Genomic DNA, 288358 nt, shown 5'->3' with positions numbered 1-288358 from the left:
ACATTTTTTAGAAATCACTCGACTTCCTCGATTCAAACGAACGCCAAACACAGAGAAATAGACCGATCTGGCTGAAACTTGGTGTGTGTTCTTCCACGAGATGCTACTAACTGAAAATAACCTCGATACACACACCAGTGCCATCTCTCTGATTTTGCGCGGACTTTTCAAACCACCCTCGTAGCTTCACATCGTTCTCTCTCAGCAATAATTACGATATTCAAGATATATCCTATAAAAGATTACATGTATTATTCAGAATACGTATAGATAAACGGCGAAGTGTTTACAAATGGAAGAATATATTTTGGAATGTGGGAACCGGGCATAAAACTTTCTCTGTCTATTACAACTTTATCGACGCGAGTCTTTTCTTCCCTTTTTCATCTTCTCGACCCTCTTTTCCTGTATCAAGCTGAAAGCTCAAAGTCCATGTTAATCCAATTAAACGTAATCTTAAATCGTTGTTAGTGATAAGGAATGGGAAGGAGATACAACGATAAAACGAAAGCAACAAATTCTACAGAGTGAGACTGTTCCCCATATGAAGGAGACAAAAGAGTGAGAGAGTGAAAGAGAGAGAGAGAGAGAGAGAGAGAGAGAGAGAGAGAGAGAATGAGAGAGAAATAGTGAGAAAATGTGAGAGAAAAAGAGAGAAAGAGAGAATGAAAGAACGATAGAGAGGAGAAGAAACAGAGAAAAAGTGCCTATACGCCAGTAAATTATTGTTTAGCGTGTTTAATGCGTTTCATGCAGAGTACGGGCAGTGTCAATTACAGGTTTGAAGGAACTGAAAGACAATGTTGAGACAAAAGCAATAACAATGGCTCCCTAATGTAATAAAAAAAAACGGCAAATCTCATCGACGGCTACGGTAATGTGATTCTCAATTACGGTTATCATTATCCCTTTGTTATCGACGGCGAAACCAATAATTACTGCTTGTCGAACGGCATGAACAAAAAATTTACCAAGCAACGGGGATGATCCCTCCGCGGTTGTTAATGTGCGGTTCAACGAAAGTGAAACCCGATAAAACGCTCTTTCATCCGCTACTTCCTCAACACACGATTTCGTAACATTTAGTAAGATCAACAGATCGTATACTTACAATAATAAAAAAAATTATGAAATTCTCATGTGTAATTTGCTCTTGCCCGTTTACGCAATTGGAGAATACACAATTTCACGTAACTCGAGATCATAGAAAACCATCAATCGAAAATATTACTACCTCCGCGTTCCTTGTCTGCGTTCGCTTTCTCATATCTTGCGATATCTGATCACAGAAGTATATATTATGCAAGAATAATTCGATATATTATTGGGAAAAAAATTACCACCGCGGGTAGAGGGGCGCTCGTGTCGCGTAACAAATATGGCTGTCGCAAAAGGCGATTTGACATTTAGGAATACTGTTTGAAAAATTCTTGAGAAAACGCAAATGTTGTCACTGCGTTTAGATACTTCGTGTAGCTATATCAGTGCTGCACCCTCTTCAAGAAATATGATCGAAGGCCAGAATGTAATAAATTCTGGCTTAATCATCATGTAAAAAGTCGGTGAAAATGTTTATTTATCTTCCTTGTATCTTCATTTGTTTGTTTATTCTAATACTTCTCAATGTATTATTCACTTTTATTTCATAGAAACACACTGATTGCCGTATCTGAACAATATTAAATCGCCCTTTGCGACGACTATATTTTTTAATTTGCGTTTCGTCCACTAGTGTCGCATGGTAAATTTACGTTCCCAATATTATACACACAAAAAGGAATCCGGATACAAACTGATCCAGATTCTCAGCGGGATCATCCTCGTTGATGATAGCGAACAAAAACGGCCGCGACACTTTCAGGATGTATGTGATATAAGGTGAACCTTTTACCTTAACCTATAACGCATATATAGATATTGATACTGTACGTATTGTGATAGAGCAAGTTGTCCGTATATAAACCCACTACGAAAAAAGGAAAAAAAAAGAGGAAAAAAAGCGAGAATTTGTCTCATTATGAGCGATCCTCCCTCTCCATCCCTCCCTATCCCGAGTACGACTGATATTTACAGGATATTGTTCCAATTGGATGCTCCCAAGGAAGCCGGGGTATTCAAAAGCAATAACTTCGTAGACGGTCGCGCGTCCTCGATGAGGCGCGCGTCCGATATAATATATAATTATTAAGTAAAGAAAAAGAGAGAGAGAGAGAGCGAGAAAATGTAAGAGAATGATAGAGAAACGAGAGAATGGGAAATAGATCAACGAATTTTTCATTCGCAATAGTTTAAGCCTACGCGATGACGTAATCGAACACGATTATTTATTACGTACACAATTGCTATGAATGATCGAATTAGCGGAACGTGCGAAACAGAAGGGAGACGAGACGATGTAATAACGAAGTAAAATATAATAGCTCGCGTAAGAGAAGCAGAATGAATCAAGCAACGCTTGTAAATGCTACAGAAAACTTAGCGAGGAAGCATGAGATTAGTATGAAAATTAAAGAAAAAAAAAAATAGAATTAAAAGTAGCGTGAGAAAGGTGTGGGGTCCTTTTGATTTCGCGAGGAATAACGAAAACGTAAGATGCGCAGACGCACAGTTTCGTCGGGAACACGTGCAAGGTGAAAGATTGAAGGAAAAAAAATCGCACACGAGGAAGCAAGAAAAAAAAAGAAAGAGAAAAGTTGTCAGCGTATTTTGGGGGGGATGAGTGCGCGCACACGTGTGCGGTGTGTGTATGTGCGTGTACATGTGTGTGTGCGCCGCACACAGGTATCTATATTTTGTAGTTTTTACTTAAGAGTGCAGTACACACACGCAAAACACATAATAAAGTTAACTATATTTATAAAGATAACGTTAACGCGCGGTTATATTATCGAAATTATATCGAATTAATTAATAGAACAGCGTTATCACGATTAATCGCGCGTGCGCACGAACGCACGTGTGAGCAAATGAGAGAGCGAGAGCGAGAGAGAGAGAGAGAGCGAGAGAGAGAGAGAGAGAGAGAGAGAGAGAGAGAGAGAGAGAGAGAGTGTGCGTATACTTTAGCAGCTATTGTATAGTGCGTTCGATAGGAAATCGTGGATTGAGAATTACGACCATTATATACGGTTATCATTATATACAATGATAATGACGAGCGAAAAATGATTATTATTATTACGATTATTATTATTATCACACTACTCCCACTCTATTATGATTACTTATATTACTTAGTGACGAGAAAACTACCAAATAAAATATACCTTGCATGATTACGTAGGGCTATACTGCCGCCGAAGCAATACAAAGAGCAATATAGAATTAATGCGAGCGTAATTAACGACGTAAAAAAGGTACTAAAGGTAAATTATATTATACCGATAATGCAGAAAAATAATAATAATTCGTAGATAAAACATACACATATTGTCTACACTGTGCATGCGACATATATACTCGGCGCACACGGAGAAAGGCACACACACGCATCAGAAAAAAAAACACACACACACACACACGCACATATGCGTATTTATACATCCAATACACATACATACATGCATACATATATAAAAACACACATATACACGCCTAACACAGACATAATGTATGGCCCTTAACTTATTCTGACCGTAGTGCTAATTGTACTTAGCATTTACGTAGATGACACTAATTGCCTAGAGATCGACCAGCCTGGCTGGCATTAATTATATTGCCGATCGAGACTATTTTCGACGGGAATAACACGTCGGCGCGTTTAGCACGTAGAAAGCGACGATAATAAACATTCCAGACGATTGTATTTCGCCTCCGAGGTAGTGATATAGAGTTATCGTAGATTGCTAATGTATTTCACTCGGTGCCTGTGACAGCTGGGATCGCTATTTGGGCGTATCGGGGATTTCGGTTCTTTTCATTAAAATCGAAAGAGTTGAAAGAAAGGAAAGAAACATACGGCAAACTTGTGCCGTCTCGCTCAAACACTCTCTTGTGCAAACACTCTCTTTAACTTTTAAATAAATCGTTTCCTCGATTCTTGAATACCGCAATTGCGGCATTGAATTTAATTCAATCGACATTGCACAATAGAAGCGCATTTTTGACTCTTTAGCGAAAAGAATAAACGAAAGTACGAAAATCAATTTAATCAGATATACTCTCTAAAAGTGTATCAGTGAAAATATCACTAATTTAAACAGTAAAATAAGATTTCACTGAGAATCAGTGAGTATTTTACTGATCTTTGGTGGAAACGCTTGTTTTTTTGTTATTTTATCTTATATCTCACTGATTATGGTCAGTTAAAATAAAGTTTACTGTAAAATCAGTAAATTTCACTGTAAAACCAGTAATCGCTAGTTCGTTCATTTACGCTACGATCGCTATCTCTCTCTTATTTAAATTTAGTTATAAGAATTATATAAAGTTTGCAAAGAGCGACATTTAAAATTAGAAGCATTACTTCGATTTAATTTCTGATACAATCTCAATAGAGAGGCTTCAGGTATTAAATCGATATTTATAAGTCGGACAAATAAATGTCTGGCAACTTAATAAAAATTATTCATTCGTCATCTATTTAAAATAACAAGTTCAATATGCATGTAATATAAATAAAATAAAATTTTTAATATAATAAATATTTAGTAAATATAAATAAAATTTTTAATTTTATATGAAATAGATAGAGAGATGAATTATAGTTTAATATTATTGACAATAACGAAAGGAATATTACTGATATTGAGAAATATTACTGATTGAAACAGTCAAAATTATTAACTGATTCTTTCTATAAAATATCACTGATTTACAGTGCTGTACTGATAACTGCTGTAATCAGTGACTATTTACTGTTTTTTAGTGATAGAATGCTGATTCACTTTTAGAGAGTATGTTATCGTGTTGCGATTACAGATTATTTAATAAAGAGACATAAAATATAGACAAGAATAAATAAAATTCTTATAATCATTATATCTTTGAATATACGATTGACATTAACCTCGATCTTTCGTAGCCATAATTTAATTACCGCGAATAGACAGTAAATCGATAATATCCGATAAAAATGAATCTCGAGCTGAGACTTCGATAATGGAAGATTCGAAATTGTTTAGTCCTTTTAAGAAGGTACACGATTTATTTACACGTCGAGTCTGCGCAAATCTTTAATTGCTCCTCTGATTCAACGAACCTTTTCTTATCATTCATCGAGAGTCAAACGCAAATATCAGAATATAAATTATTCTTCATGTCAAAGAGAATCAATATTTAAGCTCTATTGTGAAGCCGATCTTTGCCAAAACGATTATTTTCATTCAATATTCAACAACATGATCGATTCATATCCTATAATTAAGCGTTAAATGTATCCATCCCATTTTGTCTCGCACGAAGATCGCAGCCAATCACATTTAACGCTAAATACAGGATACGAGTCGTGGACCCTTATCTTTATGGATTTTAATTAGTTGTTAAATTAATTAAAATCTCGAGGATCTTCGATTGATCAAGCTGTTCATGGGTACCAGCTGGAACACGTAGTATTAGCACGGTGTGAAAAAAAACGATAGTGACGCTAGATGAATTAGCTTTAAGCTTCTTTCTCGCTAAGAGAGAACCTATTATTATATAACAAATATTTACATACATTTGTATTATTTGTAAACTAGCGCTAATACAAAACTCCAATTGTGCATCGACAAGACGCGACACAAGACCTAAAAGATCCATCCCGCCCTCGCCCCCCCCCTCACTCCGCTCCCCTCCTGCTCTCCTCATCAATCTTCCTCTGTCATTTCCCTCCCTTTTGCCCTACTCTCTATAAACTCTGTCCTTTATCGTCTGGCTCGTGCTCTAACGGGCGCTCCTTTTTTGTAAAACTAGTTTGATTTCTTCGTTCCGAGATCTCTGTAATCTTGCTCTATAACGTTTCGTCTATATATCTCTCTGTATATCGGGCCTTTTCTCCAATTGAAGAAGGAAAAAGAATAAATAAAAAAAAAGAGGAAGAGACGAGAACAAGACCTTACCTATCCCGACATGCTTCTCATAGTGTTGGATGGTAACGTTACAAGACAAAAGGAAAAAAAAAAACGTTAATTGAGCATTGTTATCTATGTAATACAACATAGGATGTTTTGTATTATATTTTCATAATAAATAGAAACGTAGAAAAAGACGTATTAACCACACTCGTGTCATTTCTCACTTGATACCCTTGTATCGCTCCAAATCCTTACTTTTTTGTAATTATTATATCTCTATCAAAAACTTCATTAAACACACAATAGTTTGCGTTCTTATTTTAATCATCAATTGGAGAAGTTAAGATATATTCTATGATGCATTGGGAGATTAATTTATATTTTATTTATTGAAAAATAATTAATTATACAGGGTGTCCCATAAGTCCCGGACCGGTCGAATATTTCATAAACTATGCACTTTAGAAAGAAATGTTTCAGACAAAAGTTGTATGGCTTGAAGGGGGCCATCAGATAGCAATAGTAGCAATGATTTGACATGGGAGAGTCATTTGAAAGTCACGTGAAGATCACCGTCAATTTCTTAAATGGAACCTCCTATTTTTTATTACATATTCGTGTAGCTTATCTCGAGAGCTTTCCAAAACACTATAATTAAATATTTTTTCATTGAGTACTTTTCGTGTTACGAGGCTTGAAATCATTTCTTAATTTTGCATAAACCATAAAATATCTAGTAAAATATTCATTTTTCGATTATCTTACTTTAATACTTTTATGTACAAAATAATGAGAGGAATCAATTGGTGTAAAGAAAACACATAGTTGTTTTAAAAAAAAAATGTAATTGTTAATTGCAAATTACATATTTTTTTCTTAAAAACAACTATGTTTTTTCTTTACACCAATTGATTCCTCTCATTATTTTGTACATAAAAGTATTAAAGTAAGATAATCGAAAAATGAATATTTTACTAGATATTTTATGGTTTATGCAAAATTAAGAAATGATTTCAAGCCTCGTAACACGAAAAGTACTCAATGAAAAAATATTTAATTATAGTGTTTTGGAAAGCTCTCGAGATAAGCTACACGAATATGTAATAAAAAATAGGAGGTTCCATTTAAGAAATTGACGGTGATCTTCACGTGACTTTCAAATGACTCTCCCATGTCAAATCATTGCCACTATCTGATGGTCCCCTTCAAGCCATACAACTTTTGTCTGAAACATTTCTTTCTAAAGTGCATAGTTTATGAAATATTCGACCGATCCGGCACTTTTGGGACACTCTGTATATTGAATAACAGTAAGTTGCAATTGTTTTCTATTTTAATAAGGTTTAAAAAAAATCTAAATTTGATTACATGAATCGAATATGATTTAATTTTTAATATAAGTTTAATTTTTAAGTTAAAAGAATTATTTTATATATTTATGTTATTTTACTTGTATATTTATTAAATTATAAAGTTTTTGAAATCTAATTAATTAAATTAGAAAATATATACATACATACATATAATATATGAGGGATATTTTATCAGGATATATTATCGTATTACGTGATTACTTTATCTGTAACTTTATCTATAGCTTTATTTTATTATATTTGATGTATGATATAAATTGTGAGAAAGTGAAAACTTGGAATACTTGGAATTCTTGTTTTTGATCGTATGAAAAACAACGGAGAACACGAGCGAGTTAAGGAAACCTGTTACGAGGAATTGCAATCGATTCCGTCATTTCGAGGCGATGGTGAAAAACAGGTGTTGGGAAAAACAGGCTATATTTTCAACGCGTGCCAAAAGATTGAACGATATTTCTCAGAAAAATCACGGCTTTCGACTGTAAAAAAAATATGGAACATAGACGATTTTAAAATATTCGAATTTTGGTATATTTTTCCAATGTGAGTTAAAAAATGAGAATAATTAAGATTTTTTAATTTAGTTGCAAAAAGAGAGGAAATGCTTTCAATTTCTCTGTTAATCCTAAAAGTTTTTTCACGAAAATGGTTTCAGTTTATAATATGTAAATTAAATTATTTTATCTTGTATGCAACCATTTTCTTAGAGAAGAGCGACATTAGTTAATTAATAATTATTTAACCAAAATATTCGCATGTAGAAATTATTCAACGATTTGAATAGCAATTTTACGCCTTTCTTTTAATATTTTAATATATTTTAAAAAGCAAATGTATGAGAAAATGAAGATGGATTATATCGCGTTTCACTTGTAAGATTTTCACCAAATATATTCATTATCTATTTGCATATTGTATTCCGTTCAAGCGAAAGCCGTTCAAAAGGGAGCTTTAAAGAAATGGAAACTAGAGCAACGTATTCTAGTTAGAACACATGTATCGAGTTTGATGTTCAGGCACGTATCACTCGATATTCAGGCACGTATTATTGGCTCAAGCTCGAGTGGCTCCGCGAAATCTATAGAAGCGGTCACGTATCAGCTCTTTTATTATGAAGCTTCCATACACCCTTCCACGATTACTAACACAAGAATAAGTACGCGAACGTGTTGAGCTCTATTCAGCTTTGCTTTCGATCTCGATCAAATTCCGCACATTTGCACACCGTTCTTTACAGCTCGTTGCATTGTTGCCGCATGTGACAATAAATGCAAATTTTTATACAATTCTGATTGTTTCAATCGTAATCTGTAAGTATTTATTGACTATTTCAACAGAGATTTGCAAAACTTTAGTATTTTTTTGTTTATTTGTGAAATCTTGTAATAACATGTAATGGCTTTTGAATAAAAATTTTATCGCTCGCAAAAATTTCTATTTTACTCTCTAAAAGTGAATTAGTGAAAATATCACTAATTTAAACAATAAAATAAGATTTCACTGAGAATCAGTGAGTATTTTACTGATTTTCAGTGAAAACGCTTATTTTTTTGTTATTTTACCTTATATCTCACTGATTATGGTCAGTTAAAATAAAATTCACTGTAAAATCAGTAAATTTCACTGTAAAACCAGTAATCGCTAGTTCGTTCATTTACCGCTATGATTGCTATTTCTCTCGTATTTAATTTTAGTTATAAGAGTTACATAAAGTTGCAAAGAACGACATTTAAAATTAGAAGTATTACTTCGATTTAATTTCTGATACAATCTCATAGAGAGGCTTCAGATATTAAATCGATCTTTATAAGTCGGACAAATAAATGTCTGGCGACTTAATGAAAATTATTCGTTCGTTATCTATTTAAAATAACAAGTTCAATATGCATGTAATATAAATAAAATAAAATTTTTAATATAATAAATATTTAGTAAATATAAATAAAATTTTTAATTTCATATGAAATAGATAGAGAGATGAATTATAGTTTAATATTACTGATAATAACGAAAAAAATATTACTGATACTGAGAAATATTACTGATTGAAACAGTCAAAATTATTAACTGATTCTTTCAATAAAATATCACTGATTTACAGTGCTGTACTTATAACTGCTGTAATCAGTGACTATTTACTGTTTTTCAGTGATAATACACTGATTCACTTTTAGAGAGTATTTTCCTTATTAAATATCTCAAATTTTAGCTTAATTTAAAATTTTAAGAGTATAAACACATATAAATAATATATATTATATCTGATTTACACGCATACATGTTTAAATTTTTTTTTAAATTTCCTTAAAAATTATAAAATAAAATTTAGAGAATAAATTTATATATAATATTATATACCGTATTTAAAATAATGTGCAGTTTTCTCCATTAGGTTGCATCTTGAATAACACTCTTGGGAATCTTTTAACCTTGTATATGTTACTCGTTCTAAACAACACATGAACGTTATACATTTACATCAGAGATACTACGAAATTTATCACAGCTGATAAAAACGGCAAACAAGTAGATGCAAATAAATATAGCGGCGCCGCTTGAGCTTATGTATGAACGCAATAAAATGCGGCTTCTAATACAGCACATTACAACGATACAAATGTATGCATTTGAAAAAACAGTTACTGATTGTTTAGATTTAGAATATTAAAAACCGTATATTTTTCACACTTTAAAATACTGCAAGATATCTAAGACAATTCAAAGTATATATATATATTTATTTTTTATTCATTATATTCATTTTTATTTATCCATTTTTTATTTTATTTTTTTATTCCTTCCTATTTATTTTTATTTTTTGAATACATGTAATTTCTTCTGTAACGAAATTCAGAAATTTATTAGAAGACAACAATTTGATTAAATATGGAATTAAGGATAAATTAATTAATCTAATAACAAATTAATCTAATCGTTAAGTTGCACATTTTTCTGTTTTTATGATATATCTGGCAATCGAAATAAAAAAAACGTCAAGTCAAGAGTAACGTTGAATGAGGCAAATGGCTCGAGAGAAACGTTCGTTCGTTAAATGAGAGGTCAAGCACAATCATTTATGTTGTGTGTATTTTATGTCAGTTCGAATTATCGGGTTTAATGAATATCATGCGCCCAATGAGCTCTGATCAGTCGTATCTGCGCAAACAAGGAATGAGAGAAACTTGACGCGAATACGTAACAGTACAGCAGTGCTATCCAACGTTCGATGGATTAAGGTAGAATAGATTTCGGATTCTAAGTTTATCGTATCGTCCTAAAGCGATACAACAAACTTATCGCGAAGAAGAATAACAAGAGAGAGATTACCAGTCTAAATCTTGCACCAGTATAAATAACACAGTGTATGTACATCTACGGACGATGAGACAGCGGCAAAATGGGAAATTCCAAGTCGACCAGCGAGGAAAATCTGGTAAGTAATATTTATGAGAGAAAGCGAAATTTTTAAAAATTTTTTAAAATTTGTAAAAAGAGGACTTTCCTCTTTTTTAAGAAATATCCCTCCCAAAAAATCATAGACGTCATATTTCTCACATAATGTAATTATGTAGATACATACGAGCAAATAATCAAGAAGTACAAATTAGAGGAACACAAGTATACTTCTTAGAGATAACGATATATACAAGGTGTCCCAAAAGTTCCCTACCGGTCGAATATTTCATAAACTATACACTTTAGAAAGAAATGTTTCAGACAAAAGTTATATGGCTTGAAGGGGGCCATCAGATAGCAATAGTAGCAATGATTTGGCATGGGAGAGTCATTTGAAAGTCACGTGAAGATAACCGTCAATTTCTTAAATGGAACTTCTTATTTTTTATTAAATATTCTAGCTCACGTCGAGAGCTTTCCAAAACACTATAATAAAGAATTTATTGAGTACTTTTCGAGTTATGAGGCTTGAAATCATTTCTTAATTTTACATAAACCATAAAATATCTAGTAAAATATTCATTTTTCGATTATCTTACCTTAATACTTTTATGTACAAAATAATGAAAGGAATCAATTGGTGTAAAGAAAACACATAATTGTTTAAAAAAAAAAAATGTAATTGTTAATTGCAAATTACATATTTTTTTTTTAAAAACAATTATGTTTTTTCTTTACATCAATTGATTCCTCTCATTATTTTGTACATAAAATTATTAAGGTAAGATGATCGAAAAATGAATATTTTACAAGATATTCATAGATACTCAATGAAAAAATATTTAATTATAGTGTTTTGGAAAGCTCTCGAGATAAGCTACACGAATATGTAATAAAAAATAGGAAGTTCTATTTAAGAAATTGACGGTGATCTTCACGTGACTTTCAAATGACTCTCCCATATCAAATCATTGCATCACTATCTGATGGCCCCCTTCAAGCCATACAACTTTTGTCTGAAACATTTCTTTCTAAAGTGCATAGTTTATGAAATATTCGACCGGTCCGGGACTTTTGGGGCATCCTGTATAATCTTCTATACTTCTAAATTGTATTTATTTATTACGAAAAATTTGATATCACTATGCAAACTGAGAATTATATACAACCCTAAATCTGAACGCGAGTCTAAGTACATAGATTTAAATTCCTTCCCCCCTCCCCGCCTCCTCCCACCCTTGTATTAGAGCGATCATGCATGCGAAACGTTTGCACAATCATCGTTTGCATTATTTCAACATTTACAACTATCAAATTGATTGTTTGCTCTTCCAGAGCATATTATATCAGAGAACGAAATTCAGTTCAAGTACACGCAAACTGTACAAGTTTACATTTGAACACACGCACGCACGTGTCACGGATGAAAAATTCATAGCGCATATCAAACCTGCGGAATTTTATCTCTGATTTTTATGCTCTCCTTATTTATAAAATGTTAAAAGAAATGAAACTCGCCTTAAATTCGTCGTGACTACCTGCGATATGATCGATAACGCTTCGTATTATCAAAATCATATTTTTCTTTTTCAGCTGAGCTCCAGCGTAACAAGCTACGGAGGAGGTACGTTTTGCTTGATATCTTTCGCCGTGACATAAATATTGAGGAAATTTGCTCGTTGATTAATTGCCGTAATATATCTCGCGAACGATGCGCTTGAAAAAAAAAATATTTCTTCGTTAAACGCTCATAAATGATTCTACTCTCCGTTTTTATACGTTATTCGCTATTCGTACATATTTTTTAAATTGATGCCCGGATACTGCTGAAAGTTCAGACATAAAAAATTTCATAGTTATTTAAAGGTTATTTAGAGATCATATCCACTTCATATCGTGACCAACAAAGTGCATACAGCGTCATTTAAAAAATGCAAGAATCTTGTATTTCCGACATGTGCAAAAAATAAAACTGTTTTCAAACACAATTTATCGTTTCAGGCAGTTGAAAAAAAATTTTTTAAATAATTATTATATACTTACTCTAAAAATAAAATCGTCAGAAATGTGCTCCGAAATAGTGCATTCAAAATGCATTAGGATATTTATGATGTCTAATGCACCTTGAGGCGATTTCGTAATGAAAAAAAAATTTACACGCCTCTCGTCGCATATCGATGCGTTTGCCCGCGTGATTTCTCAAGATCGGGAGAGAAATCGACCGATATTCATTGTTCCTCGCAGAAACACCTCTGTTTGATTAGGGCCAATAAACTAAACGGTAAAGTCACGCTGACGCAATCGGATGAATTCCCTCGAGATTCCGTGAGTAGAATTTCGGCGGGCGGCGAGACCGGCAGTGTTTGTCGTCTATTTAGGTGCGACCCGTTAAACGCGTAATCAAAATTGTCTTACAGAAACGAACACGTCGCGATTTACGCGAAAAAAAAAAGAATCAGTGAAACGAATTTCTCTTCGTCAACAACAAGAGATCCTATTATCGCACGTTTCTTTTATTTTCCTTTCCTTCTTCGATTTATCGTGCAATAGATCTCTCTTGGATGTGACATTTTCTCCTCAGAATTGGATCAGAAGGACGTTCGCTGTTATTGTTAAAATATATAAGTACGAAGGAATGAACTATCTTATGATTTTTTTTCACATATATAATAATAATAAATAAAATGAAGAGCTTTAAATTAATATTAAATAGATTAATTAATGTAAATTGTGTGTTATTAAAGTCTATTTAAGGATGTTTTGTTTGTACAATCGCAAGAAAAAGTAGCTGAAAATCAATATTGACGAATATATCCACTTTTGGTGTATTTTGAGTAAGAAATTGTATGGAATGTTACAATTTGATCTTGGCTACAGTGCAGAGATGTATTTTTTAATATTTATTGCTTTTTTTACTGAAATATTGATCCGAATTTTGTTAAGGATGTATTGGAGATATATTACAATCAATGAAGTCGCCGTGAATTTTTAATTTAACATTCTTAATAATATTCTAAATCACATCATAAATTATTTCAAATTTTTTTACTTGTTCCTTTAAAAGTTATTAATTTTTGAATTTTGCGATTTTAATATAGGATCTTATGTAAACGTTCAAGAGACAGATAATAAATTATTCACAAATAATAAAAGAACGATGATAAAAATTTCATTTTGTAATATTATATTCTTCATACATGTAAAAATGTTCCCATAAAGTTTTAAAACGATTTACTTCCTTGTTTTGAAATTACTATTAAAAAAATAACTGTGATTATCGGTTTGACGCAATATTGATGATAAAACGTGGCAACATTTTCTTGGAAATTAAGACCTATTTATATTAAAGAATACTTTGAAGTATGATTTCGTGATTTTTAAAAAATTTTTGATCAATTAGAATTCGTATTCTGCCCAACTTTAATTTTTTGGTACTTTGGATTAACTTTTGAGACAGACGATCCAATACATCCTTAACTTTTGGCAGAGAATTTCGCCTTGTGACAGATACATGACTAACTTCATTGAATTATATTTAATATCTTTTTAACGAGTTAGTACTTGTATAATATTATTTGACCAAATATTTCCTCTCTATCTAAACTTTTGCAAATTTTAAACAAATTCTGAATATTATTTCCACGTGTTTCTGTCATTTGAATCGACGTGGTTATACGTTTCCCATAAGAACACATGTTAATTCGATGCAAATTAAAATCCTTATAACTGTACAATTTTCATTAAATTCTCAATATTTTGAAAATAGATACAAACATCCTTACATTTTTGAAATCTATTAGTGTGTGGATACATGTATACACATTGAAAATTATCTATTGTTTTATTTCGAAGCTATGTAGGGAGCGATAATTTTTCACGCACGTGTGATTTATGATAACACAATGAATGAGGAAAATTGGCGGCGAACGATGTCTCGACATAAACTCAATCCATCCTTGTCACTCCATTTCGTATAAGTATACACGTAATTTGACAACAAATGGATTTAGAAATCCCGAATTTACAAGCACATTAAATTAATCCATTGACACCAACGTGATTAAATTGTGATAGAAGCCGAGGAAGATTCGTGTCTGTTGTTTCCGCGCGATTTGCTTTCTCGTAACACGCGGTATATGATGATATATTACTCCAGGGCAAATGATATATGTCACGTCGCGATTATGAATCTTTTGAAATTTGTTATATAGCACACGTGTGCACTGTCATCGGAAGCAGCGTATTGCATTATGCGTTCGTTTATCACCGCGTGCACTTGCGGTCTGCGAAACCGCGCGCGCGAATAATTATCGAATTGGCAGTGATTAACGCGAGCTATAGTTGATTCGAGTATAATAAAATCGAGTTCAGTCAACCGAATATCTCTAATTTTAACCTCATATCGCGAAGAATATGCTGGTTGCTTCTGTGCTTTATTTTTTTATTCAATAATTGCTACAGTGGATTATACATATTTATATGTTACAGTAAGTTTGCAATGATTACACAGACCGACAAAATTTGGTCAAACCTCAGACCCAGAAACCAGAATATACTTTTTCGAAGGTTTTCGACGCGCTGAGTTCGAATCCAAGGTCAGAATTTCTCTGATGATTCCGGTTTTCGAGATATTCTAATCTAAAAGTGCCAAAATCACAATTTTTCGAGATATTTGAGGTTATGTTATATCGCAAGGTAATTTTTTTTTCATAAAACCATTAATGGGATTCGAAAGAACTACTCTTATTCTTTAAAAAACATTTTGATTTGTCCGGATATCTTTTTTTATCTTTGAGAAATTGAATGTTCAAATCGGATTCGAATTCAGCGCGTTAAAAACCTTAGGAAAAGTATATTCTGGTTTCTGGATCTAAATTTTGTCGGTCTGTGTTATTAAATTGATATAAAACCAATCATTAAATGCGTTTAAAAAAAATATCAATACTTAATCAAACGCGATCTGCTTTATTTTATAAGAAATTCGTTATCTGTTTTTTAATTTGTCAGTCACATTTTATGATAATGCTCACACAGGAAAAAAGAACATTCTTGAAAATATATTTATTTTTTTATTTAATGGATATATTTATTTTTTATTTAATAGATATATTTATTTTTATTTAATAGAAATCTTGAAATGAGATTATATTGTTAATTGAAGAAAAATATAATTGTTTGAATAATTGCTTGCCTGAATGAAGCCATTTTATATAATTCAATCGAGAAAAATATATTCTTATAATTTAAGATTTAATTTTCTTGAATAGAAAACAAAAACAATGTTAGATAGAAAATAATTTTTGAATCATTTTTTAATCAAAGATTATAATTTTCTTAAAGTGGAATTAAATAATTATATATTCTTGAGGTGACAATTACAATATTAAAATAAGACTGTAATATTGAAATGTTGAATTGTAATGTTGAAATTTAATTTGATTTGACACTTTTTTTCTGTGCAATATATCTACATTTTAAAATGTTTCAAAAATAACAAACTTTGTTATTATATTTTTAGAAGGAATAATTGTTATAATATCGCGGTAGCGAACCTTAAGAAATAGAAGTGCTGTCGCACAGTAAAAGATAATTCAAAAATATGTAAAAATATGTGAAGTTGCCACTCTTTGTTCTTGTTCATTATTTATGCGGTTAACTCAAAGTTTCATAAATCTTTTGCTTTTATAATAAATTAACGATGTAATATACATATGTATATTGTGTCGTTATTTTTTCATGACGTTACGTTTCGATACGTCACGTTTATTAAGATAATTTTTCTTACCTTTACTGTATCAAACGTCTTAAATGGTGTTCGGGATATCTATTAACAGCTGTCTAATGTCTTATTTCATTATCTACTTATCTAAAAGATTACTTATCTCAATCAGTGCTTTCAGCTGAATCCAATAAGTAGTACAAAATCTTGAATGTAAACTATGTATTAGGTGGTAGGATAAGTGACAGATATGACTGTATTAGGTGATGCGTACATTTTGTGTTCATTAAAAAAATTATCTCTATTGAAAATATTGAATCAGGATATCGGCCAATTACATTGACAATAAAACTGAATAGTACCGACTAGTGGCGCGTTACAAACGCTCATTTAGTTAACAGATCTACTTAGCTCGTGAAAGTTCGCTTATCATACCACGAGACAGAATCGTGAATAATCGAGTTCCGAGATACCTCAAGATACATTTTCACGATGTCAACAGGTAGTTTGTGACCAAAATACTAATAATTATATTATTAAATATTGATATCGTTGCGTAATTTAATTTTAATCGTGATAATATTCATTGATGATTGTAATCAATTAGAAAGTCGCATTATTAAATTAATCGTGTGAACGCCAATGTGACGCCTTACATTCAGATCTTACAATTAGTTTACCTCGATTGCATTAAACTTTTGTAATATTTAATAGATTGACTTGAGTTTATGAACTTGAAATTATGTTAAAATTTATCGTTTCTTTTTTCGTTTCACGTAATAGAGTTTTTACATCAAATTTTAAAAGAAATAATGGAAGAAATAGTTATACATATATATTTCTTCTACTAAATCTATTATTTCTTTTAAAATTTCAAATAAAATTTCTGCTACGTAAAACGAAAAAAGCAATACATTTTAACATAATTTATATATACCTATATATATATATATATATATATATTTTTTTTTTTTATTTATTTATTACCACTCATTTAATAAAAAAAAAATAATTTTTAATGGTACATCGATCTTTGGTCAAGTTATCGCACATTGTAATTTAAATTTTCCGAAATAATGACTGTAAACATTTACCAATAAAACTTGTCAAACGCGAACCATACAATTCTATCGTATAACTCGATCGCATATTATCGATTACGTGATCAATTTCTTTCGACAATGCCGGCCATGCCAAACTAATCTTTTCATAATACTCGTTTCGGTTTACATCGAACAAACGAAATTTGCTTGCCTTAACCTAATAGAAAGGTTGCAAGCTTGATAGATTGCGCTCGTTGTTTACCGAAGAATTCTTGGCGATTATATCGCGCGATTAATACGTCATTTTAACAAAATACGCGTCATTAAATGTGACAAGCGTATGACATGCTTAACAAAACATGTGTACACACATAAATATAAACATAAATATCTCCTCACTTACTTAATCCATAATCTGTCGAATAAAATAAATCCTATTTCATTTTATTTTTGCATACGTTAGTTTTATTCAGGCGTTTCTAAATTTTTATATTATTGATAAATTATTTTCTGCAATATCTGTATCTTTTCACATCATTACACGATTTTACTTAAATTATATTTTATTAAAATTTATTAAAATATTTTATTAAAATTATTTTTTTAAATTATTAAAATAAAATAATCAAAATATTATGTTTAATTTAAATTCAATATCTACATTTTTCTCCAATGCTATAAATTATGTTGAGGGCTCTTCAAATCATATGAGTCATTCGATAATGAAGATAAAAATAATAAGGTTCCGTTTATCTAATCTACTAATTATCTACTAATTATATTCATTAACTTGAATGACCGAACACAAGAAAAAAATTCGAACTTTTCCATGTTACGAGGATAATTTCTATAAGTTTTTAATTTCATTCAACTATTATTCGTTCGTAGACTACTGGAGCGACGACATGTCGGCGACTGTTCCAGAATTGACAGTCAGACGACCGATCTATCAGCAGGACGAACTTAATCACTTGTGTAAATATGTGAAACCCAAAAGAACCCGTAAGTGTCAAAATCCCTTCAACATGAATGAAGATACTATTTATTTATTTATTTTATCACTTTAGCCTCACACTTTTTCGACAAATCATCTTTCCGTGCTCGAAACATTAACCGTTATTAATAAAATCGTTATTAGTTGAAATTGATATAAACCGATTGACAGAGAACGCATTAAGATTCTAAGAAAGGTCATCGTTTTTTTCAAAAATTAAGTAGAATTATATCTATGCTAGAAAAAATTTAAAGTTTCATGGTTTTAATAAACTTGAGATAATTGTTACAAATTACTCGATATTCTTTAATAATAATTCAATTGTATTTGAAACATATAAAGTAGAATTGCTTTAAAATTTTATAAGCGAATTATTCTTCTTGTTCTTCTTTCTCTCTCTCTCTCTCTACATTACTAAAAACATTACATGACATTATATATTTAATATTTGATGATATAATAATTTGATATATTTAAAAAATAATGAAAATATTAAGATTCTCTTTTTTCAGTTATTATTTAATTTAATCACAAAAACTTCTGGTTTTCTTTAGTTAGAAATGAAGTGTCAAGACGATGCAAAAATATCAAGCCAATTAAGCTTTTAAAAAGTTCAATACCTCTAATCGACTGGTTTTCTTCGTACGATTGGAAGAACAATATTTTGGGAGATATTATTGCCGGAATTACTGTTGCTGTAATGCATATTCCACAAGGTATGTTGCACTATATGATTCCGAAATGATAATGTATAATATATTGATATTGGTGAGAGGGCTCATTAACTGGAAGGTTTAGTCTGAAAAGGAAAATAAGTATCCAAACGCGATCTTTTAACGTTTATAAAACGGTTTCATCGATAATAATTTGTTTAAATTTTGCGAATTCATACATATCATTTTTCTATGGATGATTCGTTTCATATTAATTAATTAATTATCACGCGCATTTTCATTAATATTGACATAAATTCGCGAGTGAATTCAATGCGCGAATGTCTGATAAATCTTAAGAAATCTGAGAGGAGAAGGAAAAAGTTTAGGAAGCATCAAGCAACGGCGGAACAATTTTGAGGTAATTAATTTTTTTAATATGTTAATTTGATATCAATCCCGCACGCGCTTTTCGATTTTTTTAAATTTTGTCCTTCTTTATTATATTATATATTTATTTGAATGATTGATTTGGATGATTTAAACAAGAATTTGAAAAATAATTTTTAAATATCCTTTAAAATGTATTTACAAAAATAGTTGTTCGAAAATTATAATATAATTATTTCAAAATATCTGCTGATTTTCTTGTATACATCAAACATGAAATGCGATGCACAAAATAATAATTTTTTGAAATATTAGTGATTTTGAGTATACAACTTAAATTTTATATTAGTATGTTACAGATCAAGATAATTTACGTAATCCACTCCGCTATTGCATATCGATTGAAATGAGTGAAAAACTTTTACCTCATGATAAAGAAATGCCAAATACATATATCTTAACATACATTTTGCCTTCCTAATTTTTTTTCAGTTATTTATTGCATTATTAAAAGTTTGGATACTTATTTATTATTATATTTATGGCTTGTTGTACGGGATACTTATTTATATACGTAGTTTAATGCGTATTTAATGTTCTATTTCGTTCTCTTTTCTTTCTTCTTTTCAAGAAATGTCTTTGTATATTTTGTTCTATGAATATTCGATAATACTTATCATCATAACTACGAATTCTAGTATCTCTTGTTATACTTATCCGGTGATTCGTATATTATTTAAGGCTCTATTGTCGATATTGTTCTCATAGGTATGGCGTACGCTATTCTGGGCAATGTTCCGCCAATTGTTGGTATATACATGGCTTTCTTTCCGGTTCTGGTGTATTTTTTTCTCGGCACATCCAGACACAACTCCATGGGTAAGCGTATTTTGTAGATTATATTAAAAAAAAATTAAAGAACACGGAACATAAACGAACATTGTTCATATTAAAATAATTTAATCCAGAGGTCAACAAATTATTTAAATTAATGCAAACCTTCGAGTCAATGTTTATTCAGAAATTACGTTTAGCTGCTACTTAATTCAGAGAGCACCGTAATTAAGCAGGATTGCCGCTTCTATGTTAATTAAGGTACATTCGCGCTCATCTGCATGATGACTGGAAAAGTCGTTACCACATACAGTACCAGTGCAATTTCGGCAAATAGCACGTCAACCGAGAACGGCACCTTCATTTCCGACATAAGCCATCAATACTCGCCGGTGGAGATTGCAACTGCAGTCACATTTACGGTTGCAGTTATACAGGTATAACAACTTTATATATATTCCAAATCCAATTATTTAATTATATTATATTATATTATATATAATTAATTTAATGCTCTCTATGAAAATCACCATTTTTTTGTGCTTTCAACTTTTTCTTTGCTACATCTTTCTTCCGGAATCATTTTAAGTTAATCTATTTAATTATTTATTAAAAAATTAAAAATTAATTTAAATTTTAAATACCTTTTTATCCCTCTTCATCTCTTTAAAGAATCCAATTTAATAAATTATTTAGTATTTTACTTAGTATTTCGGTTGGCTCATTTTAATTACTTCGTTTCCACAATCTGGGGTATGTTTATACATTTCGCTCCCTTGACCTTTCTTGCGTATTGCTCAAAATATTTCATCTAGTTAGGAATGTACGTGCTGCGTTTGGGCATAATCTCGTCTCTCCTTGCGGACAGCCTCGTGAGTGGATTCACGACTGCAGCGGCATTGCACGTGTTTACATCGCAAATAAGGGATCTCTTCGGGCTGAGCGACCTGCCACGACGCAAGGGTGCGTTCAAGCTTATTCTCGTGAGTACAGTAACGGCTAAGTTTTGTTTGGCGATGCAAACATTAGTCGAGTCTTCTCTCTAACTGAAATGAGTACGGCACCACTAATACACTTCTGCTCTTACGTTTCTTCTTCTTGTTTTTCCTTTTTCTTTTTCGTCGTCAAACATATAACGTTTGCACTCGACAAACATTTAAGCAATCGTGGCGAACGCTTCCTGTAGATATATCTCATGTAATCAAGTTGTAATTTAAACGCTGAGAGTATATTACGTGATATGTATGCAAAGATTACGTGAGGTTGCCAAAAGGTCAGGGAGCGTGAATCGCGATATATAATATCTCATTAATAGAAACTAGTAATAAAAATTATTTTTGACAATACACAAAAACAAAATTCAATATACAGGGTGTCTCAAAAGTCCCGGACCGATCGAATATTTCATAAACTATGCACTTTAGAAAGAAATGTTTCAGACAAAAGTTGTATGGCTTGAAGGGGATCATCAGATAGTGGCAATGATTTGACATGGGAGAGTCATTTTAAAGTCACGTGAAGATTACCGTCAATTTCTTAAATGGAATTCCCTATTTTTTATTACATATTCGTGTAGCTTATCTCGAGAGCTTTCCAAAACACTTAATTAAATATTTCTTCATTGAGTACTTTTCTAGTTATGAGGCTTGAAATCATTTCTTAATTTTACATAAACCGTAAAATATCTTGTAAAATATTCATTTTTCGATCATCTTACCTTAATACTTTTATGTACAAAATAATGAGAGAAATCAATTGGTGTAAAGAAAAAACATAGTTGTTTTTAAGAAAAAAATATGTAATTTGCAATTAACAATTACATATTTTTTTTTTAACAACTATGTGTTTTCTTTACATCAATTGATTCCTCTCATTATTTTGTACATAAAAGTATTAAGGTAAAATAATCGAAAAATGAATATTTTACTAGATATTTTATGGTTTATGCAAAATTAAGAAATGATTTCAAGGCTCATAACTCGAAAAGTACTCAATAAAGAAATTCTTTATTATAGTGTTTTGGAAAGCTCTCGACGTGAGCTACTAGAATATTTAATTAAAAATAGGGAGTTCCATTTAAGAAATTGACGGTGATCTTCACATGACTTTCAAATGACTCTCCCATGTCAAATCATTGCTACTATTGCTATCTGATGACCCCCTTCAAGTCATATAACTTTTGTCTGAAACATTTCTTTCTAAAGTGCATAGTTTATGAAATATTCGACCGATCCGGGACTTTTAGGACACCCTGTAGATATAATTATAGCACTGATTTCAAAGAACTATGTTAATAGCAATTGCACTGAGAAAAATCGTTTGATTGTACCAAGACGTATATGATTGAAGGCATTTTGGTTAAATCAAACAAGAATTTCTAGTTATTATGATAAGACTCAATTTTTTATAACTAAAACGTTTAATAGATTTTACTATAAGGATTTGGTTAATATTTTCTGGTTGGATTTATAAAATTTCTTGTTACATTAATTTCTTTGCTTGCCACTAGGCGAGTTACATTAATTTCTTTGCTTGCCACTCTTAACTCATACTCAATATTTGCCATTAAATGTATATAAAGAACTAGTATTAACATTAAATCCAAAGTATATTTTTTTCTCTTACGAGCAGTAGTGCCAAAAAGAGGACGTTAGCTCTCTGATTGTGTGTGTTTGAGCTGCATCCTCTTCTTGCATCACTGTTTATCAGTTTAATTCCTAACAAACTGAATTTAAAATAATTTATTTAATAATCTGGATTGAATTTATCCAATAATCTTGTTGGAATTCAAAATATTAAACAAACTTTTGAAATTAGTTGGAAAAAATTTTAGACGACTTGGTGCTGATAAGTTTAGTATTATTAACCAGAAAATTTAGTAAATTTAACAGGAAGAAATTAATCAGATTTATCTGATAATTCCTACAAGAATTCTGGTTCGTCCATTTTCCAACAGACTTACTGGTTGAACCTATCAGAATTCTAATTAATGCAACCCTATCAGAATTCTAATTAATGCAACCAGATTTTTTCTCAGTGTGATAACACAATTGTTACGAGAAAATGCTCTATTATAAAACAGTTGAAATAGCACGGCAAAAAATATAGATTTTTTATTATGTCGATTGCTTCAATTTTCTTTTTAAAAAAATTCCAAAACGTCAGTATTTCTTTTCATTAAACGATGCATCAAATTCCTGACAATTTTTGTTATGTGTATATTTTTAGTTTTCATATTCTAAAAATATAAAACGCAAAAAAAGTAATAGATAACACGTTTTTACAACGTATTTTCGTTTATTCCAAATATATTTATTACACTTATTACTTTATAAATTACTATTTTGTGTGATTTTGGCTCTGATATTATTATAATTTCAGCGGAATAAATTTTTATTTCAACTTAATACAGCACGAATGATTTTTTTCAGACTTATGTAGATATTTTCAACAATTTCAACGATATCAATACAACAGCCGTAATATTATCTTGCATCACTATCTTAGCACTTATTTTCAATAATGAAGTTCTTAAGGTTAGTAAAATACGTAATTATGCTTTTTGAGTGAAACAAAGAATGTATTCTTGCCAGAAAAGCATGTACCATTTTTTTGCATTCTAAAAAGAAATAATTTGAATTTCAGCCAAGAGTCTCAAAGTTATGTTCCTTCCCAGTTCCTATAGAAATGCTTGCAGTAGTAGTTGGTACTGTGGTATCAATGCAAATGAATCTAGCGGATACTTACGGCGTAGTAACTGTCGGCGATATACCGGTGGGGTAAATACTTTTTGAATCTTTAAACATTTGATCGATTTATCTTTTACAGCTTTTAGTGAAAAATTTGTAGTCTATTGCGAGAATATCATTTTCGTATGATTATATTAAAAATAATTTCGAAAATTTTATACATCTTTGAAAAAAAAAATATATATTTTAATATTGAAAAAATAAAATTATTAAAATATATACATATACTTTACATCACAAGGAAGCTGTGAAAGTAAACTATTAAAATAAACTTCAAACTATCATAATGTCAAGATTTTTAGATTGCCAGTCCCATCAATACCACCGTTATCGCTTATACCTAACATCTTAGTGGACAGTTTCGTGATTACCATGGTCGCTTACACAATATCGATGTCTATGGCATTGATTTTCGCGCAAAAGATGGGTTATGAAGTTGATTCCAATCAAGAATTGATAGCGCAAGTAAGCATTGAAAATATAATATATTTATAGCATATTCAAACATGAATATCGAAATGTATTCAAAAAAATATATTTAAAAAAAATAATTTTTATCTTAATTATCATTTTCAATTAGACTATTTCCTTTCACTATATGTATAATATATTAGAAGCTGATGTTGCCTTTAATAAATTTAATAAGTATAAAAATATCAATATATTTCAAGAAAGTGGAACATTTAATTCTTTTTGCAGGGATTAGGTAATCTTGTAGGCTCCTTCTTTTCCTGCATGCCTATCACGGCTTCATTATCCAGAACGTTGATTCAGCAAACTGTTGGCGGACACACACAGCTGGCAAGCTTGATATCATGTGCAATCCTAGTCAGCGTATTACTATGGATCGGGCCATTCTTTCAACCTCTGCCACGAGTAATTATTCTCCTTCGATTTCGTATGATATTTTCATTTAAGGATGTTTTGTACCTATTTTAAAAATATTGAGAATTTAATTAAAATTGTACAAAATGTCCTTACATATGTTTAGAATCTTCAGTATAATTTTTAAATCAATTCACTAAAGCGTTCACGTTATAAGGATTTTAATTTGCACCGAATTAATATGTGTTCTTATGGGAAACGTATAACCACGTCGATTCAAATGACAAAACTACATAATATTCAACAAAATAATATTCAAAATTTATTTAAAATTTGCAAAAGTTTAGATACAGAGGAAATATTTGGGCAAATAATATTATACAAGTACTAACTGGTTAAAAAAATATTATATAATTCAATGAAATAAGCCATGTATCTGTCACAAGGCGAAATTCTCTGCCAAAAATTAATCATTAATCATTTCGATTAACAAAATTCATATTTCAGTAAAAACGCAATAAATATTAAAAAATACATCTCTGCACTGTAGATTAAATTGTAATATTCCACCCAATTTCTTACTCAAAATACACCAAAGTGGATATTCGTCAATATTAATTTTCAGCTACTTTTTGCTGGGGTTGTACGTATAAAACATTCTTACATCATGGATATATTTATTCGTTTTTTTTATTATCTATTTTTATCTATTTTTTTCTATGAAACTTCTAAACAGATTATTAATAACTATTAAGGATGTTTTGTACCTGTTGTCAAAATATTGAGAATTTAATGAAAATGTACAGAATGTACATTTAATTGTACAGAATGTCCTTACATATGTTTAGAATCTTCAGTACAATTTTTAAATCGATTCACTAAAGCGTTTACAAGTTATAAGGATTTTAATTTGAATTAACATGTGTTTTTATGGGAAACGTATAACTACGTCGATTCAAATGACAAAAACACATGGAAATAATATTCAGAATTTGTTTAAAATTTGCAAAAGTTTAGATACAGAGGAAATATTTGGGCAAATAATATTATACAAGTACTAATTGGTTAAAAAGATATTAAATATAATTCAATGAAGTTAGCCATGTGTCACAAGACGAAATTCTCTGCCAAAAGTTAATCATTTCGATTAACAAAATTTGGAATATTTCAGTAAAAACACAATAAATATTAAAAAATACATCTCTGCACTGTAGCCAAGATCAAATTGTAGCCAAGATCAAATATTCCACACAATTTTTTATTCAAAATACACCAAAAGCGGATATTCATCAATATTAATTTTCAGCTATTTTTTGCTGCGACATACAAAACATCCTTAATTTATACTTAAAAAATGTATTGACAAATATTTAAGAACAAATTCAATAGCGATTATGATATCCGTTGGGGATTCACAGTGTGTTCTAGCGAGCATAATCGTGGTGGCGTTGAAAGGGATGTTGATGAAGGTCACTGAATTCGGGAAATTCTGGAGACTGGACAAGACGGACGCCGGCATTTGGGCCGTCACTTTTGTCATCGTAGTTTTTTTCGACGTAGAATACGGTTTATTGGTCGGCGTGCTTCTCTGCGTCGTGCGATTACTCGTCCTCGCAGTGCGTCCTTACACGTGCAAGCTCGCTCTTGCGCCCGGCACCGAACTCTACCTGGATGCCAGGAGATACAAAGGAGTATGGAGAACTTATAGTTCAACTTTCCTCGGCATTGTTTCATTTCTCTAATCTCTATCTCTTTTATGATACTTTAATATTTTGATACTCTAATTTTTTGACACTCTAATTCTAATAATGTATGTAAATTTGTAAATTAAAAGAAATGATGAATTATAATTCAGAATTGAAGTTTGAATTTTCGGTTTAATGTTCGAGCAAAATCATAAAATCTGTGGATTATTCAAATAATTTGAATCTTCCTACCGCTGAGAACGATTTACTGAATTTAACGAATCGTTTGAATAGCAAATTAATGACAATAAATATTTTCAGACCGTAGAAATTCCCGGTATTAAAATCTTCCATTATTCCGGCAGCCTGAACTTTGCGTCCAGGCAATATTTTTATGAGGAAGTATACAAGATTGCGGAGTTAGTGCCTCGAAAAGAACTAAACAGACGTCTGAAAATCTCATGTAATGGAGAGACGACGGAGGAAATTAAAAAGGTAATTTAAGGAAATTAAAAAGGTAAATTTAAAGAAAATAAAAAGGTAAATTTAAGGTATATAATTTAAGAAAATTCAGTGAAAAAAATCTGCGTAGAAAAAAAATTAAATTATCCGGCGCATAATTTTATATTCATTCAAGATAAATAACTATCTTTATCATATTGATTTATATTATTTCAACTATCTTTCTAACTTTACGCTCGATTCTTAATTTATACAGTTACGCATTCTCATATTGGATTTCACCGCGTTGTCGCATGTCGATCTGGCAGGTGCGAATGCGATACGGAACATCATCGATGATTATTGCAGCATAGGAGTGTCTGTTCATATAACCGGTTGTTCCGGTAAGTATATCTATATAAATCAATCTTCGACGTAAATTTATATTCATGTAATTTCGATCAATAAGAGGTTAATTATATGCAAAATTTAATCAATGTTATTTATCATACATGACATTTCCTTCCCGATTAATATCTTAATGCATCCTAAACACGAAGAAGGCTCGTACCTGAATCATCGCATTTCTATTATTACAAATAAATAAACGATTTCTTTTTTTACTTTTCTATAGCATAAAAATCCATATTTATCGAAATTACACCGGCTTTGATATCCAGAGTCAATTTCTTAAAAAGAAAAATTTAATAAATCGCGATTTTGTGCAGGTCCAGTTTATGAAACAATGAAGAAAAGCAACATAACCGAATATAACGAGAATTTTTTCGCCATGTTTCCCACCGTTGCCGACGCAGTTCATTTTGCACTTTCTCACAACGAGGTGCCATCGATACCTACATGGAATACTAGGATTCACGATGAGAACTGCCTTAGTAGACTATGAGACTTACATAGCGTATATACAACGAAAAAGAAACGAATAGTTTTTCTTTATTATCGCGATTCTTATTTATAAACGTTAATACAAATTTAAGTACTGATATTTAGGTACAAGTTAAACTTGAACAAGAAAGGAGTAGAATATAATAACATAACTAAATAAATAAAAATTATTGACTAGCAATAGCAATATTGCGATTCATTATTATATTAGCAGAAGCTTAATGTGGAACTTTATATAAAAATTTACAAACAAAGAAGAAATGATAATGTTTGATGTCTCATCGAATATCATATGATAATTAAAGTCATCAAGAGATAGAATAACAAATTATAAAATTCACATAAGAATTCTTCATACGAAGAATTCATATAAAACGAAGTTAACATTAATAAATAATAAATAATATATAGAAATAAGTAGAAAAGTTTTGTAATAATATTTTTTGCCATGTTGTAATAGCAAAATTAATAATAAATAGAAATTATTAAATAATAATTATATTAGTAATTATATATTAATATAATTATATATTAGTTAAGTTATATTAGTATTAACTTTAATATCAGTATTATATTTAGTATTATATTAGTATTAACTAACATGTTATACACATATCTCTAGATGTACACTACAAAGAGCAAAAATTTATTTTTGAAATTTATCTACGAAAATATTTTTAATCTATCTTTGACCTGACTCATTCAATAAAGCCAATATCTTATGCAGGTCGTAGTATGGATTCATACGGTGATTTTTCCAATAATATATCTAGCAATGAATTCTTTTTCAATCTCAATTATTTCATAAAAAGTATTATTTTTGTCGTTATTATCAATTGCCGCCTGAATATATTATATAATTATATAGTATATATAGTTATATATTATATATATTATAATTATATATTATTCAGCAAAATGTAAAAAAATTAAGAGATTTCTTTAGAAAAATATCGTGTATGAGAAAATTAAATTAACTCAAAATTAGCAAATTAGCACCATAGCGCGATTGCAAGGAGGAAACAACATTTCCTTCTTCCCAATTACTATATTTCAAATTAAATATAATAATTAAATATATTAAATATAAAATTAAATTAAATATAATAAATTAAATTACATTAACAAAAACGAACATTTCGGTTCATGTTTTGATCCATCTTTAGCGACATTAACAATACGCAGAGTGTTACAGAATGTTATACGCGATGACGCATTAAATTATAAAAATATCTGTCCTCGACGCGCAGTTACGCTAAATTGTATCTCGCAGAGATTAGGCAAGCACACTATTTCAAATAATTCTTCCAATTACACCTGCGACATTTTAGATTTTCTTAGTTACAAAAGCAGAGTAGCTAAATCTGATAACTTTTTTAACGTTGAAATCTAATCTGGCAGCAGAATTTCTCTCAGCACATCAGGTTTTTAAGAATGTTTTGTACTTATTTTCAAAATAAATTAAATAAATAAAATATTGGGAAATAAAATATTGAGAATTTAACGAAAATTGTACAGAATGTCCTTATATATGTTTAGAATCTTCAGTACAATTTTTAAATCGATTCACTAAAGCGTTCATATTATAAGGATTTTAATTTGTACCGAATTAACATGTGTTCTTATAAGAAACGTATAACCACGTCGATTCAAATGACAAAAATACATGGAAATAATTTTCAGAATTTGTTTAAAATTTGCGAAAGTTTAGATACAGAGGAAATATCTGAGCAAATAATATAATACAAGTACTAACTGGTTAAAAAGATATTAAATATAATTCAATTAAGTTAGCCATGTATCTGTCACAAGGCGAAATTCTCTGCCAAAAGTTAATCATTTCGATTCACAAAATTCGGAATATTTCAGTAAAAACGCAATAAATATTTAAAAATACATCTCTGGACTATAGCTAAAATCAAATTGTAATATTCCACACAATTTCTTACTCAAAATACCCCAAAAATGGATATACTCGTCAATATTGATTTTCAGCTACTTTTTGCTGGGATTGTACAAAACATTCTTAAGTAATTTGTAGCTAAATAATCCAGAAATGGCTATTTCGCCAATTTCATGAATTTATTATGGGGAAAGTTAACTTTTTCAAATATTTCTGCCAATGGCATCATATAGTACTAGTTTTCATCTTTCAAATCCGTATGACATACTGGCGAAATTCTGCGGTCAGATTCGTTTTCAGCATCAAAAAATCAGATTCACCTAACTCTGCTTTTTGTAACTGACCCGCAAACCGAAAATATAAGACATTTGTTTACATATCTATGTTTGTTATTATCAAATCAACGGAGTTTGTTCTCGATTGAGTTTATGTTTACGATCTATCAACCGAGAACACATTTATATATTTCATCATTGAATTTCAAGTCACCATGAGAGATATACAACAGCATACTGTTATCAATTTGTGAAAAGCGTAATTATATTTAATGTGAAATATACGAGTAGTTAAAAAGAAGGAAGTGTTGTTTCTCCTTGCGCTCTAATTATCGCGTTATAACTCTAATTTGCCAATTTTGATTTAATTTTCAATTATCATTATTTAAGCCAATTTCAATTTTATTTAATCGTAAGAGAACAAAGACAAGAATAAATTAAATTTATATCGCGAGAGATGAAAGTAAAAGATTGGACTGCGAAAGAGATTTCAAATAGAACAAATTTCGAAAAAAATTAGTTTATATAGTCTCGTGCTATTACGCGAATATTTGCGACAAAATTTTTCAAAACAATCCATCAATTTTTATCAAATTTAAATAATTTGAAAAACTTTTAATTATTTCGAATGTAATTTTCACTCGTTTTTTACGAGCTTTCTGACGGCGTTATATATTCAAAAATTTTTTTAAATTCTATTAAAATATTTTAAATTAAAAAATGTTGAAGCTAAATTTTCACTTTACTTGTAAAAATAAATATATGCAAAGTACAACTTGAAAAATTACAATAATTTAGACTTTCTTAGGAAATATAATCAGAAATAGATATCAACGGATATTGAGAAAAAATCGTCTATATTATTATAAAATTATTAATTTTAATAGTTTTATACGTAGACAGTATCTATCTTCGCGAGATTTTCGTAACGAAATCACGTTAATATGTATTTGCTTATTCGAAAAGTAACTGAAATGGCAGTTTGTTTACTTAACGACATATTTGGTATACAATTGTGCAATTATAATAAGTAGCATAATAATTAAGAGCTCAAATTGTAACACAATATTCTTCTTTTTACATTAACATAATAATAACTTCTACTCATGTACAACTCCAAACAGAAAACAGTCTCCTTCTGTAAGACGGATCTTCGTCTAAAATGGCTATCTCATTCCATTTAAACTCATGTCCCATAATTCTATGGCAAGAGATAACAGACAAACGTACGTCTGTCGTTTTAATTATGTGTCAACTGATTATGATTATATGAACATGTGTTGACTTATTATATATTAAAAATTCTTTCATTTTTAATTGTAGCTACCATTAACCTAGCGCTGTGGTTTTTTTTGCTTTTTCCCTATTTTATTTTGATAAATTAAATTTTCCAATAAAAACACGATATATATAATTTGTTAAATAATTTCAAGAGACGTATAAAGAATCAAGAAAAATTTTAATCGCACGAAACAAAAGATTCAGTAGTTATATTTAAATTGATCATTAGTTAAAATGGCGCAATAATTAATAAAATTACTAATTTAATAAATTAATAATAAATTTTAATAAATTAATAATTTAATAAATTAATAATTAATAAAATTATTAGAAATAATTAATGAAACTTTTAGAGAAAAAATATCTTCCATTTATCTATAAAAAAATTAAGTCACAATCACAGGAAGATAATATTAAATATTTTAACCTGTACTGTTATTTCATTAATACGCAAAATGATTATAAATTGATAAAGAATACTCTGCTCTTCTTCCACTCTATTTCTACAAGATTTTGCTCATTTTGAAAATCCTGACAAACAAAAACGAGAATACACTAGATTTCTTCTGTATCGTAATTAGGTGTGTAACGCGACAATCGCTATTTTCGCGCATATTAAACACCTGTATCGCGTTTCCCACGCCGATTCATTACGCATGCAACACGTGCGCGAAAGAAGTCGCGTCCGAGATATACGACGTACTGCCATGGGATATCTAGCGGCGTTTAACAGCGTGACAACGAAGGAATCGCTATAGAGAGGTTCTTCTTTTAAGAACGCCAGAAATTATACCGAACGTAGAAATTTGGCATTCTTTTCTTTCTTTTAACGTTGCGCACGTGCACGTTAATCGTCAATTATTCGCATCGTCGAGATAGTCCGTATGTGTTTTCGAAAGTCATGTCTTGTCGTTTAAATCAAAAGATACAGTCTCGTGCCAAGTCACGTGCAGCGAGATGATCATATCTGCCAAGTGCAAAAAACTAACAAAAGTTACACGTGGCTCATTAAATACCACGATAATTAACACTGCTTAATGAACACAAAGATTATTGAGGAAACGATATGTATGTATTATAATTATACAGAAAAATATTCGATTATCCGCGATTATTTGCATACCGTCTCAATCAAACATTTGAATTGCTCTAATAATGCACGCATATAAATTTACATAAGTGTCCAATAGCATAAGATAAATTTCTCACACGTATATTTTTTATTACGAAATTTTAAAATCTTTTGATATAATAGTTTCATTAAATTAATATTAATTATGATTGATAAGGAAATAATAATTTACTAAACAAAAAATATAAATGGATCGACTCACCGTTATACTGCTTTAATATTATCACTGAATATTATTATTATTGAATATTATTATTGAACTGGCATAGTATTACTGTTATATTGATATCGTATTATCATTGTATTTTCACTGCCACTATAATATTGCTGCAATGCCATTTCAATCCCACTGTTGTATTTCTGCTATCACTTTGCTATTTGTTTCCCTAAACATTAAATTAAAACGTTTAGTAATATACAGGGTGTCCCAAAAGTCCCGGACCAGTCGAATATTTCATAAACTATGCACTTTAGAAAGAAATGTTTCAGACAAAAGTTGTATGGCTTGAAGTCATCAGATAGTGGCAATGATTTGACATGGGAGAGTCATTTGAAAATCACATGAAGATCACCGTCAATTTCTTAAATGGAACTCCCTATTTTTTATTACATATTCGTGTAGCTTATCTCGAGAGCTTTCCAAAACACTATAATTAAGTTAGTTTTCATTAAGTACTTTCCGAATTATGAGGCTTGAAATCATTTCTTACTTTCTAACTTTACATAAACCGTAAAATATGTTGTAAAATATTCATTTTTCAATTATCTTACTTTAATAATTTTATGTACAAAATAATGAGAGAAATCAATTGATGTAAAGAAAAAACATAGTTGTTTTTAAGAAAAAGATATGTAATTGTTAATTGCAAATTACATATTTTTTTCTTAAAAACAACTATGTATTTCTTTACACCAGTTGATTCTTCATTATTTTGTACATAAAATTATTAAGGTAAGATAATCGAAAAATGAATATTTTACAAGATATTTTATGGTTTATGTAAAATGAAGAAATGATTTCAAGCCTCATAACTCGAAAAGTACTCAATAAAGAAATATTTAATTAAGTGTTTTGGAAAGCTCTCGAGATAAGCTACACAAATATGTAATAAAAAATAGGGAGTTCTATTTAAGAAATTAACGGTGATCTTCACGTGACTTTCAAATGACTCTCCCATGTCAAATCATTGCCACTATCTGATGGCCCCCTTCAAGCCATACAACTTTTGTCTGAAACATTTCTTTCTAAAGTGCATAGTTTATGAAATATTCGACTTCCGGTCCGGGACTTTTGGGACACTCTGTATACTTGTACATATACATATAATATATCTGTTGTAAGCACTACTTTAAATTTAGGGCATGAAATTATTGATTATTGGTAGGTAACTTTGGCCAGCGGCATTACTCTTTCGGCGCGATTCTCTAAAATTTTCGAAATTTCTAAAAGTCGGAACAATATTAAAATTTCTGGGCACCATGTGCGGAAGTCCGCATCACTCTAACAAAAATCTCACAATAAAATACTCTCAATATAAATTAATTGCAACGGAATACGCTTGACGGAATACGCCCCTTTCGAGAATGATAGAGGGCGCCGTTCCTTAAATTAATCGGCAGAAAGGATTGAGAATACAAGGTGGTTGAAACGAAAGAGAAATTGTTAAAATATGATATATCCGACAATAATAAAGAAAGATGTCAAAACAATTTGGAAATTATTATGGATGGAAAAGATGTACACTTTCGATTTTTGGTCGCGAACGTGCCGATCGATGTTCGATCGCGACCAAACACAATGATATCGGTTGATGCGCGGTTGTAAAAAGCACGAGAAAAAGCACACGAATTCCGCTCGATACGAGGCTTGTCCGGGCCTCGTCAGCTAAGAATTCGCGAAAAGATTAATAAATTGTCAATTAATACTCGTTCCCGGTACGAAAATTAAAAGATATTCTGTTTAGGCGAAAGAACAATCAATCCGCAATGATAATCTCGATATGCTGTACACAAATGTAATACAACTAATGCGATCTATGATATATCATAGTTTTACATAAGTCGTACCAGGGCCGAATTTAAGGGGGAAGGGCAACAGGGGTTAAAGCCCAGAGGCCTCCACAAGCAAAGCTTTTTAATATGTTACACTACATAAAAATGATGGACTATAAAAAATTAAAATAATATCGGTATGCATTATAAAAGTAAATTATTATTTAGTATTAAGAAATAAAATGACTAGTATGTTCTTTATGTTTTATATTTATATATATTATTTATTTTAAATAAAATATATAATTGATTATAATGCAAAATTAATAAAAAAATAAAATTTTCCTTTAATTAATATTTCAATTTTGCACTTTTAATAACCTTTAATGTATTAAAAAAAAACTTCAAAAATTATATTTAATTTGTTCTAGCCCATCCATTTTAAGGTAACGTATCTACAATCTACAATCTACATCTACAAGCTTTACACAAATCCGTTATCTTAAAATTAAATAAAAGTTTTTCACTCACCGACACTGATGCGCAACAACGGAGTTGTCAATATTGAAGCTACAATGTCTGTAACATATAAATATAAAATTCATATAATTGGCAGCTCTTACAAGAATTAATCTTTCATTATATTTAATTATTATTGTACGCACCGAATTTTATATCCGATATGTGCATTAATAAACGAATAAATAAATATGCAATAATTTTTTAAATTCTGAAAAACATATTTTTTTAAATAGAAAGTTTTATCGGATTATTTACATACAACCTTTTTTCTTTGAATCTTTTTTGTTTCATCATTCAAATAAATAACTTAAATTAGTACATGTACGTGATATAATAATTAATATAAATAAATAATATAAATAGTACTCACCATCAGATTGTTCCGTCGATGCAGGATGCCTTTTCTAGTCCTGCGCCTCCTTTCAAATCATCAGGATTGTTAGGTTGATCTATAACAAATAGAAGATTTAAATTGTAATAACATCCAAATAATTAATATTACAAAAGTTATTACATGTATTGAATTTTACATTCGATACATATAATAATAACAGATTAATAAAATAATTCTATAAGTTTTAGAAAAAAACATTACTAATAATTCTCTAATATCTTATAAAAGCTTATATAAAGCTAATTTATAAGATTATAGATTTTATATAAAAATCTTTTTCTTCAAAATTTTCTCTTATTTATGTAAATTATATGTATAAATAAAAAATCAAATTACGTGATTGTTATAATTGTTTAATTTAAATTATAATAAGTATATTTAATATTTAATATACACTTACAAATAAATAAATTACTAGAAGGTTGCTTTGCCGGAGCCCGATGCCTCTCCTAGGCCTTCTCCTCATCTCAGTCTTGGACGCGCGATACTTTACGGCACTCCCGCACTCCCGAGCGATATTTTTATCGCTATTTTCGCACTTTTACGCGCGATACTAAGCGCTTCCCGCACTATTTTGGTAAAAAATTTTCTATTTAGTTGCGCGATGTATATACTTAATATGTATATACTTTGAACGATACTCCCGGTTTCGGTACGAACGAAAATCTCATTTCATTTATGAGAATCAGCTTCGAGTCAACAGGTTAGGAATGCAACGATACAACGAACATGGATTAAGTCCAAACTGGAAAGAAGACGAAACGATTGACGGAAGTAGAGGAAAATGAAATTTACCAACTCTTTTTCGCGCATAATTATCCTATCTCGTATCGATCCCGCTAAGCACGATTTCAGGTGCTCCGTCCGGACATATTATGCCTCCAGCGATTGCTATATGCTACACCAGGCTGGTAGACGGCAAAAAGAAGAGGATACCCACATTTTTTAAATGCTAGCAATCAGCAATTTAGAAAATGGAGAGGCAAACTCTTTTACCGAGCGAAAATCGTGTCTAGGGGAATCCACTCGACTCCTCGATAGGATTAACACACGCAGTGCGTGTGGTTGTAGACGAGCAAAGAGAAGGAACCCATTGACGACCATTCCAAACAATCGAGTTCTAATCAATTCGGACCGAATCACTTGACCGAGCACGAAGCACGAGTGTACGTTGCATAGCGCAACATGTGCAAACTCGAAATCATAGTTAATTGACATCGGAAGTAGAGACTCGTGATAATAATGAAATTGGGATTTTTATACGAAGAGTCCAACGCGGAAGTGCGAAAACGCGATGACGCGAGAAAGCTAAATGCGAAAATGCGGTAACGAGACGCTGCCGTTCGCGACACGTTAACAGCACCGACGACGGAAAATCGACAACGCAATGCGTGACATATATGAGCCATTGTGCGACTCGTGGCAATGCTATGCTGGGTACTTAGCTTCCCCTTCAGGCTCCTTGAGATTTATCCTAAATAAAAAAATTTAAAATAAATCTGAAGGCACCATCCAAGTAGCCATCCATGAGCCACCTCACCGCGTCAAGATGTACCCGTGGGGGGTTGCATTATATAAATTTATAATATAATATAATTTATACATATGAAAAAGAAAGAGAGAAATTTATATTATATATAATTTTATATAATTTGTGTGTGGGATTGATTATATTATTCAATAATGTAATCTGACTCATTATAGCGCTTCCGATTTTTACGTCACGTACAAAATAAGTATGTAAGCATTTAGTTAAAATAAAAATTTTTTTTCTTATTGTAATGTTTACTTATATGAATATTATTGAATAAAAGATTAGGTACACAACGGTCATTTTCTTTAATAAAGAATAATTGGAATCTAATTAACAAGAGATGTTAGAATAATAAATAACAATAAATAATAAATAACAATGAGAAAATTATATAATAATTATCTTATATATAATATTGTATTGTATATATTATATATAATAATTATTATCGCAATTGCTGCTCCTTAGATTTGCAACAGCGTTCATATTAATACATAATAGCTTAACTCTTTTTTTTATTATTTATTTCCGTTCCTATATGCAAAATATCGACCGAAAGATAAAAGCAATCAGAATAAGAAAGCTGTCTAATTGTATATATAAAATATACTATCTTAAACTGAATCAATGAAAATTTTTATTGATTAAAAATGTAACACAACGTATCTCTCATTTAAGTAAGCATTGTGTCTTTTTATAACATTTTTTGCGAATTATTTATTAGGGTTGCACAAAACTCAAGACAAGACAGTATTCGTAAAAATATTGTATTGGTATTAAAAATTTTGAAAAATTTAAATCTTGTCTTGGTCTTGAGTGAATATTGGTAGCAAAAATCTTGTCTTGTATTGTCTTGTCTCGATTTTATTAACAATTTTTTATCTAATATTAAAAAATTATTTAAATAATATTTAACATAATCTTTGTAATATAATTTGAATTAATTATTACTATTGTATTATATTTTAATTATAATTATTACTATGTAATAATTATAATTAAATGTCGATATAAATGCCGTCTATTTACATAAAAAGAACATTTACTGTTTCATGGAAAACAGAAATTAATAATTATTTACAGGCTCCAAGGGAATGTGCAGATAAATATTGATAAATATTGATAAAGGAATGATAAAAAAATCAGGTTCATATTTACCCTACATTGTCAAAAATGGCTCGAGACATTTTAAGTTCAACTGCCTCGTCCGTGTCAGTAGAAAGACTTTTCTCAATAGGAACTCTGATGAACTATATGTCAAAAAATAGGACCAGATTACAAAGTAAATTTTTAAAAACACTAATGTGCCTGGGTGAAATATACTAATTCCTGGGTGAAATATACTTTAATGTTTAAAATTTGCGAGTTTGATTTCTAATTTATAAAAATGTTATATTGTATTAATATTAAATGTTTTTAAATTTACTAATATAAATGTTTTTATTGAATAAAATTTTTTAAATTCGTATATAGTGATTTTTTTTTCATTTACAAATATAAATATTTTAGTTTTTTTGAGAACCAATAATCTTGACAAAACTAATAATATTGACAGTTTTAATCTTGGTATTGTCTTGATCTAGCTAATTAAAAATCTTGTCTTGATCTTGTCTTGAAATTCAAGACAAGACAAGACAATATCAAGACTAATCTTGGTGTCTCGTACAACCCTATTATTTATATAGAACAATAAATGTGTTTTTAAAATCTGCAAATAATTTTTTAGAAGATATAGTTAAAATAATTTAAATATATTTTTTTCTAAATGCAAATCGAAATTATCAATGAATTAATGTACGTTAATTACAACAATATTTTATAGCTGAAAAACAAAAGAATATATGTATATCTAAACATTTATACAGATGATATTGATTGCTTTAATTGTAACATATGAATAATATATAAAGTGAACCTTTAATAAATCGAGTTTAAAGAGAAATTATTTAAAACTACACCGTTACAAACGAGTGTGTAAGTAACTGAAATAAATAAAATAAATTTGTGCGAGTAACTAAATTGAGACATAAATCTTGTACGTGATAAGAAAGTGATGACAGGTGGACATGAAAATCGATATTATTTTGGTTTAATTTTTATCTGCGTATCGAGTTACAATAGATAAAGCCGAGTCGAGGCACGCTCGAGCTTGTCCTTTAAAAGCAATTAAAGAAAAGGATGCAATGAGGGTGCGACAAGGATGTGAGAAGAAACGTGAATAAGACGCGAGATACTTCGCGAGTGACAAAATCCGAGTTTTCTATTGGATTTAAGGATCGAGGATCTATGATTATTGGATCGAGGATCTATGACTATCGACTGAGTCCGCGTGGAATATTTAGCTCGGCAATCCTCGCGGATTATTTAGGTCAGGAAAAATTCGGGATGCTACCGATATATGCGGCGTCTACAATGAGATTTTATTATTGAATGATATAATCAATGCCACACACAAATTATATAAAATTATATATAATATAAATTTCTCTCTTTCTTTTTTATATATATAAATTATATTATATTATAAATTTATATAATGCAATCCCCCACGGGTACACCTTGACGCGGTGGGGTGGCTCAGTACTTGGATGGTGCCTTGAGGTTTATTTTAAATTTTTTTATTTAAAATAAATCTCAAGGAGCCTGAAGAGGAAACTAACAGGGTTGGGAAGTAACGCGTTACTTGTAACGTCGTTACCGTTACAGTTACTTTTTTTGGTAACTGTAACGGTAACGACGTTACAAATTTCGTTTGTAACGAAAAAAGTAACTTCGTTACATTTTTCGGTAACGAGTAACGAATTTAACAGTTACTTTTATCGCTACTTTTTGCAAATTTACTGTGTAATTTTTATTCAACGAAATGTGTGGAATGCAGAATGACATATACGCGTCATTGGGCACATGTGAAAGAAAAAGAAGTAAACAAAAGCTGCGTTCATCAATACTGGCAACGAATTTCGGAACATAGAATAACAGTCTAACGTGATTGACTCTTACTTTTAGAACCAAATCAACAAGTGTTGATAAGACAACGAGCAGAGTTGTTTTATTGAACGCATTGTATGTAAAAATCAAGTTAGATTTTGTTTTGCTTTTCGAAGTCGGTAACTTCAAAGTCTTAAAACATTAATAATTGTGAAGTGTATAGATGTTTGTCGGAATTATAATGACGGAATTATATTTCTTAATGTTATGAGAAAAATCTCATCTTTGAGATTTTGTAACAACTTTTGTTTCTTATAATAGTGTGCAAGCACGTGCTCGCATAAGCTGCTTAGTTTGCCGGCATTATAGTCATTTTCCACATGGCATACGTATTGATATTCAATCTCAAAAAGATATTTGTATCTTAATCTGAAGATTATAGTAAAAAATAAAAAATAATGGAAGAAACAAGTACATCTCAATCTTCAAAGGAAATGGAATGTGAAATTCCATGGCCGGCATATTCTAAAGTTTTTCAATTTCGATCAAATTTTAGCAACGAAAAAAATTTTGCCTTTGCCTATAAATTTTGTGCAGGAGGAAAAATTAAAATAAACCTTGTAATATTTAATAAACCTATATTTAAAAAGTAACGAAAATTGTAACGACGCGTTATTTTTAAGTAACGGTAACGAGTTACTTTTGAAAATTGGTAATGAGTAACGGTAACGAGTTACTTCTTAGAAAAAAGAACGGTAACGGTAACGAGTTACTTTTAAAAAGTAACTTTCCCAACCCTGGAAACTAAGTACCCAGCACAGCATTGCCACGAGTCGCACAATGGCTCATATGTGGCACGCATTGCATCGTCGACTTTTCGTCGTCAACGTGTCGCGGACGGCGGCGTCTCGTTACCGCGTTTTCGCGTTTAGCTTTCTCGCATCATCACGTTTTCGCGCTTCCGCGTTGGACTTTTCGTAGAAAAATCCCAATTTCATTATTGTCTCTACGAGTCTCTACTTTCGATGCTAAATAATTAGGATTTTGAGTTTGCACACGTTGCGCTATGCAACGTACACTCGTGCTTCGTGCTCCGTCAAGTGATTCGGTCCGAATTGATTAGAACTCGATCGATTGTTTGGAATGGTCGTCAATGGGTCCCTTCTCTTTGCTCGTCTACAGCTACACGCACTGCGTGTGTTAACCCTGTCGAGGAGTCAAGTGGATTCCCCTAGACACGATTTTCGCTCGGTAAAAGAGGTTGCCTCTCCATTTTCTAAATTGCTGATTGCTAGCATTTAAAAAATGTGGGTATCCTCTTCTTTTGCCGTCTACCAGCCTGGTGTAGCATATGTCCGGGCGGAGCACCTGAAATCGTGCTTAGCGAGTCCAGGTTCGATACGAGATAGGATAATTATGCGCGAAAAAGAGTTGGTGAACTTCATTTACCTCCACTTCCGTCAATCATTTCGTCTTCTTTCCAGTTTGGACTTAATCCATGCTCGTTGTATCGTTGCATTCCTGATCTGTTGACTCGAAGCTGATTCTCATAAATGAAATGGGATTTTCGTTCGTACCGAAACCGGGAGTGTCGTTCAAAGTATATACATATTAAGTATATACATCGCGCGAATAAATAGAAAATTTTTTACCAAAATAGTGCGGGAAGCGCTTAGTATCGCGCGTAAAAGAGCGAAAATAGCAATAAAAATATCGCTCGTGAGTGCGGGAGTGCCGTAAAGTATCGCGCGTCCAAGACTGAAATGAGGAGGAGGCCTAGGAGAGGCATCAGGCTCCGGCAAAACAACCTTCTAGTAAGTAATTTATTTATTTGTAATTGTATATTAAATATTAAATATACTTATTATAATTTAAATTAAACAATTAATCGTGTAATTTGATTTTTTATTTATATAATTTAAATAAGAGAGAATTTTGAGAAAAAAGATTTTTATATAAAATCTATAATCTTATAAATTAGCTATATATAAGCTTTTACAAAGTATTAGAGAATTATTAGTAATGTTTTTTTCTAAAACTTATAGAATTATTTTATTAATCTGCTATTATTATATGTATCGGATGTAAAATTCAATACATGTAATAACTTTTGAAATATTATTTATTTGAATGTTATTACAATTTAAACCTTCTATTTGTTATAGATCAACTTAACAATCCTGATGATCTGAGAGGAGACACAGGCCCAGGAAAGGCATCCTGCATCGGCGAAACAACCTAATGGTGAGTACTATTTATATTATATTTATATTAATATATTATTTATATTAATTATTATAATAATATGTTTATAATTATTATATTAATATATTTATTTATATTAATTACTATATCGTACACGTACTAATTTGAGTCATTTATTTGAATGATGAAACAAGACAGATTCACAGAAAAAAGGTTGTATGTAAATAATCCGATAAAACTTTCTATTTAAAAAAATAGGTTTTTCCGAATTTAAAAAATTATTACATATTTATTTATTCGTTTATTATTGCACATATCGGATATAAAATTCGGTGCGTACAATAATAATTAAAAATATAATTAAATGTAATAATTAAAATAATAATTAAATATAATGAAAGATTAATTATTTTAAGAGCTGCCAATTATATGAATTTTATATTTGTATGTTACAGACATTGTAGCTTCAATATTGACAACTCCGCTATTACGCATCTGTGTCGGTGAGTGAAAAACTTTTATTTAATTTTAAGGTAACGGATGTGTATAGAGCTTGTAGATGTAGATTGTAGATCCGTTACCTAAAATGGATGGGTTAGAACAAATTAAATCATATAATTTAAAAAAATTTTTTTTTCAATACATTAAAGGTTATTAAAAGTGCAAAATTGAAATATTAATTAAAGGAAAATTTTATTTTTTTATTAATTTTACATTATAATCAATTATTTATTTTATATAAAATAAATAATATATATAAATATAAAACATAAAGAACATACTAGTAATTTTATTTTTTAATACTGTATAATAATTTACTTTTATAATGCATACTGACATTATTTTAATTTTTTATAGTCCACCATTTTTATGTAACATATTAAAAAACTTTGCTTTAGTTGATCTAAGTAAGTAAATCTAAGTAAGTTATCAATCTATTGAACCATATGTAATATTTAAAAAGACCAATGAATAATACTATAGAGTGAAAATTTAGTAGAAAATGTATAAATAATGTGGAATTAATTTATTTTATCGTAAATCTTTATTTTACATTTTTTATTATAAATAATATTATATATTGTAAAAATTGCAATCATTTAATTTTGATTAATTTGACACTATATAGCATTATATTAATTAAAGCAAAGTTATATTAAGATGATAACAAACGGTCATAATATTACGACTGTAAATGAGCGTAAAATTATGCTCATATACCGGTGAAAATAAGTAACCGGCAACGGAAGGAGTTTATCTCCTTCATTGACCTATGATACAGGTCAAAGCTACTTTATCCTTGGCTAAAAATAGTCAAATGCCTGGATATTCGAAAAGTAAATTAATCTAAAAACGTGCAATGGCAAATAATAAACGCGTAAATTAAACGGATAAAATAAACGGATACGCATAAAATAAATAATAATATATAAAAATAAATTCAGAAACTCGCGAAAAATAAAGAAATACTGCGTTGATGTAATAAAATCCTTATAATTAGGATCCCTTAGTAGGATTGTTAGGACACGAAAATTGTTTAGGATTGTTAGGATTGCTAGATATAACATTTTATATAGCAGAATTATCTATTTATTATAACTTTATCGTATTATAATTTATTATACTTAATTTTAATATACTATACGGCTTTTCTTATAGAATATTAAAATTAAAAGTTATAATTAAGTTAAGATCCAAAAATTATATATCATTTTTACAAAGCTGTACAATCAAGATTAATATACAGGGTGGGGAAAAAGTATGGAAGCAAACAATTATTTCCGAAACTATTCATTTTTCGACAAAATGTCTTAGACATAATTTTTATGGTATGAAAAGATATATTATGTGGCATAGACGGCATGACCTTGAAATGACCCTTACAAGCTGCATACAAATAACATAAAAAATTTCAAATGGAACTCGTCAGTTTTTGTTACAGATTCTTGTAGCTGATGTCGAAACGTTTACAAAACACTGCATATGAGCCCCATTTCCTTAAAAACACTCCCAGTTACGAAACAATTGTGATACAAACAATTTGTATGCACATTGACATTGCTTACTGATTTCGCATCATGACGTTCAGTTGCGTCCACTAATAACATGTAATTGTACCTGTTGTCATATGATACACTGTCTATGAGTATTCATAGAATTTTTTTGATTTCTTGATCATCGCTACCTTATTTATTATTATCATTTATTTTATCCTTAAAAAAGTAGTGTCAATTGGCATATAAGTTTCGGATATTGTGTTTTGAAAATTTGCTATTTTTGTCGTTTTCTATCATAGGAAATGTTACTGATTTTCATTTCTGTAATTTCAAATGTTATTTTCATGATGGCCCGATTAACAGAACGAGAGTGAATATCGCTGTTGATGATGCGTGGTTGGGGTGAGAATGAAAGATTCAATTTCGTCGATACGAATTATCACAATTGTTTCGTAACTGGGAGTGTTTTTAAGGGAATGGGGCTCATATGCAGTGTTTTGTAAACATTTCGACATCAGCTACAAGAATCTGTAACAAAAACTGACGAGTTCCATTTGAAATTTTTTACGTTATTTGTATGCAGCTTGTAAGGGTCATTTCAAGGTCATGCCGTCTATGCAACATAATACATCTTTTCATACCATAAAAATTATGTCTAAGACATTTTGTCGAAAAATGAATAGTTTCGGAAATAATTGTTTGCTTCCATACTTTTTCCCCACCCTGTATAATGTTCGACCTTATTCTTGATTTTTAAAAATATTTACATTGCATATATATATAATGGGAATTATATGTAATGTGAATGTTTAATTTTTACGTTGTTTAAATAATTTATTGCGAAATAACAAGGTCAAGCAATATACGTAGACCTTGTAAGTGTTGTATTTTATATTATATTTTATATTTTATACTCTCTCTCTCTCTCTCTCTCTCTCCTCTCGTTTCTTTTTTCCTCTCTCAAATACGACATTCTTTATATTAATAATAATAGTAATAATAGTAATAATATTTCGCTCAGTATTATCTAGTTCGAATTTTTCTCTCTCTATATTATATATATTATATATATTATATATATGTATATATATATATATTATATAATATCATACAATGTCGAAAATAAATCAATTATCTATCATAAATATCACATTTATTGATAGCTAATGACAAAAATTATTTTATATTTATATATTGTATATATATAATTTTTTAATTTTGTATAAATGATTTTATACATACTTTTAAACATGCAATGTCGATCGTAGACTAGTATCTAGATGGTTTTTTATTTTTAGAAGCATTAAGAATAATTAAGGATAATAGAGAATCAACATAATTATCTTGCTTATTATGAAAAAAACTCAACTGATATTTATGATAGATAATTGATTTATTTTCGACATTTGTATGGAATACATAAATAACGCAAAGAGAATTTTCACGATACGAGTGAGAATCGCAAAAATTCAAATTAATAAATTTTGTTCCAATAATCAAAATAATATTAATTAAACAGAAAGAGAAAGAAGAATTCTAATTCTTTACCTCTTATTATCTTCTTATATCCAACGGGAGCACGCGATCTGTCTACAAATTTACGATCCAATCGAATTCACTAGCTAATGCATACTAGTGCATCGAATAGAATTCGCTAATAGAAATTAGCGCTCGAATAACTCGCGTCATAGACATATTTAATTCGCATAATACATACATATGTTTGGTACACATGCTCAGTATTATTTTGTAACAGTGATTAATCATGGTGGGACGTTAGTGCAGATGTAAGCACAATCATCGTGAGTGTCGAATCAAAATTGGTCGTAGTAATTAATTATACTGATTAATTATACGATGTTACCATCGTGAGAATCATTTTTATCATATTTAAATTACGATTCCAAGTTATCGTGACAAAATATCACCTGCAAATATCATCTGCGATTTATCATCAGAAATGTCGACTCTAATACCGGACGTTTAATAATCGACTCGCGTATGGAATTTTAGAAATTGACACTTTGCAAGTGAAATCCGAATGAATTCATCATCATCAAAGTAGGGATGGCAGCGGCGAATGGAATGACTGAGTAAATTTATTTCTTATACATACTTGTGTGTAATTCTATAAGAATCTACTTTTTCAAAATGGCGCAATTTACGCGCTTAAGTACAGCATTGTAAATTAGTGATATTTTATTGAAAGAATCAGTTAATTTTGACTGTTCCAATCAGTAATATTTCTCAATATCAGTAATATTAAACTATAATTCATCTCTCTATCTATTTCATATAAAATTAAAGATTTTATTTATATTTAATAAATATTTATTATATTAAAAATTTTATTTTATTTATATTACATGCATATTGAACTTGTTATTTTAAATAGATAACGAACGAATAATTTTTATTAAGTCGCCAGACATTTATTTATCAGACTTATAAAGATCGATTTAATATCTGAAGCCTCTCCATTGAAATTATATCAGAAATTAAATCGAAGTAATATTTCTAATCTTAAATGTCGCTCTTTACAAACTTTATATAATTCTTATAACTAAAATTAAATACGAGAGAGATAGCGATCGTAGCGATAAATAAATCTAGCGATTACTGGTTTTACAATAAAATTTACTGATTTTACAGTGAATTTTATTTTAACTGACCATAATCAGTGAGATATAAGATAAAATAACAAAGAAATAAGCGTTTCCACTGAAGATCAGTAAAATACTCACTGATTCTCAATGAAATCTTATTTTACTATTTAAATTAGTGATATTTTCACTGATTCACTTTTAGAGAGTATCCCAGGTAGAACATGAAACTCATAATGACATCATTATGACGTCTTAAAAGTCACCTAAAAGTCACCTAAAAGTCATTTTAGAAAAATAATGATATCATAATGATCTCATTTGATATATTTTTGGCAATGTTTTGGTGACTTATTTTTGATATTAAATAATTCTAGCAAACTCTGTTGGAGAATATATATACTTCGCACATGAAATCTTAAGAATCAATCATAATAATATCATTATATATATATATATATATATATATATATATATATATATATATTACGCAATTACTTGTTTATTTAATTATTCATGTATATTTTAATTATATTTAAGCAATATTTAATTATATTTAATTATATTTAAGCAACATAATCTTTTTAAAATTATATAATGCGATTATTGAACTTAAAAATTTATGATTCTTTTTGTCATTTTTAACTCATTTTTTAATCATTTTTGCTTAGGTAACTTTTAAGTGATAATTAAAATCATGATGACATCATGATGTCATTATGAGTTTCATATTCTACCTGGGATGTTAATTCGGTGCAAATTAAAATCCTTATAACTTGTGAACGCTTCAGTGAATCGATTTAAAAATTATACTGAAGATTCTAAACATATGTAAGGACATTCTGTACAATTTTGATTAAATTCCCAATATTTTAAATATAGGCTTGTTTATTTAATTATACATGTATATTTTAATTATATTTAAGCAACATAATCTTTTTAAAATTATATAATGCGATTATTGAACTTAAAAATTTATTATTCCTTTCGTCATCTTTAATTCATTTTTTAATCATTTTTCTTTAGGTAACTTTTAAATGATAAATAAAATCATGATGACGTCATAATGATATCATTATGAGTTTCATGTTCTGGGAATATCCTTAAGATTCATAACTCTTATATTATAGACTGATCTAACGCATAGTAGTGTACCAAAAATAATATATCGACACTCGAGAAATATCCGTCAAGAGTTGTTGAGTAATTTTGCAAAATAGCTGCACGCACGATATATCAATGTATTACATCTCTAAACACATTAGACCGTACGCGACACTAGCACAAACATAAAAGAGCGCGCATTACGCATTTAAACGAGTGTAGAGATCTATTTGAAGTTGGCTTTAAAATTTGCGCCGCATCTGACAGCTGGCACGTGCGCCGACTTTCGCGCCTGCGCACTTGACACGTGCACTTCTTGTACACGTCTGTCGTCCGTGAAAATCGTAAGGAAGGGTGAGTGTGTGTGTCAGTTCCTTGCCTACGTTCTTATATTTATTTACAATGAGCGCATGGATGCAGTACTTCAAATCCATTCCAACGCATATGGTAAATAATGCAATGTTTATATTAAATAATTAATCGATTGTGTCCTCCATGATTAGTTCAATATCATGTTAATTCATTACAAGGAATATAAGGTTAGGTTGTCGAGTCATATTAACCGTATGTTAATTTAATTATGAACTTTGATAGAGTCTGTAGTAATTATTTATTTATTTATTTACAATTTATTTATTTACAATTACATTGTAAATATTTATTTATTTATAATTACATTGTAAATTTATTTATTTACAATTACATTAACAATTACATTAACAAATAAATAAATTTTAGCGCTTTACGTTTATTTTTACATATGAATTTTTCTGCTGAATTATTCATACGAATATTCCTGAGGAAATTTCATATTACGTTTATGTATCATTACTTGTTTTAGGATTATGATGGTCAAGCCAGAGCAGAGAAATTGTCGCGGGTTATAATAACATTATTTGGTGTAAGATACAATTTTTCTCAAAATACAAGCAGCATAAATGTTGGTAATTTTGTGCAAAGACTTTATATCGCCCTGTTTACAGGTGGTTGGTTTAATCTGGGGTTACGTTATTCAACAATTCTCACAGACGATATACATTTTGGGTGCTGGTTTTGTTATGGCGGCATTAATTACTGTACCTCCATGGCCTATGTATCGTCGCAAACCATTAGACTGGCAAAAGTCGCAGTCTGAAGTTACTACCAAACTGAAGAAGAAGAAGTAAAATATTTTTGATATTTTAAACAAAGTATTTAATATAGCAATCCATTGTGCAATCTTGCTTACAATAATGTGCATTTGATTGCTGAAAAATGCGGATCTATACATACCATTGAGCATTTGTCTTTATGCAATCATGAGATGTGAATGTCTTTAGTATGTGAATGGGAGTAATATCTGAATAAGAATGAAAGACTTTCTTTTTGTAAAATTTAACATACACAAATATTATCTATCTTGTAATATTTGTTGGCTGTATAAATATGAAATCACACGAATAAAAATATACATTTTATTTGCATATCAAAGAATATCAAAAATAATCCTGTAATATATAAATAATAATAAGTCAAGAAAGTTTCATAAGATTTTAATATGCTCATGAACACAATTAAAAAGTAATAATAAAACTATCATTAAAACTATCATTGAAATAACTTTTTTCTTCTCTTTATTAAAAATTTTTATTAATATTAAACAATAGCATTTAATGATTTCTACCTTTTTATTAGAAAAATATATTTACTACTTAATATTATTTTTTTACACATATACTTTTGAAGTTAATTAAAGAAAAGAAAAAGAAAATATTCAAGTAATTATTCAAGTAAAATAAATATAATAAAAAAATAATTTTTTTTTACTTATATATTTCTTGTATGTAATATATGTTGTAATATATAATGTACAATATCCAAGTTTCTTTCTGTATTAAAATAGAATTTAAATATTTATGTATATTATAATTTTTCTCTATAAATAACTGTATATTATAATTAAAATATAGAAGAAATAATTTTTATAATTTAATTTAGAATAAAAGAAAGCGATATATGTGGTGTATTAAAAGGAAATAAAATTTTTATAGATATTTTTAAATTTTTCATAAGGTTGACATCCAGAAATATTATTGATTGTCTCGAATGATCTATTTTAAGCGCTTATTACTTCATTTATGTAGAAAATGCTTAGTAATTATTATCTATTGTATACATAATACGCAAGCACAGAAAACATACCGTAAAGCGTAGATACATAATCAAATAATCATCTGGCATTATATTGCTTCGCCTTCACGTTACGAGCAGTTACGTAAAAAGGGAATGAAAACGTGAAGCATAATCATATCTGTGCAACAGCGGGGATAGCGTTTCCCTTCCTTAACGGAACCGCCTCTTATATAATCGTAAACCAGAAAACGTGGTATAATATAACAGCAGCAACTGATCCGGCATCGCCTTTCCGGTTCGCAAATCGTCGCTTAATTAAGCATTTTTTACTCTCGATTACGTCGTCCCGATCGGAGACCCGTTGGACCTGCTCCAACGTTTGACTTTCATCGATCACGCCGTCTATTTTCTCCAATCGTGAACTGACCAGGTCATCATTTCCATCAGAATTGTTGCGCCAATTGACTTTCACGCGCTAATGCTTTCGATCATAGATGGTAATTATCAAGATACTTGATGTAAAAGACTACATTTAAGTCTGTGATTGCATAAGCTAACATTTAAATAACATTTAAATAAATAATTTAAAGATCTTTTTCTTTTCCTTTCTTTTATTAAAAATTTTTATCAACAATAGCATTAAACAATATTAAACAATAGCATTTAATGATTTCTACCTTTTTATTTAAAAAATATATTTACTATTTAATATTATTTTTTTACACATATACTTTTGGAGTTAATTATATATAAATATATATAATATTTATATATTTATTTTATTATAAATATATATAAAATATATATTTATAATAAAATAAAAAAGAAAAGAAACAGAAAATATTCATGTAATTAAAATAAATCATGTAAGACGTTGCCTCAACTATACTCAAAAAAAAAAAATAATCACTAATTAATTAAAATCACTTACAATGCTTGCCTTATTCTTATATAATATTATATCATAAAAAGTTCTTATTGAATCCTAATACTTTTTCTTCGAAGTTTATTAAATTTATTACCGAACCGTAAATATCAAGCGCAAATAACTCGCACTTTAATGAGCTTACATGACGATGAGGTAAAAGTCATTCGACGGGAAGCATCGATATATTTTACGTAATCGAAATATCGGATATTGGCGAATTCGATGGAAATGTGGTCTCTCCTGGATCACCTTTTATTTTAATTTCTTTTTTTCTCACTTTTTTTCGCCTGCCCCCATACAAGGTTGTAATGTGTGTGTAAGAGTTACGAAACGCTTTCTCCCTGTATGATGGATATTTTAAGTATGCAACTTGCACTACTTCCTGTGTAACGCCGGTAGTCCCACCGATTCGCGATCAGACGAAGAGAAGGAGGGGGAGAGATAATTGCAACTAAGCATGCAATGTACGACATGGTCTCGATCATTACCTTGGTCTTAACACTGAGACACTTGTTCATTTAAGAAACTTTATAATTGATCTGAAAACAGGAAAACCTTGCAAGATCAGCAACCTATACGCAACCGATATCCGTCTCGAATCGAAGTTCTCATAACAAGTCGCGTTTAATATTTACTTTCTTTGAAATTTGTAATTTATTTATTTATAATTTATAATATATTTATAATATATAATATATAATATATTTATTTATAATTTATAACTGAAATTATATAAATTAATTATAAATTATATAAATTATATTTTTTCCAGATCGATTTTAACCGACATTTCTTTTATTCTAATCTTATTATAATCCCTGAAAACTATTCGGGAAATATAAATGTATTAATTGATGTGTAAAATATTTTATATATAAATTTATAATATTTTATATATTTTTACGGGAAAATAAATTCCGCAATGTGCAATTACGCGCGTATAACGCACCATTTACGCGTTAGACAATTAGAGATATTTATCATTCGTGTTTATGTAAATTTTCGCTGGTCTAACATTGATTCACATTAACGATTGCGAGCAATCAATTAGGGGCTGAAATAATTTTACTCGAAAATACGAACGTGTGTGTTTAGGGTAGTCGCGAATTACGTCATGCGTGACTACGTTATATATGCGTCCGCCGTATCATCATATCACGCTTAAATAATGAATTTGCATTTCGCAGAGAACTCTGACCTTTTGCATGAGAATCAGTTGAAACTCAAATTTCTCTCCGAAATCGGAAGTTATTTTGTAGCGTTGTATGTATGCGCTACGGAATGAAATTACTATAATTTATCTATGCAAATTCAAAGACTTTCATGCACTCACATACATGTATAAATAAAAACATTTTTTTAAACTTAAATATATGTAACGCGTATTCGAAATGAAACTTTCGTTTAATTAAGCATTGATCGAATCCAAACGAATATTCTGCACAGATTAATTCGCTTCGCTTCGTATAATATCCATTTTTTTGTAATTTTTTTGATATGTCAGTATAATCCGGTATAATTTATAGTTCCAGATTTATATTTCCAGGTTTCTGTGCGCGCTCTCACTTATTTATTCACTCTTGCGGAAGCATTTCTTTCTCACATACTCGCGCTACGTGCATCTTTATTATATCATAATAAATAATTAAAACATGAAATTATAGTATATTATTTTTTATTATATATCATATTATACTTTATTATATATTTATTTTATTATATTTTTTATTATTTTTATAGTATAATATTTTTAAAATGAATAATATAATAATATATAAAATAAATATAATATAATATAATGCTAAAAATATATTAGAAATTATAAATATATTAAAAATATATTCATTTAAATTTCCACAAAACTGTGCACGTTTGAAATAAAAAAAATTAATCTTTCAATCTCAAAAAGAGATCATTCTATCTATTCGAGTGATTGGAAACAATTTTGATAGCGACGTTACATCACGATGAAAGTCACATAATTGTTTCATAAAGAAATTCACGAAAATATTTTGTCGATAAATTTTCTCCCGAATCATCGGAATATCCGGTTTGAACAAAATTGCTCCGAATTGCATCGCGAATTATGTTCGATCACGAGGACTCGTACGCACCGTACGATGGGTTACGCAGCTTCGAAACGAACGTAACACGAGCTTTGCGCGTTTCCTTGCTTTTACGTAACTTGCGATCCGTCTCGCACCAGCTCTGTGTCTCCCACCCCGGGTCCCACAATTTCACCGGGTGGTTTTGATCATCGCCGTGTCTGTTCTTTATAAGCGGACATCCCCGACGAACAAAACGCAGAATCGTATCAAACACAGTTCGACAAACAAGGCAGTTTGCAACGCACAGCACGCACCAGTCGGCGCGAATCTTTTTCCAAAGTAATCAAGATCGAGATTAAGAGACAGACCGAATCCAAGATGCGCTCCCACGCAATCACTGTGAGTGATTATTTATAATATACACAGTATTGTTTCGTCGTATTTAAATTTTCGGACGTTCTTCGTTAGTTTTTTGTGGCCGCCAGTGCTTTTGACGCGCCTTTCGTACGAAGCTGAGTGTGTATTCGCGTTAATTTTGTGCGCAAATTATGTGATTTCAAGATTGCTTTTCAGAGAATTTCTCTTGAGATTCCTCAAAAATATTTCAATCGTGATCTCGTACTTATTTAAATTAAATTACGCGCTAACTCAAATGATACTTGACAGTCAGATATTTGACAGAATGAACAGTCGCTCTCAAAAATCTTCTGTAAAATTACACAATACTTTTAAGGATGTTTTGTACCTATTTTCAAAATATTGAGAATTTAATGAAAATTGTACAGAATATCCTTACATATGTTTAGAATTTTCAGTACAATTTTTAAAGCGTTCACAAGTTATAAGAATTTTAATTTGCACTGAATTAACATGTGTTCTTATGGGAAACGTATAACCACGTCGATTCAAATGACAAAAACACATGGAAATAATATTCAGAATTTGTTTAAAATTTGCAAAAGTTTAGATACAGAGGAAATATCTGGACAAATGATATTATACAAGTACTAACTGGTTAAAAAGATATTAAATATAATTCAATGAAGTTAGCCATGTATCTGTCACAAGGCGAAATTCTCTGCCAAAAGTTAATCTCAGTAAGAATGTATTGGACGGACTGTCTGTCTCAAAAGTTAATCCAAAGTATCAAAAAATTAAAGTTGGGCAGAATACGAATTCTAATTGATCAAAAATTTTTTAAAAATCACGAAATCATACTTCAAAGTATTCTTTAATATAAATAGGTCTTAATTTCCAAGAAAATGTTGCCACGTTTTATCATCAATATTGCGTCAAACTGATAATCACAGTTATTTTTTAATAATAATTTCAAAACGAGCAAGTAAATCGTTTTAAAACTTTGTGGGAACATTTTTACATGTATGAAGAATATAATATTACACAAATGAAATTTTTATCATTGTTTTTTTATAGTTTGTGAATAATTTATTACCTGTCTCTTGAACGTTTATAAGATACTATTGTACGTTGATCCTAAGATCCTATGTTAAAATCGCAAAATTCAAAAATGAATAACTTTAAAGGAGCAAGTAAAAAAATTTGAAATAATTCATGACGATTTAGAATGTTATTAAGAATGTTAAATTAAAAATTCATGGCGATCTCATTGATTGTAATATATCTCTAATACATCCTTAATCCTTTCAATTAACAAAATTCGGAATATTTCAGTAACAATGCAATAAATATTAAAGAATACATCTGCACTGTAACCAAGATCAAATTGTAATATTTTACACAATTTCTTACTCAAAATTCACCAAACTGGATATTCGTCAATATTGATTTTCAGCTACTTTTTGCTGCGATTTTAGATATAGAACATCCTTAAATGCATCTTTTTCAAACAATATTTTTCTTTATATCAATAAGATCATACAAATACTTTATAATATTAAAAAATTCTCAAAAGAGAAAAAAAATGAAAAAATATCGAAACTATTGAATTCGAAATTCTTGAATCTAAAGAAATGATGTCTGTGTCGCTGTTTGAATTAGAAGCACCGTGCTTTTCATCGCCGCCGTGCACAATAGTATAAAAGAAACGACAAGAATGGTGAAACGGATAAAAAGAAAAGAAAAATGCCGTGCATTTAAATGACCTCTTGGCGCGATGCACTTTCGACATTACAAACAAACCGCAATTCCCTCTCGTATTACAGTTGCTCGTGTTCGGAATAATGGCCGTGGCTTTGGCAACACCGCTACCGGGGGGCCACCATCAGTAAGTGTAGTTCTTTTCAACGTTCTTTTTTTATCTAATTATTAAATATCAAACTTGACTTTTTGCTAATATTCTATCGCTTTCTAAGAAAATTGTAATATACACTGTAAAAAAAGTATGTAAAATTACACATATAATCAGTGTAATAATTATGCTATTTATAACGGAAATATATAAATTCATGTACTTTGACAAAAATTAGTTATTTTACTCTTTATTGTGTAAATATTTGTTTATATTTAATAAATATTTGTTTATATTTAATAAATATTTGTATAAATATTTGTTTATATTTAATAAGAAATTAAGGTTAAAAAAGTAATTTTTGGATTTTATGTAAATGTACAATTTTTTGCAACATTTATATAAAATTTAAAAATTACACTTTTAACCTTGTAATTTCTTATCAAATATAAACGAATATTTACACAATAAAGAGTAAAATTTTTGTAAAAGTACATGAATTTATATATTTTCGTTATAAAAAGCATAATTGTTACACTAATTATGTATGTAATTTTCAATTAAATTTAATATGTGAAATTGTATAAATACATATACAAAATGTATTATTACATAAACATTTCTAGAAATCTACTTCTAACATGTAAATTTATTAGTACAAGATGCTTACTTATCATTTAAGATAATAATTTTATCTATGAAATGTAAATTTACTAATGTATGTAAATATACACCTTTAATAGTTGGTCTTAATATTACCCACTATAATAGTTGTAAATTTACACAAAAATTTTTTACAGTGTATGTAATAAGTATAATTCGATAAGAATGTGTTGGTAGAGAGATATATCATGTTAATATATATAAATGTAATTTAATAAAAATGAATATACATGACATAACGTAAACAATAATTGCACTCTCTTCAGTGAACACGTCGTGATTCATGTGCCTTACAAAGTGCACACGATTCACCATCATCATGTGAAGAAGGTGCACGTACCGGTACATCACGTCGAAAAGGTATCCGTTCCTGTTCCAATTCCGATACATCACGTCGAGAAGGTACCTGTTCCAGTACCTGTGCATCACGTCGAGAAAGTTCCCGTACCTTACCCGGTTGTAGAAAAAGTTCCCGTACCTGTTCATGTGCCCGTACATGAAGAGAAGTTTCATGGGGGTTGGTATTAGACAACGCTTTATCGTAATTATCTTAGGTTTGTATTATTCATTTACAATTTGAAATAAATTGCGATAATTTATGTAGTAAAACAATAAGATAAAAAAGTATATACAGAGTATCCCAATAGTCCCGGACCGGTTAAATATTTCATAAACTATGTACTTTAGAAAGAAATGTTTCAAACAAAAGTTGTATGGCTTGAAGGGGGCCATCAGATAGTGGCAATAATTTGACATGGGAGAGTCATTTGAAAGTCACGTGAAAATCACCGTCAATTTCTTAAATGGAATCCCCTATTTTTTATTACATATTTGTGTAGCTTATCTCGAGAGCTTTCCAAAACACTATAATAATGTATTTCTTCTATTGAGTACTTTTCGAGTTATGAGGCCTTGAAATCATTTCTTAATTTTGCATAAACCATAAAATATCTAGTAAAATATTCATTTTTCGATTATCTTACCTTAATACTTTTATATACAAAATAATGAGAGAAATCAGTTGGTCTATAGAAAAAACATAGTTGTTTTTAAGAAAAAAATATGTAATTTGCAATTAACAATTACGTATTTTTTTTTTAAACAACTATGTGTTTTCTTTACACCAATTGATTCCTTTCATTATTTTGTACATAAAATTATTAAGGTAAGATAATCGAAAAATGAATATTTTACTAGATATTTTATGGTTTATGCAAATTCAGAAATGATTTTACGGCTCATAACTCGAAAAGTACTCAATGAAGAAATACTTTATTATAATGTTTTGGAAAGCTCTTGAGATAAGCTACACGAATATGTAATAAAAATAGGGGGTTCTATTTAAGAAATTGACGGTGATCTTCACCTGATTTTCAAATGACTCTCCCATGTCAAATCATAGCCACTATCTGATGACCCCCTTCAAGCCATACAACTTTTGTTTGAAACATTTCTTTCTAAAGTGCATAGTTTATGAAATATTCGACCAGTCCGATACTTTTGGGATACTCTGTATACAGGGTGTCACTTAATTGGCGCCCACTATTTATATAGCAATATTCCTCGTGGAAAACTGAGTAGAAAAGTCCTGAACCATTTTTTTCTATAATGCTTAATAAAGCAATAATTATTGAGTAAAGTTGCGCCAATAAGCACCGACCTTTAGCTTCCTTAACGAAATTTTCTTTAAAGAAACCCTTTTAACGGAAGAAATATGATTTTTAATGCAAAATAAAGTTTTTCGCATTATGGAAAAAAATGGTTTAAAAAAAAAATGATTTCAAAAAAATGGTTTCAAATTTTTTTCATTATAGAGAAAAATGGTTCGGAACTTTTCGACTCAGTTTTTCACGAGGAATATCGCTATATAAATAGGGCGTCAATTAAAGTCAATTAAAGTGACACCCTGTATATATATATATATATATATATATATATATATATATATATATATATATATAGCGATCATTAACATTTTTAATGAATTTCTACAATCTTATTATAAGAGTATTATAAGAGTAAAATATTAAAAAATTGATTCAACGATTCACATAAACCATTGATTTGCAGGTTATTATACAAGGTGGAATTCGAGTAAATAAAACAAATAGAAAATTCATTCTCCTCAAAACGGACTTAAGATAAGGAGTTTTTCTCATCGAATACAAATGAAAACGAAACCGAGCAGTACAAAATTACTCGAGCCCCCTGTATAGCATTTTAAGATTTAGCATAAGAACCAAATACTCTGTATACACGCGTGTATATTAACGAAGATACTTGTACATATTTTTATATTGTCATTATTTTTTAATAAATGTGTGATACAAAAAAGATATCCTGTACTTGATATATTTATATTCCTTGCTTTTATTAATTGCTTGAAAAAATTTCAAGTTTCAAATATCTCGTAAAATATCATTGATATTTAATCATTATCATTTTTTTAATTAAATCATGGATATATTTCGTCTAATAATTTCTTAAAATCATATCGCTTCTTCAGGAACATTACAGAAAGGGAGGGAAAAGTAATAATCATGCATACGCTTATCTTTAGAAACATGCATTCGCAGAAAGCACAAGAGAATTATTAGTTAAATATGAATTGATCCTAAATAAATATATATAACATATAATTTATTTTGCAAAATTAACAGTGTAAAACAATCAACAAACAGTTCACAGTAATCTTGATTAAATAATCCTATCGTGATCAGTTTTTTAATCATGAAACAAATTATTTATTTCGTTATTTTTACTAGATTTGCTAGATCTGCTGATGTCGCATAACATAACTGTAGTATATTTAATTAACTGTTGAAAGCAGAGTGCTTACAAGACCTCCGCGGGATGCAATTTAGCATTACCTACACGTCGAGAATAAATTCATTTAATGTAACGTGTCACTATCTGTAATATATATATTGTTAACATCGCGCTGAAGAAGGATCAAAAGATGATCCGAAACGTTCGTTTTTTGTTATTATAATTTTTTAATAAACTAATATTGAAAAAAGAAAGAAGTGCTATTGCTTCTCGCGCGTTGGCTCTTATGCCATTTTCTTTTTGATTTTTTATGAAATAATTTATGAAATATTTATCGATATTTATCAATTTTTATGAAATGATTTATCGATTATTCGTAATCATGATGGTCGTGATGATCATGGTGCTCCGATTTTTTTACCGGTATATAAATCTTCTTCACATGCTTATGATAATGCTTGTGGATATGATGTGGCACGTGGATGATGAAGTGAGTGCTAGAAACAATTTTTCTCTTTTTCTAAATGTTCTTATTATATTTATATATGTATATTAAAAAGTTTGAACTATATATTATCTCTAAAAAAAACTTGTAAAAGCAATAATTTAACGGAAAAAAGGAAAAAATACTGTTCGTGATCATCATGATCGGGATGCGGCGCCGTTGATACTAATGTCACTGCGAGAATCAGCGAAAGTAGAACCTAAAACAGAAAAAAATATTACGTAAATATGTTATAAGAGATTTTGCTTTGGAGAATTCGGAGAGAGATTGCCATCTTCCCATACATCTAACATTAATAGAAATATATTCACGGCTTAATTCTCAATCGGGAATTAGAAATAGATACCTTGTCTTTCACGGTAATGTGACCGGAGAAAGTATGATTCGATCGTATACTATCATTTATCAGGAAGCGGTAGTGATCGAAGTAAATGTAAAATTACAATCATATATTGGGTGAAACTGTATGATATTAATAAACTGATCCTCGCGCGCATGATTAAAACTATTCGAAATAGCTTCCTTTTCCATAGAAAAAATATCTCATTTATATTTTATTATTTTTAATTTCATTCATATCTTTAATTTTTTTTTGCTAATTTAAATTTTAAAATGTTGCAAAAAATTTAAATTAAAAAATTTTTGTCAATCTGTTATTAAAATATAATGATTTCCATTTCTTGGGTAAAAATTATGAATAAAAATTATATCCAATATTTAATACAATTGTTTCAAAAATCATAATTCTCTATTCATAATTGTCTCATATCGAAAATTATTCTACCTGTAAAATAAGGTTAGTCAAGAAAGTTAGTCTTTGAATTAAATCAGAATTAAATTAATAGTTTGATAAATCAGAATAATGCTATTCGCATCCATATCTTTCTAAAATATTTATACATATTTATATATATATATATATATATATATATATTTACCAGAATTTTCATAAAAAGAGTTATTATAAAATATACAAGAGTTTTTATAAAAACACGATATTCAACTATACGAATTCAACTATAGATATTTATATGTATGAAACAAGAAATACTTAATTTAAAGAGATACATTTTTTTTATTTATGGCGGCGAAAGTAAAGTCTAAGATTATTAAATTATATCATAAAAGATTTTAATTTTGAATTTTAATTTTGAATTTAAAGAGAGATTGTTATCTTCCCATGCATATAACATTAATAAAAAATACATTCATAATTTTCGGTCAGATTAAAAGTAGATCATAAACCTTGTCTTTCAACGATTATATTTAAAATGGAAGAAATAAATTTAAAAAATACATCACAAAAAAATTTGATTTTGGAGAATTCAAAGAGAGATTGCTATCTTCCCATGCATAAGATTAATAGAAATAAGATAAGATTAATAAATTCACGGTTTAATTTTCGGTCGGATTAAAAGTAAATCGTAAACTTTGTCTTTCAACAATTACATTTGAGGAGAAGGAAATAAATAAGAAAATCACTTTTGGAAATATCCATTTTCATGCGATCAAACCAAACGAATCTCACTTAACAAATTCACATCCATAAATTGATTGACACTCACATATGTTTCAAGCCTAACCATGTTTTAGACGCAATAGACGTTCAATTCTTCCGAAACTACGACTGTACGATAACTAATAAAAGTCTGTTTTACGGTCAGCCTTATAAACAGAAACATAATCAATGAACCGTGTGTGAGCGGTGCACGAGAAACAGTTCCTATGTGCACCACCCTGCCTCAAATCTCACTCTCACTTAAGTTTTTACTTGAAATCTTATATGCGGTTTTACGCGCGCGTATTGTTATAAACGCAATTTTCACGGACTTCCTATTACAACTTCACGCATCACTTAGTGGATATACCGCTCGTACCTTTCCCGGGCATGATATCTTGGAATCTTATCTAATTTAGAAGTGTTAAAAAAAGAAATGTTAAAATCAGAAATTTTATAATTTCTCTTTCGAATAGAAATTAACGGAAATTATTCTTCAATTAATTAAAGCAAATAGATTTTAGTTTTTCCAAAATATATCAGAATGCAATAATGTTAGAAAGTAAGAGAAAAATTAAACACAAGGGAATAATATATACATAAAATTGTTCCATAACTGAATAATCTAATTTTGTTTATAAAATAAATTGTAAATTTGATTTATTATCGCTTATAGAAATGAGGAAATACATTTTTTAAATGATGCACGCTCTGCGAGATGTATCTCTTACACATTCATTAACTCTCTTAATTTTTGCCTTCCACTTTCTTTTAGTTAATAACGAGAGTTCTTTGCATTAGTAATTATGTATTTATTTAAAATTTTTCGCAAATTAACATGAAGTCCACTATATTCGTTTTACATGTTGTGCTTCGCAATGCATGTACAATATGTACATGCATACGAGTGAAATCGCGCCCCGTTTATCATGTGATTCGTTCTTTCACTGTCCACTTACTTTCCATTTCGAACTAATCCAACACCAACGGACTTTTACGATCTTATGAATCCGATTTTATCATGACGTTAAGAGCTATCGATGATTGAATCACAAGCGAAATTAATATTATTTAGGAAGTGAAAATTATGCTTATGTCTATACGTAATATACACTCTATAGGAATAGAATCATACCTAACAAAGTACAAATCAATAAAATTACTAACGCGGAAACGAAAATAAGTTTGATAACACGGCCTGCGAAGGTCAGTTACAAAAAACAGAGTAGATAAATCTAATAGATTTTTTAACGCTGAAAACAAATCTGGCCGCAGAATTTTCCCAGCATGTCAGGTTTTCGAGTAACTTATAATTAAATAGTCCAAAAATAGCAATTTTGGCAAATTTTATGAATTTTATGGGCCTTAATTTTTTGAAATATAATTTTTGAATTCCGCCAATAGTATAGCACTAGTCTTTATCTTTCCATTTTTGATTACCATTGTACGATTTTTTTGTTGAGATATACAAGTATGAAGTTCTAAGAAATTTATTTTCTAAGATTTTCTAAAAAATTTACGTTAAAGAAAATCAGCATAAGTATCAGTACGACAGATCCGCCATCTTGAAATTTGGAAAGCCTTACATCTGTTAGGTTCGGTTGTCAAAAAAAGTTCTGGAAATACAGTTGTTACATTGATAAATTTTTCTAAATTTTATATCTTTTTAATGTGATTCTGTCCGCCATGTTGGATCCGCCATTTTTAATTTAAAAAAATGACAGGCGACGTTTAAAAATTTAAGACTAATACTATGACTATACTACGAGGTCATTGGCAGAAATATTTCAAAAAATTATGTTCTCTCATAATAAAAATTCATAAAATTGATCAAAATAGTCATTTTTGGACTATTTAACTATAAATTACTCAAAAATGCTGAAGAAATTCTGCAACTAGATTCGTTTTCAGCGTTAAAAAATCAGATTTATCTATTCTACTTTTTGTAACTAATCGAACCTAAAATTTCCTAGGCCTGTGTAATTAATATTTAATTTTATGTTGACATATTTTTTAATAAAAAAATTATATTTGCATTAAACTTATTTCCAAATAAAATAGGTTACTAAGAAAATAGCAAGATATATGTTTAAATATTAAAATAAATCTGTGCAAAAATAAAATAGTGAAAATTATAGAGATTATACAGTATTATTTATTTCAAAGGATAATTAATATATTTTCAATGATATTGATATCGCAAGTTATTTTTAATATTCCGAATTATATTTGCATCAGAAATGCAAGCAAGTACTTCGGGTTGCATATTCTTAGAAGTTAAGAATTTTGTTCGTGCTAGTTTATTTTTCTAAAAGAAATTCATTTTTGTTGACATTATGGCAATTAAAGATCGTTCCACTTTACTTAAAAAAATATTTAAAAAATTTATAAAAATATAAAAAGTTTTCCGCTTTAATATTTATATAATTCTTTTTAAACTTGTATACTCTGAAAGAAAAATAATAGAAAAATTGGGTTTTAGGTGACAAAAAAATATAAATATATAAAAGTCAAACATATTCTTTATTATCATTATCGTTATATCAATGCAATTTATGTAAATGCGTTTAATAAATCTTTCTCAAACAAAACAGTTAATATTATCATGTCGTCAGATATTTTTATTTTTACATCATAAGATGTTAATTGTAAATGAGAAAACATGAAAGGCTATAATTTATATGTTAGTTAATCATAAGCCTTCTTCGTAAATCATTTCCTATAATGCTTTTCATGTCATTTTTCATGATTAATGACTATAAAAATATTAATGATGGAATGGGCAAGTATTAAATATTAGCAATGATATAATATTAGTGGAGAAAAAATCAAAAAATATAAGTGAAAGTGGAAAATTTTCACGTTTGTATACTACACATGAATTATATTGAACATTTTCAAATAAAATATCACTAATAGGACGATTATTTCGTTATATTACATTAAAAAGCAATTTCTTCCTACAAGATTGCTTTTAACTTAATACTACTTGAGCGTTATTTTTAAAATGTGAAATTTTATCAATACATATATTTAAAAATTAAAAACAAGTGTATCTTTACATTCTTTTATTTTTATTAGCATGAATATTTATTGGTTAAATATTTCTGATATTTTTGCATTAAAAAAAGTTTTTTATTCTTTTAGAATTCATAGATAAAATTGCACATTTATCAAATAATTGTAAAAAATTATTATACTATAAAGAAATATATTATTATTCTATTGATACAGAAAGAGGTATATTATAGTGGATATTAAACAATGGTATTATTAAAAACACATAAAAAACTTTATTAAAAATAACATTATAACACACACAAATTGCTCTATTTACAAAACGTAATATATGTACAAATACAACATGTTTGCTTTGAATATACATTCAAATGAGTAAATCGCAATATTGCGTTTATATGTATGCGTAATACTAATCGCCAAGATGAACAAGGCACATAAAGATCTAAAATTGAAATGCGTGCCGGATTTAACAATGAGGTATAGAAATATATAAACATGATCGTGTAATAATGAGTTATAGCGACATGCGCTTTTATCACAAAATGGTTTAAATGGTCGGTAATCTATCTTAAAGATTACTTGAACTTAAGTGTAAATTCAGTTATTAATATTCCTAGTACACTTGTCATTTCTGAAATTGTCATCAACAATAAAATCGATAATTTCAGTTATAATAAGATTCATAATATAAAACACTTGTGATATAATATATAAATAAGTTTAAATATTTAACTTATAATTAAATAAAATTGTTTACTTTTGTAATGATTTTTGAATCGTCATAAATGTGTCATTGTCGTAAAAAGTCAAATTAAATCAATGTCAATGTCAATTTGGGAGTTAGTTTGCTGCTTAGTTATAGTCAACTAAGAAAAAAATGTCTATATGTCATAATGTCAAATGTGTCGGTCAAGTTTTTCCGTCTAATGTTAATATAAGAAAGCTCTATAATACGAAAAATATTTTTTCTTTCAAAAAAACTTTAAATAAATTTTTTTTATCAATTTTATCTTGATATTTTAAAAAAGCAATTTTTGATCATTTATAATTTTTCCTGTCTCTAAGCTTTGTGGAAGACTATAAATTTTAATTATCAGTTTCTTGTTGTCATTGAGTAACCGTTATTTTGTTGTCATTTTGTTCGTCACGTAAAAATCTTCCGCAAAATCAGTAAAACTGTTGCATTTTATATTCTGCCGTCATCGATATCTATCATCGATGAGAGTAATATCTGTATAAAATCTGAAAATGTAATAGAAATGTGTAAACAAAATTTGTAAAAAAATTTTGTAATATTCTTTTGTAATAGTTTAAAAATAATAACATTTTAAATCGTTTCTTTAACATAAAACGATTCCATTGATGAAAACAAATTTCAATCGATTGACTATTATTCAATTTACAGAAATGTACAGAAATCATAAAAGAACATTCACACATTATTGTGCGACACACTTTTTGATTGTTATATCATTATCAAAATGATAATACTGTGATTATTATTAAAGAATATTCAAATTTATACTGATACTGATCAATTGAAATTGAATTAATAAGTATAGAGATGTTTCCAATGCATGTTTTGCGCAACATATTGGTCAAAGCGCGATAACTCTTATTTTTTCTTGTGGTAACCAGAAAAACCTCCACCATGGCCTCCACTATCGCCACCACCACCACCGCCATGACCACTCGAATATGAATCAAAACTACCGCCGTAACTGCTTCCGCCACTGCCACTGAAAGATATTAATATATTAATATAATAACATTAATATAATAACATATTAATATAATATGTTATACGAGAATATATTCGTATATACAAGGTGTCCCATTTAAAATAATACGATCAAATATCTCCGAAACAGTACGTTAAATAAAAAAATTTTTCAAACAAAAGTTATATGGTTTAAAAGAGGCAATCAGATAGTGGCAATAATTTGGCTTTGAGAGTCGTTTGAAGGTCACTTTCAATTTTTTAAACAGAACCTATTTTTTACTTATTCTTGTAACTCATCTCGAGAGCTTTCCAAAACATTATAATAAAGTATTTCTTCATTGAGTATTTTTCGAGTTATGAGGCTTGAGTTTCTTAATTTTATATAAACCATATAATATCTGGTAAAATATTCATTTTTCGATTATGTTACCTTAATACTTTTATGTACAAAATAATATTTATTATTTTTATGTACACAATAATATTTATTATTTTTATGTACAAAATAATATTTATTTACAAAATAATGAGAGAAATCAATTGGTGTAAAGAGAAAAAACAACTATGTGTTTTCTTTACACCAATTGATTCCTCTCATTATTTTGTACATAAAAATATTAAGGTAAGATAATCGAAAAATGAATATTTTACTAGATATTATTACAATAATACAACTTTTGTTTGAATAATTTTTTTATTTAACGCACCGTTTCGAAGATATTTGAGCGTATTATTTAAAATGGGACACTCTGTATATATACAAGTTTATATAGAACAATCGAGATTTTTCTCATTCTAAATATATCTTTGTATTTATAGCAATCAGCTCTTTGCAAATTGCTCCAATTTACCTGCTACCGAAACCAGACGATATACTATTGCCATAACTGCTGGAGCTATGATGATCATCGCCACCTGTGTCATGTCCACCCCCAAATCCGCCGCCAAATCCACCACCTCCGTACCCGCCTCCATGACCACCTGAAATAATATTCCACCAAAAAACTCATTATCGTGATATTTTGTTTGAAATTTTGATCGTAAATAAATTCTCATTTAAAAAAAATATTTAAAAACGAAAAATTTAACATACGCGCACATTAAATAATAATAATCGCATAATCTTTATAAAATTTAAACTTTTAGTTTTATAAAGAAATTTAAAAAATATTTAAGTAAAACAAATTATTATTATTAAATATTATTATTAAAAAATACTTATAAAGAAATTTAAAAAAATATTTAAAAACGCAAAATTTAACATACGCGCACATTAAATAATAATAATCGCATAATCTTTATAAAATTTAAACTTTTAGTTTTATGAAGAAATTAAAATAAAAATATAATTTGCTCTTACCTCCGCCACCATGACCTCCTCCGAAGCCACCCCCGAATCCACCACCACCTCCATGCCCTCCTCCGTGACCGCCACCTCCGAATCCACCGCCACCTCCGTACCCTCCCCCATGACCACCGCCATGGCCACCACCGTGATCTACGATAATATCTCCACCTAAAAAAAATTATTATCCTGATACTTTGTTGTTTGAAACTTTAATTGTAAATGTTCGCATTAAAAAAATAAATATGATATTTTATCTGGATATACATAAAATAAATAATTGTTTAATTTTTTATCAAGAATTATATTTATAATTAGTTACATTTATGAAATAATGCTTTATATAGAACATGAAATGAAAGTAACAAAAATTTCATTTTATAAATATCCGTAAATGTGTGAATATATTGTCCAAATATTAAGATAGGCAATCTCAAATAATATTTATTATGTCAATTAATATAAAACTAAAATATGCGTTTAATACTCGCTTACCTCCGCCATGGCCTCCTCCGAAACCTCCACCGTGACCTCCTCCGAAGCCACCTCCGAATCCACCGCCACCTCCATATCCTCCTCCGTGGCCTCCTCCACCGCCGCTACTGTGTACGATAATATCGCCGCCTAAAAAATCATTATGTTAACATTTCGTTGTTTGAAATTTTGATTGTAAATGTTTTCATTAAAAAAATATAATGTAAATTTATTTAGTTGAATATACGTAAAATATAAGTAATAATTGCACAATTTTCATCAATAATTATATTTATATAATTATTTAATTTACAAAATGCTTTAAATGGAATAATGAAAGAAGGTAAAAAAAATTATGAGTCTTTTTATAAATACCCATGAAAAAAGAACGAGATAAAACTCGATTCAGTATATATTCAAAAATTTACTGCTGGCGTTATTACATTTTAATTTTATCATGATAAGTTAAAAAGTTGTTTGCAAATTGTTATTCTTTTTAAACAATACTTACAATACAATGCATTTTTGCATCGAGTATAATATATCTCTTTCATCAAAAGTTTATTTTATAAAGAAGAAAATTAAAAAATCAAAAATATCAAAATATCAAAAATATGAAGAAAAGATATAAAACTGAAATATACTTTTAATATAATTCGCTTTTACCTCCGCCGTGACCTCCTCCGAAGCCACCCCCGAATCCACCGCCACCTCCATACCCTCCTCCGTGACCACCCCCGAATCCACCACCACCTCCATGCCCTCCTCCGTGACCACCCCCGAATCCACCACCACCTCCATACCCTCCTCCGCCACCGTGGTCGCCTCCGTGGTCTACGATAATATCTCCACCTAAAAAAATCATTCTTGACATCTTGTTGTTTGAAATTTTGATTGTATATATTCTCATTAGAGAAGATTTAATGTAAATTTATTTAACATACATACAAAATAAATAATAATTGCACGATTTTTATCAAGAAACATTCATAATTAACTACATTTACATGACAATACTTTATATGGAGCACAATCGATGGAAATAAAAAAAATTTCTAACTACTATATTTTTTCTAACTACTTGTGAGTATACAAGGTGTCCCAAAAGTACCGGACCAGTCGAATATTTCATAAACTATGCACTTTAGAAAGAAATGTTTCAGACAAAAGTTGTATGGCTTGAAGGAGGCCATCAGATAGTAGCAATGATTTGACATGGGAGAGTCATTTGAAAGTAACGTGAAAATCACCGTCAATTTCTTAAATGGAACTCCCTATTTTTTATTAAATATTCTTGTAGCTTATCTCGAGAGCTTTCCAAAACACTATAATAAAGTATTTCTTCATTAAGTACTTTCCGAATTATGAGGCTTGAAATCATTTCTTAATTTTACATAAACCGTAAAATATCTTGTAAAATATTCATTTTTCGATTATCTACCATAATAATTTTATGTACAAAATAATGAGAGGAATTAATTTGTGTAAAGAAAAAACATAGTTGTTTTTAAGAAAAATATGTAATTTGCAATTAACAATTACGTATTTTTTTTTTAAACAACTATGTGTTTTCTTTACACCAATTGATTCCTCTCATTATTTTGTACATAAAATTATTTATTAAGATAATCGAAAAATGAATATTTTACTAGATATTTTATGGTTTATGTAAAATTCAGAAATGATTTTACGTCTCATAACTCGAAAAGTACTCAATGAAGAAATACTTTATTATAATGTTTTGGAAAGCTCCTGAGATAAGCTACACGAATATGTAATAAAAAATAGGGAGTTCCATTTAAGAAATTGACGGTGATCTTCACGTGACTTTCAAATGACTCTCCCATATCGAATCATTGCCACTATCTGATGGCCCCCTTCAAGCCATACAACTTTTGTCTGAAACATTTCTTTCTAAAGTGCATAGTTTATGAAATATTCGACCGGTCCGGGACTTTTGGGACAGCCTGTATATATTCTACAAATATTAAGATAGATAATCTAAAAGTCCTTTCCCTTACATCATTAAATTTTTAATAGTTAAACTAATATGATCACTTAAGGTATCTTTAACTTTTGTACACATGAGAGCAAAACTTTTTCAGTATTTACAAAAATAAGATATTCAATACTCAAAAATTCGAATTGGAAATTTTTTGTTTAATTTCCTAGCATTATCGCATTTTAATTTTATTGTAATAAAATTAAAAATTGTCATAATTGTATATAGTTATTTTTTAGACAATATTTACAAGATATTCTTACATCGATTGAAATATATTTTCTGTCAAAAATTTATTAAGTTGTGTATGCTGTTAAAAATTTATTAATATATTATTATAAAGAAATGATAATATATAAATAATAAAATAATATATAATCTAAAATAATATATAATTTAATCTTACCTCCGCCGTGACCTCCTCCGAAGCCGCCCCCGAATCCACCGCCACCTCCATAACCTCCCCCATGATCATCGCCATGGCCGCTATCCTCTATGATAATATCTCCACCTTAAAAAAATCATTATTTTGACATTTTGTTTAAAACTTTTGTTTAAAACTTTGATTGTAAATATTCTTTGATTGTAAATATTCTCATTAAATACAGTATGATGTAAATTTATTTAATTGAACATGTACATGTAAAAATCGTGCAATAAATAATAATTGTACAATTATCAAAAATTATCTTCATAATAAGTTACATTTACAGAACAATGCTTTATATGGGACAATAAGTGAAAGTAACAAAAATTTCTATTCAGTTTATAAATATCCATGAATACATATATTATAAATATCCATGTTTATAAATATCCATGAATACATATATTATTCTCCAAATAGACAATTTCAAAATTCTTCGCCTTTGTTACGAATCATGAAATCTCTAATTGTTAAAATAATGCGATCACTTAATTTTAATAATTTCTCTACAAATGAAAACAAAATTTTTTCAGCACTTTCAAAAACAAGATAAAATTTAAAAATTCGACTCAGTATCCATTAAAAAATTTGCTATTCAATTTGCTGGCGTCATCACCATCATTTTAACCTTATTATAATGAAATTAAAAATTGTTATGATTATTGTTTTCTGTTTATGACGTTTACAACGCATTTTCTCTAAATAAAATATTGAAGAAATATGAAGAGAAATAAGAATGATATAAAACTAAAATATGCCTTTTAACATACTCTCTAAAAGTGAATCAGTGAAAATATCATTAATTTAAACAGTAAAATAAGATTTCACTGAGAATCAGTGAGTATTTTACTGATTTTCAGTGGAAACGCTTATTTTTTTGTTATTTTATCTTATATCTCACTGATTATGATCAGTTAAAATAAAATTCACTGTAAAATCAGTAAATTTCACTGTAAAACCAGTAATCGCTAGTTTGTTCATTTACCGCTACGATCGCTATCTCTCTCGTATTTAATTTTAATTATAAGAATTATATAAAGTTTGCAAAGAGCGACATTTAAAATTAGAAGTATTACTTCGATTTAATTTCTGATACAATCTCATAGAGAGGTTTCAGATATTAAATCGATCTTTATAAGTCGGACAAATAAATATCTAGCGACTTAATGAAAATTATTCGTTCGTTATCTATTTAAAATAACAAGTTCAATATGCATGTAATATAAATAAAATAAAATTTTTAATATAATAAATATTTAGTAAATATAAATAAAATTTTTAATTTCATATGAAATAGATAGAGAGATGAATTACAGTTTAATATTACCGACAATAACGAAAGAAATATTACTGACATTGAGAAATATTACTGATTGAAACAGTCAAAATTATTAACTGATTCTTTCAATAAAATATCACTGATTTACAGTGCTATACTTATAACTGCTGTAATCAGTAACTATTTACTGTTTTTCAATGATAATACACTGTTTCACTTTTAGAGAGTAATTCGTTCTTACCTCCGCCGTGACCTCCTCCGAATCCACCACCCCCTCCATATCCTCCTCCGTGACCGCCACCTCCGAATCCGCCACCCCCTCCATATCCTCCTCCGTGACCGCCACCTCCGAATCCACCACCACCTCCATATCCTCCTCCATGACCGCCACCTCCGAATCCACCCCCTCCTCCATGTCCGCCACCACCGTGGCCGCCATCATGGACTACGATAATATCTCCACCTAAAAAAGTCATTATCATAATGCTTTCTTATTTGAAACTTTGATTGTAAGTTCTCATTAAGAACGAAATGTTGTAAATTTATGATATAAATTTATTTAATTCAACAAAATATAAATAATAATTTTTATCAAAAATTATTCACAATTAATTACAGTTACAAGATAATACTTTATATGGAACAACTGGTAAAAATAATAAACATTAAGAAATTTTTATTATTTATATTTCTACAAATATTAAGATAGACAATCTCAAGTTTCTATATCTCAATTTTCATACAAAAAAATAATATGCAATTAAAATTCGCTTTTACCTCCGCCATGACCGCCTCCTCCTCCAAAACCTCCACCGTGACCGCCACCGAAACCTCCACCGTGACCACCTCCGTAACCGCCTCCTATGTCTTTCCCAGGGCCACTTATCTCAACATGGTGATCATCACCGCCTCCACCTCCGTGACCTCCTCCGCCGTGATGCTGTTCTGGTAAATGTATCCTTATATGTACACTGAAATATAAAAAGTATCCTTAAATTAAAGAACGACGCGTTCTGGTTAACGTATTTCTTAAGGTGTTGAAAAAACCTTTTATTCTTTCATATATTTCCATATAAATTAATTATGTATATATTCAAACGTTACAATAATTACTCGCGATACAAATCAGATTAAACAGATGATACAAATCTCGATGTATAATAGTATAATAAAAATTTATAATTTATTTATCACGAATAATTATACTTGTGTGCTGCTAAAGAAGAAAGAAGGAATTTTTTTTATTTTAAGTACTTTAACAAAGTATTGCATTTTTTAACTAACGACAATTTAATCGTGTTAATTAATTTTATATAATAATTGAAACTTTTATAACTTGATAATAATTGGAATTTTTATATATTATAATGATAATTGAAACTCACTGCTCGTGTCCGAAAGTTGCAAAGCCTACTGATAGGATACTTGCAAGGACGAGAGTCTTTATCTGTAATTAAATAAATCTTCTTAATAATTTATCAATTTTTACACTCCTCAAATATTCGTAGTGACCCAAGAAAGTGTTTGTTTTTTACGATTTCCTGTATTTACAAATTATTTAATTATAAGTAGTCTTTAAAAAAATTGGAATAATTGTGCTTATAAGTATCCCTTAAGAATTCTTAAGGAATAATTTGTACATAATAATATGTACATGATTTTCACATCTTATCTTTAGTATTATCATATAAACACCAATGTGTGGAAAGGCCAATGATTGAGAATTTCAATTTATAATCACGAAAGTCATGATCGCGGATTTGAAAGAAAGAATTCCACTTTACGAAAACCACCTCCGAAGTCTCTGTATTAATTTCTCGGCAAATGATTTCCGTCCGTCTTTAATTCCTTACGGCGTATTTGGGTCCCATGCTGGTATCCAGGACACAGCCGGTCGCCCGGATCCCTTTCCTTGCCTCTAATTTCACGCACAGCTCACCACGGTGACCGGGCACACACTGTCATATATTTGCGGCCGCGATCTTACCTATATATATAGGTCCCTCCAGACGGGAGGAAGTACCGGAAGGAGGGGGTGGGGATGAAACGAAGAAGTTCATGGGTAGAACCGGACGTATAACCGTCCGGAGGAACGCTCCGAAAGGAATCGAACAGGCGAAACTGGTGGGCGCATATCCCTCGCCGCGTACTCCGAATACATGTACTCGACAGGTGATGTTCGATGTATATTGTACATGCATATAACGCGTTTCTCATGAACAAGAATGGCCGTGACCCACACTCTTATCCTAGAGAAATTTGCGTCTGGGCTTTCTCGACCTTGTCGACATATGTAGACGATTTATGTATCAATATCTGACATCGCCGCTAGCTGCATTTTCGATAGCACATATTCTACAATTCACGAAGTGTTTTCTACAAAGAAATCTTGAAAATGAACAGATTTTTATTCAAAAGAATTATATTTCTTCCTTCATTAATCTCATCTTATTTTAGCAAATCTTGATTAATTGATATCTTTATTAAGATAACTCGATGCATAGATTGATATTCTGTCTTGTGTTATTTTTATATAAAAATTATCTCGCTACAGCGGTGATATACGCGTTGGATTGACAGGTTGGTTTAATTTATGGCACGATATGTGAGCGAATATAAATAAATCTAAGTATTAATATTATTGCTGCTGTCGATTGTGCGCTTTCCCCGATTTCCACAATAAAATGAATTAGAAAATACCAGCAGCAAGACATATCTCTCAGGGGTCTTTGCTCTATTTCCATCATGAAAGAAATATGCGTTTATGATAGTTGAAAGTACATTTTTACATACATTTATTATGTCTAAAAATTATATCTCTTTTATCTTTATTCGCAAGTCAATCATATTAATCATACGTTAATAATCTATATTATTGTTTCTGATGAAACATTTATATGGATATTAATGTTATTTTAAATAATAAAAAATACATATATATAAATTATATGAAAAATAAATATAATTCTGTCTAAAATAGTCGAAATATTTTTGACATTTTATTATTTTTATAATGTTAAAACTCTCACTCTAAAAGAAAAATATATTTCTTCATAAAGTATTTCTAATCTATAATAACGTAACTTTGTGTAAAAATTACTATGATTATATTAATACATGTACATGACATGATTTAATGATAAGACTTACTTATAATAAGTGCAAAAAATTAATCGCATCCGCTGATTAGGTCTCATACGGGTTCTAATCGATTGCGGATATTCGCTAATCTAAATCGCAAACTAATTCGATCGTATGTGAATAATAAATAGTAACGCAAAAATATTATAGATTTAAAAGCACTGCGATTCCGATGTTATACTATTACTCGTAATATATAGTACAATTTTTAATGTATTTATTATAATTTTGTTAAATTCTCCGTTTTTTGATTGTGATATAACAGAATTGTCTAATTATTTGCAAATTACTTTATATATAATTGCTATAAAATTTATATAAAATTTATTTAGTAAGTTATTTTCATTAAATTATTTAATTTTATCTGTATTTTAATCAGAAATACTTTTACTGGTTTTTTAGAAGAAAAATCTTTTTACTGAAAGCGCATTGTATAGAGAGTTGAAACAAGAACAATTCATTTAATGAACGTATAAATCTCGTTAATTAGGAGAATTCTGACGGAATATCTGATGAGAAATGTTGTGAGTAAAAGGAACGACATTATATTCTCTTCATGATGCATGTCAAATATATGTTTATAATATCGCAGAATTTAAAATGCAAATTGATATAACTTAAATAAAAAAAAATGAATTTTATCGATAAATTAAATAATTGTTTGAAAATAGTAATTTAATTATAATTGTTGGATTTATTTAATATTTGTGAAAATTGTTTTCATATCGGAAAGGAGATGTAGCGATTTTGGGGCATCCATATTTATTAAGTAAATTTTCTTTTAATTCGATTTATATCATAAATTTTCATATCGTTTATAGAAACTTGAACTTGTTAAAGAATTATAGCGAAACATGATAAATAGCTTTCCTACATGAAATATCTATAATAATAGTTGCTGTAAAAATTTGTTACATTACTCTCACTTCTCCCATATAAATTCCTATCTTGCAACGAAAGACAGCTTTCTTTAGATGTTTAAATTTCCTCTCTTGAATCCGTATGACGAGATGATTAAAATGTGTATTTTTATTGAAAGAAGTTTATATTGATTCTGTATATTAGCGATATTTTACATAAATAGTGAAATAGGCCATTTATGCATAAATAAATTTCAAAACTTGCATTTAAATAAATTAAAATATTTAATTATTATCTTAATTATATGCAATGTGTGTAATTAAAATGTAATTAAAATAATAAAATATATATATAAATAATAATAAATAATAATAATAAATAAATAAATATATAAATAATAATAATAAATAAATAAATATATAAATAATAATAATAAATATATAAATAATAAATAATATAAATGTAATTAAAAAATATCTTTTCTTATTAACATTTAAAGACTGCTGTTAAATAACAAAACATTCTGCAAAAATTTTTTTTTACATTTAGTTATAAGATATAAAAATTAAATTTTGCAAAAACGAAATAATATCGAATTTTGTCTTATATAAGCAATGAACTTAACAATTAGTTAGATTTATAGTAATATACGTTGAAAAAAAATATTTGCAAAGAGAGTATTCATTGCAACTGAGAGTAATAAGAGATTGTGAAAATAATGGAAGCAACAAATCTCGGTCTAATTTATAAGCTTCTACTTTCTCAAATCCTTATACTTCATTGCATCTTACCGTTATATGTGTATACGAGTTTAGAGATTCCATTATGTTCGCACATAAAATAATAAAAAACTAAGCTTATTTGAATATCTGATTAGATTTAATCACTGGGAGATCGGTGTCGATGCAGTTGTATGAAAGCATTGACGATACTTTTCAACCAATGTTAGTTTTGCGCAGGAATCTCTATAGAGTGTCTTAGATAAATAGATTATTAAGCTATATTACCTCTAAGAATTTTTTTATTAATTTAAAATTAAATTTCTTCAAAAATATTGGAAATTAATAATCTTTAAATTATAATCCATTGAAAATTTCCAATAATATAAATTGATAGAACAACGCGTGTTATCTTTCAGTCTTCAATGGATTCGAAATTTTAAGATAACCAGCAGATATTTAACGCATATATTAATCTGATGTTGATAATATTATTAAATTAATTATTTTTAAATTTTTACAAAACACTACATTTTAACATAATACTTAAAATTTTTCGATAGATACAAATGTACAATATCTTAATAAGGAAGTATATAATAAAAATATTTTAATAAAAAAAGTAATTAAAAATATTGTTTTTATAATTAATTTATTTTTAAGGATGTATTGGACGATCCGTCTGTCTCAAAAGTTAATCCAAAGTATCAAAAAATTAAAGTTGGGCAGAATACGAATTCTAATAGATGAAAAATTTTTTTAAAATCACGAAATCATACTTCAAAGTATTCTTTAATATAGTCTTAATTTCTAAATAGGTAACTTTAAATAGGTCTTAATTTCTAAGAAAATGTTGCCACGTTTTATCATCAATATTGCGTCAAACCGATAATCACAGTTATTTTTTCATAATAATTTCAAAACGAGTAAGTAAATCGTTTTAAAACTTTGTGGGAACATTTTTACATGTATGAAGAATATAATATTACAAAATGAAATTTTCATCATTGTTCTTATTTGTTTGTAAATAATTTATTACCTGTCTCTTGAACGTTTACATAAGATCCTATGTTAAAATCGCAAAATTCAAAAATGAATAACTTTTAAAGGAGCAAGTAAAAAAATTTGAAATAATTCATGACGATTTAGAATGTTATTAAGAATGTTAAATTAAAAATTCACAGCGATCTCATTGATTGTAATATATCTCCAATACATCCTTAATTCTGAGATTATTAGAAATTAAGATTACAAATCGAAAATGAATGTAACAAATAATGATATTTATTGATATTTTCGCTAGAGAAAAATGTATGAAAAAAAAATCATAGGTGAGAAGATATTTATTTAACACGCGCGATGCGTTTCGCGCGTATCTATCATATAGGACATTAATTAATTTTGTAGACACATATGTGTACCTGTATAGTTTCTCGCGGATATAGAAGTAGAAAGTAGCCAGGAACACGCGGGAGGCAGACAGAATAGGGCTCAGGGAAAGGGAGAGTAAGTGAAAATAAAAGGGTGAGAGCGAGAGCGAGGAGAGCGGGAAGAGACGGAAACGTGATGAGAAAGAGACGGTCGCTCGTGATGGATAATCGTGAAAGGCTCTCCCGGGCCTACATTGTGTGTGCCGCTCCTTATCCTTTCACTCTTTTCCCTTATCATGTGTATTCTAGCCCGTGGAGTATAAATTCCATAACGGAACGGCCGCCCGACGCGAGCTTCCTTCTGCCGCGAAATGCCTATAGTTAGCCTCGATACCCCTAGTAATCTGGCAGTGACACGGTATCTTCAAGTTATAACACTTAATAATCAGTTAACGCGCGAAATGCATACTTTTGCGAGACTGAAATTTTTTCAACGAGAGACCGTTCAACTCCGCTCTCCAATTTTAATGAAACTTCAATTTTAATTGGATAGACTTCGTAGAGCGAATCAGAGTAATTGCGAGGAGTTTTTTCGTTTCTAATACCAATTTCTGTAATTCCAATTTATGTACAGACATGTACAATATGTAGACATAATTAAAATATTTTAATGTATACAAGACGTCATTGTAGCTAATAAACTCACAAAATAATATGAATGATCTGTATGCAGTGTTTGCTGATATCTAGATAAAATTATCTAGATAATCATCTAGATAAAGAAATGGATAATCTTTATCTTTAACTAGAAGAAGAAATACAAAGTATCTTTATCTTTATCTTAGATGAAAAATATATGTCATCTTATCTAAAAATTGTCTAAGATGACATTTTCATTATGCAAAAAAGTTTTTATGCAAAAAAGCTTCTAAAAATCTATCTAAAATATCTAAAATATATTTTTTATATTATTATTATTAATATATATATATTATAAATATATTATTATTATATTATTAATATATTATAAATATATTATTATTATATTATTAATATATTATAAATATATTATAAATATAAATTAATAAATAAATATTTATCATATCATTTATATATCTTTTTGCTATTATTTAAATCTTCTTTAGGAAAAAAGAAAGAATATGTGTTTACGATTTTAATATCCCATTTATAATCTGCATCACATTTTTTACAAATATTTATAGTCTTCTAAAATAAATAAAAATATCTAGATAATTATCTAGATTATCGCAATAATTATGTCATCTTATCTAAAAATTGTCTAAGATGACGTTTTCATTATGCAAAAAAGTTTTCTCATCTTTCATCTAGATTAAGTAAAAGCAAAATAATCTTTATCTCATCTAAGATAAATTTACGGATTTTTATCTTTATCTTTATCTAGATAATTTTGAAATTGTCTATAGCAAACATTGTCTGCATGGATATAATAATGTAATGTTAAATTTTAATCATAAATATGACAGATTATACATGTCTCTTTTCTCTTTATTATCATTAACAATATGTACTTGACATTATCCTTAAACTAACGATAAAAATGACTTAATCATGCAAATGATAGAGAAGGATATTTTTTCATCATTTCATAAAATATTTTTCTCACATTCAACAGTTTTGAAAGAAAGAACATAGTTGTTTTTAAGAAAAAATATATAATTTGCAATTAACAATTACATATTTTTTTTTAAACAATTATGTTTTTTCTTTACACCAATTAATTCCTCTCATTATTTTGTATATAAAAGTATTAAGGTAAGATAATCGAAAAATGAATATTTTACTAGATATTTTATGATTTATGTCAAATTAAGAAATGATTTCAAGCCTCATAACTCGAAAAATACTCAATGAAGAAATACTTTATTATAGTGTTTTGGAAAGCTCTCGAGATAAGCTACAAGAATATGTAATAAAAAATAGGGAGTTCCATTTAATAAATTGACGGAGACCTTCATGTGACCATCAAATGACTCTCTAAGGTCAAATCATTGCCACCATCTGATGGTCCCCTTCAAGCCATACAACTTTTGTTTGAAACACTTTTTTATTTAACGCACCGTTTCGGAGATATTTGAACATATTATTTAAAATGGGACACCCTGTATAAATCTCTTACCTGTGCTCTTTTGAAATAAACATATTCGTGAATAAATTCATAACAGCCTTACATTACATCCATTACACATACAAGAATTAACATTAATGCATTTGAGTGTGAAATACTTATGTTATTGTGAAAAATTTGTTACATTTCCCCAACTTTTACTCTCGTATAAATATTACATAGATCACACGACTCTATATCGTAAGCTTCCTTTTGCGTGCATGAATAAATGCATATGTTTATACGATCTTCGGCATGAGAGCTGATTGATAATGTTCGTTCCTTTCACATGCTTCCGCGAGAAACCATAGTGAAGGTGCACTGAACGACCTTACATTACAGTCAAGATCAAGATCAGTCTCTCGCGGTCGTTATTAAAAGGCTTCATTGCCGCTATATGCGGTACCATGCATTTAAATGTAACATCTGGGAAAGAATCCTTTAAATGAACATCTATTATATTCTTTCTCAGCGTTTCTCCCAGAAAAAAACTTTGCTCTAATTTATCGATTGATTTTTTTATTATCAAATACCTGTTATTCTTTTTTACGTAAAAAATATTTATGTAAACTTTCTCTTTCCGAAAAAATCTTAACAATCTATATTTTTAAAAATATTAAGCAAAACAATTGCAACACACAAAAATTAATCTAAAAGAATCCAAAACAAATTACAAATGTTTATATAAAAATCTCCAATCCGATAGCAAAATTTAAAACTATAAAAAATAATCCATTACGAATTCTTAATATATTATTATAATTATAATAAATAATAAATAATATGTATTACATATTATTTAATTTATATATTGTATTCATATGTTGTATTATTTAATGATTATTTAATTTATATACTAATTTGTAAATATTAATATAATTAATAATATAATTAATATAATAAATATTTAGATATTAATTCATATGTTGTATTATTTAATGATTATTTACTTTATATATTGTATTATAATTTGTATTATTTAATTTATATATTGTAAATAATAAATAAATAATAAAAATAATAAAAATTAAATAATAAAAATTTTTAAATAATAAAAATAATTAAAAATATATAAGAAATAATAAAAATTTTTCGACCGATGTACACGAAACTTGATAATCATGCCGGTAGCAGCTCGCAAACATTATAAGAAGCTTAATTGCATTTTTAAGCAAACAATTAAAAGCCCATCTGTCTTAGTCATCGTTGACATTGACTGTTGTTCCTCCTTTAAACCCTTTCCCGCGAGATCCTTTCACTTTCTCTCTTCAATCGATCCCCTTCTTTTATAAAATACATAGTTGTAAGCTGCATCTACACCACATATACATGAGATCATCGCGTCTCGTTGCGCGAGGAACGTTGCTTTCTCGACTTTCAAACGTTCAACCGGTCATCGGTCTTCCAGTGAAAGTAACTGGAACGAGAGAGGATGCAATCTTCGCGGGGAGTGTAATCTCCTAGCACTCTCCTCGATTGTCGAACAAGTCGACTAGTTTTTTACAGTCGTCTTCATGACCGTTCGACCGTGGAAACCGCGTGCGATTTCCGTCTAGTCAGATTTAATGGTCGTGAACGTTTATTACCCGCGAGTGTCTCTTCGCGGTTATTATTTTAAAAAAAGTAAGATAAATTATGGGCGTTTTTCAAAAAAATTTGCTACAAAATTATGATCTTTTATATCAAATAGATGAGAATTAAAGGAAGATATTTTTCCTGCTGATTTTTATTATCGCAATCATTTAATCGATTTCTCATTAAATGATTCTTTTATCAGATAATTATTATATTCATACTATCATTTGAATAATTACAGAATAATGAATTGCAGATAACAGTTGCATAATTTACTTATGAAATTTTATAAAGATAAAATTCCGGAACGATTAGTTCTTAAGTATATAAGCTTACTTATTATACGTCACATATATTTTTTTAAACATTGCAAGTATATATATATATATATATATATATACATATATATATATATATATTACTTAAATTACGCATTAGATATTTGATATATTTTATATTAAAATGATATATCGGAACAGATATTCCTCGTCCTTTACATAACGAAGCAAATTCAACAATGCATACAAATAATTTAAAGATTATTCCATGAGATATTCCGAAGTATCTTTAACTAGCATACAACATAAAAACGTTCGCGTTAAAATATTTTAACAATAACTGAATATAACTAGTAATTTTTTTGTAATTTTTTCTTGTATTTACATTTTTAGAGAGACTTAGTTTTATAATTGATATACATGTAACATACATACACTTAAAATATTTTTGTCAAAAACTTTATAAGAATAATGATAAACCTGTCTTATATATGAGCCTCTGAAATAGTTCTAATATCATTTATATTCATATGATCTTCAGGATTATTGTACAATGTGAATAAATCTTAAATACTTGAAATTGTAACAACTATATCTTCCTATATGGAAGGCTTTTACTGAGGTTTCGTGCAACCTTTTAATCGCAAATTCAACAATTTAAAAATTGGAAATTATTAAAAATTTAATGAAAAAGCTATTATTTATTCTAACTCTTCAACTTCTTTGACATTAAATATTTTTGCAATCACACTTCAATTAAAAGTTCTGCAAAAAAATTTCTTAAATCAGAAATCTTAAATTTAGCTGAAAAAAAATCCTATTAAATCAAAATCTCTTTTAAAATATTATGAAGTTTTTAACTCTTATATAATCGATATTCTGTTTAATTTGGATTATTTTTTATCTTTGTGTTTTCTATATGGATCTGAAACTTGCGCAGTAAATTTAAGTATACATTTTTTTCTGTATAAAACAAATAAATTTATACGTGAGAATATGAGATTCTACATATTGTTCAATATTTTAATTTTATAAGTAATAATGTTAATTACTGATCACAGAGAAAATAAATTTGTTACGCAAGAAATATCCAAAAAAAGTAAAAATACTTAGTAATTTCGTAAAAATTGTAATTAGAGAATTTATTACTGCAAAAAAAAAAGAAGTTGTAATATTATAATTCATAGAAGAGATATCTCTCTCTATATAATAGATTTTTCAAAAGTTATCAGTGCTCATATAAATGTATATGTATACATATCAGATATTATGATACATTAACTTCCTTAAAAAGTACTATAAATAAAATGATAAATAATCCATATTATACATAAGCAAATTAATCGATAAAACTCATTCAAGAAATCTATAATATTTAATAAATCAAACACATCACATTCTGCTTTAAAAGAAATAGAAAATAAAACTTGTTAAAATATTAGAAAATATTATTGTAACAAATTAGATCATTTTTTTATGTTTATTAATGTGATGATTATTTGATTTCATTATCGTTTTCAATGTGTCTATTTTTTACGTAATATATAAAATATTCTCTAAATAGATAGAAAAGCTTAAGAATAAAAATTTCTTTGATCAATTCGCGGTCTTAATCGATCGATCAATCATGTATATGTCCATGCGAATAAAGAACCATGAGAGAGTGAATCACACTTAATCTCTGAGGACACACGTCAAGATTTAATTCTAAGATTTAAATTAGAAACCTCCAACAAGATTCTAAAATCACATATATTCATATCTAAGAGTGTACCAGGGATTAAAATTTTCTGGAGTCAATATAATTTCGCCGAGTTCAAATCCCTCGATGAGAGGTATATGAAAATGACTTTTGTACATTTAAAACTAAGTTTCCACCGAGAGTTCGAATCAGGTCGAAGTTGGGTCAGAGTTGGGTCAGAATAGGGTTTATTGGTGTGGTGTTTCCACCATAAAAAGTTCACCCCAACTTGACTCTGACCCGACTCTGACCCAACTCTGACCCGATTCGAACTCTCGGTGGAAACTTAGTCATCTATGTCGCGACGTACAAGATAGATTTGATCGCGTTTGGAGAAAAGAAATGAACTCGAAATTACATCGGTTTCAAAATCCCGATGGCACAGGATTCCGTGTCTATCCGTGAATACTCGACGTAATTCCCGCGCCAATCGGCAAACCTAAGTTCGTACCGAACGACGGCTGTTGATACGCGACGTTGATCGGCATCGTTCTAAAGTCGTAGGTCGAGGAGTCTCCGTGTTCCTCGCGTACCGCGTAGCTCTGCTTTGGTTGAGCGAAGCTGGAGAACCAACTTGTCGGCCCGCCGAAGCCCGTGGAACCTGGCAGACCGGCGGTTGAGAAGCCTGTCTGCAGCTGCTGCTGATGCGGCGAGATCCCGGTGGCCGCCGCAAAGTTGGGCATCGCGTCGGATAACACGCTCGGCCAGTTCTTAGTAAGCTCCTCTAGCTTCTTCTGATACTCGTCCAGGGATACGGTGTCTCGCAGCACGATGCCGTTCTTGTTACCAGCGATGGTGGCTGATGGTATACCAGCCGGCAGTATGACGGCACCTTGCGTACCAGCGGTAGACGTGGTCACTTGGGTGTACGCGGTCGAAGGAATGTCCTTAACCAATGTCTCGGTACCCTTCGCCAGTTCTTTCTCTGAAATGATGTTGCTGAGAGCCTGCTGGTTCCTCAGGCTGAGATCCTTTTCGATAGAACGAGTGGTGTAGTACTTGTTCGCGTTATTGTCGTGCAATCCGCCATTTCTGGCGTCGCTGTCCATGTCGGAGAAAAATGAGTCCGTGTGCGGACTTTCGTAATGCGAAGAAGCCGATGCCGCGTATTCCTGACCTACCGATGCCATATCGGTTGGCGGATAGTTCGGTTGACGCGTGTAAGAGCCGGCATATCTAACGGAAAAAGAAAGGAAGCGTGTTAGAGAGATCGGAAAGTTAGAATAGAGCACCGATCGAACGATAACTAGATATTAAGTGATCTTTTTAGATGTATCATATATACAGGGTGTCCCAGACTATCCGTATACCTCTTTTAAAATGAAAATAAATGACTTTTATTAAAAATCGCGAACAATTTTTAAGTAAATAGGGTACGCTATATCAAATGGTGATATTTTCAACTTTTGATACCGATCGAAAATACACCATCCGGATCGGAAGTTGAATTTTTTTAGAGGAACATGATACTTTTTATTATAGATTAAAATTATACGTGAAAAAATAAGAAACTTTTGTATCAAACGTTTTTTTAAAAATGCCTCTGTCAATCTTAAAATTAATCTTGTTATTTCATCACAGTTACTTTCAAGGTCAATTTTAAGATTGACAGAGGCACTTTTAGAAAAAACGTTTGATATAAAAGTTTCTTATTTTTTCACGTAAAATTCGAATCTGTAATAAAAGATACCATGTTCCCCTAAAAAAATTCAATTTCCAATCCGAATGATCTGGGACACCCTGTACATATAACTTTTATTATTTGTTAATTTACCTCTTAAAAGTAAAAATTTCGCTTATAAGTTTCTTTTGCACACAAATTCAGATTATTTATTTATAAATATAAATTTATTTAAAAATATAAATTATTAATTTGTTTAAAATGTACTCTCTAAAAATAAATCAGTGAAAATATCATTAATTTAAACAGTAAAATAAGATTTCACTGAAAATCGGTGAGTATTTTACTGATTTTCAGTGGAAACGCTTAATTTTTTGTTATTTTATCTTATATCTCATTGATTATGGTCAGTTAAAATAAAATTCACTGTAAAATCAGTAAATTTCACTGTAAAACCAGTAATCGCTAGTTCGTTCATTTACTGCTACTATCTCTATCTCTCTCGTATTTAATTTTAATTATAAGAATTATATAAAGTTTGCAAAGAACGACATTTAAAATTAGAAGTATTACTTCGATTTCTGATATAATCTCATAGAGAGGTTTCAGATATTAAGTCGATCTTTATAAGTCGGACAAATAAATGTCTGGCGACTTAATGAAAATTATTCGTTCGTTGTCTATTTAAAATAACAAGTTCAATATGCATGTAATATAAATAAAATTTTTAATATAATAAATATTTAGTAAATATAAAATTTTTAATTTTATATGAAATAGACAGAGAGATGAATTATAGTTTAATATTACCGACAATAACGAAATATTACTGATATTGAGAAATATTACTGATTGACAGTCAAAATTATTAATTGATTCTTTCAATAAAATATCACTGATTTACAGTGCTGTACTTATAACTGCTATAATCAGTGACTATTTACTGTTTTTCAGTAATAATAAACTGACTCACTTTTAGAGATTAAAGGATACATTCTTATAAAATTAAATGTAATAATTTTAAGGAAAAAAGATGCTTAGATATTTTGATGTTATGTTAGAAAAAAAATAAAATTAGAGAAGTTTGATGTCTAGGAATGAGAAATTAAGACAAGTCATAAAAAAGATTACCTCTCATGCCCAAATGGTGAATTACTGCCTTTGGTATTATACGGGATATATGGTTTGCCAAAAGTTACGCTATGACTGATATCTTTGCCATACGGTACATATACGTGATTCTCAGCTTCGTAGCCTTGATTAAAGTCATCGCTTTCCGAAGGATAAGGTGGTCGGAAAGGTTTTTTATTATAGTAACGATTATTGTACTGCGGCTGACGAAAATCGTTACCCCCATAAGATGATTTCTTGTAATGTGATCGCCATGGGGCTGGACTTCGTCTCGTTTTTTGAACGGGCACGACTACCACCACTTTTCTTTCTCTGAAATCAGAAGGAAAATAAATGGTTGAATCTCTCAAAGATTTTAATTATTGAGGAGATCCTAAAGTCACCTGTTTTATCGACAAAAACTCCGTAATTTTCGGAAGTGTGCCATTTTTTATTGCCTGTATAGAATTAAAAATCCTTCTCCAGAATTGAAGTATACACGTAAACGAACACGTGAAAACTCTATATAGTATGAGATTTTATATTGAGAAAGAAAATAAGTATAAAATTACATTTTTATTTATCGATTTCTTAAATCAACATGGCGTCAGAGTTGTTAACTTGTACAAATATTAGCTTCTTATAAAAGTTTTATAGCTTTTATGCATAAAACTGTAGTTTTCACGATTGTGTACTGCACCGTAGAACATTGTCAAACTATAAAAACTGAATTTAATTGCCTAATTAATAAATAGCATTTTTCCGAAAATTTCAATCTGCATGTACTTGAAATATCGGTAAAGTAGAGTAAAAAAGTAGTGGATATTCTTTATAAATAACGTGATAAACAGGGATGAGAATTAGATGAGGGTGCTGTAATCGTATAAGAGTTCGCCATTCAGTTTAGGATCCCCTTAAATATGAGAAATAAATAATTTCTCAATTTTTCCAAAATATTTTTAAACTGCGTATAAAGAATTAGATCTAATTAAGTAATATTATTATAAAAGATTTTTAAAATATGCACTACACAAGTACGCATATACTATATATAAAATATAAATGATATATAAAATGTATGTGTAAATATATGCCTGTATTACAAGAAAGTTTAAAAATAACATTTAATCTTGTTATTTTTGACATGATCCATTTTTGTGTACAATATATTATAGTTTTTCATTTTCTATTAAAATTAAAACTAATTGGAAAAATGTTGGACTATTCTCACATAAATTCTTCAACAAAGTTGTCCCTCAATAACAGCAAGAAATGATCGTACTTTCACACACTTTAAATTTTCGCAAAAAGCAGATGATCCACTTTTCTTAGTATTCGTGTTCTACTTTAAAGATCCTGTTAAGGGGAAAAAGCCGTCATAAACATCAGATAAGTGAAAGAAAAGTCTTATTTTTCAATTTTACAAGAGATTTGCACATTACATTTTTAACACTATTGATTAGTTCAATATTTTATGATCTCTTGTTATTCTTCCAATTGGAATTAATTATTAGAACTGGTCATTGTAATTAGATGTTTCGTCATCTGGTTAAAATATGTGTTTATAAATCTTTTTACTTAATATTACGAAGGAGAATTACTAAAATAATTATATATTATTAATAGAATTTACATGTGATTTTGTTTTTAAATAAGAAATTAAGAGAAATAGCATTTTTGAAAATAAATTTTTGTTTTTTTTTCTTCATGCAGGACAATCTCAAAATATAATAAGTTTATTCATAAAAACGTAACTAATCATATCTACAACCAAAAATGATGATTATAAGCTTGTTGCAAGTTTTTCCATATTTTTGAAACGCAAAATCTATTTTTTTTTTTCATTTAGAACATTTTTTTATATGAGATCTTAAATAGCCATCAACTTTCGACCGTTTTAGCAGTAATGTAACATATTCATGTAGTTTCTTAATTAAGTACAACACAGGTACTCACGCGTGAATAAGAAGAGACTCGCTGATCGCCAACAGCAGAACGCAGAGGGCCTGTGAACATTAATTATTGATTAGCGCACGTTTTAATGCTAACAAGCGTAAATGACGTGCGCGAACTGCTTATGGAGTTGACAGACTTTCACGTAGAAAAGATTAGTCGCGTGTGCAATCGCATCTACGAGAGTTACGCACGAGACACGCAATCCCGTTACGCTGCAGTTATCATTGGCGTTGGAATTATATCGCAAGAATTATATCAAAACTGCAGAAATTGCGAACATGCGCGTCGATCTTATCCCTTTTATTGCAATTTCACTGATAAGAGTGATTAAAACTCTCAATGAAAGTTCACACATGTATATCGCTAAATTAGAGTCTTGCAGCTTTTAAAAGTCGATTTATATCGAAAATTTAAATAGTTTTCTGCTTTGCATAGATCATTTATATGCAATGATTCAGAGTTTACTCTGTTCATTTCTCATTTTTTAATATATGCAAATAAAAATTATTCTAGATGTCTATAGGAATCTACTCAAAATATATTACATATATACATACAGGGTGTCCCATTTTAAGAAACGCACCTCGATAATTCTTCAACGAAGCATTTTCAACAAAAATGTTTCAAACAAAAGTTGTATGGTTTCAAGTCACGTAAAGGCCACCTTCAATTAACTATTCAAGATCAAATTAATGATACCATCTTATGTCCCCCTTGAAGCGATACAACTTTTGTCTGAAACATTTTTGCTGAAAATGCTTCGTTGAAGAATTATCGAGGTGCGTTTTTTAAAATGGGACACCCTGTATATAATATATATATATATATATATATATATATATATATATATTATACATTATATCTTTTGATTTATTTATTAAAACACATCTATCGTACTTTACTAATCTTGTAATAAATAAATATATAATTGAATAAATTTGTTAATAAAAATAATGCAAAAATAATATAAAACAGAATTAATAACAATATATTTTGAGTATTAATTTTTAAGGGCACACGTTCTTGTTTGCATATTCAAAAATAAGGAATAGAAAAATATAATTATGAATTATTGCATATAAATAATGATTATCTGTTAAAAGCAGACAATTTATTTGAAAACAACAAAATATATAATAATATACATTATGAATGCATAATATATATTAAGTTTTATATGTGATTTTGTTTGTTAAGTAAGAAATCGAGAGAAAAAGAGAGAGAGAGAGAGAGAGAGAGAGAGAGAGAGAGAGAGAGAGAAAGAGAGACAGGACTTCTCAAAATAAATTTTTGTTTTTTTCTTCTATATATTTGATAGTCACAAAACGTAATAATTCATATATAAATTTATATTTAATATTTACCTATAAATTTAATATTTATTCATTAATTTATTCATAAATTAATCTTTCTCTTTTTCTGTAGAATATTAATTAATTATTTAATATAAATTATTACACAAAAATGAATTCTTTTTTTCTCACAATAATATACATATTTATATTTCCTCTGAATGGATACATGGCCGACAAATTATTATTTATTAATTATCAAATAAATTAAATAATAATTATTACTAATTATTAATCTTATAAATACACAAAATAGACAAATAATTAAATAAGTAAATAAATAAATAAATACATAAATATATATATATATATATATATATATTATACATATATATATGTATACATCATTTCCATAGATTATTCATAGACATCATATATTCCTCCTATAAGTTTCAACATGTAATCTAATTTGAAAAAATTTTCCTTTTGATTGTTGATCAATATCTTTTATCAGCCTAAATTATAAAAAAGAAATTTAATGCCGAGAAAAACGATTTTGATAAGCAAAGTTCGAAAGACTCACCGAGTACCGCATACTGCCAGCCCTTGGATTGATCTCGCGTCAACTTCGATACGATATTGCGCTTCTATCCGCTTCGCGGTCGCGGATGAAGACACGGATGGCGAAGAAGCCCTCGCACCTGTCTTAACCGAATCAAGGAGTCCAGGTCCGAGATTGACGTGCCTCGTCACCGCGAACGTTCCAGGTGATATTGCGGCTACCCGCGCTACGCCTCTTCTCTTTTATACAAGATAAAAAGAGCATAGACGCGTGCTCGCCTCCCACCGTGGAAATGCACCAGGCTCCGGCGATCGCGTTAGATGGAAATGGAAAACGGGCGGCCGCACAGTCTCCTCTCTGCTAAATACAGTTAGCCGGACCGATCGTGTTGCGGATTTTTGTCTACGGAGAAATCGACGCTTTCTTCGTCGTGAGACGGACAAGGGCGTACTCGCGATTCGCCGTTCGAGATCGCCGGATCTAGCGATGATGAGCCGAGAGGCCGATTGAACAGGTGTATCTCGCGACATTATCATCGAATATCTCTCTCTCTCTTTCTTTTTCTATCGAAATGAAAACAAAACGATCGTTAGAAAGATGTTGATATGATATATACTGGACGGATGAGTCTATCAAAGTCTTCAATGAAAGTTAGCCGGCAGCTATCGACAGAAAGTATAAAGATAGCTTTCTTCTATATATTAATTAATCACTATACAATTGGAAATGAAAAATGGCCTAGAACAAACGAGACATGTATGCGAAATAAAGGGATGATATATTAATTATAATTAATAATAATTAATTTAATATAATAATAATTAAATAATAATAATAATTTAATATAATAATAATTAATTAAATAATTATAATTATAATTAATAATAATTAATAATAATTAATAATTAATATATATTAATTATAATTAATAAATTACGCTAGACATGCATTACATTACGTGTTATAATAAAATCGCGTGTATGAAAAGATATTACAAGTTTAACGTTGTACAATAAGATGATATAAAATAATTGATAGGATTTGTGGTCTGGATTAATGGAATCTCGGGTCAAATTAAATTGTTCTTAGTCATCAATAGTCATTTTGCGCAGACGCACGAGGATGTATTGATGCATCTATAAGCCGCACCCAACATTTACTTTCCAAAATGCGACTAACAAAAGTGCAAATGGCAATCCGATTGCACGGAAAGTGTTCTACATTTCCTACACATATCTGCGACATGAGCATCAATCTGCTTGATTTCATATATGATTCCTTTGTTCATACAGTCTTTCTTATATTAAAACAGAACGAATCTCTGTGTAATAAAATTATAATATTTAATTATAATATTTATTATAATATTTGGTGTAATAGAGAATTATAATATGTATGAATTTTAATAAATTCATTGTACATGTATATATGTATACGAGGAAAAATATTATATATATATATATATATATATATATATATATATATAGGGTGTGTCATTTTACATAAACCATAAAATATAATAAAACAACATGATAATTTTAATAACGAGCAATAAGAGCCCACAACCGCGGATGGCAATGCGTGAATTATTTCGAACATTAATTGTTCACGAAAATTTTAAGGCATATGCACATATGCCAAGTTATAGATTCTCTTGGTTTGAGCCTTCTATAACACCCCCTTTTACCCCCCTGGAGAGATGTAGACAGGAAAAATATCGGGGCGAAGTCGCTGAATCGGGAATCGAACCCGAGTCTTTCGCTTGCCGGACGACTGCTCTTACCACTGAGCTATTCAGCCCCACACCGACATTTCTCCTGTACGTTTTTATTAATCGGTGGAAATAATGAGAACACGATAATTAGCTCCACGTGTAGTTCTAAATGAATTGGTAAATTATTCGGCTCTATATATTTAAACAACATGATAATTTTAATAACGAGCAATAAGAGCCCACAACCGCGGATGGCAATGCGTGAATTATTTCGAACATTAATTGTTCACGAAAATTTTTTGAACAAATTTTGTGAAAAAATTTTCGTGAACAATTAATGTTCGAAATAATTCACGCATTGCCATCCGCGGTTGTGGGCTCTTATTGCTCGTTATTAAAATTATCATGTTGTTTAAATATATAGAGCCGAATAATTTACCAATTCATATAAAATATAATATCTTGTAAAATATTCATTTTTCGATTATCTTACCTTCATACTTTTACGTACAAAATAATGAAAGGAATCAATTGGTGTAAAGAAAACATACAGTTGTTTTTAAGAAAAAATGTGGAATTGTTAATTGCAAATTCCATATTTTTTCTTAAAAACAACTGTATGTTTTCTTTACACCAATTGATTCCTTTCATTATTTTGTATATAAAAGTATGAAGGTAAGACAATCGAAAAATGAATGGTTTACTAGATATTTTATGATTTATGTAAAATTAAGAAATTATTTCAAGCCTTATAACTCAAAAAGTACTTAATAAAAAGGTACTTAATTATAGTGTTTTGGAAAGCTCTCGAGATAAGCTACAAGAATATGCAATGAAAAATAGGGGGTTCCATTTAAGAAATTGAAAATAACCTTTATGTGACCCTCAAATGACTATCCAAGGTCAAATTTTTGCCACCCATCTTCTGTCCCCCTCGAAGTCAAGCAACTTTTATTTGAAACATTTTGTTGTACATTCAAATATAAAAAAGTTATTGGAGTGGATCACTTAAAATGGCCCACCCTGTATATATATATATATATATATGTTATATGAGCAATTTAAATATGCCTTTCTTCTAATTACTCACGATATAAAGCAAAGAACGACTGTCGTCCGCGCGATTTATTAACTGCAAGTTGTGAACGCAATCGAAAGTAAAATTAATTTGCGACCACAAACTATCTTAACACAAACTATCTCTTTACAAACTATCCTCTGCTTCGAAGAAAGATAAAATTACAGATGTACACAGTAAAAAAATAAAATGTTAATTATAACATTTTTCACATGTCTCAGAAAGTCTACTCTAAATTTTAAGTTAAAATAATTCATTCGTCGTATGTTACTTGTTGACAAATTAAAAACGTTAAATAATTGACAATACTTTACATTTATTTTTGTTATTGTAACTTTAAGTAATGTAAAAGTAACATACAAATTAATTAAAAATTATATGAAAAAATAGTTACAGAAACTCGTAAAAAATGTTGATAAGACATATTAACATATAATAGTAATTATTTTAACTTAAACTATTTGTAATAGAAACATTTGATTTTAGTAAATTTGATTATCTTGTACATCAAAGTTCCAGATTATTTGAAGATTTACTTTAACTTGGAATGTTAAACTGACTTTGAGACATGTTGATTGTTTAAAAAATGATTATGTTAAAGATACTTAAAATAATATTCCATTTCTAAGAGACATATACAAAGTGTTAAGTTATGAAATTGACATAAATGTAACACATGAAAAACTTTATAAAAATAACATATAAGTTGTATGTTAATTTTACATTGAAGTATTTATCAAAATGTGATAACGCAAGAAAATTTTAATATATGGGCACACAATTTACTGTGGATAATGAATTTTTGCTGTGTAAAATGATGAATTTCTCTTTCGATTACAATGATTCTCGTAATTCTATCACAATATTCTTTCTTCTTTTATTTGTTTGACGAAAAATTTAATTAAAAATTTCACTGAGAGGGATATTTCGTGCGTTTTCATATTACTGCCGTTACGGTCCACATATACAAGTTCTTTCTCGACGCGCCGCCGACGATGGCGTCAATTAGTTCATTCACGCGATGTACTTTCTTTCGAATTCAAGGTCGAATTTCTAACCTTATGCCTTTTTCAATGAGGATTAGAGAGTGATTTGTTCCTTAATAGCGTACTTTAGTCTTAATTATGACATGAGAATCTTAAGAACAATAACAATAATATGACATGAGAATCTTAAGAATAATAACAATAAAATTTAATAAGAATAAATTTTTTGTTTCAAAAATAAATTTTTGAAATAAAATAAAAAATATTATCACAATTTTTCCCCAATACAGAGATATCCATATTTTACCCAAAAACTAAAAAAAAAGATACGTGGTAGAATCAGAGTTACTCAAATTAAACTTGTAATAAATTTGTTGAAGAAAAGGAGGAAAGAAATGTGGAAGATGTAAAAATAAAGTATTGCGGAAATTTTTTGTTCAAAAAAGGATCTTATCTTTCCCATAATAACAATAAAATTTAATAAGAATAAACTTATGTTTCAAAAATAAATTTTTGAAATAAAATAAAAAATATTAACACAATTTTTCTCCAATACAGAGATATCCATATTTTACCCAAAAACTAAAAAAAAAGATACGTGGTAGAATCAGAGTTACTCAAATTAAACTTGTAATAAATTTGTTGAAGAAAAGGAGGAAAGAAATGCGGAAGATGTAAAAATAAAGTATTGCGGAAATTTTTTTGTTCAAAAAAGGATCTTATCTTTCCCTAGGAAAATTAGCTATACAACGCAAACTAATAATTTTAAAATAATGCATGGTGGGAATTTTTGCGTAATAGATACAACATTGTCGAGAAAGATAAATTACAATTAAGTGCAACTTCTCGTGACTACAATTCTTCATATACAATATACAGTTCCACGAGTCAGTGCGCTCACACACACACAGATTTGAAAATTAATAACGTAGCTCGCAATTTTTTTATCCGCTCTTAGTCACGCTTTCGACTAAACGATTTGGTAATTACCTAAAGACTTGCATTTTTCATACTTAGAAAACGTTGTATTCTCTTCAAATATGAGTGCAATATTTGTTTTGACTTTTTTGTCGATATAGAACATTTCAGTTTTTAGCCTATATGTAATTTTTCTTTTTTATATATGTAATCTTTGATAAATTAATGAATTGATAAAGAATTTATATAATCTTTGATATTACAATCTTTTATACATATAAATAATTTTTCTATCATATTTTAATGAATTCTTTTTTTTCTCTTTGAACAAAAATATAAATTTTGGAAATTTTGGAGAAAGAAAGTATATAAGTCTTTTTTATATAAAAATCATAGAGATAATGATTAATAGCAAAATGTTGGATATTTAACAATTATCTAAATTTTATGATTTCTATACTTTAAATAGACTTATAGAAGAAAGAAATACTGTATAATCGCTGAATCGCTTTTGAATAGACGATTAAAATTGTTTTTCATATAAATGGTGAAATAAAATCGCGCATGCCGGAAAAAATTTCACTGCGGAACAAGAAAATTATAATATCTTCCGTCTTCAGATACTTTTAATCAGAAAATTACAGCAAAGAACGATCGATAAATTGCTCTATTATGAGATCATATAAAATGCTTTATGAAGAGAGAGAGTATATGATCCAAAACGTCGTATACTTTAGACTTTTATATTTTCTCCTTAATATAATGTTTCAATTACCTCGCATTGGGACTTTATTAAACAAATATCATGTACTCTATTGATTCATATATAAAATAAAATATATACTCTTCCGTGTAGAAATATAAAAAGACTGTCCAGCGACTTTCACGACAATGTAAATATATTCTCAGAGTGGCTGGGACATAAAAACTAGCTTTAGAATTAAGCATCAATTCTTTTACAATAAATTATCACAATTAATAGCTTTCTATGATGCTTGTAACTAGCATTACAAGATTGCTATTAACTACATAATAATATATGTATAATCGCTACATATATTTTTATTATTTGACGAAAATAATTATTTCCTGATAAAACGATTATAAGGCGTCTAATGTGAAACTTCATTGACACATCGTTCGCAAAAATCGATAGATATGCACTTTCTCAAGTGCTACTTCACATTATTCCTTACTTTAAATGCGAACAACCTATATAATATTGCTTGCATATGTTTATCTGATGTTTGAAAGTGTGTGAAAGTCATATAAATATCCAGAAAAATAAAAATATCAAATAGGCACTTATATCTTTAGCATAAAATATGCATATAAAATAAGATTTGGATTTTTCATATGTATATAGAAAATTTTAAATTAGATCTATAAACTCTTCTCTACAAATTAGATCTATATTTTTATAGATATGATTAGATCTGTATTTTTATAGATATAATTAGATTTTATAGATATATATGCAGTTCTCTCTCTTTTTTTATCCTCTCTCTCTCTCTCTCTCTCTCTCTCTCTCTCTCTCTCTCTCTCTCTCCCTCTCTCTCTTTCTCTCTTTCTCTCTTTCTCTTTGTACGACCTTATTAATTTTTCAAATTTTTGTTTCACTTTTTTTGCTAATTTAACTATAATTGACACAAACGATTAAAATGTCATTTTCAAACACCTTGTATCATTGCTTTATAATATTAATTATGATAATTATAATGAATAATTATGATTTCGTGCAAAGAATAATTACTTCTGAAACACATTCAGTATTTTCCCTATTAAAAGAAACTATCTTTGACATTTTTTAAACATGTTTTGTAAATACAATCCCAGCAAAAAGTAGCTAAAAGTCAATATTGACGAATATATTCACTTTTGGTGTATTTTGAGTAAGAAATTGTGTGGAATATTACAATTTGATCTTTTGTTAGCTACAGTGCAGAGATGTATTTTTAATATTTATTGCGTTTTTACTGAAATATTCCGATTTTGTTAATCGAAATGATTAACTTTTGGCAGAGAATTTCGCCTTGTGATAGATACATGACTAACTTCATTGTATTATATTTAATATCTTTTTAACCAGTTAGTACTTGTATAATATTATTTGATCAAATATTTCCTCTGTATCTAAACGTTTGCAAATTTTAAACAAATTCTGAATATTATTTCCATGTGTTTTTGTCATTTGAATCGACGTGGTTATACGTTTCCCTTAAGAACACATGTTAATTCGGTGCAAATTAAAATCCTTATAACTTGTGAACGCTTTAGTGAATCGATTTAAATATTGTACTGAATCGATAAAAATTGTACTGAAGATTCTAAACATATGTAAGGATATTCTGTACAATTTTCATTAAATTCTCAATATTTTGAAAATAGGTACAAAACATTCTTAAGTTAAAATAACTCATTCGTCGTATGTTATTTATTGACAAACTAAAAGTGTTAAATAATTGACACAATACTTCACATTTATTTTTGTTATTGTGACTTTAAGTGTAATGTAAAAATAACATACAAATCCTTCTCTAAGAAAGGCATGTTATTGACATTGTTGCTATATACAGGGTGGGGCACTAACTATTAGCACCTTAAATATCTTCAAATCTATGAGGCCCAGAGGAAGATTTGTATAACCAAAATTGCACGGTACGAAGGGGGCTATCATATGACGATAATAATTTTTGTCCAGGTGGAGGCGCTTCGGAGATACCAAGGTCATCTTCATTTTTTTAAATGGGTCCGATATGTTTTTTTTCCATAATATGATAGAGGAACTCGAAACAAGTTTAGAACTCACGACACAAGATCATTGGACAAGATTTAAAGTAAAGAAAAATCGATAGAAATACATTTTTATTATTAAATGACATTTACGTTTACAAAAGATGTTCGAACGGATACATCGTGCATGATTGACTGACTTTTATTTACATATTATTTTAATCTTATTTCAACCCATTTTTATGTCTAGTTTATCCTGAGAACTTTTTCAGATGTCTTTTAGCAGTGAAAATAGTATTCACGTATTATCACTACAATGTAAACAAACACTCTTTGAAGGACATCGTAACGACAAGATTAGTTCTTAGATCAAGTTAGATTCTTGCTTGCACTGAATTTTGTTGACATTCACCATAAATTAAAATCATGTCAACTTGTTCTTCAAATGGATACATCTTGCACGATTGAACGATTTGTCGATACTAATCTTGTCGTTACGATGTCCTTCAAAGAGTGTTTGTTTACATTGTAGTGATAATACGTGAATACTATTTTCACTGCTAAAAGACATCTGAAAAAGTTCTCAGGATAAACTAGACATAAAAATGGGTTGAAATAAGATTAAAATAATATGTAAATAAAAGTTAGTCAATCATGCACGATGTATCCGTTCGAACATCTTTTGTAAACGTAAATGTCATTTAATAATAAAAATGTATTTCTATCGATTTTTCTTTACTTTAAATCTTCTTCAATGATCTTGTGTCGTGAGTTCTAAACTTGTTTCGAGTTCCTCTATCATATTATGGAAAAAAAACATATCGGACCCATTTAAAAAAATGAAGATGACCTTGGTATCTCCGAAGCGCCTTCACCTGGACAAAAATTATTATCGTCATATGATAGCCCCCTTCGTACCGTGCAATTTTGGTTATACAAATCTTCCTCTGGGCCTCATAGATTTGAAGATATTTAAGGTGCTAATAGTTAGTGCCCCACCCTGTATATATATGCTATATATATATATATATATATATAGTTATATATATATAGCATATATATATATATGCATATATATATATATATATATATAGCATATATATATATATATATATATATATATATATATATATAACTATATATATATATATATATATATATATATATATATATATGCTATATATATATAACTATATATATATATATATATATATATATGCTATATATATATGCTATATATATGCTATATATATGCTATATATATATATATATATATATATATATAGAGAGAGAGAGAGAGAGAGAGAGAGAGAGAGAGAGGAAGAGAAAGAGAGAGGAACGAAGAAAGATTATCATATCATTATAATTATTATGTTGTGTTATGTTGTATTCAATATTTTAATATTATTAGTTACATTTATAATTATATGTTATTTATGGTAAATGTTTTATTTATAGTAGGAGAGAGAGAGAAAGAGAGAAGATAGACAGAGAAAGAGATAAAGAAATTTTATTAAAAAAAGTAGAGAGAGGGAGAAAAGGAGAGAAGGGAGACAGAGAAATAGAGAAAGAAGCTTTATTAAAAGAAGAAAAAAAAGAGAGAGAAAGAAAAAGAAAAGAAGGTAATTATGTTATGTTATTTTGTATACAATATTTTAATATTATTATTTATAATTATGTTATTTATGGTAAATGTTTTATGTAAAATTATATAGAAAAGACAAGATAGCGAAAGAGAGAGAGAAAGAAGAGAGACAGAGAAAGAGATAAAGAAATTTTATTAAAAAAAGCAGAGAGAGGGAAAAAAGGACAGAGAAAGAGAAGAAAGACAGAGAAATAGAGAAAGAAGCTTTATTAAAAGAAGCAAAAAAGAAGAGAGACAGAGGAAGAGAAAGAAAAGGAGAGAGAAATATTAGGTAATAAATATTATTATTAAATATTATTATCTTTAATTTATTTAATTTTTGTAAATAAATGATCAATATGTTTAATTAACATATATATATTTATATATATGTATATAAATATATATATGTACATAAAAGTATTAAAAGTATAAAAAATATTAAAAGAGAGATAGTGAAAGAAGAATATGAGTATAAATATTTTATTTATTTAAAGTTAAAGAAGAATAAGCATAAAAAGTGAGAAGAAAGTTCGTAAAATATTCACTGTTCGATGATCTTACTTCAATACTTTTAGATAAAATAATGAGAAGAATCCATTGTTGTAAAAAATGTAATAGCTCAATAGCGCGCGCGAAGCGCGCACCTGTGTTGTTCTAGTTACTTAAAAATTACATGAAAAAATAGTTACAGAAACTCGTAAGAATTGTTGTAGAGGACATTAACTTATAATAGTAATTATTTTAACTTAAATTATTTGTAATAGAAACATTTGACTTTAATTCTGATTATTTTGTATGTTAAAGTACAAGATTATTTGAAGATTTACTTTAACTTTTCTTAGAATGTTAAACTAGACATGTGTTTTTGTCATTTGAATCGACGTGATTATACGTTTCCCATGTTAATTCGGTGCAAATTAAAATCCTTATAATCTGTGAACTTTAGTGAATCGATTTAAAAATTGTACTGAAGAATCTAAACATATGTAAGGACATTCTGTACAATTTTCATTAAATTCTTAATATTTTGAAAATAGGTATAAAACATCCTTAATTGATTTTCCATTTCTTTCTAATTGACTTCATCTTGAATTGCGGTCAAAGATAATCGATCGTCCAACGAACACAACGCTGCGCTTTGGTGAAACCAATCCGGCTCCAAATGGCATCATTCGATATATTCGTCTAAATATCTCGGGTCTCGCATTTTCCCGAGAGACGCTGTTGATGGATTGAAACGTAATACCCCGTATGTACATTCACCGCGACCCTGGCCGGATTGGATTCCTTCAGTAGAGAATTCACTGTCACGGTCTCGCGAGAGAGCCATGGTAAGGAAAAGGATAAGACCGTATGTGTTACTCGTTTTTGTTTTCGCTCGAGCGCCGGCGTGGCGTGTAATTTTTGCTTTTTTATTACGAGACAAAGATGCCGCGTCGGGATCGGTTTCCCTTTCTCCCAGGCGCGTTTTGCGAAGATTTCAAACAAATCTCGCAGAGTGAACGGTTCTACCCGGTCATCGCCTCGTAATTTCTGCGTCTACGCGTATCGGCACCGCCCTTCACTACATGCTTCTTCAGGAAGGGGAAACAGATCCCTCTCGTTTCCGCGATTTATCGACGATGCTGCACATTTGCGATATATTTATCCCTCTTGAGAACTCTTTTTTATACTTAAAAACTATTTATATATTTTTTATTTATTATTTATTTATTATATTTTTTATTTATTATTTATTTATTATATTTTTATTTTATTTATTATTATTTATTATTATATTTATTATTATTATATTTATTATTATTTATTATTTTATTATATTATTATATTATTTATTATTATATTTATTATTATTATATTTATTATTATTTATTATTATATTATTATTTATTATATTTTTTTATTTATTATCTTTTTTAAATATTTTATGTAAATGATATTTATTTTTAATTTTTAATTATATTATTTTTAATTTTATAATTTACTATTTTAATAACAATTTAGAAACTTGTATCTATTTGAAAAAAATATAATTTGCTATTTTAATAAGTATTTTAATAACGATTTAGAAACTTATTTATTTATTTGAAAAAATAAAATTTTTTGTAATCCTCGTCCTATGTTTTAGAACTTTGTAATGTTCGCTTCTTATTTCATAATATAATATTTTATAATATAATTTAAAATTCACATCTTACACCGAAATATATGTATATACTATGAAACAGTGATATACTTTCTGTAACGTAATTATATATTGAGCAAGATTCCTTTTCACTGCCATAAGTTATTGTAACAATGTTTTGAAGCAATTTAATAAAAATAGGTGAGAACAATGTGAAAAAGTAAATTGAGAAACCGCATTCCCCAGAGAAAGTCCGAGATTGGATCTAAATACTTCCTAACATTCAAAAGAGAAGGTAATAAGAATAAAACAGAGTAAGCGACTTTACAATCTAAAATCTGATTTTTATCCTTCATTATATATATAAATTAATTTTGTTATTTCTTTAATAAATATATAAATTATCATTTGATGTAACTTTTAAATCTGTACAATTTAATATTATTATAATTGTTCCAATCATATATATACCGTTAAAAAGTATTTGAAATTGATTGATAAACAAAAATTTTGTTTATTTAATTTCATTCTATTTGCTATTTTTGGAGATTTGGTATATTAAAATGTATACAATATTCAACATTAAATAATTCGTTTTCTAACTAATGAGATTTAATATCTCAAAGTCATAGAAAGATATCTATTTAGAAAGTATTAATAATTATGAAAAATTTTGCATTCTATTCAGGAGTAAGCGAAAAATAAATAATTTCTCATGTCGAATCGAAAGCAAAAAATGTATTTATAGATGCATTTATTGAGCGTATAGTATTGTAGAAACAAATTATATATAAAACTTTCGCGACATTTACATTTCATACATCAGATAAATTTAATTAAGCGTATCTAAGTTAATTACTTGGATTTCAATGTGAAAAGTTATATATACATATGGAGATAATAATTTCTTTTCTCTCGGTACAATTACATTCCCTTGTATTACTATGCAAATCGATTATAAAAATGCTCGCCATAAATTATTTAATAATATTTAGATTTAAATTATTGATTATTTAATTATTTAATTATTATGTGATAACTCTTGAATAACAATTGGACCACTTTCTATGACAAATCATATTTTCTGATACGTAAGGCTATTTTTTAGAAATAAAATATAAGATATGTACAAAATATTGTAACAATTGATATCAAAGTTGTGATAAATATAATATTTCTGATATACGATTATATGATATATGTTATAAATGTTGTGCTCGTCAATAGCTGGCTGATAGATGGCAGCAATTACTGAACTTTCAACATAGTAAAGCAGAAATATAAGCAGAGTACTATCTTATCCATTTTTCCATAAATATTAGCTACATTAAAATAGTCTGATTATCCATTTATTACATAGCAAGTACAAAACTAGAAGATAACGGAGAAAAGTATTATCAAATAGGGCATCAGCAATAGATTCTTGATTTTTTTCGCCGTGATTGTATATTATGATCACAGAAATTTTTATTTTTTAATTATCTCTAAATATACTTGAATATTCCTTAATTTAAATCTTTAAATAATAGATTATTTTTTATATTTTAATAACAGATTATTCAAAAATTATTAGAATTATTATATTAGTTAAAATTATTAGATTATTTAAAAATTATTAGAATTATTAGATTATTTTAATTTAAATATTTAAATAATCTTTAAATAAAAAATATATTTCTAAATTCATATGTCCACAATTATTTAAATATACACTTAGGAATACTTACTGTACAGTTTTAATATTTCTCACATTACAAATACAATAGATTCCTCATATATTATGTTCAACGTCAATAAAATAATTTCGTACAAATTGATCTTGATAAAAATAATAAAAAATAAAGCTATAATATAAATGCAAATTTTTCAATTTTAAATCAACAGGAAGAACATGATTCTTCCTTTCTCGCGAAGGCGCGATGAATTAATGAAATAAATAAACCAATAGCACCTCCTGTCGATTCGCGTGTTATAATTCTTGATCTTGATCTTGGCCGTTCACCGGACGTTTGCCTTTCATTAAGAGCAGGAACAGCCCGGAAAGGAGGAAGTGCATAAAGGGAACGAGCGGCGGGGGAGGAAGGCGCATTAACCCTCCTCTCCCTTCCGCTTGGTGCGGTGACTTTTTACCACCGGGTTTGCGGCTATTAGAGGCGACTCCTTTCACAAGCACCACGCAGGTGGCAAAAGACTCCCTTTCATTCTCTTATCCAACTACTATCACGTACGTGTATAAAAGCAGCACGCGTATTCAGGTAGTCGTCAGATCGAAACCGCGCGGACAAACGATTCGTTTTCTCCTTGGATTACACATCGCATTTCTTTCCGCCCTTGTCGTTTCTTCTTCTTCATTGCCCCGCGAAAGTGACACTCTCCTCTCCCCGCTGGTCCTATTCCGGAAGAATGAGAAGGCAACGCGAAATGGTACCGTATCTCTTGGTAAGACATCCGCTGGATTATATCCGCTTACGATTGGACGCAACTTAAATGTAATTTTATTTTTGTGATTGATCAGAGAGAGAATAATGGATCATTCGTTTCGCGACTTGCGCAGTTAATGAAATTATAAAAAAAAAGCTACTGGACTATTAAAAGTAAAAATCTTAGATAAATTAATTTTTTAAATAATGTATATCTAACAATAAGTTATATATGTGCATTTTGGGAAAATTTAGAAACATATTTTTATGAAAATGTGATCGTTTTAATACAAACAGTGGGAATTTTTTTATTACAGTTACTCGCAATATTTTTAATTGTAATTTTCTAAGTTGCACATCTGTTATTAAATTATTATATTATTTGACATTAAGGATGTTTTGTACTTATTTTCAAAATATTGAGAATTTAATGAAAATTGTACAGAATATCCTTACATATATTTAGAATCTTCAGTACAAGTTTTAAATGGATTCACTAAAGCGTTCACAAGTTATAAGAATTTTAATTTGCACCGAATTAACATGTGCTCTTATGGGAAACGTATAACCACGTCGATTCAAATGACAAAAACACATGGAAATAGTATTCAGAATTTGTTTAAATTTTGCAAAAGTTTAGATACAGAGGAAATATTTGGTCAAATAATATTATACAAGTACTAACTGGTACAGTACTAACTGGTTAAAAAGATATTAAATATAATTCAATGAAGTTAGCTATGTATCTGTCACAAGGTAAAATTCTCTGCCAAAAGTTAATCATTTCGATTAACAAAATTCGGAATATTTCAGTAAAAACGCAATAAATATTAAAAATACATCTCTGCACTGTAGCTAACAAAAGATCAAATTGTAATATTCCACACAATTTCTTACTCAAAATATACCAAAAGTGGATATATTCGTCAATATTGATTTTCAGCTACTTTTTGCTGGAATTGTACATGCAAAATATCCTTAAGAATGTTTTGTACCAATTTTCAAAATATTGAGAATTTAATGAAAATTGTACAGAATGTCCTTACATATGTTTAGAATCTTCAGTACAATTTTTAAATCGATTCACTAAAGCGTTCACAAGTTATAAGGATTTTAATTTGCACCGAATTAACATGTGTTCTTATGGGAAACATATAATCACGTCGATTCAAATGACAAAAACACATGGAAATAATATTCAGAATTTGTTTAAAATTTGCAAACGTTTAGATACAGAGGAAATAGTTGGTCAAATAATATTATACAAATAATAACTGGTTAAAAAGATATTAAATATAATTCAACGAAGTTAGCCATGTATCTGTCACAAGGCAAAATTCTCTGTGAAAAGTTAATCATTTCGATTAACAAAATTCGGAATATTTCAATAAAAACGCAATAAATATTAAAAATACATCTCTACACTGTAGCTAAGATCAAATTGTAATATTCCACACAATTTCTTGCTCAAAATACACCAAAAGTGGATATATTCGTCAATATTGATTTTCAGCTATTTTTTGCTGGGATTGTACATACAAAACATCCTTAAGTATTATATTTCTTTATTACATATCATTGCAGCAAATCATTATAAACAACTGATTTTTTAATCAATAGTACAAATAAATTACTGATATGTATCTTTATTAACGATCTTTATTATTTTTAGTTGAATCTTCTCCTAATCGTTCCACTAATTAGCTTGACCAACGCCGGTGGACACGGTGGCGGACAGTAAGTTTAAATTAAGCTTTATATAATCGTAATCTCGAAAACGAATAAAACCAAATAAAATAAAAGTGAATTATCTCTTATATCGTGTCAACGACTGAACTAATCACGTAATCTTCAAACAAGCAAGATCTTCAATACTTTCTCTACCCTTTGCAGCAAACACGTGGTAATTCACGTGCCCTACCAAGTCAAAACTATCCACCACACGCACACAATCACGAAACACATACATCACAAGGATGGTGGCGGCGACAAGTACGAAGTGCTCGGATATACTGTGGGTCATCCGATTGACCTCGGAGGTCACGGGGGCGGAGGACACGATTTCGGCGGTAGCAGTGGAGGATACGATTTCGGCGGCAGCAGTGGAGGACACGATTTTGGTGGCAGCAGTGGAGGACACGATTTTGGCGGCAGCAGTGGAGGACACGATTTCAGCGGCGGCAGTGGAGGACACGATTTCGGCGGCAGCAGTGGAGGACACGATTTCAGCGCCAGCAGTGGAGGACACGATTTCGGCGGCAGCAGTGGAGGACACAATTTCGGCGGCGGTGGAGGCGGCGGTCACGATTTCGGAGGTGGATTCGGAGGCGGAGGTCATGAAGGCTGGTCGAGTCGCTAGGAAGATTCTTTCGCATATTTTTGCAGAAACTAAAATTATCTTTGAAGTAATCGACACGGTAATCCTTTAAAGTGTGTTATCCCTGTTATCTTCTTGATAACTTTGTCATCTATTTGTATAGCGATCTTATCATACATAGAGTGACATGCTCCCTGATTATCGATAATCGATCGTAATGTTAACGATCATGTAATTATTTTAATAATGCTACTCTCTAAAAGTGAATCAGTGTATTATCACTGAAAAACAAAAGTCGCTGATTACAGCAGTTATAAGTACAGCACTGTAAATCAGTGATATTTTATTGAAGGAATCAATTAATAATTTTGACTGTCAATCAGTAATATTTCTCAATATCAGTAATATTTCGTTATTGTCGGTAATATTAAACTATAATTCATCTCTCTGTCTATTTCATATAAAATTAAAAATTTTATATTTACTAAATATTTATTATATTAAAAATTTTATTTATATTACATGCATATTGAACTTGTTATTTTAAATAGACAACGAACGAATAATTTTCATTAAGTCGCCAGACATTTATTTGTCCGATTTATAAAGATCGATTTAATATCTGAAGCTTCTCTATTGAGATTGTATCAGACATTAAATCGAAGTAATATTTCTAATTTGAAATGTCGCTCTTTGCAAACTTTATATAATTCTTATAATTAAAATTAAATATGAGAGAGATAGCGATCGTAGCGGTAAATGAACGAACTGGCGATTACTGGTTTTACAGTGAAATTTACTGATTTTGCAGTGAATTTTATTTTAACCATAATCAGTGAGATGTAAGATAAAATAACAAAAAAATAAGTGTTTCCATTGAAAATCAGTAACGTACTCACTGATTCTCAGTGAAATCTTATTTTACTGTTTAAATTAGTGATATTTTCACTGATTCACTTTTAGAGAGTATAACATCTGACGCACTTGTGATACATTTTCATTTTAATTATCTCTAAACGAAAAATTAGCATTCATAAAAATATGCTTCGAAGAGTTAATGCGCTTCTACGCATGACACTTTTACGTGCATCGCTAATAAATGATTTGATTTTATATTGTTATAATGCCAGTCTAAGATAAAATGAAATCGTGAGCGAAGCTGATACATTTGACAAAATTGTATTTGACTTTCCATTTTGCGGAGTACTGATCAATCTTTCGATTTTAAGAAAAAAGAATTCAAAGAAAAGGATCCAAATATTTTTTTCTTCTTTTATATTTCTAGTCTGATTATGAGTAATTTTCATTAACTCCTTGACACGTTCTTTGAGCACAATGTGTACATATCATAATATTGTTACTGTTTGTGTTATCTTTGTATTGTTTTATTTTTATATCTATATTGTTTTTTGTTAAACATAATATAATAAATAAATTATGTATGTTTTTACGGTGTGTATTTTTCAATTTAATAAGTCGCGTATATGATTGCATCCCTTGTATTCTAAACATATTTTATAAAGCGTACTTAAAGTACGCTCTCTTATGATTTTACTGAAATTTATTTTCCACGAAATAATTTCGAACTTGAGATCTTTTTCAGTCAAAAATTAAAAACTAACAAAATAATTCTTTAGATCTCTGTACGCAAAATAATATGCTCTCTTTAATTATAAACAGCTTCGAACTAATGAGCCATTATAAACAATATTTATGTTATTGGAATCTATTAATATAATCACGAGATTACGAGAATTCAGAATCACAAGATTTAGAGAATTTTTGGATGAAAAGAAACAAGCAAATATGCCTTTTGATACCTCATATCAGAGATTTAAATCTTTTTTTAACATATCATATAAAGCATTATATTATAAATATCTTATTTCGACATAAAATAAAATTGCACATATTACGAAAAAAATAATTTATCTGATTTAAATTTTATTCATTTCTAGATTCACATATATTAGAAAATACGAAAATATATATTTGTTTATATACGTGCATATTTTTTATATTATTATAAAATTGGCTAAATAATATGATTTAATTTTCAACAAAGCATTATTTCACGTATAGATTCTAATGGAATGTAAACATTATTTATTTCATTAATTTATTCGAAATCGCGCGTTTTCTATTGTTTAGACTTTATAATTTAATTTATTATAGACTTTAATTTATTAGACTTTTAATTTATCAGATTTTATAATTTAATGTTAAAAACTACTATTGTTCAACATTTTTATTAAAATGATCAATTTTATCTTTCGATTTCTACATACTTCTATGTACGACAGGTTGCATATTAACAGGCACATTGCACTTATTGTTAGATATGTCATTTTGTGTTGAGAGAAATATATTTGCGCTTCTTTAGAAATTTAACATAAAAACGTTTATCTTAATATTCTAAAAATATTCTAAAATTTAATAAAATTTTTTAAACACATTTTATATACATTTATATACAGGGTGTATCTGAAATAATGCACTAAACTTAGGAGCGTATTCTAGAGATCAAAATAAGACTTTTTTTCTTATGAACATGGGTCCCCCGAGTTAGAGACCCCTAAAATTTGGGGAAAAAATTAAAATCAAAAAATTCAATAAAAGGCTTAAAGGATGAAAAGATGCGAAAAAACGGTTATTAATGTAATAAATCCAATAAAACGTTTATTTGATTTTCTTTTTTGTAGAATGCCACCATAATCAAGGTTTTAATCAATGCACATCAGGCTCCACTACATTTTCGGCTGGTCATCGACTTATGCATCTTTGACGGTTTTTATTGAGATGTATGTGGGCCTGTTTGTTTGATTTTTCCTTTCGGAGTGTCATCGAGGAGAGTAGCTTGCTTTTTCATGGTACATGGAGATTTTGCAATATGGGTTTGCTTATCAATACGTTGCGCTTCTTTGTTCGTTTGAATTCGTCCGTTATTTTGCGTTAATTTATTTCGACTTTTTTTACTCTTTTATTTCCCTTTTATTTGTTTATTATTACTAATGACTGTTAATTTGATTTTATTTCATTTTATTTGTATGTTTTTACTGTTATTTCGCGATTTGACATTGAAAAGGATCCTAATTGGATCGAAACGCAGCGTTTGTCACTTAAATCAAATAAACGTTTTATTGGATTTATTACATTAATATAACCGTTTTTTCGTATCTTTTCATCATTGTGCTGGTCCTTTAAGCCTTTTATTGAATTTTTTGATTTTATCCTATGGACCTTTATTTAATTATATTTAAAAAATTAAAAATTGTTTGTATTTCAGAAAAAAAGGTTTTGACCTTATCACTGTCACTGTCTCTTGACCTTGTCACTGTCTCTTGAGAGATAAATAAATTTGCGTTGCGGATATTTGGTTAATTTCACACATTTTCGAATTTTAACAAAAATAAAGTCAAATTATTGTAAGTTTATTAACAATTTGTTAAATATTAATGTAATTTTATAGGTTAAATATAGTAAAATTATTCAAATTATCTAATAAAAATTAGTCAATTATCTAAATAAAAATTAGTCAATTATCTAAAATTACAGCAAAAATGAGGTAAAATATTCGCTATAGAGTTGACGAGAGAATAAAAATTTTAATTTTATGCAACGAAGGAAAATCACAACGAGAAATTACAAAAATTATTGGTCGGTCTAGAAAAATGATGGAAAATGCATTAAGACACAAAAATAATAAAGAAACTAGAAATGTTTTATGATCAGACAAAATTAAAATAAATTTTATAGGATCTGATGGAAGACGTTATGTGAGAAAGCCACCAAATCAGGAATTGCTATCAAGGTATACTATAAAAACTGCAAAATATGGCAATGGCAATATAAAGTTATGAGGAGCATTTTCGCGATACAGGGTTGATCCAATTTATTAGATTAAAAATGCTCTGGATTAAAATGAATATGTACATATTCTTGAAAATATCATGTTGCCCTTTGCCAAGGAGGATGTGCTCATATGGATATTTTAAAATGGCAATGATCCCAAACATACTTCTAAGAGGACAAAAAAATATTTTAAGGATCATAAAGTGTCTGTGATACCATGGCCTTCTCAATCGCTGGATCTCAACCTGATTAAAAATTTGTGGAGAGACTTAAAGATCGCTGTTTCTAAACATAAAGCTCGAAATAAGAAAAAATTATGAAATCATACAAGCAGAATAGATACCCATTGAGCGGGGTCGCAAACTTGTTGAATATATTCCAAGGCGCTGTGAGGCAGGAATTAAAAATCGTGTCACGCGACAAAATATTAATTATAAAGAATTGATAACGAGAATTTGAGAATTTAATAACGAAATTTTTGTCAACTTTTAGTTTAAGTGTTTCAGTGTTACTTTTTTTATTATGACTCTATTTTTATAACCAAAGAATTTTATATATTTATTTTTATAACCAAAGAATTTTATATTTTTATATATTTATATAATTTATATATTTATATTATAGTTTATTATTTCTCATATCTTAATATAAGTTGCAATAAAATGAAAATTTGTCTTTTTTGTCTCTTATATTTGGAATAAATAATATGATGAAATACATTTAGTACAAATTTAAACTTTAATATTTTTATTGCTGATTGTTGTTTTCCTTTTTCAATGGCTCTATTTTCATCACTGTATATACATACACATACACATATACGTATATATATCTTGAATTTAAAAAATACAAAATATTGCAAATTTATATATATATATATATACAGGGTCTACCAAAAGTGTGGAAACCCCTAAATATCTCGGAAAATATACGTTTTACAGAAAAGTGTTTCCAACAAAAGTTGTAGGGTTTAAGAAGATCTATATACTGATTCTATCAGTTTGACCTTGGATGGCGTCGTCAAGGTCAGGTCAAGGTCACATTGACTTTTTTAAATGACACCCCCTACATTTGATTGCATATTCTTATAGCTTAATTCAAGAGCTTTCCAAAACACTATAATAATGTTCATTTTTATTAAGTACTTTGCGAGTTATGAGGGTTGAATGATAGAGTAGCGCCGGTATTAACATTATCCAAGGTGTACTACATGGAGGTTACTCGCTCGGATTTGCATCTGTTGTGTGTGTGATCCAGCTAACTAAGGCAAGATCGGTCGTGGATCCAGTCAGCAAAAGCAAAGACCCAACCAAATTACAATCGAGCATTTAAAGACCTGGAAAGCAATCGACATAGTAAACAGTAAATAAATTTGTGGATGCTCATTTATCATAATAATTGTTCGAAATGTGTGCGTGTGCGTGCGTGCGGTGCGTGTATACAGAGATCAGGTTAGGTTGCACCAAACGATTGCAAATGTGTTTCAATGTGTTAAAGTAAATGCTGAAAGTGGCTGCCATTTACTTCCTGACAATATGCTAATCTTTAGAATGTAGAAATGTAGAAATGACTTTACGATTCGTTTCAAAAGGTATCAAAGCCATTTCATCCCTTATTCGCTGTATCAATTCGTGAATGGTTTTAGGTTTTGTTCTGTAAACCTTACTCTTCAGATATCCCCATAGATAATAATCAAGAGGAGTTAGATCTGGTGACCGAGGTGGCCAATCCTCTCCTCCCTCATTTCCGTTCCTTCTTCCTATCCACCGTAGCGGAAAAGTCTCATTTAAAATACGACGTGGTCCTGCACCAAAATGAGCAGGAGCTCCATCATGCTGAAACCATATTTCTTGGAAATTATTTGGAAAAGTATTCTGTATGGCTGGAATTATTTGATCAACAAGTAATCTCTCATACCTTTGAGCGTTCAAATATTCTTCAAAAAAAAAACGGCCCTATTAAATAGCCATCTATTATTCCGCACCATACATTTATTTTTTGTGGATGTTGTGTGTGAGTTTCCCGCACCCAATTCGGATTCTCATCTGACCAGAAACGAAAATTTTGATTATTAACTTCTCCCGTTAAGGTAAAAGTTGCCTCGTCTGTGAAAACAATTTGATAAGGGAAGATGGGCCGGACATCTATTAGTGCCATCATTCTTTCACAGAAATGTATACGACGCTCCTCATCTCCGTTTTGCAATTCTTGAACGTATTGCAATTTATATGGATGGAACTTGTTCTTCTTTAAAATTCTCCAAACCGACATGGGAGCAATATCGTGAGTTTGAGCGACTCTCTGAACACTAGAATTGGGATCTTCAATAAATGTCTGCAGAACATCAAGTTGTTTTTCTTCGTTGGTTGCAGACAATGGTCTTCCTGACTTAGAGCGATTTCTTACGCTACCAGTTTGTCTAAAACGTTCTATTGTTTTTAACACAGTGGACTTATTAATTCGACGGTTCGGATACGTGTCATTAAATAATCGAACGACATCAGAGAACGATCTTTCGTTATCACCCCATCCACGCATCATGAGGATAGTGATTCTTTCACGTTCCGACAAGTCGCCAGCCATTTTTAAAACGTTTAATTTTAATTAATCGTACGTTGTATTTGGACGATAACAATTAATTTCTGCTTGCTCAAAGCTGAAGTTAGAAGGTGCTCGTTCTTTGATAGCTTTATACATTCTTAGTTGAATTTTAAATGCGAGTTAGACTGCATGTAGTGCGTCACATAGCGGTAAATGAAGGAACTAACGAGACGTTTCATACACGTTTTATGGAGCAATTTTTTGGCAATTTGACTTCAGCGAAATATGAGGATATGTTGAGGAATCGATCTTGCCTTAGTTAGCTGGATCACACACACAACAGATGCAAATCCGAGCGAGTAACCTCCATGTAGTACACCTTGGATAATGTTAATACCGGCGCTACTCTATCATTCAACCCTCATAACTCGCAAAGTACTTAATAAAAATGAACATTATTATAGTGTTTTGGAAAGCTCTTGAATTAAGCTATAAGAATATGCAATCAAATGTAGGGGGTGTCATTTAAAAAAGTCAATGTGACCTTGACCTGACCTTGACGACGCCATCCAAGGTCAAACTGATAGAATCAGTATATAGATCTTCTTAAACCCTACAACTTTTGTTGGAAACACTTTTCTGTAAAACGTATATTTTCCGAGATATTTAGGGGTTTCCACATTTTTGGTAGACCCTGTATATATATATATATATATATATATATATATATATATATATATTTATAAATTTACAATATTTTCTATTTTCTAAATATATATAGAAATAATATATATATTAAAAGCAAAAAGATAAAAAAGTTCTCAAAATATAGCTGTCAAGTATGTTAATCTTATCGTAAATTGTGATTACAAGTTTACAAGTTTTCTTGTATATGATAATCAAAGAGGCGCAATTCTGTCTAGAACGCAAGAACGCTGAAGGCGATCATAAATTAGATTGATCGTTACATGTAATATAGATGTTGCAAATAAAATTAATGTCTTTATAAACGAGAATTTCACGCTTCGTCCAGTTGTTAATTAGTTTCATAAGTTATCGAGGATAAAGTACCTATTAATAATTATCTGCAATCGCAGCTATTAATTTTTTTGCATTATAATATTATCTTGATATTGCATAATTTAATCGTTTTTTCGTCAGCTTAAATAACTCACGAATACGAAACGAACACTAAACTCAGGTTCAAAAAAATATTATATAATTGTTTAATTTACAATTTATTTTATATTATTATTATTATTTAGAGTTTATACATATATTTATTTCTATATAAAAATTATTTATTTTATTTTAAAATAAAATAATTTATTTTATTTTATTTTATTCTTTATTAATTAATTAATTTAATTAATAAAAATTAATTGTTACTTTATGATTAATATAATATTTAACTAAACATACTATTTAACATATACATCGATGTCATTATGATAATTAAGACCTAAGGAATTTTTTCTCTTTTTTTCCTTTTTCTTTAGGATGTTTCGTGCCTATTTTCAAAATATTGAGAATTTAATGAAAATTATACAGAATGTCCTTACATATGTTTAGAATCTTCAGTACAAATTTTAAATCGATTCACTAAAGCGTTCACAAGTTATAAGAATTTTAATTTGCACCGAATTAACATATATTTTTATGGGAAACGTATAACCACGTTGATTCAAATGACAAAAACACATGTCTAGTTTAACATTCTAAGAAAAGTTAAAGTAAATCTTCAAATAATCTTGAACTTTAACATACAAAATAATCAGAATTAAAGTCAAATGTTTCTATTACAAATAATTAAAGTTAAAATAATTACTATTATAAGTTAATGTTCTACAACAATTCTTACGAGTTTCTGTAACTATTTTTTCATGTAATTTTTAATTAACTTATATGTTATTTTTACATTACACTTAAAGTCACAATAACAAAAATAAATGTGAAGTATTGTGTCAATTATTTAACACTTTTAGTTTGTCAATAAATAACATACGATGAATGACTTATTTTAACATAAGGATGTTTTGTACCTATTTTCAAAATATTGAGAATTTAATGAAAATTGTACAGAATGTCCTTACATATGTTTAGAATCTTCAGTACAAATTTTAAATCGATTCACTAAAGCGTTCACAAGTTATAAGGATTTTAATTTGCACCGAATTAACATGTGTTCTTATGGGAAACGTATAACCACGTTGATTCAAATGACAAAAACACATGGAAATAATATTCAGAATTTGTTTAAAATTTGCAAACGTTTAGATACAGAGGAAATATTTAATCAAATAATATTAGACAAGTACTGACTGGTTAAAAGGATATTAATTATAATTCAATGAAGTTAACCATGTATCTGTCACAAGGTGAAATTCTCTGCCAAAAGTTAAATATTTCGATTAACAAAATTCGGAATATTTCAGTAAAAACGCAATAAATATTAAAAATACATCTCTACACTGTAGCTAACAATAAGATCAAATTGTAATATTCCACACAATTTCTTACTCAAAATACACCAAAAGCGGATATTCGTCAATATTAATTTTCAGCTACTTTTTGCTGGGATTGTACATACAAAACATCCTTAAATTAATTTTTTAATTAATATCACGCCGAGCAGCTCGCTGTTGTTAATTCCGAGGAATGAATATTTATCATTGGCACGATCTTCGAGTTCACGGTAGTTTTTCTCGCTTCACGATAGCACAAACATTCCAAAAGACGCGCGCTTCTCCGGTTTATACTTGTCGCTATCACGTTGATATTCATTATCATCGATGAAGTAACGGCCAGAATGCATTTTCTCCGTCGATTCGTTCTTAGCCTCTTCCTCGATGGAGTGATCGCCCTCCTCGTGCTTGCCCTCGTAAAATTTCATTACATCACCCGTATAAACGTGTCCTTGCGCGGACTCGCCACCTTTATGATAACCTTCCTCATATGTATGCTGGTAGGGCTCGATGCCGTTGTGATCAGTTTCCTTGACGTTTTCATGAACCGCGTATTGCGGTGGATAAGAATATCCTACCATGTCGCCGTGTTTCCCCCCCATCAGATGATTGGGATTAATATTATGATCCGACATAGGCATGTAAGAATCTTTGGGATACTCGGGGAAAGGACTTTCCTTTGGCTTATGAACCTCCTCTTTATGAATACCTTCATGATCTTTGGGTAGATTATTGCCCGACTTGTCATCGTAATCGCTATGGTAGCCGTAATTGCTCCAAGAACTCCAATCCTCCTGATGCGTCTCCTTATGATAGGTTTTCTTCGGCGCTTCTTCCTTATGCTTCGCCTTCTTCGGTATCGAACTGCCCGGCTTGTGGACATGTACGAAGACCGTTTTTGTGTGAATCTCATGTTTTATGATCTCCGGGACGTGGATCTTGAAATGCACGCTGTTTACGGCAACAGAGTAATAATAATAAATAAATGGCAAAAGTGAATTTAAAATTCAATCACAAAAGTTGTACAAATATACTCTTTTACTATCTCGTAATATATCATTGTTTTAATTCAATGATTTTAGTTAGAGTAATACGATAAATTGGTAGCGCATTAGTAAATGTGAAAATTGATTATTGAACGAAACAATATTCGAGAAGTGCTCACTGAGAAAAAAATCTGATTGCATTAATTAGAATTCTGATAGATTCGACCAGTCTGTTGGAAAATAGACGAACCAGAATTCTTGTAGGAATCACCTGATGAATCTGATTAATTTCTTCCTGTTAAATTTACCAAATTTTCTGATTAATAATACTAAACTCACTACTAAGTCGTCTAAAATTTTTTCCATCTAATCTCAAAAGTCTGTTTAATATTCTGAATTTCAAGACAAGATTATTGGATAAATTCAGTCCAGATTATTGAATAAATTATTTTAAATTCAGTTTGTTAGAAATTAAACTGATAAACAGTGATGCAAGAAGAGGATGCAGTTCAAACACACACAATCAGACACTGAGAAAAAAATCTGGTTGCATTAATTAGAATTCTTGTAGATTTAACCAATATGTCTGTTAGAAAATGGACGAATCAGAATTCTTGTAGAAATCACCAGATGAATCTGATTAATTTCTTCCTGTTAAATTTATCAAATTTTCTGGTTAATAATATTAAACTGGTCAGCACCAAGTCGTCTAAATTTTTTTCCATCTAATCTCAAAAGTCTGTTTAATATTCTGAATTTCAAGACAAGATTATTGGATAAATCTAGTCCAGATTATTGAATAAATTATTTTAAATTCAGTTTGTTAGAAATTAAACTGATAAATAGTGATGCAAGAAGAGGATGCAGTTCAAACACACACAATCAGACACTGAGAAAAAAATCTGATTGCATTAATTAGAATTCTGATAGATTCGACCAGTCTGTTGGAAAATAGACGAACCAGAATTCTTGTAGGAATCACCTGATGAATCTGATTAATTTCTTCCTGTTAAATTTACCAAATTTTCTGATTAATAATACTAAACTCACTACTAAGTCGTCTAAATTTTTTTCCATCTAATCTCAAAAGTCTGTTTAATATTCTGAATTTCAAGACAAGATTATTGGATAAATCTAGTCCAGATTATTGAATAAATTATTTTAAATTCAGTTTGTTAGAAATTAAACTGATAAACAGTGATGCAAGAAGAGGATGCAGTTCAAACACACACAATCAGACACTGAGAAAAAAATCTGGTTGCATTAATTAGAATTCTTGTAGATTTAACCAATATGTCTGTTAGAAAATGGACGAATCAGAATTCTTGTAGAAATCACCAGATGAATCTGATTAATTTCTTCCTGTTAAATTTATCAAATTTTCTGGTTAATAATATTAAACTGGTCAGCACCAAGTCGTCTAAATTTTTTTCCATCTAATCTCAAAAGTCTGTTTAATATTCTGAATTTCAAGACAAGATTATTGGATAAATCTAGTCCAGATTATTGAATAAATTATTTTAAATTCAGTTTGTTAGAAATTAAACTGATAAATAGTGATGCAAGAAGAGGATGCAGTTCAAACACACACAATCAGACACTGAGAAAAAAATCTGATTGCATTAATTAGAATTCTGATAGATTCGACCAGTCTGTTGGAAAATAGACGAACCAGAATTCTTGTAGGAATCACCTGATGAATCTGATTAATTTCTTCCTGTTAAATTTACCAAATTTTCTGATTAATAATACTAAACTCACTACTAAGTCGTCTAAATTTTTTTCCATCTAATCTCAAAAGTCTGTTTAATATTCTGAATTTCAAGACAAGATTATTGGATAAATCTAGTCCAGATTATTGAATAAATTATTTTAAATTCAGTTTGTTAGAAATTAAACTGATAAATAGTGATGCAAGAAGAGGATGCAGTTCAAACACACACAATCAGACACTGAGAAAAAAATCTGGTTGCATTAATTAGAATTCTTGTAGATTTAACCAATATGTCTGTTAGAAAATGGACGAATCAGAATTCTTGTAGAAATCACCAGATGAATCTGATTAATTTCTTCCTGTTAAATTTACCAAATTTTCTGGTTAATAATATTAAACTGGTCAGCACCAAGTCGTCTAAAAATTTTTCCATCTAATCTCAAAAGTCTGGTTAATATTCTGAATTTCAAGACAAGATTATTGGATAAATTCAATCCAGATTATTGAATAAATTATTTTAAATTCAGTTTGTTAGAAATTAAACTGATAAACAGTAATGCAAGAAGAGAATGCAGCTCAAACGCACACAATCAGAGAGCTAGCGTTCTCTTTCTGGCACTACTACTCGTAAGAGAAAAAAAATACTTTGGATTTGGAGAACGTTAATACTAGTTCTTTATACACATTTCATGGCAAATATTTAATATGAGTAAAATTAAAAGTGGCTCGCAGCCTCGAGCGACAAGCAAAGAAATTAATGTAACAAGAAATTTTATAGATCCAACCAGAAAATACTAACCAAATCCTAATAGTAAAATCTATTAAACATTCTAGTTATAAAAAATTGAGTCTTATTATGATAATTAGAAATTCTTGTTTGATGTAACTAAAATGCCTTCAATCATATACGTCATGTTGGTACAATCAAACGATTTTTCTCAGTGCTGTAATGTGAGGAAAATACATGTACACATTCGTTAATTTGACAACGAGTGAAAACGAGAATGAACATGCATCGTGATTTTCGCCACGAGAAAGCGTAAAGAGCTCTGTGACTACATTTATGACGCTAAATATTTCTTAACGAAGCTGTGCAATCCGCGAAATTGAATTTAATAACACAATAATTGCGTATACTCACTGCTGTTTATCGGCATTTCCGCTATTCAACGCCTCGTTTGACAATATGATAAACAAGCCGATAACGATCCTCTAAAATACAAAATCGCGATTATTATTCCTTAAATCACTCATAATACACACGCGTTTGATGAATTAATTGACGATTATTATTTATGCTCGTTGATCACGATCTTATTGTGCCGATATCTGCGATCTTTGTATACCGATCTGAAACCCATTTGCGAGAATGCCGCACATATTACTTTTAACGGTAATTAAATCACTAATTATTGCAGGAGAGCAACCATGCAAAGCGCGATACATCTTAAAAAATTTCTTGTCAGTCATATTTTTTCTATATATACATATGTATTTGAATTGTTGATTTTATACAGAGTGAGACAAGTTACCTAAATAACTTATTAATTTATGTCTTACGATAATTATATGTCTTATGAAAAATTCTTATATAAGTTACACAATTTCAACAACTTATTTCAATAACTTATTAATTAATGTCTTACGATAATTATATGTCTTATGAAAAATTCTTATATAAGTTACACAATTTCAATCATATAGTACATGTATTTTTTATAAATAAAGATCTTTCAGGAAGAAAATCAACTTAATTTTTTTTTAAATGGGGAGGGAAATCATGATAATTTGTTTATATAAATCAATTCTCACAATATTTGGCGTAAAATATTATAAAGGTAGAAAAAAGAATAGGAATAGAAGATAAATACATGTGAATTTACAACAAACATTACAACAAATTTATATATTTCTCCTTAAAAACAACTATATATTTTTTACACTAATTAATTCCTTTCATTATTTTGTGCATAAAAGTATTGATAATTGAAAAATAAATATTAATCAATATTCGTTAACGAATATAATAATATTTTATATAGCTTATGTAAAATTATGTCAATTTAAAATGTAAAATATCTCGTAAACTGTATTTAATTTTTGACTATTCTATTTTTACAATTTTTTATGCCAAACTATGAGATTGTCAAAAATTGATTTATATAAATTTAAAGCAATTAAGATGGTTAAAAAATTAAATTGACCTTTAAATCTTTGAAACATCTCCACTTATAAAAAGGTAAATATACTATATAACAATTTCATTGAAATTATGCAACTTTTATGTGTATTTATTTAACTTTTCATAAAATATACAGGGTGTCCCAAAAGTCCCGGACCGATCGAATATTTTATAAACTATGCACTTTAGAAAGAAATGTTTCAGACAAAAGTTGTATGGCTTGAAGGGGGCCATCAGATGTTAAAGAAAACACATAATTGTTTTAAAAAAAAATATGTAATTAATTGCAAATTACATATTTTTTTCTTAAAAACAAGTATGTTTTTTCTTTACACCAATTAATTCCTCTCATTATTTTGTACATAAAAGTATTAAGATAAGATAATCGAAAAATGAATATTTTACAAGATATTTTACGGTTTATGTAAAATTAAGAAATGATTTCAAGCCTCATAATTCGGAAAGTACTTAATGAAAACTAACTTAATTATAGTGTTTTGTAAAGCTCTCGACGTGAGCTACCAGAATATTTAATAAAAAATAGAGAGTTCCATTTAAGAAATTGACGGTGATTTTCACGTGACTTTCAAATGATTCTCCCATGTCAAATCATTGTCACTATCTGATGGCCCCCTTCAAACCATACAACTTTTGTCTGAAACATTTCTTTCTAAAGTGCATAGTTTTTTTTTATAAAATATTCGACCGGTCCGGGACTTTTAGGACATCCTGTATAATTTATAAATTATTTAAGTAGCCTGTTTTAATTGCCTCACCCTGTATATACATTTGAACTATCACTTTTACACGATATGACTATATGAATAAATTACACAATCTGCACACGCGATTTTCGAGTTTCACTTATAAGTATTTTATCAATTTCATCATTACCATGATCTATTGTCGAATCGTTGCAGTAGTGATTGCGAACGCGGTTATCAGCGATCAATCGCCGTTTGCGATTCGCTGACGATGAAATGTCCATTTATATGCAATCTTCTTTTCATCGAAAGCGAATCTCACGGAGAAACGTGATGCAGGTCACGGGCGATGATCGCTTTCGCTATTCTTCCGGTGATATGCTTCATCTCTCGATGCGGAACTGACGCTGTTTTAGAAATTATGAGGTCGATAAACCATAAAGAGATATTGCACGGCCAAGTTCATTGTCACGGTGAAATTACTTCTTTTGTTCGGTCATTCATGCTGTTGAAGATTATCTCTGATGCTTCTAATATGTTTTTCTTTTGATATTTTTTCAGGAAATGCAAGCATCTAAAAAATGATTAATTTGAAGAGAAATTACATAGAAATTTAAAATGACTACGTGCCTCTAATAAAATGAAGCAAACAACAGATTATGGATTACAAATAGATAATAAATATTTTTACTAAATAAAATATTTGAATTATATATTTTACACGCTTCAAAAGTATCTAATTAAATTTAAATTTCAAATCTGTTATCTTTACATCAAAAACATATAATTTATGTTAATAATACTTAATAATAAGAATATTAGAAATTAAAATGCATAAACAAAAATTGTAATATTATATAATTATATTATTATATAATTATTATATATAATTATTAAATTATATAATAATTATATAATTATTAAAAATTAATAGTATAGATTCTACATGTTTTATTAAAAATCTTATAGAGCTGTAGAAATATATTTTTGCCGAACGATTTAATAGTCATCGCCTTATTTAATAATCATTTTAATAAAAATAATAATTATAGTTGTTATTCAAACATGAGGACGTATATATAATTAATGTAATAAAACAAAGCTTCCGCTCAAAAAATATAAATTATAGAAATAGCACATAAAAGGAAACATATATTGAAAGACTTATTGTATAGATAATAATAACAAATGCAAATTTAAGGAATGCAATTTATTATTAATTTAAATTTATTATTAACTATATTATTTATTATTTATAATATTAATATAATATAATACATAATATATATAATATAATATTAATATAATGTAAATTTATTATTTACTACATTATTACTTTAAATTTATTATATAATTTACTTGCAATTTTTATTATTAATATTTCAAATTACGTATTTCTTTTGTTAAATTATTTTTTTAATAATTATTTAGTTAAATTATTTTGTTACAATTACTTTTTTAAATTATATTTTTTAAATCTTTTTTTTAATAAACGAAAAAATTGCGTTAATCTGCATATCAATAAAATAATAAATAATTTTAGATTTATTGGGAAAATATATAGAAAAGACAATCTTATTTATATTTTCACATGCATGTTATTTATTATAATATATATAAACATATATAATAATGTTACATATATTATGTTACATGATATATACTGAAAAAGCACACTAGAAAATATCTAAGTGTGCTTAAATAAATTCTAAACTAATGACAATCTAATGACTCTTTTCGTTGGGTTTTCTTACTCATAGGTAAATACTACAATGTTACAAATGTTACAATCTATGAAAATGTGTTATCGATGCTCCTCGTCGTAGTACACGGTGTCATCATTATCTTCACGATGCTTTGCTTCACTATGATGTGGAATTATTTTATAAATTGTATGCGTATGTTTCACCTTTTTCACCTGATAGGGAACGTGTATTATCACTTTCTTCCTACAACAAAAAAATATTGCAAAAAATATTAAATATAAATTTAACAAAAAAATACAAAGTCCTCTTTCCAAATATCTCATACATTTCTCATATATTTGTTTATCTTATAATACTTACGATTCAATCGATTGATGCATCAGTGCTAGACTTATCAGGAACAAGATACTGTACTGTAACAAACATAAATATCAATGCATTATTATTATATATATATTCCAATTATCTTGCGAATTTTCTCGGCCAAGTAAAATTAAAATAAAATGCCACATAAGAATTAATTATTGAATTAAAAAAGAGAATAAATATTTTTCAATTCAATTTAATAAATTCTTTAATAGATGCTCAATTAAAATAGATACTTTGAGGTCAAAATTAAATTAGGTATTACAAATTTTAAAACAAACTTTTGAGATAAATAAGAGTAATTTTTTTTAATTAAATGTTAAGTTTAATTAAAATTTAATTATGTATATGGTAATGTAACAAAGAAGCATCTTACCAGGAACTTGTTCATTGTGAAAAACTTGATTCGCTTCTACAAAGCTTTTGTCGAAGCACTCTAACTAATCGTGAGATACCGTCTATGCATCGCACAGGTATAAAGCGAACGTTTATATAGTGCAACCAACATCTAACAGGGGGGAGATGCGTAAAGTATTCCGCGAAACTCCGCCCAGCATGCACTCAAAACACTATTATTTGCGATTACCGCTCTAGAATATCGCAAAACATCCTTTTGCTCCGGATTTTCATCTGAAAAACACCAATATCTGATAAGCCTAAAAATATAAAATGATAAATTTATCATCTCTAAACATATTATTCGCATCAAATAAAAATACTCAAATAAATTATTCAAAAATTATTTATTTTTTATTAACGTTTACAATAAGAAGAATTTAATTTTCACATATTATGTGTGTGTTTTTATCCGAAACGGAGCTCTGTCTTCGTGAAGTGCAAAAATAAATACTCGTATTAAAACGTGTTAGTCTTTTTAAATCATTGAGGAAATAACAAATTGCTTCGTCTAACAATTAAATGCAATATGACGTGCGCGAGTCAATTAAAAGTGAAATCTTGGCGTAGCGCTGGAAAGCACCATAAAAAATGCCACCTACACGCGTGTGCAGATACATCGCGTTTTCTGCGATTAGCAATTTTTATCCAGCGCCGATTCTGGCCGAAGAAAAAAAAAGAAATGGACGGGAAGATCGCCGCGGCGTGACTACCTCGGCTATCGTGATCGTATAATCGTCGGTCCCGTTGATTTCACGGCCACATTAATCCCGAGCGAGTGAAAAACCGATGGATGCAAGAACCATAACTATTGTATCGTTTGAAAAATACATCGCTTTTATCTCTTGCATCCTCGCCTATTGCTTGACACATCGATTGTATCGATTGATGCAGTCATCCGTTGCAAGATGAATGCTATTTCTTTCTCTTTTACTTGTCGAACTTTATTTCTTTTTATAGCAAAACTCTAATTCACGCAGAAACTTCTTGTTTGCTTTGTCTATAAAATATCTATCATATCCCTGATCTCATGTTATAATTAACGTTAAAGCAAATTTATGAAAATACAATTTATTTTGTGCAGAAACGAGAGTGAATCGGTGTAAAATTTTTATTTGATTAGCTTAAACAAGATAAATTAGATCTAAACTAGATTATACTCTGAATTTTCTATCATGATATTTTCTTTCGTATATTTTTGTTTTCACTAATATTATTTTCAAATCGCTTTTTCTCTCGCAGCTTTCAACATGAAGATATTAATATAAACGTTTATATTTAATGTTAAAAGCTGTATTATAAATGTATCTAAAACCAACATCAAAACTTTCTAATACTACACATTATCTTGAGCAGATCTCTAATTGTAGTTTAATAACAATAATAGCCACATCTTTTACTTATATTACTTTTCCATTCATCATGCGATATGTAATCTACGTCAATAAGGAGCAATTAGAAATTAAAACAATCCAAATGTGACAACCAATATTGTTTATTTCTCTTCAATATAAACAATTGGCAAATTAAATAGAAATACATCATCCCAGGAATATTATATAACTTATGTACAATACTTAAAAATAATACATTTAAAAATACACCTTCAAAATATATATCTAATGCAATTAATAAAGCTTTAGAAATATTAATATAATATTTATTATATAACATTTATTATATAATATAATATTTATATTAACGATACTTTTTCATGTGTTAGATAATTTAATACATATAAAATATCGAATAGAAAACGACCAGAGTAAGTAATCTTATGCTTCTATTTTAGATAAAATCATTTTAGATAAAATCTGTAATTTTATTTAATTTTAATTATATAATAACAATATTTAATTCAGTGATCAGAAAAAGATTAAATCCGATTCGATCGAGGAATTCTCATATAAAAGATTTTGAGATGTATTATAGATAGAAAATTATGTTAATATTATATTAGATAGAAAACATGGTAAGATAATGTTTACGATTATCTAACACTGATATTCTTTTTTTAGCAATTGCAAACATTAATGTATTTCTATTATTATCGATATCACTTCTTTTTAGGTTTCACAAATATTTGACGTCATTTTCGATGCACAGACAGCTGTTTACAATATAAATGCATCTAATATTGATTTTTTAAGACATAGATTATTTTAATCGATCAATTACAGGATATAGACACAGACATGCACACATACACACACATTCTTACATGATACACGTGCAGGCAATCTTTATGATTTTTGCATAAATAGTCAAAAATCATTTTGGGAATATAATTACGCGTCGTTCGCGATAACGAATGCACACACTGAGAAAAAATCTGGTTGCATTAATTAGAATTCTGGTAGATTCAACCAGTCTGTTGGAAAATGGACGATCTAGAATTCTTATAGGAATTACCAGATGAATCTGATTAATTTCTTCCTGTTAAATTTACCAAATTTTCTGATTAATAATACTAAACTCACCAGTACCAAGTCGTTTAAAATTGTTTCCATATAATCTCAAAAATCTGTTTAATATTTTGAATTCCAACATGATTATTGCATAAATTCAATCCAGATTATTGAATAAATTATTTTAAGTTCAGTTTGTTAGAAATTAAACTGATAAACAGTGATGCAAGAAGAGGATGCAGACTCAAACACACACAATCAGAGTAGGGATGGGCGATCTTGAATCGATTTTTTGAAGAATCGATTCTTTTATATCCGATTCTCGATTTTTTAAATTGATCTTACATCTTCGATTAATCCAGTGAATCGATTCTTAAGATTAGAGAGCGATCCTAAAAACATAAAAGTATAAAATTCATATTACGCCTTGATTTTTCGTATATGTGTGCATAGCATTTATACAAATTTAGTTGAAAGGAAATTTAATCTTTACTTTAAAGCCGGGTTTATAATAGGTAATTTAAGCTCTTAAGAAATTGACCAATCACAGTCAAATATGAAGAGAATACTTGAAAGAATACTTGAAATACTCTAGTGTGATTGGGTAATTTCTTAAGACTTAAGGCTTAAGTTATCTGTTGTAGACCTGGCCTTAATCCACAATTTTTCTTTATATGATGTAAGGAATTGTAAAAAATTAACCTATCGCAGTTGAATGTGAGAAGAATAATTGAATACGATTGGAAATATTTAATATTTTGTAAAATTAAATAAAGAAATCGATTTTTGATAGATCGATTCTTTAACAGTCGATTTTTTGGCGAATCGAGTTTTTAAGTCTCCGATCTAGATCGATCCAAAAAATCGATTCTTTTGAAAAAATCGCCCATCCCTAAATCAGAGAACTGGCGTTTTCTTTCTGGCACTACTGCTCGTAAGAGAAAAAAAAATATACTTTGGATTTAACGTTAATACTAGTTGTTTATACATATTTCATGGCAAATATTGAATACAAGTAAAGTTAAGAGTGGCTAGCGGCAAGCAAAGAAGTTAATGCAACAAGAAATTTTATAGATTCACCAAAAAATACTAATCAAATCCTTATAATAAAATCCATTAAACATTCTAGTTATAAAAAATCGAGTCTTATCATAACTAGAAATTCTTGTTTAATTTAACAAAATGCCTTCAATCATATACGTCTTGTTGGTACATATAATCAAACAATTTTTCTCAGTGCATAAACGCATAAGAACGCGGATCGATCGTGCTTGAAAAAAGGAGGACCACCCTATTAATATAAATAAAGCATCAAGTCGTGGTCGGCCTCCTTTTCGAGATCGTTCTAAAAAATTTTGATTTTCCTGCAAGTGTCGTTTTCTTGGTCGTACTACTAATCGTCGGCTTCTGCGTCGTGACTGTCCTTTCTGTAGTACTACTTAATGCCGGTCTCTTCATTATGTACGTCGATTTCTTCATTATCATAGGCCTTTTGGGTATCTCTGCTTTTTTCACTTTATTATTCGATACCTTAGTCGTGACCTTCATCAACGTTTTTTCGATCGTACTGCTCGATTTCTCAGTCGTACTCCTCACTTTCTTCATCACATTACTCACAGTCGGCTTAATCACGCTTGCTTCGGTCGCTATCAGTTTCTCTTCTATATTGCTCATAAAGATGTTCTCGATCGCCTTGATCAGCAACAACGGTTTCTCCGTCGTCGTGCTCTTAAGTACTTTGATCAACAACGGCTTTGATCTCTCCGTCATCTCATTTTTGACGCTCATCGACTCAGGACTCTTGGTCGTCGTCACCAATGGCTTGCTCGTCACCGTCGTCAACGTCATCATCGTTGTACTTACCATTGGACTCTTCGCGGTGAGGTTTGGTCTCAAAGTTTCGATCGTGATGTTTGGCGATTGGGTGACCAATATCAGCTCGCTACCAACCGACTGTGTCTGCTTCTCAATGATCCTTATGGTACTCTCGGAACGAGGCGTCGTAGTCGATGTGGTCGTGGATTTCTTTTGCTCGCAACCGTTCTGTTCTCCCGAGACAGTCGAGAACCTCGAATCTCGAGCACTCACGCTGCCTCGCTGTTTAACATTCCGACGTGCCTGGTCGGTGGCTCCTCGCGACGGTTTCTTTGTGGGTCGAGCTTTGGGGACTGCCTGGCGTTCTGTCGTAGCAGTTTTCATCATCTCGGCTTCGTACGCTTCGTGCCAACCCGCGTTCTCGTGCACGAATACAACCGGCTGCCACTTCTCACGACTGTCATCGATACCGGTGCCGGTGATCTCCGCGCTTTTCTGGAAGCTCGACTCGTCCTTCTCCTGTTTTGACTTACCCCATATCACGCGAGACGCCGATTCCTCGGTATTCAAGCCTGCCATCTCGCGGGGATTGTTGTATCGCGGTTGTCGGGTCGAGATTGTCCCGAATCCTCGACTAGCCTGATTCTCCGTTCGATAACCGGGCAAGTAAGACGGTGGATCTACAATTTCAAGAGCATTAGAATTCGCACTGGTCTCAGTTATACCGGTTTGCTTATCGTAGAAACTCGAAGGTGGAGTCGGTTTTTCGTAAGAACTCGAATAGGCACTTGGCGCGCTGAAAAGATCGTTTTGCTTTCCGTAAGAGGTCGCGTAGGAATCAGGGGCGCTGTACTCCTGACTTTGATAAGAGGTCGAATAGGAACTCGGAGCACCGTTGAATTCGTTCTGATCCTGATAAGAGACCGAATAGGAACTCGGAGCGTTATTGAACTCGTTCTGCTTGTGATACGAGGTCGAGTACGTGTTCGGGTGAGCATCATGAATCTCGTTCTGTTTGTAGGGCGTCGAGTAGGAACTCGGACCGCTGTAAGAGCTGGGATAGAATTCGGGAGCTGAGTTAGCAGCATCGTTGTACTGCTCGTACGAGGTCGAGTACGAACTAGGACCGGTGAAGACGTCGCTCGGCGCTTTGTAAGTGTCCGTGTGAGAGCTAGAATCTTGTTCCATCGATGCAGGTGAATACGGGGCGATTTGCCGAAGAGGCAAACGATGCGTGCTTAATTGATGCCAGGGCTGTACCGAAGGATCAGCTTCAGTCTTGACTGTCGTCGTTACGTTTTCCTTCTCGAGCAGCTCTTTCACTTTGTTCATGACTTCCTCGCCTGCCGCTTGATACTGGTAATATGAGGCCGCGGATTCGCTCAACAATTGTTGTTCTTGATTCTGCAAGTTTACTCGCGTGTTCGTAAAGTGATTCTTGTTGCTTTCCTCTTTGTTTGAATCTATGGCGGGTGGGAAACTCCCTTTGATTTGCGGATCCTTCGAAGGATTCTGCGAATTCTGTGATTTCGGTGGCTGCACTCCTTTAACGTGGCTGACGTTTCGGGGCGGATAAATTGCACGATGACGATTGGAGGAGGAAGCGAATAACGGATCGCCGTGCAATACAGGATGTATTCCGTGATGAGCTTGATTCATAAGCATGGTGATGGGATCGACGATTGAGGGAATCGGGATGAAGGGATTGTATTGTTTCTCCGCATCGATCACGGGAACCGGTAATTGCGTGACGAAGCGTACCATCACCTCGCTCGCATCAACCGGCTCTATCAGTCGCAAGTAGATCTTGCGTTTGGATCCGGGCATCTGGATAGGCACGAGAGGGCCCAGTTCGTTCTTCGGAGGGTCCAACAATTGATGTACGATGTCAATGATGGAGTCGAAGACATTCTTCTTCCTGGTGACGCGAATCATGGGCTCGATACGAATCGGTTCTTCATCGTAAATCACTTCAGGAATCGAGTCTATCTGATTGTCGCTCACCTCATATGTCGGTAATCCGCCGATTGATCGGGTCTTTACATGTTTTGCTGAATGTCTCGAGCGGCCGCGGTTATAACGATGCTGTTGTTGTTGGGATTGTGGTGATTGTTGTGGTTGTGATGATTGCTGTTGCTGTTGAGGTCCAGATTGAACCTCGTGATTTTTTTTGGACTCTCTCGACTGAAACTGTCGCGACGTAGGGTATATATCGGAATAAATCTGGGGGATAGGATTTATTTCTCTTCTTGTTGCGGCATCTTTGATGATCAATTCTTCTGGTGATCTTGCAATCTTCTTTACTCTAAAGAAGTCAATTATAAATTGCATTACTATTTATTACTTAAATACGAGAAATGATGCGATTGGAAAATGTAACAGATTAAATATTGTTAAAATTTAAAAATAATTCAAAACTAAAATTTTATTTTATGTTATTGTAATTTTATCAATTATTTTTATTGTTATATAAATCTAATTTAACGAAATAGTACAGTTATAATACAGAAAATAAGTACAAGGAAAATTTGTTGTTTTAAAAACACAGAAATAAGAAAGAAAAAAAATCTGTCGAAAATCTGCTTACCTATTATTTAAATATTTGACCTCGTTAGTGAACACTGTTGATGACAGACATGCGCACACCTACATATGAATATATATAAAAATTATATTTGTAAAAAAAATTATATATGTAGAATATATTTATATTTTTATTTACATTATATTTATAAATTTTCATGTAACATATTATAGCACTATAAATTGTCATTTATAATAATTAACAGCTGCATCTATGAGAATCTCAATTGTTTGCTCACTTATCAATTTTTTCAAGCGAAAATTTAAATTAATTTAAACAATGTTAGCATTTCGCGATCACTTTACATCTCCAAAACCACACTGAGGGAAAAATTTTTTTAAATGAAATAAATTTGTTTTCCTGAAACTTTTGCTTTAAATGAAAGGAATTGTTTACTTTATTTAAGCAAAAGTATTTAATTTTAATTAAATATGCATGTTATATTAAGTACATTATTTTCATTTATATATTTTTTATATTTAAATACTACTTTCGTAAAATATATACTATAATTTATTAAATTAAATATATTACTTTTTAAAATTAAAAAATTTAAAATTTTTGGGAATAAAAAATGCATTTTAATAAATATTTTGTAAAATTAAAATAAAAATATTTAATTAAAAATTATATTTTTTTAAACATATGTAAATAAATATTTAATTTAAGCAAACAGACGTTTTGAATACAAGTAAATACATGATTAGTACCCACCGAATAAATAACTTTCTTGAATTAACTAAAATTTTTTTATTTTAAGATAATTTTTTCCTCAGTGCATTAATAAATTAACAGCGTTAGCCGTAATTTCGTCAGCACTGCGTAAGGATGTGCAAGCGTACCGCTAATTATTTTTATCAACTAGAAAAGAAATATTTTTCAGCCCAACTAGGATTCTTATAGCCGTATCCTCCTCCTCAATTATCGGACAGATCGATGCAATGAGTCGAACGAAAAAATTTACGGAAAAAATCCATATGATCGGACAACAATCTCGGCGAATTCACATTTAAGTCGTAATTTTCGATCACTTTTTTTCACTGCGAAAACAATAATTCTCCGATGAGCTGTCTTCACTCACCGTAATGAAACACGTGAACTTCATATCGCGTAGCTCGCACGAAATCCCGCTCACCTTGTCGATGTAGGGGCGACGCACAAAGTCGACTGTGGTGCGGCGATATTTAGCCACCTCTTTTAAAGCTTCTCCCATAGAGCGGCTTCGTGCCGAAGCGTGTCCTTTATAATGCATCTGTATAATTCTCCCTGCACGCCATTATGGTGATCACAAACACTGGGCGAGCAATTGATTTCGAGTAATTAGTTCCTGTTTTTTCCATATTATTTTTATCGAGAGATATCAAATGTTGCCATTAGTAAGTATAAGCCAATGATTTTTTTTAAATTTTGTTAATAAATAATTTTGCATCTTTAGAAATAATTTGTATAAATACATTTCTGTTGCGAAAATAGCACATTGCACGAAGGAAAATGTCGAAATTTGACGATTTATTCACACGTGTATGTATTCGAAATAAATTTGAGAGAAAGAATTTTAAAAATTGTATCTTTATTCAAATGAATAAACTTATTTATTTAGCTTTTTTATTTATATACTAAAATAGTTTTCGATTTTTAATTTAATTATTATAATGATTTCGATGTGTGAAATATAGTTTTTTTTATTAAAATATATCATCAAATGAGTTTTCTTATTTTCATAGTTTTTTTTCTGATCTTTAACAATTGCACACACCTTACAATTTTGACGTATGAATTAAATAATCAGTTGAAGTCAATTCTTAAGATGCATGATGAAGAACTCATTCTCTCGTATCATGTGTACCTTTTGTCAAATAAAAAAAATCATCAATATTTTTCTCAACCGCAATATATTAATGCTATTTCATATATTGTACAAATATTTATTTGGATCATACATAATAATGTATTTTTATATATTATACAAAGTATTGAACTTATTTTGAAAATCATTTTCATTTTGTCGAAAATCTAATACATAAATGCAAAATTAAATTTGTGACAATTATTTCAAATTACAAATCTCTATCAATTGTTTCAATATACTTGGCTAATTAATTATTTTCATATTTAGTTTTGATTTTTTTTAGGAAAATTATATAAATTTTTTGAAGAAAAATTTTTATAAATTATTTATTATTTTTTTAAGGGTATTTTTTTATTAAACGTTTTATTGCATATATAAGGTGGAATGTTTTTTTATGTACTTGGCGTATTTCTTTTTATCTTTGTAAGGTTTTTTTTGGAGGGATTCTCAATTTTTAAATAAATTATATAAGACATGCAAATTGAAAATCTCTTCTGTAAGAGAATTAATAATTAATTTCCAATAATTTTATCAACTTTAGGATTTAATATAATTACAAGAGATTACTATAGAAATATTTACTCGAAAAAATAGCCTTATTCATTTTTAATAATTGCAGAAAATGAAAATATCTGGATACGCACAATGTGCGATACATATTTCTTCACGCGAATCTGTACATCTTAACATAACGCTGCAAGTTTCGATTCTGGTGATTACCAGGGTTGGGTAAGTTTATATTTTTTTTTAATTAAATTAAGTTAAAGTTAATGGGTTAAAAAATTAATTTAGTTATGTTAAAAGTTATACAAATAAAAAATTAACTCAATAAAAGTTACGTTAAGATTAAATTAACGTTAGTTAAGATAAAAGTTAAAATTTTGAAAAGCACTATTTCACTTTATATTAAATTAGATTGTAATTTTAAAATTAGATTACTCTAAATAATAATAATATGAATCATCAAATAAATTTGGGGGGAAAGTTAATAAATTTAAGTTTATGTGTTTTAAAAATAACTAGTTAAAGTTAAAAGTTAACTCTTTTTAAAATAACTAAGTTGAGTTAAAAATTATTAACTTTTTAACTCAACTTTTTAACTTTTTTAACTTTTAACTAATCAACTAGTTATTATCCAACCCTGGTGATTACATTTGGAAGCATATCGTGCGAATACGTAATAAATTTCGAATTTCTATTGGAGTTTTTCGGGCTTTTCCAGTTTAACGCGAGAGTAGTCATAATAAAGGCCATTGGCTTAATGAAAGTAAAATTACTTGACTGCCCCGTTTTAATTGCTTGTTTGTGAGTTTCCCATCTTCATGAGCGAAGCATCAAGTTTCTAGCATCATCTAAACATGGAAAGTTGTTTGTCGAATCGCAAATCATGAAGCTGCATCGTATCGGATTCTTATGCATACACAGATAAGAGCTTTGCGTTATTGCTAGGTAGAAAACCGTTTATTAATTAGGATGAAAAGGAGAAGCAGTTCTGACAAGAAAACCGCGAAATAGAAACAAAACTATCGATCTCTCAGATAATTATAGTCGCTAGAATCATCGTAACGGAAGAGGTGTGGTTCGAAGACAGAAAAAATGCATAGATTAACGTTAAAAAAATTCCCAGACTCTCCGATCGATGATATCTGGTTCAACAGCAAATCAGCTGTTTTCTTTATAATCGCACATATATATATAAGGTGTATCTAAAATAATACACTAAACTTTAGGAGCCTAGAGGTCAAAATAAGACTTTTTTTCTTATGAACATGAGTCCGCAAATGAACCCCCCTCCGAACTAAAAATATGTGAAATTGACCAAATACTCGTAACGCAAATTTATTTATCTCTCAAGAGAGGATAATAAGTAACGTCAAAACCTTTTTTTTTCTTAAATAGTCAATTTTTAATTTTTTCCCCAAACTTTAGCTCGGAGAAGGGTTCATTTGCGGATCCATGTTCATAGGAAAAAAAAGTCTTATTTTGACTTCTAGAATACGCTCCTAAAATTTAGTGCATCATTTCAGATACACCCTGTATAGAATACAGGTTTGATCCGATCGGAATATTAAAGACGGCGCGTTAACGTATCTTATTCATTCGGTCGCTAACGTTGTAGCCACAAGTGACAATATATATTTACATAAATCTATGTATAATCTTCTGATAAGATTAATTTTTTCGAATATATTATTCTGATAAGAGACCGGTGCTTTTAAAATACATTACAGTTTTCTCTTGCAGTTTCTCTCACTTTTGTACATACATGATCGCGAATTATAATGCATACGCATGGTATTGCAAAATTACAATATTTTCTTCTAATTATAAATATTTTAATCAATTTCCGAAATCGATCTTTTTACATAAAAAGTCATGAGGAAAATATTTTAATTTTAAATTCTTAAAATAAAGCTTACAATTAGTTTATGAAAAATTTTGAATCAAGAATTATTGGAATGTCGTTTATTGCATTTTCCAAATTTAAACGTTTATAATATACAGGGTATACGAAAAGTCTGGAAACAATCGAATATTTCATAAACTATTCATTTTAGAAAAAAATGTTTCAGACAAAAGTTGTAAGGTTTGCAATTGACAGTTACATATATTTTTCTTAAAAACAACTGTGCGTTTTTTTATGCTAATTGATTCCTCTCATTATTTTGAGCATAAAAGTACTGAGGTAAGATAATCGAAAAATGAATATTTTACGAGATATTTTATAATTTATGTAAAATTAAGAAATTACTTCGAATTTTATAACTCAAAAAGTATTTAATAAAAAATACTTAATTATAGTATTTTGGAAAGCTCTCGAAATAAATTACAAGAATATGTAATAAGAAATAAAGGTTTTCGATTAAAAAATTCAAGATGTCCTTCATGTAACCTTGGCAACGCCACTTGTGATCATGCTAATAAGATTAGTAAATAGATATTTTAGAGCCCTACAACTTTTGTCTGAAACATTTTTTTCTAAAATGAATAGTTTATGAAATATTCGACTGTTTCCAAACTTTTCATACACCCTGTATATTTATAAATATTATACTATCGATTTTTAAATATGGATATAATATTTATATTTACTTTTTTAAATAAAATTTCTTAAATAATATTTACTTTTTTAAATAAAATTTTATATAAAATTTCAATTTAATATTAAGAAATCTGTGTAATCTACCACTACTGATGATTTATGATTTGTGTGAATTGGACTGGAATTTATGAAAATATATTCACATTTAATATCTGTTGATTAATGTGACATTCATTTTCTTTGACGATAAGAAATAGATTCTAAATTAATTGAACCAAATGCATTCATTAATCATATCAGTAGAATTCGAAGATTAATGTGATTCAAGCACATTCCATTATTTGATTTGTTTGCAATTTACACTCAGCTTTCTAATTAAAATTAATAAATAGTATGCAATATACACACACACATAATTAAACAATACGCAGATATGATCAAAATATATCTTTTATTATGTCATAATCTTATTTATGTCATAAATCTTATTTATTCGAAAATACATTGATTATACCCATCCTTATTATTTGCGTGAATCTCTATTACAATAAAAATTTATATCTCTAAAAAAAATCTTTAACTACAAATGTACATCTTTACAATAAATGTACATCATTACAATAAAAATTTATATCTCTAAAAAAAATCTTTAACTACAAATGTACATGTTACGTGTATCTAAAATTTCCTTAGATATTCACACTTTCGAATTATACGCATGACTACACAAAGTAATGCTAATCGCTAACCGCTGGGACCACAAACTTATGATTTTTCCATTTCGATCCATTTCGATAACCGCAATCCTTGATGAAAGTATCATAAATGTTTCTAATCGCGCTCGATGCTTTTTTACAGATTAAATTATTGGTAATAATTCAATTGAAATTGAAGCGGCGTTTTCCATCGAAACGAAATCCATAAGCCGCGCTGTTGGGCGCGTCAACCAGCGCGGGATTTCGATACTGATGAAAGGATCCGTGAAGATGGGGCGGTCTCACGGCGTTTTGCTCCTCGTCCTGCATACCTTTCAAGTAAAACGCCTCGAATTGGCCCTCGGGTAAGAGAATATCCTTCAGAGATTTGTCGTCCGGATCGTATGCCGCCACGACCATAATTAACGCGACGAGAAGACACAAAATCTGCGAATTATAAAATATATTATATTATATTATATTATATTATATTATATTATATTATATTATATTATATTATATTATTTTATTTTATATTATACAGAGTGTCCCAAAAGTCCCGGTCGAATATTTCATAAACTATGCACTTTAGAAAGAAATGTTTCAGACAAAAGTTGTATGGCTTGAAGGGGGCCATCAGATAGTAGCAATGATTTGACATGGGAGAGTCATTTGAATGTGAGATAAAGGTCACCTTCAATTTCTTAAATGGAACCTACTATTTTTCATTGCATATTCTTGTAGCTTATCTCGAGGGCTTTCCAAAACACTATAATAAAGTATTTCTTCATTGAGTATTTTTCGAGTTATGAGGTTTGAAATCATTTCTTAATTTTGCATAGACCATAAAATATCTAGTAAAATATTCATTTTTCGATTATCTTACCTTAATCATTTTATGTACAAAATAATGAAAGAAATCAATTGGTGTAAAGAAAATACATAGTTGTTTAAAAAAAAAATATGTAATTTGCAATTAACAATTACATTTTTTTTTTTAAACAACTATGTGTTTTTTCAACTATGTGTTTTTTCTCTCGAGATAAGCTACACGAATGTGTAATAAAAAATAGGAAGTTCCATTTAAGAAATTGAAGGTGACCTTTTCCTCACCTTCAAATGACTCTCCCGTGTCAAATCATTGCCACTATCTGATGGTCCCCTTCAAGCCATACAACTTTTGTCTGAAACATTTCTTTCTAAAGTGCATAGTTTATGAAATATTCGACCGGTCCGGGACTTTTGGGACATTCTGTATATTATTTTATATTATATTTTATATTATATTTTTTATATTATTTTATATTTTTCTGAAATGTAAAAAAAGCTCCCTAAAAAGTTTCTTGATAAGAGTCCAATAGCGGACTATTGGACAATTAAATGCATTAAAATGCTAAGAAGTCTTATTACAATCATCATTGGAATAATTAATGATTTTTTTATTACAATCATCATTGGAATAATTGAAATAATTAAAGGAGTGATAAGCGACAGTGATTTTCAATAGACAAAGTATACGTACTAATAAAATGTTTCCCTCGCTCCATGTCATTATTATTTTCCGCTCCATTTTCTCGGTGATATCTTGCGCGATCAAGACGAATTAAAGTGACAACTAATATGACGTGATGTTGTATCGATGGCGATGTCGCCGTATAAATCTCTCTTGGCTAAATCAATGAAACAGGGAAAGCGATGATGAATCGGGTCATTCGTCAGATTAATTACATGTTGTGTCTCATGACATTACTGCAAATGTGTTCGTAATTAATTGCAAATGAAGGAAAGAAAAAAACGCGGTTGTTCAACCGTAAAGTGCAAATTTCGCTGGACGATAATGTCCACGATCGGATAATATTCACGTGGATTCAATGTTGCGTGTGAAACATGAGCATCGCCTCGATTCGCAGGATAAATCTAGAGTAAAATACATCGTGCCTCTAATAATAAGCCTCTTCCGTAAAACTGAGTCTTAAGAGAAAATCAAAGTAGGAGCAAGAGATCTCGTGTAAGAAAGATCTCACGAAAGAGGCTAATTTAAATTCGAAAACTTCAAAGTAAAGAAAAAATATATTGAAAAGAGATAACGTTAGAGGGAAATTAAATTCTGAGAGAAAAATCGACTCGTACGCTTCGTATTTGTTTATGCTTGGATCTTTAAAGATGGGCGCATAATTGCAATGTAAATTGCTCGAAATAACGATATCATGATATTTATTATTTTATTATTTAATTTATTTATTTTATTTTTTATTTATTATTTAATTTATTATTTTATTTTAAACACGATTCTCTCTAAGAGATATCATCTTAAACAAGAAAAAAGATCACATTTTTACAATTGTTCTTTCATTCTCAGTTATGTATATATGCATACGTAAGAGAAAATCGAACACCTTGTACCTTGACCGTTCACTTATTACGAAACAAACTGTTAACGAAATGCAAGATCTTTCATCGCACGCGTCCGGACAGTACAAAAATTTAAAAGATCTAAAGAAAAATATAAAGACATTTTTTAAGACATTTTTGCAACGCAAATTTGAGTTAATAATAAATCAATAGAAGCGTCAATCGTCGTGAAAAGCCCGTATTTTTACAAATTGATTTAACTGATGTTCCTAAACAGCACACAATATTTATGATAAATATCTATAAATATTTTTATAATTTATTTTTTCAAAATATTATATAAATATTTTATACATATTTTATGTACATTAAAAGAAGTAGTCAGAAAAACTTTATTCGATATATTGTTAAAACATAAATAAATATTTTATATAATATTTATGATATAAAAATAAACGATAAATAAACGATAAATAAACGATATTTATAGTAATATTTTGTAAATATTTCTCAAATGTTTGTTAAAAACACTGTTTCATAGAAATGCAAATTAGCACCCGGCTGTGTTACAAACGAAAATAAAGCAAATGTATGTATATTTTATTGTATTTTTTCTCAGAAAGGAGCTCGTTCGTGAATATGTATATATATATTTTTTTATTTATAATAAATTTTTATGATATAGTAAACTTAAGAACGTGAAAATATTTATAAAATATTTATAAAATATTTATAAAATGTTCAAATCAAATATTATATATACAGTGACCGGCAAAAATAAAAAGCCACCTTAACTATAAAACTGATTTGATGCTAAAAGGTAAAAAAAATTCATTATAAAGTTTTTTATAACTAAAACTGAAAATTTATTAAGTAATTTAATGTTTTTAATTAAAAAGAAATCATTTTTTATTTAATACTGTATTTATTTCTATATAATCATTTATTTAAGAGTGACAAAATAAAAAAGCCAGTTAAGGTAACATAGTATTACGATTTAAAAAAACAACAATATTATTTTAATTAATAATTAATATGATTTCCTTTAGCCTCAATTACTTTTTGCAGTCTTTTTGGTATACTTTCAATTAAATTTTTTAAATGTTGTGGATCCAAATTCTCCCAGGCTAGTTGTAATGCTTCAAAATAAGAATTCTTGTTAGTTACTCCGCTTTTATTAATCCTATTATCCAAAATTGCCCAGAAATTTTCGATAGGGTTTAAATCTGGAGATTGCGGAGGCCATTCAAGTTGTTTAATTCGGCAGGAACGAAAAAAAGCTTGACTTTTCTTTGCTGTGTGTTTCGAGTCATTATCTTGTTGGAAAATGAAATTATCTTCTAGTCCGAGTTTCAACAAACACTCCTCCAAATTTTCATTTATTATATCAATGTAAACATCTGCTGTCATAATTCCGTTAATTTTGACAAGATTTCCCACTCCTGCCCATGAGAAACATCCCCAGACTAAAATATTTCCTCCGCCATACTTTACAGTTTTCTGAATGACGATCTTGAAGCTCTTCGCCGTGTTTTCTCCAGACTCTAATCCGCTTCTTTTGTCCAAATAACTCGAATTTGCTTTCATCTGTCCATAAAATATTTTTCCAGAAGTCCAATGACATATTTGCATACTTCCGAGCAAATTGCAAACGTTTTTTCTTATTGGTGACGCTAAAGAAAGGTCGTTTACGTGCAAACCGGCTGTGTAAATTTGCTTCATTGAGTCTTCGACGTACAGTGCGGTCAGAAACAGTAAGATAAATGTTTTCCTGAATTTCTCTAACAGTAATCTTTGGATTTTTCTTAACTTCACGGATTATTTTCATATCCTCCCGCTTGGATGTTGCTCGTTTTCGACCTCTTCCGATTCTATCTGCCACCGATCCAGTTGATTGAAATTTTCTTCTGATCTGTTTCTACTGCTCCTCTACTTACTTCATAATTTTTGGCTATATTCCGTTGGGAAAGACCTTTTTGAATATCTCGCACAATTAAGTTTCGAACTTGTGTGGAAATTGATCTTCCTCCCATTTTTGACCGCGAATTTTTTGTAATAATCGAGATAAGCCAATGTTGCAAAAATGATTAACAACAACGAGAAGTGAGCGCAATAACATGAACATGTTGACATGACAACCAAACAAAATATTGTATATATTAAATCGAAAAAATCTGAATGGCTTTTTTATTTTGTCAATATAATAAACAGCAATATTTAAGAAATATAAATAAAACTGAAAAGTAAAAAATAATTTATGTGATTGTAACATAAAATTTTAAAATAAATAATAAATGCTTCTTCTTTCATCAATGAAAATCTCATTGTTTTAATATTTTTACTCTTTCATTAAGCAAAACAGTATAACTAGGAAAATGGCTTTTTATTTTTGCCGGTCACTGTATATAATATTTGACTTGAATAGTTTAGAAATATTTTATAAATATTTTTACGCCCTTAAATTTACTAGAAAAATTTATTATAAATAAAAAAGATTTAAAAAAAGATATATATATTTTTTTATTTATAATAAATTTTTCTAGTAAACTTAAAGGCCTCAAAATATTTATAAAATATTCAAGTCAAATATTATAAATATTTTATAAATATTGTGTGCTGCCTGAGATTAAAGATTGCAGATCACGCGAGAGAAAAATCATATTTCTTCATCACTTTCTTTCTTTTACGCGAAATGAGATGAATTAGTTAGAGTTGTTATTTTGACAAGCCGTTGAAAAGTTGAATATTTATATTCTGCGAATTAATCGCACGTATCATCACCATAGATCTGGACTCTTCGAGATAAGGCATCAGTAAATAACCGTAAAAAGGCGTTTACACACAAGCCTATTTAATTAGGGATCACGATGATCCGCGGAGCACGAAAGCGAAAGTATTTAAGCAAAGCGTAACGAAGTGAAGCGTCTCCTGAGCCACTTTACGGGTCTTTAACGCCTCGAGGCCAACACTCTTACAGATTGATCAACCTGACGTCGAGGACACCTCTACATTTTCTATATAAATTACAAAAAAAAACCAAGCAAAACTAACTACAACGTAATCTAATCTATAATAGAAAAAGGAAGCGCGCCATTTACCCAAACTTTTCCGCAAAGACCGATCTCGCCGATCATTCAACAGTCAACAGATCCCTCCATCTGGTCGAATCGATACTCGACAATCGAGTAGTTGGGTCAACGAATATTGCCGTCTAAAATTAAGATAAAAAAGAAAACATTAATCTCGGATAGTGTCAAGCTCCGTCCATCAATCTACTCTTGATATTCGTCGGACACGTGCCTAGGTAAATGACACCTTCGGGAAATCGCGCGCACGCGTGGACTCTCGCGCGGAAAGACTTGGGAGGACTCGCCGAGAGTCGTATCGCCGGGAAAAAGTGAAAGCCAGCAGCGGCGTCGGCGCACGCGATATAGAGGCGGATTTCAAGCGTCACCTTCGCGGCCTTGTCGCGTTCCTCGTCCGCGAGGAGAAGTCCCCCGTTCGCAAAAACGGAAGTCGATGAAAATGGAAAACCGAGCCGAGCGACCCGTGCGCGCGCTCTTTGCTTTTTGCCGCCACACAGAAAAAAAAGAAGTGTCAAATCAAAATTTATAGACTTAAACTAACGCGTTCATTGTTTCATATATATACGCAATAATTTATAATCTTCTTAGAAGAATTAAATAATTTTAAATTTCAACAATATTACCGTCTTATTTTAATATATTGTAATTGTCATCTTAAGAATATATAATTATTTAATTCTACTTTAAGAAAATTATAATCTTTGATTTAAAAATGTTATTTTCTATCCAACATTGTTTCTTTTCCATTCAAAATTAAATCTTAAATCTTAAGAATATATTTTTCTTGATCGAACTATATTAAATGACTTCATTCATGTAAGCAATTATTCAAACAATTATATTTTTCTTTAATTACGCGATATAAACTCATTTCAAAATTTCCATGTTAAAATTAAATATATTTTCAAAACGAAAATGTCATTTTTTCTATGTAACGTGATTATTCCTTAAACTCACAGAAAAAAAAGAAGTGTCAAATCAAAACTTATATACTTAAACTAACGCGTTCATTGTTTCGTATATAAACGTAATAATTTATAATCTTCTTAGAAGAATTTAATAATTTTAAATTTCAACAATATTATCGTCTTATTTTAATATTGTAATTGTCACCCTAAGAATATATAATTATATAATTCTATTTTAAGAAAATTATAATCTTTCATTTAAAAATGTTATTTTCTATCCAACATTGTTTCCTTTCCATTCAAGAAAATTAAATCTTAAATCTTAAGAATATATTTTTCTTGATCGAACTATATTAAATGACTTCAAGTAAGCTAATTTTATTTAAACAATTATATTTTTCTTTAATTAACGCGATATAATCTCATTTCAAAATTTCCATGTTAAAATTAAATATATTTTCAAAACGAAAATGTCATTTTTTCAGTGTAACGTGATTATTCCTTAAACTCACAGAAAAAAAAAGAAGTGTCAAATTAAAACTTATATACTTAAACTAACGCGTTCATTGTTTCGCATATAGAGGGTGTTCAAAAAGTCCCGGTACGGGGGAATAACTCGAAAAGTAAGGGTCGGACAAAGAAACTTTTCCAACAAAAGTTGTAGGGCTTACTCCGAGCTTTTATCTCGTGACCTTGAGTTTGACCTTGAGCTTGACCTTCAAGGTTATTTGAAGGTCAAAGTGTTTTTTTTAAATGGGAACCCCTATTTTTGATTGTATATTCTTATAGCTGACCTCGAGAGCTTTCCAAAACACTAAACTAATAAAATATTTTTCCCTCAAGCATTTATCGAGTTATGAGGCTTCAAATCATTTCTTAATTTTACATAAACCGTAAAATATCTTGTAAAATATTCACTTTTCGATTATTTTACCTTAATACTTTTATGTACAAAATAATGAGAGGAATCAATTGGTCTAAAAAAAACACATAATTGTTCCGAAGAAAAAATATGTAATTTGCAATTAACAATTACATATTTTTTCTTAAAAACAACTGTATGTTTTCTTTACACCAATTGATTCCTCTCATTATTTTGTACATAAAAGTATTAAGGTAAAATAATCGAAAAGTGAATATTTTACAAGATATTTTACGGTTTATGTAAAATTAAGAAATGATTTGAAGCCTCATAACTCGATAAATACTTGAGGGAAAAATATTTTATTATAGTGTTTTGGAAAGCTCTCGAGGTCAGCTATAAGAATATACAATCAAAAATAGGGGTTCCCATTTAAAAAAAACACTTTGACCTTCAAATAACCTTGAAGGTCAAGCTCAAGGTCAAACTCAAGGTCGCGAGATAAAAGCTCGGAGTAAGCCCTACAACTTTTGTCCGAAAAGTTTCTTTGTCCGACCCTTACTTTTCGAGTTATTCCCCCGTACCGGGACTTTTTGAACACCCTGTATATGCAATAATTTATAATCTTCTTAAAAGAATTAAATAATTTTAAATTTCAACAATATTATCGTCTTTTATATTGTAATTGTCACCTTAAGAATATATAATTATTTAATTCTACTTTAAGAAAATTATAATCTTTGATTTAAAAATGTTATTTTCTATCCAACATTGTTTCTTTTCCATTCAAGAAAATTAAATCTTAAATCATGCGAATATATTTTTCTCGATTGAACTATATAAAATGGCTTCATTCAAGTAAGCAATTATTCAAACAATTATTTTTTTTCTTTAATTAACGCGATATAATCTCATTTCAAAATTTTCATGTTAAAATTAAATATATTTTCAAAACGAAAATGTCCTTTTTCTGTGTAACGTGATTATTCCTTAAACGCACAGAAAAAAAAGAAGTGTCAAATCAAAACTTATATATTTAAACTAACGCGTTCATTGTTTCGTATATACGCAACAATTTCTAATCTTCTTAGAAGAATTTAATAATTTTAAATTTCAACAATATTATCGTCTTATTTTAATATTGTAATTATCACCTTAAGAATATATAATTATTTAATTCTACTTTAAGAAAATTATAATCTTTGATTTAAAAATTTATTTTCTATCCAACATTGTTTCTTTTCCATTCAAGAAAATTAAATCTTAAATCATGCGAATATATTTTTCTCGATTGAACTATATAAAATGGCTTCATTCAAGTAAGCAATTATTCAAACAATTATTTTTTTTCTTTAATTAACGCGATATAATCTCATTTCAAAATTTCCATGGGTAAAACTAAATATTCAAAAACTAAATTTTCAAAATAAGAATGTTCTTTTTTCGTGCAGAGACACGTGGACGTGCACGCCTCGCGATTGACGTATCTCCTCGAAGCGGATAAACAATACGCTTTTTCTGCTCGGCTGACGCTTTTTAGGCGCCTTTTACTTCTTTAATGCCTTTAATTCTCTATTTATCCACCGCTTCTTATGTTTAGATAATAATAATCAAATATGATTGTGCGTTCGATACGAGGAGATATCGTCTCCATGATCAAGTAGCAGTGAAAAGAGAAGCTCAATTGAATTTCTCGATTGAAAGATTATAGGCAAATAAAAAATATGAGGCAGATGCAATCATGAAATTATCTATGGAATTGATGTAATTATGATCTGAATAAAAAGAGATCCAATGGTGCTTTCTTAGTGGTAACGAAAGTAAAATGGAATCGATTTAAACACAATTCTACGACAAACGTGAAAATCGAATTGCAATAATCGATAATTATTGTACATTAAATTATTATCCAAAACATATATTTTTGATAAAATAATTATATATATATATATATATATATATATATATATATTATATATATATATATATATATATATATATATTAATAATTAATGTATATTGTAATATTAAAAATATTATTTTAATACTTTGCGTGTGGCAGTCACACAGAGAAATCAAAGTAATAATGTTATTCCGTGGAATATATCGCAACGTTAAATCATCAAACAATTAAGTAGAGTTAATGATACCCTAGATCGTTACTATTTCTGCTAATTATTGACTTTTACTTTAGAAGTTGCTGTTGGGATAATTAAATTTATATATTACAACTTGAGACACATGGTTCTCATTGCCACGTTATATATGACTACAGAAATCAATGTCAGTTTGTTCAATTCTCGTATTTTACGAGAAATTTTATTTATTTGCGTGTATGTATGTATATGTGTGTAAAAAAATCTCTGACAATATAACTCTTAATAATATGACAATATTTATTTTCAAATGTTTGGAGAGCGAGTATAGAAAGTAATATGGAGAAATTATTACTGCAGATTAGATTAAAATGCTAATTATTGCCAATCTTTTTCACATTAGCGATCGCACGACTGATCGCTCGTTTCCAAGTCAAGCAGAGAAATCTTCGAATGCGAGTTTACAAATGCGCGACTCAAGAGATTATCGCTGACTGGATTGTTCTCGCAAGATCAGATGGAATTTTGGACATAGCGACTCGAGAAGGACGTGATTTAATTATCCAAAGAAAAATACTTGGATTCAAAAGGAAATAAAATGCTCTCGTTTTTAAACCTTCATACATCGAAACGAGTTTCCTTCGCATCTAATCCACGCTGGCGCATTAGCTCTGAATTGAGAATAAAGAAAGAACATTTTTAGTTAATTTGTTCTTAAAAGTTAATATTTTCTTTTAATATTTATAAATAATAATTCGATTTATATATAAATTGAAAATTGAAAAAATGTTTTTCTTTTTAGCTTGTAAAAGATGTTTTTTAATATTTAATATTAATGTTTAATATTAATAATATTTAATATTAATGTTTTTCTTTGTAGCTTGTAAAAGATAATGTTTTTTAATATTTATAAATAATAATTCGATTTATATATAAATTGAAAATTGAAAGAATGTTTTTCTTTTTAGCTTGTAAAATATGTTTTTAATATTTAATATTAATGTTTAATATTAATAATAATGTTTAATATTAATAATAATGTTTAATATTAATAATAATGTTTAATATTAATAATATTTAATATTAATGTTTTTCTTTGTAGCTTGTAAAAGATGTTTTTTAATATTTATAAATAATAATTCGATTTTATATATAAATTGAAAATTGAAAGAATATTTTTCTTTTTAGCTTGTAAAAGATAATGTTTTTAATATTTAATATTAATGTTTAATATTAATAATAATATTTAATATTAATGTTTTTCTTTTTAGCTTGTAAAAGATAATGTTTTTTAATATTTATAAATAATAATTCGATTTATATATAAATTGAAAATTGAAAGAATGTTTTTCTTTTTAGCTTGTAAAAGATAATGTTTTTAATATTTAATATTAATGTTTAATATTAATAATAATATTTAATATTAATGTTTTTCTTTTTAGCTTGTAAAAGATAATGTTTTTAATATTTAATATTAATGTTTAATATTAATAATAATATTTAATATTAATGTTTTTCTTTGTAGCTTGTAAAAGATGTTTTTTAATATTTATAAATAATAATTCGATTTTATATATAAATTGAAAATTGAAAGAATGTTTTTCTTTTTAGCTTGTAAAAGATAATGTTTTTTAATATTTATAAATAATAATTCGATTATATAAATTGAAAATTGAAAAAATGTTTTTCTTGTTAGCTTGTAAAAGATAATGTTTTTTAATATTTAATATTAATGTTTAATATTAATAATAATATTTAATATTAATGTTTTTCTTTGTGGCTTGTAAAAGATGTTTTTTAATATTTATAAATAATAATTCAATTTATATATAAATTGAAAATTGAAAGAATGTTTTTCTTTTTAGCTTGTAAAAGATAATGTTTTTAATATTTAATATTAATGTTTAATATTAATAATAATATTTAATATTAATGTTTTTCTTTTTAGCTTGTAAAAGATAATGTTTTTTTTAATATTTATAAATAATAATTCGATTTATATATAAATTGAAAATTGAAAAAATGTTTTTCTTTTTAGCTTGTAAAAGATAATGTTTTTTTAATATTTATAAATAATAATTCGATTTATATATAAATTGAAAATTGAAAAATGTTTTTCTTTTTAGCTTGTAAATGATAATAGAGCATTAACAAATATACACATTAAATTAAATTAAAATTGAACTATATTATAAGTATAAAAGTCATTTATAAAAATTATCTTGTTAACAATGATGCACTTTTGTTGTATAATAATACGAATATTTCGTTAAAAATTGAAAAGCCGATTAAAATATATATTAAATGATTGAACAGAATTATTTTACAAATTACGAGTTTGAATGTATAACAATATGAAATATGTGAAATCCTAACTCATGAGAAAGAAGGCGAGAGAGAGATGAATGAAAGATGAATATATCAAAAAACTGTCTCCATTATTCATTATAATCTTAATACAATCATCATAATATCTAGATTATACGAGTATTATATTTTTGTTTCGTCAGAATAAATATGTAGACATGGTTCATCTGTAGATGTTATATTTCTTTAGATAAAGTATAATTACCAGAGCCGGATTTACTCATAGGCGCATTATCTCGGGCCATAAATTCAGGGGCCTTTGACAAACACACATTATTATAAAAAGTAATACTAAACTATTGATTTAAACATATGATGAATATTGTTATGCAACATGTGTTACGTAACATTTTTTTGTTAAAAAGACAAGAATTATTCTTTTTTATGTGTGAGATAAAGTTCTACTATAATATAAAAATTAGAATTTATAATGAATTCACTCATGTAAAATTCGTTATTGTACTATTCATAAGGAAATTAATAAAACACATTAAATAGCTAACAACTTAAATAATTTTGCGAAATTTAACAAAAGAAAAAAACATTTACAGATGTTATATATGCATGAATGTTTATTATAATCTTATGAAAAATTAATTAGGCCTAATTATATTTGCAATGTTATATATAACAATGTTATATATAGCACATTTATTAAATATGTTCATTTTCTGTATCTAAATTTATGTACTTTAGTATCTCGAAAAATATAGTATCTAAAGAAAACGTAAATTCAGCCCTGATTATTATTTTTAAGTACTTTTCTCTAATGTCGTCATAACGCAATTCGGGCAATATTTTGCGGACAATAGTATAAAATTACAAATATTCCACGCGCGCGAAAGAGAGATGTAAATATATTATAATGTAAATATATTATGATATATATATTAAATATCTATATTTAAATATATTTTATATTGTGAATTTCTCACTTATACCTTTTTTATTATAATTGCAAGAATTGTGTTACATATTATATTATACAACTTCTATGTATATATATATGTAATCAATTCTCAAATGTATAATATAAAATAAATGAATAATATAGCAACAAAAAGAATTTTTATAAAAATAATATAGCAATAGAATTTTTATAAAAAAAAAATTGAAAATAATTAACCATAATAATAATAAAAGCTCCTATTTCCTTATTAATCATTAAAATATGATGTTCAAAGTAAGAAATTTGAAGCAAGAAAGAATGAATTTTTGTTATACATAATAATAATTTTCCTATACATAATAAGTTTTCTCGCGTCATCACATATTTGATAACATGAATTTGTGAAAATACACTGAAAATTTGGTTATTACATTAATAAATTGTTATATTTGAAATAGTTGCTTGTTTTATACATTTGTAACAAAAGTCAACTTTATAGTAATTGATCCAGATTTACAATCTTTCATTAATGTACAAGTCAAAACGAAGTTTGTCAACAAATCCAAACAAGTCCAAAAAGTTAAAATTTATATTATCAAATATAGTGACCAAATATCAAATGGAAAATAAATTTATTTTCCATTTTTTATTTTCGATACATTTCAGAGATTTGTATAATTTTTTACTTTTGATATCATAAATTAATGATATAAATGAGGGACAAAGAGCCTTAAGCTACATTAAATTTTTCAAATTATTAACTTTCAATACTTTTACTATCACAATGTCTTCTTTACGAAAGATAAGTAAAAATTTGAGAAATAATATAAAATCTGCACGAAATTATACAAAATTTTCAATATTATAAACACAATATATCTGTTTTTATGCATATATACAGAATAATTCTAGAAAATGGAAAAATTTTACATGATTTAAAGAATTTTGAGAAAAACTGATTTTTATATAAAGGTTTTATATAAAGATTACATTTTAAAAAATGTAAACTAAATAAAAATAAATTTATAAAAAGGAAGGAAAATAAAATGCAATTGTTGTTTACAAATGTATCAGCACATTTGTTGAGAAAGTATCATAAAAAGGAAAAACTCATTAAAATATACATGTGTGCTCAAAATTCTTTTTTGATATTTTTCTTCATTTTTTAGAACCAATCTGTATTTCAATCACACACGACCATTAAAATTAATTATTATTTATGTACACTAATATTCCTCTATATAAGTCATGGTTATATGTATCAAAATATATAATTCAGACAGAATATAGATATGAATCTAGTTTTGTCTTTGCATTAGGAGGTGAGGTAAAAGGGGAGAACCAAGCTATCGAAAATCTTCCAAAAACTGCCTGAATTGATTTCCATCTACTATTACGAACCCATCTAGCTTCCTCTTTTTTAAGTTGTTCTATACCCTGCAATATATATTTTTATGAATGTAAATTGTATTTTTGCTTTTATATAATTTCACAAAAAAATAATTTAAATGTACATACAGTTTCATCATTCCAAATAGCTTGTAGTTGCGTGCCTAACATCACAGCAGTAAAAATGGCAAATAAAAGTGCTTCAAATGCCAAAAATAATAATAACACTACCGTCGCTGGCGGGTTAAATGTGGAGCATTCCCTCCATTCTTGTCTGACACATGTGGTGAATTGTTGTATACACAAAAATAGAGATTGTAGAGATATGCCCGCTATATAAAACTAAAATATAACAAAAAATATATTCAAGGAGATTATTGTACAATACAAAGTATTTCAATAAATTTACATTAGAAATACTAAATATGTTTTGATAAGTTTCAACTGATTTTTTTTTGCAAAAGTTTACATCACATATAGTTGTATGTACATAATTTTTAAAATACTTACAGTAAAAAGTACAAAGTATTTTTGATTATTTTCCCCCACACAATTGTTAACCCATGGACAATGATGATCCATTTTTCTAATACACCTTAATATTGCAATAATATAATCAATACTAATTGTGCACCACCTCATATATACAAACTTGATTGTATCAATTTACCTTTGGCAAACGGAGCAATGATGTGCTCTGTCAGGCTTGATAGAACAACATTTTGGACACTTAAAGATAACTTGTCCGTCTCTAAATCCCATTTGTTGTATCATCTCTTTTGTTGCATTACCTTTTGGTACTGCACCCTATGTATAAGAGCAAAAAATCATAATGTATCTTATTACAATATATGTTCAAATATCTCTGATAAATAAATATTAAATATTATCTTAATTACCGGATCTGTAAACATGGTTCTTAAATGTGATGCAAAAGCCAAAAATGCTAGAGACTGAAAAATGGCCATATTTAGGCTGGAATATAATGTATTTATGGTAGGAATAAGAATCACTGCCATTACTACAAATTCTGCATAAATTATCAGTAGCCATGTTAATACTGCACATATAATGCCACATATATCCTATAAATATAGAAATATTATATTAGAAAAATTACATATTGAAATAAAATTACATAATAATAACTACATAATAAATATGGAAATATTATATTAGAAAAATTACATATTGAAATAAAATATAATTAAAAAGTTTGCTTATAAGTGTCGTTTCTTTTCTTTTCTTTGGTCTTGTAAACATTAAAAAAGATTTTAATGATATCAGTGAATGAGATCATTAAAATCTTTCTGAATAGCAAAGTATGCTAAGTGCTTTTTGATCAAAAAAAACACTATGAAAGCATATTATTCTGTAATCTAATTTTGATCTTGTAATATATAGTCAAAAGTTGATTGTTGGATCCTAAAAATATTAATTTATATTTTGAATATCATATAAAATAAATAATTTTTCCTTTATATGGAACTTTTATATATAATACTTAATTGCTAAAGCAAATCTTAATTACTTGAAAAACTTGCCTTGATGCACCAGAGTTTTCCACCACAACATCTATTATGAAAGTCTTTCTCTCTGTGAAAGGGCATATAATCGTAATCCATCGTTGAAAGTGTTATTATTAACTGAACTGCTGTATCCCTTGTGAAACATAAGAGAGTTCACTGACACCTCCACCTTCGTACACACAAAAACCCGCAACCACATTCCTGAAAAAAAAAAGAAAGAAAGAAAATAAAAATCTGATTATAAAGATACAAGTGTTTCATTTTCAGTGTCAAGTATCACTTGTCTGATACGAGAATCGTATTTAAGCATGTTTTATACCTTTCAAAATATTGAGAATTTAATGAAAATTGTACGGAATGTCCTTACATATATTTAGAATCTTCAGTACAATTTTTAAATCGATTCACTAAAGCGTTCACAAGTTATAAGGATTTTAATTTGCACCGAATTAACATGTGTTCTTATGGGAAACGTATAACCACGTCGATTCAAAAACACATGTCTAGTTTAACATTCTAAGAAACGTTAAAATAAATCTCCAAATAATCTTGAACTTTAACATACAAAATAATCAAAATTAAAGTCAAATGTTTCTATTACAAATAATTTAAGTTAAAATAATTACTATTATAAGTTAATGTCCTACAACAATTCTTACAAGTTTCTGTAACTATTTTTTCATGTAATTTTTAATTAATTTGTATGTTATTTTTACATTACACTTAAAGTCACAATAATAAAAATAAATGTGAAGTATTATGTCAATTATTTAACACCTTTAGTTTATCAATAAGTAATACGACGAATGAGTTATTTTAACTTAAGGATGTTTTGTATATATTGCAAAATATTGAAAATTTCATGAAAAAATTGTACAGAATGTCCTTGCATGTTTCTTCTAAGAATCTTCAGTACAATTTTTAAATTGATTCACAAGTTATAAGGATTTTAATTTGCACCGAATTAACATGTGTTCTGATGGGAAACCACGTCGATTTAAATGACAAAAACACATGGAAATAATGTTCAGAATTTGTTTAAAATTTGCAAAAGTGTAGTTTAGATACAGAGGAAATATTTCGTCAAATAATATTATACAAGTACCAACTTTAAAAAGATATTAAATATAATTCAATGAAGTTAGTATCTATCACCAGGCGAAATTCTCTGCCAAAAGTTAATCATTTCGATTAACAAAATTCATATTTCAGTAAAAACGCAATAAATATTAAAAATACATCTCTGCACTGTAGCCAAGATCAAATTGTAATATTCCACACAATTTCTTACTCAAAATACAAAAGTGGATATATTCGTCAATATTGATTTTCAGCTACTTTTTGCTGGGATTATACATACAAAACATCCTTAATGACAAGATAAATATTTATCAATGTTGCTTATCAAAGATAACAAAGATTTAAATAGTCGCAAAGTACCGGGATATCAGGAATGACATATCAAATTTCTCGAGATTTGACGCGTCGAAATTTCTAACACTCACATTGTTACGCGACGACATGCATTCGTGACGAGCAACAATGTGCGATGTTTGTCATAATTGTTTCGTTCCGTAGCGTCGCCGCAAAACGCGTGCACACCGTGGGTGGAAATTGATTTTTCCGATAACACCTACGATGTTAAATTAGCAACGAGGTGGGTAGGGTGTGCGATGGAACGCGATACACGAGGCTAAATAAATACACGAACGTATATACATTCCAATCTTCCGGGAATTTATCAATTTTCATTCATCAATCGAGAGAAACTAATAGCACGAAGTAACACGGAAAACCAAAAAGACAATCTTGATTCATCGACGAGACAACGTTCCTCCTTTATCCGTCTTCACCCTCGCGTTTATCCCAATGATTCGCAGAACCGTGTAAACGCGTCGCACTGAAGGAGGCGCGATCTGACGATCCGGTTATCACGTGCGCAATCTAGGGGATCCGCGAGGGGCGCGGGCGCCGCTCTTTGACAGATCGGAAATCGAAACGTCATTCGCGGACTCTCGCGAGCGCCGCTCTGGGCTGCGTTCGGAAACATCATCCGAATGTATCTCGACTATCATTTTATCCTTGTTTAACATTCGGTGAACAACAAGGATGAAATGATACCCGGGGGCTTTCGGGTGATGTTTCCGAACGCAGTCCTGATTTGACAGGAGCAGTGTTGTTAAACGAGTCAGGTTTTCTCGCGCATGCGCATTGAATATGATATCACTGAAGTAGTTAATCGCAATGTATTTTATAATACGCAATGTATTTTATTATTATTATTATATTTATATTATTTTATTATTATATTATTATTATTTTATTATTATATTGTTATTATTTTATTATTATTATATATTGTTATTATTTTATTATTATATTATTTTATTATTATATTTCTTTTTATTATATTATTTTATTATTATATTTTTATAATAATATTACTTAATTTAGAATAAGTAATAGTAATAGTATTATAAAATAGTAATAGTATTATAAAATACATTGCGATTAAGAGTGTGTGTATTGTCACATGGCAATCGGAATTTCGGAAAACGAAATTTCGGAAAAGTACTAGAATTTTAGAACTAGGAATTAAACGGGATTGAATTTTTATCTTTATGAGAAAAATTTTGTTATTAATAAATAATTGTTTGGTAAGTATTATTTAATGTACATACAAATATTTAATCAAAATATTTTATCACATAAAATAGTTATCATACTGTCAAGAATAAAAGTTGCGTATTTGTTGGTCCGGTTTTTTTTGTGGCTGGGCTCCCCATGGACTAATATTTCGGAGAATTTCGGAAATTAGTACAAATATAAAAATTTATTTTGATAATTTTCCGACAAAAAAAATAATTGATACAATAGAAAAATATATAAAAAAGTGATATTTGTATGTATTGTTTATTATAACAGAAAATAATAAAAAAATTTTTTAAATTGAAAAACAATTTGAGGTTAGAATAACATTCCGTTTTCCGTAGAAATCACTCCATGAGGAGCGAGGCTATCAGAAAATTGGATTGGAAAAAAATTCTGATTGGTTGATCATCACTCTAGTACTTTTCCGAAATTCTGACTGCCATGTGACAGCACTCTGATTTGACAGGAGTCGAAGAATCCATTCCATTCCGCTCGATCTGACCGACCAATCGGGAACGGAGTTACCAGGGAGCGCCGCGTTCCGATTGGTCGGCCGCGCGTCACTGGACGCCAGTGGATCTTCGAACGCAACGTCAGTCGCCCGCTGGACGTACTCACGTACGGCTGGCGTCGAGAGAGAGAGAGAGAGAGAGAGGGGGGGGCGGCCACGGTCATATTGGCTACTTGTGACTTTTGGGAGGAACGAGTAAAAAATAACCCAACTTTCGTCGTCTCTGCGTCCAGGAAAATGCTGCCCTGGAGTAACGTCCATTGATCCCAGCTACGCCGACCGCATCAGCTGATCGCGCCGGGCCACCTCATCGCTCGCAACGAAGGCTGTGTGTCCTCTGTCTCTCCGTGGAAAATGGTGCGTTCGTCCCCGAGGGGCACGGTCGGACCAACCCCGCCGTCGAAATTTAAGTGAAATTTAACCCCTAGTCTCGTCCTCTGGACGTCACTTACTGTTCCTCTGATTGTAGAGTTTCTTCGGCTTCGGCCAGTCCGCCGATATAGAGATCACGTTGGACGGCGCTGAGACGCGAAAGACCGCGGACATCAAATCCGAGGATGGCAAGAAAGAGCGGCACCTGCTCTACTACGACGGCGAGACCGTGTCCGGCAAGGTAGGGGGCTTCTGCTCCGTCGAACACCCATCCGTTGCAACGTTAATCATTCATCTGGTTCACGAAAACCTCAGAGTAGGCCTGAGAACTGTTGACATGTTGTTCGCACGCAATGCGTTCAGTGGGTTGGAAATTACGTGAAGCTTGAACAAGTATATTTGAGCCATTCGGAATCGGCATTAAACTGTAGGTCCCATATATGTGTGATAATCTGGTGCGCAACACAGGTATATAAAAGGGAGAGATTACCACGTTCGAAATCGAACAAGGACTGATACGATGAACAAGTATATTTTGATGATGCGCAGATTATTCGCTTGTAGTCTGATACGCTTGATGAATCGATCGTTAAAATATTTCATGTAGGATTTATTTTATATTTATAAATGATAAAAGAAATTAATTAACTTGACGGCTCAAGTATAAAGTATATAAATTTAAGTAAATAATTAGGCAATATCGAGTAATGTCCAACTATTTGACTTGTCTGTATATTAACAGTGACTTCTTAATTTCCTTTTATATATTGTATTTATACCGTTTTTATTCCTTTTTTGTATATTTGTAGTATTTCACTGAAGAAGGCTCGAAAGTAGTCTGAAACGTATGATTGATGGATTATGGAAGTAGTTTTTTATTGCTTCACGCCTTACATCTGCTCGATATTGCCTAATTATTTAGTTAGATTTATACTATATTTTATAAATGATCTTAATATCTATCGCTAGTCAATTAATCAAAGGTTCATTGGAAATAATGTAATCGACCAAAACTAGGCAAAACATTTTTTGTTTATTTGTTACGACGTTTCAACCATTTATTTTATATGTTAAAGATCCAAACACAATGCTGCTTTACATTTTGTATTTATTTACAGATTAATTCAGAGAAATATAGATAATATATATTTGCCAGCAAAATTTATATATCATATTTTTTAAATTACTATTGTGAATTTTGCATTAATTAATTGTAACACGTTTTGTTACTTTAATATTCTTTTGTTACATATGTTTGCGTTACCGTAACAAATTTCTTACTAAATTAATGTTTGCAGATCAACATCAGTTTACGGAAAGCTGGTAAATTGGAGCATCAGGGTGTTAAAGTAGAGTTTATTGGACAAATCGAGCTATATTATGATAGAGGTAACCACCATGAGTTTACAAGCTTAGTGAAGGAATTGGCGAGGCCAGGCGAGTTAACACACAATACAGTGTACACATTTGAGTTTCCAAATGTGGAAAAACCATTTGAGAGTTATACTGGCTCCAATGTGAGACTAAGATATTTCTTGAAAGTGACAATTGTACGAAGACTTAGTGACATTGTTAAAGAACTTGAATTAGTTGTGCACACTCTTAGTTCCTATCCAGATATGAATAATCCCATTAAGATGGAAGTTGGAATTGAAGACTGTTTGCATATCGAATTTGAATATAATAAAAGCAAGTAAGTCCAATTTTATTAAATATTTTTTTTTACTTATAATGATTTTCTGAATTTGTGGCACTAATTATTCCTCTCTTTTTTCAGGTATCATTTGAAGGATGTAATTGTGGGTAAAATATATTTTCTTTTGGTTAGAATAAAAATAAAACACATGGAGATAGCAATCATCAAACGAGAAACCACAGGTTCTGGTATGTTTTAAATAACATTACGTTTAACTCTATAGAATATAGTGAACGATGTTAACTATAATTTTCTGCAGTTTTTTTAATGCATGTAGAATAATACATGGCAAAATTGGAATGAGAGTTTTGGTTTTACAAGTGTTTTTCTTCACAGTATTCAGGTATACTGAGACAATAATTAGAATATATATTTGCAGGTCCTCATACGTTTACCGAAAATGAAACTATAGCAAAATACGAAATTATGGATGGTGCACCTGTTCGAGGAGAATCTATCCCTATAAGAGTATTCTTGGCTGGATATGATCTAGCGCCTACAATGCGCGATATTAATAAAAAATTTAGCGTTAGATACTATCTGAATTTGGTTCTTATGGACGAAGAAGATCGGCGATATTTCAAGCAGCAAGTGAGTTAATTATATAGTTTCCTTAAGATTTCCTCTTAATTAAATTATATTATATTTTATAATTATAATTATATAATTATATATTTATATTATTTATATATTTATATTTATATTATTATATATTATTTATATTATTTATATATAATTATATATTGTATATTATATTTTAATATATTTAATATATTATATTTTTAATTATAGATTATATTTCATAATTATAATTACATAATTATATTATACATTTATTAAATTATATTATATTTTTTTTTTGACTGTTCAAAAACGATATTATTGCTGTGCATTTTTCTATGTGTCTTTGTTTTATATATTTATAGGAGATTACATTGTGGAGGAAAGGTGAGAAAAGCAGAAAATCACAAACGGCCTCGCCACACATGCCGTCGCATTTAGTATCGGCGGAAACAGGATTCCCGCAAGGTGCTCCTCAGAATGGTCCACCGTCAGTGCCGCCTGGTTCCGATCAACTGCCAACGAGTAACATCACGAACGTAGAGGATACTCCAGCGCCAATCGAAGGCATGACACGAGAGGAAGGTGACGGCGAGGGAGAGAAGGAAGGTGGTCCAGAAAGTGATTGAGCCCTTGCATGTAGTTCTATCCCTGGTGTCAATTACGGCCCAGATTAAATGAGAATGTTAAGTAAGGATAAAATGTGCAGCGCAAAGGGATTAGCTTAAAAAAAATTTCTCCTTTATGCACGTTAGGAGATATGTTTTTATTGAGAAAAACAGCGGGACACATAAAGAACCTGCTAGTAAAGTTGTAAATATTTTGGATACCATAAATATATATATATACATACATATTGTATATATATATATATGTATGTATGTATATGTATGTATATATATATATAATTGAGAGAATGATTTATAATTAGTATATTACTGATCAAAATTATAATATACTGTCGAAAAATTTAAGAAAAATGAAAAAGATTTTGCCATTTTGAAGAGATAAAATAATTCCGAGATTACATATTTAATAAATTGCGTCTTGTGCAAACCACCATGAGCATAATATGAATGAGTATTTCTGAATGGACGGCTTACTAATCAAATATTAAACAACTAACGGTACATTTTGCAAAACATCTGAATGTTACAGTGTTCTAAATGTTTTATACAGACAATTCCGACCCGCCTACTGTATAATTCTGGAAAAATCCGAAGGTTTATGGCAGCGTCATATGTTATGCAAAGAGAGTTTATAAATGCTGAATGGATATAATATACTCACAAGGCTGCCCCATATTAATCCGTTCACCTAGTCTACGAGTAATAAGTAAATAAACGAAAGCATAAGAGAGGAAAATACTACTTATGTATATGATGCACGTTTTTTGAAAATAATTTATATATAAGTACACACACACATGTGACATCTCTCTCGAGCGAGCAAAATCGCACTTATTTTTAGAACGAGTTTATATTTAAAGAAATAAAAAAAAAAGAAAGATGTCGATTGTTGCATGATACAGCCATAGATTTCTCTTTTGGGTTTAGTAAAACTGTAGGAATCATTTCGTAAGATAGACTTTTATATGCAAAAGAGTGTGCATTTTGCGTAACATGTTAATCTTCCAAATAGACAAATTATAATATCTGCTCAAATCGATATGCCTTTCTGAACACGGGAATGGACTATGATAGATTAAATAATGGGGTAGCCACCTCATGTATTTATAAATATATATACATAATATACATACATATTGTGCAGTATCATGTGTGTGTGCGCGCGCGCGCGTGTGTATGTGTATATATGTATATACACATGTGTATATATATACACATATATTCGACTTCTCATTCTAGCAATAATGACTGATTGGATTGACATGTTACCTCACAAAAATACAAAAATAAAAATTACACGATAATTTTTTTTTAATTGATTGAATATCTTTTAAGAAAATCAATTTTAAATATTTAGAATAATGAATATTTTTATTATACTCTATGAAATTATTTTTTGTGTAAACAGTACAAAACACCAATCAAAGAAATATTCTACATTATCTTAGTTTTTTTTTATGAAATTATTTTGCTGATTATATTATTGATTTAGTCGATATTCTATATGTATATATATATATATAAACACATACACATATTTAAATATTGTAATATCACATTAACAGTCATGAATAGATATATTTCCACCGTTACAGTGAAATACTATAATGATGAAATTAATGCTTCTACAGAGAAAAACTTATCGTTTTGTACTGTTCTATATCATGGGAATTTAATTGTAAAAAAAGAACTTTACCAAGGGACATACATAATATTAGATTATATATACAGGGTGGCCCCGAACGTTCCAGCCAGACTTTGAGATCTTATAGGAAATTTAATTCTGAACAAAAAAATTTCCTATAAACATGGGTCGAAAAATGCTTCCTTAAGAAGTTATCACTCGAAAACTTCGGATGAAGAAAGAGCAAAAGATGAAAAGAAAATGAAATAAAAAGAAAATGAAACTAAATAAATTTCTTGAAAAAAACGATAAAAATAAAAAATAAAAATCTTTTTCTTTTATGAAAATAAAATATTTTTTTTTTTAACTAATATTTTAGTAATAGCACGTAATAGTAGAAAATGAATAAAGACGTTTTTCAAGAAATTTATTTAGTTTCATTTTCTTTTTATTTCATTTTTTTTCACCTTTTGCTCTTCCTTCATCAGAGGTTGTTAACTGAATAAATATCTTAAGGAAGCATTTTTCAACCTATGTTTATAGGAAATTTTTTCTTCAGAATTAAATTTCCTATAAGATCTCAAAGTCTGGCTGGAACGTTCGGGGCCACCCTGTATATATATATATATACATATATATATATTTACATGTAACTAATTGAAATTTTGTTTTGTGTAAGTTGAAACTTCACGTAATTCATACCTTTGTTATTTATGAACTGTAAAGAATGAGATCGTAAGAAAGATAGAGAAGTGAAAAAAAGAAACAGGAACGATGTACTATGTAAGTAAAAGGAGGAAAAATCTATTTGTGAATTATTTGACATGTCAAATATTGTATGTGCATGTATATACATGTGTGTGTATGTGTATATATATATATATATATATATATATATATATTTACATACATAGATATATACATCATGTACGGTATTAAACTAGTTGTATATTTTAATGTCCATATGAATATATATTATATATTGTATACAATGCATATGTGCATACACATGTATATTGGAAACTATAGCTAATTGATTTATATATGTATATATATATACTCAATCCAGTCTTCATAATCCTGCTCAGTTTTACATAACTTTTTAATGTATTAGAATTAGGGAGTATCATTTACTAGCGAATGAAATTACACATAAATTTTATAAAATCGTGTATATCTGTATTGAAATGGTTGCTGATACTTTTGCGACTTTTCATTTTTATCGAGTTGTTTTAAAGTGTAACGTGCAATGCGCTTACGCTCGATAGTAAAAAAAAAAGAAATGTAGAGGTTCATATAAAAAAAAAAATAAAGAAAAATCTGTTGATCGATTTTTCTTTAACGAGAATGTAAATCGTCAATTATGTTGCAGTTTAATAAAATTATATAACGATGTAACGTGTGTCAAATAATCGGCATCAAAATTTCGTAGTGAGTTATCATTAGTATATTTTTTTTTCATATAAAATTCTTCAATAATAACTTTGTATAAAAAAACGATGATATGTATATAAATTTAAAAATTAAAATTTCATGACGTGCGTTGATTCGTCATAGATTTGTATAGCCTGAAAAATTCTTAGCCAATCGAATCATCGTACGACACATGCGATATTAGCCTTAATCTCTCGCCAACAGAGTTCTATCTATAATTTGTTACTTCGAAGGTTAATATTTTTTAAACACTGGATGTATCAAAAAATTAGAAATTATGTCGAGGAAGAAGCACAATATATCATATATTAAGCCGAACGAGCCAAAATTTCTGCGAGAGTTGAAAGAGCAAATCGGATATAAAGAAGGCCCCACTGTCGACACAAAAGTAAGATATTTCTTAGTTATTTGGATTGGACACGGATTTTTAACAGTACGCAATTTTGTTTATAACCTTTGTATTTGATATTGAACAAAATTTTTTATGTATTTATCAAAAATGATAATATTATTTAATAATAATATTATTTTTGCTTAAAATATATTTATAAAATTTATAAAATTAATTTAAAATTAATTATTATTTATAAAATTAATTAATAATATTTATTAAATATTTATAAAATTAATTATTATTTATAAAATTAATAATATTTATAAAATTTATTAAAAATATATTTATGATTAAATTATAAAATATTACGAAATATATTTATGATTAAATTATAAAATATTACAAAATATATTTATGATTAAATTATATATAGAGAGAAATATTACCAGAAGTCTCTGATGATGAGAGAGAAGAGTTAACTGATGAGAAACCTGTTGTTGTTGTATTAAATTCTGGTGATTTAACAGCAGAAGAAGCAGATGCTTTCAAAAAACAAAAAGAGAAAGGTATAAGTTGTTTTAAATTAGTTTGAGAAATAGCTAATGGTATTATATAATAAAGTACTGTTAATCATGTAAATTATTTTTAGTAACAATATTCAACTTAACATATATAAATTATAAATTAATAATAATTTGCAGAAGAAAGTGGTGCTCCAGCTGATCTATCTAAGAAGATTATATTTCGCAAGACTAAAATAGAGTCGGACAAATCTGAGACAACTGCCACAGATAAACCTATGAGAAAGAAAGCAAAAAGAGACAAGCAAAAGATTGTCTTATCCTTTGATGCTAATGACGATGATGACGATGATGTTGGATAACATTAAATATGAATTCTCTTACTCTTAAATGTTTTATATGTAAGTAAATTTTATTGTAAATATATAATAGTCATTAATATGTATTATAAATCAAAGTTACATGTGAGAAATCATAAGAAAATCGATTATTTTTTATTTGTGAGAGAATGAGTGAATAAATGATTTATTGTTATATGTTTGAGACATAACTTTTCTTGAAATTTACAAAAGATTATGTACAAAGATAGCAAATGTGTACTGTCGAAAAAAAAGCAATAAGAACTGTAAGCGAGTTATAGTAGTTTAAAAGCAATAATATGGTACATATTTGTAAACTAAAAAAAATTACACATAAAATAATTAAGAAATCATAAATTGACCATCTAAATATCGACATTGAGAAGAGCCAATGCATCATGTATTTCAATTTTATGTTTATATATTTATATTTATATATTCAAAATATTTATTTATATATAATATACACAAATTGACGATTATATGTTTTGCAAAAATTGAAGATTAAATCTGTCGTTAGAATCGCGAATTGTGGTACACTGTATATAATATTACTCGCAATATACGTAGTGCTGCAAATATAGAAAATAACGATCGATATAAATTGTTGATAAAGAAATGGCACGTTTCTATTTCTCTCGATTAATTTTCGTAACAAAACACGCTTCGATTAAGGATGCTTTGTATGTATAATCCCAGCAAAAAGTAGCTGAAAATATTGACGAATATCCACTTTTGGTGTATTTTGAGTATGAGAAATTGTGTGGAATATTATTATAATTTGATCTTAGCTACAATGCAGAGATGCATTTTTTAATATTTATTACGTTTTTATTGAAATATTCCGAATTTTGTTCAAAATGATTAACTTTTGGCAGAGAATTTCGCCTTGTGACAGATACATGGCTAATTTTATTGAATTATATTTAATATCTTTTTAACTAGTTAGTATTTGTATAATATTATTTGACCAAATATTTCCTCTGTATCTAAACTACACTTTTACAAATTTTAAACAAATTCTGAATATTATTTCCATGTGTTTTTGTCATTTGAATCGACGTGGTTATACGTTTTCCATAAGAGCACATGTTAATTCGGTGCAAATTAAAAACCTTTTATCTTGTGAATGCTTTAGTGAATCGATTTAAAAATTGTACCAAAGATTCTAAACATATGTAAGGACATTCTGTACAATTTTCATGAAATTCTTAATATTTTGAAAATAGATACAAAACATCTTTAAGTTAAAATAACTCATTCGTCATATGTTACTTATTGACAAACTAAAAATGTTAAGTAATTGACACAATACTTCACATTTATTTTTGTATTGTGACTTTAAGTGTAATGTAAAAATAACATACAAATCAATTAAAAATTACATGAAAAAATAATTACAGAAACTCGTAAGAATTGTTGTAGGACATTAGCTTATAATAGTAATTATTTTAACTTAAATTATTTGTAATAGAAACATTTGACTTTAATTCTGATTATTTTATATGTTAAAGTTCAAGATTATATATATTTAAAGATTTACTTTAACTTTTCTTAGAATGTTGAACTAGACATGTGTTTTTGTCATTTGACTCGATGTGATTTTTCATAAGAACACATATTAATTCGGTGCAAATTAAAAACCTTACATCTTGTGAATGCTTTAGTGAATCGATTTAAAAATTATACCGAAGATTCTAAACATATGTAAGGACATTCTGTACAATTTTCATGAAAATCTCAATATTTTGAAAATAGATACAAAACATCCTTAAGTTAAATAAAATAACTCATTCGTCGTATGTTACTTATTGACAAACTAAAAGTGTTAAGTAATTGACACAATACTTCACATTTATTTTTGTTATTGTGACTTTAAGTATAATGTAAAAATAACATACAAATTAATTAAAAATTACATGAAAAAATAGTTACAGAAACGCGTAAGAATTGTCGTAGGACATGAACTTATAATAGTAATTATTTTAACTTAAATTATTTGTAATAGAAACATTTGATTTTTTTATTTAATTTTTTTATTTTATATGTTAAAGTTCAAGATTATTTAAAGATTTACTTCAACTTTTCTTAGAATGTTAAACTAGCCATGTGTTTTTGTCATTTGAATCAACGTGGTTATACGTTTTCCATAGGTACACATGTTAATTCGGTGCAAATTAAAAACCTTATATCTTGTGAACGTTTTAATGAATCGATTTAAAAATTGTACCGAAGATTCTAAACATATGTAACATTCTATACAATTTTCATGAAATTCTCAATATTTTGAAAATAGATACAAAACATCCTTAAGTTAAAATAACTCATTCGTCATATGTTACTTATTGACAAACTAAAAGTGTTAAATAATTGACACAATACTTCACATTTATTTTTGTATTGTGACTTTAAATGTAATGTAAAAATAACATACAAATTAATTAAAAATTACATGAAAAAATAGTTACAGAAACTCGTAAGAATTGTCGTAGGACATAAACTTATAATAGTAATTATTTTAACTTAAATTATTTGTAATAGAAACATTTGATTTTTTTATTTAATTTTTTTATTTTATATGTTAAAGTTCAAGATTATTTAAAGATTTACTTCAACTTTTCTTAGAATGTTAAACTAGCCATGTGTTTTTGTCATTTGAATCAACGTGGTTATACGTTTTCCATAGGTACACATGTTAATTCGGTGCAAATTAAAAACCTTATATCTTGTGAACGTTTTAATGAATCGATTTAAAAATTGTACCGAAGATTCTAAACATATGTAATAACATTCTATACAATTTTCATGAAATTCTCAACATTTTGAAAATAGATACAAAACATCCTTAAGTTAAAATAACTCATTCGTCATATGTTACTTATTGACAAACTAAAAGTGTTAAATAATTGACACAATACTTCACATTTATTTTTGTATTGTGACTTTAAATGTAATGTAAAAATAACATACAAATTAATTAAAAATTGACCACATGAAAAAATAGTTACAGAAACTCGTAAGAATTATTGTAGGACATAAACTTATAATAGTAATTATTTTAACTTAAATTATTTGTAATAGAAATATTTGACTTCAATTCTGATTATTTTGTATGTTAAAGTTCAAGATTATTTGAAGATTTACTTTAACTTTTCTTAGAATGTTAAACTAGACATGTGTTTTTGTCATTTGAATCGACGTGATTATACATTTCCCATAAGAATACATGTTAATTCGATACAAATTAAAATCCTTATAACTTGTGAACGCTTTAGTGAATTGATTTAAAAATTGTACTGAAGATTCTAAACATATGTAAGGACATTCTGTATAATTTTCATTAAATTCTCAATATTTTGAAAATAGGTACAAAACATCCTTATGTTAAAATAACTCATTCATCATATGTTATTTATTGACAAACTAAAAGTGTTAAATAATTGACACAATACTTCACATTTATTTTTGTTATTGTGACTTTAAGTATAATGTAAAAATAACATATAAGTTAATTAAAAATTACATGAAAAAATAGTTACAGAAACTCGTAAGAATTGTTGTAGAACATTAACTTATAATAGTAATTATTTTAACTTTAATTATTTGTAATAGAAACATTTGACTTTAATTATGATTATTTTGTATGTTAAAGTTCAAGATTATTTGAAGATTTACTTTAACTTTTCTTAGAATGTTAAACTAGACATGTGTTTTTGTCATTTGAATCGACGTGGTTATACGTTTCCCATAAGAACATATGTTAATTCGGTGCAAATTAAAATCCTTATAACTTGTGAACGCTTTAGTGAATCGATTTAAAAATTGTACTAAAGATTCTAAACATATATAAGGACATTCTGTACAATTTTCATGAAATTCTCAATATTTTGAAAATAGATATAAAACATCCTTAACATCAACAAAGACGGATGCTCCAACGAATTTAAAATCCAACAATCTTATCCATCTCTATTCCCTCATTTCGATCGCGGATCGCCCTTATTTTTAAGGAAGCATCGCTCTCATTGGACACGCACGTGCGCTCGGTCACGTGACAAGCATGCGATGAGCGCTATTGGCCGCTTCGCCGGCCCTTTAACGCGCGCCACGCGATACGTCATTAAAACGTCGCATCGTATCACGTGACCGGCCATTCGCGCTCCGCCATCTTGGCGCAGTTTCGTCGACGGTGGTAAGAGGAGCGGATCGCTGACGTCCGCGTCGCGTCTGGAGTATAAACACGCGAGTGCAGAAGCGGGTTCACGGGCCCTCGCCACGAATCATCCTCGACCTATCGCGCCCTCGACGACTCTCGGAGCCGCCTGTACCGCCGCGGGTGCTCGCCGGACGACACACGGTCAGTGGGAATTTAAATAAGCGCGGCAACCCGACGCAAGACGATCGTCGTCGTGCAGCGATCGTCCGGCCCGACGTCGTCCAGGGGGGATGACGACGACGCCGGCAGCTGTTGGACGGCCACGACACGTCGTGTCGTGGCTGTCGCGACAAGAAATGGCGGGAGCTCCGACCAGTTGACGCTCGCGTGCGTGACAGGATGACAGTTGCGTGCCTGCGTGTGTGTACATGGGAGCGAGGGAGAGGGAAAAACGCGTGTCTCCGGAGCACGTATGCGATCGCGTATCGAATCGCTTAATCTGTCAGATTTTTTACGTGCCTTTTTCCCCTCTTTTTTTTTTTTTCTTTTTTTTTCCTTTTCTCTCCCAGATTGTCCCGAGCGCGATGCGATCAGGATCGTGTCGCGTTCTCCAGGTGCCCGTGCGCCCCCTCCCCCCTCACGTCTCTTCTAAGCGTGAGATCCGCTTGTGCGGACGAATCGCACGTATGTGTGGCAACCTCCTCTCCTCGATATCTCGATGCAAGGCCGTACTCTGTAAAAGTGAATCAGTGAAAATAAAAGCAATTTAAACAGTAAGATAAGATTTGTAAATTATCTTAATATCGCTAGTCTGTTAATCAAAAGTTCATTGGAAGTAATGTATTCGACTGAAACGAGCCGAAAAATTTTTTTGTTTATTTGTTATCTGTAATAAATAAACGAAAATTTTTTTTGGCTAGTTTTAACTAGCCAAAAAAAGCTTTGGCTAGAAAAAAAAACTAGCTTTGGCTAGAAAATTTTTTGTTTATTTGTTACCTGTAACAAATAAAGAAAAAATTTTTTTCGCTAATTTTGGTCGATTACATTATTTCCAGTAAAATAAGATTTCACTGAGAATCGGTGAGTATTTTACTGATTTTCAGTAAAAACGCTTTTTTTTTTTTTTTTTTTTAACTTTATCTCATTTTATCTCACTGATTATGGTCAGTTAAAATAAAATTCACTATAAAACCAGTAAATTTCACTGTAAAACCAGTAATCAGTTCGTTCGTTTACCACTACGATCGTTATCTCTCTCGTATTTAGTTTTAGTCATAAGAATGAAATAAAATTTGGAAAGAGCGACAGATAAAATTAAAAGTATTACTTGGATTTAATTTCTGATATAATCTCAATAGAGAGGCTACAAATATTAAATCGATATTTATAAGTCGGACAAATAAATGTCTGGTGACTTAATAAAAATTATTCATTCGTTATCTATTTAAAATAACAAGTTCAATATGCATGTAATATAAATAAAATAAAATTTTTAATATAATAAATATTTAGTAAATATAAATAAAATTTTTAATTTTACATGAAATAGATAGAGAGATGAATTATAGTTTAATATTACTGACAATAACGAAAAAAATATTACTGATATTGAGAAATATTACTGATTGAAACAGTCAAAATTATTAACTGATTCTTTCAATAAAATATCACTGATTTACAGTGCTGTACTTATAACTGCTGTAATCAGTGATTATTTACTGTTTTTCAGTGATAATACACTGATTCACTTTTAGAGAGCAACAATGGGTACGTTTGCATCGGTAAACAAGGATCCCAAAATGGAGGCTAGACGGTGAGTTCGAATGATAAACAGTAGCGTCTGCGTCTGGCGTCCGAGTCCCAAATTTCTTCGTTTCGTTAAATTATTTGCTCGAATATTTTTCTTCTTTATTTTACATTACATTATTGCTTGTGACGTGTAAATTTCGTAAAGATAAGAATGATTTCTTACATAACTCTGTGGACCTTGCACATTCCTTATCTGCATTCTTCGGATGATAATTCATCTCGATCAGTCCCTTTAATGTTTACGTCTATAATTGTTTTCACCTTTCTCTTTTACTCTAATGAGAAATTGGGTAAAAGAATTGAAGAATCGCGATACCCCTACAACTTTAGCACTGCAACAAGATATTCTCGCATCGTTTATAATAGAATCAGGACACTGGCCTCGTTATTTACACAAGCTTCTTTTTACGTTAACATCATTAATAGGAACGATCAAGTTTGATAAATTTATTTTAAAAAAAAGTCTGAAATTGATTTTATCAAATAATAATTAGGTTCAATATAAACTGCCTTAATTGAAATTGACAATTGAAAATTTATAATTTATCGTCCGATCATTATAGATTTAAAGGATCCTCATTTTTAAAACGCTTTCTAAGCGCAAATTTTAAATGCTAATTTTAAATGTCAACTTTAAGCGCAAATTTACTCTATGAAAATTGAAGTTTTCTTTCTTCCCAAAATTGATTATTCGCGAGACAATGAACGGTTTACATACTCACGTTTAAGTACTTGTTAATTATAGCTTCTATTTTAGCATATTACATGACATCGAATGTACAATGAATTTATTGATGTTTAATATATTAATTAATTATAATCTTGCTCGAAGCTTTAGCGCGATGATCTCGTTAATTTATCGGCTCTGGATTGTACAGGATTGTATAAGGGAATATTTTTCATTTCAATGTATTTTATTTATTATTATTTATTTTATTATTGAATTAAAAGCTTTCCGCGAAATATCGCTGTAAATTCTAAACTTGTGTTTACCACGGTAAAAGTATAACGGAGAGATTGAATTACGCGTGTTAAACAGATATGGTGAAATCGTGAGAAACGCACGTTGCTGTTTCCAACACGTTTGCTTCCTTCTCCTTTGCTTGCTTCTCGCCTTAAGGGATTAGAAACGCCATAAGTATAATTTTTTTGCTTTTTTTTCCTCCAAAATATCGTTCGATGAAAAGAGGAAAATTAAAACGACCAACTTCGTGCGATAAATTGCAGGAATTATTTTTCACTAACGAAAAAACATTATAATCAAATGTCACAAATGTCGCGATGGTAAAGGAAGGAAACAATTTTTTACGCAAATATAACTATTATAAACGCGAGCGATGAAAGGTCAACTCTAGCAGCTTTAAATAACGGTTTTAATTGACTACGATTAAAATTGTAGGTTTTAATGCAAGAATTAGGTAAGTCAATGAAGATCCACTTCAAATGTAAAATTGTATTTAAAATGAATTTTTTTTTTAGAGAGATCAAAGGATTTATTCTGAAATCATTTTAAATTAAAAAAAAAGCTTTATAATATAATCTTCATTATACATTCTCTTCAAGTGTTTTAAATCGTAATATTTTTTATAAAAGTATAGAAGGTTTAAAAAAATAAACTTTAATATTATGGAATTATCTCATTCTTGCATCGATCCTTTCAATTTTTCTTTTTATGTAGTTATTGACCTAGAAATTCTCTCATGCAACGCAAAAGTTTAAAAGATTTTATTGCCGACCTATACATATGCAGGAAGCATCTTTAATACATTTAGATATTCTTTGCTTGGATTTCGTTCGCAAAGAAATAAAGTCGCTCGATGTAACTCAATGAAAAAGCCACTGACTCGATATATTTTCCCCAGATCCACGTTTCTGAGAGAAATATATCGAGATGCGGGATTGTCTAAATTGTTATTCAAGGATTAGGATATTGCGCAGGGAGATGTATTTGGTCGGTAGCGATTTCTGAGAGCATTCTGCCGACATTCTTACGACAAGAAAAAAAAGAGCTATTTAGCATACGAGGATTCGTTTTTACTTAACGGCTTTATTATTACTTTTATTATACGGCATTGATTTTGCGTGTAAACTTGGCAACGCTGTATGTACCGTCGACGCACTGTAACGATTTCAACAGTTAAAAGCGTCATGCAGAGAAGATGAGAACCCCGAAATTGATTTCAAACGAGTGTTCGCCCTCACATTTATATGCACACAAATACACCTCGCGTTTGCCGCAATCGTCCAACTCTGGAGGAAACGTGGGACACCGCCACGAGATGTTCCACAAAAAAAGAGCATACGCTCGTTCTCTCGGATATAGAACTTCAAGTATTACAAAAATTAATATCCGGTTATATTTTTAATTAATTAATTAATTGCTTTATCCTCCTATAACTGGAGAACTCTTGTGGTAAAAACCAGTCTGTTTTTCAGTCAACGATGAGAATCGAGAACATTTAAGGATTGAAAAATGTTTAGAGTATCGCACGTTTCCTTTTGCGACACAATGACATTGTTTAACAATTAATCACTTCCCCGTTGGATGCGTAAACAACGACATTAAGATATCAAATTTTATTTTTTTGTTTTGTTTTAATGTCATAAAAGTGAAATATAATATTATATCCCCATTTATTGTATATTTTCTTCTGAAGGATAATAAGGATATCTTTTTTCTGAAGGATAATATTCTCAGAGAAGTGATTAATACGCAAATCGCGCAAACGGAATATCATATAATTTTTTCTATAATATCCAATCATTCTCTCTCTCTCTCTCTCTCTCTCTCTCTCTCTCTCTCTCTCTCTCTCTCTCTCTCTCTCTCTCTCTCTCTCTCTCTTTCCCCCCTCTCTCTCCCCCCTCTCTCTCTCTCAAAAGTACCTTCTCATCTCCTCTCCTGATTTCTTATTAAAAAAAAAGGAAAAATTGTAAGACCTAATTTCATCCATTCGCACAAGATACACAGAGAAAAATGTATACTTTATTCAAGTAAATATTATTTATTTCAAGTAATCGTAAGTTTGTATATCCGCAAATATATCATAAGTTTACTACAAGCATTAAATTTAATTGAATATATTCTGAATTTTAGCAAGTGCAGTATTTTAATCAAGAATATTAAAAAATAAAAATTTAGTTTGCTTATTACAAGAGTTAACGTAAAGTAAGTTTGATTTTTCTTTGATACAACTTTACAATATTCTTGAAGAGAAAATAAATTCTTAATAAAGGTATAAGAGACTCGAAATATAAAATTAACAAATTAGTTTCGATAGCAATACGAGTCGAGCGTCGAGTGTCGATGACACATTTATTTATTTATTATACAAAATTATTTTATAAAAATTATTTTATAAAAATTATTTTATAAAAAATTTATTATATAAAAGGCATGAAGTAAAAATAAAAATAAATATAAGAAGAAGGAAGCGCCTTTGCTATTGAAACTAATTTGTTAAATAAATTCTTCATTCGAGTAAATGATAATTTTCTAACCCTTTTTATGAGTATATTTGAAGCTTATTCTCAAGAATATATTCTTTGCTGAAGGAAACTATTGCTTAAAAAAAAAAAAAATAAACTGAGCAATCTTTTCTTGGCAGTAGAATGATAATTCTTGTCCCAATCACGCGTTCGATATAAAGGATACACCCTGTATATCGCTTTCGCATCTGACGCGCGATTGGTCGATTTTTCCATGCATCTTACGCGGATATGCAGGTTCGTTTGTGGACGGGCCTTTACCCCGAGCTACGATCCTGGGACGCATAACTTTTTCACGCTTCCCGTCCCGTCGCGCCTGCCCTCTAGTGTGCCAATCGTTAGCGATGAATGTGTTCGCTCTATTTACAGGTTTTGTGAATATAAATCGCGTAATCGTGCTCCCCCGCGACTTGTGAACGAACGAGTAACATCGGAATAGTGCTCGATTTGACTACTGCCGCGCGCAGCGAACGGCCCGAACGTCATCATCACCGTCGTCGCCGCCGACGAGGAGGATCGCGGATGATGCACGCGATCATGTCGCGCCGTCCAACGTTCGCGTAGGCAACCCCGTTGTCGCCGTGGTCTTCTTCCTCCTCATCTTACTCTTCATTTCTAGGTGAGTATGCATCGACCGGAGATGCTCTCTCTCTCTCTCGACAGAGTCGTCTGCTTGAAGTTAAACGAACGATCAGTCGAGTCTCGAGAGAGAGAGAGAGAAAGAGAGAAAGAGATAGATAGAGGGAGCGAGAGAGAACGTTAATTGTATCTCGAAAGGGGCAAAAGTCCTAGAAATTAACCTCAATCTCTCGGAAGAGGCGATCAGCAGTAGCTGCCCAGACAGCACAAAAGGGCCAAAAGATGTCTAAAGGATTTAAGACGTCTTTAAGTCGTCTTTTAGATGTCTTTTGGACATGTGTGCTGTCTGAGTTGCACTTTTCGCGTCTTGAGACTGAATGAACGATGCATGTTTGGGGATCAGTGGGAAGAAGCCTGGGGAGATGTGTAGAGGAGTCGAGAATGGACTCGATGATGATGATGATGATGATAATGATGCTGATGATTCCCCTCGCTACGTGTGACCGCGACCTAAGTCGCGTTGTCGTGAACGAGCTATTACATTCTAGCGTGCGCGTCTCTCTCTTCCTCTCTCTCTCTCTCTCTCTCTCTCTCTCTCTCTCTCTCTCTCTCTCTCTCTCTCTCCTTCCCCTTCCCCTTCCCCTCTCTGTCTGTCCCCCGCGCTCCTGCGCGTCGTCGCGTCCAGCAGTACATCTTTCGCGCGAGAGAGCGCATCTTCCTGACGAGATCCTCCGCGACGGATCCCTCGATTTCGCGCGCGCGCGCGCGAGACAGTCAGAGAACGCCCCCTTACGAGGGTGAAGCGCGCACGGGTCTCGTCCTCGGGACGGCGCCAGGACGAGGGTCCTTCGCCTTCGACGCGGTAAACACCTCCCATATACTCGGGACACCCAGGACAGAATCCTCTCGCCACTCGCGAGAGAGGCTGGAGGGAGAGAGGGGGAAAAGTGTAGAAGGAGTGCAGAAGAGCGCGCGCCAAGACGCGGCGACGGTGCACCTCGCTTGGAGCTCGGGAGGGGACGATTGTATCTCGGTGCGGGATGTATCAGGTTAGTGATACCGTGCGCCTCGGTTGGGGAAAGACAATAATGCCTCGAGGGAGGGATAGATAGATCTTTCCTCCTCGCGAGCGGGCCGGCGAGGACCGAGCTGTCAAACGCTCGCGTTCGGGTCACCCGTCCCGGAGAGAGGTCGTCGTTAACCTCCAGTGTTCTAGGTGGACGCGACGTCTCCGGGATCGGCTGAGATCCTCGCCGACCTCTTCTCTCCCTCTTTCTCTCCTCCCCTCGTCCCCAGACGACCGGCCCTCCTCGCTCCCATCCCCCCCTCGCTTTTTTCCCCCGATCGACGCCGGGGTACGTCGCGAAAGGACTCGTGAACGTCACGCTGTGGACGACGACGTACCCGCGGGCGATATCCTGTCCGTATACACCTAGTCACCCCGAGAACCCTCTCGTGGATCCAGGACACAGATACGGTGTGTATCGGGTGACTCGTGATTGACAGATCGTTCTATCATCGTCAGCAGCGTGTTAGACGCCTTGTTAGAAGCCTAGTGCGCGCGCGCGCGCCGACTGCGTACGATATACATGTACACCCCGCGAGGTCTCTCGAGTGTAGGAGGTTGAGAGAGAAGAGCGAGAGAGAAAGAGAGAGAGAGAGAGATATGAAGGATAGAGACTGGCTGACGGAATGACTGACTAGCACTAGTACTTGCGTACGCAGGTGACTGACTGGGAGACGACGCTAGAGAGCCAGGACTCTGGGATACCCACCCGTTGGTTTGCGCGTCCGTCCGTCCGTTCGTCGATCCGTCCGTCTGTCCGTCCGTTCGTCAGTCTGTCCGTTCGTCCGTCCGTCCGTCCGTCCATCCATCCATCCATTCGTCCGTCCGTCCGTCCGTCCGTCCCTCCGTCCGTCCGTACATCCGTTTGCTCGTCAGTTTGTTCGCGCGTGCAGCACGACGGACTCGTTGGCGACGAGAGACGAATTAAAGAGTAACGCTAGAGACAGAAGACGGGTCCTGGGGACCTGGAGCCTCGGACGACGCCATCATCATCGTCGCCCTTGCTCTAGAAGACTCTCTCTCTCTCTTTCTCTATCTATCTATCTCTCTCCTCCCTCCCTCTTCCAGCTCGGCTGGTCGGAAGTTTGTTGGTTATGGGAGCGAGAGCGGAATTCGCTGCGCCATTTTGAAAAATTCGGCCCCGCTAAAAATCCCCCCCCCCGCCCTGACTTCCCCTCACCCCCGCGCGCCTATCAACCTACCTGGCTGGCTGCCTCGAGGAGGTGGAGAGCTCCTCGCGTCCTTCTCGCCGGATTGTCATCAGCGAGTGATATCGTTTCGTTGTTTAGATCGACTGCGAGGCGGACCGCGGTGGACTCATGGAAGGCACGTTGGAGGAGCCTGGTATCAAGGACTCGTCTCGGAACGGTAGTCCCGACAGGCACCTGAAAGGTGAGCATGATGACTGGTTGGGACGTGATATCGACGAGCACCCTCGAGTCTTCCAAAGAAGCCTCCGGACTTGTAGAGCTTTCCCTCGTTCAGAGGAATTCTCCATGTGACTTCTGTGAGAAATGGGGACCTAGTTGTTTGACACACTTTTGTACATTTTCATGATCCGCTGACTGGTAATTGTGGGTAACTTTTTCTCGTTACCTTGTGACCTGAAGACTCGCGTCAGAGTGACGTGGGAAAGTTGCGGGGTCTCGTTGCGTAATTGTGTGATTTTTTCTAACTGCGATAAAGGTAGCAGTTTTGGAATTGTATAGTTCTTCGATTGTAAGATACTGATTTTCTTGAATTGCAACTTTAATATGACACGTATTTGTTGTTACTGTGCTGAAATGGAGATTATTTATCTATTGATGAATGATTATGTATTAAATGTTTCATGATTATTTGCAGATATGATTATTCCAAATGGTGTCAACGGGAACTATAGCGTTGACAATGAAGAATACATGGACATCAGTGACAACATGGGCAAGAATATATTGAAGGAATTTGTCACCGAAGATGAAGAAGGTGATGAAGAGGAAGGGGATGATGAAGAGGACGGAGATGAGGATGATGATGATGATGATGATGACGAGGATGAGAGAGAAATCGAGGGTCAAGAAAGAAAAAATGAAGATAGTGAGCAAAATGAAGCAGTAGGTAATTATGATAAAGAGGGTGATGCATTTGACTCGAAAAATGACTTTAAAGTATCCAAATTGTCCGATGGTGTGAGTGAGACGAACAATTCTAGTGAAGTGTCTAAAACTGAATCAGAGTGCAAAAACACATCTTGTGAAGCTATGGAGGTAGACGAACAGAGTAATAACTCCGATGTTGAGTGTCTCGATGAAAGCATTACAGAAATACAATTGGATAATGACGATGTGTTCATTTCGAAAAAGATTGTCGACAAGCAAGACAATGATATGTCGTCAAACTGTAGCTGTGACAGTAGTGAACTCGCTGACAGCAGCATGGAGAAGACGGATGTCAAGCTCTGCGAGGAGAATGGAAGCTATGACAGTCCAGATATCGAGGAGATAACAGATAACGCGAAGAATAATGGTCATAATGCGGATCCGCGTGCTCTGAAGGATCCCACGAAGCAGAGAAAACCGCGAAAACAAATAGATCTTAGTAGTATTACGCCGAGAAGAAGTTCGCGCAATATTAAACGAACAAGTTACATAGAAAAGGAGATAGAGGAGGAAGTGGATGACGATGGATCTGATATAGAAGAGATTAAACCGGAGGATCCATTAGCTGGTATCGATAGTAAAGACAAGGAGAATTCGAAATTGAAGTCGCCAGTGAAGAACAGTAGTAAAACCACCATCGTCGTTAATGATACTAAACGCCTGGTGGAGATTGCCGCTGGTAGCAAATCCATCAAAGGTGGCAAAAAGGAACCTACATTAGTCATAATAGATACAAATTCGATTCTTTCAGGCCGCGGTGGGGTCCCCGTGAGCAACAGCAAGCCTCATCATTCTATCTCCAATTCTAGCTCATTTTCAGTTGTCCCAGTAGGAGGCATGACAACGCAGACAATGTATCCCAATATGAGGACGACCATTACGCCAGTACCAATGACTTCAAAGACGGCACAGCTGAGTCCAAAAGCCAGTAGTATGACCACGGTTACGCCGACCACAGTACCGCCGATTTTACCGACTCTGACTGATGACATGTTCGTAGTTGAAGCACCATCCTTCATAGTACCTTACGTATACGAGAAACCGCCTCTAAGACCATTAAAGGAATTCGTCACCAAATTGGAGAAAAGCATCGAGGAAAGAGAAAAGGAGGAGAAGTCGAAACGAGTCGTCGATGAGAAGGATAACGAGGAGTATAAGGAAGATTCCTTGGATATTATTAAGAAAATCAATGAAAAGTCTGACGAGAGTGAGAGCGAGGGACGAAGCAAGAGAGACGGAGATGACAGAGGAAGTGACAATTCCATAGACCTGACCGATCATGGATTCAGTAGTATAAGCGACAGGCAGAGCGAACTGAGGCAGGATGACAGAAATAAAGTACCGACGTACTTCGACTTACCATTGGGCAAGTTTTTCATGCAGATCGGGATGAATCTTGTACAGGAGTTTGTGCAAACTGATCTCTTACGGACTCAAAAGCGTAAGCAGGGCAAGGGTAGCACATCGGCCGAGACTCAATTAGCTATAAATTCGCTTATCAAGAATCTAGAGTTTAGTAAAGAGAATAACGAACCATTCCACTTAGAGATGAAGAAATGCGAGTTCTGTAGTTTCAAAACGGAATCGACATTAGTCATGCAGCATCATCTAGAGACCCCGCATATGCGCAACTACGTTTACAAGTGTAACTTCTGTCCGATGGAGGTCCGCAGTCCCCACGATATTCTGTATCACATGGAGGCGGAGCACAATACTCGCGGTAGACTGGAACGCGGCCCGGCTTTCCATCAGTGTCCCAATTGTCCGTTCGAGGACAATCAGAAGGGCAAATTGACACGGCATATTTTGGCCTGTACCAAGAAATTTAGACCGGAAAGAAACTTGGAGCCTGCCGCGGATTGGGAGCCCCCGGCCAAGATACCCAGATTGAATCGTGCGCGACCTGTCGGCCCTACTAATCCAAATGCGCTCGCTGCTATGGCGATGAGCGCTAAGGGTCCGCAACCGTTGCTACCTAAACTATTACCGGCGCCGATCACAGGTCGTGGAAGAGGGCGGCCACCGATGCAACCGAGATATTCCGACCTGAAAACTTTGCGACCAGGTGCTACTACAATGCGGCAAGGTAAATCTTGATAAACACTCGCAATAATACAGAAGAGAATATACAGGGTGTTTCAGATCATCCGTATCACCCATTTAAAAACTAGAGGAGTGATTATTTCAAAAAAGTAAAAACATTTCCTTTATAAATCGAGTGCGCTCTATCGAATGGTGATATTTTCAACTTCTGCTTCCGGCCGGAAATAGGCGATTCAGACGGGAAGTGCATTTTTTTAAACGGAACCCCCCATTTTTCATTGAATATTCTTGTAGCTTACCTCGAGAGCTTTCCAAAACACTATAATAAATTATTTTTCCATGAAGTACTTGTCGAGTTATAAGGCTTGAAATCATTTTTTAATTTTACATAAATCATAAAATATCTTGTAAAAGATTCATTTTTCGATTATCTTACCTTAATACTTTTATGTACAAAATAATGAGAGGAATCAATTGGTGTAAAGAAAACACATAATTGTTTCTAAGAAAAAATATATTATTTGCAATTAACAATTCCATATCTTTTCTTAAAAGCAACTGTATGTTTTCTTTACACCAATTAATTCCTCTCATTATTTTATACATAAAAGTATTGAGGTAAGATAATCGAAAAATAAATATTTTACAAGGCATTTTATGGTCACAAGATATTTTACAAGATATTTTACATAAACCATAAAATATTTTGTAAAATATTCATTTTTCGATTATCTTACTTTAATACTTTTATGTACAAAATAATGAGAGAAATCAATTGGTGTAAAGAAAACACATAATTGTTTCTAAGAAAAAATATGTTATTTGCAATTAACAATTCCATATCTTTTCTTAAAAGCAACTGTATGTTTTCTTTACACCAATTGATCCCTCTCATTATTTTGTACATAAAAGTATTAAGGTAAGATAATCGAAAAATGAATATTTTACTAGATATTTTATGGTTTATGTAAAATTAAGAAATTATTTCAAGCCTCATAACTCGAAAAGTACTTCATGGAAAATAATTTATTATAATGTTTTGGAAAGCTCTCGAGGTAAGCTACAAGAATATTCAATGAAAAATGGGGGGTTCCGTTTAAAAAAATGCACTTCCGGTCTGAATCACAATCATATTTCCGGCCGGAACCAGAAGTTGAAAATATCACCATTCGATAGATCGCACCCGATTTATAAAGAAAATGTTTTTACTTTTTTAAAATAACCACTTCTCTAGTTTTTAAATGGGTGGTATGGGTGGTCTGAAACACCCTTTATATTTTTCAGAGACAACATTTTTACATATTATGTAATGTTGATAAATCGTATTTCAGATAATGTTGCAGGAATGATGTATCGTCCTACATCGTCCGGTTTATTGGTACCCACGTCATACCAGTTTGGTAGTAATCAAATATTCCAGGTAAAAACAGCAGCATTTATTTTTCACAGATGTATATTTTTTGCTACGCATATACGCAAACACTAACAATTAAATTTAGCGAATTAAATTGTGAAAAGTAAAACTTGATCGCCAAAATTCAAGCGGCCTAAAAGTTATAAACTCGTTCTTCAAAGGATATCAAAGAGAGAATATGTTGCAATAAATGAGTTAAACGAGTTTTTAATTTAAAATATTATTCATGTTGCAAACATGGCCGCATATATTTATCGTTGTTATAAGAAAACTTTGCACACACAACAAACAATTGGATATATAATTTCTTATAGGCTGCCATATTTTTTTTTAATATGAGATATTTTTAAATATCATATTTTTTTATCAAATATCATATTTTTAATATGATTGAAAGGGTGATGAGAATCGATGACAAGTGTCATGCCCTTTCTTAATTTTAAATTCGAATAATATAAGTTTGAGAACGCCACATTTTATACATTATACAAGTTTCAAGTATTTTTCTCATATTAAATTATACGTATATCTGTACATTACAAGACTATGCTGTAATACTATCTGTTGAATTGTTTAGGTATAAGAGCGTATCTTATATTACAAATTGATATTTTACATAACAATTTCCAACAAAGGCAGAATAGCATAAACTATATAAAAGTTGATTGAAATTTATGAATAAATGTTAAACTATATTTATGAATACCATACAAATTGGAATCAGAACAAGGGTGGACAAGCTTTCAATTATAACTCGCCAAATTTTCTTGTGCTTGATATAAACATTAATTTTATGAGCTAAATTTTTTAGTAAAAAAAAATATTTTTAATTATTTTAATTTAGAAAGAATTATTTTTTATTTAGTATATATACCAAATATTTGCAAGAAAACTCCTACGTTAATTCTTGATTAAAAATTACAATGAGAATAATTAAATCCTAGTAATATGTCTATTACACTTAAGTAATTTATTAACGAGTAGTAGACGTAGTAGTAGAAATATAATAATTTTTGTATAAATTTTGTACGCTTTTCCGATTTTTTAATGTGAAAACGTGTATACAGGGTGTCCAATTTTAATGTCCTATCCCAAATAACTTTCTTATTTTTAATTTTAGAAAAAGATGTTTCAGACAAAAGTTGTATGGTTTCAAGGGGGACATAAGGTGGTGTCATTAGTTTGACCTTGAAGAGTTACATGAAGGTTATTTTGAATTTCTTAAATGGAACACCCTATATATTTTTGCATATTCTTGTAGTTTATCTCGAGAGAGAAAACATACAGTTGTTTTTAAGAAAAAATATATAATTTGCAATTAACAATTCCATATTTTTTCTTCGAAACAACTATGTTTTTTTTTTACACCAATTGATTTCTCTCATTATTTTGTACATAAAAGTATTAAGGTAAGATAATGAATATTTTACAAGAAATGAATATTTTACAAGATATTTTATAGTTTATGTAAAATTAAGAAATGATTTCAAGCCTCATAACTCGAAAAGTACTTGATGAAAAAATGTTTATTTATAGTGTTTTGGAAAGCTCTCGAGATAAGCTACAAGAATATGCAAAAATATATAGGGTATTCCGTTTAAGGAATTCAAAATGACCTTCACGTAACCTTCATGTGACTCTTCAAGATCAAACTAATGACACCACCTTATGTCCCCCTTGAAACCATACAACTTTTGTCTGAAACATCTTTTTCTAAAATTAAAAATTCCAAAATTTCTAAAATTAAAGAAAGTTGTTTGGGATGGGACATTAAAATGGGACACCCTATATACATTGAAATTGTCACACTTTAAATACACTCGAGGCTCCAAGAACTAGTAAAAAAGATATATGGGTGGTGGTAGGTGGTGGGTGGTTCTGGGACTGTCATGTCGGCTGTCTCGGGGGTGAGTAGCAGTAGCGGCGGCAGTTCCGGTCAACCCACACCAATTGCACTTGTACCCAACGTTATCGACTCTCTGTCTAGGTTGTCCTCATCACAGGTAAATAAATATTGGAAAGTAACCGGGGAGAAAGTATATAACTGATTTCGTGATATATGTGAGATCGCATGTGTTTTGCAGAGGTGCAAAAAAAGGCTTTTTAATATTGTTTAATTTGTCTCTGATCATAATCAAAAGAATTTGCAGTAGAAAGACTCTTAGAAGATTTAACACTTAATGTACAACCAACATACTTCCTCATATATTTATACTTATGGATCAATTATGTATATCTTTATAATATTAATGGTATATACAGGGTGTCCCATTTTAATGTTCCACCCCCCAAATAATTTTCTTATTTTTAATTTTAGAAGAAGATGTTTTAGACAAAAGTTGTATGGTTTCAAGGGGGACATAAGGTGGTGTCATTAGTTTGACCTTGAAGAGTCACATGACGGTTACGTGAAAGTCATTTTGAATTTCTTAAATGGAACACCCCATATATTTTTGCATATTCTTGTAGCTTACCTCGAGAGCTTTTCAAAACACTATAATAAAGTATTTCTTCATTGAGTACTTTCCGAGTTATGAGACTTGAAATCATTTCTTAATTTTACATAAACCATAAAATATTTTGTAAAATATTCATTTTTCGATTATCTTATCTTAATACTTTTATGTACAAAATAATGAGAGGAATCAATTGGTATAAAGAAAACACATAGTTGTTTCGAAGAAAAAATATGTAATATACAATTAACAATTCCATATTTTTTCTTATAAACAACTGTATGTTTTCATTACCAATTGATTCCTCTCATTATTTTGTACATAAAAGTATTAAGGTAAGATAATCGAAAAATGAATATTTTACAAGATATTTTATGATTAAAATTAAGAAATGATTTCAAGCCTCATAACTCGAAAAGTACTTTATGGAAAAATAATTTATTATAGCGTTTTGTAAAACTATCGAGATATAAGCTACAAGACATGCAAAAATATATAGGGTGTTCCATTTAAGAAATTCAAAATGACCTTCACGTAACCTTCATGTGACTCTTCAAGATCAAACTAATGGCATCTTATGTCCCCCTAGAAACCATACAACTTTTGTCTGAAATATCTTTTTCTAAAATTAAAAATAAGAAAGTTATTTGGGGTGGGACATTAAAATGGGACACCCTGTATAGTATTAAAACAATATACGTCTACACATCTCAATATTTTTCACCCTTTGGTTCGTGTGGACATAATAGTACATGATTATACTAATATATGAATATTATTTTGCCAACAAATAGATATTAATAGATATTTATCTTAATATTTGGAAAGTAATAAATTGCTACATAGTCATTAGAAAAAAATCAATAATATTGAGAATGGATTATTTTGATATATTTAAAAGTAATAAAAATAAAAATAATTATTAGGCTTTTCGAAAAAGATAAAATTATAATTTTTAGTTACAAAATGTGATGAAAGAATACACACACGCATACACATACACATTATGTAAACATAGAGCAATCTAAGAAATGTATTACTTTGAGTTGTAAGATTTTTCAGGTGGATATTACTAATGAAAGATATTTGTCAGTATATGATTTGTAAAAGTAACATTATATATTGGCGAATTTTTGGATTCTAAATAACAGAAACATTTTATATTTTTCAGAACACAACATCCAGTCCGAAAAATCCCACAGCGAAGCTATTGAGTCAACCGAGTATATCTATTACTCCATTACCACGTACAACATCTCAAACCTCCATTCCAGGAACAGGAACTTCTTCAAAGTCTGGAGGAAAAAATACATTTGTTATATGTGAAATTTGTGATGGATATATTAAGGTAAATAATATACAATAAATCTGCACTATTTTTTCAATCAAAGCTACATTCAGAAATTGCATACATTTTTAAGAAAGAAATAAAAATTCCATCAAAATTCTCTTTTATATTTATGGTGGAATTTACTTAATTTATACAAATTGAGTTTATATTTCAAGTTTATGGTAATGATATAAAAAATACCTTTCTGATTATATGCATATCATATTACACATTGTATCAAAAAATTATGTATAATAAGATTAATTATTAATAGCAGATGTTATAATTATCATGTATACGCTATGCGTATAATGCAATAGCACATCAATCTTTTCAAAAAGTACTGCACATTAAATTTTATCATATTTATTTTAGGATCTAGAACAATTACGAAATCATATGCAATGGATCCATAAAGTGAAAATACATCCAAAGATGATTTATAATAGACCTCCATTAAACTGCCAGAAATGCCAATTCCGATTTTTCACAGATCAGGTAAAATTTTTATTAGTAATTATCAAATATGAAAAATTTTTTTTAATTAATTTTATATTTAAAATATAGAAAGTCTCTTTTGTATGCGTAGAAGAATATAAATTGATATTTTTACAAAATCACATTTTACCTACAATAATAAATAATAATTTTAATAAAAATATATTATATATTTCAATAATAAAATAATTTTTATAAAATATAAATTTTAAATGAAATTTGAATTTTTGCGTTGTCGTTTCTAATAAATGTATTCACGACGTTTAATAATTGCGTGATAATTAAATTTGTATGCGTAGAAGAATATAAATTGATATTTTCACAAAAATCACATTTTACCTACAATAATAAATAATAATTTTAATAAAAATATATTATATATTTCAATAAAAAAATAATTTTTATAAAATATAAATTTTAAATGAAATTTGAATTTTTGCGTTGCCGTTTCTAACAAATGTATTCACGACGTTTAATAATTGCGTGATAATTAAATTTGTATGCGTAGAAGAATATAAATTGATATTTTCACAATCACATTTTGCCTACAATAATAAATAATAATTTTAATAAAAATATATTATATATTTCAATAATAAAATAATTTTTATAAAATATAAATTTTAAATGAAATTTGAATTTTCGCGTTGCCGTTTCTAACAAATGTATTCACGATGTTTAATAATTGCGTGATAATTAAATTTGTATGCGTAGAAGAATATAAATTGATATTTTCACAAAATCACATTTTACCTACAATAATAAATAATAATTTTAATAAAAATATATTATATATTTCAATAATAAAATAATTTTTATAAAATATAAAGTTTAAATGAAATTTGAATTTTCGCGTTCCGTTTCTAACAAATATATTCACGATGTTTAATAATTGCGTGATAATTAAATTTGTATGCGTAGAAGAATATAAAATACATAATTGATATTTTCACACAAAAAAAATCACATTTTACCTACAATAATAAATAATAATTTTAATAAAAATATATTATATATTTCAATAATAAAATAATTTTTATAATATATAAATTTTAAATGAAATTTTAATTTTCGCGTTTCTAACAAATGTATTCACGACTTAATAATTGCGTGATAATTGAATTTCTCTTCTCATAGGGTTTGGAGAGACATTTGTTGGGATCTCACGGGCTGGTCACATCCAGCATGCAAGAAGCGGCGAATAAAGGAAAGGATGCGGGTCGTTGTCCGGCTTGTGGCAGGGTAAGTTTCTACATCTTTTTTTTTCAAGTAAGAGTATTTATTTTCGAAAGAAAGAAAATAACAAAGGCACGAGCAACGAAGGAATAATCGAAAGCTATATTGATTTTCCAGGTATATCAATGGAAGTTATTAAATCACGTTGCTCGAGATCACGGGATGACATTGAAGCCGGCACATCTATCGTATAAGTGTACAGTTTGCACTGCCACATTCGGAATGTACAAGCAATTCGAGAACCACGTGTACTCGGCGCACAGCGTCGTGGCGAAGAGAGTGATGGATAAAAAGAATGCGCCCGCATCTCCATCGTCCAGATCGAACGATTCGCTTCTAAAACCATTGAAGATCAACGACGAGATTACGATTATCCCGCAGCCAGCGAAGCCCACAACTAGATCCGGCGCGACTCAAGGCAGAGGAAAATAGCAATGATGAGCTTGAGTGATACTTGTGTCTTGTCCGATCGAATTTCGCATATAACTCTTTGTGGTACTCCATACCGATCACTGGCGAACGCACAGTGATCAACGTGCCGTGTACATGTGTATACTATGCTTAAGATGCGAGTTTTAAAAAAAAGAAAAAAAAACACCTAAAGGGGAAAAAAGGAAAAAAAGAAAAAGAAAACGCGACTCTCACGACGACAGGAATCTAATTGACTGCGTAATAATATTCCATCAATGATTATACCGATATATTTATTTAAGAATTTTTATTGTTGTTATCGGACCTACATAAAATAGACTGTAAAAAAAAAACATTAAAGGGTGGCCTTCAGTCTGACTCCTTGGTTAACTCCTAGAGCTGCATACTCCCGACCTATAAACGCCTATTGTGTAACACGGACTCTCTCGCGCGCGATATACAGAGTGTCTACATTCGAGTGTCCACGTGCGGATTATTCTCTTACATAGCGAATTCTCTATAATGTAAATTCTTTTTCTAAGATAAATATATATTCGAATTTATTCTATTTTGTTATCGATGCTACGACGACTGGCAGGACAATGAAACTGCCCCCATTCTCCGATTTGATAAGAGGACATCATGTTCGCGGAGCGGTCTCCGAATGATATACGATGCGATAAATTGTACTAATTGACCAGAGTGCCCTCGACTGTCACGCGAATCTATAGTACGCAGGTACTAAGGACAAGTGTATACTAGCTAGCATATGATTCTTTAAACCGTATACATACTGTACTCTCATTTCGCTCTCATACGTTTTTTTTTAAATCGACAGTCAGTGAAATTATCGTCATTTGTAACATCTTTATTTATGATATTTCATGAAACTGTGTGTACGAAGTAATTTATGGTATATAACATGTCGAGAAAGAATTCTGTTTTTTTTTTTTTTTAATTGAAACTTGTGTAAATTGTATATCTATATATTATATCATAAGTTTGAATCCTCCCCTTTAGTCACGTATATACTGTAATAAAAAAAAAAACAGAAAATATTCGGTTTTATTTTTGCGCTCTTATAAGAACAAACAAAAATGTACATTTAATATAGAATATAATATAAAGAAATATATCAATAAAATAGGATGGCACACAAATACACACACTCGTGTATACATTTTTTCTGATAAACGATAATACATGAATATAAAAAACGGAACATTGATCCTGTTAAGCACACAACGCGTACATCTACATTTATATATGTATATATATAATATAAAATGTTGGCAAAAAAGACACAAAATATTATATATATAAATATGTAAAATTATAATAGTATAGAGCAATAGTGTAGTGCAAGAAGAGACTATTCATTTCATTTTCTTCTTGTATACACTCCGGAACGATTATAGGATTACATCAATATGTAGATAGTCGTTAAAAAAAATTAACGCGGGTTTAATTTAGCAATTTCAATTTGTCCCGATAATTTTTGTACGTTATTGTAGGATATAATTTTAGAGGGGGAAAAACCGTAATCAATGACAAAAGAAATATAAGATAGTGCGTTTTTTGCACTGTATGGCTGTATTATTTAATTCTGCTACCTTGCCAAACGCTTACGGCAAGTCATGTTGGTAAAAACTAAGAGACACAGACATAATTACAGAAATATATAGTTTATTGTAATAATTTGTACAATATTATATGATTACAAAAATAAAGTGTACCAACATTGAACTAAAATTCGTGCAATATGCGCTACACTGAGAGAATTACTATTAGTCGCTGAAGATCGCAATAAAATTTGTGATCCTAAAGAAAGCACGATCCCATATATCCATTACACTTTTCAAAGCATATTTTGTCCGCCCCATTAGAAAGTATATATATAAAAAAATTATAATTACATAATGCATCTATAATTATAAGTATTTCTAGAAATATATTAATCTCATTTTCTTTTCTTCCCTATTAAGATTATTCAAAATATATGCTATATATAACTCTTGAAAAATATTTTTTAAAGCAAATTAAATGTGCTGAGACATTAGTATTTGCCAAAAAAATTTAGAATTAAAAACATAGTAAAAAAATAAGAAAGAAAATGAGAGTAAATGGAAAAAAAATTACATTATTGAAAAAGACGCCTTGTATATATTGATAGACATTTCATTTATGTAAGAAAATTATAATACAAGCACAGATTTATGAATTATTGTAAAAAATTTATTATATTTTATTGATAGATTACACTTCAGATCTCATTTAATATACAGTGTGTTTCAAAAGTCCTGGACCGGTCGAATATTTCATAAACTATGCACTTTAGAAACAAATGTTTCAGACAAAAGTTGTATGGCTTGAAGGGGGCCATCAGATAGTGGCAATGATTTGACCTTGGAGAATCAAGAAATTAAAGGTGACGTAAAGGTCACCTTCAATTTCTTAAATGGAACCCCCTATTTTTTATTACATATTCGTGTAGCTTATCTCAAGAGCTTTCTAAAACACTATAATAAAGTATTTCTTCATTGAGTATTTTTCGAGTTATGAGGCTTGAAATCATTTCTTAATTTTGCATAAACTATAAAAAATTTAGTAAAATATTCATTTTTCGATTATCTCATCTTAATACTTTTACGTACAAAATAATGAGAGGAATCAATTGGTGTAAAGAAAACACATAGTTGTTTTTAAAAAAAAAATGTAATTGTTAATTGCAAATTATATATTTTTTTCTCACATAAAAGTATTAAGGTAAGATAATCGAAAAATGAATATTTTACAAGATATTTTACGGTTTATGTAAAATTAAAAAATAATTTCAAGCCTCATAATTCGGAAAATACTTAATGAAAACTAACTTAATTATAGTGTTTTGGAAAGCTCTCGACGTGAGCTACCAGAATATTTAATAAAAATAGGGAGTTCCATTTAAGAAATTGACGGTGATCTTCACGTGACTTTCAAATGACTCTCCCATGTCAAATCATTGCCACTATCTGATGGCTCCCTTCAAGCCATACAACTTTTGTCTGAAACATTTCTTTCTAAAGTGCATAGTTTATGAAATATTCGACCGGTCTGAGACCTTTGGAACACTCTGTATGTGTATGTGTATGTATGTATGTATGTATATATATATATATATATATATATATATATATATATATATATATATAACTTTTAATGAATAATTTATATGAGGAGAATATTTTCACGAAATACTTTTTTCTATAATTATTAAAAGTATTTCATCATATATTTAATAATAAACATTTTTTATTGTTGGACATGTCTAGATAATCAAGTGTGATTAATCATACGATTGATAATACTGTCATATTGCCAACAAAATACAATTGTTTACAACATGATAACAATTATCTAGGTATTTCATATAAGAAAGTTATATTTGCTGTAAAAGTTTTTGTTGTTTAAATTTGTGTAGTTTAGAGAAATGATTACACAGTATGTATTTGATTCTGGTAGAATAATATATACATTTTATTATGTAAATGTATCTTTCAATTGATAAACTTAATATTCAAAATGGAAGTCAAAGTAAGATTGATCGAAATTGTTAATACGAATATATCCATCTTCTCCACCTGTAGAATAACTACGACCATTAGGATGAAAAGCAAGGGAATTAATGGGGCCAAAGTGTCCTTTCAAACGTGCAAATTCCTCTTCGAATACTAGATGGAAGAATCGTGAGTCAAATTTGCCTTGTCGCGCGGACGTTGTAGTGACGTCCATAGCGTCTTGACCACCACCAAGAACCACCTGTAGAAAACAATTTTCTTTACATTCCAATATATACGGTGGAAAAAAAAATTGATGTCTTTTTTTTTTATTAAATATAATTCAATATATTTTAATTAATTATTTTAATTAATTAAATATATTTTTATTAAGGTAGGAAATTATTTACTCAGTTAAATCGTAACATTCTTGCTTTATATTTTCTAATTGCAATTGTATTAATATTTCACTCTTTTTTTTCCAGGATTTCAAGATAGCACATAACAGGATGGTAAAATACAAATGTCTTACATGATCAAAAATCGGTGATATTGTAGCAGAATTTACGGGCCTTTCCGTCTTGTATGTCTTCAGTAGCATTAAAGATTCGCTATCAAAAAGTTTTGCTGTATGATCTTTGGATGCGGTTACAAACATGGTCCCATCCTTATTACATTGCATGTCATTTATCTGTGATTTGTGACCTTTGACGCTGGACAACTTTTTCCCTGTCTGTATCACAAACGATATAATTATTCCCATAATATTTATCACTGTAACAATAAAAGGACACTTGCCCTCACGTCCCAAAGTTTAATCTCGCCATCCTCGTGGCCCGTAATAATAGTCTCATCCAAAGCACCCCATAATATAGCAGAAATTCTAGGACCATTGACAGAGATCCTGGAAATTGCATCTTCCTGAGATAATGTAGAATCGACATTTCGCACGTCCATGATAAACATCTCGCACTGATGACCCAAGGCCTTATCAGTGGAGAACACGGCGAGATTTGCTGAATAACTAAAACCACACGCTCTTACAGAACTGTTTGTGCTCAACTGACCTATCTCCTTGCCTAAACAAAATTAGAAAATGCAATTTTGCATTAAATTTTGCACATACAAGCGAAATATATCGTTTGTTTGTATCATATGCAAACCAGTTTGACAGTCCCAGACTCTCAGCGTATTGTCACCACTGCCGGATAAGAGTCGTGTGGTATCCCAGTTGACATCGATACACCATACGGAACCGTTGTGGCCGTTGAAAGTCCCAAGACGCTCTCCGTTCAATGCATACCAAACATTAGGTTGCTTATCTTTACTGGCAGAGAACAGCAGGTCACCTTCTCTATTATATTTTATTTTGGTGGTGGCACGCTCGTGCCCGTGCAACATCAGGGGTTTCTGCAGGAAACAATTCTCTTTACATTCCAATATATAGGGTGGAAAAAAATTGATGTATCTTTTTTTTTTTATTAAATATAATTCAATATATTTTAATTAATTATTTTAATCAATTAAATATATTTTTATTAAATATTTAATGTGCCTTCAACTATTTTAGTCCAATAAAAAATTGATGTATCTATCACAGTGAGGTTATACTGTCACATGTATGTATTTTAGCCTAAATCCAATGCATTTTACTAAAAGATGATGACAGAAATATATTAACGTAAGATCGAAGTAAACTAACCATTTTGTGGCGTTTTAATTTTATTTCAGACACAAAGAAACCCGACAACAATCACTTCTATCACACGAGCAACCATTTACTGAAAAAAAATCGTGATAAAGGCGAGATTACATTTATACGATCAAATTTTCCGATTGGCTGTCGGATAGAGCCAATTACAAGGTGTTTCAGACCACACATATCACCCATTTAAAAACTAGAGAAGTGGTTATTTCTAGTGCGTTCAAAAATATGTTTGGTTGATGTTGCGAAAAAAGATAAAGTTGGCAGTAATGAAAACTCCCATAGTGCGTTCGAAAATATTAATGCGTTCGAAAATATGTTTGGTCGGTGTTGGAAAAAAAGATAAAGTTGGCAGTATTGAAAACTCCCAGTGCTGCGTTTCGTTTCTCCCACTAGGATTAGAGAACCTCTAGGAGAGAGAATGGACAACTGATCATGTGACATGTGATCAAGCTTTTTCATGATTGGCTGGCAGAAAATGTATCAATTTTAGCTATTGCGACGCCAATGCAAAATATCATGACACAAATAGGTTATATTAACTGTGTGTGTGTGTCATCATATTGTGCATTGGCGTCGCAATAGCTAAAATTGATACATTTTCTGCCAGCCAATCATGAAAAAGCTTGATCAGTTATCCATTCTCTCTCCTAGAGGTTCTCTAACTAGGATCATTAGGATTGTATTGGGTCTGTTCGTTTTAGCTGCACTGCTGCACTAGTGCAATTAGTTAGAGTGAAAGAAAGTATATTTGTCTTTTTCTAACTTATTGCACTGGTGCAGCAGTGCAGCTAAAACGAACAGACCCATTGTACCATATATACAATATTAGTGCGTTCGAAAATATGTTTGGTTGGCATTGGGAAAAAAGATAAAGTTGGCAGTGGGTGCTTTCCAGCAAGCAACACAGGCGACACTGTGTCGCTACAGTGTCGATACAAGTGCTTTCCAACTACGACACAAGTCGACACAATCGTACACAGCAAAAATGCTGTGTTCGCCTGTGTCGTCGTTTTGTAGCACCCCAGTGAGTGCCAACATAACATTTCATATTTGGTATCATTAATTTTTTTAAGAATGGTATTGCGTGATAGAAGATAACCAAACTTTTATATTCGCTAAAAAGACGACTTAAAGACATCTAGACGTCTTTAAGACGACATAATGTTGTGTGAGAACGTTCTGAAAATTTAGACCTAGTGACAACTATTAAAAGTGACTGCCCTGCACTCTAGTGGCAAAATAAGAAAGCTAAAAAGCGTTCCAGCTACAAGTCGACACTGTGTAACACTGTGTCACACAGTGTATCACTGTGTTACCATAGCTGGAAAGCACCCAGTATTGAAAACTCCCAGTGCTGCGTTTCGTTTCTCCCACTGGGATCACTAGGATTAAAAAAATTTGCTACTTGAGATATTAAAAGAGGTAAATAAGTAGTTAAATATATTTTATAATAATATGTTTAATAACATCACATATATTATTATACGAATGTGTGTTATATATTAATAATGCTATAATTATAATAAAGTGACATAATTTAGCTAAAATGTGATTTAAATTCAATATTTGTATATCTGGTAACAACATTTTCCAAATAATCTGTTATTTTTGGTATTATTTTCTTTTCACCTCTATTATTATTATCTCTATTTTCGAATAAAATATTTTGTAATTCTTCATTATTATCATCACTATCTGAAGAAGAACTACTCGAAGATTCAAAAATGATGTTTTTGAGTAAAATATATTGTTCCATAATAATAATTAGTGTAATTGCAACACTTTCATATATTGTTGTACACTGAGCGACAACAATTCGTTCCCCGGCCCCTCTCTCGCGGGGCAAGGGGAGCATAGAAGTGACCAATCAGCTGGCAGCGTGACAGTGGCTGATTGGTTAGAGGCTACGCTCCCCTTGCCCCGCGAGAGAGATCACGGAACGAATCGTTGTCGCGGAGTGTACATACATACGGTACAATACAATCCTAATGATCCCAGTGGGAGAAACGAAACGCAACACTGGGAGTTTTCAATACTGCCAACTTTATCTTTTTTCCCAACACTGACCAAACATATTTTCGAACGCACTAATATTTTTGAACGCACTATTCAAAAAAGTAAAAACATTTTCTTTATAAATCGGGTGCGCTTTATCGAATGGTCATATTTTCAACTTCTGGTTCCGGGCGGAAATAGGTGATTCAGACCGGAAGTGCATTTTTTAAATGGAACACCCTATTTTTCATTGCATTGTGACGTCCCGCCATTTTAAAAATTACTAGATTTAGTTATTATTCGCTTACCCATCTTGCTTCTTTAGTATAACCACGAAGTAAGAACGAGTATTCGATTTTATTAATTATAATCCGATTCTATTCATTATTATTATAGATTTTAATTTTAATATATGTCTATATGAATTCTAACATTCAACACTTGCTTACCGTTCCTATTATACACGGTTATTTAACCTGCTAATTAACTATGTACTCCTTAATATATAATAAGGACTTTTTATATATGTTAAATTTAAATTTCAGACCGAAATAGATAATTTAAGTAAATAAGGTATTTCGAAGACATTATTAGATTAATTTTAAATGAATAACTACCAAATTATTTCAACTCTTTGAAATGCTTTATTTAAACTCATTATGAATTTACAACCAGTGTAAATAATTTCCTTTATATGCTGTATTTTAAATTTGATTATTCTATCTAAATTGAGTTATATTTCTAAATCTTTTCTAAAAGATAAGGGAAGTTATACATATATAACGATTCTATAATCTTAATACCGATTGCGTTAAATATTAGTATCGAAATTAAGAGCGCATAACTTTTGCGCGAGGTAATCAAAGAGGAAATCATAAATATGTTAAACATCAATTTTTCGGAGATGTCGACCGATACCTCCGATGAAATTCACGCATTACCCTTTGATCATCGCCGCGCTTCAATGAAAAAGATATCTATGTCTAAACAATTGATAAGAAATTCGGTAGTGCTTCCGAGTACGACGTGGTCCGATGAAGAGATCACCTTACTCGAAAATTCCTTTAGCAAAAGATCATGCAAGGAACAAAGGAATTATTAGTATATAAACCCCGGATTTCGGGTGCGAGAGACAGTAGTAATAATTAGTCAGTAGAGGAGACTTGCTGTCAGTCGCTTTTGTCAAGTGTCGCTATTACTTTTATATCCTAGCTATTAGTAATAATTAAATTAACTTTTGTATCAATTTGCTATTCCACTCGGTAGACTTCGAATAAAAGAACTATAATTGTGCATATCTACCGCGTCCATTTTTTGGAAAGACCCAAATCTCCCGTATACGAAGGCCACTACGACCAACAGAATTTCACCTCGGAGTGGTAAGTACCAAACTCTTTTATATTCCTTATTTTTTTTATTTTCTCGTTTTCAAATTTAATTGTTCGTTCACCTTCCTTGCATCCATTTTACACTTCCTAAAACAAGAAATCAAGAATTAAATAAATAATAGTACTGTCAAGCATTGGCATGCTGCTGATAGTATTCCTTTCCTAATCAGCATAAAGAAAATTTGCAATATCATTTCATTCTGGCAAGCGTCAAGATAATTATTAATTAAAATTATACAGCTCTCATCCGTTAAGCGTCGAGGGTCTCCCTCCTTAGGATCTCTCCTGGCATCCTTTGTCATGCCGGAGTCGTCCGCACTCTCCTATTTTTATTCTAAAAAGGTTCATTACTAAATCTAACCGACCCCAGATTTCCATCGTCTCCGGGCATCCTCTATCATGCCGGAGACATCCAACTTCCCAAACTAATTCATTACCCGGCGCTCTACGGAATATATGTACATATATATATAAATATATATATATATATATATATATATATGAAATTTAGATTATATAATCTATTGTTATCAATTCAAACGTCTTTCCTTACACAGGGATATAGCATCTTCTCGGTGCAGCCCGAAAATCTTCTTGTTCTTTCTCCCTTTTTCCGTCGCATCCGGGCATCCTCTATCATGCCGGATGCATCCTAATTTCCTTACTCTTATGCGACTCCGTCATCCTAACGTTACTCCACCTTAAAAGTCCCGTCGTCTCCGGGCATCCTCTGTCATGCCGGAGACATCCATATCCTTGTAAATTATTGACGTTTTAGTTTAACTAAATAAAAAAAAATATCTTTTTTTTCTTTATTGCACAATTCAATCACTTGAGCTGACGCTAATCAGATAATAACATCAACAAAAGTGAATATCCACTAATTTCCTCAATCAACTTATCTTATCTTAAAGTTTCGCGGCTTCTCCATTTTTTCCATTATCGATAAGTCAGATCCTTGCTCTCGGCATCCCCAAGGTATAGCCGGTGTAAGCAGGTTGCCTTGAAAATAAAGAGAGCGCACTTTACTCTAGAAACGAGGTATCTAGGGGAAAAGTAAGTCACTGAGACGTGACAGCATATTCTTGTAGCTTACCTCGAGAGCTTTCCAAAACACTATAATAAATTATTTTTTCATGAAGTACTTTTCGAGTTATGAGACTTGAAATCATTTCTTAATTTTACATAAATCATAAAATATTTTGTAAAATATTCATTTTTCGATTATCTTACCTTAATACTTTTATGTACAAAATAATGAGAGCAATCAATTGGTGTAAAGAAAACATACAGTTGTTTTTAAAAAAAAGTATGGAACTAATTGTAAATTAATTGTTAATTGTAAATTACATATTTTTTCTTCGAAACAACTATGTGTTTTCTTTACACCAATTGATTCCTCTCATTATTTTATACATAAAAGTATTAAGGTAAAATAATCGAAAAATGAATATTTCACAAGATATTTTATGGTTACAAGATATTTTACAAGATATTTTACATAAACCATCAAATATCTTGTAAAATATTCATTTTTCGATTATCTTACCTTAATACTTTTATGTACAAAATAATGAGAGGAATCAATTGGTGTAAAGAAAACACATAGTATAAAAATATGTAATTTGTAATTAACAATTTCATATCTTTTGTCTTAAAAGCAACTGTATGTTTTCTTTACACCAATTAATCCCTCTCGTTATTTTGTACATAAAAGTATTAAGATAAGATAATCGAAAAATGAATATTTTACAAGATATTTTATAGTTTATGTAAAATTAAGAAATTATTTCAAGCCTCATAACTCGAAAAGTATTCAATGAAGAAATACTTTATTATAGTGTTTTGGAAAGCTCTCGAGATAAGCTACAAGAATATGCAATGAAAAATAGGGGTTTCCATTTTTAAAAATGCAGTTCCGGTCTAAATCATCTATTTCCAGCCGGAACCAGAAGTTGAAAATATCACCATTCGATAGTGCGCACCCGATTGATAAAGAAAGTGTTTTTTGAAATAACCACTTCTCTAGTTTTTAAATGGTACGGGTGGTCTGAAACACCCTGTATAACGATCTGTGCCTAGGGTGTAACTAGCAACGATTGACCAATCAGAGGGCTCTATTTTGAATTGGCTAATTGGCGACTGGCAAAAGATCCTTCGTTCTGATTGGACGATAGAAAATTCATAATCGCATCGTATCTAAATACTTCACTGCATCAGGTTGTATATAGATGTATTTTATTGCGCTTGTGTGCATGTGTGATGTCCATACATACCATTGTATCGATGTGCGAAAAATCAAATGCGATCGTGTATGTTTGATTTGTTGATCAGAGAGCTGGTCAAACTCGAGGCACGAGAAAAAACTTATTTTTAAGCAAACGTTGTGTGTACCACGATGTAGTTGCACGTGATGATTTCAGGTGATGAAACAGTTTCTTCATTTTATCCACTTGTGCATATTTTTACATGTGCGTTTTGTCGAAATGTACATATCTAAGATTTACACGTCCTCAGTCCCGCCAATTAATCCCTTTATGCCACTCTCATTTATGAGATATACAATGTGCTAAAATGTTACATGAGATTAAATATGGCATTCTTTTCAGATTCCTCTGTTAGATTCTGAAACTTACTAATCTGCATAAAATGGGTGAATAGCAGCATTGCAAGATGTCTCATATTGAATCCTGTAAAGATCGACAGCAAAATGAATTGGAAGTTTTGAAGGTATTGATATAATATTTTTTATTTATTGAATTTCAAATTATGTGGTATTAAATTATGTTGTCCTTTAATTACAACTCTATGCTGTTGTTTAAAACAGTCCATTTTCGGTGATGAATTACGTGACTTGAGAAAGAACAAGAATAAAAAAAAATGGCAACCCCTGGACATTGTTGTTACCTTGACACCGCAGAAAGGTATGTCTGGACCGGCAGAAATCTATGCGCAAGTAGATTTACATGTTATATGCAGTGACAAATATCCTGACGAGTAAGTTTTATATTGATACATCTAAATAAAAGAATTTATTTATTTTGTCATTTAATTTTATAATTAATAAAAGAATTATTTATTATATAATCAATAAAAGAATTTATTTATTTTGTCTGATGAATAAGTTTTTTTATATTGATATATCTAAATAAAAGAATTTATATTTTGTCATTCAATTATATAATTTATAATTTTCATATATATAATTTACTTATAATATTTAGAGTACCAACTATTCAACTGCAAGATAGCAGAGGTTTGTCTCATCAACAAGTGGCAGTTTTATCATCGGAGCTTGAGAACTTGGCGGAAAAATTAAAGGGTGAAGTTATGGTCTTTGAATTCAGTCAGCATGTTCAAAAATATTTGCACGAGCATAATAAACCAGGGTATAGTAGTTTTTATGAAGAAATGGTATCAAGACGTCAGGAAAGGATACAGTATGAAATGCAGGAAAAACAAATGAAAGAAGATAAAGAGAGACAGGTTTAAATTTATATCTTTATACAGGGTGTTTCAGACCATTCGTACCACCCATTTAAAGACTAGAAAAGTAGTTATTTCAAAAAAGTAAAAACATTTTCTTTATAAATCGGGTGCGCTCTATCGAATGATGATATTTTCAACTTCTGGTTCCGGCTGGAAATAGGCGATTCAGACCGGAAGTGCATTTTTTAAATGGAACCCCCCATTTTTTATTGGATATTCTTGTAGCTTATCTCGAGAGCTTTACAAAACACTATAATAAATTATTTTTTCATCGAGTACTTTTCGAGTTATGAGGCTTGAAATCATTTCTTAATTTTGCATAAACCATAAAATATCTTGTAAAATATTCATTTTTCGATTATTTTACCTTAATACTTTTATGTACAAAATAATGAGAAGAATCAATTGATATAAAGAAAACACGTAATTGTTTTGAAGAAAAAATATGTAATTTGCAATTAACAATTCCATATTTTTTCTTAAAAACAACTATGTTTTCTTTAGACCAATTGATTCCTCTCATTATTTTGTACATAAAAGTATTAAGGTAAGATAATCGAAAAATGAATCTTTTACAAGATATTTTATGGTTTATGTAAAATTAAAAAATGATTTCAAGCCTCATAACTCGACAAGTACTTCATGAAAAATAATTTATTATAGTGTTTTGGAAAGCTCTCGAGGTAAGCTACAAGAATATTCAATGAAAAATGGGGGGTTCCGTTTAAAAAAATGCACTTCCTGTCTGAATCGCCTATTTCCGGCCGGAACCAGAAGTTGAAAATATCATTATTCGATAGAGCGCACCCGATTTATAAAGAAAATGTTTTTACTTTTTTTAAATAACCACTTTTCTAGTCTTTAAATGGGTGGGACGCGTGGTCTGAAACATTCTGTATATGTATGTGTGTATTGATGTGTACATATTACAAAGTCTTAATTATTTCATTTTATCACCAGGTACTGCAAGATGCCATACAAAAACGTCAGGAAGCTCTGAAAGCTGAGATGCGCAATCGAAAAGAAACAATCCGATTGGCCACAGACTCCGACACTGTCTTTAGATCCATCCCATCGTCTCCGCACGAGAAAGGGACAAACCGTTTTAGGCGCAGATGCGTTAGCACGTCGGAAAGTTCCGAAGGATCATTATGCGAACACAGGGGTACCAAACTCATGCATTTTGACAGTAATAAAGGCGAGAGGCAAGTACATCGAGGAAAATGCTTGGGTCATAGTGCGAAAGGTTCTGTAGTTTACGCTGGCGTAGATATGACCACTGGTGAATTATTGGCTATCACCGAGTGGACGTTAAAATGCGCAGTGTCAAATGGATGCAATTCTATTCAAGAGACTATTGATATACATCATGCCATGAAACAAATTGCCAGCTTGGAGCAAGAACTCAATCATTTGTACAAACTGCATCATCCGAATCTCGTACATTATTTGAATATGAAGTACATACAAAATAACAACAGTATAGTAATTTATATACTACAAGAGTTTGTGGTATGTAAAAATATACATATATTTTATTTTGTAATATTATGTACACACATATATATATATATATATTTCATGAAATTATAAGAGTAAATTATAAGAATTTTTTCAATTGTGTGTAAAAGTAGGTTGGAACCACCTGCTCGGTTTTTTTGATGGCAAATGTTCCAATTGACATTGATACATTGAGGTATCTAGCAAGTGGTGTTCTCGATGCATTACGATATCTCCATGAAAATAACGTGGTACACAAGGATCTACGCGACACCAGTGTTTATATAGATCGCATGGGTGTTGTAAGATTATCCGATTACTCTTTAGATAAGAGATTATCAGACATGTATCATTCAAACTCCTTAGCAAAGACTGAACACGATTTTCCAACAATTCAAGGCCGAGGAGGCAAGAAAGCAGACATATACAGATTTGGAATCTTACTACTTTCGTTGTTAAAAGGAACTATTATATCTGGAGAAGAAATAGATCTAGCAGAAATCTCACAGGTAGATTTTCTTTGTGAAATATACAGGAGGTCCTATTTTAAAGGACCCACTCAAATATCTCAGAAACACTGCATTAAATCGAAAAATGTTTCAAACAAAAGTTGTGTGGCTTCAAGGGGACCATAAGATGGTGGCAAAAATTTGACCTTGTATAGTCATTTGAAGGTCACATAAAGATAACATTCAATTTTTTAAATGGAACCTACTACTTTTCATTGCATATTCTTATAGCTTATCTCGAGAGTTTTCCAAAACATTATAATAAAGTATTTTTTCATCAAGTATTTTTCGAGTTACTTGAAACTTGAAATCATTTCTTAATTTTACATAAACCATAAAATATCTTGTAAAATATTCATTTTTCGATTATCTTACCTTAATACTTTTATGTACAAAATAATGAGAGGAATCAATTGGTGTAAAGAAAACATACAGTTGTTTTCAAGAAAAAATATGGAATTGTTAATTGCAAATTACATATTTTTTCTTCGAAACAATTACGTGTTTTCTTTATACCAATTGATTCTTCTCATTATTTTGTACATAAAAGTGTTAAGATAAAATAATCGAAAAATGAATATTTTACAAGATATTTTATGGTTTATGCAAAATTAAGAAATGATTTCAAGCCTGATAACTCGAAAAGTACTCGATGCAAAAATATTTGATTATAGTGTTTTGGAAAGCTCTCGAGATAAGCTATAAGAATATGGAATGAAAAATAGTAGGTTCCATTTAAGAAATTGAAGGTGATCTTTATGTGACCTTCAAATGATTATCCAAGGTCGAATTTTTGCCACCATCTTATGGACCCCTGAAGCCACACAACTTTTGTTTGAAACATTTTTCGATTTAACGCAGTGTTTCTGAGATATTTGAGTAGGTCCTTTAAAATGGGACACCCTGTATGTGTATAATAGTGACAACATTGAGATGTGCGTTCGAAATAATTTGAGATAATTTTTTTTTCAGCTTCATTTGAGGGATTTTATTTCAAAATGTCTTATCGATGACGAAAGGATGCGTTGGTCCGCGGAACAATTATATCAACATAGTTTTATAAGAACGCCATTAGAACGAGGTTTATCACCCTTGATGCCGATTCATAATGAGAAAAAGAAAGATTTGGAGCCAGAAGAACCAGACAATGATATTCAATTGCATTTGCCATCAATGGACGGACAGTCGCGAATACAAAACGAATTTGAAGTTTTAAAGTGGCTGGGAAAAGGAGCTTTTGGCGACGTCTTAAAGGTACGAAATAAATTAGACGGTGGGATCTATGCTATCAAACGAATAAAACTGAATCCGAAAAATAAACAATTGAATAAGAAGATTACACGCGAAGTGAAATTGCTCTCTAGAATGAATCATGAGAATGTCGTACGTTATTACAATTCGTGGATCGAAAGTGCTACTTTGGATGATTCTGTCAGACATCAATTTACACCAATTACCACATCTTCTGATAGGACGGCCACTACACAAGACAAGATAGACATAGTCAATGTAAGTACATTATTATTCATGACGTAACATTGCTTTTGTAAGTAAAGGTTTTAACAATATTTTATTTTATAGCTGAATTTAGAAAAAAAATTCAAATTTATTAAAAATTAATTAAATTAATAATATTGTGATGTATACAGGATGGACCAATAACTCTGTCCACCTGGAATATCTCCGTTATTTTTAGAGATACAAAAATTTTGTACTTATAAAAGTTGTACGGTACCAAGAGGGCCGTAATATCCTAATAATAATTTTTTTGTAGGTGGAGGCGCTTCAGAGATTTCAAGGTCATCTCCAACTTTTTAAATGGGACATCCTATATGCTTTTACATATTCTTGTAGCTCATCTCGAGAGCTTTCCAAAACACTATAATTAAGTTAGTTTGCATTAAGTACTTTCCGAATTATGAGGCTTGAAATCATTTCTTAATTTTACATAAACCGTAAAATATCTAGTAAAATATTCATTTTTCGATTATCCTACCTTAATACTTTTATGTACAAAATAATGAGAGGAATCAATTGATGTAAAGAAAACATAATTGTTTCGAAGAAAAAATATGGAATTGTTAATTGCAAATTACATATTTTTTCTTCGAAACAATTATGTGTTTTCTTTACACCAATTGATTCCTCATTATTTTGTACATAAAAGTATTAAAATAGGATAATCGAAAAATGAATATTTTACTAGATATTTTACGGTTTATGTAAAATTAAAAAACGATTTCAAGCCTCATAACTCGGAAAGTACTTAATGTAAATTAACTTAATTTAGTGTTTTGGAAAGCTCTTGAGATGAACTATAAGAATATGTAAAAGTATATAGGGTGTCCCATTTAAAAAGTTGGAGGTGATCTTGAAATCTCTGAAGCCTTCTACAAAAAAATTATTAGTAGCATATTACGGCCCTCTTGGTACCATACAACTTTTATAAGTACAAAATTTTTGTATTTCTAAAAATAACGAAGATATTTTAGGTGGACAGAGTTATTGGTCCACTCTGTATATAATTAAATTAATAATATTGAATAATATTAAATTAATAATATTAAATTAATAATAAATTAATAATATAATTAAATTAATAATATTGTGATGTAAAAATTTGTAATCTGAATTTTTAGCAATTGGAAAGTGATGAAATAGAAAAATTTGCCCCACCTTTACGTGAAGTTGAATGGAATATATCGTACGAATCTCGAGCAAATGGTGCTGATAGTGATGATGATAATAGCGATACCTCGACTGATTCTGATAGCGAAGAACATTGCACCTTTTTGTGAGATAACTTTTTTTTTCTAGATGTCAAAGAAAAAAATTCTATAATTAATATTTTGATTAATATTTAGCTTATCGATTCTATTATGTTTTGCATGATTTGTATTTAGAAAAACAATACTATGCAAAAAACATTTAGTTAAAAAAAAATTAATGAAAAATAAATGAAAAATTTATAAATAATAAAAAAAATTAATGAAAAATTAATGAGAATTGTGTTTTTTGTAGAATGCGAACCTTTTTATCCATTGAGTCTTCCGATAGCATTGAATTTGAGAGAGATAGTATCTCACAAAAGTCTGCAATAACGCCGGATATTTCAAAAAATGATGCTAAAGACATTGAATCTGCCAGTGAAGATGTAAAAGAGATACAATTCATGTACATACAAATGGAATTTTGTGAGAAAAGCACATTAAGAACTGCCATAGATAACGATTTATACGAAGACGAAGAACGCGTCTGGAGATTATTCCGAGAGATTGTCGAAGGTTTAGCGCATATTCATCAGCAGGGTATGATACATAGAGATTTGAAACCCGTAAACATCTTCCTCGATAGTAACGATCACGTCAAGATAGGAGACTTTGGATTAGCCACGACTAATATATTGTCAACATTAGTTCAGACCATTGATGCTGACAAAGAGTCACAGTTCGAGAAAGGTACAAGTGTCTGTATACAATATTAATGTTAAATTAATCGATTAATTGTATACAGGGTGTCCCAAAAATCCCGGACTGGTCGAATATTTCATAAACTATGCACTTTAGAAAGAAATGTTTCAAACAAATGTTATATGGCTTGAAGAGGACCATCAGATAGTGGCAATGATTTGACCTTGGAGAGTCATTTGAAGGTGACGTAAAGGTCACCTTCAATTTCTTAAATAAAACCCCCTATTTTTTATTACATATTCGTGTAGCTTATCTCAAAAGCTTTCCAAAACACTATAATAAAGTATTTCTTCATTGAGTACTTTTCGAGTTATGAGGCTTGAAATTATTTCTTAATTTTGCATAAACCATAAAATATCTAATAAAATATTCATTTTTCGATTATCTTACCTTAATACTTTTATGTACAAAATAATAAGAGGAATCAATTGGTAAAGAAAACACATAATTGTTTTTAAAAAAAATATATAATCGTTAATTGCAAATTATATATTTTTTTCTTAAAAACAACTATGTTTTTTCTTTACATCAATTGATTCCTCTCATTATTTTGTACATAAAAGTATTAAGGTAAGATAATCGAAAAATTTGAATATTTTACAAGATTACAAGATTTACAAGATTTTATGGTTTATGTAAAATTAAGAAATGATTTCAAGCCTCATAATTCGGAAAGTACTTAATGAAAACTACTTAATGAAAACTAACTTAATTATAGTGTTTTGGAAAGCTCTCGACGTGAGCTACCAGACTATTTAATAAAAAATAGGGAGTTCCATTTAAGAAATTGACGGTGATCTTCACGTGACTTTCAAATGACTCTCCCATGTCAAATCATTGCTACTATCTGATGGCCCCCTTCAAGCCATACAACTTTTGTCTGAAACATTTCTTTCTAAAGTGCACAGTTTATGAAATATTCGACCGGTCCGGGACTTTTTGGACACTCTGTATATCTTATATAATTTATTATATATTATCTTTAGGTGGAAGTTTTGATGTCGAAGAATTGGGATCTCTTACTGGTCAAGTTGGTACAGCTTTATACGTAGCTCCTGAACTTTCTGCAAAAACTGCCAAAGCAATCTACAACCAAAAAGTGGATATCTATAGTTTGGGAATTATCTTTTTCGAAATGACGTATAAGCCGTTAACCACCGGAATGGAACGCGTGAAGGTTTTATTAAATTTGCGTTCCAAAGAGATCGTCTTTCCCTCCGACATAGTGGAGACAGATATGCCACATCAGGTTCATATTATACGGTAACAGATCAAATTTTTAACGAGAGTAAAATCAATATTATTCTCAATTATCAACGAAAAGACGTGATTGTACCTTTCTATTCTCGTCAGCTGGCTGCTGAATCACGATCCAAGTCAACGTCCCACTGCCCAAGAATTGCTCTCTTCCGCATACTTGCCGCCACCTCAGTTGGAAGAGACGGAATTGCAAGAGATGGTGCGCCATACACTGTCCAATAGTCAAAGTAAAGCATACAAATATTTAGTGGCGTCATGTTTCACCCAAGATGTTACGCCAGCCGAGGATATTACTTATGACATGAATTTGCCTGCTAGGGGAATGCCAAGCGTTCTTTCCTCAAAAAAGCAAGTTCTGCAGGAAAACGTGAAGCAAAAAATCGTCGAGATATTTCAAAAGCACGGTGGAATATGTCTCACGACTCCGTTGTTAATGCCCAAGTCCGTGCAGCATTCCAGCTTTACCGAGCACAGCGTTAAACTGATGACACGCACCGGTAGCATCGTTTCCATACCGCACGATCTTCGTACACCTTTCGCTCGGTACATTGTATGGAATAATATTTCGCATATTCGAAGATATGCCATCGAACGTGTCTTCAGAGATAAAAAGGTGTGTAGATTTTATAAATAGTTTCTTCGAAACCCGTGAGCAGTGTTTGCTGTATATAATTTCAAAATTTTCTAGATAAAGATAACGATAAAAAATCCGTAAATTTATCTTAGATGAGATAAAGATGATTTTGCTTTTACTTAATCTAAATGAAAGATGAGATAATTATTGTGATAATCTAGATAATTATCTAGATATTTTTGTTTATTTTACAAGACTATACGTATTTGTAAAAAATGTGACGCAGATTATAAATGAGATATTAAAATCATAAACACATTCTTTCTCTTTTCCTAAAGAATATTTAAATAATAGCAAAAAGGTATACAGAGTGTCCAAAAAGTCCCGGACCGGTCGAATATTTCATAAACTATGCACTTTAGAAAGAAATGTTTCAGACAAAAGTTGTATGGCTTGAAGGGGGCCATCAGATAGTGGCAATGATTTGACATGGGAAAATCATTTGAAAGTCACGTGAAGATCACCGTCAATTTCTTAAATGGAACCCCCTATTTTTTATTACATATTCGTGTAGCTTATCTCGAGAGCTTTCCAAAACACTATAATAAAGTATTTCTTCATTGAGTACTTTTCGAGTTATGAGGCTTGAAATCATTTCTTAATTTTGCATAAACCATAAAATATCTAGTAAAATATTCATTTTTCGATTATCTTACCTTAATTCTTTTATGTACAAAATAATGAGAGGAATCAATTAGTGTAAAAAAAAACACATAGTTGTATTAAAAAAAAATATGTAATCTAATTGCAAATTACATATTTTTTTCTTAAAAACAACTATTTTTTTCTTTACACCAATTGATTCCACTCATTATTTTGTACATAAAAGTATTAAGGTAAGATAATCGAAAAATGAATTTTACTAGATATTTTATGGTCTATGCAAAATTAAGAAATGATTTCAAGCCTCATAACTCAAAAAGTACTCAATGAAGAAATACTTTATTATAGTGTTTTGGAAAGCCTTCGAGATAAGCTACAAGAATATGCAATGAAAAATAGTAGGTTCCATTTAAGAAATTGAAGGTGACCTTTATTTCACATTCAAATGACTCTCCCATGTCAAATCATTGCCACTATCTGATGGCTCCCTTCAAGCCATACAACTTTTATCTGAAACATTTCTTTCTAAAGTGCATAGTTTATGAAATTCGAACGGTACTTTTGGGACACTCTATATAAATGATATGATAAATATTTATTTATTAATTTATATTATATAATATATTTATAATATAATTATTATAATTAATTTATATTTATAATATATTAATAATATAATAATAATATATTAATAATAATAATATAAAAAATATATTTTAGATATTTTAGATAGATTTTTAGAAGCATGCTTGGAAAACTTTTGCATAATGAAAACATGATCTTAGACAATTTTCAGATAAGATGACATATATTTTTCATCTAAGATAAAGATAAAGATACTTTGTATTTCTTCATCTAGTTAAAGATAAAGATGAGCCATTTTTCTTTATTTAGATGATTATCTAGATAATTTTATCTAGATACCAGCAAACACTGCCCGTGAGAAAGAGAGAGAGAGAGAGAGAGAGAGAGAGAGAGAGAGAGAGAGAGAGAGAGAGAGAGAGATTAAAACTCGATATTTAAAAAAAATGCATTTTATGATGATGAGATAAAAATAATGAAACGTACACATGAATTGCAAATTATTGTAGGCTCGAGGATTTCATCCAAGGGAATTGTATGAATGCGCTTTTGATATCATTAGTCCTATAGACAATTTAATGACCGAGGCTGAACTGATTTTCATGATATGGGAGATCTTTAACGAATTACCGCAGATCCGGGAATATAATTTCATTGTGCGTTTGAATCACACATCACTGTTGCAAGCCGTACTGATGTATTGCGGCGTCGAAAAGGACAAATATCAGGATATATATTCCATACTGCAAGATGCTCGTGATGGAAAGTTAACAAAATTTCAAGTCCAAACGCACTTGATAAGCTTGTGCCTTACCGATCAAGCTATGGAAACGCTTTTCAATCTACTCGAAACGGAAAGTTCCGTTGCGAAGATCTCCAGCGTCTTGAGGACGATAACGAAAAGAAAAGGGGATGTCGCGGGTTTAGCCAAAGAGGGCCTGAAAGATATAGAGGCTGTAATATCTAATGTAGAAGGTTTAGGTGTTAAGGTTAATACACACATATAATACAGGGTGTTCCATTTCAATCGATCACCCCGAATAACTTTTTTAATTTTGATTGTGGGAAGAAATGTTTCCGACAAAAGTTGTATGGCTTGAAGGAGGACATAACATGGTGTAATTAGTTTGACATTGAAGAATCACCTGAAGGTCACGTGAAGGTCACATCCATCTTTTTAAATGGGACACCCTATATGCTTTTTGCATATTCTTCTAGTTTATCTCGAGAACTTCCCAAAACACTATAATTAAGTTAGTTTTCATTAAGTACTTTCCGAATTATGAGGCTTGAAATCGTTTCGTAATTTTACATAAACTGTAAAATATCTTGTAAAATATTCGTTTTTCGATTATCTTATCTTATACTAATACTTTTATGTACAAAATAATGAGAATAATCAATTGGTGTAAAGGAAAAACACAGTTGTTTTTAAGAAAAAATATGGAATTGTTAATTGCAAATTACATATTTTTTCTTCAAAACAATTATGTGTTTTCTTTACACAAATTGATTCCTCTTATTATTTTGTACATAAAAGTATTAAGCTAAGATAATCAAAAAATAAATATTTTACAAGATATTTTACATAAACCATAAAATATCTTGTAAAATATTCATTTTTCGATTATCTTACCTTAATACTTTTATGTACAAAATAATGAGAGGAATCAATTGGTGTAAAGAAAACATACAGTTGTTTTTAAGAAAAAATATGGAATTTGCAATTAACAATTCCATATCTTTTCTTAAAAGCAACTGTATGTTTTCTTTACACTAATTGATTCCTCTCATTATTTTGTACATAAAAGTATTAAGGTAAGATAATCGAAAAATGAATATTTTACAAGATATTTTACTATATGTAAAACTACTATATGTAAAATTAAGAAATGACTTCAAGCCTCATAACTCGGAAAGTACTTAATGAAAACTGACTTATAGTGTTTTGGAAAGCTCACGATATGAGCTACAAGAATATGCAAAAGTATATAGGGTGTCCCATTTAGAAACTTGAAGGTGACCTTCACGTGACCTTCAGGTGTCTCTTTAAGCTCAAACTAATGACATCATCTTATGTCCCCCTTTAAGCCATATAACTTTTGTTTGAAACATTTTTTTCTACAATCAAAATTAAAAAAGTTATTCGATAAAAGTGATCGATTAAAATGGGACACCCTGTATATACATGTTTATACATTTACGTAATTTGCTATGATTGAAAAATTTGTATCCTGTTACAGTGGCCAATTACTGTCGTACCTTTATTAACGTATAATGTACAACAATACAGCGGTGTGATATATCAGATAACTTGCGAATTAAAACATAGACGAAAACGAGGTGGTCAGGATGTCATAGCCGCGGGTGGTCGGTACGACAAGATGCTGATGTCATTCAGAAAGGTCTTGGAACGCACCGGAATGGCAAGTAAGGAAACGAAGCAATATGGAGCCGGTATCAGCATATCATTAGACAAATTGGTATCCGTTGTCACCGAAGCGTGCGAGAATCTAAATGGTGAGAGTAAATGTGGCATCGATGTGGCTGTATGTTGCGAGAGCAGTCCAGGAAGCGAGGGGAGAAGAGAGAAGGAGATGATTAATATATTACGAGAAATCTGGTTATTAGGATTGAAAGTAACGACACTGGATCTGTGTACTATGGAAGAAATATTAGAGTACTGCCGTGAAAACTCTATAAGTCATATAGTATTATTAAGAAACGGTGCATTAAAGGTGCAAACGTGGGAGAGGGATCGATTCCAAGAAAAGAAATGGAACACCATACAGGACATTATCGAGTATTTACAACGGCAATCGGAAAGCGCATTACCGATATTAAATAGATCTGAAAGTAAAGTGAGCGCGAATGATGTATCGATAGTGCAGAGTAATCCGGTCAATGCCAATATTAATTTTATCCTCTCCGAGCGCGATAAGCTATCCGGAAGTGGCAGGAGAAATTTTAAAAATACGATATTAGCACAAATGTCATTCTACTTGCAAAGAATATCGCATAAAGTCCCTGTAGAAATCTTTGCAGTTTTTTTGGAAATGTCTGTTATAAGAACCATCATCAGTTTTCTGGAAATTGATGAGGACGAACAGATATTTCAAAAGAGCATTCAAATCGTTATAGATAAGTGAGTATAAAATATTACCTATATTTATTTATTCTATATATATATACAGGGTGTCCCATTTTAATCCATCCAATCGAATATCTCGAAAACCAAGCTTGAAAGAGAAAAATGTTTCAGACAAAAGTTGTATGGTTTCTAGGGGGACATAAGATGGTACCATTGGTTTGACCTTGAAGAGTTATTTGAAGGTCACATGAAGGTCACCTTCAATTTCTTAAATGGAATCTACATTTTCTCATTACATATTCTTGTAGCTTATCTCGAGAACTTTCCAAAACACTATAATAAAATATTTTTTTATTGAGTACTTTTCGAGTTATGAGGCTTGAAATCATTTCTTAATTTAACATAAACCGTAATATATCTAGTAAAATATTCATTTTTCGATTATCTTGCTTTAATACTTTTATGTACAAAATAATGAGAGGAATCAATTGGTGTAAAGAAAACACATAGTTATTTTTAAGAAAAAATATGTAATTTGCAATTAACAATTACATATTTTTTCTTTGAAACAACTATGAGTTTTTTTTACACCATTGATTTCTCTCATTATTTTGTACATAAAAGTATTAAAGCAAGATAATCGAAAAATGAATATTTTACTAGATATATTACGGTTTATGTTAAATTAAGAAATGATTTCAAGCCTCATAACTCGAAAAGTACTCAATAAAAAAATATTTTATTATAGTGTTTTGGAAAGCTCTCGAGATAAGCTACAAGAATATGTAATGAGAAAATGTAGATTCCATTTAAGAAATTGAAGGTGACCTTCATGTGACCTTCAAATAACTCTTCAAGGTCAAACCAATGGTACCATCTTATGTCCCCCTAGAAACCATACAACTTTTGTCTGAAACATTTTTCTCTTTCAAGCTTGGTTTTCGAGATATTCGATTGGATGGATTAAAATGGGACACCCTGTATATATATATATATATTTATATTTATATATATTTATATTTATATATTTATATTTATTATTATACAGAGTATCCCAAAAGTTCCGGACCGGTCGAATATTTCATAAACTATGCACTTTAAAAAGAAATGTTTCAAACAAAAGTTGTATGGCTTGAAGAGGGCCATCAGATAGTGGCAATGATTTGACATGGGAGAGTCATTTGAAAGTCACGTGAAGATCAACGTCAATTTCTTAAATGGAACCCCCTATTTTTTATTACATATTCGTGTAGTTTATCTCGAGAGCTTATCTTTCCAAAACACTATAATAAAGTATTTCTTCATTGAGTATTTTTCGAGTTATGAGGCTTGAAATCATTTCTTAATTTTGCATATACCATAAAATATCTAGTAAAATATTCATTTTTCGATTATCTTACCTTAATACTTTTATATACAAAATAATGAGAGAAATCAATTGGTCTATAGAAAAAACATAGTTGTTTTTAAGAAAAAAATATGTAATTTGCAATTAACAATTACATATTTTTTTTAAAAACAACTATGTGTTTTCTTTACATCAATTGATTCCTCTCATTATTTTGTACATAAAAGTATTATTAGGGTAAGATAATCGAAAAATGAATATTTTTTACTAGATATTTTATGGTTTATGCAAAATTAAGAAATGATTTCAAGCCTCATAACTCGAAAAGTACTCAATGAAGAAATACTTTATTATAGTGTTTTATAGTGTTTTATAGTGTTATAGTGTATTATAGTGTTTTGGAAAGCTCTTGAGATAAGCTACATGAATATGTAATAAAAAATAGGGGGTTCCATTGAAGAAATTGACGGTGATCTTCACGTGACTTTCAAATGACTCTCCCATGTTAAATCATTGCCACTATCTGATGGCCCCCTTCAAGCCATACAACTTTTGTTTAAAACATTTCTTTCTAAAGTGAATAATTTATTAAATATTCGACCGGTCCGGAATTTTTGGGACACCCTGTATATTATATTTATTTATTCTATATATTATTGAATTATTAAAATCTAAATTAATAAAATATGAATTATAAACTAAAATATAAACTAATTGTATTAACAGAAGATGTACATAAAATCTTACATTTATTATAAACATGTATATTTTTACAGACATCCACGACATAAGAAATACATTAAACAAATATGTGAGGAAATGAAGGAATTACGGAATGAAAAATCAAAGCCTGTAGAGATATTATATAGTTTAATAGATAGTGCATACATGGCCCTCTTATAAATGATATTATCGAAATCGAAAAATCTATTTTTTCATAATCATATGAAACCATTGAATGATTGAATGTATGCTATCGATGTAAGAGTAGATAATATTATATAAGCATTTTTTGTACCGCATTATATATATTTCTAAGTGTAAAACATTGAATAAAAAAACGTTTAATGAGTAAAATTTTGTCTTATAATTGGAATGTACAACGACTTATATAATGCAGATTTCAATTCAAAGGTCAAGGAGGACAGCTGTTTATTGCAACGACACGATATATTATTTTTATTTCAGCGCTATTACACGATAAAAATATAAGAAATACGAAATATTGTATTGAGTACAAGTATTTTTTTTATTCCTTATGTATATGAAGAATGATTGAAGATAAATATGATTATATACTTCACATGTGTTATGAACCTACGAACATATATTTATAAATTATATATTTTACAGATATATTTTTAATTACATATTTAATAATTATATATATTAAATATTATATATTTAATAATTATTATTAATAATATAAATATATATTTTACAGATATATTTTATCGTCATATTTTCAATATTCAATTTGATGACGTCGTTTGTTTTAGTTGTTTTAAATATCAGTCTTGAGAAAATAAATTTTGAAAATTGAACGAGACGCATTCATATATCAGTTTGAATTATTTAGTTGCAATTATACAATCTATAATACAGGAGACAACATTTCTAAAATTATATTATTTTAGGTATATTAATAGCATTTCTAAGATTATATTATTTTAGGTAAATTATTATTCTCTCATATTTATCGCTTCTTTTTTTTACTCAATGAATGACGTGAGCACGTTGCTTATTTAAATCCACTATTACCGCCGTATCCATTACCCTCTTTTAATCAATACAACTTTGTGATACTATATATAACAACGATGGATCTTGGAGACATGCGTATGTTGCTAGAGAATACTATTCTAATTTTAGAAAACGGCCTATCCAAGAGTAACACATTTCTTTCTGACTTCTAAACTTAATCAAGAAAAAGATAAGCACGGTATCGCAGAGTTATCTCTCTAAAAGACAATATATAATACTTTCATAATAATTTGTGTATTATTCTATAGAATATCAAGGGAGGAATCTTAACAAGCATGCGTTCTATACGGTTACTATCCGGGTACGATATGCCTACAGTGGGATTGGGAACGTGGCAGGTACAATATCAGAGTGTGAAAAAATAATGATGCCTCATTAATATAAATTTACATATTTTTATATTATTATTAAATTAATTATTATGTATTTTTTTCCAGGCTAAACCGGAAGAAATCGAGAGAGCTGTGAGCACCGCTCTGGAATGTGGCTACAGGCATATCGATACAGCAACAAATTATAATAATGAAGAGGCAATTGGCCAAGCTTTAAAAAAATGGTTTGAAAAAGGTGGTACTAGGAAGGAACTTTTTATCACGACCAAGGTAACGTATCGCGATGAGAATTCAATACAATCGCGATTTTACAACTAAATATTACAAGTAAATATATATTATATATAATTATTATATTATATTATATTATTATTATATTATATTATACATAATATTACAACGCTGGTCGTATTTTATTTTAAGCGCAATCGGTTCACTTTGAAAGTTGCCTTCTAATGCTTTCAGCTGCCGCATTTTGGCAATCGACCATCCGACGTAGAAAAATTCATCAAGTTATCGTTGGAGAAACTCGGATTGGATTACTTAGATATGTATCTTATTCATTTGCCGTTTGCGTTTAAGTTTGACGAAAAGACAGGTGGTGCAGCAACTCATGAAGATGGAAGTTACGTACTCGACTTTGATACAGATCCTGTCTCAGTATGGAAGGTGAGTATCTAGAATCTAGGAATTATCTAAGATATTATTACATTATAAAGAAATCTTTGAAAAATCAAGATTACATTGCAGGAAATGGAAAAGCAAGTTGAATCAGGTCGAACCAGATCCATAGGTTTGAGCAATTTTAATGAAGAGCAAATTTTGACTGTTTGGGAAAACGCACAGATTAAACCAAGTAATCTACAGGTAAGTCATAAATTTTACATCTATCAAATTTTTGTGGAATAATCTATTAAATGAATTTAAAAAAAAATATTTGTTAGGTGGAGTTACATGCGTACATGCAGCAAAAGTCGATTCGAGATTTATGCAAAAAATATAATATTGTCATAACGGGTTACAGTCCATTGGGTTCTCCAGCTGCTAAGACGCACTTTGAGACAAAATATAAATATACTTTAGAAAAATCACCTGACTTATTAAACCATCCGGTTGTAAAAGATATTGCTGTGAGACATAAGAAGACAGCAGCGCAGGTCTTATTACGTTATTTGCTGCAGCTGGACATTGTAATTATTCCCAAGAGCTCGTCTCCCGAGAGAATCAAATCAAATATAGATTTATTTGATTTTGACTTATCAGAGGATGATATGAAAGCCTTGAGTACTTTAGATGAAGACACTAATGGAAGAATTTTTAACTTCTTATTTTTTAAAGGGTAAGTTAGAATAAGGATAATATTTTAATTTACTTATCAAATGTATCAAATGTATTAAAAAGAGAATCCAAACATTCTATAATACATATAAAAATCATATTTATATAGTACTTAGATGCACATTGGTGTAATGGTAATATAATATAATACATTAACTATATAAAATTTTGTCAGTTTTTTAAAAAATTTGTTGTGAAAAAAATAAAAAAAATAAAAATAAATGATCATTTTTTAATTTTGCATAACTATATTTAAATATATTGTATATAACAATTATATTATTTGTTTCAGAATTCAAGATCATCCACATTATCCATTTAAAAACGAACTTCCATAATTGTAAATTAATATACGAATTATTAGTTTTTTAATAAAATAGTTGAAAAAAAAATTATGTAACATTCGCAACAAAAGCACAACATTATACGTATATAAATTAGGGACGTTTTTTTTTCAATGCAATCTGTACAACATTTTACGTTGCAAACGATGTTGGAGTTCACCACGGCGTATCATTGTATGTATGACTTTGTAAATAGCTCGTTCTGGAAATGATTGCTTAAGAAAATCCTTCACTATATTTTGTTCAGATACTTGATGCCCAATAGGAAATCTGCCTTTCAATTGCTTTTCGATGCGCGACAATATTTCATGATCCTCTTCTGAGGTAAATCCTTCTGCTCCTACATGTGTAACATAAATAACATTTATATAAGCAGAGTATTTATATTGTATTTTCTTTAAGCTATATGTATCACGTCAAATAAGCTATTACATATTTAAAATATATAAACTATAAATTATTCAAATATTTTATATTATTCTGTATTTTTATTATACAGGGTGTAACAAAAAATTGGGACACCGGATTATCTCGAAAAATATAAGTTGTATAAAAAAATGTTTTAGACAAAAGTTGTAGGACTTGAAATGATCTATTTACTGATCTTATTAGTTTGCCCTTGGACAATCGTTTGAAAGTCACATGAAGGTCATCTTTAATTTTTTAAACGGAACTCCCCATTTTTTTTTGCTTACTCTTACAGCTTATCTTGACAGCTTTCCAAAACACTATAATAAAGTATTTTTTCGAGTACTTTTCGAGTTATGAGACTTGAAATAGTTTCTTAATTTCACATAAAAAACATAGTTGTTTTTATTACTTTCATATAAAAAACATAGTTGTTCTTAAGAAAAAATATATAGTTGTACATTGCAAATTACATATTTTTTCTTCGAAACAATTATATGTTTTCTTTACATCAAATGATTTCTCTCATTATTTTGTACATAAAAAATTTAGATAAGATAATAGAAAAATTAATATTTTACGGTTTATGTAAAATTAAGAAATTATTTCAAGCCTCACAACTCGAAAAGTACTTAATGAAAAATAACTTAATTAGTATTTTGGAAGAATTATAGTGTTTTGGAAAGAGATAAACTGCAAGAATATGTATTAAAAAATAGGGGCTTCCAATTAAAAAATTTAAGATGACCTTGTTCTGACCTTGGCCATCCAAGATCAAACTGATGAGATTAATAAATAGAACATTTTGAATTCTACAACTTTTATCTGAAACTTTTTTTGTACAACTTTTGTTGTACAACTCATATTTTTCGAAATAATTCGGATTGTTCCGATCTCTTTGTTACACCCTGTATAACTCTAAATATAACTCGAGAGAAAAGAGAAAGTAAAGCAATACTTTTTATTTAAATCTGAATATGTTAACATAATATTTTTCTTTTAATTTTATCAATTTGTAGCAAACCTGCTAACGATCCAGACATTGCTGCTTCTAATGTAGACACTTGAAAGAGCCTTAGAGCTTCGTTTATATGAAGTTCAGTAGCAAAGGGTTGCATCTGCATTTTGGCTAGAGCTTCGGAAATTCGGATAATAGCCTCAAGCTGCCGGACTGTTATAGGTATAGACAATCTTTTCTCAGAATTTTTTTCATGTTCTCTTGTACCAGCTCGCATCATCACATAACGATTTTTTAATTTTTCTGCTGCCTCTGCGCTGAGTCTTGGACCACAACGCCTATTGAAAAAGAAAAATACTAATAATAACAGGGATACATGTATTATACTATACAGGGTGCGCCAAAAATCTGGATACACCTAAATATTTCACAAACGGTGCATTTTAGAAAAAAATGTTTCAGGCAAAAATTGTTTGGTTTCGAGGGGACCAATGATGACCAAGATGGTACTATTGGTTTGACCTTGAAGAATCATTTGAAGGTCACGCGAAGGTCACTTCAATTTTTTTTAATGGAACACCCTATATTTTTATATATTCTTGTAACTCATCTCGAGATCTTTCCAAAACACTATAATAAAGTATTTCTTCATTGAATACTTTTCAAGTTACGAGGCTTGAAATAATTTCTTAATTTTACATAAACCATAAAATATCTAGTAAAATATTCGTTTTCCGATTATCTTACCTTAATACTTTTATGTACAAAATAATGAGGAATCAATTGGTGTAAAGAAAATATACAGTTGTTTTTAATAAAAAATATGGAATTGTTAATTGCAAATTCCATATTTTTTCTTAAAAACAACTGTATGTTTTCTTTACACCAATTAATTCCTCTCATTATTTTGTACATAAAAGTATTAAGATAAGATAATCGAAAAATGAATATTTTACAAGATATTTTATGGTTTATGTAAAATTAAGAAATGATTTCAAGCCTCATAACTCGAAAAGTACTTGATGAAAAAATACTTTATTATAGTGTTTTGGAAAGCTCTCGAGATAAGCTATAAGAATATGTAATGAAAAGTAGTAGGTTCCATTTAAAAAATTGAATGTGACCTTTATGTGACCTTCAAATGACTATACAAGGTCAAACCAATGGTACCATCTTATGGCCCCCTCGAAACCAAACAACTTTTGCCTGAAACATTTTTTTCTAAAATGCACCGTTTGTGAGATATTTAGGTGTATCCAGACTTTTGGCGCATCCTATATATTAAATTTACGCTTGTATGATTAAAAATGATAAAGTAAACCTACATTCTGCAATAATTAATGTATTTTTTAAGAATGTGTACAGGTATCTCTCCCTCTACCGATTGTTCTGTGATCTGACCAGCGTTGCAATGAATGTTCATAACGTGTTTGGCCAGAGTTATGTCCTTATTCTGTTCGTGTTCATCTTTAACAATGAATATCGTATCGAAACGTGACAATATCGTTGGCATGAAATCTATGTTCTCCTCTCCTTTTATATCATCCCAACGGCCAAAGACTGAATTTGCTGCTGCTAATACAGAACAACGCGTATTCAGAGTCGTCGTTATCCCCGCTTTTGCTATAGAGATCGTTTGTTGCTCCATGGCCTCGTGTATCGCCACTCTATCGTCCTCCTTCATCTTATCGAACTCGTCTATGCAAACAACTCCACCATCTGCGAGCACCATTGCACCACCTTCCATAACAAAATTTCTCTGAAAGCAATGATATTTCCCACTATATTAAAATAAATATACGTGATTTATCGTATTAAAAAGTTATTTCTTAATAAGAATGCTTACAGTCACTGGATCCCTCGATACGGATGCGGTCAGACCAGCCGCTGAGCTACCCTTTCCCGACGTATAAACAGCTATGGGGGCGACTTTTTCTACAAATTTCAATAACTGCGATTTTGCAGTACCTGGGTCACCTAACATCAAGACATTGATATCACCTCTCCTACATAAGCCATCCGGCATCAGTTTTCTGGATCCACCAAATAATAAACACGCGATAGCTTTCTTGATGTCTATTGCACCAAAAATACTAGGAGCTATGCTCTTTGCGATTCTCTCATATAGATTAGGATCTGCTGCTAAACGGGTGAAAAGATCTTCTTCTTCAGATGATACAGGTGGCTGAGTTCCTGCGATAAGAAGGACGATATTTTTCATGAAAATGCCTTGTTTTTTAGATTTATAGAATTATATCGATATTATTACCAATATTTGTATTTTCTCCATCTACAGAGATACCAAGAACTCGAATATATGGGGCTCGAACGCCTACTAATGTCTTTTCTCTGCCTGTACTTTTGCCACCTGTTTTAGACACCTTTTTAATGGAATATATCCCAAGAATCAAAACTCTATTACCAGGCACAACTCTGTCGCATAAATATCGATCGCAATATAATTGCAAATGCCTAGGCATTTCACCCTGTGGTATATGATCCGGTAATTCTTGAAGCTTTAATACTTGAAAATCCACACAACGGCATTTATCTGGCATTATAAAGAAAGGATCTAAAGGACATCTCGGTCGACCTGCTTGTTCTCTATACAGTAAGAAATAGATAAAAATTTATAATATAAAAATGTGTTACAAATAGTAAAATATTTTGTGAGAGAGAGAGAAAAGAATGCTGCTTACGTAGAACACTTTCTAGGTAACGCATATCCTTCCAAACCTGGCTTGATAGAAATGTTGACTTGAGTAACTTTACAAGAGCGACATTGTATTGCAATTTTTGTTGCCTTTGCTCTAATACCAGATGCAGAAACAATTATACCAGGAACCTTAACAAGCTTGGAAACAATATCTGGCTGCAATAGTAAAATGTAGCGGTGTAATTATATTTAACCAAATGCTTTATATTTTAAATTGCTAAATATATTCGCATATGTAATTTGACTTTTTGTTTAAATTTATAGCAGAAAATTTATATTTTCTGCAAATTGAATTTCATATACAGTGTCCCATTTTAATCGATCACCCTGAATGACTTTTTTAATTTTGATTGTAGAAAAAAATGTTTCAGACAAAAGTTGTATAGTTTTAAGGGGTATATAAGATGGTGCCATATTTTGACCTTGAAGAGTCACCTGAAGTTCACCTCCAACTTTTTAAATAGGACACCTTATGTGCTTTTACATATTCTTGTAGCTCATCTCGAGAGCTTTCCAAAACACTATAATAAAGTATTATTCTATTGAGTGCTTTTCAAGTTACAAGGCTTGAAATCGTTTCTTAATTTTACATATATTGTAAAATATCTTGTAAAATATTCATTTTTTGATTATCTTACCTTAATACTTTTATGTACAAAATAATAAGAGGAATCAATTGGTAAGAAAACATAATTGTTTCGAAGAAAAAATATGTAATTTGCAATTAACAATTACATATTTTTTCTTAAAAATAACTGTGTTTTCTACATCAATTAATTCCTCTCATTATTTTGTACATAAAAGTATTAAGGTAAGATAATCGAAAAATGAATATTTTACAAGATATTTTACGGTTTATGTAAAATTAAGAAATTATTTCAAGCCTCATAACTCGGAAAGTACTTAATGAAAACTAACTTAATTATAGTGTTTTGGAAAGCTCTCGAGATGAGCTACAAGAATATGTAAAAGCACATAGGGTGTCCCATTTAAAAAGTTGGAGGTGACCTTCACGCGACCTTCAGGTGATTCTTCAAGGTCAAACTAATGGCACCGTCTTATGTGCCTCTTAAAACCATACAACTTTTGTCTGAAACATTTTTTCCTACAATCAAAATTAAAAAAGTTATTCAGGGTGATCGATTAAAATGGGACATCCTGTAATATTACCTTCATTCCTCTCAGGGAGCTTGGATGAGCATCCGAGCACAGCAACACCTGAATATCCTCCACTTTCTCTTCACCTTCGGGCCGAGGTGTTGTAAGTTCATCTGCAACATCTTTTGCAGCCTCCTCTAGAATCGGCAAATACTCTGTTGGAAGTTTTTGAATCTTCTCTGCGAGGGACTCATCAAAAGCTGCCAGATCTTCCAAATTAATCTCTAGCCAGTATTGACCAAGATTGTAATTACGTTTTAGAGTATCCCTGATCACAACAAATCAAATGCATTAGACCAAAAAAAATCATGGAAAGATCAGAAAAATGCAAATCAAATGCATTAGATCAAAAGAATCATGGAAAAATCAGAAAAACACCAGACATAGAAAGAATGAATTAAATTAAATAATCAATTTAATAATCTGAAATATTTCACTCACCGATATTTATAATTGAAGTTACCCTCGTGAAACTGTCGAATGAATTCCTTAAACTTCTTCTTTGAGTGTTGGAGATTTACGCGGTTTTCATTAGCCTCGTCTATCGCAAAATTATCCGAGAAGAACACTCCTGGATCGTCAAAGCCTTCCATGTCACGTGCGAATATTTATTTAAATTGAAAGCTCAAACGAAATTGCAAAATCAACAAGTATGTCGCGTCGTGAAAACCTGTTTCGGCGGGAAACTTTCAAGGTACCTGTAAAGCCGATACACATGACCTATTAGGGCGATATTTCATGAAACGATTAAAGGTGCAATTTCATTGACGCTAAAAAGTAGCATCAACCATTGGTTGAACAAAGAAGTAAGTAGTTGCTTCTTTGTTCAACCAATGGTTGACGCTACTTTTTAGCGTCAATGAAATTGCACCTTAAAGATGCGGCCTCATTGACGCTAAAAAGTAGCGTCAACCATTGGTTGAACAAAGAGGTAAGTATAGTTGCTTCATTGTTCAACCAATGGTTGACGCTACTTTTTAGCGTCAATGAGGCCGCACCTTAAGGGCCTATCCAGACAAACTTGCATAGGTGCATATGCATAATATAAAACCATATAGACCAATGAGCATCGAGTATTATGTTATGTAAGTCAATATAGCGATTTAATACTCGATGCTCATTGGTCCATATGGTCTTATGTTATGCATATGCACCTATGCAAGTTTGTCTGGATAGGTCCTAAGGCCGGTATTTATAGTCCGATCTTATATTTGAGATCGTCTTAAGTTTGAGCTTGAAATGCTACGCAGCTATTTGATTGGTTGAATGAGGTCTTAAGTCAACCCCCAAGCAGACTTAAGGCCGCAGCACACACTTTTGCATAAGCGCATAACCATAAGCATAAGGAAATTGATTGGTCCTCAAGTATATGCATAAGAAAATGAACCAATCAATTTTCTTATGCTTATGGTTATGCGCTTATGCAAAAGTGTGTGCTGCGGCCTTTAGGGTCTATCCAGACAAACTTGCATAGACGCATAACCATATGCATAAGGAATTTGATTGGTCCAATTCTTTATTTTATTGCTTATAGTCCAATCAAATTCCTTATGTATACGCTTATGCATCTATACAAGTTTGTCTGGATAGACCCTTAAGACGATCTTAAATATAAGATCGGACTATAAATACCGGCCTAAGTCTCCTTAAAATCTCATTGTAAACGCCGCTTTAGACCGGGTCTACGGCCGGTATTCATAGTCCGATCTTACATTTAAGATCTTCTCAAATTTATCTTTAGATACTTTGTGGCCAATGAAAACGTCCGTACAGTATCTAAAGATAAACTTGAGAAAATCTTAAATGTAAGATTGGACTATGAATACCGGCCTACAATAGACAATTTAAGACCTAAGCCTTAAGAAATTGACCAATCACACCAGTCATCACCAGTCGAGTATGAAGAGAATACTCGACTGCGATTGGTCAATTTTTTACGGCTTAGGGCTTAAATTGGGAGCGTTCCATTTGACCACGTTGCGATTGACCACAGCTAGAGAACCTCTAGGAGAGAGAATGGACAACTGATCATGTGACATGTGATCAAGCTTTTTCATGATTGGCTGGCAGAAAATGTATCAATTTTAGCTATTGCGACGCCAATGCAAAATATGATGACACACAAATAGGTTAATATTGTGTGTCATGTGTGTCCTATTTGTGTGTCATCATATTTTGCATTGGCGTCGCAATAGCTAAAATTGATACATTTTCTGCCAGCCAATCATGAAAAAGCTTGATCAGTTGTCCATTCTCTCTCCTAGAGGTTCTCTAACCACAGCCAATTATATCAACCTGTGCCTCGGGTAACCAGCAACGATTAACCAATTAGAGAGTCCTATTTTGAATTGGCCAATTGGCGACGTGGTCAATCGGGTGCAACCCCTTAAATTATATATTGTAGATCCGGCCTTATGGGAGCAGAGTGGGAACTTCAATGCAATCTAAATTTGGCGTAATATCCCATCTATATATGTGCTTCTCGCTCTGTGCTTATAAAACGAACATGATATTCGATTTCGATGAGGAAAAGAAAAAAAAGTATGTAACACTGTATGCGAAAAATATACGCGGTAGATAAAAAAAGAGGCTTTATTCCTCGATGGTGATACGCGCGAAGCAAAGGGGTCAATTCTGATCGTCAATTCTGTCGAGTAAAATTAAACTTGCAAATATATAATATACCCAGTGTATTAAAAATGTACATTACTTATCTTCTTCCTAAAGCCCAGTGCAATTTGTAGTGATATGCATTCAGCAGCTGACAACAACTTAAAAAAATGTGATGCAAGAAAGAAAGATCAATGCCAAAGAGATTGGATGTATAAGATATGGTATGCGAGAACATGTGTATCTTTTGAAATCTGACGTCAATTGCGAGAACTGTCAAATCGGCGCGTTCGTATTTGTCACGTGTGTGTACGCTCATACATACGCATCTGTGCACAATATCGACTTCCCATTCGAGACGTATTATTTTTATAAGGATATTGATGTACAATCCCAGCAAAAAGTAGCTGAAAATCAATATTGACGAATATATCGACTTTTGATGTATTTTGAGTAAGAAATTGTGTGAAATATTACAATTTGATCTTAGCGCAGAAATGTATTTTTAATATTTATTGCGTTTTTACTGAAATATTCCGAATTTTGTTAATCGAAGTGATTAACTTTTGGCAGAGAATTTCGTCTTGTTACAGATACATGACTAACTTCATTGAATTATGTTTAATATCTTTTTAACCAGTTAGTACTCGTATAATATTATTTGACCAAATATTTTCTCTATATCTAAACTTTTGCAAATTTTAAACAAATGCTGAATATTATTTCCATGTTTTTTAATCATTTGAATCGACGTGGTTATACGTTTCCCATAAGAACACATGTTAATTTGGTGCAAATTAAAATCCTTATAACTTGTGAACGCTTTAATGAATCGATTTAAAAATTGTACTGAAGATTCTAAACATGTGTAAGGATATTCTGTACAATTTTCATTAAATTTTCAATATTTTGAAAATAGATACAAACATCCTTAAGTTAAAATAACTCGTTCGTCGTATGTCACTTATTGACAAACTAAAAGTGTTAAATAATTGACACAATACTTCACATTTATTTTTGTTATTGTGACTTTAAGTGTAATGTAAAAATAACATACAAATTAATTAAAAATTACATGAAAAAATAGTTACAGAAGCTCGTAAGTATTGTTGTAGGACATTAACTTATAATAGTAATTATTTTAACTTAAATTATTTGTAATAGAAACATTTGACTTTAATTTTGATTATATTGTATGTTAAAGTTCAAGATTATTTGAAGATTTACTTTAACTTTTCTTAGAATGTTAAACTAGACATGAGTTTTTGTCATTTGAATCGACGTGGTTATACGTTTCTCATAAGAACACATGTTAATTTGGTGCAAATTAAAATCCTTATAACTTGTGAACACTTTAGTGAATCGATTTAAAAAATGTACTGAAGATTCTAAATATATGTAAGAACATTCTGTACAATTTTTATTAAATTCTCAATATTTTCAAAATAGGGACAAAACATCCTTAAATGTACTGCCACACTTTTCTGACACAGCTGTCTGTGTTTTTTCCATTTATAATCTGACTCGATATTTGCATTTGCAATAAAACACAAGACATTAATTTAATGGAACAATTCAACACGAGAATGTCACTTCGCACATTTGACTATAATATTTTTTAATCAATTGATATATTCTGTTGATAGGTCGTGCATACACGGTAAACGATTATACGAGCATTCTTAAGATGATTGTCACAAGAAGTTAAATTAGTGGAACATGGTTGTTTGTTGTTCGTGCCATTTTTGTTAAGTGATAAGTCATGCCTGGAGAACCATCAGCGACAACTGGAAATAAATCCAGTGGTAAAGCAAAGAGGATCTCCATACCTCGTGTGCAAAGCAGTACCGACACAGAGTTACAGTCGCAACAAAGTGGTTCTACTCCTTTACAACCAACTGCATTGCACTATGTTAGCTTTCGTTCAGAGTTAGAGGACAGTCCTATCCCGCCAACCTTGCGATGCCGTTTATATGATCTCTTTCAACAAATTGAAAAGGAATTTGAAATGTTGTATACTGAAAATCTTGGATGTAAATATTTCTATTATATGTTACAATTATCCAACTCATTAAATATTAACACTATTGTATTTCATTACAGTACAGGAAAAGATTGACATTCTAAATGATAAGCTCGAGAGAGAATGTTATGGATCAGGTGAACGCAGTTTACCTCCTGGAGATCTTACAGATTATCCGGAAACGAAAAACCTTTCCAAACAGAAATGTAAGACTTTACTGCAGTATTAATATTAATATTATATATTAGTATACAGAGTGTCCCAAAAGTCTCGGACCGGTCGAATATTTCATAAACTATGCACTTTAGAAAGAAATGTTTCAGACAAAACTTATATGGCTTGAAGGGGGCCATCAGATAGTGGCAATGATTTGATATGGGAGAGTCATTTGAAAATCACGTGAAGATCACCGTCAATTTCTTAAATGGAATTCCCTATTTTTTATTACAAATTCGTGTAGCTTATCTCGAGAGCTTTCCAAAACACTATAATAAAATATTTCTTCATTGAGTACTTTTCGAGTTATGAAGCTTGAAATAATTTCTTAATTTTACATAAACCGTAAAATATCTTGTAAAATATTCATTTTTCGATTATCTTACCTTAATAATTTTATGTACAAAATAATGAGAGGAATCAATTGGTGTAAAGAAAAAACATAGTTGTTTTTAAGAAAAAAATATGTAATTTGCATTTTAACAATTACATATTTTTTTTAAAACAACTGTGTTTTCTTTACACCAATTGATTTCTCTCATTATTTTATACATAAAAGTATTAAGGTAAAATAATCGAAAAATGAATATTTCACAAGATATTTTATGTAAAATTAAGAAATGATTTCAAGCCTCATAACTCGAAAAGTACTCAATGAAGAAATACTTTATTATAGTGTTTTGGAAAGCTCTCGAGATAAGCTACACGAATATGTAATAAAAAATAGGGGGTTCCATTTAAGAAATTGACGGTGATCTTCACGTGACTTTCAAATGATTTTCCCATGTCAAATCATTGCCACTATCTGATGGCCCCCTTCAAGCCATACAACTTTTGTCTGAAACATTTCTTTCTAAAGTGCATAGTTTATGAAATATTCGACCGGTCCGGGACTTTTGGGACACTGTATAAATATATGTGTTTAATAAATCACATATATAAAAAAATAGATTTTAAAAGGAAAATAATACTCATTAAGTTAAGTTATTTAATTATTAAGTTAAGTCAAAAATTAGTTCCATTTTTTTCTGACAAAAAATTTTTAAATATTTTTTTGAATAATTTGTAACGTTTTATAGTTTTACATGATATTTTTCATTTACTCTCCTGTACATTTAGATTTTATAAAAAAAGATAATAATTCAAAGGACCCTGCTCTAATTTAATAGAAAATATCTTTCCATTGAGTTCGTCGAATTTTTAATATGTTTTAGTTTAAGACATTCTGATCAAAAGTTTCAATGGATACAACTCTCAAAAATGGACAGTTTCAGCACTATTGATCTTAGAATGTTATCTTTGTACGTATGATATTAATGATAAGGGACAGGTTTCTTTACATTTACATAGTATATTAAATATTTATATGTGTAATATTTATGTGTAATATATGTAGATTCTTAACACACACACTTCCACATATCCATCAATATCTAAAAAATCATTATTAACTTCAGATGCAGTCCAAAGATACCATCTGTTATAAAAACTGAATGTAAGGATCTCAGAAGGATTACAAGAATCTAGAGGATTACTGTAAATATAGGGGGATAAGAAATTTTTTTATATAAGAAAAAGAGTTTGGAGTCACTAAATATGGAAATAAGGAACCACGGGATTTTAATCTCTGCTCATAATCACCTCGTAAAAATAATCAGCCACAAGTAGTACAAACATTCAACATTTTATACGTACACACATTTTATATACTTCTTTACATATTCTTGAACACACAAACATGTGTTTACATGTCATACTGTACATTTCATATTTTATATATTTACACACATCTATGTACAGGGTGGCCCAAAAGTCTGGATACAGTCGAATATCTCGTATGGAATGCATTTTTGAACAAAATGCTTTAGACAAAAGTTGTAAGGATTAAAAAGATGTATTTAACTGTAATATCCATTTGACATTGAGTGGCGTCGTCAAGATCAGGGGAAGGTCAACTTGAATTTTTTAAATGGAACCCCCTTTTTTCATTGCATATTCTTATAGCTTACCTCGAGAGCTTTTCAAAACACTACCCTTTTACGTACAAAATAATGAGAGGAATCAATTGGTGTAAAGAAAACACATAGTTATTTCGAAGAAAAAATATGTAATTTACAATTAGATATTTTTTCTTAAAAATAACTATGTGCTTCCTTTACACCAATTGATTCCTCTCATTATTTTGTACATAAAAATATTAAGGTAAAATAATCGAAAAATGAATATATATTTTACAAGATATTTTACGATTTACGTAAAATTAAGAAATGATTTCAAGCCTTATAACTGAAAAAGTACTTCAGGGAAAAATAATTTATTATAGTGTTTTGGAAAGCTCTCGAGAAGAGCTACAAGAATATACAATGAAAGAAAAATAGGGGGTTCCATTTAAAAAATTCAAGTTGACCTTGGCGATGCCACTCAATGTCAAATGGATATTACAGTTAAATACATCTTTTTAATCCTTACAACTTTTATCTAAAGCATTTTGTTCTAAAATGCATTCTATACGAGATATTCGACTGTATCCAGACTTTTGGTCCACTCTGTATAGATATATTTTATATATTTGTGTATATATGAGGGGTATGTGGGAGTGTTAAGGGGTATGTGTTAAGAATCTACATCATATATCACACACATATGTAAAATTATTACATATTTAATATACTTTATAACTGTAAGGAAACCTTTTCTGTATTATTAGTGCGAAGATAAAGTTCCAAGGCCAATAGCATCGAAATTGATCATTTTCCAGAGTTGTGCCCATTGAAACTTTCGATCAGAATATCTTAAACTAAAACATTAAAAATTCAACCAATTCGACGGAAAGCCATTTTCCATTAAATTAGTGCGGGTTCTTTAAATTCAAATTTTTTTTTTTTAGCAATGGGTGCAAACTCGGCGCAAAAGATTAAAACTTCACACAAATTAAAAGCACAGACTAGTAAAATAGTATCAAGCTTTAAAACTCCATCTATGACTTGCACCATGCAAAGAGAATACGTGGGCCACCGAGACGGTGTATGGGAGATATCTGTGAGCAGATCGGGACAACCTATCATAGCGACTGCTTCTGCTGATCACACCGCACGTATATGGGCAATAGACAGTAGCCGATGTTTATTACAATATATCGGTCATAGTGGATCTGTGAATTCAGTACGATTCCATCCAAATCGAGAACTGGCATTATCGGCGAGTGGCGACGGTTCCGCTCACGTATGGCAGGCAGCTGTCGATTGGGACATGCCGAAAAGAGTACCATCGTTAGAAGAACTTCCAGTAGCCAGTTCCGAACGATCTGCTACAAATAATCTAATTAGTACTAACGACGAGCAAGAGGATCCCCCGACTTTGAGAACGCCAATACGAGAATTGCTGGGCCATTCGAGCGTTGTAATGGCTGCAGATTGGCTCTGTGGCGCCGAACAATTGGTTACAGCTTCTTGGGATAGAACAGCGAATTTATATGACACGGAAACAGGGGAAATTATACACACGTTATGTGGACACGATCAAGAATTGACTCATGTGTCGACTCATCATATGCAAAAATTATGCGTTACATCCAGTAGGGATAACACATTCCGATTGTGGGATTTTAGAGAACCGATACATTCGGTTTCAGTATTTCAAGGTCATACAGAGTATGTGTTATCGATATTAATACCTAATATAATGAACAAATATACAGGGTGGATCAAAAGTCTGGATATAGTCGAATATCTCGTATAGAATGCATTTTAGAACAAAATGCTTTAGACAAAAGTTGTAAGGATTAAAAAGATGTATTTAACTGTAATATTCATTTGACATTGAGTGGAGTCGTCAAGGTCAGGGCAAGGTCAACTTGAATTTTTTAAATGGAACCCCCTATTTTTCATTGCATATTCTTGTAGCTTATCTCGAGAGCTTTCCAAAACACTATAATTAAGTTAGTTTTCATTAAGTACTTTCCGAGTTATAAGGCTTGAAATAATTTCTTAATTTTACATAAACCGTAAAATATCTTGTAAAATATTCATTTCTCGATTACCTTATCTTAATACTTTTACGTACAAAATAATGAGAGGAATCAATTGATGTAAAGAAAACACGTAATAGTTTCGGAGAAAAAATATGTAATTGTTAATTGTAAATTACATATTTTTTCTTCGAAATAATTATATGTTTTCTTTACATCAATATCAAATGGATATTACAGTTAAATAGATTTTTTTAATCTTTACAACTTTTGTCTAAAGTATTTTGTTCTAAAATGCATTTTATACGAGATATTCGACTGTATCCAGACTTTTGGTTCCACCCTGTATAATAAATAAATATGATTAATGCTTGAAACGTATTTTATAGGACAGTAACATCTGCAGTCTTCACAAGGGAAGATAAAATTGTATCCGGCTCAGATGACAGAAGTGTAAAAGTTTGGGAATTACGTAATATACGCAGTCCCTTAGCAACAATAAGAGGAGATAGTGCTGCTAACAGACTGTCAGTTTCCAGTACCGGGATAGTTGCAATACCGCACGATAATAGACAGATACGTTTATTTGATTTAAGTGGTCAACGTCTAGCAAGATTACCTAGGACTAGTAGACAGGTAATATACAGGGTGTCTCAAAATTCACGGACACAGAATGCACAGCTTGGTTATTCCTTCCAAAAGAAGCAATTTTTTTCTCTGATAAAATTACATCTGAACATTATTTTTTAAATGATAGCAACTTAAGCTAACGAATAAGCGTTCTAGATCATGCATGAAGAAATTGAGTGAAGACTGAGAATTTGAGCGTGTACATTATTTTATTATTTTACTAAATATTTTAAATGTTTACAAGAACTCTGCATGATATCTAAATAATGCATTTTCAATACAAATTAATAAGAGAATATTTTTTTTATTTGATATCATCAAAGCAACAACTGAAAATAAAACAAGTAGATTATTTTATTAGATATTTATTTTATTAGATATATTTTTATTAGATTTATTAGATTTTTATTTTTATTAGATTTTATTAGATATTTATTTTATTAGATATATTTTTATTAGATTCACATCTAATCTACTTACTTTTAATCATTGATGATATCAAATAAGAAATGTTCTTTTATTGAATAAGTTAAAACTAGCGATATTTAAATATCATGCATTTTTTGTAAAACCTTTTTTTTGCAAAATAATAAAATAGCGTATATACGTTCAAACGTCAAACATACCATGCGCGCGCCATTTCTGATTTATGCGTAATCTAAAGCGCTCTAATATAAATTTGTTAGCTTAAAATTGATCTTTAAAAAGCAATGTAAGTAATTTAGACGCAATTTTATCAGAGAAAAAAATTGTTTCTTTTGGCACGAACAATCACGCTGTACATTCCGTGTCCGGTGTTCTGAGACACTCTATATATACATACATATATATAAGTTTGTATTATGTATATTCAGTGTTTTCTGTAGATAATTTCAAAATTATCTAGATAAAGATAAAAATCCGTAAATTTATTTTAGATGAGATAAAGATGATTTTGCTTTTACTTAATCTAGATGAAAGATGAGATAATTATTGCGATAATCTAGATAATTATCTAGATATTTTAGAAGACTATAAATATTTATAAAAAATGTGACGCAAATTATAAATGGAATATTAAAATCATAAACACATATTCTTTCTCTTTTCCTAAAGAATATTTAAATAATAGCAAAAAGGTATATAAATGATACGATAAATATTTATTTATTAATTTATATTTATAATATATTTATAATATATTAATAATAATAATATAAAAAATATATTTTAGATATTTTAGATAGATTTTTAAAAGTATGCCTGGAAAACTTTTTTGCATAATGAAAACGTTGTCTTAGACAATTTTTAGATAAGATGACATATATTTTTCATCTAAGATAAAGATAAAGATACTTTGTATTTCTTCATCTAGTTAAAGATAAAGATGAGCCATTTCTTTATCTAGATGATGATCTAGATAATTTTATCTAGATACCAGCAAACACTGTGTATATTTCTACATTTATGTCAAAATTTAGCTTTCTAATCAGTAAAATTAATAATTAATAATTTTAATTAATAATTTTACGTTTCGTTGAAATATATCAATACTTTCTAAAAGTCGAAAATTGCTGAAATTATGTGTGAGAGAGAAATCATGCAGTTATAAGGGATTTTAGACTTTTATACAAGTATTATTATGTTAAAATACAATAGAAGATTTTTTTAAATATGTTTGGCAATTTTTTCGAGAATATATTTACATATCACATAATTATTACATGTAAAAATATTACATAGCACAATTAAATTCCCTCGTTCCCAATAAATTATAAATATATTTCATTAAAAAGAAATAACTTTGTTTACAGGGTCATCGTAGAATGGTGTGTTCCATTGCTTGGTTGGAAGATAATAATGTGTGTAATTTATTTTCTTGTGGTTTTGATAGACTAATATTAGGTTGGAGTGTTCTTCCTGTCAAAGATGCTTAAATATCAAAACTGGTTTTATATCAGATACTTTATGTCATGTTAATGTGATATTCGGAATATTTAGGTGCAATTTAGAAATGGAAGTGCATATGTAACTATACAGCAAAATTCCAGCAATTAATCCAATCAAAGAGCCTCCCTTTCCACTCTTGCAGACAACTGCAATAAATAAGCAAAATATATATTACATGTATTATATCTGTAAACCATTTATCAAAAAGATAAATTATGAATAGAATGTGCGATCTTAAAATTGCAATAAAAACCGTGAATGTTTCTCTTATGTAAATTTCTTTAACAAGAATTCTTACCAGAGTATGCAGTGAAGAGACATAAAACAGTGTAACCTTGGATAAGAAGGTAATAATGGCCTGAAGCTATATGCCTCCATACTATTCCCAAAAATCCCAGTAATTGGCCAGAGCCTCCAACTATCAGAGCACGACTTAAATCTTTTATGCTATATTTGTATGGTTTTTTACCAATGATAAACCATTTTAATTCGGTTATTAGAATAACTGCACAAATAAATGCTGCAAAGGCAAATGCTGTATGTAGCAGCACACTGTAAAAATTACAATCTTGGGACGCATCGTTATAGACCAATTCTGTTTCCGATGCATTTAATTCTGTCTTGCTTATCTCGCAGGCAAACCAAATTCTGAGTGATTCGGCTAGCCATAATATTATAATTAATTTCCAATACGATTTAAAATTACTGTTATACAAGAGATGTCTGTAAGCTGGCTTCTCTATCAGAATAAGATCTACAAAGACTATAACAGGATCGTACTCGATGTATTTGTCAGCTAACAAGCCACACTTCTCCTAAAATATATTATAATGCAAAATTGATAATGTTGATAGTTTTGGTCGATTACATTATTTCCAATGAACTGTTACTAAATTGTAACAAATAAAAAAAATTTTTTGGCTAGTTTTGATCGATTACATTATTTCCAATGAACCTTTGATTAATTGACTAGCGATAAAAATTAGCTAAAAAATTTTTTTTATTTGTTACAATTTAGCAACAGTTCATTGAAAATAATGTAATCGACTAAAACTAGCCAAAAAATTTTTGATTATTTGTTACTAAATTGTAATTGTAATATTATTTCCAATGAACCTTTGATTAATTGACTAGCGATATTAAGATAATTTATAAATATAAATTCGTAATACTTCACTTACACATTTTAAAATTTTAAGAACGCTAGGACAGTATCGCCTATAAAGCTCTTTGCATTCAGCTCCACAATTTATACAAATGTACATTTAGACACTTTCAAGTATTATCTGAAATAAATAATATTAATAAATTGATAAAGAATACGGCTCTATGTATTTAACAACATGATAATTACGAAACGAGCAATAAGAGCCTAAAAACGCGGATGGTAATGCGTAAATGCGTAAATTTTTTTTTTTTTTTTTTTTTTCAAACGTTCGCGAAAAAATTTTCTTAAGACGTGCGCAAGACATTTATACATATATTTTACTTGGTGTGTATGCCAAGTTATAGATTCTCTTGGTTTGAGACTTCTATAACACTCTCTTTACCCCCCTGAAGAGATGTAGACAGGAAAAATATCGGGGCGAAGTCGCTGAATCGGGAATCGAACCCGAGTCTTTCGCTTGCCGGCGACTGCTCTTATCACTGACAACCTTGAGCTTGTGAGCTATTCAGCCTCACACCGACACTTCTCCTGTCCGTTTTTATTAATCTATGGAAATAATGAGAACACGATGTTTTTAGCTCGGCGTGTAGTTCTAAATAAATTGATAAAGAATACGGCTCTATGTATATTAACAACATGATAATTATGAAACGAGCGCTAAGAGCCTAAAAACGCGGATATGCGGTATTGCGTATTTTTTTTTTTTTTTTTTTCATTGTTCGCGAAAAAAAATTTTTTTTTTAAGACGTGCACAAGACATTTAGAGTATACAATATCTTTTACCACATCAAAAGTTGATTCACAGTTAAATAAATAAATAATAATATAATAAATAATATTATTAATATTATTTTATTTATTTTGAATTTTATTTTGCACTTTGAGCAAAAATTTTTATTCCCGCCTATACTCTTAATTCTCGCTTGCACTGATTCAGTTGCAAGTTCAATTCTAGTCTAGTGCAAGAATAGAAAACAGACCTATTTATTCACATTTAGTTTGAAATAATATTTTAATTTTCGATTCCATCTGATTATTGTATATGATATGTATATCGAGGTTCAGCAAGTATTTATTTAGAAACATAAATTTTTAATATTTACAGTTAAGTGTAATTTAGTGTAAGCTTATGTAGTCTAGTATTTATATGGCACAGTTTATTTTGTATGACCTCATACATATTTTTCAATTGCAAACGAATGAAAAAAAGATTATCTTACATGTATGCAAAGATAAGGACAGAGTACGGTGAAAGGGAAGCAAGATGGTGGTATAAAAGGAATTCTGACATTTAGAAATTTAGTCTTGATTCGACGTTCGTTCAAGATACATTAAATATGGCATCCAATTCAAGTGTACTTTTGCCAACAGGGCAAGCAATGCCCATTCTAGGATTTGGAACTTGGAATGTAAGCTTAGAAAAAATAATTTATATTATATATAATCCAAGTAAACTTATATGTATGCTATACAGGATGTCCCAAAAGTCCCGGACCGGTCGAATATTTCATAAATTATGCACTTTAGAAAGAAATGTTTCAGACAAAAGTTGTATGACTTGAAGGGCGCCATCAGATAATGGCAATGATTTGACATGGGAGAGTCATTTGAAAATCATATGAAGATCACCGTCAATTTCTTAAATGGAACTCCCTATTTTTTATTACATATTCGTGTAGCTTATCTCGAGAGCTTTCCAAAACACTATAATAAAGTATTTCTTCATTGAGTACTTTTCGAGTTATGAAGCTTGAAATCATTTCTTAATTTTACATAAAATATCTTGTGAAATATTCATTTTTCGATTATCTTACCTTAATAATTTTATGTACAAAATAATGAGAGGAATCAATTGGTGTAAAGAAAAAACAGTTGTTTTTAAGAAAAAAATATGTAATTTGCAATTAACAATTAAAATGACTCTTCCATGTCAAATCATTGCCACTATCTGATGGCCCCCTTCAAGCCATACAACTTTTGTCTGAAACATTTCTTTCTAAAGTGCATAGTTTATGAAATATTCGATCAGTCCGGAACTTTTGGGACACCCTGTATGTATGTATTACTAACAAATATGTGTTATATATTAACAAATAATCTATTTTCTAACAAAGGCAAGCGGGGAAGAGTTAGAAATAGCTCTTGATGCAGCTCTGGAAGCAGGATATAGACATATTGATACAGCCACAGCATATGAAAACGAGCATATCATTGGAAATGTTTTACAAAAATGGTTTGATTCTGGCAAAATTAAGCGATCGGATTTGTTTATAGTAACAAAGGTGTGTTTTAATTGACAATGATATTTATGAGAACACATAAGAATATTTTTAGAAATGTATAATCATATTCATAAATATATACATATGAAACAGATATATATTCATATATAATTACATACTGATTATATACTGATTACATAGATGATTATACATTTCTAAAAATATTCTATATTAAGTATTATATTTAAAATATATTCTTATGCTAAATATGTTCTTATATTTAAAATATATTCTTATGCTAAATTGTTATGCTTCAAATTTTAATATTAATATTAATATTAATATTATTTTAATATTAATTTAATATTAATGTTAAAATTAATGTTAATATTAATATTATTTTAGTATTAATTTAATATTAATATTATATAGGTACCTTGTTGTGGCAATAGGGCAAAAGATATAGAAAAGTGGATCAAAAAGTCACTGAAAAATTTGAAACTAAAATATTTGGATTTGTATCTGGTGCATGTCCCATTTGCACTTGAAGATGATGGAGAAAATTTATATCCATTTAATGAAAATGGAGAAATAAGAATGGATGTAACAGATCACTTGGAAATATGGTCGGCGATGGAGAGACAAGTGCTGGAAAAGCGTACTAAAGCAATTGGATTGTCTAACTTCAATATTGGCCAAATTCAAAAGATTTTGGATATTGCTGAATTACCTGTTTCAAATTTGCAGATTGAACTGCATGTGTATTTCCAGCAGAAGGAATTGGTATATAAATTTTAAATTCCTATTAAATATTTCTGCGAATATTTATAAATGTAAAATATATATATTGTACGATGTACATTCTTGTAGGTCAAATTTTGTCAAGAAAACGATATTCGTGTAACTGCATACTCTCCCTTGGGTTCACGTGGATTCGTCAAGAAAATAGGAAAGGAAGATACAATATCAAATTTGTTGGAAAATCCTATTGTGTTAAAAATTGCAGAAGAGTACAAAAAAACTCCTGCTCAAATACTATTAAAACATATTGTCCAAAAAGGTATAATAACCATACCAAAAAGCACGACTCCTACAAGAATCAAAGAGAATATCCAGCTATTTGATTGGGAACTTCAAGTTGGAGATATCGACAAGTTAAATGCTCTTGACATGGGAGAATCTGGGCGTATATGTGATTTTTCCTTTTTTAAAGGTATTGAAAAACACCCAGAATATCCTTTTTAATAATATATTCTGCTAAAATCTTATCTTTTATATCTTATTGTATTGTTTTTTTTTTCATATATTATGGAAAATAATGTTATTACATATTTATATATATCATATATATCTGATGTAAGATTTCATGTTTTTTTATATATTTGAGAAAAATATTCATGAGATTTATATATTTGAGAAAATATCCATGTAGATGTAACCGGAGGTTCATCCAAAGCCGCAAGGCATGGATTATGTAATAATAAATAATAAATAAATATATATATTATATATATTTGTTGACAAATAAATTTATATAAATATATAATAATAAATCATAAAAATGATGTAATTAAATGTGCATAACAAATTATAGCAGACTAAAGAGATTTCTGCAATTACACATAATTCTATTTTTTCTAATTTTTCTGATGCAAATTATATTTATATATAAAATAATCGATTGCATAAATATAAAATATAAAATTAATTATAACCAATATAACTTCTCCGTGGAAGACAAATAAAATAGGAAATGTGTCCAATATTTAAGGCTATATTTACTCATATTTCGATATGAAGTAGGTTACTTTCACACATTACCTACTTTCACTCCGCTTATTTTGGGCCGTTTTGTTAGCTTTCGCATTTCTTTTTCAAGCATATAAGCCAGTGTTCCGATTAGGGATTCCGTGCGCGCGCATGTGCGGTTCTGCGCATGAGCAATCGTGACGTCACAGGTGATTACAGTAACGTACTAAGCATGTGTGTAATAACGTGTACAATTTTGGCGGGACGCTATCGCCATGACAGGAGGAGGACAAGAAAGATCAATAGGAGGATCGATATGTTAATAATATATATTAATAATTATATATATATATATAACGTGTTATATATATAACGTCTTTATACACACTATATATTTTTATTTATAATTTTTTCATATGTATCTATATAGCTGGGTAACGGTGCCCTTTTTTATTAGTATAAGGTACTTCATTGACAGCGTATTGCCGCACATGCGCGCGCACGGAATCCCTAATCGGAACACTGATATAAGCGAGAAACACTTTGATCACAATTATGCAATGATTACCGAACAAATGCACATGTCACGTGTATTCAAATAAACGTGACAGCCAATTACTTTCGCGTTAAAAAATTCACCATTAAATGCGGAAATGCCTACAAAATGGTGAAAGTATTATTTCTTCTACTCCTGGGGATACGATGGAGGAGAAAAAAAAATATGTATACCTCCAGATTAGAAAGGATGACAAGGTTATATTTTCCAATAGATGTGATGCAAACTGCTGGGGAATAAATCGCAATTTCGAACTACATATATTTTAATTTTCACGGTATACATATATTTTATAAGCTAATAATCGCGTATACAATGCATATATAGCATACGTTATTAATATATAATATTTACAAATATGATTGGAGATAAAAATCGCGCGGTAAATTCATATCCGATTTTACAAAAATCTGTCAAAAATAAATCGGAATTTCTTACAATTTCGAAAAACTCATGTATTTTACTTTGTATATTCCTTTGTATATTCTTTTTCCACATAACAAATAGAATGAACGCGATTAAAAATAATAATTAATAAAAAATAAATAATTTTATATATACAGGGTGTCCCAAAACTCATAATCAATCTTTCAAAGACAGATTCTTGGGATCATTTGGAGATGATTTTTCCTCAATGAAAATATCGAGGCACTAATAATTTTCGAATGATAAGTGATTGGAAATAAGAGTTTTTTCGTAAACTAAGTTTTGTAGAAATAAAATATTAACAAAATCATATTTTTCGATTAATTTTAAATAGAGTTTACTTTAATTGAGTTTTAATTTAAGGCTTAATTGCAAAAATATATGACAAAAATCGGGAATGTGCAAAAAATGATGGTCTTCATCGACATTTTCGCTGAGGAGAAATCGTCTCCAAATAATCCCAGGAATCTGTCTTTGAAAGATTATGAATTTTGGGACACCCTGTATATATATAAATCTAATAACAGAATCTATTTAAATTAGACAAATGATAACAAAAGGAACTCTTTTCTAATCTTCGGCTTATTTGTTAGATACGACTACAAAATGACTACACACTCATATTGTTACTTAATTATACAATATTAAATATGCATATATACATATACATATATATATATATATATATATATATATATATATATATATGCATTTAAGAATACTATATTCACTGAAAACTTATTGTTAAAGTACATTTCGCCTGTGCGCTCATCAGCTTTGCATTGCAAATATTACAGATAAAATTAAAATTAATAATACATTTAATGCCGTGTGTTTAAGTAACATTTTGCGGACTGTGCATCGTCAGAGGGCAATTACACTTTCTCGACCTGCTCCTACACCAATCCATTTGACTGTAACAAAGTAGATTCTTATTCTGATAAACTTTTTGACATACATATGAAATACATGCTATCATGCTATGCAAACACACCTGGTACATCTAAATATTCCTCTATGATTTGTATGTATTTATGTGCATTCGGTGGCAATTTATCTAAGGAACGTACACCTTCGGTAGTCGATTGCCAACCCTCGACCGTCTTATATACAACTTCAACCTTTGCTAGTTCACTAACACTGCTTGGAAAATAATCTATGTTCTTTCCATTTAATCGATATCCAATGCACACTTTTATCTCTGGTAATGTATCCAAGATATCGAGTTTTGTTAAGCATATAGATGTATATCTGGAATGAGAAAACAATGATTAATATATATATTTTATATACAGGGTGAGCTATTTTAAGTTACCCACTCCAATAACTTTTTTTTATTTTTGAATGTATAACAAAATGTTTCAAATAAAAGTTGCTTGACTTCGAGGGGGACAGAAGATGGTGGCAAGAATTTGACCTTGGATAGTCATTTGAAGGTCACATACAGGTCACCTTCAATTTCTTAAATGGAACTTACTATTTTTCATTGCATATGCTTGTAGCTTATCTCGAGAGCTTTCCAAAACACTATAATTAAGTACCTTTTCATTAAGTACTTTTTGAGTTATAAACTTTGAAATAATTTCTTAATTTTACATAAATATCTTGTAAAATATTCATTTTTCGATTACCTCACCTTAATACTTTTATGTACAAAATAATGAGAGAAATCAATTGGTGTAAAGAAAACACATAATTGTTTCCAAGAAAAAATATGTATTTACAATTAACAATTCCATATTTTTTCTTAAAAATAACTACGTTTTCTTTACACCAATTGATTCCTCTCATATTATTTTGTACATAAAAGTATTAAGATAAGATAATCGAAAAATGAATATTTTACAAGATATTTTACGGTTTATGTAAAATTAAGAAATTATTTCAAGCCTCATAACTCGGAAAGTACTTCATGGAAAAATAATTTATTATAGTGTTTCGGAAAGTTCTCGAGGTAAGCTACAAGAATATGCAAAAATAGTAGGTTCCACTTAAGAAATTGAAGGTGACCTTTGAGCTTCAAATGACTATGAGCTTCAAATGACTATCCAAGGTCAAATTTTTGCCACCATCTTCCGTCCCCCTCGAAGTCAAGCAACTTTTATTTGAAATATTTTGTTGTACCTTCAAAAATAAAAAAGTTAGGATGGGTAACTTAAAATGGCTCACTCTGTATATTAATGTTTTTATATTATTTTATATATTAATATTTATGTTAGTTTGCAGTTTTGAATGCAATTATTTATTATATCAAGCAACTATACGCATTCACACAAATAGAAATTTTCAGATTCTTTCACATATAATACATTCTTTTACACACCCATTAACTAACGTCGTAAATTTCAGCAACGTCAAATCGAGCCATCCACACCGTCTCTTTCGCTTGGTGGTTACGCCGATTTCATGGCCTCTTTCCTGCAATAATTCTCCAGTGGAATCTAAAAGTTCTGTGGGAAATGGTCCGTCACCGACTCTGGTAGTATAAGCTTTTACAACACCGATTATCTCGCCAATTGTGCTAGGAGGTAGACCAAGACCAGTCAATACCCCACCAATGCTGCAGTTCGAGCTTGTCACATATGGATAAGTTCCGAAATCAATATCTAACATTGCCGCGTTAGCACCTTCCACCAAAGCCTTTTTACCATCCTTTAAAGCCTGGTGCAAATACTGCACCGTTTCTTTCACATACGGCCTTATACGTTTGGAGTATCTGCAAAAGAATCAACTGTATATTATAAATCTTGTAAAACAATGTAATCTCATTATAAGATACTCGTTATATACGTACTCCTTGTAACGTTCCAATTCGGCTTTAACGTCGACGTGCAAGGCAGGAAACATTTTTTGATACGACGTAACTAAAGTATTAAACTTTTGGGAGAACTTGTCAAAGTCGTCGAGAAGATCTCCGATTCTGAGTCCATTTCTCGCGGCTTTGCTCGAATACGTTGGTCCAATACCTTTCTTCGTAGTTCCCAATGACTGCGTGCCTTTCTCTAATTCTTGCAATCCATCAACCTGTTGATGAAAATCAAACACTATATGCGCTCGATCTGATATTATAAGTCTGTCCTCCCAGTTCCTGAGCCCTTTAGACTCGTTCTTTTCCAACTCGTCAAATAGACCAGGCAGATGAATCACTACTCCATTACCTGTGAACAAAAAAAGATCGCAAATATTAATTATATATACAATCCGCAGTATTCAACAGAATTGAGGTAACAATATTCAGATAATTTAATATCTATCTATACACCAAGAGACAATAAAATAGCCCATGTATAAATAAGTGGAATAATTATTTTATACATTGACCTTAGTTTCTCTTTTCTGTATATCTATTTTGTTAAATTGTTTAACTTGCTCCTTGATATTAAATTAATTACTAGAATCACAGATACATGTTACTTTTTCACAAACCATAATATTTATTTTATTTGTTGATCTGAAAAGGTCTTACCTATTACAGATTTGCATCTGGGATTGATTATTCCACTAGGCAGAAGATGGAAATCGAATTCAGCACCTTCTACAACTACAGTATGCCCTGCATTATTTCCTCCCTGAAATTACATTAATTAATTAACTTGAAGAAACAGGGTTTGCCGTTATTTATAATGAAAAAAATTATAATTGAAATAAGAATTTTTTGAATGATACAAACAATGGCGTTAAAAAGTTTCAATATACAAATATACTAGAAATATATATATATATATATATATATATATATATATATATATAATATACCATCTATATTCTATCTATTAAGACTATGTAAAAAATAAAAAAACACAGAAATGTGTAAAAAGTGAAATAGATATTTTATATAAATGACACAATTAATTAATCTATATCTTAAATTATCTTAATATCGCTAGTCAATTAATCAAAGGATGGTTGGAAATAATATAATCGACCAAAACTAGCCAGAAAATTTTTGTTTTCTTTAATTTTTTTTTTCTCCTTGACTTATTTAATATTATTCCTTTGTAAAAATATGGATACGCATAGATTAACACAAATTGCATAAACCTTGACTTTTTCTTAACATTAACATAAAATAATTATTTAGAAAGCAATAATTCTGTAATATATATCATCGTGTCGAACAAAATACTCTTGTGACGAACGAGATAAAGAATATTTGGATTATTTATCATATTAGGTCACCAAGATACGCTATGTACTTTTGTGATTTCTTTTTTTTATGTATATGTATACATAAAAGCCATCAATTATGTAATATCAGATACCATGCTATAGGCATGTTTGTAATATCCGCAGGTCAGGTGACGCGAGCGCGTTATTTCTAAAAATAAAACTAAAAAAAGGACAGTCGACACGAGGGATTTTTCGCCTATTTAAGGGTCACAAAGGCGGACAATCTTGAATATTTTCCATACTTTCGGGGGAATATTCCTCGATACTTCCTTCAGCACACGACGACAACTAACCTACTCAGACAGCACACACGTCCAAAAGACATCTAAAAGACGACTCGAAGACATCTTAAATCCTTTAGACATCTTTAAGACATCTTCTGGCCTTTTTGTGTTGTCTGGGTAGTCTCTCCCGATCTCGAGGAAAGAAAATAGAACCAATCGTCCCAAAACAACGCGGAATAAGCGCAAGATGACACTTCGAGGAGAAGGTCGTTCGCGCCAAGTTTCCCGGGGACCGCGACCTCCCAGACAACACACACGTCCAAAAGACATCTAAAAGACGACTTAAAGTCCTCTAGACGTCTTTAAGACATTTTTCGGCCCTTTTGTGCTGTCTGGAGGACGCGGGAAGCGCACCCAACACATACCTGACACCTGCAAACGATGTCGGCGTCCATCGCCAGCATGTCCACGACCTTCCCCTTGCCCTCGTCGCCCCATTGGGCGCCGAGGACCACCGTGACCTTCGATATGGGCCCGCCGCCCGTCGACACTCGCTGTTTCTTCCTCGGCGAGGCCGGGGCACCGTTGCCGTTCGCCTGCTGCATCCTGGGCACGCACCAGAGGAATGCCCGCGGATTGTCGGAGGACGGACGAGGCCGCGCGCGCTGTCGCGTGTCAGCGGACGGGCGCGATCCTTCAGAGGGAAGCCCCGTCTCCCGCCTACCTCCTCGCCGGGGAACAGCTGACGCGACAGAAATCGGAACCGGAACGATCGGGGTGATTCGCGCCTCGCGCCGCTCCTCGTCGCCCCTCTCCGCCCCCCACCGCGCTTCCGAATCCTCCCTTCCCCCTCTCCTCGGCCGCGTCGAGAACCTAACCTACCTACCGATTAAAGCTGGCTTTTATTATCGGGTCGAAACGCGTATACAGGCTGTTTCAAACCACACGTACGATTCATTTAGAAACTGGAGAAGTTGATTATTTCGAAAAAGTGAAAATATTTTCTTTATCGGATGCGCTCTATCGAATGGTGATATTTTCAACTTCTGCTTCCGGCCGGATAATAGGCGATTCAGACCGAAAGTGTATTTTTTTAAATGGAACCCCCTATTTTTCATTGGATATTCTTGTATGTGTGAATATTTTACAAGATATTTACGGTTTATGTAAAATTAAGAAATTATTTCAAGCCTCATAACTCGAAAAGTACTTCATAGAAAAATAATTTATTATAGTGTTTTGGAAAGCTCTCGAGGTAAGCTACAAGAATATGCAATGAAAAATAGGGGGTTCCACTTTAAACAATGCACTTCCGGTTTGAATCGCCTATTTCCGGCCGAAACCAGAAGTTAAAGAAAATATCACCATTCGATAGAGCGCATCCGATTCATAAAGAAAATGTTTTTACTTTTTTGAAATAATCACTTCTCTAGTTTTTAATGGGTGGTACGGATGGTCTGAAACATCCTGTATTCGACGATATTCGATTTAATCGCGCGTTTTTCTAGCTAAAAGATATATCGAGTATTAATTTTTTTTTCTTAGAATCTATTTAATTTTGAAAAGGCAAACGATAGACGCGCGACCGCGGTTTTAATTCATATGAATTACCAGTGTTGCGCTTAGATAACTTAAAATAATCAAGATTAGATAAATCATATACTCATGTATCTCAGATAAGATAAAGATAATTCGATTTTAGTATATCTAGATAAAAGATGAATGAGTTAAATATTTTATCTAGATACTTTTAAGATAATGTTTAAAGCAATTTAGGATATATAAAAATAATACACTCGAGACAAAAAAATTACAGAAAATAAGCATGTATTCATTTGACAACGAGTAAGCCGTGTCCATGCCAATGTCAATGTCAATCGACCAATGTGATTATGGCTGCGTTCCATTTAACGACCGCAATGCTGGCAAAATCATCTTATTCTTGTTGTTCTCTAAAAGTTAAACAAAGACACATCATGTTTACGAGTGTCGCGATCATTAAGTGGAACGCTTTTAAATCTGTATTACAGTTGAAATTGATCGATTAGAGTAGCCGGTCGATAAATTGCTATGGTTTGGAAAAATTGCACTCAATGCACACTGATTACATTATCTTAGCTTTTTAATAAAAGATATCATTTTTCTTATATCTGAGATACAGATAAAGATACCACAAACTTGAATTATATAGATAAAAGATAAAATAAACAATAATTGCATCTAGATGAAAATCTAGATAATTTTATCCAGATAACGGAAAACACACTGTGAATTATGCATAATGCATAATGAAATAAACGCGCACGTGACGCCTGGGAAATTCGTTCGTTTTTCACATTCAGCGCCATTTGACATGAGTTAATTTCTTCGGTACTATATTAATCGCGTAGGAAATCTAGATAATTAAATTGGCAAATTATACTTATTAAATTTTATCGATCAAACAGGAATTAACATAAATAAGTTATTGTAATTGCTCGTTCAATGTCGACGGTTCCGGAGTACATGCATCATACCAGAGATTGTCGGCGATTATTTTTCCACTTGCGTGCAACGGAATTATCGAAATATAATTATCTTCGAATGGCTAAATGGCACTAAAACTGATATAAAAATACAGATTGAACATACAGAGTGAAATAAGAGAAATTCAGTCAAATTAAATTAAGTTAAGAAAGAGAATTAAGACATTTTATGATATTTTATATTGGAATAGGATGTAATATTATATTATATATTTATTATAAATTGTTGCGAAAGACGTGGTACTTTGTCCAACGGATAGAAATCCAAAAAGAACAATTCTTGGCTCTCTATGAATGGAGAAATACTCGATTGGCGAAGGTTTATTTCAGTACGCATGATGTAATTGTGGGGTAATTTGAGTAATCGTACTGTCAGTTGAGAAACGAGATCCGTTCCAAGGCGATAATTTAAAAGATAACCACCGTATATGTGTATGCATACACACATACAGTCATATGATTTGATATGTGAACTGCATTCTATTCTTAATTTCTTTTTAAAACGATAAGCGAGTTTTACTTTACGAATTCCTTCATCGGGTATTCTAATACACAGAAAAAAAGGACATTATTATTTTGAAGATATATTCAGCTTTAACATGGAAATGAGATTATATTACGTTAATTAAAGAAAGATATAATTGCTTACTCGAATAAAGCCATTTTATATAGTTCAATCGAGAAAAATATATTCTTATGATTTAAGATTTAATTTTCTTGAATGGAAAAGAAACAATGTTAGATAGAAAACAACATTTTTAAATCAAAGATTATAATTTTCTTAAAGTAGAATTAAATAATTATATATTCTTGAGATGACAATTACAATAATAAAATAAGATATACTATAATATTGTTAAAATTTAAAATTATTAAATTCTTCTAAGGAGATTATAAATTGTTGCGTATACAGGGTGGTCCCGAACGTTCCAGCCAGACTTTGAGATCTTATAGGAAATTTAATTCTGAACAAAAAATTTCCTATAAACATGGGTCGAAAAATGCTTCCTTAAGAAGTTATCGCTCAAAAATCTCTGATGGAGGAAGAGCAAAAGGTGAAAAGAAAATGAAATGAAAAGAAAATGAAACTAAATAAATTTCTTGAAAAAAATGATAAAAAATAAAAATCTTTCTTTTATGAAAATAAAATAATTTTTTTTTTAACTAACTTTTATTTTACTACCCTGTATACGAAGCAATGAACGCGTTAGTTTAAGTATATAAGTTTTGATTTGACACTTATTTTTTTTCTGTGTATATGATGAAGAATTTTTACAATGTTTTATTTATAAATAAGGAATTGTTTTAGACAAACGTATGTAAGAAAATATTTTCTCGAATTATACGCGAAATTTTTCATCTATCGCACTTGTGTATTAAGTCTTCCAAGGTACGAAGAAAGCCAGCAGCGATAAGTTTTATCGCGATGTCATTTAATGATTAATCGAAATTGCAAATTTCCGACAATATATGGGAAGAAAAATGAAAAAAGAATCTCGTACCGACATACTCGTGTCGCATTTAACTTGTAAGCCCGTGCCCGGTAAACAATAAACCGGAAAGCTGGGTGCACAAGCGCTCTTCAATATTTACATCGGCGAAATGGATATATTACCGGATTAGAGACGTGACCCCCGTGGCTTTTTAATTATACAAGCCTCGGTGCACCGGGACATCTGCCCTATAGAAACTCCTCCAGTCGACGAGAGGAGATCCGTTCCCTCGCTACCGAGTATCAATTACATTGTTATTATTACAGGGGAGTAACCGAACAGAGATGCGGTCAGAGATAATACACTGGTATAAGAGCATGCACAACAATGGGACAGGTACACGCGGCGTTAACCGAAGCGCGATCCCTCCCCCCCTTGCCCCCCTCGTCGTGCGAGCAACGCGATAGCCATCGCGCGTGCAACTATGCGTTTAATTTGGATTTGCCGCGGAAAGAGAAAGAAAGAGAGAGAGAGGAGAAGAGAGGATACGTGTCGCGAAAACGAGGGGTACGCGCCCCCCGAGGGAGACCCCGTACCTTCTACACGTGTGCGTACGTGCACGCATAACGCATATACGCGTATCCGCATACACGCGATATATATAAAACGAGGAGTTGCTTCTTCGGGAGATTTAGTGAAACATCCGGGATGACGAGCGAAGCACAAATGAGGAACACGGATTTCAGTATAGCCCGTATACTGTCGGACGATCGCGGTTGTTCCCCTAAATCGCGGGTGGATCGCGAGAAGGGGAGGGACGTCGAGCGGAAGCCGCGCGTCCCGGCCCTCCCGGAAGCGAGGGAGGAACGCGAGGGGGAGACCCGACGAAGCGAGGAATGCTCCGACAACGTCGTCGAGACGACGGACACCTTCCTCGCCGGCGCGACGCGACCGGAAGTGCGAAGAGCCGATTTCACGTGGCTCCAGTACACCCGGTACAGGCCGCCGAAGCTACCCAGGAGGTCCTACGTCGAGAGGCGGACCAAGCGGCGAATGGACGATCGTCCCCGCATCCCGTTCTCCTCGTCACAGCTGCAGGTGTTGGAGGACAGGTACAGGAGGAGCGCCTATCTGTCCAGAAATGATGTCATCGAGATGTCCGCGATGTTGAAGTTGCCGCAGAGCAAAGTACGTATTGAAAAAAAAGATAAAGGAAGATCCTCTCTCTCTTTCTATCTTTCCGTTCTGTGAACAATTGATATCGGTAAATTTGCATTCATCGATTTGTATATGTCATTGATATGACATAAGGTTTTCCGATGTAAAAATGCACGTTATATCGATGTTTCCCCGCGGATGTATTCAAATTTAAATTGTTTCATTTCGCGCGATCTCGGTAGGTAAAACAGATCTCTACTTTATCAGTTGGTAAAATAGATCTCTATTTTATCAATCTGTAACGAGATTGCGCGAAAATGATAGATTATGCGATTTTATATGTTCCTTTTTTTTTATAGATAAAGATCTGGTTTCAAAATCGTCGAGCGAGACAAAGACGTGAATCGCTAAATTCCACGATAGCGGCGCGATGACAGGACGATAAAGGAAGAGTCCTGCAAAGTCCAAAAATCCTGAAGGATTTTTGTCAAGGATTGATATGTAGAGGATCCGAATCTGGATTACATTTCAAGTGTGACTTTTTACATTGCAATTATTTATTTTACGCATCCTTGATTTTTGTACAAATACAAACTTATAATAATAATAATATATATTTTATTGTATGTATAAAATAATGATGCGCTATATTATTGTATATGTAACTGTTAATGGAATAAAAAAGAGCGAAGCTATATATATTATTATTATTATTATTATTATTATTATTATTATTATTATTATTATTATTATTATTATTATTATTATTAAGAATGCATTTCTTATGGAACAATTGTGTAATTTTTTATTTTAAGAAGGAAGAAAATTTTTTGCTGCATACTTTTAACGTATGAATCAATAATAAAAATTTATCCCAGACAGCATGAAAAGGCCAAAAGATGTCTTAGGCCGGTATTCGTAGTCCGATCTTATATTTAAGATTGTCTTAAGTCTGGTTCGAGGTTGACTTAAGACCTCATTCAACCAATCAAATGACTGTGTATACATATATATAATGGAGACCTTTCTTCACTATAAAACAAAATATAAAATATAACAAAATATATTGTAAGCAATTTAAAAAAAAATAATAATATACCAAACGATATAAAAAATAATTTTATAATTCGTTCTAGGAAGAAGGGCATGTTTTGTAATAAATAGACAAGACATGTCAAAATACTGTAAATATCAAAAACATTAATACTAAAAATATCAAAATATTGTAAACACCAAAACTCTATTTGTTCGTAATGATGAAAAAATTCTATGCTGTAACAGAAAATTCTGTTTTACACAACTTATATAATATCAATCTACACGGGACACATTTTTAGATTGTTTAAAAATCAACTTAAAGAATCTTAAAATATGTAATTTTAGAATATGTTTTAAAAAAAACAAATAGAAGAAGAACTGCTTTGCTTATCGTAATATTTTTGTCCTATTAAAGAGATAAAATGGAATAATATAAGGAGGGATATAAATATCTCTCTCGCTCTCTCTTTTGTTTGAGAGAGAATGAAAGAGAAAGAGAGAAGATTTCTCTCCTCTGCGTATACAGGGTGTCCCAGTTATCTTCCGTCATCTTTCAAAGATCGACAGATTCCTGAGATCATTTGAAGACGATTTTTCCTCAGCAAAAATGTCAATGAAGGCCATCATTTTTTGTATGTTCCCGATTTTTGTCATCATACATCTTTGCAATTAAGTCTTAAATTAAAACTCAACTAAAGTAAACTCTGTTTAAAATTAATCGAAGAATGTGGTTTTATGTAATATGTTAATATTTTATTTCTACAAAGCTTAGTTTACGGAAAACCCCTTATTTCCAATCACTTATAATTCGAAAATTATTAGTGCCTTGACATCTTCGTTGAGGAAAAATTGTTTTCGGATGATCCCAGGAATCTGTCTTTGAAAGATGACGGAAGATAACTGGGACACCCTGTATAACTTGACATTTAATTTAAATGTCTACCGCGAGAGGTCGCTCTCTCGTCTCTTGCTTCTCGCTTTTGTTCCAACACCGGCTGAGCGAGTGAATATGTGTGCATCGTGTTTAATTTATACATATGATAAGCACACACAAAATATCGAGCAATAATCTTTTTCCACCATAGAGTAGCCCTACGAATCGCGGTTTTAACATAACGAATACGACTAATAATGCCGTTGCAAGTTCACGACGTTCAGGTAAATTACCCGATTTCAATCAGGAAACGGGCGTTCTTCCCTCGAGATCGAGTGTAGTTTAAACTACAAGGTTATCTTCGCATCTCTAATCGCCTTTCGCTATCTAAATATATTAAATTTCGATTTAAATTTATTCTCGTAAGCGCAAAATAGATGAAGCGGAATTATATCCTGGAATAATTTCCTTTTCATTTCGCAGCAAAATGTCGTGGAACCAATGCAGGTTGATGCTCCTGCAGAGGATAATGATAATGCTGAGGAAGAACCGTATATAGTAGAAAATCCGACGTTGGTACGTATAAAATTCGTTCAACTTGAAAAAGATTCAAATCCGTATTTTCAAGTTTATTTTTTTTCATAAATAATAGAGGTATAAGACTCGAAATATAAAATTAACAAATTAGTTTCAATAGGAGTCGAGCGTCGATGTTATGACACATTTATTTATTTATTATACAAACAAAGGCATAAAACAAATAAAAAATAATAAAAAATAAAAATAAAATTAAACAAAAGAATAGCGAACGTTTTGACCCTATTTTTGGGTCATCTTCAGCACAAATGTAAAAATATAGCAAAGGTGTTACATATCTGAATCGATGAGATAGGATGCTGTCCAAAGTAATACTATAATAAATGTCTCGATATCTCATTTATTTTGACGATGCTTATGTAAAATAAAGGTGAAACAAAATAAATGGATAATGTAAACTAATATAAAATGAAAAAAATATTAAAATTTAACGTAAAAAGATTAAAAAGATGCAAAGAGTTAAATGTCCATTTAAAAAAAAAAATTTTTAAATAAATATAAACTGAACATAGAGTCAAAAAGAAATAAAAATTAAAGAAATTTTTATTATTTTTTATTTGTTTTATACCTTTGTTTGTATAATAAATAAATAAATGTGTCATAACATCGACGCTCGACTCGTATTACTATTGAAACTAATTTGTTTATTTTTTTTAAATTTATTTTTTATAAACAAATATGCAAATAATGTATCGTGCTTTCTTACCTTCTCAGGATTTAGAGGTATACGCCAACAGTTATACCGGACTTGCAAAATTGCATAGACTTGTATATATCGCCGATCATTGTCCATCGTTGAGAATAGAAGCATTGAAAATGGCAATTACTTATGTGATGACCACATATAACGTTTCGCTTTATATAATGCTACATAAGAAGCTCGTTGAAGCTATGGGCACCCCAGGATTACCGGATGTGGCGGCGCAGTCTACTTCACAAGACGTGTTAACGATGGATCAAACATGGGTAGAGACTCGATCTAAGAAAGCTGCTCTGAAATTAGAGAAATTTGATACCGATTTGAAAAATTACAAGAGCAATTCTATCAAGGAGAGCATACGAAGAGGCCACGACGATTTGGGAGATCATTACTTGAATTGCGGTGATCTTGTTCACGCCTTGAAATGCTATTCCAGAGCACGAGATTACTGTACTAGCGGCAAACATGTTGTGAACATGTGTTTAAACGTAATCAAGGTCTCTGTATATTTACAAAATTGGTCGCATGTACTTAGTTATGTTACCAAGGCTGAAGGTACACCAGACTTTCCAGAATTGCATGGTAAAGATAACAATCAGGCCATAATTACAAAATTAAAAGTAGCAGCAGGTTTGGCAGAATTGGCAACAAGAAAATATAAGATGGCTGCGAAACATTTTTTACAAGCATCCTTAGATCATTGCGATTGCCCCGAGTTATTGTCTCCCGGAAATGTGGCTCTCTACGGAGGACTTTGTGCTTTAGCTACCTTTGACAGACACGAACTGCAAAAACAAGTTATATTTAGTAGTTCCTTCAAATTATTTCTAGAGTTAGAACCGCAACTTCGAGATATAATTTTCAAATTTTATGAATCAAAGTATGCATCTTGTTTGAAATTACTTGATGAGATAAAGGATAATATTCTTTTGGATATGTACATAGCACCTCACGTAAATCTGTTGTACACGCAAATTCGAAATAGGGCCTTGATACAATACTTTAGTCCTTACTTAAGCGCAGATATGAGAAGAATGGCAACTGCATTCAATAGAACAGTATCTGAATTGGAAGATGAGCTCATGCAACTTATTCTCGATGGTCAGATCCAGGCTCGTATAGATTCGCACAATAAGGTAAGTGATGCTTGCTGACTTGATCTTATACAACATATTTTTCCATAACAAATATATAATACTTTTAAGTGTATATTTTTTAAAATTATTTACAGATTTTATATGCAAAAGACGTCGATCAACGTAGCACCACTTTCGAAAAGTCTATGAGCGTTGGAAAAGATTATCAGAGGCGTACGCGTATGTTGATCTTAAGAGCCGCAATGTTGAAACAACAAATTCATGTAAAGGTAAATTATAGTTAAAGAAAATCTCTTTATCTCTCTTTTTTTTTAAGATTATGTGAGCTCTTCCATTGTCGTACAGTAACTGTAGAAAATTCATCGTAACGTCTTGTTCATTCAAATTCAAGTAACGAACTAAGAGTCGAACGCAGACGGTTGTACATCAGTTTTGCAAAAATTAATTTGACTTTGTATTGTCTTATTTAAAAACACACTGTTTATTTTGATAGAGTCCTCAACGCGACAGTACACAAGGAGGCGAGATGTCGGTAGCACCTGGAAATGGCACTTTAGCAGCAAAAAATTAAAACATGTTTGATATCTTGTGTTCTGGAAAAAAGAAAAAAATTATATTTATGCGTGTTAATTGGCACGATCATCTAAGCATGAGATAAGGTTTCATCTCTGCATCCGTCATGTTATTTACATTATTTCCGAAGTCTACGTTCTGTACCTCATTTTCAACATATAATATATGGCATGTATATAATATTGCTACACATTGTGTTTATAAAAAACAAAGCAACGTTTATATATATATATATATATATATATATATATATATATATATATATATATATACATATATATAACCTTTCTTTCAATTATGATTAAAGAATCGTAATAGAGGAAAGTATGTAACATAGACCAACTTTTTGATTAATTAATAAAGCCATACTAATATGTTCTCTTTCACGCAAGGAAATTATATATTGAAAAATCGTTATTTTTAAGTTTTACACAAACGATGTGAACGAACCTAAGACTTTAACATATTCTACTGGGATTTAAAATAAATTCATTAGATTAAATATACGTCCACGTATCGTCTATAATATAATCCGTATATTTTTTCAATTATGTATTTTATTTAATTCCAAAGAAAATTAAAATAATCTTCGTTCTGTATATTTATTGTGTATATATGTATATTATTATTTTGTGTGTGTGTATATATATATATATAGGGTGTTTCAGACCACCTGTACCACCCATTTAAAAACTAGAGAACTGGTTATTTCAAAAAAGTAAAAACATTTTCTTTACAAATTGGGTGCGCTCTATCGAATGCTGATGTTTTCAACTTCTGCTTCTGGCCGGAAATAGGCGATTCAGACCGGAAGTGCATTTTTTTAAATGGAATCCCCCTTTTTCATTGCATTATTCTTGTAGCTTACCAAAACACTATAATAAATTATTTTTCCATGAAGTACTTTTCAAGTTAGAGGCTTGAAATCATTTCTTAATTTTACATAAACCATAAAATATCTTATAAAATATTCATTCTTCGATTATCTTACCTTAATACTTTTATGTACAAAATAATGAGAGGAATCAATTGGTGTAAAGAAAACATACAGTTGTTTTTAAGAAAAAATATGAAATTGTTAATTGCAAATTACATATTTTTTCTTAAAAACAATTATGTGTTTTCTTTACATCAATTGATTCCTCTCATTATTTTGTACATAAAAGTATTAAGGTAATGTGATAATCGAAAAATGAATATTTTACAAGATATTTTATGGTTTATGTAAAATTAAGAAATAATTTGAAGTCTCATAACTCGAAAAGTATTGCATGGAAGAATAATTTATTATAGTGTTTTGGAAAGCTCTCGAGGTAAACTATAAAAATATGCAATGCATGAAAAATAGGAGATTTCATTTTTAAAAATGCACTTCCGGTCTGAATCGCCTATTTCCGGCCGGAAGCAGAAGTTGAAAATATCAGCATTCCATAGAGCGCACCAGATTTATAAAGAAAATGTTTTTATTTTTTTGAAATAACTTCTCTAGTTTTTAGGTGGTACGGGTGGTCCGAAAGACCCTGTATATATACAGGGTGTCCCAGAGCACCCGTACACACCTTTTAAAAATGAAAATAAATGGCTTTTATCAAAAATCGCGAACAATTTTTAAGTAATTCGAGTACACTCTATCAAATGGTGATATTTTCAACTTTTGATTCCGACCGGAAATATCCGCCATCCGGATCGGAATTTGAATTTTTTTAGGGGAATGTGGTACTTTTTATTACAGATTCGAATTGTGCGTGACAAAAATAAGAAACTTTTGTATGTGCCTCTGTTAATCTGTACATTTGAAGTTCATTATTTCATCAGTTACTTTCAAGGTCAATTTTAAGATTGACAAAGGCACTTTCAGAAAAAAATGCCTGATACAAAAGTTTCTTATTTATGAAGAGTCCAAGAGTCCAAAATATATATGATAACGAATATGGGAGCAAAATATCATAGTGACAATTAAAAGTCCCTAACAAACTCGTTGGTTCTGTCAACTCGGAAATGCCCAACTTCAGAGTTCTCGGATGCGTGCGTGTTTCTAATCGATATAATCAGCGATATAATGGACGACGGTTATGTCTACTAAGGTTTTATTAGTGCGATGTGTAAACAAGTCGAGCAAACCCTTCGTGAATCAGCTTACGTCCGAAAATAATCACCATCGTAGGTTTTTCATCCTTCTAGCGACGTGAGAGTCGGTTGTTTTCCGACACCGGATGTGTCGTCATGCCGTGTTGGCCAAGTCGGGACATCATGACATATTTTATATGTTAATATTCTAATCGCGAAGTATATATATTTATTGTGAGGCGAACGCGAAAACGTCCCGAAAATGGTTTTGGCGGACCTCGGACGTAAAATTACGTCGGCCCTGCGGTCGCTCAGTAACGCGACTGTCATCAACGAAGAGGTAGGTTTGCGCGTTTATGTTCGCGATATAGCAGCGAGATGGATTTACAAAGATGTTTGTTGTTCAAACAACGAATTAAATTAATTTTTACTCGTAATTTAACATCTTTTTCAGCGTTTCGCTCTTTACTTTAGCGCAGGATGCTTCGCATTTCTTTGTTTTTTGAGAAATAATTCTTGCACTTTCAGTTGTTTCTAATAACCTCGTTGCGTGTTGTCAAGCTTCTGTTTACATCGTAGCTTGGATTCTTTCAAGTTTATCGCGTGATAATTTAATAAATATCGCAAAAGTTTTATTCTCCGTCAGAATGTCATTTCTCGAAAAATAACTCCCGATTTTATATTTTATTAATACTATATTTTTATACATATGTCAATATGTTCCTTTTGGTTTTACAATTTTTTTAATGTTTGTAGTTGGATCTTTATTATGCATTTTTATAAATATACTTTTTTCCTTTCCGACAGGTTTTGAATTCTATGCTAAAGGAGATATGCGCGGCATTGCTTGAAGCTGATGTAAATATTAGATTAGTGAAAAAATTACGAGAAAATGTGCGCCAGGTTATCGATTTTGAAGACATGGCTGGTGGTCTTAATAAAAGGAGGATGATACAAAGTGCAGTCTTCAAGGAACTTGTAAAAGTTAGTTTAATATATCATTTAATATTGTATCTGTAGAGGCAATATAATATTTATAAATATACAGGGTGTTTCAGATCACCCGTCACCCATTTAAAAACTAGAGAAGCGATTATTTCAAAAAAGTAAAAACATTTTCTTTATAAATTGGGAGCGTTCTATTGAATGGTGATATTTTCAACTTTTGGTTCTGGTCGGAAATAGGCGATTCAAACCGGAAGTGCATTGTTTAAAGTGGAAGCCCCTATTTTTCATTGCATATTCTTATAGCTTACCTCGAGAGCTTTCCAAAATACTATAATAAATTATTTTTCCATGAAGTACTTTTCGAGTTATGAGGCTTGAAATAATTTCTTAATTTTACATAAATCATAAAATATCTTGTAAAATATTCATTTTTCGATTATCTTACCTTAATTCTTTTAAGTACAAAATAAGAAGAGAAATCAATTGGTATAAAGAAAACACATAGTTGTTTTTAAGAAAAAATATGGAATTGTTAATTGCAAATTACATATTTTTTCTTAGAAACAACTATGTGTTTTCTTTATACCAATTGATTCCTCTCATTATTTTGTATATAAAAGTATCAAAGTAAGATAATCGAAAAATGAATATTTTACAAAATATTTTATGATTTATGTAAAATATCTTGTAAAATATTCATTTTTCGATTATTTTACCTTAATACTTTTATGTACAAAATAATGAGAGGAATTAATTGGTGTAAAGAAAACATACAGTTGCTTTTAAGAAAAGATATGGAATTGTTAATTGCAAATTACATATTTTTCTTAGAAACAACTATGTGTTTTCTTTACACCAATTAATTCCTCTCGTTATTTTGTACATAAAAGTATTAAAGTAAGATAATCGAAAAATGAATATTTTATGGTTTATGTAAAATTAAGAAATTCAAGCCTTTCAAGCCTCATAACTCGAAAAGTACTTCATGGAAAAATAATTTATTATAGTGTTTTGGAAAGCTCTCGAGGTAAGCTACAAGAATATCCAATAAAAAATAGGGGCTTCCATTTAAAAAAATGCATTTCCGGTCTAAATCGCCTATTTCCGGCCGGAACCAGAAATTGAAAATATCATCACCATTTGATAGAACGCTCCCGATTTATAAAGAAAAAGTTTTTACTTTTTTGAAATAACCACTTCTCTGGTTTTTAAATGGGTGGTACGGGTGGTCTGAAACACCCTGTATAAAAAACTTAAAAACTTGGCAATATAACAGTGACAAATAGTTCTTAGTATTTAAATATATATTCAATTAATAATTTTTTCAGTTGATTGATCCTGGTGTAAAAGCGTATCAACCAGTAAAAGGCCGTCCTAATGTGATTATGTTTGTCGGTTTGCAAGGTTCTGGTAAAACCACCAGTTGTACCAAACTTGCATATCATTATCTTAAGAAAAATTGGAAGGCATGCTTAGTATGTGCTGATACCTTTCGGGCAGGTGCATACGATCAGATAAAACAGAATGCTACAAAAGCTAGAATACCATTTTATGGAAGGTAATTAATTGAAGAAGAAGAAAATATTTATTATATCCTGCTACTTTATTCTTTATGTATCCATACTAATATATAATTCTTTCTAAATTTAGTTATACAGAGGTGGATCCTGTAGCAATTGCACAGGATGGTGTAGACATGTTTAAAAAGGAAGGATATGAGATAATTATTGTAGATACAAGTGGAAGACATAAACAGGAAGAATCATTGTTTGAAGAAATGTTGCAGGTCGCCAATGCTGTGGTAAAATTATAATAAATTTTTTGTTTGCACAAACTCCCTCCTCCCCCCTCGTTTTTTCAATGCTGATAAGTTTTTGTGTGTTGTAGCAACCAGACAATATAATCTTTGTAATGGACGCGACGATAGGTCAAGCTTGTGAAGCACAAGCAAAAGCTTTTAAGGAACGCGTTAATGTTGGTTCTATCATAATTACAAAATTAGATGGCCATGCTAAAGGTGGTGGGGCACTTTCTGCGTGAGTTTTTTTTTTTTTAATTTCTAGTTTAACAGTATCAATGTTTATGATTGTCTAAGATGAGGCATTATATTTGTGTAAAATAAAAGATATAAAACTATCTCTCATATTCTTTTAGAATAAATGATTGTAATAATAATTATTTTCGTAATCAACTGTTTTCCTCTTTTTATTTTTTGGATATCTAATTTTTTTCAGTGTTGCAGCAACACAAAGTCCTGTAATATTTGTTGGTACAGGAGAACATATAGATGATTTAGAACCATTTAAAACAAAACCATTTATTAGTAAATTGCTCGGTATGGGAGATATTGAAGGTCTTATTGACAAAGTAAATGAACTCAATTTGGACGATAACGAAGAATTACTTGAGAAGATCAAACATGGTCAATTTACTTTACGAGATATGTATGAACAATTTCAAAATATTATGAAAATGGGACCATTTTCACAATTAATGGTGAATATCGTACAAGTTTATAGAAAAATTAATTTGTCCTGACATAAGTTTAGTAGAAGAAGATTGGAATAAGATTTATAGTTTGTATTAATATGTAAAAGCTGAAAATATAATAGACTAATATTTTATAATTACTTTTAATTTCACTATATAGGGTATGATTCCTGGATTTAGTCAAGATTTTATGTCAAAAGGAACAGAACAAGAATCAATGGCAAGATTAAAGCGACTGATGACTATTATGGATAGTATGAATGATTCAGGTTTGTATTTAAGATATCACTTTAATGTTTTTTTATGATGATTCCATTTCTTTCTCAGTATTATTTAATATATTGTATATTTATGTTAGAATTGGATAGTAGAGATGGAGCCAAGTTATTTAGTAAACAACCTGGAAGGATAATGAGAGTAGCAAGAGGTTCTGGTGTAACAGAAAAAGAAGTTAAAGATCTAATTACACAGTATACAAAGTTTGCAGCCGTTGTTAAGAAAATGGGAGGCATAAAGGGTTTATTCAAAGCAGGAGATATGGCGAAAAATGTTAATCCTACACAAATGGCAAAACTGAATCATCAAATGGCCAAAATGATGGATCCGCGTGTATTACATCAAATGGGTAAATAATTTTATTTTAATAGATTAATAAATTGGAAATATTCTTGTGTACTTTTATGTGAATTATATAATTTTTTAAATGTATTATATTAAAGAATTATGTTTTACTCAAAAAATGTATAAAATATTTTAAGGATATTTGTTTTACAATTTATTTGTGTCTAAAAACTATCTTTATATTTGTGAAAGCTATTTTTTTTTAATTCTCCTTTATTTATTTAATTATTTTAGGTGGGATGCCAGGATTGCAAAATATAATGAAACAATTACAACAGGGTGCTGCAGGTGGATTGGGAAATTTAATGGGAGGTTTTGGTGGCAAATCTTGAGACAAGATTCCAGGCAGTGCCATTAATAGCCCATTCTTCGACATACTTTATCATTTTTTCAATTGCTCATCAAATCGTTAAAAAAAATACTTTTGATGTAAATGCAATAAATTATTAAAATATGCTACAAAATTCATGCCATAATGGGAATGTTAGCTTATTCTGACATTATTTATAGCCTTTATATCCTTGTATTTTAAATTTTGTTGAGCTTATTTTTTTTAAATGATTTTGTTACTAGTTTTTTTTAATATCGAGTTACATAATTTTATATGGACAAAGTATTATATTCCTATTATATTAAGTATATGCATTTATATGTTGAAGAAAATAAAAAATTAATTTTGGGTGGGTATTATCACAATTAAGCAATAAAGATGCAATTAACATGTAATAAATATGATTATTAATGCAAACATATATAGAAGTATATTTTGTTACAAAAAAAAACAAAGCTTGGTTTTTATTTTCAAGCAAAAACGTAATTTCACATATTTTGTATTCGTAAATGTTAGCACAATTTGATGTTTTAACATATTTCATATTGATAATTATTAGTTTATTGAAGTAATACTTAAAGATAGCAGTAAAATTAATGCAAAATTATTATTCGCGAGTCTTAGATCTTTATTCTAAAACAGATCTTGTTATACATGCTTACAATTTTGAATTATATGGCACGTTTTTTCTTTTAAATTGATTATATAATTTTTTAAGTTTGTCTTCTATATAATCTAATCCAAGATATCTCAGATATCTATTTGTGAAATATATGAAAACAATATATGATAACAACGTAGGAAATATATACAATTCACGCATAATATATAATTTAACGCATGTATATAAATGTCTTTGATTTTACTCAATTACAGGTACAAGTGCTACACCACTCTACTATGGCATGTATAATACTGTATGTGCTTTAAATACCTTAGCAACTTATTTGTACAGAAAAATCTTTGAGCAACTAAGGTAGAGTTTAAAGTATCAAGAAATATATTAGATAGGAATGTAACAATTTCGTGGGAATGCATTTGTTTCAATGTAAAATACTTTAAAGCTTTCAGAGAACAGCTAGGTTTATCGATATTGTGCGCATAGTTGAGAAATTACAATCCTATTGACATCTGTGGCTTACTGTCCGATTCTTTAAATAATCCTTTCGAAATAGTACGAGTCAAAGGAAAAGTTTCGTTTGTACCGTAGCAAGTGCCATTCCAATCGTCAACATTTAAAGATAGAATCATGGCTCCCTTGAAGCCACTTGTACGAATCCATGAGCTCTGCAATACAAATATTTCAAATGCGAATTGATTTCATATATTGAAGATTACACATACAGGGTGTTTCAGATCACCCATTTAAAAACTAGAGAAGTGTTATTTCAAAAAAGTAAAAACATTTTCTTTATAAATCTGGTGCGTTCTATCGAATGGTGATATTTTCAACTTCTGGTTCCGGCCGGAAATAGGCGATTCGGAAGTGCATTTTTTTAAATGGAACCCCCAATTTTTCATTGCATATTCTTGTAGCTTACCACGAGAGCTTTCCAAAACACTATAATAAATTATTTTTCCATGAAGTACTTTCGAGTGATGAGGCTTGAAATCATTTCTTAATTTTACATAAACCATAAAATATCTTGTAAGATATTCATTTTTCGATTATCTTACCTTAATACTTTTATGTACAAAATAGTGAGAGGGATCAGTTGGTGTAAAGAAAACATACAGTTGCTTTTAAGAAAAGATATAGAATTGTTAATTGCAAATTACATATTTTTTCTTAGAAACAACTATGTGTTTTCTTTACACCAATTGATTCCTCTCATTATTTTGTACATAAAAGTATTAAGATAAGATAATCGAAAAATGAATATTTTACAAGATATTTTATGATTTATGTAAAATTAAGAAATTCAAGCCTTTCAAGCCTCATAACTCGAAAAGTACTTCATGGAAAAATAATTTATTATAGTGTTTTGGAAAGTTCTCGAGGTAAGCTACAAGAATGTGCAATGAAAAATAGGGGGTTCCATTTTAAAAAATGCACTTCCGGTCTGAATGGTCTATTTCCGGCCGGAAGCAGAAGTTGAAAATATCACCATTCGATAGAGCGCACCCGATTTATAAAAAAAATGCTTTTACTTTTTTGAAATAACCACTTCTCTAGTTTTTAAATAGGTGGTACGGGTGGTCTGAAACACCCTGTACATACAAATCTTAAAAATATAATACTCAAGGTGTATTTTACTCAAACACAGAAAAATATGGTACCTTGTAATAGATGCTCTCTTCGTTATCATAAGATATCCATTCTCTGTCTTTAAACGTGTACGGTACGCGACTTTCTTTATTGAAGATGCTCACAGCTCCAGATTTTAAAAATTGACAAACTGCGGAATAATTTACAAAGCCCTTTGTACCAAGCTTCCCAAATCCACTAGCTGGAGCTTGTAAATTGTGATTCGATGGATTGTCTAGCTGATAAGAGTGACCGTAAGCTGGTATACCGACGACAATCTTTTCCCGTGGCATCCCTTTGGCCACCCAATATTGAGCAGAGAAATTCACATTTAATGTAGATAAGTAACCCGTTTCTGTACAACGAGGAAAGAGAGGAGCGTTCAGATCCGTAACTGGGAAGTACCAAACATAAAAATGATAATCGTACGACATGAGATTCACAAAGTCGACGTGTCTGTAAAGATAAAAGGATATTCTTTCTTTTTTATATCTTCAAGTATCTTATACAATTATTTTATGTAACGTGCATACTCTGCCATTTCAGGAACGCTATAACTTTGATCTACAATGGCCTGCGGCGCCGCGACTGCTACTGTCAGGAGTAATTTTTGCCCGCTACGATCAAATTCCTTCCGTAATTCCTGTAATAGCTGCACAAAATGTATCTTTTCGCGATCGTCAGCTCCTATCCACGCTGGAAACTCCCAATCAACGTCGAAGCCGTCCAAATGATAAGTCTTGGTTACATTTAATACTGATCTTATAAATCTGGATACAAAGAGACGTTACTTATTACATATTCTCTAGAATGTATTATACCTCTCATACATGCAATCAGTGTTTGCTGTAGATAATTTCAAAATTATCTAGATAAAGATAAAGATAAAAATCCGTAAATTTATCTTAGATGAGATAAAGGTGATTTTGCTTTTACTTAATCTAGATGAAAGATGAGATAATTATTGCGATAATCTAGATAATTATTTAGATATTTTTGTTTATTTTAGAAGACTATAAATATTTGTAAAAAATGTGACGCAGATTATAAATGAGATATTAAAATCATAAACACACATATTCTTTCTCTTTTCCTAAAGAATATTTAAATAATAGCAAAAAGGTATATAAATGATATGATAAATATTTATTTATTAATTTATATTTATAATATATTTATAATATATTAATAATATAATAATGATATATTTATAATATATTAATAATAATATTAATAATAATAATATAAAAAACATATTTTAGATATTTTAGATAGATTTTTAGAAGCTTGCTTTAGATTTTTGGAAAACTTTTTTGCATAATGAAAACGTTATCTTAGATAATTTTCAGATAAGATGACATATATTTTTCATCTAAGATAAAGATACTTTGTATTTCTGCATCTAGTTAAAAATAAAAATGGTTCATTTCTTTATCTAGATGATTATCTAGATAATTTTATCTAGATACCAGCAAACACTGCATGCAATGAAAAATTGAAAATGAAAACGTACTTTTTTCTATTTGCATGTGTCTTGACCATCTCGGAAAATCCATCATGGAGCTCATTATTTCCGCCGGCGCTAATCATGACCTTCAATTTAGGTTCGCGATTCTTTAAAGCGACCACCTGCTTGTACACCCATGCATTGTCTCCTATGTCGAGCATGCTGTTTACCACGCTCGCAAAACCCACGATAATATGCGTACAAATATGAGGGTCAATGTGCGACGGACTGAGCTCCCCCGACGTGTTCAGGTCCCACGGTATTGTGTAGTAGCATACGATGACCTGGCTGAATGCAGGATAGATTTCTGACATAAGTACACGTAGCGAGCTCGCGTTTATCCTAGATAGACTTCGGATGATCGAAAAACATTTTCTTTACGTATGATTGATCATCAATAAAGTGTGGATTATGGAAGTAGTTTTTTGTTAAAATAAAATAAACAAAGTTAAAGGCTCCTCTAAATTAACAAATAATGAATAATAAAAGGCAGTAAAGAGCCAACGCAGTTGTAGGGCGTGGATAAAATAATTTCCAAGACAGCAATTCAATTTTAACGATCCTTTCGCTTTATTCCAAACGTTTCGGACTCAATTCGAGCCTTCTTCAGTGATTCTAATAAACACAAAGAAAAGATAAATAAATCAACTGAGGAAAAAAATTAAAAACGCAATATCAATAAATGCAAAAGAGAGGAAAAAGCATAGTCACATGTATGCATGATCTATAAGAGCGACGCGACTTCGTCAAGGCTGGTCCATCTGAGAAAGCACGATGCAAAAAGCCCTCTCAGCGGTACAAAGCGCGAAGAGCGATGCACTGACAAAATAAATAAAACCAAAACTAGTCACACATCTTAAAAAAGAGAAATTCATTGACACTAATTAAAGGCCACACACTCACTCGGACAAGAGACAATTGAATTGCTGTCTTGGAAATTATTTTATCCACGCCCTACAACTGCGTTGGCTCTTTACTGCCTTTTATTATTCATTATTAGTTTTTTATTACTTCACGCCTTACATCTGCATTGGCTCGATATTGCCTAATTATTTAGTTAAATTTATATATTTTATACTTGAGCCGACAAGTTAGTTAATTTATTTTCTTTACCTTGATGTAAAATAAAGGCTTAGAACCCGCGGCGTAGGATGACACTACGGAATGACAAATCAAATAAATAATTAAAAGACAGATCTCGAATGTTAATGAGAAAATAAAGAAGAATGTCTGTCAAAAAATTCTAAATAATAAAAAGCTGAAGGACAAACGCACGTTTCGATCTGTTACAGATCCTTTTCAATGTCTTAATAAATATAAAGTTAAAATACTGTAGCTAAAGAAGGTCAGATGGACCTTAAGAACGGTTAAAAATTATTTAAATAACGCAAGAACAATGGTCGATATGAATTTGGTCAAAAACGCATATACAGAGTAAGCCATTTTAATCTACGCACTGAAATATCTCAAAATCTATAAGTTTAAGACAAAAATGATTCAGACAAAAGTTGTATGGCTTGAAGGGGTACATAAGATGGTGGCTATTAGTTCAACCTTGAAGAGTCACCTCCAACTTTTTAAATGGGACACCCTACATACTTCTACATATTCTTGTAGCTTGCCTTAAGAGCTTTCCAAAACACTATAATAAAGTATTTTTTCATTGAATATTTTCTGAGTTATGAGGCTTAAAATAATTTTTTAATTTTACATAAACCATAAAATACCTTGTAAAATATTCATTTTTTGATTATCTTACCTTAATATTTTTTTATGTACAAAATAATAAGAGGAATCGATTGGTGTAAAGAAAACATATAATTGTTTCGAAAAAAAATATATAATTGTTAATTGCAAATTACATATTATTTCTTCGAAACAATTATGTTTTCTTTACACCAATTGATTCCTCATTATTTTGTACATAAAAGTATTAAGGTAAGATAATCGAAAAATAAATATTTTACTAGATATTTTATAGTTTATGTAAAATTAAGATATTATTTTAAGCCTCATAACTCGAAAAGTACTCAATGAAAAAATACTTTATTCTAGTGTTTTGGAAAGCTCTCGAGGCAAGCTACAAGAATATGCAAAAGTATATAGGGTGTCCTATTTAAAAAAGTTGGAGATGACCTTCACGTGACTTTCAAGTGACTCTTCAAGGTCAAACTAATGGCACCATCTTATGTCTCCCTTCAAGCCATACATCTTTTGTCTGAAACATTTTTGTCTTAAACTTACAGATTTTGAGATATTTCAGTGCGTAGATTAAAATAGCCTACCTTGTATAAGAGAAAGTTCGTAAAAAGTACAAATTTGAACGGCTATAAAAAGCTGTAAAGAGAATACAGCTCCTTATTCCGTACAGTCATCTTAAGCCTTTGTTTTATATCAATTCGATTTATTATCATACGGACCGTTAACGCTTATTTGTTTTTGTTTTTCTTCACCTGGTTGCATTGCGGTGGTATTGTTCCGATGCACCGACACTTGTGTTCCTGTCCGCATTCTGATTCTCCTTCGTCGATTCGGCGTACATCCGAGCCCGACGTAGCCACGTAGCAATCTTGGCATTGTCAATTTGCTCCTCCACGAATCTATCGGCTTTCGGGGCCCTCAGAACGAGTATTCCGAACCAGGCGCGCGTGATAAATAGAACCCCGACGATTAGGAATGTCAAAGTAAGGCAAACGACTTGCGTTCTCCAGCGTGGTCTGAAAGAAGGGCATTTATCTTGTATATATTTAAACTTTATTCACTTCAACTTTGCAGTCAAGAAGTGGGACTTGGTTTATAATGTTTCCTTAGCTTCATTCATACATACTTCGTTTCCTCATTCACTCCCTATCTCGTACACTTATATATCTATCCTATCTAATCACAGTCTGTAATCAGTTTTTTTGAACAAAAATAAAAAACTCAAAAACAAAAAAAAACTAAAAACTTTAACATTTCCTCCTCCAAAATATACCTAGTTCACTTCTCCTATTTTCTTTGCCTTTTCTTTCCAGGATTTCTACAATATATCCCTTTTAACATCTAAAATTTCATTCCTTATTTTCTGTATCCTACTCTCCTCTGTATTTCCTAATTTGTCAAACTATCCTTTTGTCATTTCACATTCTCTAACAAAATGATTCAAATTATTCCTTCCATTACAGAATACACATTTCCTATTCTTTTCCTCAGGCAATATTTATTCTCCTCTTCCACGTTTCCACATCTCAATCTTGCTAAAGCTATAATACCTTTATTTAAATACCATTTGTCTACCGATTCTTTGGGCATTTATTTTGTATTTATATAAACTTTATTCACTTCAACTTCATAGTCAAGAAGCAGGATTTGGTTTACAATGTTTCTTAGCCTCGTTCAAACATACTTCGTTTCCTCATTCACTCCCTATCTCGTACACTTATATATCTATCCTATCTAATTATCCTATCTAATTACAACTAATCAGTCTTTTTGAACAAAAACAAAAAACTCAAAAACAAAAAAAACTAAAAACTTTAACATTTCCTCCTCCAAAATATACCTGGTTCATTTCTCCTATTTTCTTTCTCTTCATTTTTTTTTCAGAATTTCCACAATATATCCCTTTTAACATTATCTAAAACTTCATTCCTTATTTTTTTGTATTTTACTCTGCTCTGTATTTCCTAATTTGTCATTTCACATTCTCTAACAAAATGATTCAAATTATTCTCTTTTCTTTCTCTCCTTCATTTTTTTGGCTTTTCTTTCCAAAATTTCACAATATATCTCTTTTAACATCGTCTAAAGCTTCATTCCTTATTTTTTGTATCCTACTCTGCTCTGTATTTCCTAATTTGTCATTTCACATTCTCTAACAAAATGATTCAAATTATCCTCTTTTCTTTCTCTCCTTCATTTTTTTGGCTTTTCTTTCCAAAATTTCACAATATATCTCTTTTAACATCGTCTAAAGCTTCATTCCTTATTTTTTGTATCCTACTCTGCTCTGTATTTCCTAATTTGTCATTTCACATTCTCTAACAAAATGATTCAAATTATCCTCTTTTCTTTCTCTCCTTCATTTTTTTGCCTTTTCTTTCCAAAATTTCACAATATATCCCTTTTAACATCATCTAAAACTTCATTCCTATTTTTTGTATCCTACTCTGCTCTGTATTTCCTAATTTGTCATTTCACATTTCCTAACAAAATGATTCAAATTATCCCTTCCCTTATCACAAAATGTACATTTCCTACTCTTTTCCTCAGCCAATATTTATTCTCCTCCATGTTTTCACATCTCAATCTTGCTAAAGCTACAATACCTTTATTTAAATCTCATTTGTCTACCGATCTTTTGGGCATTTATCCACTATTAAAGCGTCGTGTCAAGGTACTCAAATAATACGAATAATTGCGCACACACAAGGGACTGTCGCGGATTCAGAGGATCGCGTTTACGCGAAGCAACTTCCGATTAATTCTTCGCTTAATCATCCTTCGTGACAAGAAGCGTGAAAGCTAGGAATGACGTATGAATTTACCGTAGTGCGAAAAATCGATACAAAATTTCCTCCCTTTCTGCCTCTCTCTCTCTCTCTCTCTTTCTCTCTCACACACACGATACACGTTTCATTAAGCAATCTCGAAGAATACGAGTATGTTTACGCAAACGCGATACCCTCGCCCTCCTTATCACTCCTTCGACATAGGTGACAAAAAAATATCATTATACATAAAAATATATATACTCACTGTCGTATATCGGTTAATAATTCATACTTGGCCTGTGGCACAGGTATTTGGTTAACCATTGAATGATTTTGTTATTCTTACGATATTGTCGAGCGATGGGCTTTTTTGTGAAAAAAAAGAAACGAGACGAGCGATCGAACAAGCGTGTTTTTTTTTTCTATCGTCGACGATGAAGAGTCGAAGAGTTTGACAATTCGCTACCGATAACGACCGAAGGCAAAACGTTGGAACGCGCACAAAAACGAGCCGAGATCGCACGTAGATCTAGGTATCTAGGTATCCATAGGCGGATTACGGATGGCAACAAGCGAGGAATTCGCGTTATGTTTACGACAATTGCATAAGGACGCGATGGGTGTGTTTCATCGCGAATTTTACCGAATATGTATTGATATATATAGGCAACAATAATCGAGATCAACCGACGTATGCATGTGTATATGTATTGTACATATGTAACACGATACAAACGAGATGACGACGCGTCAAACGTGTCGTTCCTTCGAACACGGATGGGTTCCGCCGATTGGTTCGGAAATGTACTTCTAGGGGGCGTACATACAGGGTGGACCAAAAGTCTGGATACAGAATATCGAATATCTCGTATGCAAGAATGCATTTTAGAACAAAATGCTTTAGACAAAAGTTGTAAGGATTAAAAAGATGTATTTAACTGTAATATCCATTTGATATTGAGTGGCGTCGCCGAGGTCAGAGCAAGGTTAACTTGAATTTTTTTAATGAAACCCCCTATTTTTCATTGTATATTCTTGTAGCTTACCTCGAGAGCTTTCCAAAACACTATAATAAAGTATTTCTTCATTGAATACTTTTCGAGTTACGAGACTTGAAGTAATTTCTTAATTTTACGTAAACCGTAAAATATCTTGTAAAATATATATTCATTTTTCGATTATTTTACCTTAATACTTTTATGTACAAAATAATAAGAGGAATCAATTGGTGTAAAGATAACGCATAATTGTTTTAAAAAAATGTAATTGTTAATTATAAATATATTTTACGGTTTATGTAAAATTAAAAAATTACTTCAAGCCTCATCATTCGAAAAGTACTCAATGAAGAAATACTTTATTATAGTGTTTTGGAAAGCTCTCGAGATGAGCTACAAGAATATGTAATGAAAAATAGGGTTCCATTAAAAAAATTCAAGTCGACTTTGCCCTGACCTTGGCCATGCCATTCATTCAATGTCAAATGGATCTTACATTTAAATACATCTTTTTCATTCTTACAACTTTTGTCTAAAGTATTTTGTTCTAAAATGCATTCTATACGAGATATTCGACTGTATCCAGACTTTTGGTCCAACTTGTACATCTGTCAAAGTCTGTTCATTTTAGTTGCATACTAGATTTTCAAAGCACGGACGCATAAGATACTTAGATGTAGCATTATATCAATCATTTGTTGCAATCTTTTTTTTGTAAAGAAATGATTTGTACAAACTAGAATTACTTATATTGAGATTACACACATATATTTTTTTTTTGCACATTACATATATATATATATATATATATATATATATATACATATTATATATACATTTGTATATTAAATAATATAGGAATGTTTTTTTTTAAGTACATGTAAGCGTGTAACAAAATATATGTATACATTGTCATAAATATATAGCACCACATATATATCGTCTAATTCGGAAAACTATATTATTTTTAAATTATATAAAAAGGAGAGAAAAATATATATTTTATATAATAAAATATAAAAAAACTTAATGGAAAAATTAAATACTCAGAGATTAAAATATAATATAAACACATTCGAGGAATTACTATTGTTTTCTATTATTTAATTAAATGAAGTGCCAATCACAGATCAACATTGGTGTGAAATTATATTAAATTATATTTAATTATTTTAAATTATTTCTTATCGTATTATTTAAATTATATTAATTATATTAAAACTTACAGGAGCTAAGGAAGAAACTTGTAGTATGTTCTATTAAATTTAAGATTTTGTATCTGATGTACGATATTGCGAATCACATGAAACAGTGGATTATTAGTGAGATAACAAGACGTCATCCTCGGGGCTTGGTAAACGTCGGTAACGTTCTTGCGTTACCAAATATACAGATAAGCCACCAAATAATATAAATAGCAATCCTATACAGTTTATTAGTATTCCTTCACCCACAAACTTTTGATAATCATCTCTGAAATTTCAAGTCAAATAATATATCTTTGTAGTTGACTGCTTGTCAATTTTTAAGTTTTTGATAAATGAATTGCTATTACCGTAATGAGAAGAATGCCTTCTCATTGAGTCCCAATAAACATGATGCGATCGCAGAAATAAAGGCTGCAATGCCAAAATATACATGTATTGGCATATAAGAGGCTCGTAATGAAGATTGTAATCCAGGGAAGAGGAATGAAATGCATCCAGCAACCCACTGTAAATAAGAGATAAGTAAAGCATGTATCTCACAATTTAAGATTATTGGAGACAATTTTTATAAATTTACCTGACAGCAAAATAATATTACAGTTGTTAATCCCACCCAGCTATGTAGTGTATACATATTTGGTATAGGAGGTGAAACTAAATTATGACTGTCAAAGACTGCTACTAAAGCAATCACTGTTAATAATATGATAAATAACATCATTCCTGCATGAGTAAGCTTTAGTCGGCGTTTGCGGGCGTTTCTTTGCGTTCTATAGATAAGCATAGCTAGGGAATGGAAAACACAATTCTCATGTATAATATATATATATATATATATATATATATATATATATATATATATATATATATAACTCATAATGATGACAGAAAATCAATTCTATATATCAATTCTAAATTATACCATTTAATTCTATATTATTCTATTTTTTTAATTCTATATTATACCATTAGCATACAGAAACACGAATCCTATAGTCATTAACAAGGGATGCCAGTTAAACTCAAGCTGCGGATCAGACTTCCACGAGAAACCTCCTCTATAGACACTTGTCCATATGATTACCAAAAGTAAAAGGAGCGCACCACATGCCTGATGAAGGCTGAGAAGTGGAATGAAACCTTCCATAGAGTGAGATTGGGGTGATTCTATTTGATCCATATCTAAAATGTTTTGCATCACATAAATAATAATATCATTACATTAAATAATAATATATAAATAATTATATATTTAGATAAATATAACATGCATCTTTAAAAAATAGAAAATATATGCTCTATTTGTATATATTCAACGTAAATACTTGAATATTGTATGAAATTATGAGACACAAATTTATAAAATTCTTAGCTGATGTACATACCTAGACATCTCACATATTCATATGGATAATTTGACATTATATAATTTTTTAAATAATTCCCAAATAATTATAATGAAATTCTCTCCCCTTTTTTATCAATATATTAATAAACGAATTTTTTTAGAAGCAACAGGTCAAGAATAAAAGGTTTGATAGAAGACATACAGAACAGGAAAAATCTTTATGTAAAAAATAATAGAAGGAAAAAAATAAGATATGTCGTCTTTATATGACAGTTACATATTTAATGTCAATCAATTAAGATAATAGCAAAAAAAAATCAATCTTATATGTGTGATACGTTTACACGAAATTAAAAAAAAAAGAAAAGGTCAGCATTTCATGAAACAAAGTCGTGTGCTATTATTAAATGACTGAACATATGTTTCATCATGCACATACGCAGCTGATGCTGATGTAGAATTAAAGTGTGACGGTTGTCATTTTTATCTATTAAATGAAGCGATATATTTTTAAATTGCCTTTTATCGGTTTTTTGATGACCTGGTGATATTTATATGTAGAAAAAGCAATATATATATAGACAAAAGCTAGCAATATATATAGCAAAAGCTTTCAACAAATACAGCGAGACATTTATCGCGTACCTCTTTTCAGCTTTTTGCGAATAATACTGCGCGGAGATATCAACAAGTATGTAGTGCACATAGTGGATAGATACACACACACACACACACACATATATATACAGGGTGGACCAAAAGTCTGGATATAGTCGAATATCTCGTATAGAATGCATTTTAGAACAAAATGCTTTAGATAAAAGTTGTAAGGATTAAAAAGATGTATTTAAATGTAATATCCATTTGACATTGAATGACGTCGCCAAGGTCAGGGCAAAGTCAACTTGAATTTTTTTAATGGAACCCCCTATTTTTCATTTCATATTTTTGTAGCTTACCTCGAGAGCTTTCCAAAACACTATAATAAAGTATTTCTTCATTGAGTACTTTTCGAATGATGAGGCTTGAAGTAATTTCTTAATTTTACATAATAAAAACCGTAAAATATCTTGTAAAATATATATTCATTTTTCGATTATTTTACCTTAATACTTATTATATTATTTTTAAAGATTTTTAATATAAATTGTTGTAAATGTACATTAATATTGTATTTATATTAATATTAAAATATTTTTAAAATATTAGTATTAATAATAATTATGTACAAAATAATGGAAGGAATCAATTGGTGTAAAGAAAATACATAATTGTTTCGAAAAAAAAATGTGATTTGCAATTAACAATTACATTTTTTTAAACAATTATGCGTTTTCTTTACCCAATTGATTCCTCTCATTATCTTGTACATAAAAGTATTAAGGTAAAATAATCGAAAAATGAATATTTTACAAGATATTTTACGGTTTACGTAAAATTAAGAAATTACTTCAAGCCTCGTAACTCGAAAAGTATTCAATGAAAAAATACTTTATTATAGTGTTTTGGAAAGCTCCCGAGGTAAGCTACAAAAATATACAACGAAAAATAGGGGGTTCCATTAAAAAAATTCAAGTTGACCTTGCCCTGACCTCGGCGACGCCACTCAATGTCAAATGGATATTACAGTTAAATACATCTTTTTAATCCTTACAACTTTTGTCTAAAGCATTTTGTTCTGAAATGCATTCTATACGAGATATTCGATATTCTGTATTCAGACTTTTGGTCCACCCTGTATATATATGTCATGATGCGCAGTCCATAATAAATAAAACATTTAAGTTCTTATCGATTTTTGCTTAAGTTAAGAATTAGCGTTTAAAAAGTTTTTGTACAAAGATGGAAAAGTGAAATAGCATTGAGATTAAAATTTTAAAATGTAATTCGCGAATTGTGCGAATATCGAGCCGAAAGTGCAATTATGGGAATCGATAAGGAAACGCGTTTTTATAAAGATGTGTACGATTCATGAGTGCCTCGTTTGCGAATCATCACAGCCAATTATATCGGTTTTGTGCCTAGGGTATTAGCAACGATTGACCAATCAGAGAATCCTATTTTGAATTAGCCAATCGGATGTCACCTGTACGATTCTCGTGTCACACGTGCGCAGATATGAAACGTCAGTACTGTCATCTATATGTCGATAACATCAGCTGCTATTATATCGGCGTATGATGACACACGAACGTTATTAATTATGATTCTATTGGGATTTTCCGATATTCAAATTTTAAATAGGAATACATACGTATGCACATATCTTTTAAAGACTTTTAATATAAATTGTTGTAAATGTATAATATTAATATTGTATTTATTTATATTAAAATATTTTTAAATATTAGTATTAATATTAACGTTTACTTATTTTATGCACTAAAATATTATTAATATTTATTAGTATATTTTAGTTAGTTAAAACTCCAGATATATATTTTAATTTTGTGATTTACACTAAATTATACATACATATACAGTAGTTATTTGAGATTTACTTTACAACACATAAATCTATATTACAATGTATTGTACAAAAAAATTAAATTTAATGTACAAATTATATATATATATTTTTTTTTTTAATGTTGAGGTAAATTAATCAAAAGACAATATTATATTAATGTATCTTCAGAACGAAGGTATTCTCCAATATCGGCTTGGTGAAAGCAAATTGTTGCCATAGGATCTGCATGTTTGCAGTCAGCTGTACTTTTTGCAGCAACTCCAAATCCCTGTAAATATTTAATGAATAATAATTATAAGTAAGTTTTTTACATATGTATATTTTTTACATATGTATTTTTACATATGTATATTGTATCATTATTTTCATTATAAATTAATAATGTATAAACAAATATATAATGAATATCTTAAAAATGTTAAATTTAAGTAAATATATTTAATTAAATAATTTACTTACCAATGGCACATCACTCATGGAAAATACAACGACACCTTGATATTGAGAAGTGCCTTCTGTTATACGAGCAAGACCTGATTTCATAATGTGATGTCCATATAAAAATTGTTGTTCTGCCGAGGATTTCACCCAAATTTTATGCTTAACAAATAATTATCTGTGATTACATTTATACATATCTCTTATCAATTTCATTTAATTTCAGATACTTACTTGTGCATATGGCGCTAAATAATGCAACGCAGTGACGTGCAGCCTAAACTTTCCTGATTTTGTGAATTTACCAAAACAAGTACCTACGCTCAACAAATGATCTGATCCCACGGTACTTGCTAAAGATAAAATCTTTTCTGACACATAATATACTCTGTCTTTATTCTCTCGGAAACAATACACGCCGTCTGGTCGATCTATCAAATTTTTTACATTGGAACCCATACTATAACAATCAATTTTGATAATCATTAAATTTCTATACTTTTTAAAGGTCTCTACATCTAACACTTAAATGAAACTTTTATGCAAAATAAAAAATTTAGATAAATTAAATCATTAATTGAATTATCAAAATAAGTTAATTCAATAATTCAATCAATAATTTAATTAAATTGAAATAAACAATTCAACAAATTACTTACTACTTTGTCAACTTCTCGAATACAAGCTTTGTTCTCTCTTCCGACAATTGCTTCATTTTTGCAGATATATAAATTATATAAACATTTATCCTGTCTTTGTTTACAAAGGATCACAATCGTAGGAAGACACGTGCTAACCAAAAAAGAGATACACTTTTCGTTACGATTGAAAAAAAAAATTCTTTTTCGACTCGTTCACCAGATGGCGTGATCATCGCGTAACGATTTAAAGCACAAGTTGCGGTAAGGTGCAATTTCATTGACGCTAAAAAGTAGCGTCAACCATTGGTTAAACAATGAAGCAACTACTTACTTCTTTGTTCAACCAATGGTTGATGCTACTTTTTAGCATCAACCATTGGTTGAACAAAGAAGTAAGTAGTTGCTTCATTGTTTAACCAATGGTTGACGCTAAAAAGTAGCGGAAAAGTATATATATATAAAAGTATATATATATATATATATATATATATATATATATATATACAGGGTGTCCCAAAACTCATAATCAATCTTTTAAAGACATTCCTGGGATCATTTGGATATATATATATATATATATATATATATATATGTCATATTTTATTGGTACATATACATATACATATATATATATATATATATATATATACAGGGTGTCCGTAAATTTTCGACCTTAATGAAATAAATAAGTAGATTGGCTCGAATTAACAAGAAATGACCGGTATTGCTTTGGGATTGTCGCAATAATTAACGAAATATTAAATAAAAAAGATCGGCCAATCTGCGTGAGTAAAAGCGCGCGGCGACGAGAGTCATCCCACCGTAATCCGATACTACGAACGCGGCGAAGCGGTGGGCGGGTCGCTCTCCGAGACATGATGGTGGTTTGCGATATATCGCAATACCGCGCCGAAAAATGACCCGCCCCCCTTTTCGTGGCGAGAAAATGATGCGCTATCATTTCCACACCACCTTGCGGTAGATAGCATGGTGCGCTTTTTTTATAGTGGTTTCCCCCATAGGCCTATTCCACTCTCAATTTAAAAATTATTCAAAATGCCATTTACTATACGCTGAATATATCGTAAATGTAAAAAATTAATGGACAGTACCTTTACAAAAATTCGTGGTTGAAAATTCCTCGATAAAATGTATTGCACACGTTGATAATGTGATACGATGATAAAATTCTTCAAGAATCCTTTCTTCATCTCGTACACGAAGACGCACTGCTGGACCGGTTATCCCGATATTATGCACGACACTCAGTTTCACATAATTATTGCACAACACGTAAAATTGTACGGCCACTTGGTTTTCGTGCACGCCCGAGAAATGATTCCATGTAAATTGCGGCCGCACGATAAGTATTTTCTCCCGCTAGTCCGTATGCCACAATCATATCCGTATATTCCTGCAGAGTACACTTCATTTTCACTGGTAATTAACTGCGCGAACATAAGATTTTTACTAAGCGTCTTAGCTCTCGCACGTTGTTGCCAGACTGCGTACGCCAGCAGCACGCAACTACAGCTGAGCGGACATGCGAGTGTAATCATAGTGCGCAGGCGTCGAACTCACACGTACGCTTACACTCACATGTCCGCTCAGCTGTCAGCTGTAGTTGCGTGCTGCTGGCGTACGCAGTCTGGTAACAGCGTGCGAGAGCTAAGACGTTTTAATAAAAATCTTGTGTTTGCGTAGTAAATTAACAGTGAAAATGAAGTGTACTCTGCAGGAATATACGGATATGATTGTGGCATACGGACTAGCGGGAGAAAATACTTATCGTGCGGCCGCAATTTACATGGAATCATTTCTCGGGCGTGCACGAAAACCAAGTGGCCGTACAATTTTACGTGTTGTGCAATAATTATGTGAAACTGAGTGTCGTGCATAATATCGGGATAACCGGTCCAGCAGTGCGTCTTCGTGTACGAGATGAAGAAAGGATTCTTGAAGAATTTTATCATCGTATCACATTATCAACGTGTGCAATACATTTTATCGAGGAATTTTCAACCACGAATTTTTGTAAAGGTACTGTCCATTAATTTTTTACATTTACGATATATTCAGCGTATAGTAAATGGCATTTTGAATAATTTTTAAATTGAGAGTGGAATAGGCCTATGGGGGAAACCACTATAAAAAAAGCGCACCATGCTATCTACCGCAAGGTGGTGTGGAAATGATAGCGCATCATTTTCTCGCCACGAAAAGGGGGGACGGGTCATTTTTCGGCGCGGTATTGCGATATATCGCAAACCACCATCATGTCTCGGAGAGCGACCCGCCCACCGCTTCGCCGCGTTCGTAGTATCGGATTACGGTGGGACGACTCTCGTCGCCGCGCGCTTTTACTCACGCAGATTGGCCGATCTTTTTTATTTAATATTTCGTTAATTATTGCGACAATCCCAAAGCAATACCGGTCATTTCTTGTTAATTCGAGCCAATCTACTTATTTATTTCATTAAGGTCGAAAATTTACGGACACCCTGTATATATATATATATATATACAAGGTGAGTCATTTTAATCAATACACTCGAATATCTCGAAAACAGCACTCTTCAGAAAGAAACAAAAATGTTTCAAACAAAAATTGTAGGGTGTGAAGGGGGACATAAGATGGTAGCATTGGTTTGACCTTGGAAAGTCATTTGAAGGTCACATAAAAGTCACCTTCAATTTCTTAAATTGAACCCACTATTTTTCATTACATATTCTTGTAGCTTATCTCGAGAGCTTTCCAAAACACTACAGACAAATATTTTTTCATTAAGTACTTTTTGAGTTATAAGGCTTCAAAGTTTGCAGTACTTCGATATAAAATGCAAAATATCTCGTAAAATATTTAGTTTTCGGTAGTCTTACCCTAATACTTTTATGCACAGGATAATGAGACAAAACTATTGGTGCAAAGAAAATGTATGATTGTTTATAATAAAAAATGTGTAATTTGCAATGCACTTTTTGTTATAAACAATCATACGTTTTTTTTGCACCAATAGTTTTGTCTCATTATCCTGTGCATAAAAGTATTAGGGTAAGACTACCGAAAACTAAATATTTTACGAGATATTTTGCATTTTATATCGAAGTACTGCAAACTTTGAAGCCTTATAACTCAAAAAGTACTTAATGAAAAAATATTTGTCTGTAGTGTTTTGGAAAGCTCTCGAGATAAGCTACAAGAATATGTAATGAAAAATAGTGGGTTCAATTTAAGAAATTGAAGGTGACTTTTATGTGACCTTCAAATGACTTTCCAAGGTCAAACCAATGCTACCATCTTATGTCCCCCTTCACACCCTACAATTTTTGTTTGAAACATTTCTTTCTGAAGAGTGCTGTTTTCGAGATATTCGAGTGTATTGATTAAAATGACTCACCCTGTATATATATATATATGTAAGTGTATAAAACGATCGTATGTTTGTGCTAGATTCATTAATTATTGTGAATCTCAAAATAAAGTACGAAACATTATTGCGTATGATCTTTTTTTCATTTTGATAATATTTATTATTGGAGTAATATACACATATTTATTTTATTAAAATACTTTTATTGAAATTATTAAAACATTAAATTTTATGTGAAATATAATAAGCATTTTAATTTTATATATATTATACACGCATATACATATATATTACTTCATAATATATGCTAAAGTGAAAAAAGATCACGCGCTGTTAATAATATATAATAAAAATTAATAAATGTATCATATGTTTCGTACTTTTGAGATCCACAATTATGGATCTATCACGGACATGAATCAATTGGTCGTTTTACCGTGGCAGCGAAAAGTGGATCCGGCCACGTAGTACCGCCGGCCGTAAAATGGATCCAGTTAGCGCCACTTTATGGCGAGGAAAAAGCGTTCCGTGAAAAAGGGCAGCGTGACCCCTCTCAGTCTTCTCTCTGCTCTGGCAGTAGGATTAATGGATTAAAGCTAACTTAAAAAATTGACCAATCACAGTCGAGTATTCTCTTAGTGCTTGACTGTGATTGGTCAATTCCTTATGTTACAGCTTTAATCCATTAATCCTACTGCCACTGTAGACGACGTGTCATCGACGTGGCACGTGGGACGTTGTCACTCGTCAATTGTCGGTTGTCGACAGTTGTTGATCAGTTGCCGGATTGGAGTTGTCAGTCGTTCGTGGAAGGTTGGAACGAATTTTTTCTGTGATCACGATATTCTATCGTAAATAGTTGTGATAAACAATTGTCGCGTTCAAGAGAAGGACTCGTGAAAAATGAACAAGATCTTCTTTTCGTACGCTTTAGCGAGCGTAATCATTTCCGTGGCTTTCGCCACAGATAAGGTCTGTCTGAAACCCGAAATCGTTGCCTCGTCGTACGTGACAGAAGACGCGACGGTCCTCACGAACGTCGCCTTCACCATGCAATTCGTGCTAAAATGCAGCAACGGTGTAAAAGGAATCAGTCTTTACGCTGAGGTCGAGGGCAAGTTATTACCGGCGGCTAGATTGAGTGCTGATAATAAATATCAGGTAACATGTCAACTGACCAGCCTGGATTTTAGTACAAATTAATTGAGTCAAGAAATACAGGGGGTCTGTTCTCTTCAGATGTACTTCTGCGCTAGTGCAATAAGTTAGAATGAGACAAACTTACTTTCTTTCACTCTAACTAATTGCACTAGTGCAGCAGTGCAGCTGAAAAGAACATTCCCAGGGTGTTTCAGAACCTAACCTAATTCGTACCATCCATTTAAAAATTAGAGAAGTGGTTATTTAAAAAAAGTAAAAACATTTTCTTTATAAATCGGGTGCGCTCTATTGAATGGTGATATTTTCAACTTCTGGTTCCGGTCGGAAATAGGCGATTCAGACCGGAAGTGTATTTTTTTAAATGGGACCCTCTATTTTTCATTGCATATCCTTGTAGCTTACCTCGAGAGCTTTCCAAAACACTATAATAAATTATTTCTCCATGCAATACTTTTCGAGTTATGAGGCTTGAAATAATTTCTTAATTTTACATAAATCATAAAATATCTTGTAAAATATTCATTTTTTGATTATCTTACCTTAATTCTTTTAAGTACAAAATAATGAGAGAAATCAATTGGTATAAAGAAAACACATAGTTGTTTTTAAGAAAAAAATATGTAATTTGCAATTAACAATTCCATATTTTTTCTTAAAAACAACTATATGTTTTCTTTACACCAATTGATTCCTCTCATTATTTTGTACAGAAAAAAATTAAGGTAAGATAATCGAAAAATGAATATTTTACAAGATATTTTATGGTTTATGTAAAATTAAGAAATGATTTCAAGCCTCATAACTCGAAAAGTACTTCATGGAAAAATAATTTATTATAATGTTTGGAAAGCTCTCGAGGTAAGCTACAAGAATATGCAATGAGAAATACAGGGTTCCATTTAAAAAAATGCACTTCCGGTCTGAATCGCCTATTTCCGGCCGGAACGAGAAGTTGAAAATATCACCATTCGATAGAGCGTACCCGATTTATAAAGAAAATGTTTTTATTTGTTTGAAATAACCACTTCTCTAGTTTTTAAATGGGTGGTATGGGTGGTCTGAAACACCCTGTATATTCGTGTGCATTAAACGAATATTGTAAATAAAGTCTTAATTACAAGAATAATGCAATTGATATTTTGTAACTCTTTCTCTTCCTTTAAAATTGACAGTGAAAATTAATCATCAAGCGTAGTACATATGTTTGATATATATTATAATGTATTGTGTATGTCATAGATATCTTGGACGGAAGATATTAAGAAAGCGAGATCTGGCGATTACTACATAAAATTATATGATGAAGACAAGTATAACGCTGTTCGTAAAGCTATCAGAAATGGAGAGAGTAGTGACAGCGTGAGTCCTTTGGCGGTAGTTGTTCTCAACAATCCAGGTGTATATCTCGGTCCTTGGGTGAATTCTGAATTTTTGGCTGCTTTCTTAGCTAGTTTTGTATCTTATTCGGCGTTTTCTGCGAAGTACAAACTTCTAGCGTAAGAAATTTTTGTTATTAAAAAATAAAATACTTAAATATAGCAAAAAGGAAAAGATTATTTATTCTCAGATCTCACATGCGCTATAAAATAACTTTTTCTTTTTTTATTTTTTTTTTATCTTTATATTTATTGTGAAGAATAATAATATAATTGCAAGGAATGTACCAAAATTTTATTATCCACATTTAAACTAGATATAATAGTTATCGAGTTTTTTTTATAAATATACCATTAATTCTAATTTTTATATTTTATACATTAATCAAATTTTCAATCTTACTTTAGATAACAAAACTACTTTAAATTGTGAAACTTTCCATCGGATATAATTTATGTTTAGTCTTGGCAAAAATATTGTGAAGTTAACAAAATAATATTAGATATATTACAATATATTTAATATATATTGTGTGGCGGCGGTTTCCCAAATAGGTGTTTCCAAGATGGTGGATATTTTAAATTATCACTATTTGTTCCTAATACACGTATCCATTGATTTAAATAGCACACCAGGGCTACCGCATCCGCGATATTATCTCCCTCGGAGCAGAATTTGAACAAGATGGCACAAGGAATATCGGCATGTGACAAAAAGTTAAATATACTCTTTGCGAATCCACCTCCTGGTATCTGTAACTTTCCCTCTTGCCTTGTATCAGATGTAACTTTTGGTTTATGCGAAATCCAACTGAGATCATCGAAAAGCTGTCCATTTTCAGATTGTATGCCAGAAGAAGCGACATATCTCAATTTAAGATGCTGTGGCTGGATATCTCTCTTCTCGTAATCGTAGCTGCTTGCAAGAATTATTACCTGTAGGAGAGAAGGGAAATGGACAATATTATATTTCATCAAAAAAACATATATGATACATCGGCAAAGTGATACATTACCTTAGCTATTTTTCTTTCAATGACAAATCGCACCAGGTGATCGAAAAATCCGGTTAACTCTCCCACATATGGCGAACGAATTTGCAGGACGACGACACATTCCTTGACTCCCACATAAATGTCAATCGCCGTGATAAGCTCGCTCGAGCCTTCGTGATAAGCATTTGCGCCGACAATAGGCACAAACGCCGGGCTGAAGATCTGTCCAATTTTTTGAAGGTTAAGATTGGAAATGAGCAAGTCGACGGATAATTGGCCGACATTTCCAACCGCCACTGACGGCAAAATAAGGGTATAATTTTGCAAATTAATATCCTCCATTAATCTAATCATTTTTTCCAGTTATCTTCTTATGTCAAAACGAGAGCCGAATATTCTTGCAAAGTAATGTGATGTCACAAATACAAATTATCCTGTCACTAATGTCAGATTAGATTAGGTTAGGTTAGGTTAGGTGTAAATTTCCCCTGCTCTTTCTACGCTTGGATACTTTGCTTCTTCCCTTTCTCTCCAACTCGAATATATTGGGCGTTAAAAAAGTCTGGACACGGTCGAATATCTCGATAAGAAAAAGTTTTGTTAGAAAGTGTTTCAGACAAAAGTTGTACGGCTTCGAGGGGGACATAACATGGTACCATTGGTTTGACCTTGAAGAGTCCATTTAAGAAATTGAAGGTGACCTTCATGTGACCTTCAAATAACCTTCAAGGCCAATGGTGCCATGTTATATCTCTTTCGAAGCCATACAATTTTTGTCTGAAACACTTTCTAGTAAAACTTTTCCTTATCGAGATATTCGACCACAGACTTTTTTAACACCTTGTATATCTGTCTTGTTTCAAGTACAGATAGTTTTAATTGGGTGCTTTCCATTTAGCGACACAAGTCGACACAAATGTCATTCTATCTTTTTTCAATGAATAACAATAAACAAAGATAGAATGACACTTGTGTCGATTTGTGTCGCTAAATGGAAAGCACCCATTGTCATTGAGCAAATTTGTCATTATTGGCCGTTTTCGGTGGACTCAACAGTTGGGCAACATTATTAAATTTTCCGATGTAATTCGATGCTGATTGGCCGATCTGAAAGTAGAAACCAATCACGTTCGATTGCTACCTAGCGCTTGAGTCACGATTGAGTTTGCTGAACGGCCATTGGTTCAAAGACGTAATCCTCCAAAGGCTGATGGCAGAGAACTAGACGTGAGCGCTTACGTCTGTCGTAGTCGTGAAGTAAGACAGAGAAAAACGTATGTCGTACAAGGCCATTGTGACATACGTTTTTCTCTGCCTTACTTTACGTCCACGACTACGACAGACATCTAGTTTTCTGTCATCAGCCAAACGCATAATTCTCCTGTCACAAATTCCCTATCGATCAGCCAATCGGAGTATTTGTCAATCTTGTTTCCGCATTACTCACGCGACTTTTTATGTACATACTTTAGATTTCGTGGCGAGGGTGTACGGACGTGATAGTAAAGTTAATAGTTCGATGAGATCGTATTATCACGAAGCTGTCAGATTGTTTTAAGGCGATTGAGAATCCGAGTGACACGATATGATGATCGGTGCTCACAGATGAAACGCGAGGACAGTTTCCCTTAAAAATGGTAAGCCCGCAAAAATCCACCTGTCTCGGATGAGCTGCAAAGATAACCTCACGTAAGGGACGGAAAATTACGTGCTCGTGAAAAAGGGGGGAAACTTCAAGGCGATAGGCTCCCGAGATATGATTTTTTCGAATTTTCGCTTGCGTTATCGCGCAAGTTTTCCGACTTGCTCCGTGAGAAACATTTGTAGCACTTGCACGTTTTTCACAGACGGAGAGAGACTCTGTCATATGGTGGCATGTCGTTGCTGTGTGCTGTTTTATTTTTTCCTAGTCTGATCCGAAAGCGTTTTTTGTGCGCGTGTGACTTTGGCTTGTCAATACTGTCAATTTGGCACGCAGTGTATAATCGGTATTTTCAACCAATTTCCTTTTGTACAAGAAGATGCAAGTCACGGAGATAATCGTCGACATAGATATATAGAGAAAAGGATAATATTTTTTATAATAGATTCATATCACGTTGTTACTGCTAATTGGCACATTCGTATAATCTACAGGGTGGCCCCGAACGTTCCAGCCAGACTTTGAGATCTTATAGGAAATTTAATTCTGAAGAAAAAATTTCCTATAAACATGGGTCGAAAAATTGCTTCCTTAAAGCCCGTATCTGACAATGCAATTTTTCGTGCAACTTATTGCAGCGACTTAATTGCCGCAACTTAATAGTTGCAGCAATTATTTGAATGTTGATCACACTACTAGACAACTAAAATAAGGTTAACTGAACTATTGCCAACTACAGAACAAAATATATTAAATAAGATTATGTTGGTACAATATATAAAATATTGTTGTCTCTTTTTAAAGCAAATATATATGTAACATATAAAATACAAGACTTATATTCTAAATTCTCTAAAAATATTACTACAATTGCATACAACTAGTTGTCAGAATTAGGACTGGATCTAAATCTTGTGCAATCATTGCAACCAAATTGCTTTTCAAAATTGCATAGTGTGATATAGAAAAAATTGCTGCAATTTATCACAGCAATCAAATTGAAGAAAGAGTAAAAGATGAAAAGAAAATGAAATAATATAAAAAAAGTTAGTTAAAAAAAATTATTTTATTTTCATAAAAGAAAAAGATTTTTACTTTTTATCGTTTTTTTCAAGAAATTTATTTAGTTTCATTTTCTTTTTATTTCATTTTCTTTTCACCTTTTGCTCTTCCTTCATCAGAGGTTTTTGAGCGATAACTTTTTACGGAAGCGACTTCGCCCCGATATTTTTCTCGTCTACATCTCTTCAGGGGGAGAAAGGGGGTTTATAGAATTCTCAAAAATGAGAATCTATATCTTGGTAAATATATCAAGTAAAACATATGTCTCGCGCACATTTAAATTTTCGCGAACAATTAAAAATTTACGCATTACCATCCACGATGGCTGTTATTCGCTAGTTTCTTATCGTGTTGTTTAAATACATATAGAGCCTAATTCCTTTCAATTTTCTTAAGGAAGCATTTTTCGACCCATGTTTATAGGAAATTTTTTGTTCAGAATTAAATTTCCTATAAGATCTCAAAGTCTGGCTGGAACGTTCGGGGTCATTCTGTATAACAGATGAAGTGTCATTTTTAATTCTGTGTATGTGCCACGTTAAAAATTTGCTATTTTAATTATATCGTGCAACATCCATTTGTAGGATTGAAGAAAATTAAAGCAAAGTAGCTTAGTAGTGTTATACATGGCATTATAACTTTCAATTTCCTCTCATATTCTTAATAATAAATTCTTAATAATATATTTATGAATAAAGAAACAATATTTAAAAAAATAATATTTTACTTGTATAAAATTAGATTGTCACGATGTCATGGAGAAGTTTCCACTGAAGGGTACAACGTTCTTGAACTCTACAATCCCTCACTCAAATGCAAACGCTGTTACAACATATCATTCGGTTGATGCAAAGGTATGCTTCATTTCAGTCTGCATCTTCTTGTCTTATATTATCTTGCTATTATATAGATATGAATCAATATTTTTTTAACATAAATATACAGGGTGTATCAGACCACCCGTGCCATCCGAATATCTCAAAAACCGAGAACGGCAGACACAAATGTTTCCTACAAAAGTTGTAGGGTTTCGAGTAACGCATTACATAGTAATATTAGTATGACCTTGAATAGCATTGTCAAAATCATGTAAAGATCACCTTCAATTTCTTAAATGGAATCCCCCATTTTTCATTACATATCCTTATAGCTTATTTCGAGAGCTTTCCAAAACACTATAATAAATTATTTTTCCATCAAGTACTTTTCGAGTTATGAGGCTTGAAATCATTTCTCAATTTTACATAAACATATTTTTACATAAAATTTACATAAAATATCTTGTAAAATATTCATTTTTCGATTATCACATTACCTTAATACTTTTATGTACAAAATAATGAGAGCAATCAATTGATGTAAAGAAAACACAATTGTTTCTAAGAAAAAATATGTAATTTACAATTAACAATTCCATATTTTTTCTTAAAAACAACTGTACGTTTTCTTACACCAATTGATTCCTCTCATTATTTTGTACATAAAAGTATTAAGGTATGATAATCGAAAAATGAATATTTTATAAGATATTTTATGGTTTATGTAAAATTAAGAAATGATTTCAAGCCTCATAACTCGAAAAGTTCTTGATGGAAAAATAATTTATTATAGTGTTTTGACAAGCTCTCGAAATAAGCTACAAGGATATGTAATGAAAAATGGGGGATTCCATTTAAGAAATTGAAGGTAATCTTTACGTTATCTTGACAACGCTATTCAAGGTCATACTAATATTACTATGTAATGCGTTACTCGAAACCCTACAACTTTTGTAGGAAACATTTTTGTCCGCCGTTCTCGGTTTTTGAGATATTCGGCTGGCACGGGTGGTCTGATATACCCTGTATATAAATGTTATTTTATTTTTTTAACAATCTCACATATCTTACATGTGTTCCTTGTATATTGTTGCATGTTAAAAATTGTCAAAAAAAAAGTTGATAAAGTATCTTTCATTCTTTGCATTAAAATTCAATTCTAAACTATGATAGATGATAAAAAAAGATGTAGAGCTTTGTAAAAGCTATAATAACTCTTACTGATGAAAAGTGTACATATATAATTTCCAGAATATAAAATATGGTGATACTACTAATACAGAAGATGTACGACTACGAACCGGAAGACGCGAGACAAATTTAAGCAGCGATGATGACATGCTAGATATCAATCATCCCATGTCTCATCATTCAGATAACAACATGTTATCAGATTGTGTTCGCATTGATGATGCCTCTTCCCATAGTAAGTTATTTACAAGTTTATTTTTGTTTATTTTATTAATGTCACAAACACATATTACACATCCGTTATTGGATGGGTATTGTGTAAAGTATTTTTATTTACTTTTAGCAAATGTTATAAAGAAACATGCAGGAAACTTTAAAATGTTAGCCATAAATCCATTTTTACAACTCTATTATATCTATCTTATTATATCTCTATTAAAAATTTTAATAGTTGTATAAACTCTATTGGTCCAATATATATCCCCTAGTTTGAAAAATATCATCATATGTTACTTCCTGTTGAAGAAACTTGAGGAATGTCTGTTGATCTATCCATCTAATGTGGTGACGCCTATTCTTGAGTGATACCAGTTAGAAAAAATTGAATCAAATTTCTTATTATTCACGGCATATCATAGTGACAAAATGTGTAAGTTAGCACAAATAATGCCAGTATATTTTCCTAAATAATATAAAGATATAAAGAGAGATACAATCGCAAGATAAATATGATATACAAATAGATATATCAGTTCTTATGTATTAATCAATTTGCAATTTGTTTTATGAAACAAAATTATTTTCTTGATAGAGTTTATTTAGTTATATTAAAAATATATTTTATTTAACTTTATTAAAAATAGACTGATTTTATGCATAAGTCTATTATGATTTCTTTGTCTCTTTAGCAAAATAAAATAATGTGTGTGTGTATACAAAAATTATATTTTTAAAATTAAAGTTTATATTTATAATTGCCTTGGGAAAAAAATACACACATACATATATACATACATATATGAGATAGACTATAATGGAATTATTCTAAATATTTTTTCCAACACAATTATAATAGACTTAACTTACTCTTAAAAAACCAAGAGCATTTACATCATTGTCTTTTTTTGCAGAAATTTATATTATTATATTTTTAACTGTGAAATTGCTACATTTAATGTGTAACTTTAAATAAAGTAAGATATAAAAATATGCTAAATATTTTCATAAGTTATTTTGCTATTTTAGAATTCAATAATTATATTTTTGTACATATTAATAAATTTTATAAAAGGTTTATTTTTACTACTGGAAAAATATTTGCAGTCTTCTCTACAGTTATCTTACATTCAGAATATTTAGGACAATACTGTTTACACAATAATTAAATATCTACATGCACTAGATAGAATAGATTAAACATGCTACAATTCTGAGAAGTTCCATTACACACGCAAAATATTTTATTTATTTCCGCCATGAATTTTTCTAATTTATTTTATTAGTTTCAGTTGATTCTGATGACATACCCGGCATCGGGCAGTATGATGATTTTCATACTATCGATTGGCAACGGGATATCGCGCGAGATCGAATGCGGCATCGTTATATCGTGAAGAAGAAACACGATTCTATCTGGGGTCTGATAAAAGGAGCTCACGATGCATGGTCCGGATGGCTGTGCGTATTACTAGTCGGATTTTTTACGGGTGTGGCAGCTGGTGTTATAGATATTGGCGCTTCCTGGATGACAGATCTGAAATTCGGTATCTGTCCGCAAGCTTTTTGGTTAAATAAGGAGCAATGTTGTTGGAGTTATAACGAAACTACATTCGATGGCGGAAATTGCTCACAGGTTAGTTGTATAATTTTCCAATGGCAGTGGTTAATTTTTTTCTCAATTCGATCAATGTATATAATGTATTTAATTTGTATATACAGGGTGTCCCATTTTAACTTGGACAGTAAAATATCTCAAAAATTAAGCCTAGCAAACAAAAATGTTTCAGACAAAACTTGTATGGTTTCGAGGGGAACATAAGATGGTACTATTGGTTTGACTTTGAAGAGTTATTTGAAGGTTACATGAAGATCACTTTCAATTTCTTAAATGGAACCTACATTTTTTCATTACTGTAGCTTCATTCTTGTAGCTTATCTCGAGAGCTTTCCAAAACACTATAATGAAATATTTTTTCATTGAGTACTTTCGAGTTATGAGGCTTAAAATCATTTCTTAATTTTACATAAACCGTAATATATCTAGTAAAATATTCATTGTTCGATTATTTTGCTTTAATACTTTTATGTACAAAATAATGAGAGAAATCAATTGGTGTAAAGAAAACACATAGTTATTTTTAAGAAAAAATATGGAATTTGCAATTAACAATTACACATTTTTTCTTTGAAACAACTATGTGTTTTTTTTTACACCAATTGATTTCTCTCATTATTTTGTACATAAAAGTATCAAGGCAAGATAATCGAAAAATGAATATTTTACTATATATATTACGGTTTATGTAAAATTAAGAAATGATTTCAAGCCTCATAATTCGAAAAGTATTCAATGAAAAAATATTTTATTATAATGTTTTGGAAAGCTCTCGAGATAAGCTACAAGAATAAATAATGAGAAAATGTAGATTCCATTTAAGAAATTGAGATGACTTTCATGTGACCTTCAAATAACTCTTCAAGGTCAAATCAATGGTCCCATCTTATGTCCCCCTCGAAACCATACAACTTTTGTCTGAAACATTTCTGTTTGCTGGGCTTAATTTTTGAGATATTTTACTGTCCAAGTTAAAATGGGACACCCTGTATATATATATCTTTTTTTGCAGTGGTGGACGTGGCCCGAGGTATTCAGTCAATCAAAAGACGGTGCAGGACCTTATACAATTTCTTACTTATTTTATACAGCATGGGCCCTTCTATTTGCGGCGCTTTCCGCATCTTTAGTACGAATGTTTGCACCATACGCTTGTGGTTCTGGAATACCTGAGGTCTATTATTCTCTTATTTTTTAATTTGTTTTTTTTGTTTAAATATTTTTTAAATGAAATTTATTTTTCAGATAAAAACGATTTTGAGTGGCTTTATTATCCGCGGATATTTGGGTAAATGGACACTTATTATTAAATCAGTAGGCCTGATTCTTTCTGTTTCGGCGGGCTTAAGTTTAGGAAAAGAAGGTCCTATGGTGCACATTGCATGCTGTATAGGAAATATATTTTCTTATCTGTTTCCAAAATATGGTAGGAATGAAGCGAAGAAGAGAGAAATTTTATCTGCCGCAGCTGCGGCAGGAGTTTCCGTCGCTTTTGGAGCCCCGATTGGCGGCGTTCTATTTAGCTTAGAAGAGGTTATTATTTGAAAAATTAAACAATATAATCCTATTTCAAAATAGTCTCAATGTTAAGATTAAAAATTATTTTAGCAAGGTTCTAATTCATAATTGCATTACTCTACATCTTTAAGTTATGCTATGTGTAGCAAAATTAATATATATTTGTTTCTTTAGGTCAGCTATTATTTTCCACTAAAAACTTTATGGAGATCGTTCTTCTGTGCTTTAATAGCTGCTTTCGTATTACGTTCCATAAATCCATTTGGAAATGAACATTCAGTATTGTTTTACGTAGAATATAATAAACCTTGGATATTCTTTGAATTAATCCCTTTTGTCATACTTGGTATAATTGGGGTAAGTAAATTTCTTTACACAATTATTGTAAACTATTGAATTTGTAAAAGGCAGTACACATTTAAAAACAAATTTTCTCAACAGGGTATAATAGCAACATTATTTATCAAGGCAAATTTATTTTGGTGCCGATATCGTAAAACTTCAAAATTGGGACAATATCCCGTAACGGAAGTATTGATTGTAACAGTTGTAACGGCAGTAATCGGATATCCTAATCCATATACGAGGATGAGTACCAGTCAACTCATTTATTTATTGTTCAGTCAATGTGGAGTATCGAACGCAGACATGTTATGGTAATTACGAAGAAATAATTAAGATTTTTAGAATACAAATATACAGGGTTCGAACGTTCCAGCCAGACTTCGAGATCTTATAGGAAATTTAATTCTGAACAAAAAATTTCCTATAAACATGGGTCGAAAAATGCTTCCTTAAGAAGTTATCGCTCAAAAACTCTGATGAAGGAACAGCAAAAGATGAACAGAAAATGAAATAAAAAGAAAATGAAACTAAATAAATTTCTTGAAAAAAATGATAAAAATAAAAAATAAAAATCTTTTTCTTTTACGAAAATAAAATAATTTTTTTTTAAATTAATATTTTAGTAATAGCACGTAATAGTAGAAGATGAATAAAGACGTTTTTCAAGAAATTTATTTAGTTTTATTTTCTTTTTATTTCATTTTTTCACCTTTTGCTCTTCCTTTATCAGAGATTTTTGAGCGATAACTTCTTAAGGAAGCATTTTTCGACCCATGTTTATAGGAAATTTTTTGTTCAGAATTAAATTTCCTATAAGATCTCAAAGTCTGGCTGGAACGTTCGGGACCACCCTGTATTATACATATACAGGGTGTCCCAAAAGTCCCGGACCGGTCGAATATTTCATAAACTATGCACTTTAGAAAGAAATGTTTCAGACAGAAGTTGTATGGCTTGAAGGAGGCCATCAGATAGTGGCAATGATTTGACCTTGGAGAGTCATTTGAAGATGACGTAAAGGTCACCTTCAATTTCTTAAATGGAACCCCCCTATTTTTTATTACATATTCGTGTAGCTTATCTCGAGAGCTTTCCAAAACACTAGAATAAAATATTTTTTCATTGAGTACTTTTCGAGTTACTATGAGGCTTAAAATAATATCTTAATTTTACATAAACTATAAAATATCTAGTAAAATATTCATTTTTCGATTATCTTAATACTTTTATGTACAAAATAATGAGGAATCAATTGGTGTAAAGAAAACATAATTGTTTCGAAGAAAAAATATGTAATTTGCAATTAACAATTACATATTTTTTTTTTTAAAAACAACTATGTTTTTTCTTTACACCAATTCAGTCCTCTCATTATTTTGTATATAAAAGTATTAAGGCAAGATAATCGAAAAATGAATATTTTACAAGATATTTTACGGTTTATGTAAAATTAAGAAATGATTTCAAGCCTCATAATTCGGAAAGTACTTAATGAAAACTAAGTTAATTATAGTGTTTTGGAAAGCTCTCGACGTGAGCTACCAGAATATTTAATAAAAAATAGAGAGTTCCATTTATGAAATTGACGGTGATCTTCATGTGACTTTTAAATGACTCTCCCATGTCAAATCATTGCCACTATCTGATAGCCCCCTTCAAGCCTACAACTTTTGTCTGAAACATTTCTTTCTAAAGTGCATAGTTTATGAAATATTCGACCGGACTTCTGGGACTTTTGGACACCCTGTATATATATATATACACACACACACACACACACATATATATATATATATATATATATATATATATATACATATATATATATAATAATGTTAAATATATAAATTATTGGAGAATTATCTTAATAGTGACTACAATAGAAATTTTACCGCTGTGAAATCCGCAATCGAGATTGCCGCTGCTGGTCCGGGAGTCAAGAATGCTATATGGCTACTTGTATTGGCACTGATATTGAAACTCAT

The 288358-nt window shown here is 30.4% G+C and overlaps 29 protein-coding genes across 54 annotated transcripts in view; 16 read left to right on the top strand and 13 right to left on the bottom strand.

The window, feature by feature from the left end:
* Positions 1 to 10491: 10491 nt before the first annotated feature.
* LOC105250247 (solute carrier family 26 member 10) lies at positions 10492 to 28400 on the top strand. Of its 4 annotated transcripts, XM_011256239.3 has the most exons (15): positions 10492 to 10796; positions 12353 to 12383; positions 18410 to 18523; positions 19070 to 19231; positions 20327 to 20437; positions 20654 to 20829; positions 21208 to 21375; positions 23824 to 23928; positions 24038 to 24171; positions 24444 to 24606; positions 24841 to 25017; positions 26385 to 26657; positions 26973 to 27146; positions 27370 to 27496; positions 27821 to 28400. In XM_011256239.3, exons 1-15 carry the CDS (start codon positions 10761 to 10763, stop codon positions 27994 to 27996), a joined length of 2127 nt encoding a protein of 708 aa, XP_011254541.1. In that variant the 5' UTR covers positions 10492 to 10760; the 3' UTR covers positions 27997 to 28400. The 4 variants fall into 4 exon arrangements, with proteins under 4 accessions (XP_011254541.1, XP_025269119.1, XP_011254543.1 ...); XM_025413334.1 differs by lacking the exons at positions 10492 to 10796; positions 12353 to 12383 and adding an exon at positions 13366 to 13384; XM_011256241.3 differs by lacking the exons at positions 10492 to 10796; positions 12353 to 12383 and adding an exon at positions 15013 to 15246.
* Positions 28401 to 48148: 19748 nt separating this feature from the next.
* Positions 48149 to 49318, top strand: LOC105250511 (signal peptidase complex subunit 1). Its single transcript, XM_011256661.3, has 3 exons — positions 48149 to 48312; positions 48707 to 48766; positions 48849 to 49318. The coding sequence occupies exons 1-3, from the start codon at positions 48268 to 48270 to the stop codon at positions 49029 to 49031; spliced, it is 288 nt and encodes a 95-aa protein (XP_011254963.1). The 5' UTR covers positions 48149 to 48267; the 3' UTR covers positions 49032 to 49318.
* Positions 49319 to 53207: 3889 nt separating this feature from the next.
* Positions 53208 to 58114, top strand: LOC105250510 (uncharacterized histidine-rich protein DDB_G0274557). Its single transcript, XM_025413333.1, has 4 exons — positions 53208 to 53352; positions 55137 to 55198; positions 56092 to 56379; positions 57896 to 58114. The coding sequence occupies exons 1-3, from the start codon at positions 53332 to 53334 to the stop codon at positions 56351 to 56353; spliced, it is 345 nt and encodes a 114-aa protein (XP_025269118.1). The 5' UTR covers positions 53208 to 53331; the 3' UTR covers positions 56354 to 56379; positions 57896 to 58114.
* A 7085-nt stretch (positions 58115 to 65199) lies between these two features.
* On the bottom strand, positions 65200 to 72826 carry LOC105250514 (glycine-rich cell wall structural protein-like). 3 transcript variants are annotated; one of them, XM_025413337.1, is made up of 11 exons: positions 72722 to 72826; positions 72254 to 72315; positions 71646 to 71839; positions 71110 to 71331; positions 69569 to 69673; positions 67956 to 68012; positions 67827 to 67913; positions 67182 to 67310; positions 66702 to 66857; positions 66193 to 66322; positions 65200 to 65357 (listed from the first exon to the last, which is right to left on the bottom strand). In XM_025413337.1, exons 1-11 carry the CDS (start codon positions 72737 to 72739, stop codon positions 65234 to 65236), a joined length of 1284 nt encoding a protein of 427 aa, XP_025269122.1. In that variant the 5' UTR covers positions 72740 to 72826; the 3' UTR covers positions 65200 to 65233. The 3 variants fall into 3 exon arrangements, with proteins under 3 accessions (XP_025269122.1, XP_025269120.1, XP_025269123.1); XM_025413335.1 differs by having other exon boundaries at positions 67827 to 68012; XM_025413338.1 differs by lacking the exon at positions 69569 to 69673 and having other exon boundaries at positions 67827 to 68012.
* Positions 72827 to 83094: 10268 nt separating this feature from the next.
* LOC112639449 lies at positions 83095 to 89273 on the bottom strand. Its single transcript, XM_025413346.1, has 4 exons — positions 89262 to 89273; positions 87387 to 87436; positions 85452 to 85757; positions 83095 to 83875 (listed from the first exon to the last, which is right to left on the bottom strand). Exons 1-4 carry the CDS (start codon positions 89271 to 89273, stop codon positions 83095 to 83097), a joined length of 1149 nt encoding a protein of 382 aa, XP_025269131.1.
* Positions 89274 to 102744: 13471 nt separating this feature from the next.
* LOC105250509 (glycine-rich cell wall structural protein) lies at positions 102745 to 105349 on the top strand. The gene is made up of 3 exons (XM_020027310.2): positions 102745 to 102860; positions 104514 to 104578; positions 104735 to 105349. The coding sequence occupies exons 1-3, from the start codon at positions 102825 to 102827 to the stop codon at positions 105198 to 105200; spliced, it is 567 nt and encodes a 188-aa protein (XP_019882869.2). The 5' UTR covers positions 102745 to 102824; the 3' UTR covers positions 105201 to 105349.
* Positions 105350 to 125732: 20383 nt separating this feature from the next.
* Positions 125733 to 130003, bottom strand: LOC112639448. Its single transcript, XM_025413345.1, has 3 exons — positions 129959 to 130003; positions 128881 to 128939; positions 125733 to 128598 (listed from the first exon to the last, which is right to left on the bottom strand). The coding sequence occupies exons 1-3, from the start codon at positions 129980 to 129982 to the stop codon at positions 125790 to 125792; spliced, it is 2892 nt and encodes a 963-aa protein (XP_025269130.1). The 5' UTR covers positions 129983 to 130003; the 3' UTR covers positions 125733 to 125789.
* Positions 130004 to 134288: 4285 nt separating this feature from the next.
* LOC105250508 lies at positions 134289 to 140306 on the bottom strand. 2 transcript variants are annotated; one of them, XM_025413352.1, is made up of 3 exons: positions 140117 to 140306; positions 139915 to 140027; positions 134289 to 134911 (listed from the first exon to the last, which is right to left on the bottom strand). In XM_025413352.1, the coding sequence occupies exons 2-3, from the start codon at positions 139948 to 139950 to the stop codon at positions 134648 to 134650; spliced, it is 300 nt and encodes a 99-aa protein (XP_025269137.1). In that variant the 5' UTR covers positions 139951 to 140027; positions 140117 to 140306; the 3' UTR covers positions 134289 to 134647. The 2 variants fall into 2 exon arrangements, with proteins under 2 accessions (XP_025269137.1, XP_019882872.1); XM_020027313.2 differs by lacking the exon at positions 140117 to 140306 and adding an exon at positions 135987 to 136134 and having other exon boundaries at positions 139915 to 140030.
* Positions 140307 to 148065: 7759 nt separating this feature from the next.
* LOC105250507 (palmitoyltransferase ZDHHC3) lies at positions 148066 to 151898 on the bottom strand. 3 transcript variants are annotated; one of them, XM_011256656.3, is made up of 7 exons: positions 151383 to 151898; positions 149958 to 150143; positions 149313 to 149498; positions 149084 to 149220; positions 148924 to 149008; positions 148543 to 148755; positions 148066 to 148461 (listed from the first exon to the last, which is right to left on the bottom strand). In XM_011256656.3, the coding sequence occupies exons 2-7, from the start codon at positions 150036 to 150038 to the stop codon at positions 148300 to 148302; spliced, it is 864 nt and encodes a 287-aa protein (XP_011254958.1). In that variant the 5' UTR covers positions 150039 to 150143; positions 151383 to 151898; the 3' UTR covers positions 148066 to 148299. The 3 variants fall into 3 exon arrangements, with proteins under 3 accessions (XP_011254958.1, XP_011254957.1, XP_019882871.1); XM_011256655.3 differs by having other exon boundaries at positions 151448 to 151897; XM_020027312.1 differs by lacking the exon at positions 151383 to 151898 and adding an exon at positions 150262 to 150280.
* Positions 151899 to 153226: 1328 nt separating this feature from the next.
* LOC105250506 (vacuolar protein sorting-associated protein 26B-like) lies at positions 153227 to 156570 on the top strand. The gene is made up of 6 exons (XM_011256653.3): positions 153227 to 153462; positions 153575 to 153718; positions 154776 to 155170; positions 155255 to 155361; positions 155553 to 155764; positions 156100 to 156570. The coding sequence occupies exons 1-6, from the start codon at positions 153460 to 153462 to the stop codon at positions 156361 to 156363; spliced, it is 1125 nt and encodes a 374-aa protein (XP_011254955.1). The 5' UTR covers positions 153227 to 153459; the 3' UTR covers positions 156364 to 156570.
* A 3073-nt stretch (positions 156571 to 159643) lies between these two features.
* On the top strand, positions 159644 to 160679 carry LOC105250505 (uncharacterized protein KIAA1143 homolog). Its single transcript, XM_011256652.3, has 3 exons — positions 159644 to 159809; positions 160189 to 160321; positions 160457 to 160679. The coding sequence occupies exons 1-3, from the start codon at positions 159699 to 159701 to the stop codon at positions 160636 to 160638; spliced, it is 426 nt and encodes a 141-aa protein (XP_011254954.1). The 5' UTR covers positions 159644 to 159698; the 3' UTR covers positions 160639 to 160679.
* A 4133-nt stretch (positions 160680 to 164812) lies between these two features.
* LOC105250503 (MOG interacting and ectopic P-granules protein 1) lies at positions 164813 to 183663 on the top strand. Of its 7 annotated transcripts, XM_011256647.3 has the most exons (10): positions 164813 to 164992; positions 170456 to 170705; positions 173021 to 173123; positions 173577 to 175955; positions 177244 to 177332; positions 179192 to 179329; positions 180954 to 181130; positions 181488 to 181610; positions 182748 to 182852; positions 182964 to 183663. In XM_011256647.3, the coding sequence occupies exons 3-10, from the start codon at positions 173051 to 173053 to the stop codon at positions 183276 to 183278; spliced, it is 3399 nt and encodes a 1132-aa protein (XP_011254949.1). In that variant the 5' UTR covers positions 164813 to 164992; positions 170456 to 170705; positions 173021 to 173050; the 3' UTR covers positions 183279 to 183663. The 7 variants fall into 7 exon arrangements, with proteins under 7 accessions (XP_011254949.1, XP_011254948.1, XP_011254947.1 ...); XM_011256646.3 differs by lacking the exon at positions 164813 to 164992 and having other exon boundaries at positions 170389 to 170705; XM_011256645.3 differs by lacking the exons at positions 164813 to 164992; positions 170456 to 170705 and adding an exon at positions 171352 to 171714.
* A 2882-nt stretch (positions 183664 to 186545) lies between these two features.
* On the bottom strand, positions 186546 to 188602 carry LOC105250502 (eukaryotic translation initiation factor 3 subunit I). Its single transcript, XM_011256644.3, has 5 exons — positions 188496 to 188602; positions 187957 to 188203; positions 187592 to 187872; positions 187326 to 187526; positions 186546 to 187055 (listed from the first exon to the last, which is right to left on the bottom strand). Exons 1-5 carry the CDS (start codon positions 188496 to 188498, stop codon positions 186807 to 186809), a joined length of 981 nt encoding a protein of 326 aa, XP_011254946.1. The 5' UTR covers positions 188499 to 188602; the 3' UTR covers positions 186546 to 186806.
* Positions 188603 to 194157: 5555 nt separating this feature from the next.
* LOC105250501 (eIF-2-alpha kinase GCN2) lies at positions 194158 to 209410 on the top strand. The gene is made up of 14 exons (XM_025413298.1): positions 194158 to 194307; positions 194494 to 194614; positions 194712 to 194881; positions 195109 to 195370; positions 196334 to 196885; positions 197008 to 197382; positions 198355 to 198891; positions 200022 to 200176; positions 200404 to 200840; positions 201839 to 202115; positions 202206 to 202725; positions 204441 to 204920; positions 206175 to 207076; positions 209147 to 209410. Exons 2-14 carry the CDS (start codon positions 194558 to 194560, stop codon positions 209271 to 209273), a joined length of 4851 nt encoding a protein of 1616 aa, XP_025269083.1. The 5' UTR covers positions 194158 to 194307; positions 194494 to 194557; the 3' UTR covers positions 209274 to 209410.
* A 790-nt stretch (positions 209411 to 210200) lies between these two features.
* LOC105249322 (alcohol dehydrogenase [NADP(+)]) lies at positions 210201 to 212274 on the top strand. Its single transcript, XM_011254695.3, has 7 exons — positions 210201 to 210312; positions 210383 to 210472; positions 210572 to 210736; positions 210932 to 211135; positions 211217 to 211333; positions 211411 to 211805; positions 212097 to 212274. Exons 2-7 carry the CDS (start codon positions 210410 to 210412, stop codon positions 212140 to 212142), a joined length of 990 nt encoding a protein of 329 aa, XP_011252997.1. The 5' UTR covers positions 210201 to 210312; positions 210383 to 210409; the 3' UTR covers positions 212143 to 212274.
* LOC105249323 (DNA replication licensing factor Mcm5) lies at positions 212212 to 218080 on the bottom strand. The gene is made up of 8 exons (XM_011254696.3): positions 217830 to 218080; positions 217401 to 217656; positions 216214 to 216386; positions 215784 to 216118; positions 215361 to 215707; positions 214840 to 215273; positions 213581 to 213852; positions 212212 to 212488 (listed from the first exon to the last, which is right to left on the bottom strand). The coding sequence occupies exons 1-8, from the start codon at positions 217979 to 217981 to the stop codon at positions 212259 to 212261; spliced, it is 2199 nt and encodes a 732-aa protein (XP_011252998.2). The 5' UTR covers positions 217982 to 218080; the 3' UTR covers positions 212212 to 212258.
* A 1777-nt stretch (positions 218081 to 219857) lies between these two features.
* LOC105249319 (WD repeat-containing protein 37) lies at positions 219858 to 228946 on the top strand. Of its 2 annotated transcripts, none has more exons than XM_011254687.3 (6): positions 219858 to 219929; positions 221645 to 222031; positions 222102 to 222227; positions 225125 to 225887; positions 226594 to 226840; positions 228628 to 228946. In XM_011254687.3, the coding sequence occupies exons 2-6, from the start codon at positions 221761 to 221763 to the stop codon at positions 228748 to 228750; spliced, it is 1530 nt and encodes a 509-aa protein (XP_011252989.1). In that variant the 5' UTR covers positions 219858 to 219929; positions 221645 to 221760; the 3' UTR covers positions 228751 to 228946. The 2 variants fall into 2 exon arrangements, with proteins under 2 accessions (XP_011252989.1, XP_011252988.1); XM_011254686.3 differs by having other exon boundaries at positions 219858 to 220222.
* On the bottom strand, positions 228648 to 234065 carry LOC105249320 (protein ARV1). Of its 4 annotated transcripts, none has more exons than XM_011254691.3 (4): positions 233979 to 234065; positions 229945 to 230049; positions 229062 to 229578; positions 228648 to 228909 (listed from the first exon to the last, which is right to left on the bottom strand). In XM_011254691.3, the coding sequence occupies exons 2-4, from the start codon at positions 230026 to 230028 to the stop codon at positions 228785 to 228787; spliced, it is 726 nt and encodes a 241-aa protein (XP_011252993.1). In that variant the 5' UTR covers positions 230029 to 230049; positions 233979 to 234065; the 3' UTR covers positions 228648 to 228784. The 4 variants fall into 4 exon arrangements, with proteins under 4 accessions (XP_011252993.1, XP_011252992.1, XP_011252990.1 ...); XM_011254690.2 differs by lacking the exon at positions 233979 to 234065 and adding an exon at positions 232884 to 232949; XM_011254688.3 differs by lacking the exon at positions 233979 to 234065 and adding an exon at positions 230253 to 230652.
* On the top strand, positions 231156 to 233436 carry LOC105249321 (alcohol dehydrogenase [NADP(+)]). The gene is made up of 4 exons (XM_011254694.3): positions 231156 to 231340; positions 232046 to 232213; positions 232586 to 232936; positions 233024 to 233436. Exons 1-4 carry the CDS (start codon positions 231269 to 231271, stop codon positions 233396 to 233398), a joined length of 966 nt encoding a protein of 321 aa, XP_011252996.1. The 5' UTR covers positions 231156 to 231268; the 3' UTR covers positions 233399 to 233436.
* Positions 234066 to 235630: 1565 nt separating the features above from the next.
* Positions 235631 to 240086, bottom strand: LOC105249318 (adenylosuccinate synthetase). The gene is made up of 6 exons (XM_025413323.1): positions 239704 to 240086; positions 238351 to 238453; positions 237679 to 238042; positions 237208 to 237600; positions 235879 to 236135; positions 235631 to 235798 (listed from the first exon to the last, which is right to left on the bottom strand). The coding sequence occupies exons 1-6, from the start codon at positions 239881 to 239883 to the stop codon at positions 235749 to 235751; spliced, it is 1347 nt and encodes a 448-aa protein (XP_025269108.1). The 5' UTR covers positions 239884 to 240086; the 3' UTR covers positions 235631 to 235748.
* Positions 240087 to 243383: 3297 nt separating this feature from the next.
* LOC105249317 (homeobox protein engrailed-1a) lies at positions 243384 to 244955 on the top strand. Its single transcript, XM_011254684.3, has 2 exons — positions 243384 to 244424; positions 244754 to 244955. The coding sequence occupies exons 1-2, from the start codon at positions 243945 to 243947 to the stop codon at positions 244826 to 244828; spliced, it is 555 nt and encodes a 184-aa protein (XP_011252986.1). The 5' UTR covers positions 243384 to 243944; the 3' UTR covers positions 244829 to 244955.
* Positions 244956 to 246407: 1452 nt separating this feature from the next.
* LOC105249316 (COP9 signalosome complex subunit 1) lies at positions 246408 to 249485 on the top strand. Its single transcript, XM_011254683.3, has 5 exons — positions 246408 to 246590; positions 246790 to 246882; positions 247618 to 248739; positions 248835 to 248969; positions 249194 to 249485. Exons 1-5 carry the CDS (start codon positions 246564 to 246566, stop codon positions 249269 to 249271), a joined length of 1455 nt encoding a protein of 484 aa, XP_011252985.1. The 5' UTR covers positions 246408 to 246563; the 3' UTR covers positions 249272 to 249485.
* A 2117-nt stretch (positions 249486 to 251602) lies between these two features.
* On the top strand, positions 251603 to 255881 carry LOC105249315 (signal recognition particle 54 kDa protein). Its single transcript, XM_011254681.3, has 9 exons — positions 251603 to 251680; positions 252148 to 252324; positions 253617 to 253846; positions 253939 to 254089; positions 254176 to 254324; positions 254523 to 254784; positions 254939 to 255047; positions 255137 to 255403; positions 255634 to 255881. The coding sequence occupies exons 1-9, from the start codon at positions 251603 to 251605 to the stop codon at positions 255729 to 255731; spliced, it is 1521 nt and encodes a 506-aa protein (XP_011252983.1). The 3' UTR covers positions 255732 to 255881.
* Positions 255882 to 256196: 315 nt separating this feature from the next.
* LOC105249314 (acidic mammalian chitinase) lies at positions 256197 to 264755 on the bottom strand. 4 transcript variants are annotated; one of them, XM_025413303.1, is made up of 6 exons: positions 264012 to 264199; positions 261939 to 262202; positions 259492 to 259773; positions 258512 to 258748; positions 258011 to 258434; positions 256197 to 257017 (listed from the first exon to the last, which is right to left on the bottom strand). In XM_025413303.1, exons 2-6 carry the CDS (start codon positions 262025 to 262027, stop codon positions 256844 to 256846), a joined length of 1206 nt encoding a protein of 401 aa, XP_025269088.1. In that variant the 5' UTR covers positions 262028 to 262202; positions 264012 to 264199; the 3' UTR covers positions 256197 to 256843. The 4 variants fall into 4 exon arrangements, with proteins under 4 accessions (XP_025269088.1, XP_025269086.1, XP_025269085.1 ...); XM_025413301.1 differs by lacking the exon at positions 264012 to 264199 and adding an exon at positions 263027 to 264005; XM_025413300.1 differs by lacking the exon at positions 264012 to 264199 and adding an exon at positions 263793 to 264005.
* Positions 264756 to 266067: 1312 nt separating this feature from the next.
* LOC105249325 (cytochrome b561) lies at positions 266068 to 268238 on the bottom strand. Of its 3 annotated transcripts, none has more exons than XM_025413304.1 (5): positions 268157 to 268238; positions 267130 to 267345; positions 266741 to 266949; positions 266511 to 266668; positions 266068 to 266428 (listed from the first exon to the last, which is right to left on the bottom strand). In XM_025413304.1, the coding sequence occupies exons 1-5, from the start codon at positions 268215 to 268217 to the stop codon at positions 266275 to 266277; spliced, it is 798 nt and encodes a 265-aa protein (XP_025269089.1). In that variant the 5' UTR covers positions 268218 to 268238; the 3' UTR covers positions 266068 to 266274. The 3 variants fall into 3 exon arrangements, with proteins under 3 accessions (XP_025269089.1, XP_025269091.1, XP_025269090.1); XM_025413306.1 differs by lacking the exon at positions 268157 to 268238 and adding an exon at positions 268031 to 268150; XM_025413305.1 differs by lacking the exon at positions 268157 to 268238 and adding an exon at positions 267549 to 268017.
* Positions 268239 to 270100: 1862 nt separating this feature from the next.
* Positions 270101 to 271264, bottom strand: LOC105249313 (60S ribosome subunit biogenesis protein NIP7 homolog). Its single transcript, XM_011254679.2, has 4 exons — positions 271079 to 271264; positions 270654 to 270879; positions 270441 to 270581; positions 270101 to 270249 (listed from the first exon to the last, which is right to left on the bottom strand). The coding sequence occupies exons 1-4, from the start codon at positions 271132 to 271134 to the stop codon at positions 270130 to 270132; spliced, it is 543 nt and encodes a 180-aa protein (XP_011252981.1). The 5' UTR covers positions 271135 to 271264; the 3' UTR covers positions 270101 to 270129.
* A 3872-nt stretch (positions 271265 to 275136) lies between these two features.
* On the top strand, positions 275137 to 277161 carry LOC105249311 (translocon-associated protein subunit delta). The gene is made up of 2 exons (XM_011254678.3): positions 275137 to 275592; positions 276832 to 277161. The coding sequence occupies exons 1-2, from the start codon at positions 275335 to 275337 to the stop codon at positions 277090 to 277092; spliced, it is 519 nt and encodes a 172-aa protein (XP_011252980.1). The 5' UTR covers positions 275137 to 275334; the 3' UTR covers positions 277093 to 277161.
* Positions 277162 to 277381: 220 nt separating this feature from the next.
* LOC105249310 (proteasome assembly chaperone 2) lies at positions 277382 to 278706 on the bottom strand. Its single transcript, XM_011254677.3, has 2 exons — positions 277985 to 278706; positions 277382 to 277904 (listed from the first exon to the last, which is right to left on the bottom strand). The coding sequence occupies exons 1-2, from the start codon at positions 278315 to 278317 to the stop codon at positions 277488 to 277490; spliced, it is 750 nt and encodes a 249-aa protein (XP_011252979.1). The 5' UTR covers positions 278318 to 278706; the 3' UTR covers positions 277382 to 277487.
* A 709-nt stretch (positions 278707 to 279415) lies between these two features.
* Positions 279416 to 288358, top strand: part of LOC105249309 (H(+)/Cl(-) exchange transporter 3) — a 10503-nt gene continuing 1560 nt past the window's right edge. Inside the window, exons 1-9 of one of the 3 annotated variants that reach the window (XM_011254674.3) lie at positions 279416 to 279600; positions 281409 to 281521; positions 282737 to 282911; positions 284179 to 284528; positions 285523 to 285684; positions 285756 to 286043; positions 286203 to 286385; positions 286470 to 286684; positions 288245 to 288358. The exon at positions 288245 to 288358 is cut by the window's right edge and continues 447 nt beyond it. In XM_011254674.3, the coding sequence (XP_011252976.1) occupies positions 281423 to 281521; positions 282737 to 282911; positions 284179 to 284528; positions 285523 to 285684; positions 285756 to 286043; positions 286203 to 286385; positions 286470 to 286684; positions 288245 to 288358 (1586 nt within the window). In that variant the 5' untranslated portion in view covers positions 279416 to 279600; positions 281409 to 281422. Of the gene's footprint in view, positions 279601 to 281408; positions 281522 to 282736; positions 282912 to 283188; positions 283326 to 284178; positions 284529 to 285522; positions 285685 to 285755; positions 286044 to 286202; positions 286386 to 286469; positions 286685 to 288244 lie in introns of those variants that run through there. The other 2 variants (XM_011254676.3, XM_025413314.1) reach the window with 2 other exon arrangements.

Source organism: Camponotus floridanus, unplaced genomic scaffold, assembly GCF_003227725.1.
Source record: "Camponotus floridanus strain SB8 unplaced genomic scaffold, Cflo_v7.5 scaffold65, whole genome shotgun sequence".
NCBI lineage: Eukaryota > Metazoa > Arthropoda > Insecta > Hymenoptera > Formicidae > Camponotus > Camponotus floridanus.
Note: the sequence above shows the minus strand (reverse complement) of the source record. Positions and strands in the feature narration are given on the sequence as shown.

Coding starts and splice junctions, on each gene's coding strand:
- LOC105250247 (XM_011256239.3), top strand. CDS start 10,761: ATGGGAAATTCCAAGTCGACCAGCGAGGAAAATCTG. Junction 27,147..27,369: donor CGACGGAGGAAATTAAAAAG/GTAATTTAAGGA, acceptor TAATTTATACAG/TTACGCATTCTCATATTGGA. Junction 27,497..27,820: donor TCATATAACCGGTTGTTCCG/GTAAGTATATCT, acceptor GATTTTGTGCAG/GTCCAGTTTATGAAACAATG.
- LOC105250511 (XM_011256661.3), top strand. CDS start 48,268: ATGAGCGCATGGATGCAGTACTTCAAATCCATTCCAACGCATATG. Junction 48,313..48,706: donor AATCCATTCCAACGCATATG/GTAAATAATGCA, acceptor TACTTGTTTTAG/GATTATGATGGTCAAGCCAG. Junction 48,767..48,848: donor TTATAATAACATTATTTGGT/GTAAGATACAAT, acceptor CCCTGTTTACAG/GTGGTTGGTTTAATCTGGGG.
- LOC105250510 (XM_025413333.1), top strand. CDS start 53,332: ATGCGCTCCCACGCAATCACT. Junction 53,353..55,136: donor TGCGCTCCCACGCAATCACT/GTGAGTGATTAT, acceptor CTCGTATTACAG/TTGCTCGTGTTCGGAATAAT. Junction 55,199..56,091: donor CTACCGGGGGGCCACCATCA/GTAAGTGTAGTT, acceptor CACTCTCTTCAG/TGAACACGTCGTGATTCATG.
- LOC105250514 (XM_025413335.1), bottom strand. Junction 71,840..72,253: donor GCAACTTTCGGACACGAGCA/GTGAGTTTCAAT, acceptor TTTATATTTCAG/TGTACATATAAGGATACATT. Junction 71,332..71,645: donor AGGAGGCGGTCATGGCGGAG/GTAAAAGCGAAT, acceptor TGACTTTTTTAG/GTGGAGATATTATCGTAGTC.
- LOC112639449 (XM_025413346.1), bottom strand. Junction 85,758..87,386: donor GAGTCTCTTCTTATTCACGC/GTGAGTACCTGT, acceptor TTTCAGAGAAAG/AAAAGTGGTGGTAGTCGTGC. Junction 83,876..85,451: donor TCACCATTTGGGCATGAGAG/GTAATCTTTTTT, acceptor TTTTTCCGTTAG/ATATGCCGGCTCTTACACGC.
- LOC105250509 (XM_020027310.2), top strand. CDS start 102,825: ATGAGAAGGCAACGCGAAATGGTACCGTATCTCTTG. Junction 102,861..104,513: donor AAATGGTACCGTATCTCTTG/GTAAGACATCCG, acceptor TATTATTTTTAG/TTGAATCTTCTCCTAATCGT. Junction 104,579..104,734: donor GGTGGACACGGTGGCGGACA/GTAAGTTTAAAT, acceptor TACCCTTTGCAG/CAAACACGTGGTAATTCACG.
- LOC112639448 (XM_025413345.1), bottom strand. CDS start 129,982: ATGAAGTTCACGTGTTTCATTACG. Junction 128,940..129,958: donor AGTTCACGTGTTTCATTACG/GTGAGTGAAGAC, acceptor ATTCATATGTAG/GTGTGCGCATGTCTGTCATC. Junction 128,599..128,880: donor GTCAAATATTTAAATAATAG/GTAAGCAGATTT, acceptor TGACTTCTTTAG/AGTAAAGAAGATTGCAAGAT.
- LOC105250508 (XM_020027313.2), bottom strand. CDS start 136,034: ATGGAGCGGAAAATAATAATGACATGGAGCGAGGGAAACATTTTATTA. Junction 134,912..135,986: donor GCGAGGGAAACATTTTATTA/GTACGTATACTT, acceptor TATAATTCGCAG/ATTTTGTGTCTTCTCGTCGC.
- LOC105250507 (XM_011256656.3), bottom strand. CDS start 150,038: ATGGATTACGATTATATGCCCTTTCACAGAGAGAAAGACTTTCATAAT. Junction 149,221..149,312: donor GAACCATGTTTACAGATCCG/GTAATTAAGATA, acceptor TCTTATACATAG/GGTGCAGTACCAAAAGGTAA. Junction 148,462..148,542: donor CTATTTGGAATGATGAAACT/GTATGTACATTT, acceptor TATATATTGCAG/GGTATAGAACAACTTAAAAA.
- LOC105250506 (XM_011256653.3), top strand. Junction 153,719..154,775: donor GCGAGACCGTGTCCGGCAAG/GTAGGGGGCTTC, acceptor TAATGTTTGCAG/ATCAACATCAGTTTACGGAA. Junction 155,765..156,099: donor GGCGATATTTCAAGCAGCAA/GTGAGTTAATTA, acceptor ATATATTTATAG/GAGATTACATTGTGGAGGAA.
- LOC105250505 (XM_011256652.3), top strand. CDS start 159,699: ATGTCGAGGAAGAAGCACAATATATCATATATTAAGCCGAACGAGCCA. Junction 159,810..160,188: donor GCCCCACTGTCGACACAAAA/GTAAGATATTTC, acceptor AATTATATATAG/AGAGAAATATTACCAGAAGT. Junction 160,322..160,456: donor CAAAAAACAAAAAGAGAAAG/GTATAAGTTGTT, acceptor AATAATTTGCAG/AAGAAAGTGGTGCTCCAGCT.
- LOC105250503 (XM_011256645.3), top strand. Junction 173,124..173,576: donor TCCCGACAGGCACCTGAAAG/GTGAGCATGATG, acceptor GATTATTTGCAG/ATATGATTATTCCAAATGGT. Junction 175,956..177,243: donor TGCTACTACAATGCGGCAAG/GTAAATCTTGAT, acceptor ATCGTATTTCAG/ATAATGTTGCAGGAATGATG.
- LOC105250502 (XM_011256644.3), bottom strand. Junction 187,527..187,591: donor TTAAACTTTGGGACGTGAGG/GCAAGTGTCCTT, acceptor TTTGTGATACAG/ACAGGGAAAAAGTTGTCCAG. Junction 187,056..187,325: donor TATCACCGATTTTTGATCAT/GTAAGACATTTG, acceptor TGTTTTCTACAG/GTGGTTCTTGGTGGTGGTCA.
- LOC105250501 (XM_025413298.1), top strand. CDS start 194,558: ATGTCTCATATTGAATCCTGTAAAGATCGACAGCAAAATGAATTGGAA. Junction 197,383..198,354: donor ATCTAGCAGAAATCTCACAG/GTAGATTTTCTT, acceptor TTTTTTTTTCAG/CTTCATTTGAGGGATTTTAT. Junction 207,077..209,146: donor ATTCAAATCGTTATAGATAA/GTGAGTATAAAA, acceptor ATATTTTTACAG/ACATCCACGACATAAGAAAT.
- LOC105249322 (XM_011254695.3), top strand. CDS start 210,410: ATGCGTTCTATACGGTTACTATCCGGGTACGATATGCCTACAGTGGGA. Junction 210,473..210,571: donor TGGGATTGGGAACGTGGCAG/GTACAATATCAG, acceptor ATTTTTTTCCAG/GCTAAACCGGAAGAAATCGA. Junction 211,334..211,410: donor TTAAACCAAGTAATCTACAG/GTAAGTCATAAA, acceptor AATATTTGTTAG/GTGGAGTTACATGCGTACAT.
- LOC105249323 (XM_011254696.3), bottom strand. CDS start 217,981: ATGGAAGGCTTTGACGATCCAGGAGTGTTCTTCTCGGATAATTTTGCG. Junction 216,387..217,400: donor GCTCCCTGAGAGGAATGAAG/GTAATATTACAG, acceptor TTACTATTGCAG/CCAGATATTGTTTCCAAGCT. Junction 216,119..216,213: donor TTACCTAGAAAGTGTTCTAC/GTAAGCAGCATT, acceptor CTTACTGTATAG/AGAACAAGCAGGTCGACCGA.
- LOC105249319 (XM_011254687.3), top strand. CDS start 221,761: ATGCCTGGAGAACCATCAGCGACAACTGGAAATAAATCCAGTGGTAAA. Junction 222,032..222,101: donor GTATACTGAAAATCTTGGAT/GTAAATATTTCT, acceptor ATTTCATTACAG/TACAGGAAAAGATTGACATT. Junction 226,841..228,627: donor TACCTAGGACTAGTAGACAG/GTAATATACAGG, acceptor CTTTGTTTACAG/GGTCATCGTAGAATGGTGTG.
- LOC105249320 (XM_011254691.3), bottom strand. CDS start 230,028: ATGTACATTTGTATAAATTGTGGAGCTGAATGCAAAGAGCTTTATAGG. Junction 229,579..229,944: donor TTCTTAAAATTTTAAAATGT/GTAAGTGAAGTA, acceptor AATATATTTTAG/GAGAAGTGTGGCTTGTTAGC. Junction 228,910..229,061: donor TCTCTTCACTGCATACTCTG/GTAAGAATTCTT, acceptor TATTTATTGCAG/TTGTCTGCAAGAGTGGAAAG.
- LOC105249321 (XM_011254694.3), top strand. CDS start 231,269: ATGGCATCCAATTCAAGTGTACTTTTGCCAACAGGGCAAGCAATGCCC. Junction 232,214..232,585: donor ATTTGTTTATAGTAACAAAG/GTGTGTTTTAAT, acceptor AATATTATATAG/GTACCTTGTTGTGGCAATAG. Junction 232,937..233,023: donor ATTTCCAGCAGAAGGAATTG/GTATATAAATTT, acceptor ACATTCTTGTAG/GTCAAATTTTGTCAAGAAAA.
- LOC105249318 (XM_025413323.1), bottom strand. CDS start 239,883: ATGCAGCAGGCGAACGGCAACGGTGCCCCGGCCTCGCCGAGGAAGAAA. Junction 238,454..239,703: donor ACATCGTTTGCAGGTGTCAG/GTATGTGTTGGG, acceptor ATGTAATTTCAG/GGAGGAAATAATGCAGGGCA. Junction 237,601..237,678: donor GAATTGGAACGTTACAAGGA/GTACGTATATAA, acceptor ATTCTTTTGCAG/ATACTCCAAACGTATAAGGC.
- LOC105249317 (XM_011254684.3), top strand. CDS start 243,945: ATGACGAGCGAAGCACAAATGAGGAACACGGATTTCAGTATAGCCCGT. Junction 244,425..244,753: donor TGAAGTTGCCGCAGAGCAAA/GTACGTATTGAA, acceptor TTTTTTTTATAG/ATAAAGATCTGGTTTCAAAA.
- LOC105249316 (XM_011254683.3), top strand. CDS start 246,564: ATGCCGTTGCAAGTTCACGACGTTCAG. Junction 246,591..246,789: donor TGCAAGTTCACGACGTTCAG/GTAAATTACCCG, acceptor TTCATTTCGCAG/CAAAATGTCGTGGAACCAAT. Junction 248,740..248,834: donor GTATAGATTCGCACAATAAG/GTAAGTGATGCT, acceptor AATTATTTACAG/ATTTTATATGCAAAAGACGT.
- LOC105249315 (XM_011254681.3), top strand. CDS start 251,603: ATGGTTTTGGCGGACCTCGGACGTAAAATTACGTCGGCCCTGCGGTCG. Junction 252,325..253,616: donor TCTTCAAGGAACTTGTAAAA/GTTAGTTTAATA, acceptor TAATTTTTTCAG/TTGATTGATCCTGGTGTAAA. Junction 255,048..255,136: donor GGATAGTATGAATGATTCAG/GTTTGTATTTAA, acceptor TATTTATGTTAG/AATTGGATAGTAGAGATGGA.
- LOC105249314 (XM_011254680.3), bottom strand. CDS start 264,281: ATGGTTAACCAAATACCTGTGCCACAGGCCAAGTATGAATTATTAACC. Junction 258,435..258,511: donor AGCGTTCCTGAAATGGCAGA/GTATGCACGTTA, acceptor TTATCTTTACAG/ACACGTCGACTTTGTGAATC. Junction 257,018..258,010: donor AAGAGAGCATCTATTACAAG/GTACCATATTTT, acceptor TTTGTATTGCAG/AGCTCATGGATTCGTACAAG.
- LOC105249325 (XM_025413304.1), bottom strand. CDS start 268,217: ATGTGCACTACATACTTGTTGATATCTCCGCGCAGTATTATTCGCAAA. Junction 267,346..268,156: donor TCGCAAAAAGCTGAAAAGAG/GTACGCGATAAA, acceptor AAAACATTTTAG/ATATGGATCAAATAGAATCA. Junction 266,429..266,510: donor AAGGCATTCTTCTCATTACG/GTAATAGCAATT, acceptor TTGAAATTTCAG/AGATGATTATCAAAAGTTTG.
- LOC105249313 (XM_011254679.2), bottom strand. CDS start 271,134: ATGAAGCAATTGTCGGAAGAGAGAACAAAGCTTGTATTCGAGAAGTTG. Junction 270,582..270,653: donor ATTTAGCGCCATATGCACAA/GTAAGTATCTGA, acceptor TTATTTGTTAAG/CATAAAATTTGGGTGAAATC. Junction 270,250..270,440: donor CCATGAGTGATGTGCCATTG/GTAAGTAAATTA, acceptor AAATATTTACAG/GGATTTGGAGTTGCTGCAAA.
- LOC105249311 (XM_011254678.3), top strand. CDS start 275,335: ATGAACAAGATCTTCTTTTCGTACGCTTTAGCGAGCGTAATCATTTCC. Junction 275,593..276,831: donor GTGCTGATAATAAATATCAG/GTAACATGTCAA, acceptor TGTATGTCATAG/ATATCTTGGACGGAAGATAT.
- LOC105249310 (XM_011254677.3), bottom strand. CDS start 278,317: ATGATTAGATTAATGGAGGATATTAATTTGCAAAATTATACCCTTATT. Junction 277,905..277,984: donor TTGAAAGAAAAATAGCTAAG/GTAATGTATCAC, acceptor TCTCTCCTACAG/GTAATAATTCTTGCAAGCAG.